General features: G+C 51.6%; 13 protein-coding genes, 1 long non-coding RNA gene and 1 other non-coding gene across 29 annotated transcripts in view; 7 read left to right on the top strand and 8 right to left on the bottom strand.

Moving 5' to 3' along the window:
• Nucleotides 1-9,174, bottom strand: part of WDR93 (WD repeat domain 93) — an 11,267-nt gene extending 2,093 nt beyond the window's left edge. The window contains exons 1-14 of the mRNA XM_086757244.1: nt 8,911-9,174; nt 7,960-8,155; nt 7,255-7,319; nt 6,934-7,012; nt 5,930-6,057; nt 5,331-5,369; nt 4,350-4,437; nt 3,528-3,711; nt 3,248-3,318; nt 2,707-2,793; nt 2,268-2,399; nt 1,509-1,725; nt 752-812; nt 1-15 (exon numbers count right to left, since the gene is read on the bottom strand). The exon at nt 1-15 is cut by the window's left edge and continues 142 nt beyond it. Coding sequence (XP_086613370.1) covers nt 1-15; nt 752-812; nt 1,509-1,725; nt 2,268-2,399; nt 2,707-2,793; nt 3,248-3,318; nt 3,528-3,711; nt 4,350-4,437; nt 5,331-5,369; nt 5,930-6,057; nt 6,934-7,012; nt 7,255-7,319; nt 7,960-8,155; nt 8,911-9,174 — 1,626 coding nt within the window. The remainder of the gene's footprint in view (nt 16-751; nt 813-1,508; nt 1,726-2,267; nt 2,400-2,706; nt 2,794-3,247; nt 3,319-3,527; nt 3,712-4,349; nt 4,438-5,330; nt 5,370-5,929; nt 6,058-6,933; nt 7,013-7,254; nt 7,320-7,959; nt 8,156-8,910) is intronic.
• PEX11A (peroxisomal biogenesis factor 11 alpha) lies at nt 9,129-15,436 on the top strand. Of its 2 annotated transcripts, none has more exons than XM_086757245.1 (3): nt 9,129-9,268; nt 10,474-10,589; nt 12,147-15,436. In XM_086757245.1, exons 1-3 carry the CDS (start codon nt 9,129-9,131, stop codon nt 12,710-12,712), a joined length of 822 nt encoding a protein of 273 aa, XP_086613371.1. In that variant the 3' UTR covers nt 12,713-15,436. The 2 variants fall into 2 exon arrangements, with proteins under 2 accessions (XP_086613371.1, XP_086613372.1); XM_086757246.1 differs by lacking the exon at nt 9,129-9,268 and adding an exon at nt 10,040-10,095.
• Nucleotides 15,437-18,495: 3,059 nt separating this feature from the next.
• Nucleotides 18,496-24,862, top strand: PLIN1 (perilipin 1). Its single transcript, XM_010115496.2, has 9 exons — nt 18,496-18,541; nt 19,262-19,320; nt 20,494-20,692; nt 20,831-20,913; nt 21,285-21,537; nt 21,713-21,903; nt 22,394-22,546; nt 23,099-23,332; nt 23,792-24,862. Exons 2-9 carry the CDS (start codon nt 19,276-19,278, stop codon nt 24,161-24,163), a joined length of 1,530 nt encoding a protein of 509 aa, XP_010113798.2. The 5' UTR covers nt 18,496-18,541; nt 19,262-19,275; the 3' UTR covers nt 24,164-24,862.
• A 232-nt stretch (nt 24,863-25,094) lies between these two features.
• LOC104475905 (ras-related and estrogen-regulated growth inhibitor-like protein A) lies at nt 25,095-28,225 on the bottom strand. Of its 3 annotated transcripts, none has more exons than XM_086757436.1 (4): nt 28,065-28,225; nt 27,588-27,641; nt 27,047-27,123; nt 25,095-26,490 (listed from the first exon to the last, which is right to left on the bottom strand). In XM_086757436.1, exons 1-4 carry the CDS (start codon nt 28,201-28,203, stop codon nt 26,065-26,067), a joined length of 696 nt encoding a protein of 231 aa, XP_086613562.1. In that variant the 5' UTR covers nt 28,204-28,225; the 3' UTR covers nt 25,095-26,064. The 3 variants fall into 3 exon arrangements, with proteins under 3 accessions (XP_086613562.1, XP_086613564.1, XP_086613565.1); XM_086757438.1 differs by having other exon boundaries at nt 25,095-26,487; XM_086757439.1 differs by lacking the exon at nt 27,588-27,641.
• Nucleotides 28,226-29,535: 1,310 nt separating this feature from the next.
• On the top strand, nt 29,536-40,394 carry KIF7 (kinesin family member 7). 4 transcript variants are annotated; one of them, XM_086757575.1, is made up of 18 exons: nt 29,536-29,842; nt 30,966-31,166; nt 31,433-31,844; nt 32,573-33,104; nt 33,415-33,552; nt 33,698-33,925; nt 34,365-34,564; nt 34,841-34,947; nt 35,255-35,410; nt 35,729-35,931; nt 36,049-36,246; nt 36,495-36,620; nt 37,093-37,269; nt 37,568-37,783; nt 38,297-38,503; nt 38,891-39,089; nt 39,174-39,323; nt 39,529-40,394. In XM_086757575.1, exons 1-18 carry the CDS (start codon nt 29,542-29,544, stop codon nt 39,912-39,914), a joined length of 4,137 nt encoding a protein of 1,378 aa, XP_086613701.1. In that variant the 5' UTR covers nt 29,536-29,541; the 3' UTR covers nt 39,915-40,394. The 4 variants fall into 4 exon arrangements, with proteins under 4 accessions (XP_086613701.1, XP_086613704.1, XP_086613702.1 ...); XM_086757578.1 differs by having other exon boundaries at nt 34,362-34,564; nt 36,049-36,219; XM_086757576.1 differs by having other exon boundaries at nt 34,362-34,564; nt 39,532-40,394.
• Nucleotides 40,395-42,081: 1,687 nt separating this feature from the next.
• On the bottom strand, nt 42,082-60,448 carry TICRR (TOPBP1 interacting checkpoint and replication regulator). 2 transcript variants are annotated; one of them, XM_086757607.1, is made up of 22 exons: nt 59,792-60,448; nt 58,978-59,257; nt 58,129-58,370; nt 57,640-57,883; nt 56,955-57,090; nt 56,044-56,186; nt 55,088-55,300; nt 54,393-54,541; nt 53,559-53,653; nt 53,109-53,202; nt 52,849-52,928; nt 52,285-52,527; nt 51,623-51,719; nt 50,721-50,793; nt 49,927-50,067; nt 49,353-49,443; nt 48,784-48,845; nt 47,798-47,953; nt 46,906-47,063; nt 44,392-46,690; nt 42,891-43,004; nt 42,082-42,537 (listed from the first exon to the last, which is right to left on the bottom strand). In XM_086757607.1, the coding sequence occupies exons 1-22, from the start codon at nt 60,446-60,448 to the stop codon at nt 42,419-42,421; spliced, it is 5,886 nt and encodes a 1,961-aa protein (XP_086613733.1). In that variant the 3' UTR covers nt 42,082-42,418. The 2 variants fall into 2 exon arrangements, with proteins under 2 accessions (XP_086613733.1, XP_086613734.1); XM_086757608.1 differs by having other exon boundaries at nt 58,129-58,367.
• Nucleotides 60,449-66,445: 5,997 nt separating this feature from the next.
• On the top strand, nt 66,446-75,069 carry RHCG (Rh family C glycoprotein). The gene is made up of 10 exons (XM_086757369.1): nt 66,446-66,656; nt 69,976-70,162; nt 70,629-70,779; nt 71,515-71,662; nt 72,031-72,197; nt 72,896-73,033; nt 73,386-73,522; nt 74,059-74,183; nt 74,545-74,618; nt 74,777-75,069. The coding sequence occupies exons 1-10, from the start codon at nt 66,446-66,448 to the stop codon at nt 74,840-74,842; spliced, it is 1,404 nt and encodes a 467-aa protein (XP_086613495.1). The 3' UTR covers nt 74,843-75,069.
• A 16,780-nt stretch (nt 75,070-91,849) lies between these two features.
• Nucleotides 91,850-114,020, bottom strand: LOC147599229 (uncharacterized). Its single transcript, XR_015259912.1, has 2 exons — nt 113,816-114,020; nt 91,850-93,639 (listed from the first exon to the last, which is right to left on the bottom strand). It is a non-coding gene; the product is annotated as an uncharacterized LOC147599229 (long non-coding RNA).
• A 1,753-nt stretch (nt 114,021-115,773) lies between these two features.
• Nucleotides 115,774-157,312, bottom strand: LOC147599228 (uncharacterized). 7 transcript variants are annotated; one of them, XR_015259892.1, is made up of 4 exons: nt 155,758-155,773; nt 141,546-141,615; nt 139,608-139,747; nt 115,774-116,413 (listed from the first exon to the last, which is right to left on the bottom strand). XR_015259892.1 is itself a non-coding variant. In XM_086757296.1 (4 exons), exons 1-4 carry the CDS (start codon nt 157,021-157,023, stop codon nt 116,254-116,256), a joined length of 297 nt encoding a protein of 98 aa, XP_086613422.1. In that variant the 5' UTR covers nt 157,024-157,312; the 3' UTR covers nt 115,774-116,253. The 7 variants fall into 7 exon arrangements, 3 of the variants coding, with proteins under 3 accessions (XP_086613422.1, XP_086613423.1, XP_086613420.1); XR_015259889.1 differs by lacking the exon at nt 155,758-155,773 and adding an exon at nt 151,309-151,763; XM_086757296.1 differs by lacking the exons at nt 139,608-139,747; nt 155,758-155,773 and adding an exon at nt 156,888-157,312 and having other exon boundaries at nt 115,774-116,310; nt 116,380-116,413.
• A 2,622-nt stretch (nt 157,313-159,934) lies between these two features.
• On the bottom strand, nt 159,935-160,007 carry TRNAR-UCG (transfer RNA arginine (anticodon UCG)). Its single transcript has one exon. It is a non-coding gene; the product is annotated as a tRNA-Arg (tRNA).
• A 141-nt stretch (nt 160,008-160,148) lies between these two features.
• POLG (DNA polymerase gamma, catalytic subunit) lies at nt 160,149-170,693 on the top strand. The gene is made up of 23 exons (XM_086756964.1): nt 160,149-160,191; nt 160,569-161,225; nt 161,524-161,719; nt 162,159-162,326; nt 162,555-162,701; nt 162,925-163,004; nt 163,481-163,663; nt 163,795-163,958; nt 164,171-164,294; nt 164,365-164,589; nt 164,730-164,850; nt 165,041-165,112; nt 165,225-165,347; nt 165,604-165,764; nt 165,887-165,940; nt 166,038-166,155; nt 166,628-166,763; nt 166,866-167,112; nt 167,205-167,327; nt 167,618-167,789; nt 168,062-168,270; nt 169,278-169,438; nt 170,553-170,693. The coding sequence occupies exons 2-23, from the start codon at nt 160,633-160,635 to the stop codon at nt 170,612-170,614; spliced, it is 3,639 nt and encodes a 1,212-aa protein (XP_086613090.1). The 5' UTR covers nt 160,149-160,191; nt 160,569-160,632; the 3' UTR covers nt 170,615-170,693.
• A 301-nt stretch (nt 170,694-170,994) lies between these two features.
• On the bottom strand, nt 170,995-195,497 carry FANCI (FA complementation group I). Its single transcript, XM_086756963.1, has 37 exons — nt 195,414-195,497; nt 195,233-195,305; nt 194,526-194,656; nt 193,969-194,125; nt 193,831-193,888; nt 193,218-193,259; nt 192,616-192,739; nt 191,625-191,710; nt 191,319-191,451; nt 190,961-191,053; nt 190,338-190,474; nt 189,332-189,512; nt 188,647-188,734; nt 187,970-188,100; nt 187,267-187,337; nt 186,212-186,326; nt 185,710-185,832; nt 184,537-184,605; nt 183,188-183,289; nt 182,301-182,480; nt 182,085-182,206; nt 181,514-181,678; nt 180,795-180,974; nt 179,301-179,464; nt 178,825-178,901; nt 178,260-178,376; nt 177,456-177,507; nt 176,734-176,861; nt 176,532-176,600; nt 175,854-175,941; nt 175,218-175,402; nt 174,537-174,593; nt 174,397-174,456; nt 173,577-173,663; nt 172,552-172,647; nt 171,860-171,985; nt 170,995-171,060 (listed from the first exon to the last, which is right to left on the bottom strand). Exons 1-37 carry the CDS (start codon nt 195,495-195,497, stop codon nt 170,995-170,997), a joined length of 4,017 nt encoding a protein of 1,338 aa, XP_086613089.1.
• Nucleotides 195,498-197,541: 2,044 nt separating this feature from the next.
• RLBP1 (retinaldehyde binding protein 1) lies at nt 197,542-202,752 on the top strand. Its single transcript, XM_010119569.2, has 8 exons — nt 197,542-197,759; nt 198,582-198,625; nt 198,851-198,979; nt 199,258-199,459; nt 200,480-200,658; nt 201,344-201,502; nt 202,034-202,144; nt 202,255-202,752. The coding sequence occupies exons 2-8, from the start codon at nt 198,614-198,616 to the stop codon at nt 202,411-202,413; spliced, it is 951 nt and encodes a 316-aa protein (XP_010117871.1). The 5' UTR covers nt 197,542-197,759; nt 198,582-198,613; the 3' UTR covers nt 202,414-202,752.
• A 2,958-nt stretch (nt 202,753-205,710) lies between these two features.
• On the bottom strand, nt 205,711-237,336 carry ABHD2 (abhydrolase domain containing 2, acylglycerol lipase). The gene is made up of 9 exons (XM_086757179.1): nt 237,141-237,336; nt 227,036-227,211; nt 225,294-225,461; nt 222,300-222,483; nt 218,565-218,657; nt 216,729-216,839; nt 214,261-214,330; nt 213,319-213,403; nt 205,711-212,243 (listed from the first exon to the last, which is right to left on the bottom strand). Exons 1-9 carry the CDS (start codon nt 237,332-237,334, stop codon nt 212,047-212,049), a joined length of 1,278 nt encoding a protein of 425 aa, XP_086613305.1. The 5' UTR covers nt 237,335-237,336; the 3' UTR covers nt 205,711-212,046.
• A 25,236-nt stretch (nt 237,337-262,572) lies between these two features.
• Nucleotides 262,573-273,950, top strand: MFGE8 (milk fat globule EGF and factor V/VIII domain containing). 2 transcript variants are annotated; one of them, XM_086757545.1, is made up of 10 exons: nt 262,573-262,721; nt 266,484-266,609; nt 266,866-266,991; nt 267,510-267,623; nt 268,050-268,231; nt 268,638-268,793; nt 269,692-269,836; nt 270,714-270,898; nt 272,248-272,403; nt 272,525-273,950. In XM_086757545.1, exons 1-10 carry the CDS (start codon nt 262,649-262,651, stop codon nt 272,666-272,668), a joined length of 1,407 nt encoding a protein of 468 aa, XP_086613671.1. In that variant the 5' UTR covers nt 262,573-262,648; the 3' UTR covers nt 272,669-273,950. The 2 variants fall into 2 exon arrangements, with proteins under 2 accessions (XP_086613671.1, XP_086613670.1); XM_086757544.1 differs by having other exon boundaries at nt 270,696-270,898.
• Nucleotides 273,951-276,662: the final 2,712 nt, after the last annotated feature.

The following is a 276,662-nucleotide window of genomic DNA, read 5'->3' as shown; positions in this document are numbered from 1 at the left end:
GGAGAAGATCAGGGCCTGAAACAGCAGGTTGACACTTAGAAATAGATGGAAAAGTGAAAAGCATTTCCTGGAAAGAACATTCAATGACATTCAGGACTTCACATTCCCAACTACGATGCTGTTCTCTTTCCCTACCCAGTAGTCATAGGGCCACAGCAAATCAAGGACAGGCCATGCAGGGAACTTGGACTGGTTGCTGCAGGTTGGGATTGGGAAAGGGCAGTAGGGCAGGTTAAAAATGAATAAGATCCACCCTTCTGCACAGCTGGCTGTGGTAAGCAGTTTTTAGTCCTTTTCTCCCCATGCCTGAAAACTTTCTGAGGCCAGCTGAAAGGTCTGACTGGGCTTGTGCTTGTAACTTCTCCTCACCATGATGCCCTCTCATATTTGACCCTGATGCCTGAAGCTTCATGCCTGGGCCCTCTCGTCTTTGCAGCTAGATATGTCCATGTGCAGAGGCTTCCAGTGCCTCCCACCTCAGTGGTGTTAGAGGACATGGGTGCGGGGGATACTGAGTAAGATCACAGAAGAAAAATGCTTTGAAAGTTACCAGCTACATACAGATCTGTAACTGGTGCAGGAAGTCCCTGAGCCAAAAATAATTGGAGGCTGGGAAAGGATGGGAGGGCAGTACCATATCTGATTGCCCTGTTCTTTATCTTCTAACCACCCAGTTACAGCTATTACTGGAAACAGGATCCTAGGCCAGATGGACCTGTGTTCTCCTAAGAGAACTGGCAATAATACTCACAGCACTGGGGAATGCCAGGACAGGCGCCACTGCGCTGACAGCAAGATTTGGATCTTCAGGCCTGTAAAAGAGACTCAGGCTTATGCTACACTTTCATGTACCTGGCATATACTGAGAGGCTGTAATAATGACAATGGCAGTTTGTGGCACATGGGCTGGCATAAAGTTCCAGCCAAGCCCCTTCCCTATGGAGACAAAGTTTGCCTTCTCCTGGGCAGGAACCTCAGAGGCTCATCCCTGTGCATACCTGCCCAGGAACTATATTGGAGATACAAATCACCTGCCTGTCATAGAGGCATGAAACCATAGCCTTCAGAGCAGCAGCTTCCCCAAAACCGACCCTTCTCCTGAAACCAAGGGGATAAGTGAACATAAAATTGGTAGAAAGAGAGCAAGAAATGCTTATTCTGACTCATAGGGGGAATTTATTCTGGCAAGGGCAGAAGAGAGAATAAAAACCTTCCCTGGGTACCCGGCAGAAATCCAGCTAGTTGAACATCAGCCCTGGGGCAGTCCTACAAGCACTTGTGTTCTAGTGCACAGAAGAATGCAGAAACACCCCTAATTCTGGAATAACCATTGGATTTTAGCACTGGAACTGACTCCTAGCAAAACCACACTTGCTGCTGGTGGAGCTATCTGAGTGAAAGCAGTAGAAAGTTCTCTACCCTACAGAAATCTGGGGGTCCTGTGGGACTTGACCACTATACCACATGGTTTCTTTGGCTGGAGTGAGGTCTATCAGAGTCTACCTCACCTGTCTGCCAGGAGCGTGATGCTGGACTTCCCAGCCCCGGGTGCTTTCACCAAATAGAGCGAGCTGTCTGTACATAGCACTAGAAGCTGCATGATGGGAGAAGGAGGATCTGTACCAGGACAAGGTGTCTCATTGCTGGCAGCTGCAGAACTCCGCAGGAAGTGGATACTACGGATGAGACGTTCCTCTAGAATGGCAGTCACAGCCAGTGGGTATCCTGGGGAAGCAGGGATAAAAAAAAAAAAAAAAGATAGTGGTTTAGGAAAAAAAAGGAACTGGCAATTTATCCAAGGAAAGCTTAGCTTGGACTGCTCAGGGGCAGCAGCCACCAGAACAATCCTGATGGCAGAAGAATCTTCTTCTACCAGGAGAATCCCTGCATCACAGCAGGATGACACTAACACTGATGGCAGCCTGGACTGTGATACCACAACAGCCTCAAAGATGACCTGAGGGTGCAGTGGCAAAGCAGTGACTGTTTCACAGCCTCAGGGCAAGACCGCATCAGTCCTCGCTGCAGCAGTTCACAGCCCCTGTATTGCTGTGGATGGGAATGGTTCCATCAGGGCTAAGACAGTCACACAGTTGGCAACTTCTGGCCAAGCATCCCATGAAAAAGTGAGTCCAAACTATTTTCACATTTGCTTATAAATTCACTGCCAGTCCCCCACTCACACCAAGCCAAAGCCTCAAACTCCTAGGGAAGGAAGCAATTTATCCACTGTGATCCAAATATACAGTCCCAAAGGGCAAGCTTACCTAGGTGTTTATCCCAAATAGTTATTGCTGCATCTTCACATGCCAGTGCCAGGTACCTGGAGCAGGAGCTGACAGCTGAGCATGCAATTGGAGCTGCACATGGCCACACAACATCAGGTTTTGGATGAGAATCTAAACAGAAGAACATGAAGAGAGGTAACTGTAAGGAGTTGCAGAGCATTCTCTCTCACGCTACCAGCTTTCAGTTTCCCAATAAAACATGCACCATTTTGGGGTCTCCTGCCATACTGGCTTCACTAAAAATACTCCCAGTCTGTGCAACATGGAGCCCTACAATCCAGCCTAACCCACAAGGTATGTGGCAGCCCTCCTCCCCATTCCTCATTTCCCCAAATCATGAAGATCTGACTGAACAACAGCCACTGAATACTCCCACTCCCCACAGAGTGCTCTACTAGAGAAAGTAAGATTTTCTTACCCACTTTCTCCTTGAGTGGATGCTTAAGTAAGTAGAAGCAGAGATTGTGGCTTCCATCCCAGTGTACGCTGATGCCAGCTGGAACATCTGATTGGGACAACAAAAGAGAGAAGGGGACTGGAGACAAAGAAAGGAACAATCCAGGACACTAAAACCCCATTAGAAAGCTCTCAATTAGAGCTCTCATGGTATCTCTGATGGGACTTAAAGAAACTCTGCTCATACAGAATCTAAACTACAACAAACTCTCCCCTTGTCTGTTATTTTTATCTTGCCTATGTGCCCCCTCATCTTTTTTGGTGTTTTGGGGTTTTTTTTTTTTGGGGGGGGGTATTTTTTTAACTATGGAGCTAAGTTTGTTAGACTCTATGCCGGTGACTGACTTCTAAATCTTAGGGTCAACATTTTTATCCAGGCCTATGTCCTTGGAGATGGAATTTATGTAATGGATCCAAGCCAAAGCCATTGAGCTCTAACTGGAGCTCAATGTCATGCAACGATGTGCTTCATAGGTTAACAGCTTTTTGCTCATTTGGATTACCTGGCTGTACCTTCATTTCAAGTCCCACCTGTAGGATCCGGCTAGGCAGGACAAAATGGAAAGTAGCATGTCTGAAAAAAAAAGAAGTGAGAAATGTATGTAAAAGACAGGCCTTGAAAAGTAGGCAGCACTGCAACAAGACCAGGAATGTCTCTAGCCCCCTGCCCTGAAGCCTTGGGATGAAGGAGGCAAAGCTAAGATAGAGGCTTCTATCTACACTTGAAAAGTACCCTGCGTTGAGGTCTCACGGACTGAAATTCTGGTTGGTGCTCCCACTCACCTGGGGATCTCCTCCTTGCTCTCACTCTCACCCTCAGCCTCCAGATACTCCCGATAAGTGCTGCGGAAGATTGCTTCCTGCTGCTCCCACTGGGAGCCCTTAATTAGGTGATCGTATCCCAAGCCAAGCATGCTGCCATCATCCACTTTCTTCAAGGCATCCAAAGGGCTTTGAAAACTACTGCCTGGATTGGGAACACAAAGGGAAAAGGCACAGCCCTGAGGAGCAGACACTATGGACCAGATGCCATGGAGTGCTCAGAGGCATTTTGGCCATCCCTCCTTCAGAGTGGCATCATCTTGAAGAGGGACACACTGCATCTTCTGGTAGAAGTACTGCAACGTTAAGAATATATTCTGTAGGACTTTCCATATCGCTAGCCCATTTTCCAGTATTTGAAGGCAAGGACAAGGGCAAGTCATCTGAGGACCCAGCTCACTTTGCCTGTGGCATTCTCCCAGACAGCATAAGGTCTGCTCTATTCCCATCCTCAGCATTTTCCAGGACTCAACAGTGGTGAACTAGATGTGCTGTCAGGTTGCTAGGATCTAGGAAACAACCTCTTCCCTCTTTGGTGACAATAAAGCCCAGGGTGTATGCCACCCGCTTTGAGACACACTGAAGTATTTTGTACAAACAAACGCGTGAGATGGTTGGGTAAGAAGTAACTCCCTCTACAGGATTACATATAACTACAAGGACAGGTCAGGAAGGGACCAGACAGCACGTTACTGAAACTTTCTGACCTGTTCTGTAGTCATAAAGGCCATGATTTGCCACCTGAAGGAGGCTGCAGGTCGCAAGTACAGAATCAGTCCTAACCTGTAATGGGTTTGGGTGGCTTCACTTTCAGGAGCAGCACTGGGGGACTCAGCTTTCCATCAGTTTTGTCTGCAGACACAGAAGACTCCTGCAACAGAAAAACACCTGTCTGGGAACTGTGTTGTGCCCTATGCTGCTACATTTTCACCTGTTCACAGGAACCAAATGCTTCCTAAAGGAAGTGTCTGCAAAGCTTGACTGACACTGCCTAGGAGATACTGGTTTTAGGCTCATTCTTCAGGCCAAAACACAGAAGCTTGAGGCAGGTCACTACTTTCATTCACTTTCAACATTACAAAGGATGTTCTGCCCAGACACCTCCTATCTTTGTGCCCTAAATAACCTTCACTTCTGGTCTTACTAAGCTCTCTGAATTACTCTTGCTGCAGCACAGGCGTGGGTGGGGCACAGCAAGGCTCAAAAAAAAAGAAACAGGACCAAAGGTTGCAGAGTGCTGCTGAATACAAGAACCAGATTTTAGTTCAGAGAGCCTAGGACTGGAGGAGGTCATCTATGTGCTTGGGGTGGAAACGGAAAGTCCTAACAGGGGACTAGCACCGGTGTATCCCCACCACCATCCCCCACACATTCACACTTGGCTAAACAGAAAAGGTCTGGCTAAATAATCAACTGAGTCTGAGAAGCAAGAAGTAGGAACTTGGGTAGTTTACATGGAATCAGAAAAGATGGAATGCCTGGGTGTTTGCTTTTGGCTTGGACAAGTTAAGGGACATGGCTGCCCTGAACACAGGGCTGAGAAGCTGCTCCCTCTTAAATGGCCAGGAAAGTATCTGCTGAAGGAGGAGGGAAGCATTATGAGGCAGGTATCACAGAGGGTTAGCTGGAGGTACTGGGCAGAAGGTGCCTGTATGTTGAGAGGTGAAATCTAGTAGGGTGAAAGCAATGCAGGAGAGAGTTAAGCATTGACTCAGCATTTAAAATTCCCCATAACAGCTCAGGACATTCGTTGAAACCAATTACCATCTCTGCAGAACCGTCTCCATGCAGCTCCAGACTTTTCTGCCAAAGAATCAGAGGTAGCAGTGGTTAGTGCAAACAGGCCCTACTCAGGCAGGTTTGACCATGACCCCACCAGGCTCCTCTTGTAGACAGTCTAAAACACGAACTCTGGTTCAGGACCAGACTCTCAAGTGGAGGTATCAGGCCCAATTCCTACTCCTTTTCACCTTCCCCCAGTAACATAAGGGAGAAGCCCTGTGGGAATACCCTTACAGAGGGCCTCCTCAGATGGGGCAATACTGCTGGGAAAGGAGCTGCCAGTTTCAGGGAGGGGCAGCAGGAATGCTAGCCCTGGGACCAAGGGAACCTCATTGGAAAGCCACTTGGGAGAGCCACTTACTTGGGAGAGTAAACATGTCCCAATAACAAAAAGGCCTTGTGAAATGTGGGCTGGGCAGCTGTAGCAGCTATAGAGACATATAGTCCATCTCCCTGGGCTGACAGACTTGTTCAGCCTGTACCTTGCAATCACTGCGTGCAGGAGCAAGGCTTGGGGAGAGACCTGTAGGCAAAAGGGTATAGGAAAATATAGCACAGTGGGAGATGGAACTGTTTTGTACCGCAGATGTCCAACTCAACCTCCTCTCCTTGCAAGCCAACCCTGCTGCAGCTTCTGGGTTCTTTTCAGTCTCCTTCAGCCAGGAATCCTTAGGCAATTGGTAGATCTCCAGCCAAGCTTTTGTGCTGTCTGCATTGGGAAACTATGTTGAGCAATTGGAAATTAAGAGAAAAGGTCTTTCAAGCAACCAGCTTCTGTTATGTTATATCCTTAAAACAAGATCTGGGTGTTTTTTGAAATGTAAAATCCCTGTGAACTCTATGCAGCCCACCTCTCCTCCTACTTAAGGCTTCACGTGCTTGACTGATACTGACATCTTAGCCTCCAGCTCAAGTCCTTGAGGTCCCACATCCACCAAAGAAATTCCATGAAATGACTCAGACAAATAATTTGACCTGTAGCCTCTGAGGTAAAGTAGAAAGTGAGATGTGGTCTCATACTGGTTCTCTGTGGATGCTACATGTCTCATTCTCAGCATATGTCCAGGTAGATTCCACAGAACTTGGGTCCAGAAAACCTACTAGCAGCAACTGAGTTGATAAAGGCAGCTGCCATGAAACAGAAGAACTCTATAGCAAGGAGTTTGCTGTAGTGTTTAGAGACTGTCTCTGTGCTGTTTGGCTTATGTCTGCAGAGAAAATTCTTCAGGTCTACATATTTCCAGTGTAAAAGTGAGCCAAAGCAAACCAGAGGAAGAACTGGGTTTGGTACTTCTGGAGAGGAAAGGGAAACCTGCTTTCACTGAGCCTGCTGGGAGCTGGGAACCACACTAGCCAGTTCCAGACAGCTCACTTTTGGGATCAGTCCTGATACGCAGCAGGCCTTCTGGAAAGGACAGGGAGTGGCAGGAGCAGCTCTCTAAGCTGGAGGAGGGACTGGGAGGGTTGGGAACAGGATCTCTGGGAACCCAGAGTACTTGGAGCATTTTAATAGCATTGCTGCTGGCCCCTCTGCTAGAACACAACAACTGTCGCTCACCCAACAACACCATGTTCCTGCACTTGCCTTGCAGCAGGACTCCTGCGTAATCACCTCCCGGGGAGAGCACCACCTCCACACAAGCAGTTCGCTTGCTGATATCCTCCTGCCAAAGAAAAATGGGCTGGTATCAAAGCACAATCACTGATTCAGAGCGCTCCGTGGCCTTACACAGTTCTCAACAGGATGAAAGCCAGACAGATTGTTGGAAGAACAGGAATAAATATCGGGCAGCACTCTTGGTGCGCTGCTGCCCATGACGGAAATTCCTGAAGGCAATTAGTACTCCTCATGATTGATTACTTACCAGCCTTTGCCCAATATCTATGGAATCAACTCAGTACTTACCGTTTCATTTAGGATTTTAATGAGTAGGAAGTTTTCCTTGTGAAAGCAGAAGAGCCAGACAAGCCCTGGAATAGAAATACAAAAGTAATAGTAGGAGGAGAAAAGTGAACAGATGGTAGCCATGCTCTTGGGAGATGGCTGTTACAACATGTGCAGGAGAGTGAACAGGGCTACATTTTTTTCCTGGGCTCAAGGAAGAATATTCCACTGCTTCCAGCACTAAATTTTTGCTGGCTTCCTTATGCCACACCAGCAAACACTCGATTGTACATAGAGATGGATAAGCCAGTTGGAAAAGTATCTCCACCAGAACTGATAGGTTGCAGATGGAGCCATAAGCTAACCTATTTACCACAGGGCTGTGCAATTACAGGTGCTGAAACAAAGCATGGGGAGGTCATACCTAGCAGTGGTTCTTTATATCTGGTTCAAAGTGTTCCTAAAATTTACTGCACTTCACTCTCAGCTCTACCTGCCTCTGCCGCTCCAGAGAGGACACCAAACCCACACCCACTGCTAATCCCAAGGCCCTAGAGCCACTCTGTCGCATTATCTAACACTCTCTTTGCAGGGCTTTCTAGGAAACCTGTCAGTCATTCTAATGTTCCTCCTGATTTAGCACTCTTCCATAATGCAGCTGCCAACTCTTCAGCTCCAGAGCACAGCTGTCCCCAGCTCAGTCAAAGAAATCCACGTCATACTCACCCATTCCATCCACAGCAAGCAGGACGTGGCACTCGTTCCCCAAATTTGAGGTATGGATGGCACAAACCTCCATCTTGACTTCATCCCAAGCACAGACCTGGCTACAGTCAGACACTCTGAAGGCAGCCAGACCCAGAGACAGACCAACAAAGATGTATTCTCCAGACACTGCAAGGCAATTGGCTCTTCCAGTTACCTAGCAAGAAACGGAACAGATGAGTGTACCCAACCACTTCCCCAGTGGAAGATGGAGGCCATACTGGAGACACAATCCTAGCCTTTCACCAACAGCAGATGCTGGTTTGTTCTGCAAGGGAAAAAATTTTGCATGAGCAAAAGAGAAGAGCTGGGGAGGGGCTCCCATCTCTGTCACAGAGATTGTTCTGTGTTGGGAATGGGAAAGTTTGCTCTGCTAAACAGAAGGGGCTTTAAAGACTGAGAACTCAGGAGCACTCAGCCCTCCCACCACTAATGCAGAGCTGCGATGGGGCGCTGAGCAGCTCCTGGCAATCGCAAAACACCACCAGCACACACCAGCATATCCTTCTGGATACCTCTGCATAATGATGGGGAAGGCAGCGCTGCCCTTCTGCTGACAACGCTCCCATTAGGGTATTCACCGTAACACAGAGCTGAGTTTGCCCATTTATATGCCACTGATTAATTACCTTCCCCTCGGCAAACAAGGGTGGAATCAGCCTGAGAAGCAGAGGGTGAATTTAGTGCTATTTAATATCTGCTTCTCTCTTTTCAGAGAGGTGTGATAGATGGGTGGGAAGCAGAACTTGTCAGACCAGCTTAGAAGCTGCAGCCTTTTGAAGTGAATCAGAGAGATGGTGGTGGATTCTGGGGAAGGTGATGAACAGAAGAATGTAAAATCAACTGAATGGAGATCCTCCAGAAAAACTACTACAGTGATTAATGCCATCTCTGCTGTGAGGGGCTCTGTACCTGGAATTCGGCTGTAGGAAAGCATTTTGTGGGCTGGACCTTTAGTTTTTGTGCTTCTTGGAGCATCTCTCTTCTTTCAATGATTTCCATGGCATTCTCAAAAACCAGCATCACCAGTTTGTTGATCATCCTGAAGGGCTGAGGCAACGCATCATGCTTTCGATCGGGATCCTGCAGGAAGAAATCTTCCTCATCATCCTTTAGCCAGTCCTTTTCAGATGGTGGAGGAATCTCCAGGAGATGCTTCCGGATATACACAGCCATGGTTCTGCTCTTCCAGATGCAAAACACACCTCAGATGCAGAAATCACGGTCAATGCAGAAGAATGAAGAATCGTGCAATATCTACTTTCATGAGGTAATGGGGGAGAAAAAAAAAAAGGGGGGGATTATTAATGACCTCTGAGAGGGAAGAGGGGTTCCTTTCAGTATAGATAGCCAGAGCAACCCTGTTCTCTATAGCTCATTTCTACTTTCTGCATCACCCCTGTTACTCGGGGGCTTTGTCCTGCCCCGGGAATATCAGCCACGCGGACAGCTGCGGGCTGCCTACGGGAAAAGGGAGTGTAAACGCTTTGGCACGGGTTTCTGTAAGAATTATGAAAAAGCGTTCAAATATATCAGCTGCTTCTTCACTAAAAGACTTCTTCGGCCTGATAAAATCCCATGAATTAATTTGGAAAGCAGGTGATTTCACTGGAAGTTACAAACTTCATTTCCAAGCCACCGGGTGCTTTCTGAGCTTCCCCCGCCCCGGGGCCGGGGCCGGGGCCGGGGCCAGGGCTGCTCACGCCACCGCTGGCCTCATGGCGGCCCCACCGCCGCCACGGCCACCGCCACCCCACACAGCGGCCTGACCTGGCAGCGGGAGCCGGGGGACCGGGCCGGGCCGCCGCTCTCCAGCCTCCGCCACCGGTTACCGGGGACCCGCGGCCGGGGGGGAGCCTTTAGCGGGGACACCTGCCCCGCTGTTGACGTCGCCGTGGCAACGGCGCGTTGCGACGCGGCCCGACCGGGAACGCGAACCCGAGCGAAGGGTTCCTGCGGTGGGGCGGAGCCTGGGCGGAGCGGGGCGGAGCGGCCGAGGCCCCCGCACACCTTCCGCGCCTGCAGCCCCTCCGCCGCCGCCATGGAGGGCTTCGTGGACTTCACCAATCGCAGCCAAGGCCGCGACCAGCTCTTCCGGTGAGTGCGGGGCCCAGGCGGCCTCCCCGGGCCGGGGGCAGCGACCCCTGGGTGCCGCCTCTTCGGGGACCCCCATGGGCCCAGCGGCCCGCCCGGGTGCCGGGGCCCTCAGCGGGCTCCTCTCGGTGCCCCCAGCCGTTTTAGGGCCCCTCTCCCGCCGTGCCGGTCCCTCGCCTCTCACCGCTTTGCCGCTCCTCAGCCGCCCCCCCTGCGCTTCTGCCGCAGCCCTTGCCCCTGGGTGTAGCCGGGCCTGGGGCGGCGAGGGGCCGAGAGGGGCGAGCTTCAGCTGGGAAATCAGCGCTGCCCTGCCGCTGCCGCTCCTGCGAATTGTCCGTGTTTCACCTGTGTACCGTTTTCCTCATTTTTTTTCCATTCCAGAGCCACTCAGTACACATGCATGTTGCTTAGCTATTTAATAGAGCATAAGGCTGATAAAGAGAAGCTGGTAATGAAACTCAAGCAGTTGGAATCTAGCATGAGCTCGGGCCGGAAAAGTAAGTACCTGGTGTCTAGAGGGATGAGTCCTTCTTCACTTGCTCCTTCCAGCAAAAAAGCTCCTGGCCTTGCGTTTTCTGTAGTTAACTTATCTTGAGCCACAAAACTTCTTTTAATATATTCACAAAATTGTCAATGGACTTTATCCCTGCCTTGGCTTGCCAGGCTAGGTAGGGCCGAAAAGGCTTCCTCAGCTTCCTCTCTGATCAGGCGATCTGAATTATCGCTGGGAGAACGAGAGAAATCAGTTAAGAGTCAGGCGTTGCTGCAGAGATCAAGTTGTCATCTCCGCTCAAGGACAGACCACAGAGTTACGATGCAAGGCTGGCTTACTGCACTCTCGTTAGTCCTTCCAGCTAACGGGTTGAGGTGGCCTAACATTAAAGGTCATCATCCCAATAAAATCACCTCTGAAGGACCATCCTTCAATATGGCTTTTTACATCCTACTTTGCATATTAATTTTCTTTAGCATTTATACTCTAATAAATCATACACCCTTCCATACTTTTCTCGTAGTCTAACCGTTGGCATCCCTTCATTCTATGTCACAGTTGCATCCATTATGATTACACTGTTGCTTGGTTGTATTGCTTGCTTTCGGATTGATCTTACACCTACTTATCGATTGCTCAATCCTGGAACACCTTCAATATATGAGGCAAATATTCTAATTTAATGTGTTACTATGGATTTGTTTTATTATTCCAGTTGGCTCCAGAGTATGATAATTTCTAGCAGAGTGGCCAGCTGGTTTATCAGCACAGACGTAATTATCTTGCTTCTGCTAAACAAATTGCTAATAGATGTCAAGCCTAAATTCAGGACTCTTGCAGTTCCACTGAGCTTGGGTGCTGCCAACATCTGTCACTGTGACAGTGCAGCAGGTTATGAAAAGTATTTTGCATAATATTGTATTAACATTCACAGAGCGAAACCTAAACTGTGCAGCAGATGAAATGGGGCTTGCCGTATATTATAGCTTGAAATGGAATATTGTAGGGAAGTACATGTACCTCTGACAGTTCATGGCTGAGGAGGGACTTGGGTCTCAGCGTGCTCGGGATGTGAATCACCAGCTTTCACATAAGCTTAGGAAAGTTGTAGCTTGTGCTTCCAACAGGGTTAGTGCAGTAACATCTCCTGTCCGCAGTTATGTGAAATCCAGCGCAGCATATAGCTGGAATTGGAGGCTCTGTTTGTGTCACGGTTTTGCTGACACTGACTCGTTCAGAACCGTGGGTAATATTGGTCCAGGGGGCACCCAGGCACTGAGAACAGAACAGCAGGAGAAGGCTGCAAGTCCTGGCTATTGACAAAATTTGTGTGTAGGTCCGGGGCTGGTGCAGGCCAGAACTGAGACGTTTTACACCCCTTTCCTCTCTAATACTAGCTTCACATGCTGTGAGAAAAAAAATGCTTAAGCATACAAATGCCCAAAGCCCACTGAGTTTTTTAAAAGTACATGTGGACAGTGACACGCCGAGTTGTCCTGCGTAGGGCTGTGTCTCTGCGCTAAAGGCCAGGCCATGCTAACCTTTCTGGGGTTTCTTGCAGTGTTCAGACTGGGCAACATGGTACACGCCTTGGTAGCAGCCAGGAGAACTACACAGCTGCCAGACGTGGTTCCTCGCTTCTGCCTTACAGCCTCCAACCTGACCCGTGCCCTCTACTTCGTCTGCGATGCGGTCCTGTGGTTGAAGAGCGTTGGGCTCCAGCCTGATGTTGATAAGCCAAAGTGGCAGAATTGGGCTACCAAGTGTTACTACTTTTCACTCCTGATGAATCTAGCCAGGGACTGGTATGAGATCTCCTGGAGGCTGGAACACGCTGTACAGGAAGAAAAGGCAAAGGAGAATTCCTTCTGGGACAAACACCGTCAGGAACTAAACTATGTGAAATGCAATGGTTTGCACGGTCTTCTCGTCCTGCTGGGTCAGACACTGAAAAGACATCCTCCTTTGCTGCTGGACTTGGTGAAGAATCTCTGTGATCTCTCAGGTCCTTTGGATACCCTCGGGATCTACAAGACCAACCCAGGAGTGATTGGTTTTTGTGGCGTCCTCTCCTCCCTGGTGGGGATCCTCACATTAGCAAGCCCACATCTGAAGCTGAAGCAGTGACATAAAGGGAGCTGCATAGTACGCAGCGAGCCAACGGCTTTGATCCTCTGATAGGTTTTTGTCCTCTGTATGGCACTTTCAAAATGAACATGTCTCACAGTAACCTCAAGATTAATTTTGTTCTCTGAATGAGGGAATTCTACCCTTTTTCCTTCCATGTGTCTTTGCCGATGGGTTTGGTGCTGTGACACACTCCCTGGTGTGGAGTGGAGATGGGAGAGGACAGAGTAATATTTCACAAACAAGCACAGGACTTGGAACATGGCTGCTAGATAAGGAAATACTGATGTTCCTATATTTTAATACAGGGTTGTGAAATAGTTGCATAGACAACTGTAATAGGTATATGACTCATAACTAATCATGTTTACACTGGAAAGCTGGAAATTGCCAATCAAAGGTTCATACCATCAAATTTTCTATAGTGGGCTCAGACAAGTTGGGAGCTGTGGTTAACATGGCCTGAAGCCAAGTAGGAGTATTCTGATGGGTTTGGGTTGATGGATTGTGTCATCTCTAGGCAGTGGTTTGAATGCAGTGTGATGGTAACTGAACAGTGGTATGATCTGACCTTCAGGTGATCTCTGCGAAGTGTGCAATGGTGACGCTGGATCTGGAGTCTGGTTAGTGCCAACTTGTGTCCCAGGAAATCAGCACTTTCATATTTTCTTTCAATAATGTGAGCTGAGGACCACTGGCCACCAAGTCTGACTTCTCCAGCAGGCCATGGCCATGGCTGAGGGCTTCGGTAAAGAACAGTGTCGGGGAGAAGCTTGTCTGAGACCTGATGATGCTGTGACTTGTAGGGAGCTGGGTTTCCAAAGCTGTGAATCTGGAACCACTCACAAGCACTAAATTTCCCATTACACATGCACCTTAACTCCCAAACTCCTGGGATTCCAAGTGCAACAATTTTCCTTTAATCATGTTGTGATAAGGAGCTTGTTTTGCTGTTTTAATTTTATATGAAAAATTCCAGTATAATGAGGAGCTTTGGAACCCACAGTTAAGGAGAGAAGGCTGGCTCAGAGCTCGTTGAGTCAGAAAAACTGCGAGGGTGTGTTTCTTGTTGTGTAAGCTCCTGGAGGGAAGGGAATGGAGTTGGCCATGATAATATCAGAATCCCCTGTGAGAATAAAAGCTTATTACTGGATTTGGGCATTCATGGGTTAGATTTTCTATCTGGTCTTCCCTATCCTTTCCTCTCATGACCACAAGATTTCTTGTGTGTTCCTTCGCTGGTTGAGTGGGTTCTACCATTTGAAAATGCCTTACATTTGCCCTGCAACTGCATTATTGCTCATTGCTTACCTCGCTGGGAATGCCTGCCTGGCAGTGTAATCTAGGTTAAAGGAGAAATGCTGTGTCCAGCTGTCTAACAGTTACATGGCATGCAGTCTCTGTTGCTCCTGACTTTGCGGAGTACCAGTTCTGACACCATCTGAGAAAAATTTGCACATTATATAGGCGATAAAATTACCATTTTTCTTCATCAGAGTTAGGGCTGTGTGTTCTGCTGCTTTCTGGAGCAAGGACTCTGTTCAGTCTGTCAGGAGATGTGAACAGAGAATACTCTAACCTGGACCAAGGTGCTCTCTTATTATTTCTGATGCTGTCTGGAAACACAACTTAGAAGGTGCTGGTCGCCTTTATTAAAAGGAGAAGGCTGTGGTAGGCACGGCAAGGCAGTGCCCCCATTTACCATAAGTCGTTGTGGTCAGGCTTGGAGTTGCTTCCACTTTGAATCTGAAGTGTTAGCCTGCCGATGAAGTATTGAAAAAAAGAGGTTGCTGGACAGGATAATTAATTGTGCTTGAAGACCAGATGTGGCCTGCAGCAGCTCTTCTTTTTATCATGGCAATGAATACCATTCAAAGTGCAGCAGTTCAGACCATAATGTAACATCACAGTGCAGGGTATGTTGTCTTCAAGGGCTTCCTCTCCTTTTTAGCAAAGGATTTGTTGTGTTTGTTTATTCCATTTGCCTTTGAGCTCCTGGCAATGTGGGGCCCATCCCTCCCTTGCTCAGATTTGATCATTATCCCTGTGTGTAGCAACAAGTGCAAGGAAGGAAGAGGAGTCTTGATCTGGCAGCAGAGGTTTGACCACCCTTTGTCTACAGAATGTCATCTTCTTGTAAATAAAAGCATTTTTAATTCCTCTCAGGAGAGCTCTCAGGTACAAAATACTTCTTTCACTGGTTTGCAAAATGATTTCTCTTTTTCCCTTGTAATTTGTAGGTAAAGGGAAACACGTTAACATACCGATGTGGCCTCCAGCCACATAGACCTCTCTGTGCCCTGCGGAGGAAGAAGGGTGGTTTTTTCCCTTCTGCCAGGCAAACACTGCAAAACCATGAGCCAGGCTTTGATGTTTCTTGTGTAGGGACTGGTGTGGATTAAGAAGTACAGCCTTAACCTGGGAGATGGGGCAGGGAATTTTCAGCCTGTCTCAGCCTTACCTGTCCCATCCTACGTGATGTGGGTTGCAGCATACAGGAGTAACTCTCTTTGCTGGATGTTAAGCATTAATACTTGCTTTCTGCTCCCCAGCTGGAGGCTAGCAATTTAACGTGCCTTAACATAATGAGACTGAAGCCATAGAATCACTACAAATGGAGAAAATCCTTTTAGAGCCTTTTTTTTTTTTTGTATCTTTTTCTGACAAAGCAGTTGGAACAAAGACAGCTGTTTGAACACAAGCAATAAACTGAGATGTGCATGACACCGTATCTGTGTGTGTAACTTTAGAAGGTGGGGAAAAGAGATACTGAAGGAGGGATCCTCCCTCCCATCTCTGAATTTTATGAAGGATGATACTGCTAGAGAGACATTGCCTATAGTTGTGCTTGGGCTACAGAGCTTTCCTTCCGCCGTAGCGGGGTGGCAGCCGGATTCATCAGACTCATTCACAATCCCCATTTCAGTTGCAAAAACATGAAGTAACTGTACCAGGTAAAGCTGCATATATGACATGCCCCGAAACAGTGATGTTTTGAGAATTCCCATCAGTACGAGTGGTGAGAGTAGCAAATTTCCTTCTGAATTACTGGTCTCATACATGTTTTGTAATTGAAACAGTTAACAGGAGAGTGCTCTGTGTGAGACACGCAAAGTAATCTACTCACGGACAAGGCCTTGCTAATGTTAGTAGCGCAATGGCATGGTATTTCAATAAATGATGAGCCGTTCAGGATTCCTAGGGGAGCAGCAAGAGCAATCAAAGGTCTGAAAACCAGCATCTCCAGGGAGAGAGCAAATTAACTGGTTCTGTAGAGGAAAGGTGACTAGGGGAGAGTGTGAGAAGTCTTCAAGTGTCTAAAAGGTTGTCTGCCAAGAGGAAGGCAATAAATTGGTCTCTAAATCCATCCAGGAGGTAATCTGTTTATTGCAGCAAAGGGGAATTAAGTCACATGGGTGACTTTTCTTGAAGTGCAAGTAAAATAAAAGACTAAATGGATTGCCCGGGAAGGCAGTCCTTAAAAAGATACTGGACAGCGGTCTGCCAGCAGTGGTTTAAGGGGTTACTTAACTGCCGCAGGGCATGGAAATTAATTAGTTATTAATTAGTTATGTCTCCAGCCCCCTCCCAGACCTAAGAGTACAGATGCCTTGCAGGTCTTAGGGGATCTGGTTCACTCCCTCTTCGTGGTGTGTTAATGGCTGTGGAGCAGACTGTGAAGACAGAGGTGTAAAACTCTGCTTGCCTGCACCTAGCTGATCCTGAGCTCTAAATATTGCCTGCAGGAGCACAGAAAGTATTTCTGGTGTGGGCTGGAGCGGTGGGAGGGTGGAGGCAGTGGTACCTTTGCACTGCAGAGCTGGGGGCTGGCACAGCCTTTGCCCCGGAGGAAGGGGAGGGGATGAGCGAAGGCGTTAGTAGGGCAGAGGCTGTGTTGTCTGTTGATCCTGACTCCAGCCGAGGCAGAGAGAAGGCTGGCATGCCCCCTGCACTTTTAGCAAGGCTGGAAAATGTCTCGGTGCCAAGAGAGCAAATTTCTGAGCAGGCTGCTGCCCTTTGTCCCGCTGTCTGGAGATCAGTGACTCACGCCCCTGCCGAGCTGGAGACAGCCCGGGATATTCGCGTGGCTCTGGACCCAGCTAGCAGGGCAGGCCTGCGAGCTTTGCAGAGCCCTGGGCTGGAAGCAAACCCCTCTTCGGGAGGAAAGCGGGTATTTTCCTCCTATGTGTGGCTTTCCCACCTCCCTGGGAAGTCTCCCGCCCCCATGTACAAGCAGCACAGCCAGGAGCAGGGAGCCGTGGAGCCACATTGGGTGCACAGCTCCGTGTCCTGCACAGGGCTGCTAGGCAGCTGTGGGTATTCGAGGACTTGGCTCTGCTTCTTGGGCCTCCCCTGATGCTGAGCTTCACGCTGAGGGTCACCCTGCCTGGTGTCAGCAGGCTGCCTGGGTCTCCTATCGGCACTGAGACCGTTGGGTTATTGCTTTTTCCTCTGGCCTTTGTCCTCTTTCCACCACGCTGTCCTCGTCTCATCAGTGTGGCTCATCCTTGATCTCTGTAGTCAATAACCAAAACCCATCACAGCTTCATACAGGTGGTGTCTTCTTTCTTTTCAACCAGTACCACAAACGGGTTTGTTAATTATGATGTGAGTCACCAAAGTGCCTCCCGCGCAGCAAGGCAGCCTGACCACAAAAGAGCAGCAGTAGTGAGAGCATCGCTGGCAGGTCAAGGGGAGCAGTTGTTTCTCTCTACGAAGCACGTCCGAGGCTACGTGTGGGGAACCGGGTCCTGTTTTGGCCCCACCAGCACAGGAGAGATCTTGACTGGAGTCCAGCAGAGGATCATTAAGAGGGTAAGACATTTAGGGGCATGGAGCACATGCCATACCAGCACAAACTGGAGCACAAACTCTGCTCAGAGATGCACAGAGCAAGGATAAGAGATGGCAGGCACAAACTGCAATGGAGGAAATTCCAGCTGGACATAAGGAGAAAATTATTTACTTTGAGCAGGACCCCAGAGAGATGGGAATCTTATCCTTGGAGGTTTTCAAGACTGGATGAGACCTTGAGCAGCCTGATCTAGCTTCAAGGGTAGCCCTTTGAGCAATAGTTGGATGGGGTGACCTCCAGAGATCATATCCAACCTGATTTTTTCTTCCATTTGTGTCTCCTCCAAATGCCTAGAGCTTTCCTAATGCAATGTCTGCCCTGAAGCTCAAGTAAAAGCCTCCTCGCCAAAATTCTCAGTGAATTATCTTAGAAATTGCAGACCTGGCCAAACTAGATTGTTTTATGTAGGATGTGGCCCCCGCCCCCCTCATGTCTGCCTTTTGCTCCTTCTGCTTAGTAAACTCTCCTGGGAAGACACTATATTCTGGATCTGTGTTGCATTTCCCAACAGGATAGGATCCCGGTCCACCACAGGGGATCACAGGGGCTGCAGAAATGCGGGAAGGTTTTCATCTCTTAGGAAACCCTGCCTGACTCTTCACCTTCTCCCACGCTGCTCATGATCTATTGTTTTTGAGGTGGTGAGGTCCAAGGACAGCTTCTTGTCATCTTCTCTTGGTGGAGTGGCATTAAACCCCAGTGCATCCCAGCTGTGCTGCAGTTTCTGGGCTCAGCAGGGAAGACAACGAAGGGGATTTTCTGCCGTCATCTGTTCCAAATTACGGTGGCTTCAGGGAGGTCCTTGGCCAGTTTCCACCACAACCCGCCAGCTCCCAAACCCACGCAACTGAGAGGTGGGGCCTCGTGGTGGTAGTGGCCCAGGCACCCGTGCATTGCTCTCAGAGGACCCGGGTGAAGGGACGGCGCAGCCACCACACTCTGCTCCTGCTCTGCCGGGGACGGGCAGCCCCTCGGTGAGTGGCTTGTCCCCCTCTGGGTGCTCTGGGGACAGCTTCAGTGGACTGGGGTGGTGAGAGCAGGGATCACCCGCTCTTCCTAAATCTCCTGAATTTCAAATGCTGCTAAGAAAAGGGGTCTGTGCCAGGGGTGGGAGCTGGAGGAGTGTCACCCAGCCGGGAGCAGCGGAGACGGCTGTTCTATGGTGCATACGTGGAGCTGCGGCTGCATGGAGACAGGAGCAGATGAGCGTGCGGGAAGGGGATGTTGACCGCAACTGGGCAGCTCTCTGTATCCCTACCTGCTCACTGTGTCCCTACCTGCAGCTACTCTCTCTGCTCCTGTCCTGCCTTCGTAGCCCTCCTCAGCCTGCATCTCAGCCTTCCCCTCTATGAGGACCCTGCTTACTCTGAGTTTGCTCACAGCTCTGCCAGCACGCTGTATCCTGCCTTGCGCGGTTGCTCCTCCACACTGGACGCCTCTCAGCTCATTCTCTGCATCTCTGGGTGTTAGGACACACTGGTAGAGGAGGGCTGTGTGGAGTCATGGGTGTTACAGCTTAACTGGTAAAAAGTCAAGCATTAGGCAACACCGCGTCCATTGCACCCACGGGAGGCGCGTGTCTCAGCCCAGCTCCCGGCCCTGCTGTGCTCGGGGGGAGCAGGAGTGATGGGGGGGAGCTCCAGCCCAGCCCTGCCTTGGCAGCGGGGTCTGCGGCTCCCAACCTTGCTTTGCAGGTGGATGCGTGGCAATGACGGCAAAGAAGAATCAGCCTGTGCAGAATGGAAGTGCCAAGGTGGGTATGGGAAGGGGAAGAGAGGGGAGGGCAGAGGGGTGCCGAGGGTGCCAGGTAGCACGTACTGGCTCTGCTGGATAAATACCAGTCACGTCTGACACTGTCCCATGTGTGTCCCCATTATCTTTACGTGGCTCTTTACCAGCAGTAATATAGAGCATCATCAAAGGGAAAGGATAAAACCTTTTGCATGCTTGAAACGAAGTAGTTCAGAATGAAGAAAGGTGACTCTGAGCTGATGTGAGCCCTCGGTGGTACCTGCTGGCAGTGCCTGTCCTTCAGCTGTGTCCCCACTGTGGACCCCAAACCTCCAGCAGCCATGTGCTGTGGATGCAGCGCTGCTCTGCACAGCTAGAGCTCCATGTCAAGCCAAAATTAGCACAATACAGCACAAAACAACACAGTTTTTACCAAACACGCAGATTCACAGTCCAGTCGTAGTCACGAGTGGGACACGAAGCCAAACTCAGCCTCTCACCCACTGGTGATCAGGGTGCTCAGCTTTTTCTTCTACTGTGTCCCGTGCAAGCCAACGAGCACTTGCCTCATTGCTGCTGTGATGAGCCAACGCTCGCCCCGTTCCTCCCGTGGAGGTGAGGTGATGTCTCACCTCATCAGGTGGGTGCTGGGCGAGAGCAGGCACGGAGGCTTGGAGCTGCAGGTTTACCCTGCTCACCCGGCTTTGAGGGACCTACCCCAGCCATGCTCTGGCACTGGCAGTACACACAGGTGTTGGCTGCACTGGTTTGTACTGGCATTTCACGTCGCCCATAACAGGACAGAGATGCCACATAGGCAAAATAGACTTTGCTGGTCCAAGGACAGGAGCAAGGGCTGGGGCAGATGGAAGAAGCAGCAGAGTGGAAAGACAGAGGAATTGCCTGGAGAGCTGGGCTTGGGAGATGGGGGCAGTGGGGACCATCACCCCTCCGACACTGCCTGTGGTGTCTCTGCTCCTTCAGCAGCAGCAGCCAAGCCTGCTTGTCCATGGCTGTGCCATATGCAGAGAAGCTGGGAGACCCTCAGTGGGGTGTGAGAAATGCCATCCTCCTCCAGCGTGAGCTGAGGTCCTCTGTGGTCACTGCAACACACCAAATGCCATCAGCGTGCAGGTGATGAGGTGTTCCTCGAGGAACGGCTGTTGGCTAACCAGTGCTCATCTGCCATGTGCAGGAGAACGTGCTGCAGAGGGTCCTGCAGCTGCCGGTGGTGAGCTCGACCTGCGAAAGCCTCCAGCGGACCTACACCAACACCAAGGAGGCCCACCCGCTCATGGCCTCGGTGTGCGAGGTCTACGAGCGGGGCGTGCAGGGTGCCGGCGCCTTGGCCCTGTGGAGCGTGGAGCCCGTGGTGCGCAGGCTGGAGCCTCAGTGTAAGTCCATCTGCTGAGGGGGACACGGCAGGGGAGCAGGCACCAGTGCCTGCCTTGGTGTCACCAGCACGTGAGACTCCCCAGCACGGCCCAGGAGATTTTCTTACTAACCCACACCCATGCTTTTGCCCAAGGCAGTGGCTGTGGCTAACAACCTGGCTTGCCGGGGCTTGGACCACCTGGAGGAGAAGATCCCTGCCCTGCAGTACCCCGTTGAGAAGGTAAGTCACAGGCAGGACTGTCTGGGATGCCCTGGCTCCTCTGCAGAGCCCACAGCACAGCTTCTCTGGGCTTGGTTCTGGATGGTGATGGACTGCTCCGGGGGAAACAGGGCAGCACCTCCAAGCAAAGCAAGGGCTCCTCCAGGGGCTCCTGCAGCCCAGGGGATGGTTGGGGTGCTCCCAAATACAGATCAACAGCGTCCTGTGTCCCATCTCCGCCAGCTAACTCCAGCCCAGGCTGGAGAGAGCTGTTATGCCCCTCTCAGGGCTGTCTACTGGTACAGCCATGGCTGGAGTCCCAGTAATCCCCCTGGCTGTCCCATGCCAGCCTGAGCACAGCAGCAGGGCTGTTCTCCATCTCACCACCACAGCTCGCATCCGAACTGAAGGGCAGCATCTCCACTCCGCTCCAAAGTGCCAAAAGCACCATTGGCAACTCCATGGATAAGGTGATGGAGCTGGCGGCAGAGGGCTACGAGGCCACCAAGAGCACGGTGGAAACGACAGCAAGGTACACGAGGAGGAACTCGGTGAGCCAGATGGCAGCCGCGGGCGTCGACACAGCTCTGGGAGGGCTGGAGAAGCTGATGGACTACCTGCTGCCAGAGGAGGATGAAGAAGCAGGTAGTCCTGATGCCCAAATCCCCTCTGAGGGTGTTTGCATGTGGGGTGGGACCCTGCTCATGGGGTCCATGTGGCAGGAAGAAGCCCTGGGATTTTGGTGCAGGGCTGCCTAGGAGGGTTGTCCCACCAGGACATAAAGTTCCCACAGCTCTTGCCTGTGCTCTTCTGCCTTTAGATCAAAAGCCCAAAAAGATGTGTGAGCCAGCAGTAAAGGTCTCCCAGCAGCAGCCCAGCGCTCCCAGTACCCTGGGCCGAATTGGCGCCTTGGTTACCACTGTCTCCCACCGCGCTTACCAGCAAACCACCCAAGGCCTCCAGCGTGCCAAAGCCAAAGGGCAGGACCTGGCCACCTGGATCCCTGTCCTGGTGAGTGCCAAAACCACTCGCGAGGTTCCTGCTCCCTCACACCCCCCCTTTGGGCTGATTCTATTTTTGGATAAGACATTTCAGGCTCCTTGGAGCACGCCTGAGTGCCAGCAGCTCCCGCAGCACGTTCACACACAACCTTGTGCTGTGTTAGCGGGACGAGTTATTTTTAGCTGTTCCCCAATGTATATTGTGATTTACAGCCTTGCCATAACATCCTCCCCAAAGCCAAAAGCCCTGCCAGGGGCCAGGAGAGGATGGGGAGAAGGAGGCATCTCTCCTCTTCCACCAAGCGCTGCGGTGGGAACCCCTTCCCTGGCCTGTGCCGATATCCCGGAGCTCCCGACTGCCCTTGAGATTTCTTCCCACGTGCATAAATGAACCCCCCTGCTCACCCTAGGGCCTCTGAGAAATCCTCAGGCTAAGCGGGATGGGGTGGAAGGGACCTGCCAGCCCTCCCCTGAGCGGTGGCTTTCTGCTCTTCTTCCAGGGCAGCCTGGCCAAGCCGAGCGCGGCCGAGGCGCCGCAGGTCCATGGTGGTGGGCAGAGCACCGCGTCCGTCTGGCTGAGCCGGCGGCAGAGCAAGGTGCCAGAGCAGAAGCAGGAGAAGGCCGGGAAGAAAGACGACAGCCACACCACGGAGGTTTGGAGAAAAAGGGGGCAGTGAGCCAGGAGCACCCCAAAGCATCCTTCTGCCCATGGACTACGCCAGCATGGGGGATGTTCCCCCCATGCCCTTGGGGACCAGGCCCCACTCCATGGGGCAGGGTCAAGGCTCCTTTGCTGCTGTGGGGTGTCAGCACCAAGCCCCGGAACACTCCCAAAAAATTGTCCCCACCGTGGTCCCAGCAGCGAGGGCGGTGTGAGCCGGTGGGGCTGGGAACGGTCCCCAGCAGCAGCTCTGCTGGGACGCAGGGACGGGAAGCGACAGGTCAGGGTCACTGCCCTTCGCCTCTGCCTGCAGCGGAAACACAGCCCAGGGCAGGGGGTCCCCAGGGGCCTGGGAGTAGGGGGAGCTGGGGCGGGGAACAAGGAGCGACCCTGCTGCAAAGGGCTGCAGAGGTTTTTGCAAAGCAGGGAGCTGAAAGCACTCAGGCTTTGGGAAGCGGAGGGGATGGGGAGCCCGGGGCCACCCCTGTGCTGCCCGGAGGGGCTGGCAGGGGCATGGCCAGCAGCTGAGCTGGTTTCTCTCCAGGCAGGGGACGGCTCTGGGCTGGTGGGCAGCGTGGCTCACAACCTGCAAACCGCCTGCGCCTCCGGCATCTCCAGCGTGAAGAAGGTCCCGGCTGTAGCCTGGGACGCGGCGGAGGGGTTGATCCTCTTCACCCCCCGCAGGCTGTCCAAGGCCATGGAGACAGTGGATGCTCTCGGGGGGACCCTCGTCAGTGCCCCCAAGCATCTGCTGGGCACCCTGTACAGCTACGTGCCGGTGAGTTTGTCCACAGCTGGGTCCCATCCATCTCCAGCAAACCCCATTTTGCCCAGCCCCCTCCCATGAGCACCCCATAGTGCCAGGAAGTACCCGAGTGGGGAGATGGGGTGCTGTTGGGACACCTCAGTCCCACCCTCCTTCTGAGCACCCCTCAAGCTGTGACAGGCTTGTCAGCAAGTCCCTCCCCATAGAGCCAGCAGGTCAGCCAGTGGTGGCACCTTCACGTGGTTCATGCCCAAGCTAGGATGCATCTACAAATTCCTGGGAAAGCAAAAGTGAGACCTTCCTTTCCTGAACTTTCCTTCTCCCCACCCCACTGCTGTCCCTCCACTGGGGAACCCTTTGCAGACTAAACTGGCTTGTCCTGTGGTCCCCTTAGTTTTAGGGGAGCTGTGGAGCTGAGAGTGGAGCTGGCAGGCAGGTGCAATCTGGCCAGGTGCTCACCTCAGCCCTCAGCTCCGCAGGCAGTCGGTGAAGGAAGAGGAGCCGGCCAGGGGCAGCAAGCCCAGCCCAGACACGGAGCAGAAGGAGGAGGATGCCAAGCCTGCCACCCCCTCCACCGAGGAGAAATCCCAGCTGAGGGGTGACTGGCGGCTGGACCGCGGCCATCACCCCCTCTCTTTCCTGGGGCTCGAGGACCCCGTCTTCCTGCGGCACAACCTCTACCGCAGCCCTGTCTTCGAGCCCGAGTACCCTCTCCCACGGAAATCCGCCTTTGCCCCCTACAACAGGCGGGTTAGCGAGGGCTCCTACCGCTTCAGCCCCGAGACGATGTACAACCGGGCTTACTACACTAACCTCTACAGCCCTGCCTTCAAGAAGGACTGAGCCTGTGTGGAGGATGAGCACATTCCAATCCCTCTCTGATCCACCCCCCCAGCACGCTTTGCCCAGGCCCCCACCAGCCACCCACACGCATCCCTGTATCGGGACAGGAGCTCAAAGTGGTAGACATGTCATGGGATGTCTTCTCCTTCTGGAGCGCATCGGGGCCAGGATAGGGGAACAAAGGCAGCAAGAGCCCTGTTGGTGGAAGGAGAAAGTAGGGGGAGGTGGGACAAGAGGGGACCAAAGAGGTGAAGGAGATGAAGAAAGAATGGTGAGACCAGAAAAGAGAAAAAGAGAGCAGTCCGGCCTGGGACTGGGCCAGTCTGGTCCCTGTTGAGCAGATAGCATGGACTTAGATGGACTACATGTTGAGAACAGTGCTGAGAGAGCAGGGAGGACAGCAAAGCCATCAAACATCACCATAGCAAGCCTGGTTCTCCATCCGTCCTCCGTTCATTCCCCCGCTAGCCACAGATTGCTCCTCTGTGGAGGAGCTGAAGGTTCCCACTGACAAGCAGGATTCATGAGTTGGAAAGCCATGGGCACCCGCCCCCAGCTGATGGTGGGATTGATGGTGGGGTCAGGAAGAAGACAGATGACAATGGGTGGAGCTCCTGGAGCCCCTCTCTCCCACAGGACTGCCTGGCTTCCCGCAACAGCTTCTTGTATCCGCTGCAATAATAAACCTTCCCGACCTGCTGCTCGCCCCGTCTGCCCTTACAAGAGCGAGCCACCAAAACAAGAAAGCAGAGTGGGGCGAGACCCCCAACCGCGGGCTGAGGGAGCGGGTACAGGACACTCATTCTCGTGTCGCTGCTGCGGGGACAGTGGGTGCTCACGCCCAGCACAGGACGTGTCTCTTCTCATGCCCTGAGTACAAACTCGCAGCCCCGAGGAGCTGGGGGCTTCCTGCCAAAGACAATTTATTGCATTTCCAGAAGAACACAGCACAGAAATCAGTGTCCGTACCGCACGCACAAACCCTCTTCCAACACAACGCTGTCCCAGGCACACCAGGGGAAGGGTCTGGGGAGAGGCAGGGAAAAACCTCCCAGCAGCAGAAGGGTTCGGCAACGAGCCTGGCGACCCTGTTCCCCACCTCCCTTCCTCCCCGGGGACAGGCAGCCTTACAGAAGGAGCGGCTTGGGAAGGCGCACGGTGTGATCCCCATCCTGGGAAAAAGCCATGTGCCTGGTTTTTCCCAGGCAGGGTCCGCATGGCGCTTGCACAAGGGGAACTGCTGCGATCACTGAAAGGCTGTGGGAGAGAGGAGCAGGAGCAGGAGCGTTCAAAAGCAAGGCGGGTGGGATGGGAGGCATCAGCCGTCACCGAGGTCCTCCAGGGTCAGCCGGTGCTGCGAGCTCTGGGACAATGACACGGTGATGCACACGTGGGAACAGCCAGTGGCTCCTCGGTGGAGAAACTCCCACATTGTCAGCTCACGGGTGCTCCAGGGTTACCAGATGGACCCTGATGAGCGTTAAACAGGAAGAAGGATCCCAGGGTAGGAGCCAGGGATACAGGGAGCCAGGCAGCCATGCAGAAGTCACGTGTCTTCCCCGCTCACTGACAGCCACTGCAGCTCCCGCTGCAGTAGCTGGGGATGATGCTGCCTGGCGCAGTGGCAAAATCACCTGGTGGTTTCCAGCACTGGAGGATGGAAGAAGGCAGGAGGCACTTCAAAAGCTGCTATGGCAAAGAGTAGAGACTCTGCCCCATCACAGAGCCAAGAGGAAGGCACTACAGTCGTTGGCTGCCCTGGCAGGAGACCCAGACCCCGATGTTAGGAGGACAGCAAGGAACCCATCGCACTTATAGAAACACACACCATCTCCATGGGCACCCAGGGAGGAGGCTTGGTCCAGCCAGGCAGCGCAGAGAAGTAACACCCATGCTACAGCTCAGAGGGAGTCTGTTCGCTTGCGGGCAAACACAGCCGACATGGTCTTGACGATGCCACGAATCCCTGTACCCTTTTTCAGAGCCAGTTTGGTGTCAGGGATGCGCTCGGCCAGTCCATGGAAGACCATGAGGGCCCCATGATAAGCCTCAGCTGCAGAGACCTCATAGAAACCACAGTCTAAAGAGAGGGCCAGGAGCCGCCCCTCCTCGCTGGACACCACCCGCTGATGGTGCAGGTCGCGTTTGTTGCCCACAATGACGATGGGCACCTTCTCCTGGCTCTGGCCCTCCTTGGCTGCCTTAATGAATTGGATTTTGAGGGGCAGGATGTTGAAGCTGGCGCGGTCGCAGATGCTGTAGACCAGGACAAAGCTGTCCGCCCACTGAATTCGCTTCTCCTCCGAGGAGCCCTCCTCTGCCTGCTCCTGGGGCAAGAGAAAAAGGTTTCTTTACCTGGCTCGCTCCCTCCACATCTGCCTGCTATCACAGAATGCAGTGATCCTGAACCTGTCAGGATCAGGACAGCTAGTGAGCAGCAGCAGGAGGGCAGAGAGAAAGAGGAGTACCAAGTACTGAGGACCAGGCAGACCTCACCAAGGGGACACCATTTGGGCGTCAGCATCATTGTCCTCACGTCATCCACCCAGCCGGCAAGCACTGCAGGCTGTAGGTGATAACAGCATATGACCGCAGAGCGGCACTTCCACTTTGTCAGCACAGTCGTGTGCTCAGTCCGGGCTGGTAACGTTACTGCTTCAGCCCCAACGTCCTCGGGCAGAGGCCCATGGGCTACGGTGACTATTGCCAGCCTGCTACCAAGGCTGCTGCCCTGTGCTTTGCAGACAAGAAGGGTTTAGTTGCCTACACACCGTCTGACAGGAGAGTTTTGCCTACGCCTGTGGTTCCCCCCTGTGTAACTTTTAGTAGAGGGTTTTTTTCTCCCTGAGGTGAAAACGGGCAACAGGAGAGGAGCCCTCTCACCTGGGAACTGGGCACATCCCAGATGTGGAAGAGAATCTCTCGGCCGTCCACAGTCAGGTTGTGGCTGTAGATGAATTCTGCCAAAAAATAAGAATGAAAATCATGATCTTCACGGATCCTACAGATAGCTCCCTCAACCCAGGTCTTCTCGTCCTGGGGACAAACCTGTCACGTCCACCCTGGGAGACCGTGCTCTACAAGGCAAGGTCTGGGGGCTCTTTCCGCACAGCAACAACCATGCAGAGCATGGTGGCCTCCAGGGCTGCGACCACCCCAGCCTGCCTCCACCCCTGCGTGCAGTCCAGGTGTACTCGTGTCACCAGCAGCCACCCAGGACCTTCTGCACCCCAGAGAAGCAGTTCTGGAGCAAAGAGACGGGTCACTGAACAAATACAACCATCAAGCCCCCCTGGGAGCAGGTGAAGGCTCTGGAGAAAGGCAGGAGAGGATGGGAAGCAATGAAATCCTGCAGGCAGACACAGGCCCTCTTCCTGACCCCAGTCCCGAACGGGAACCGGCCTGGCCCTGGCCTGGCACTCACCCATGGCTCCGTACTCCCCGATAAAGCGCCGGGTGAGGAAACGTACGGTCAGAGCTGCAGAGGGGAGAATAAGAATCATCAGAACAACCCTAAACCCGAAGGATTTTCCTTTTTAAATCCAGAGCAGAGTCAGGCACCGTCCTCCTGTAAATTCCCACTAGCAGGATCGACCTCCGGTTTTCCAGCCCTTGGCTGGTCTGCAAGCGGAGCAGAGGCACAGCACGATCCAGAGCATCGGCAAACCACAGCTCAGCAGAAAATACCTTCCCCTGCCGCTTGCCCGCTGCCTGCAAGGTTGTGCTCAGCTTTCCCACCTCGAATCACGGCCACACCCAAAAGCTCAGCCCCGTCTCACCCCGTGCTGCTCTCTGCAGTTTGTTCTCCAAAAGCTGTTGCAGTTTTCAGCCTTTTTTAGTGGCGAGAAATGGTTCTTCCTGCCTCGGAACCCCCTGCTCCCAGCTCACTGTGGGTTCGTACCTGATTTCCCCACATTGTCTGCTCCCATAACGAGAACGTTTGCTTCCATCTTCAGGGCGGTGGGGCCAGGGACCTCCATGAGGGCAGGGTGGTCTGGGGTGAAGCTGGCGCTCCGGCGCAGCGGGAGCCGGAGCCCCATGCCAAGCACGGCTGAGCCTTGCCGGCAGTCCCAGCAGTGTCTGCAATTCCTCTCCGCGCAGCCGAGGAGCCAGCACTTCCCACGGCACCCAGGGGACCCGTGAGGGCAATACCCCTCCCCGCAGCTGCAGGGGCGGTGCAGCGGGAGCTGCAGGCGGCCGGATGAAAACTTTGTTATTGCTCAGATTGTCCCAAATGTACATCTGTGTTTGGAGCTGGCCCCACCATCCCCTAGCATGGCAGGCGGTCGGGAAGCACCGGCTGCTCCGCAAACCGCATCCCAGGAGGCAGCTCATGCCTGGACATCAGGCATGTTGTCCTCTGGCAGGGCCACCCAACCCCTTGTCCCTTCCCCACAGCGACCGTGGGGCTGCCTGCAAAGATCTGTGGAGCATCTCACCAGTGGTGTGGCATCTCACAAGTGGTGGAGTGTCTGCTGAGTGGTGGAGCAACCCACGTGTGATGCAGTGTTGTCTCACAAGTGATGGAGCATCTCATGAGTGGTGGAGCATTCTTTCACCAATGGTGGAGCATCTCTCAAGGGATGGACCGTTGTCTGATGAGTGATGGAGCATTGCCTCACAAGTGGTGGAGCATCTCACAAGAGATGGAATCACTTGTGAGTGATGGAGCATCTCACGAGTAATGAAGTGCTAGCTATTTCATGAGACATGGAGTCTCTTGTGAGCAAGGAAGAGTCTCACAAGTGGTGGAATATTGTTTCACAAGTCGTGGAGTGTCTCACAAGTGGTCCAGAATCTGACAAGGGATGAAGTGTTGTCTGATGAGTGGTGGAGCATTGTCTCATGAGTGATGGAGCGTATCACGAGTGATGAAGTGTTGTCTCACAAGTGGTGGAGCATCTCACAAGAGACAGAGTCTCTTGTGAGCCATGGAGCATCTCACGAGTGGTGGAGCACTGTCTGATGAGTGAGGGAGCGTTGTCTCATGAGTGGTGGAGTATCTCACGAGAAAGGGAGTCTCTTGTGAGCAAGGAAGCATTTCACGAGTGGTGGAGCGTTGTTTCACGAGTGGTGGAGCGTTGTCTCACGAGCGGTGGAGCATCCCACGAGAGACTGAGTCCCTAGTGGGAGAGTGCCCGCCGTCTCAAGACGGAGGGACCTCCCCGGGAGCAGCCCACCCTCGCCCTCCCCACGCCCCCTCCGAGCGCCCGGTCCCGCCCCGATCCCGCGGCTGGCGGGGCCGCCCCGGCCGCTCCACCCCCCCCCGACTCCCCACCCCAGCTCCGCGGCGCCGGGCGGGGCCGCCTGACGCCATCGCGGCGCGCCGGGCCCGTCCCCGCCGCGCTCCGTCCCGCCGCCCCGGGGCCGGCCCCGCCATGGCGGCGGAGGGGGCGGCGGTGCGGGTGGCGGTGCGGGTGCGGCCGCTGCTGCCGCGGGAGGCGCTGCGCGGGCACCGGCCCTGCCTGCGGGGCGACGCCGCCACCGGCGAGGTGGCGCTGGGCCGCCGCCGCTTCCGCTTCGCCGCCGTCCTGCCCGAGGCGGCGGGGCAGGCGGCCGTTTACCGGGCGTGCGTCCAGCCGCTGCTGCGGGCCTTCTTCCGCGGCTTCAACGCCACCGTCTTCGCCTACGGGCAGACCGGCTCCGGCAAGACCTACACCATCGGGGAGGCCAGCGTCGGTGAGTCCTGCCACCCTCGCGTCCCCACCGCCACCGGGCCACCACCGGCCCGGCCACCTCTCCCCAACCCTCCAGCCTCACCGATGCTGCCGTCCCCTCCCATCTCGCCAACCGTGCCCTCTCCACCCAAACGCACCAACATCACCACCCCGACCAACCCTTCCGTCCTGCCAGTCCCCCCAGCCCAACCCCACCACCGCCCACCCCGGCACCCACGCTGCCCGAACCACCCCCTCCACGGACAACGCCTTCTTTGAGACCACAGGCTGTAGATTTTCTCCTTTACCGCTCCAGGACAAGCGAGAGGACCATGTCGGGTCTGGAGGTGGTGCTCATCCTCCTAGGACACCAAAGCTGACTCTATCAGCTTTGTCCTGCAATAAGCCCTAAGGAGAGGGAGGTTTGCGGAGGTTCATGCCATGAGTTTGTTTATGGAAGGAGAGGAGGAAAGAGGAAACCTTTCCCTCCCGTACGTGCCACTTTCATGGTATTACGATACCTTGCAGAGGACGTGCTCTAAATGTTTCAGCCAGCTTTAGTTAATTGCATAGTTTGTAAACACTAAATTGTTTCCATACTTTCAATCTATCTCTGTTTTCAGTTTCCCGGTTCAGGCTATTACTGCACGAAATTTGGGGATTGCCCTTTTACACGGCTGTTGGAGACAAAAGCAAAACCATTTAAAATCCAGATGGCAGAGCGCTGCAGCCAGATACGAGCAGGCTGCAAGCACGTAAAAAACTCCTTTGGAGCTCGAAAAGTTTGTGGACTTGTGCTGGCTTCAAAGGACAGCACACTGTAGCTGCAGGCACGGGGTTTGCTGAAACACTAACGCCCCTTTTTCTTCTCAAGGAAGGACTGGAAACAAGCAGCGTTGCCAGAAGCCACCACGCTATGCGAGGGAGCAGTGGGATAGGGTTTGCCCCAAGGTCCTGTGGCTTAAAAACTCTCAGAGGGATGTTTATTCTGGGCTGTGAGGGCTGAGCTGCGGGAGGGTTGTGCGGCTGCTCCTTTCCAGCTGACGTGTGCTGCAGGCAGGCTCCCACCCGCGGCTCAGTCCCCAGCCGGCACGGGCTCCCCGGGCATTCGCTGCTCCCCGTGACCACGTGCATCTCTCCGCCAGCTTCCATCAATGAAGATGAGCAGGGCATCATCCCACGAGCCATGGCCGAAACCTTCACGCTCATCGATGAGAATGACCTGATCGACTACACAGTCCGAGTGTCCTACCTGGAGGTGTACAAGGAAGAGTTTCGGGACTTGCTGCAGGTGGATACAGCCAGCAAAGACATCCAGATCCGGGAGGATGACAAGGGGAACATTGGTATGTGTGGCTGCGCACGGCCTCCCTTTGCTCCCCATGCCTGAAGCCAGGGTTGGGTTATCTATCCCTGAAGGCAGAGCTGGGTCTTCTCCTTGCATCCCTCCATCCCTCTCCTGCAGCAGATTGCTGTGCTTAGTCCTGTTCGCTGCGGAAAGCTGGTCCGTGCATGGCATGCTATGGGCAGGGCAACAGCACCAGGCTGCGCAGATTTGCTGCGTCCTCGGGCAGCCCATCCCTCCCAGCCACCGCTCTGTTTGCCGTTGCAGTGCTCTGCGGTGTGAAGGAGTCAGAAGTAGAAGGGCTGGATGAGGTGCTGAGCCTGCTGGAGATGGGGAACACAGCCAAGCACACGGGAGCGACCCACGTCAACAGGCAGTCAAGCCGCTCGCACACCATCTTCACAGTGACCATGGAACAGCGGCGCCGGGCTTGCCGCCTCCCCCTGCACCACCACCCTCCCTCCATCCCCGCCTCGGGCCAGGTCCTGGTTTCCAAGTTTCACTTTGTGGACCTGGCAGGCTCGGAGCGAATTGTGAAAACAGGAAACACAGGGGAGAGACTGAAGGAGAGTATCCAGATCAACAGTGGCCTCCTGGCCTTGGGCAACGTCATTAGCGCCTTGGGAGACCCTCGGAGGAAGAGCAGCCACATCCCCTACAGGGACTCCAAAATCACCAGGTACAGCTGCGACCGGGACCCCCACGTCTTGTGGGCTCTTGGCCCAGCAGGAGGGACGTGATGCTTCTCCCTGCCTTCCCCATGCCCAGCCTGGCAGGTTGGGTGGCAGAGTCCCTACGCTAGCTGAGAGGAGCTTCTAGGGCCGGTTGTCCCTTCTGCTGTCAAACAGACTGCTTGATAGTACGGGGCCTGTTGACCCGCTGTGCCTCACAGCAGTTTACAGGTCTAACCTCTGTGCAGGTTTTCGTGTAGGGAAGCTTGAGGAGCAATGAGGCCAGGACAAATGACAGACTAGCTCATTGCAGTGCTGCAGAAGATGAGGCTTGTGTAAGTCATGCTGCTGAAGCTGAGATGCAGTGTCCCCATAGGTTGTCCTGCCCTTCCTACCTGGCAGTGAATAAAAAAGTGCTTCCAGTAGGCTTGTTTGACGGTCTGCAGTTAGTTTTTAGTTCAAGCAGGTGGCCTTTGCAATCTCCAGCAGGTTCCCCTGCGGCACAGTAGTGATCATAGAGTCGGGAAGCTCCCAGCCTCAGGAATTATTCGGGTGGAAACTTGCCGCAGTCCGAACTGTTATTCCTCTGCTTAATGATTCTGCTTACTTCACTAGTGCCAAACTGGCCACAGAGCAGGTCTTTTCCTTGGGCTTAACCTCTGAAAAGAGTTGGAAACCTTCTAGTTTCTCCATTATTTTGTATTTCAGCTGTTTTAATCACTGTGCTCTTCCCTAGGATTCTGAAAGACTCTTTAGGGGGGAACGCCCAGACTGTGATGATAGCCTGTGTCAGCCCATCCTCCTCTGACTTCGATGAGACCCTCAACACACTGAATTACGCCAGCCGGGCTCAAAACATCCAGAACAAGGCCGTGGTGAACTGCCGCAAGGAGACTGAGCACGTCGAAGAGCTTCACCTGCAGATAAAGAACTTGCAGAAGGCACTGGAACAGCGGCACCGCTCGGAGACGCGGATCATCAACCGCTCAGCCACCGCCAAACGATGCGCACCAGACCCCACGGCTCGGCTGCTGGCAGAGTGTGCGCATTACCGGACCTGCACTGATGCCGCGTACCGGCTGCTGATGGAGCTGCAGGAGGACAGTAACCTGACCGTGGAGCAGATCCTGCGGGTTAAGGAGTGGCTGTGCACGGTGGAGAGCGAGAGGAGCGAGCTGACCTCAGCCGGGCTAGATAGTGGCATCGAGAGCACCTCCGTGGAAGACCAGAGCCCCGAGGCACAAGGCTCAAAGCTGGCAAAAGCCCAGGTAATGTTTGGAGTGCTGCAGCTCTGAGGTTGGGTTCATCTCATGGCCACTGAATGCAGCAGCCTCAGCAGGGCATGGTGGAAGGCTCAAGAAAGGTTGAGGAGGAGAAGCAACCTGGCCAAGAAGCCATAGGGAGGCAGAAAGATGTTGTCCTCCCAGCAGGCAGGGTTAGATTCAGCTGTGGCTGAGAGATAAATTTCACAGGAAAAATCTGGGTCTGTAGAGCTGCTGTGCTTTTGCAGAATCCAGCATGGGAAGGGAAAGACAAAGGTGGATGCTGATACTGCCTCTCTTGTATTTTGGGGGGCAGGTGAACACGGAAAAGGGATGTGAGTCCATCAAAGATGAGCAGGTGGCCAAACTGCAGAGGCAAGTGGAGCGCCTGGAGGAGGAGAACCGTGATTTCCTGGCTGCCTTGGAGGATGCCATGGAGCAGTATAAGCTGCAGGTATTTCCGGACTCTGCTGTCTTTGTAGGAACCTGTCCCGCTTCTCCCCTTCCTTGCCAGGAGAGCGCAGCCCAGCTTTCAGGTTCTTCTGCAACAGGTCTGGGATCTACATGTACGTAACCATGTTTTTCTCATTGCTTCCTAGAGTGACAAACTGCAGGAGCAGCAGGATAAGATCTCAGAGCTGCACGTGCGCTTGGAGATGGCAATGCCAAATCTGTGTGTGCCAGGACTGCTGGAAAACCTTCACCTGGTGACCACCAGCCAGAGACCTCACACGGCCCCGCTGGATGCTGCCCCATCCCATGGCCTCAGCAGGGTTCCCTCGGGGCTCCTTCCCGCTGAGCAGAGCGGAAGAGCCCTTTGCAGGAAGGTGAGCATGCAAGTCTGTGCTATTGAGGAGCTGCTGCCTTTTCACACAGGTGCTTTTCACCGTAGGACTACTTTTCCTCACTGTTGAGCGTGAACCTTGTCAGAGCCGTAGTCCGGAGGGGTGTGCTCACTGTTCACATCCAAAGAGTTTCACAGCTCTGGCAAAAACAGCCCAGCTTCAAAACTGAGGCTTTTACTGTGATATTACAGGCGAGTCCCAGATTTGCTCAGCGTCTGAGCAGCAGAAGGCAGGAGGGCAGGCAGCTGGGTCTAGCAGCACACCAGTTCTCCTGAAAATACGCTTAGCTCCATTTTGTTGCTTTTCTTTGTCTCTAGCAGTGATGCCCAGCAGTGTTGCCCAGCTGAGAGCCAGCTGCTCTTTTCTAACACCAGCTCTCACAAAGCGTGTTTCCTCTTTTTCTGATCCTCTGCCCCAGCAGCTAGACAGCAGCCCCTCCTTCCAGGAGGAGGACTCGGCAGGCTGGCACCAGAACCACGCGCAGTGCCCGACCAGCAATCCAGAGATCAAAGCCGCAGTACCAAGGAGGGAGCTCAGCCAGGACGTGGAGAAGCCAGCAGAGCTGTCCTCAGGAGAGGACGAGGAGGAGTGGGAACAGAAACGGTCCCTGTCCCAGCGTCGGTGAGTTGAGGCTGTCCCAGCTCTGTGCAGTGCCCTGGCAGTCGTGTGATGTGGCTGTCCCACTTCTGCTCAGCTCTCATGTAGGATGTAGAAGCAAATGCTGCCTCTGGGGTCAGTGATTCTGCTGAGACAGCTGCCTGCTCACTGGGGAGCTCATTACCATCTTTCCTGACCACAGCTGCTGTTTCTGTCTCCTTCTGAAGCCTGTGGATCATGAGGGTCCTTACTGGGAACAGCTCTGGCAAACTCAACTGATTAATTTGCTGTTCCTTCTAGAAATGGGATCCAAAGCTGGAACAGGAAAGAGATTTCCAAGTTAAGCGAGGAGCCAAGCAGAGGCAATGCCCAGTCTACTCAGGAGGAGCAGCTGGAGCTGTCAAAAGGCAAGTGGCAACCATAGGTTGTTGGACAGTCTTCCTAGGGCTGGCGGTGCTTCACTGGGTACTGTTGATAGGAAGGCAACATGTCCTACCTGGTTGAGCCCAGAGGACAAAAGTGGAGCAGATGACAGTCCAGCTGCTTTTATTAAGGAGAAACTTGAACTGCTGGGGTTTGGTGAGAGCTGCATGGTCTGGTGGAAGCTGCAGGTGACTCTGTGGCAGATCTTGGCTACAGATCTGAGGTCGGATTGTTCTTCTGTCACTCTGCTGCTAAGACAGGACCTTCCTGACCTGGGAATCTGTGTTGCAGAGATCTGCAGGAGGCGGGAGCCACTGCTCAGTCCCCTGGGGCGCCTTCCAGGGAAGGACTCCGAGTGGAGGCTGGTGCAAGCACAGCAGAAGATCCGAGAGCTGGCAATCAACATCCGCATGAAGGAGGAGCTGATCACGGAGCTCATTAAGACAGGTGCAGAGCTGCTGCTGGGAACGTGCATCTGTTCCCTATGAAATCTCCTCCTAGTTGGGATGCTTAGTCTCTACTCCCATCCTCACCTTCCTCCCCTGTGTTGCCTGTGCCCAGTCCCTTCTCCTGTGGGCAGCAGAGCACTGTTTCTCCATCCCTCTGGCTGAACGAGACCCTTCCCATTGGTTTCTTGCCAAATCCCTTCCCTGGAGTAGGTGAGGGCAGGAGAGCATTTAGTCTCTGTAGCCCAAAATACTTGGCAGAATCCTGGCTGCAATGGAGGGGGGCCTGGAGGTCACTGTGGAGGGGCATGTGTTGCAGGCAAGGACGCCCAGGCTCTGAACAAGCAGTACTGCCAGAAGATCAGTGAGCTGGAGCAGGAGGCAGAGCAGGTGCGGGCAGAGCTGAGCGACAGCCAGAAGCAGCTCCAGGAACTGGAGGGCAAAGAGCTGTGGGACCCTGGGGAGAAGCGCAAGCTGCAGGAGTACCGCACACGTGTGGCAGCTGCACAGAGCAAGGCACGGGTGAGTGGGAAGGGCTCTTGCCCACCAGAGGAGGTGGGCAGGGGCAGAATTGGGGGCATCTCTGCAAAGGGCATGGGCGAAACGCCAAGCTTAGGGGCAGCTTTTGCCCTCTGGCAGGTTCTCTGCAAGAAGAAGCAGGCGACAGAGAGGCTGGTGTCGCTTTCGGCCCAGAGCGAGAAGCGAGTGCAGGAGCTGGAGAGGAACATTCAGCTGATGCGGCGGCAGCAGGGCCAGCTGCAGCGCCGGCTGCGGGAGGAGAGCGAGCAGAAACGGCGGCTGGAGACGGAGGTGAATAAGCGGCAGCACCAAGTCAAGGTAGGAACGGGCAGGAACAGTTGTGCTACTGCAGTGTTTGTGAGGACAACGATGGGTGGAGTCTGCAAGCTGCTGGCCAGGCAAGGGTTGCTCTCCTGCAGTCTGTGGTTGTCTTGGAGAGCTGGGGATGGAGAGAGCATTTTTTTTAAGAGTATCTAAAGAGCTAGCAGGGAGCATAACCTGTCCCTCAGCTCCTGGCTCTAGGGCAAACAGCCTCTCAAAGCTCACCACTGCTCCTTCCCATACAGGAACTGGAACTGAAGCATGAGCAGCACCAGAAAATCCTGCGCATCAAAACAGAGGAAATTGCGGCTTTCCAGAGGAAGCGGCGGAGCGGCAGCAACGGCTCTGTGATCAGCCTGGAGCAGCAACAGGTACAGGCAGAGCTGTGCCACCTCCTTCATGTTGAAAGAGGACTGCTTGGCAGACTGCAGGCTAACAGGGGAGATCTGGAAGCAGGGACCTCCACTTGAGATGGGCCATAGTCCATCCTGCCCTTGAGGAGGACAGTCCATAGTATCACTTGTATCTGGTAGAGAGGACTTAGATCTTGTCTTACCCCCAGGACCAGGATCAGGATCTCTTCTAAATCATAGCATCGGTAAAGCAGCTGTGAAATCTTGTCTGTTAGGGTAGTGGGAGATACAGCCCCCAAGGACTCTTTGACAGTTGGGGATTTAGCTCAGCTCTGCCTCTCAGAGTACCTAGAAGAATAAAACCAGTGAGGTCTAGGCTATAGGCATTAGCAGAGATGGACTCAAGACTCTCTCTGCTCTCAACCCCTTTGCTCTTTAGTCTGCTGCTGTCTGCATGCATGCACATGCCCTTTGCCTCTCCTTCCATCAGAAAATTGAGGAACAGAAGAAGTGGCTGGACATGGAGATGGATAAAGTTCTTGAGCAGCGCCGGGCCCTGGATGAGCTGGAAGATGAACTGAGGAAGCGGGAAGCTATCGTGGCCAAAAAGGAAGCTCTGCTGCAGGAGAAGAACGGCCTGGAGAGCAAACGACTGCGCTCCAGCCAGGTAGGACAGGAGTGTAACATCTCAGCCCCTTGCTTGATTTCCAGTAGAGGTGGGAGGCTGGAAGACTTGAGTGCCATACTGGGTCTGATTGCAGATCAGGATGAGGTAGTGTTGGGGAATGGGTAGCAAATGTGCCTTTACAGGAGAGCTTCCCCGTGCTGTGCCTCTGAGGTAGTTGGTTTGAGAGCCATCAGCTTATGTGTGCCCACAGGGTCACTTGATTTACAGAGGGAGTGGAAAGAAACTGTGGGTCTGACTTGCTTTTAGAGCAGATCCCCTTGAGTATCTTCTGCTGCAGGCCCTGACAGATGACATAGTGCGTGTGTCCAGCCGCCTGGAGCACCTAGAGAAGGAGCTGACTGAGAAGAACGGGCAGCTGCGTCACGGCAGCGCCCATGACCAGCAGCAGATTCGCCAGGAGATCAACAGCCTGCGCCAGGAGAAGGACCAGCTGCTCAAACAGCGGTTGGAGCTTGACAACAAGCTGCGTCAGGGCACCCTGCTGTCCCCAGAGGTACTTTTCTTGGGCTGGGCTGCTCTGCCTGCAAGAGCATGAGGTAGTAGGAGCCAAGTACCTGAAAGGAGGTTGTAGCGAGGTGGGTGTTGGTCCCTTCTCCTGAGTAACAAGCGATAGAACAAAAGGAATAGCATCAAGTTTTGCCAGGGGAGGTTTAGATTAGATATTTGGAAACATTTCTTCACCAAAAGGGCTATGAAGCACTGAAAGAGGCTACCCAGGGAAGTGGTGGAATCATCTTCCCTGGAGATATTTAAAAGATGTGTAGATGTGGAGGTGAGGGATGTGGTTTAGTGGTGGACTTGTCAGCATTACGTTTACAATTGGACTCAATCGTAAATGATTCTGTAAAGACCTGAGCATGGGCTCATTAGCAGATGCTCCCCCCCATCCCCAAATTGTGTATATCCCAGCTTCTTGCCAGCACTACAGAGGTGATAAGGGACATCAGAGCAGGGTGAGACAGAGTGAACCCTTTGCTCCCTGGTAACTACAGCTCTGCCCTGGCAGGAAGAACGGATCTTGTTCCAGCTGGATGAGGCAATCGAGGCTCTGGATGCAGCCATTGAGTACAAGAATGAGTCCATCACGTGCAGGCAACGGGACCTGCGGGCCTCAGCCAGCCTGCTGTCCCAGTGCGAAATGAACCTCATGGCCAAGCTCAGCTACCTCTCCTCCTCCGAGACCCGAGCCCTGCTCTGCAAGTACTTTGACAAGGTGGGAAACAACTGCCCTCTGTGTGGGTGGGAGTGTTGTATCTGATCACACTCATGTTTTCCTCAGTTTCAAGCTTTCTGCCTGCCTCCTGCTGTACTTTTGCCCTGTGAAGTCAGGCCACAAAGCCACAGCAGCATGATCCCCACCTGTCCCAACAGCTGGGAGAGAGGCTTAACTAGTCATAGGATGCATGGATCCCTGCAGTGGCTCTGCCATGTCAGTGCAGCCACACATTGCTTTTCCCTTTGTGAGGGAGCTGTGACTCCTAGAACTACCAACCTTTGTACACTGTTCCAAAAAAACTAACTTGATCATGCTCAGTGGGGCAGGAAATCTTGCCAGGCTCTGAAGAAGCTGAGATGTTCTTTGCTCTTGGGCCCTGGCCAGGTGGTGACACTGCGAGAGGATCAGCACAGGCAGCATATCGCCTTTTCAGAGCTCGAGATGCAGCTGGAGGAGCAGCAGCAGCTGGTGTACTGGCTGGAGGCAGCTGTGGAGCGCCAGCGCCTGGAGATGGACCGCCAGCTTACCCTGCAGCAGAAGGAGCATGAGCAGAACATGCAGTTACTGCTCCAGCAGAGCCGCGGTAAGCACCCAGCCGGGCAGCAGTGGCACTGCTTCCATCTTCCACAGGGCTTACAGCTTGAAATGGCCTTGCTTTTCCTTGCAGAGCACATGGATGAGGGGCTGGCCAGCAGCAAGCTGCAGTATGAGGCGAGGATTCAGGTGCTGGAAAAGGAGCTGAGCCGTTACATGTGGGCAAACCAGGAGCTGAACCAGAGGCTCAATAACATGAATCTCCATCCTGTACAGACCAAAGGTGAGAGGAAATGCAGGCTGGGGCTTTGCTGTTCCTACCAAATTAAAGGCACGGGAGTTTATATCCCCTTCTCTGTCAGTGAGAGCTTGGAGCAGTCAGGAGCAGCTCATTGCTGGCCTTGAGCAAGAGATCTACAGGCATTGATTCTGATGAGAAGAGTAGATACCCCAAATACTCATTTCACTGTACCCCTAATCTCTCCCAGCAGGAATGGAGAGAAGCATTTACGGGGCTGGGGACAGAGCCCCCCCCGCACTTGGGATCTGCGAGGAATCCAGCCTTGGGGAACAGCTCCTGCCTCTGGCCGTCACTGAAGAAAGCCATCGGGTCAGGGATGAAAGCAGGGACCTGGTGCATGCCCCTTTGCCGTCGACGTGGAGGCGTTCGTCCCTGCCCAATGACAGCCCTGGGGACCTTCGGCAGAGGGATGCTGAGCACTTACTGAGAGCAGGGCAGCCTCACGAGGTGCACCCACCACGGAGCCTTGCTCCTGCCGCCAAGCCCCGCCGGGAGCTGCGTAGACCCAGCCTGAATGTGACTCCAGTGCCTTACCACCCGGCAATGATAGATGTGAGGAAAAACCCAGTCTAGACATAGGCTCAACACTTACCTAGCACAGGGCAGGGAGCAGCAGATACTGCTGACATGAGCTTAAGAGCCTTCCTGCCCTTCAAGTCAGCCTGGCGACAAACCTGTTACATTTCAGAGACCTGAGGAAGAAAGAGATGTGACTTTCCATCATAAGGGAAGTAAGCCTGTAAGGTATGGGACCCCCAGCCTACATTCTCCACATTGCTGCGAGTCTAAACAGTGTTGACTGGACACTTTTCCTCCCACACTCTCAGCAGCTTAAACACTGAGAAGTGGGAGATTGCTCCTGCCCTGGCCTCTAACACTAAAAACTTGTTTACAGTTTGGAAACCTCTGCTGCAGGGCTTGCTTAGCCCTAGCAGGCTCAGAGGGAAGTGCTCTGCAGTCCTGCAGAACTTGTACATAGATTTTTGTAGTAACTTTGGTTTTTTTACATTTCTACTGTAACTTTTCTAATAAAGCAGTGAGTTTCATGAAGCAGGCACGTGTCAGAGGCTCCAGTTATCACTTACTCTGGGTAGGCAGGAAAGGAGTTCTGTTTAAACCTCACTGCATGGAATTCAGCTGCCGTCACAGAGTTGACCTAATGTTTAAGTACGTGCTATGTAAGTGCTCACAGTCAGAGCTGGTAGGCTTCCTACATTGAGTTGCTGCAGGAAAAGCATCTCCAGACAGCAGCACTTTAAGCAGCACTTTCTTACTCTTGGGAAAACTTCCAGTCTGGATGCAAGGGAGACTAAATACAATCCTGGAACTTAATACCGACACCATCCACCGTGGTAAGGGAGACATAAGTTTAACTCTGGTACAGCAAGAAATGAAAGCCCAGGTACCTGCTTTCTTAAAGCAGGGGGGAAGGGCAAGGGGGGAAAAATAGCAGCCTGGCTGCCTGGCCTCAAAAGCAAGCCACTGCTCCAGCCTGAAATCACGAGGAGCACAGTTACCACAACTGCCATTTGGGGACTAATACACCAAGTTGAAAGCCAGCATCTGAAGCAGGAATTACCTTACTGTTTTCCTCCTGCATACTTGATCTTACGTGCAAGGGCATGGCTTTGAAGGGGGACATTACTGAGGGCTCCAGGTGTGGCTGAGCTGCACAAGATTTAAGTTTGGAGCCTTTATTTTCTGTTCTTGAAAACAAAGACCTTCAGCAGACAAGAATCCATCCTACTTGGAAGTAAGCAGTAGTCTTGGAGCTCCATGCTTGTGTATCAATCCACATCCCTGAAGCAGGTGCACCTCTCACAAGCAAAACAATCACTGGTAAGCACACCATTCTCCTCTCTTGACAGAGGGAAACAGTGTGTTTTCCTGCAACAAATACTGCTTCCAGGAAACAAATTCCATTCAATACCATCTAATGCCTCAAAGCCATCCAACAAACTTCTGCATTGCCATGCCTGGTTTTGGGATGACGTCACGCTGTCTTCATAGCTCTCTGCTTCCTGTGGGGGGGACCTAGTGGGGCAACTTCCCCGATACCCTGCCATGCACAAATAGCTATCCTAAAGGAAAAAAACTCAGCCCTTCCAAGATAATGCACTATTTTAGCCCCTTGTCAGCTACACCTCAGACACCAAATCACAGCTCCTGCTGTTTTCATGTGTTCTTATTCTAAGCCCATGTCTCACAGGCAACTAGTCACTATTTAATCAGTAACTCAGTTTGGTAAAGAAGAAAAGTCTTTGAACTGTCATCTCCAGTTATCCCATCAAAGATTTTCCTTTCAAGGAAGTTTCCACAGCCAGTCCTCTCTCTGGATCAGTGCAAGTTTGCAGAAAGAAACAAAGTTCCTCCATCAGCACTTATACAGACCTGCTTAACCAGCAGTAGTTAGGAGCCAATGCACCAATTAAACCATTCATGATCTACAAAGAGAGAGAATCAAACTCCTCTCCTTCCCTGTTACCAGCTAAGTTAACTTTCCCCTCCTCTATACTCTTTTAGCATTTGTCTGGTATTTCTGGCCCATTAATCCATCAGATTTAATCTGCTTGTTATTTTCCCACTAGGCTGTGGCAAACAATGCAACTAACAAAGGGATCCAGTTAGTACCAGCAGGAGCATGCAGCTTGTTTTGTACCCATTCACCTCCGGCATCCTTCTTCCCGCAGCCCCAGTCTCGTGCCCATCACTTGGGCTAAAGATAAGATTTGTGACACACTGAAAATTCACATCAATTTATTTTACAAGAAAGCTGTAGAAAAGTGACAATTCTCCCTCTTTACCAAGCAGAATTGTAACCTCACTGGAGAACTCAGCTACCACATACAGAAAAACTGCCAGAAAGACTGAGCTAGGCCTTGAATGGATGGAGAGATGCTACAATTGAGGTTAATAAGAAACTTTTAGAGTCATCCTTATTTCCACTGTCATATGCTTGCATCTAGTCTCCTACCAACACAAGACAGGTCCAGTGCAGCACCAAATACAAGGTCCTTGTTAAAAAATATGTTGTACAGCTGGGATAACAGCTTCCCATACTGTTCTGGCTCCAAACTTCAGCTGAGCAGCTTTTTCCGTGAGTAAGTTCTGCTAAGGGGACGCTTCCTGGAAGCCATGATGTGGAATGGAGACAACTCCTGGTTGGCAGTAATTTGGAAGGCATCAGATTCCTCTTCTACAAAACAGAAAGAAGAAATTAAAGACACAGTTTGTCAAAGTTTACTGGTGACTTCAAGAAGCCAAGTGCCACCTGGGAACAGCAAGAACAGTATGCTGCACTTCCTACTAAGCTACTTGTTCTTCACAGGTACCCTCGCTCCCTTCCAAATTTCCCAGTCCATGCCACGTTTCTTGGAAGCGTGTGAGATGGAGACACTGAATACAGAAGTGGCAGATACAGCCACATGCTTTCTGCACAAAGAACAATCCCTGGCAGAGCATGCTTTTGTTCTCATTTAGTTGCATGCAAGCGGAGAGCACACCTAATCTTGCTCAAGGCCAGCCTTTCCTTACAGCGCAGGGGGTTACCTTGAACACGCTTTCTCCAAGATGACGATGTCTGTCCTTGGCACAGGAGTGGAGACTGGGTCAGTGCTAGAAGGCTGCTAGTAGAGAGCACGCTCTTCACTGGTGGAGTTGAACCTGGAGGAACACAGTGAGAATGTGCAGCAAACTGCCAACTCCAGAGTGCTTTCAGCTAAGACTCATACATAGCCTTTATTCTGCCTCGAAACTTCCATCAGTACAAGTGATAAATTCAGCGTATCTGAAACAAAATCCAGGCTGGCACAATGGGTTTCTGGCATCAAGAAAGGTAAACAGCAGTCTGGATTTAGCTCTTAGCGCATTTTATTTTCTTAGGTGGTTTAACAGCAAAGCACTTCACTCATATTAAACTGTTACTCTTCCTGGAAGAAAACTGTTGTTATAACCATGATGGTCTGTAAATACAAAACCAAGGTCGGTAGGTATACGAAGTCTCTTACAGGACCAGCTTAAGGCTGAATACTGCTATTATTTCATGTCCTGAATATGGACTAACTTTGCTTTAAAGTTTGCCCATTTTTCTCAGTGATACCTGTTGATAGAGGTGACTCAGTGATACACTACTTCTGTATACAAACCTTTCCTCGCAAGAGAAAGCGGATACTGAAGCTTAATGCTTCAGGGCATGCAATGACTATAGAACATCTGCTACACTCTCCTGTAACATGTAATTTCTGGAACAATACTAGTTTTAAGTATTTGAAATTCGCAAGGCCTTGCTTACAGAGCCAAGACAGCTTGTTTCACCACGGTCAGCTGAATCATCTGTACCCACACCAAAATCAAAGAGGCAGTTTAAACTTAAACACCTACCAATACATTACTGCTAGCAAGGCAGGAATTTCTGATACCCACTTTCAACGGGCCCACCACCACAGGCAGATAGAACTGGGGCACCAATAAATACCAGCATCCCCAGGACTAACTCCCATAAGGCTCCAGTCTATACTGAAGCAGCCAAGCTTTAGACTTAAGGACATTTAACTTCAGTGCTAGATGCTGGGCAGAAACAGCTAGCAGCATCAACAAAAACCCAAATAAATAGCCTGGTCTAATTTCAACATGTATTGCTATAGAAGAGCTATCATTTCCCTCAAGTCACAGTTTGCATTTCACTCTGCACTGTTGATACCTTACACCACATGTTTATTCACTCCTGAGTTCTCGTTATTTACAAGACAACAGTTGGATGCAATTGTGATCCTCCCTACCCAGGTTCTCAAACTCTCTTTTTAATTCCTTCAGCCTCCCGCTCCTTCATATTTCTCTGATCCCATTATTAATATGCCATTGATTAGCTCCTCACATCCAGTCTGCCTCTCTACATAATTAACCTCCATGGCATTTACAAACCACTTTTCCCCTCTACCTCATTCTCCCTCAGATAGTCAGACAGAAAATAGTTGTGTTCCTGCTTTTTGTCTACCCACATTTTTAACCATCCCTGAATTTCAGGGGAGTGTCACTCATGCCACTTAGTTACCTGACAAAAGGAAGACATCATCATCCCCTACACAGCTGTACTGCTCAGGAGTTATGAGCACACATGCTCCTGGTTCCTCAGGAAGTACAGAGTCTGTCCTTGATTTGCTTCTGTTGCCCTCATCTGTGGAAAAGCCAGTGAGATCCAGGTTGCACCTATCTCTTGGCATCATGATCTTGCAAGATCTCTTGGCATCATGACTCTCCTCCTTTTCTGGTGATAGACACGTAAAGACCCGCTTCCGCGATTTCAAGCCAAATGTTCCCATGGTAGAGTCCTCATCAGCCCTGGGTTCAGGGTCACTAGGAGAGACCTGATCCTGGAGCCTGTAAATCCCTTCCATTTCAAATTCTCCAAGAGTATTTGTTACTTTGCTGCTACAATGCTCCAAGATCTCAATCTCTCCTTCTCTGCCTGTTGACATTCTCTTCTGTTCATCAGTATTTTTCTCACTTTGAGTGTTAGCAGTGCTGCCTGCTGCTCTCTTTCTCCGAGGCCAATCATTGATAGCATCGGGGGTAGTCTTCCCCTTCTGCTTTGGAGAAGGTGTCTGGGGAACTCCTGCCTCTAAGGGGGATGGGGAGGTGACATTAGAGGCACAGCTTGTTGGGGTGTATGACTGGCATATATAGGTCTGTCCTCCACCTTTCCCAGGTGTACTGTGGAAAGAGCGAAAGCAGGACGGTGAAACACAGGCAGCTGCTAGCTTTCCCGGGTGCTTGCTACACCAGGTCATAGAAAGATCACCAAAGTGGCTTTCTCCTCCCTTGGGTTTGCTGGCACTTGCTTCAGGTTGAGCTTCCAACAATGAGCAAGAGCCTATTTTCTTAATGCGAAGTTTGGGCAGGCCTGAAGCTTGCATTTCAAGTTCAACTTCATACGCTGGTGGGCTAGCAGAAGGTAGTTTGCAACGACTTTTAGGAGTAGAGAACTTGGCTAGAAGTTGAGGATCTCCCATTCGTGCAGCAGCTTCCCGCTGTCTCCTGTCTGCAGTGCAGCGTAAAGAATAGGCAGGAGCAGACTTTGGCATAGGAGGTGAGGTATTCAGGGCAAATCTGGAGTGTCTCTTAAGACTTGGAGCCTTCAACCCCATATATTCTTCTCTCAGCAGGGTTCTTGGCTCCAAGTCACCACTAACTGTTTGAGAACCACTTAGGAAGGACTCACAGGTGTTTGCACAGGAGTTCCCCTCCTTAACCAATTGCTCACATTCTCTCTCAGCATTCTGTGCATGCCCTCCAGCAGAAGGCTTTGGAGACAAATGTTTTTCCAAGTTTTCCAAGTCCTCTCTTGGACAAGATTTTTGTGACACTACATCCATCTGTTTATTTTTGTCTGATACAGGGGTATTTTCAGTAACTTGGGACTGACAAAGCTGGAGGCTTTCTACAGAAGAGTTACCACCACTACCACTATGATTGTCCTTATTTTCAGAAGGCGTCGCACATGCAAGCGTGAGGTTCTCTCCTCCAGAATTTAGTTCACATTGGACCTGCTCGGATGTGTGAAGCATGGACCTCAGCGGAGTGCCAGTAATACCTGGAGATTTTTGAACGGAGGATTTAGATGCACTAAGCTCCCAGTCAGACTCCCTAGCCTGTGCATGGGAAGGAGAGCAGACTGCCACAGTGTTTGTGGAACTCTCATGGAAAGAAGAGCTGAAGAGAGGCTCTAGCCTCACAGTGAGCTGCGATATTTCTGCACTCAGTAGGCTGCTACATAATTTTGAACTTGGTTCCTCAGGTTTCCTGGGAGTACTTTTAGTTGCTTGAGATAACAGATCTGACTGCACCTGAATTTCCTTTGGGAGGATTTGCCTCCGCGTACCAACTGGAGATGCTAATTTTGAGAGGAATCTCAAGGAACGTCTTGGAGTTTGTAGTTCTGTAAAACATCTTTCCTGGACAGCAGAAGGGGAAGCAGCAGCTGGATTTGAATCTATCAGAGGTAATAATGAGGCACCCAGCACAGCGAATCCTTCATGTTCTGGTATTTGTAATCCAGCCTCTTTGCAAGGAGGGGAAAGTCTTTCTGCTGGAGAACAATCCTTAGAAGTTACTTGCAGTGAGTGAACCCTTTTGCTTTCAGTTAACACAGATGGTGACTTGACCCTTTGTACAGGATCAGAAAAGTACTTTCCCAAACATTTAGCTGCAGTCTGCTTAGCAGCTGGACTTTTGCCAGGAGTCTTCTCCAGCTTCTGTGGTGTCCTGTGGAGAATGCGAGGTGATCTCCTTAGTGGCTTACTGGCAGAATTCAGTGGCTTCTGAGCACATTTACGAGGTGTTTTTCTGGGAGTCTGCAGGGAAGAGAAAAAAAAAAAAAAAAAAAAGTCATTCTTGTTCTATTCCAGCAGTATTATCTACCCATCTTAATATTTACTTCTCAAGATTTAAAACACAAAAACTCATTTGATTAGACTTAACAGAAACACTAAATTTAAGATGTGTAGGTTCCACTAAACATGAAGAAAAGAGTGACAGGAAGAAAGAGAGAGAGGTAAGTGTTTTCTACCTGACAGGCAGTCAGCTCCTCTAAGCGTAAGGAATCTTTTCTTGTTCTCCTCCTTCCAGGTGAATGCTTCACTGCAGGACTACACGGGTCAATGACTGCACCAAAGAAAAACCTCTTGGGAGTCTGGACAGTGCGGCTCTCTGCATGCCGCTTAACACCTACAAAGTGGAAGAGTACAATTCAACAGTAAGTAACCTGCCACAAACAATTGTCTCAATCACTTCAGATGTACGGGCAAGTAGTGTACAAAGCCTATAGACCTGGCATGTGCTTTTCTAGTCAAATATTAAAGCTTCACCAGAATTACTGTTATTTCCCAATATGAAACTCACATCCATCTGTAGAAAGAATGCTCTAGCTGGAAAAAAAAAAAGAAGTACAAAATAGCTCAGCTTCTTATTCTATTTATAGCTTATAGCTTAAGAAGTTCTGGTTCATGACTACAGATTCTAGTAAGTACAATATAAAAAATTAAATGTCACCATTTATAGCTGATAATCCTACTGAGAAAGCCAGCAAAGAAGATGCCATCAGTCGTTCCTTTATGATGCCACAGAGTAGACAAAGTAAGCTTTAGGATTTCTGTCTCATACTTCACAGGGATTTCACTGCATTTAAGGAATGCAGACTGACAATCAGTGGTATTCTGTTAGATGGGCCTGACTGGTTTCTGAAGTTGGCAGTGTATTCATCATAGAAATAGCTGCTGTACCCTCCTCCAGATTCAGATTCCAAATTAAAAAATAATTACTGGGGATGAATTTCTGTCTACAAAAGATATTACATGATAGCTCTTAGCTTCTTACAGGTGTCTTGTAGAGCCAAATCAAATCAAACTTCCATGCAGCTTTTCAGATCAGCAGTATCAGTCTGCTCAAATCCCATTCAGTACCTTCTCCATCCTGCAGTGTACAGCTCTCCTCTTCTTGTCCCCAGTGGACCCGCTGTGAATTTTGTGAGCTCGGCTGTGTAGTGGAATAGAACACACCAGAGCAGGTCCTACTCAGAGACAGCTGTTTGATGCGTGGGCTTCTTCTCAAACCTGCTTCTAAAAAAGGTAAGGATATTGGAGACTGAACCTTCTCTCTCCCTCAACAATGAGGACATTTGCAGGAATAGGTCACAACTGAAAAGAACACACTCTAAGAAATAATTTCCATACAGCTAACTAGCTCATGTAGGGAGGCAAGCACATGAAGAAGAAAGCTTCAGCTTTCTCGGGGATCTGGAATATTAATGCATGCAAATCTCCTTCCAAATCATGATGCCCCCTCCTCCAAGTCATGATAATTCTCATCCCTCTCTATCAATTATACAGAAAGAAATACTAGAAAAGCTATGTTCAATTCAAGTTATACCCAGGTTTATTTAATTCTTTTATTTAATTCTCCTGCTTCTCTTTACTAGAGTTTTCATGTTCCTGCTTGCCCAACTATGTTGTTTTCTTCTTCCTTCCTGGGGACAGAAACAACAGTAGCCAACATAACAGAGAGACTCCACAGAGCCAGGTGGCCATCTATTACAGTAGAAATCAGAGCAGTGTTAGAGTCACAGCACAACATGTTGAAGTTACATTAAAAACCCTGCATGTGCTGGTTTGACAGTAACTATAACAGCTCAGAATTTTGTTCACCCTCAAAGTCCTTCAAGTATTTTCATTTAAAAGAGTTATGAAAAAAGGGTAGATAGCAACTTCTACTATACAGGGTTGTCAAAGCAGCAAGTAGCAAGTTTTTCTATCAGAGGAGGCTGTGCTCCATCAACAGATTAGTACAATACTTTTGTACTGACTATTTATGAATTACCTAACTTGAAGCATGTTCATCTTATGAGCTACAACACAGCAAAACCACCCTTCCAAAAAAAATCAGTGCTTACCATTTATGGCCTTCTCTGGAGATTCTTCTACAACACCACTGCCACAACCTGGATCAGAAGACCTTGAGAAAGAGCAGACATTTTGAACTTCGCATACTGTTCATATTTACAAAACCAGAACTTACCACATAGACTAAAAAGCAGTACTCTATTCTACAACAATGTATTGCTGTGGGGGCTGCTCTAAATGAGCAATTAGAAAGCACTTTGCCTCCCATTAACATATGATTGAGTGTGAGTAACTGTCTAGCTGTTCTACATGGAAGTAAATGCTAAATTTCAGCCTGGAGTCCACAAAATACAGCACAGGCCTTTTCTTCAGAAGCCCTCAAACCAGCAACCAAACCTAAACAGAAGTTAGCTGCAGGAATTAAAGCACCCTAACTTACACAATGAAGCAAGTAGTACTTCTCCCCACTCAGACAACAGAACTTAGCCTCCACTGGTTCTCTTACTGCCTTAGGTGACGATGACACATTGACCACAAAGAAGATACCTGGCTCTTGTGCTTACAGCCATTAAGGAAACATCTAATACTTCCTGAAGAAATTCAGAAAGAGCTTACTTACCGGCCTTTGATCTGCCTGTGTAGTAGTCTCCTGGAGACCTGCTTATGTAGTGGTGTTTCTGCAACTCTCTTGGTCAATAACTTGCGATGATCTAAAAATCAAGCAAGAGCTAAAACATCACACAATTATAAAGCAGTTATAACAAATACAGTTGTGTATAGGCTTCAGTTTAAGAATGACAGCCAATATAGAATCATTGTGCATGAATCTCCCAGCACTCACAAGCTATAATCATTTCAGAGTCCAGTGTCTATGCTTCCTTCCCACCCCTTCAATATTAATAGTACTGACTTTGCATCAGACATGATTAACCTACTGAGATAACTTTCACTCCTCAATTTTTCCTTCATAAATCCTTTTTGAATCAAGCATTCTTAACAGTTTTCTTTAAGTAAAGAGTTCAGTAAAAAAAATAGGTTTCAGTTTCAATATTCTATTCACCCTCCAAACACCACAGCAATGATCTAAAGTATTTTCTCCATCATTAATTGTTTCATAGAACTGAGGACATAAGAATAGAAATTTTAGCAAAATCTCTTCCACAACAATCCTATGTGCACAAGTCATGTCCTACCTTTAGTGCCTTCATCAGCGCATTTGTATCTTAAGCCCTCCACAGCAGATACCGAGTGGCTTCTAGGCATTCTCTTCGTAGACCTTTTTGATGGTGAAAGTATCTCTTCATTGAAGAGGTTCCTCCTTACCTTTGTAACCTCTGTGAGGCAAGACAAAGCAAGAAATTATCAGATTAAAAGGAAAAGAGGGGGAATATCACATAGCAGCATAGAAAAACGACTTTTTAGAGGCCACAAAGGATTGAAAAGTTGTTTTTCTGCTACTGGAACATGTCCTCCTCTAAACCCATCCTGGACTTCTCTGACAAATTTGCATTATTTCAGCAATAAGCTACAAGCAGATGCCATAGCAGAAAAAGCAGCCAGCATCCAAACTGAAGCAACATTAAGTGAGCTACAAAAATCTCAGCTGAAGCACATGTTTGATTGAGAACGCATGTGGGATTTAACTTTATTTTATTAAGTATTTTGCAGAGAGATATCCTGTTTTCAGATATAGGAGTTCACTCTGGTCCTCATTTTCTTTTCAGGACAGAGAAGACAGAAATAATTGCAAGATTCACAGAAGAATGGAAAGGTCTTCCTCTCAGGATACACAATTTAAATTTTCTGCATGTGAGCACACACAGAATACAGGAATTATTTTTTCCTCAACATTTTTGCAGAATTCAGCAAAACTTCCTCCAGATATCCAGCACGCTTCAGCATAATTTCATCATAGCTCACTAAAATTTACGGGGAGAATGTGTGCTGAAGACGCACCTTTCCATGGAAAAGCTAGAAGTCAATATACCTTGCACTGCTTCTTTCTGCAACAATGGTATCTGTTGGGACTTCTCAGCAGCAAGGTAAGAATGCAAGTTCTCCTGAAACAAAAAATAAATTAGTTTCACCAGCAGTTTAATGTTATATTTAACTATTATGAATATTAACTGTAAGCTCTGAACCATACATTATTTTAACTTCTCCTTCAAAGCAATTTTGATCTCTGTACAGCTGAGCACTGGGTTTGGCTGGAAGAGAGGTAATTTCCTCACAGTAGCCAGTATGAGGCCACACTTTGGATTTGTGCTGGAAACAGTGTGGATAATACAGGGAAATTTTTGTTATTGCTGAACAGTGCTTACACAGTCAAGGCCTTTTCTGCCTCCCACATCACCCCACCAGCGGGCGGTGCACAAGAAGTCGGGAGGGGACACAGCTGGGACAGCTGACCAAAGGGATATTCCACACCATACAATGTCACGCTCAGCATATAAAGCTGGGGGAAAAGACGGAGGAAGGGGGGACATTCAGAGTTACGGGTTTGCCTTCCCAAATAACCGTTATGTGTGATGGACCCCTGCTTACCTGGAGATGACTGAACACCTGCCTGCCAGTGGGAAGCAGCAAATGAACTCCTTGTTTTGCTTTGCTTGCATGCGTGGCTTTTGCTTTACCTATTAACCTGTCTTTATCTCAACCCAGGAGTTCTCATCTTTATCTTTACAATTCTCTCTCCCATCCCAGTGGTGGGGAGTGAGCAAGCAGCTGTGCAGTGCTTAGTTGCCAGCTGGGGCTAAACCACAACAAGCTGATACAGGGCATACTTACTAAGTGAATACAGGGCAACAGATTTTGCACTCAGGTGTCACTTCACAACATTGCTGCAGCCCTGCAGAAGCAACCCACCCAATCCTTTTGGAAGAGTTTTACCTTTCTGATGGGATTCTTGGCTATCTTGGGAATCTCAATTTGACGCAAGTTCTGTGGTGCTTCTGTCATGCTCCTGTGTCTGGCTAATATGTTATTCCTTTAGAAAGTATACAAAAATTAAGATTAGAAGCATAGTTATCGACCTAATGACAATTAAACTTAGGTTTGACTCTAGAGAAAATCTTTACCTACATTCAGATTTTGATACTTCACTTCTGTTACAACATTGAAAGATTACTTGCACTATAAATAGCTACATCTAACTTTAAGATCAGTATTAAAACTTATTTCACAATTTGCTAAAACGTACACAGGATCCCCAGAGGTCTACAGTAAATCACAGTTAACTTTAACAATACAGGATCACCTGCTGCACAGTAGAACATCCTCTTCCTCTCATGGAAGATGCTCATGAACTCTACTTGTGCATAAGATACACATATAGAATCAAGATTACACTTCCATATAGTTAACAATGGCAAGTTAAAATGAAAAATGGGAGCCCTTAATATTTCTGTCAGGCTTGCAGAACTATCAGCAGGTGTCAGCCTGCCCAAACTAGCTATCTAGCAATAGAAACAAAGGTGACTGAGCTGTAGTTTAGACAAATCCTCAGCCACAGCCCAGGCTGCAACAAGCTGCCTCCTATTTGGAATTATTACCTTCTCTTTTTGGCAGATCTGGTGCGCAGCTCCTCCAGCTGATCGCTCTCAGTTTGTAGATAAACAGTGCTAGGAGTTAAAGCAGATGATAAAGATGCTGGAAGTCCTGGAGATTTGCTATCCAGAGTCACAGAGTCATCACTGAAGAAGTCTGAAGGCAGAACAGATGCCAGCTTTGCGGGTATTTGTGTACCAAGACCATAGTAAATCTCTCCAAGGGTCTTCGGTATAGACTTCATATACCTAGAGCATCAGAGAGAATGCACATCAAATACAATCCCTCACAAAACAGTCAGTGTTTCAATCCCAAAGTTTGAACTAATTCTCTGTTCTTAAATGTCATTTAAGAAAAACCTGAAAATCATCTGGTTTTTTCAGTAGTTTATTTGCTTATTAGCTACTTTTTCTTTAATTAAGATACAAGTGTAACAAACAAAACATGTCTAAACTTCTGAAACTTACAAAGATGCAGTAAGAAAAGCTGTAGATTGCTGTTTACTCAAAAAAGACAAACAACCAAAACCACAGACCCCAGTAACACTTAAGTAATGCTAAAGAACTTACAATTCTAATATTTCCTCTAGAAACTTTGTAAGATACGCCGAGTCTTCAGTCAGACATAAAATGCGCAGCATATCTGTCACCTGGAAGAGAAAGTCAGGTGGGAAAACTGATTAAGTTGTGACAGTTGCAACACCCGATTTTTTTTTTTTTTTTTAGCAAGGAATATAAAGTGTTACAGTAAAGTCAAGAGAAAACTACAGGTTCCAGGTCTGCGTTTCTAGTGCCATCCAGAAACGCGACCTGATCTACAATTTACTTGCCTCTTCTAACAGCTGCTCCATTTCGTCAGTGTTGCTTTGGAGTGAAGGGCACTGAAGACATAACTCAAGGCGCAAAAATACCTGAAGTCGGCACCTAAGAAAACAAGTAATCATTCACTGCCTTTTTTCTGGTGGAAGCAGCATATTTACTGCAAAAGGTATGCTCAAAAAAAGCAACGGGAAGGGAAGTGGCTCCTTTTGACAGTGTAATTTGGTTAGCACTTCATTTTGGTGGCAGGGGAGATGCCTCATTTCAGATATAGGCTGCAATGTTTATTCCACAGCACATCTATATTTGCATTTAATGAAATGTTTTTACCGTGACCAGAGATTCTCCTTGGAATATCTACCCCACATAAACACTTTTCCACTTGTACAAAAAAGCCACCATTAAGAACTGCTAACCAACTCCACAGTATCTCAGAAGCTGAAGTAAACAGTGTCTCATACTCTCTGACTTTGGTCTCCTTCTGTAATCCATGCTGTTGCCTGAGCATTTTGCTGGTCTTCAGGAGATGGTTTCTGACTCTTTCCACACAGGCCACCTGCAAAGATACATAATTACAGCAAAAACTTCAAGCCTGTTCCCTGTCTGCAGGATAGGGTTTCCCTCCGCCCCCCCGCCCCCTCCTCTCTTCACCCATTCGTTTGAGAATAGCTCAAAGTTTTTTTCTCATCCTCAGGAAAAGAATTCTTTCGCTTTCAGTAGCAAAGTCACAATGACACGAGACATAGAACAACTTGTACCATGAAATCCCAGAGCAGGTCACTTACTTGCAGCTTCAGGCCTTCTTCGGTAACTATAGATTTGTTTTTCACAGTATTTTTTTTCAATTGCTCACAAGTTTACCAATTTTGGTTTCAATTAGTTACTTTAAGTCTATAAATAGTGTTAAAGACTGTAAGAAATATCTTGAACTATTTCTTTTTCCTGGAGAATTAGTAAGCCTAGATTTGCCATGTAAAGCAAAACTAGAAGATGCATCTTTTTTAAAATACAAACCTTGAATAAGTGAAATTAGAATTCAGAAAGAGGTCAACGAAAAGGAAGGACATCTGTTGTAATCTCTAGAAAAGGTGTAAATTGATAACTGGATTTTTCTACATTCTTTACAGCTACCTACAGTTTTTCACTACTGAGTCATCACAGACAGAAGTAGTTAGTGGTTGTGGTTTTGACTACATGCATAAAAACTTCAGGTACGATGAAGGAAAGGCAACCTGAAATAGCAAAAAATTTAATTTCCAGAGCAGTAACAACACTGCCCACATGCTCTTACCTACCTCTTTCTCTTTGGCATCTTGTACTTTCAAGAACATTTTAATGGCCATGATCATATTCTGGGCACACACAGATGAAAGAACTCCCTCACCAACAGCCTTCTGGTAGCTTGCAGTCAAATGGGACTGCAGTTCCTCCTCAGTTTTCAAGTCTGCAAGCAAATGGTCTAAGTTAACTAAATGCCTGTTCACCACACCTTACGAATAAAACACTCATTCCAGCTGAAGAGGGGCACAGAGAGGGTCATCAAAAGATATTTCCTCCAGCAAAGATGCATCCAGATCACAGAACACTGTCCCAGGTCCAGATGCATGACAAATGATAAGCTTAGTTCCAAGTAGATCAGGAAGCTTTCAGGTTACTGTAGCAGTCAAGAAATTCCCTTTACTTCTGCATAATTAATAAATACAGTGCTTCCCTCTAGTTATTTCAGTTAAATACAAGGAGATAATCCCTTACTGCTTTTTTCCAGATTGAAACTAACACCAGGAGTAGTTGTAAGACTAGGTTGTAAACATTTATAGAAACTGACTGGGAGAAGGGTAGACAAAATAACCACTCTGTGCCAAGCTGAAGATACAGGAATCCAAACATTGATCTGCTCCCTTGCACCTAAACTCATTATCCTTTCCACTCCCTTCCATAAAAATCACATATGACCTCCCACAAATAACAGGACTGATGACTTAACACACACCTATTGATATTTTAAGTGCCTTTTCCTTTTCTTCCACATTTTCATTCAATCTTTTTGCTGAAAGCTTCTGTGGAACCTTCTCATTCACTGTTGGTGGCACACTATCAGGTTGAAACTTCTGAGCTTTTACATTCAGTCTTGCTACATTGAGCATCTGCAAGGATCTGGACATGGTCTTCATCTTCTGCCTGACTGGAGTTCGGGGAACCCCACCTGCAACACCACAAAAGGGGGTTCTACTGTCAGACATACTTGGGCAGGAGCTCCACCCAAGGTAGAGCATAACACTGAATTCTATGTTACTGTCAAGCAAGATTAGTAACCTTCTAGTGGAAAATACGGCCCAAAAGGTTTGTATTTCTCCAAGAAGTATGTATGCAGGCAGCACAGCAGAGATCTACTTCTCTAAGGAAGTGAAAGGAAGTGAAAATTGTTGCTTTGCATAAGAACTTACATAGGTATAATCCAAAGTTACATCTATAGGAAGTAATTTTATATCACAGAAATAACTGACAGAGCAAGACTTAGGGATACAGCAGGTCAGAGTATATGCAACTGTTGTTAGTATACTGAAATGCAATGATTAAACTCTTCTAGAATAATGTTTTATTTCTCCAAATTAGAACAAAGGTTGAGAGGTTGCAATATTTACAAGTAGTTGGCGCAGTCCCTATTTCAACAACTCATGAAACTGCAGAGCTCTGCCCGCTGCTTTTTAACAGTTCTGTCAGTCACCGCGCAGCCTTGATTAGTCATTTGGGTTGTACTAAAGGACAATCCTAATGTTAATATGTAAAATATGCTGTCTCTAAATAAAAAAAAATCTACAGCATGCCACTACTCAGGAGAGTAGTGATTTAACAGATGTCATGGGTTCATGCATTAAAAAGGCCTGCTGAGAAGTCTTTATCATCTTTGACTGACAACATGCACAGAGAACCACAAAGTATACCTACGTCTTTTTTTGTCATTTCCTGGTCCAGCTGCAGCAGATATTTCACTGATTTTTCTCTGGTACAGCTCAGATAGACTTTCTGAGAGTTCTACTTCAGATTGGTCTGCATCATCCTTCCCATTAGCACAAGGAACCTGCAGGAGCCTATATAAAAGAGCCATTCAATACAGTTAAAAAAAAAAAAAAAAAAAAGATAAAAAAAGAGAGAGAGTAGGAGGAATATCCCGTGTTCCCAGTGGACAGGAAACAGGTTTTTCTAGATACCACTCTACAGCAATATAGTACAAGCAACACATGGTAGTACTTTTCCAATGCCTGGTCCTGAAAACTGTTACTTAAAAGATACAAAAAAACTCAAATCATCCTCTTAAAAGGGTCACACCAAGTTAGGAGCAAGTATAAAAAGAGTTGCCTCATGTACAGTGGATGTCCCACTGACCCAGGCCACAAAACCACACTAGCAGCCTTGTGCTAAGCTATCCTGCATTAGGCTTTTTGTTGGTTTCACTCAGCGAGCTCTTTGAAGAAAGCAGGCTTATTCATTCCTGCTAAATACCAACTGTGGAAACACAACCGCTATCTTCAGTATCTTGCAGTGGATCTTATTGTACCATAAGAAGAGCAGTCTGACATTTCCCCAAGTAGCTTAGCTCATTTTAAGTCACCTATATCACTCCTGAAACTGTCAAGATCTTAACCCACACAAGCTGCTACCCAAACATCCAGTTCCCAGTTCCTTTTATCTATACACCAAGATACAATGAAGCAAAGGCACACAGTAAACGGAGTACAGAAATAAAACACTAAGAGGAGCATTTAATTCTAGAACTCTGAGCAACGCTACTGCCACACTCCATAAAGAGGAAGCAGAAGTCCTTGATTATTACTCAGAGACATGTTTCATAAAAATACCTGAATGACTCCATCAGATCAGAGCTCGCTCCACAAGCATTCGATGCAGGGTACCATGCTTCAAGCACTGAAGGATGCCAGCCCCCTATATGGGACAGTTCCCGTTCGACCCACTCTGGTATGGGAGTTTCTTCTCCTGTGAGCAGACAGACACACAGGCCAAACAAAAAAAAAACCACATTAGAAGGAAACTAAATGAAGTGGCAGAAGGTCTCAGCCTCCACAGAGGCTCCAAAGCAGAGGTTTCCAAACCTTTGCTCCTGGAGGGGCAAATAGCCAATACATCAGGTCAGGAGACTCGTAAGAAGACTCATTCTAACAAAAAAAACAGGTGAGCTAAAGCAGCCTCCTTGCAGCCACACTCATAGGCCTTACGGGCCAGGGATGGCCTATGCGACACATTTTAGGAAACCTCATTCTAAAAACTTGTCCCCAAGCACAAGTAGCTATGCTTAATCTACAAACTGATGAAAACTAATGCTCTGCAAGCAAAACAGAAAGGCACACCAGTGCAGATTTCTGCATCACATCACAAGGGCTGAGACACAGAAGACAAGACAACATGAACAAGTGCCAAAAATGAGAGACTCCTCACCGAGGAAATCATTAGCTATAGATTTTTGCACTCCAAATCAGATCTAGAGATGATCAAAAGATTGTAAGTTTTGCATTTCCTGACACCTACCCACACTAGCCAGAGAATCTTCCACCAACGTGTCAATTTTACTCAACACACTATTCACAATATCCGGAAGGTGAAGAGCATGGTCTTGGGAAGAGTTCTCCACTACAGCTCCTTCAAGGTTGCATCGCTGAACTTCAGCAGTCTTCTCAGTACCAAGCACAGTCAGAACTGCAGTACTCTCAGAAAGTGGTGATAAAACAGCAGTGCAGGGGTACGAAGTTTTAGACAGAGATACCTCAGCAACCTACATTAAAAAAAAAAAGTTTACATTATCTAGAAATGCAAAGATCTAAGGAGTACAAATACTTTACAAACAGGTTATAGACTTACATCATCTCCTAAAGAATGTTCTAATTTTAGCTCCAAATGAGGTATTTTCAGTACAACAAATACCATTATTATTGTCTTCACAACGTGATACACTATCACTCCTTTTGTCACAGCTCATTTCAGAATAGAAATTAGTTTGAGGCAAAGAGAAAGATTTACCATGTGCAGTTCTTCAGTCACTAGATTCCTTAACAGCTGATGAAACAGTGACCTCTTACATTCTGCCTGCTCAGCCTGTGAGTTCTGCAGTATCCAGCTCTCCGTGAGAAAGTGGCCAGCCTGCACCAAGCTCCAACTCGTCAAGCTGCCTTTCAGGACAATGTTGACTGGACCATGCAGTTGTCTTTGGCTCGTGGCGAGGGGTTCCAGGATCACAGCACAGCTTTCCTGCTTCTTTCCTCCTGTGCAAGGATAAGATAAAGCAAAAGTCCTAAAGCAAGTAAAATGGGTTTTTCATCTAGATGAAGAGACAACTTCAATGGAGAAAAAAAAAAAAGTTCTGAGATTAAACTGGGAACAGCTCTACAGTAAGTGTATTACAGAACTGACCTCCTCCCCAAGCTCTCAAGAAGGAGCTGCATGCACAAAGGGGACACTTAAAGAGCCAATGCACACTGCATGTTGCTTTTAAAGCAAATCTGCTTCCTTTTGAAGGGGCTTTTGGGCTTTTTATTTGTGTTCTTAGCTTCAGTTTAGCTAAAGTGAGACAGAGCATGTATAAGAAAAGGGTGTACACCTATATAAGGTGGGACCAGCAAATAGCTCTTCATGCATCCAAAGCTCTGGAAGCATGGAAAACTGAAGAGACTAAATCAGAAATATGGGCTAATAGCTCTCATATCAGAGAAACTAGAGCACATGCAGGACTGTTGGTTTTTAAGCTTAGGCTCTTAAATATCTGAAGTTACTTCTGTGCATACTGTTCACAAGGGAAGCTCACCAAGAACCCTGCATGAGAGATCACAGTTACTACTATGCACATCCATCTTTTTTTTTTATTATTATTACCAGGCATGCTGAGAAACAATGTTCCTTCTTGCTGAGGGAATACTGCTTGAAATACAGAGGGCTTCGAGAACAAGCAGTTCAAAGTCGCGTCCAACGGCAGAAGCATGGTCCAAGGCACAGTCTGTGGGGAACCTGAGTCTCCAAGAAAGCCACAAGCAAGATCTGCCCTGTGGTGACTCAGACACTGCACTAAGGTTTCAGCTGACAAAATGGTGCCTCCCGTCTGACAAATCAGTTCAAACATTGTCCAGTATCCAGCATGATCTGGGGATTCGATCAACTGAAATAAAGTAACAGAGGTCTCAAGTTAATGTTCATCCAAACAAAAAAGACTGCCAGAAAAGCCAGCACATGAAATGTATACAAAGCATCTAAACACAGGGCTTTCCAAGTGTTTTTATGGACTTAATCAGCCATCACAGGAACCCAATAAAGAAAATACTACTCCTACTTAATTAAGAAGTAGGCAATATTTTCAAGATGGGGTTTCTGAATCTGGTATCTAGACACCTGAACTATCAGATTGCTCATTTGCAATCCTGAACAGCTGTAATTCCCACCTAACTCAAAGCACAAGATGACCCATCAATAAACACGGTACAGTTACTCAGTGGCACATATCTCAGCCTCCACGTGAACAACTACCATTCCAGTTTTCAGTCCCTTGCTGAACAAGATTACGTGGCACTAACTGAGGACTTTTCCCTACCACTTAAATACTACAGCATAAAACTGCTCTCCCTTCTTATGTGGGAGGGTGGCATAGAAGATGGTCTGCCAGTACACACAGCTGAAAGCTGTGCAATCGCATTACCTGAGACCACTCGGCAGTGTCCACCCAGAACAGCGTGATCTTCTGGTCCGCAATCAACTCCTGGACACTCTTGGGCAGGAGTTTCTCTGCCAGCTCCTGAGCCGTGGGCGGCTCACGAGGGGAGGAAGGGGCGTCGCTGCCCCACACGAACTGCCGCAGCTCCCTCCTCGAGTGGGGACAGGGGGAGAAGAGGAAGACGGCGTTCACAAAGCCCTCGGGGGGCGCCTGGCTCTCCAGGGGCTCCCTGGCGGCGAGCCCCGTCCTCCGGCTCCTGCGGAGCGGCTTGGCGGGGGATGCGATCTCCGGACGGTCCCACTGGAAGTCGAGGAGCGTCTCCTTCAGGCCGTTATGGGTGAGGGCGGCGCGGGGCGCCGGCCCGGGCAGGACAGCGGCCGGTCCCCGGGTCCCGAACCGCTCCGCCAGCTCGTCCTCGAAGCGGGCCCAGGCGCGGGGCCCCGGCGGGCGGAAGCCGCCGCCCCGCGAGGCCCCACCGCGCCCCCCGAGCGAGTCGAAGAACCTGAAGGCCCAGCGGAGGCGGGGCAAGCCGAAGCGGCAGCCCAGGTGGTTGAGGAGCCGCAGGGCGCCGCGCTGGAGCCGCGCCCGCCGCCCCGGGCTGGCGACGTCCAGCAGGAACACCACGCTGTGCGAGCACGCCATGGCGCCCGCCCGCCCGCCGCCTCACGACGGCCCAACCGCCACCCGCTCAGAGCGCGCCCGCCGCCATCGCCCGGTACAACCGCTGGCGCCTTCGCCTCCTGCGCCCTGATTGGCTGCCGCCGAGCGCCTGCCCCCTTCCAGTCGTCGCTCCCCCATTGGCCCGCGGCGTCGGCAGCTGCGTGGTGAGCCTGCGCAGTGCGGCGCCCGCGCTGGCGTTGGGCGGGGGAAAGAAGGGAGGAGCGGCCCCGGCTGTTCGAGCAGAGCTCTCTGTTGATTGGTCGGCCGCGGCGCGTGTGCGGGGGAGCGCGGCATTCTATTGGCGAGAGATCGTGACGAAACTAGAGGGCGGGGCCAGCGCCCGGACCGAGCCGATTGGCCGCCGCCGCCAATTTAAAATTTAAAGCCGGCAGGGGGCGCGTGACCATGGCGTCATTTCTTACCTCTCCCTTCATTGGGCGTAAAGGCGGTGATGCCGCGATGACGTCATCACCGCGGCCTCACTGAGGCGGGCCGGGGGAGCCCAGAGAGCGGGCGGGGCGGGCAGCGCAGCCCCGGGGCTGGGCCGCGGGAGTTCCCGGTCCGGGCCGCCCCGCGGAGGCCGCGGCTCGCCGCTAGAGGTCAACGCCCGCTCGCAAAGCGGCCCCTCTGCAGCCCCGACACCCACCGGCCGTGCCCAGGGCAGGAGGGACCGGGACAGGGACGGGCAGAGGTCCTGCAGAGCCGGGGAGGTGTCACCCCAGGGCTCACCCCCTCCCTGAGGCTCCCCGGGGGACAGGAAGGCCAACGCAGGGCCCATATGGGCGACAAGGTGTGGGGTCAGGGCGCTGGGCAGGGGCTGGCCTCTGGGGAGGTGGAGGACGAAGACCCTGGGTTGTCATCAACCGCCGTGTCCCTGAGCATCGTCTCCCTGCAGGTCCTGGAGCACATCCTGCCCCACGGGTGCCGGCACTCGAGCTGTGACCAAGTGTGGATGGATCACACTGGGTAACGGGGAGGAGGATCCCTGCAGACCAGAGCTGCCCGCGTGTCTATGCCACCCTTCTCTCCAGAGCTTGAATGCCCCAGCCTAAACTAGCATCACCAGCAGCCAGTCATATTTATAAACCAACAGAGGCAAGCGGGCAGTAAACCACCCATTCGGCTTTGTTGGTGACTATGGACGCAAGCGGGTTTAATGAGCTGGAACGAGGGGCTGATCCACTTGAGTGCCCAGGAGAAACCTGCCACCAAGAGCAAGGGAAGGACACCAGCTCTCCCTGGCTGAACGAGTGGCGGGAAGCCTGTGGTCTTGGGGATGCAGGCTCCTTGGGGAGCCGTGGGTCCCTCCGCCTGGCTGGGGGTTGCTTTTGGCCCCATAAGACATCTCGTGCTGCTTGTCAATACCTCACTCACCTGTATGAGCCCTGAAGAAGAGCCAACCCAGTTGTGTTCCCGCTTCCATTGCCCGGCTGCTGGCATCCAGCCCAGCAGCCCGCCGAGGACACTTAGCAGAGTGTGACCAAAACCTGCCTTATCACAGTCCACCTGAGACCAGAAACAAACTCAGGGCACAGAGGAGTTTCCCAGCAAAGCCTGACAGCTCCTGACACAGGAATTGCCACCGGCTGCTCAAGCCCCTGCTCCTTTCCTGCCCAATCCAGCGTATTTACTCTTGAAGCCCATCCAGCTCTCGGGAAAGCCATCAGAGACGTTGGCTGAGCAGCAGTGACCTGCATGTTTCCCAGTGTGACAGTCGCCCACACCTCTGCTTTTCACGTTGTCCTGTGTTTGCACTGCTCACAGGGACATTCGCCCTCTCTGCCTGCTCCTCAAGGACACTGACCTCTCCTTTCTCAAACAGAGCCCTTGGGTTCTCTCTGGACAATCATTTACTTGGCGATAAATGTGGTTTCTTGGGAGGAAGGAGAGGGCACAAGAAAAATCATTTCTAAATCGGGCTCATGTTTGGTTGGCACTTTGATCCAGACAGGAGGATTTTTACCTTTAAAAATTCTTCCTTTTTTTTGACCTTTTTCCAACATTTCTCCCTGAGTGATATTTAATGGTGAGGGCTGAATAAAGCGCTGAGAAAACCCTGAACTGTTTGACCTTCCACCACACCACCACTCTGTCCTGCAGTGGTGGAAAGTTTGTTTGCCATTCTGCTAAACTAGCAAAACAAAACAAAACCTTTTTTTTTTTTTTTTGTTTTGACTCAGATTGCTTTCAGGACACTCCTCAAGGACCTGCATAAGCAACAAGTCACCTTTGATGCTGGGCAATGCCCAGAGACTCACTAGTGCTGTGTGAAGGCTTCTGAGCCTCCCCATGTCATCATCCTCCAGTCCTCCAGTACCGTCTCCACCTCGCGTGCCCAAAGGTTACTGGTAGCAGCTGCTACTCCTTTTTCCACTAATTCTGGCAGAGCAAGTCAAACTGGGCAAAGAACGCCTTGGTGGATCTCCAGGCAGTCACCTGAGAAAGGAGGGAGCTGCAGGAGGGGAAGGGGGCAAGCTGGGATGGTTGCTCGTGCTTCTTCAATGTTGAAGTCCTCAGAGGTGGCTTTGGCCTGGATGTAGTGTGACATGGGAGGTCACTGATGCTTCCTGGGGAGGCAGCTTCCCCAGTTCTCCATCTTAATGGAAGAGGATTTGATCTGCCTCCCTTCTGCCCGCCAGCAAGCTAGGCAAGCCCGTGTGAGCTCTTGGGTAAATCCAGTCAGGAGCAAGGATCGCTGCTGGCTGCATGTGGACTAGCCCAGCTTCACATCCCTCCCCTGGAGAAGTTCTGGTATTGCCTGGTTTTTCCCAGTTCTCCTCACTCCAGTGAACCCTTGGAGCTGCCAGGAGATAAAGGAGGGAAAGGCAGGGTAAGTGGGCAGGGACTGTCAGGCCAGCGCCTGCAACGCTACAGACAGCAGAGATGGTGCTTCCAGCTCTGCCTTCCCCGGGCACCTCCAGACCCTCGGGGTCCTCAGCTTTGCAGTCACCCCTCAGAGCCAGCACAGCACCTTGGCTCCAGCACTGGCTGCGATAAGATCTGCCAAGACAGTTCGCAGTGACCCAAGGAGCCCCCATTCCCTCCTCTCCGGGGTGAAGCGGCCCCGAGGCCTCCAGGCAAGAGGGAGGGATTTCTGTGTGCTTTAGATTTTGGTTTTACATTTCTCAAATATTTTTAGTGCTCATAAAAGTGAGAAACTGGGAGAGACCCAGCTGGGACCAGTACTGTACGACCCTCACCCAGAACCTTCTCAAGGCAATTGAGACCTGACTGCTGCCAGCCCTAATCCCACGTTTTCAGAGCAGAAGGGCAAAAGTACCTGCCCCTCTTCCCCCAGCATCATCCTGCTGTTTTTTGGGGGAAACCTTGCTGCTCTTATAGGTGCTGGATGTGATGGGCCAAATTCAGCAGCGGAGCAGGGAAACATTGCCTCCAGCAGGCACTCTGTAGAGTTTCCAACAGGGCTTTTAAGCAGCTTAATATTTGTGACTGGGACATGGTGAAATCTGCCCCGTGCATCCTACCACGCAGTTAGGTACCTTGTAGGATGGATGCAAAGGACTTGGTCTAACCCACTGTAGGAAGTGCTTTGCCAGCATTGCTGCAGGCACCTGTGCTGGCACGGCACCATCAGCCTTTCCAGTGTTAGCCTGGCTCTGCAAAGGAGCCTGGTGAGAAGCTGGTCCTTTAATGAGCTCTCACGGCATGGGCAACCAGTGGAGCATGCCAGCTCTGATGGGACTGCAGCTGCGAAGTGCTGATCTGCAGGTCGATAAGGAGGGGCAGCGCAAGGCAGTGCAGCAAGGTGAGACTATCAGGCCAGCAGAAAAGCCATTAGCCTTTGTCCTTGGCCTCCAGACGCAGGGGAGAGGGGCTGGGGGCAGCATGTGGGACAGAGCTGCTCTCTCCTGGGCTTTGCAAGGGCTTTGCAAGCTGCTTTTCTGGAGACGCTGCCATTTCAGTGAGACCACCAATTAGAAAAGCTCTGCAGTTTGGTTTCTTCTGCTGAAGAGTAATCACAAAGCATGTGGCTGGTGCTGGTGGCTACCCTACCTTACCAAGTTCCCTTGTGTTATAAAATGCTCCTCTGGGCCCCTGTGTTGCTTTTCTCAAGGTGTCTTAAGAGCTGCTCTAGGGTAGGGCTGAAGACTGGTCCTACCACGTAGCAACTATCAACAGTGCTTCTAGCAATTACAGCTCAGGTATTGTTTAGGGATTTCAGCTTCTTTCTAGCTGAAGATCTCTTCTTTCCTGGTGCGTACAGCTGAGACTGCCCTGCAGAAACCATGTGTAATGGGAGACCCAAAAACATAGTGGGTGAGCCCTGAGCAGCATCACCCGAGGGAGTGCCCATCCTCAGGACACCAGCAACACCCACTTGCTTTAGGTGTCCCCACCAGTCCAGCCAAAGCCGGATGAAGCTCTGTTCATGCAAGGTAATGGCTAGGCAGATGGAGGTCTCTTTTCCTCAGCCCTGGCACGGACAGGAGGGAAGGGGTGCTGGTCTGGACCCTTCCCAAGACAAGCACAACACTGGTTTGTGGCCCTGACCTCCTGCAGGAAGGAGCCTGCACCTCAATACTCCCCCATGGTCTGGCATTTATTGCTGTCTTACTCCAGCTGACTCTCCCTGGTGTGTCTGGATCACTAACTGGCGCTCCTGAGCTGCCTCTCCTCAGCTCTTCCCAAAACTGCCTCTGCCCTGCTGCCTGCACAGGGCCCAAATGCGGTTGGAGAATGATTTTGTGTGGCCGTCAGTCTCTTCAAGACCATCCACAGCATTCTTCTGCCACCTGTCATTTTGAGAAGAAAGCAAACAAGAAAAAATAATAAGCTCAAATTATTGCCTAATCAACACAGAAATCAGTGCTGCTTGCTCAGCCTGCAGGCCACAATTAGATGCCATCAGCGAATTTGGGCAGCTTGCCTGGGCTGCAGTCTTTCATCTCTTGAAGACTGACAGGCATCTCAGGGATCTGCAGGCAGAGGAAGCAGCTGGGATCCGTTTGAAGGACTTGCCTGGCTCTTTGGGGAAAGAGCACATGGTTCAAAACCATGGGGGAAAAAAGGAGATTTGGGTTTATGTTTATTAGTTAAAGGAAGCCCCATACCAGAGGAGAGGACATTCAGCGCTGAGGTTTCCAGCCCCATCTCCAGCATGATCTCAGAGAACTGCCCTGGATCATGCAGCCCCAGCCCAGCTTGTCTTGCTGGGAGGACACGCTGAGTAAATCGCTCCGAGAAATGATGGGACTTGTCACTTGAACATGCTTATAGATATATGGCAGCCTTGGCATGGCCATTGCATGCCTGTGCACGCAGGCAGGATCTTGGCATTTGGTTTAAAGCATATATCTTCCTCTTCCTCCTGGGACTGCCCCACAGACTGCTTTTCCAAAAGCAAACAGCACGACCAGCGCCCAGCCCAGTGACTCAGGCTGCCTGGGAAGGGACGTGGGGAAGGCCCCACAGCTCATCTTCTCCTGGTCATCGGAAGGGAGCCTGGCCCCTGAATTCAGCCCCATTTGCTCTTGCTCAAAGAGAGCCAACTGCTCCAGTTAGGGGGTGGGCAGCCCTGGGCAGACCCCCACTGCAGAGGTGTTTGCAGAGCCGGAGGTGGGTGGCAAGGGGAGCAGTCAGTGCAGAGAGGGAAGGCTTTCAGGGCGACGGGGGTCAGGGTGCTCCTCCATGGGGAAGGGAAGGAGTGTAGGGCCGGGTAGAGCAGGGGGCAGGACACTTGGGCTCCACTCCCCACTTGCACCTGGCCTCCTCCCCAGGGAGGCAGGGCTCAGAGGTGCTTGGAGCGGCTCAGAGGAAAGGTCTGTCCCTCCTCTCAGGGATGAAGGAGGACGAGAGGAGCAAGCCTGCTGAAGCTCCTGAGCTCTGAAACGTGATCCTGCTGCAGGCACCTCCCTGGGCCCCACCTCACCCTATCCAACATATATATGATGCCCGCCTTGGCTGAGCACGGGGTATGCGGGCTCACACGGTCTGCCGGGCCCCTGGGGATCCCTGTGGATGGAGCGGCCGAGGCACCAGGGGATGGCGAAGAACACGTACATGCGCTGGCGGCTGCCACTCATCTGCCTCCTCTGGGAGGTGGCCATGATTGTCCTCTTCGGGGTCTTTGTGCGCTTCGGTCCTGAAGCTGATGCACACTGGGAAGAAGAGAAGCGAGAGATGAACCTGACCAGCGACATAGAGAATGATTTCTACTTCCGATACCCATGTGAGTACTTGGGAAGCCTAGTCCTGGTGCTGGCTGGTCCCCATCACAACCCATCCCGTTCCATGGCAGAGCCTGTCAGAGGTGACATCACCAATTGCTGGAAAGTCAGGTTCTTCCCTTGAGTCTGGCTTGGGGCACACCAAAGAGCAAGATAAAAGCCTCGTGGCTCTCCAGTGCTCTGGGGGCTCTGTCAGCAGGGTACCGTGACACCAGTACGTGACGTCTTTTTTCCAGGAATAGGGCTGACGTGTTCCCAGCACCTGCAAGTTTCGGCTTGCTGCCCCCTCCCTCGGCTCTGGATGGGAGTAAGCTTTTCTGTGCATACGGAGGAACGGCTGTCGAGATCCTGTGACATCTTCCTCCCCTTCCTATGTCCTCCCCCTCACTAGTAAATTACCCTTTAGCTACTGGCATTTCAATGGCAGAGTCCTCCGAACCTGCCAGGTTCCCAGGGCTCTTGGGTCGCTGCATCTTATTGCCATGGGAATTATTCAGGTGGTTAAAGCCCTTCTGGCCAGACGCTGCCTTTGGCCAGCTTTGACCTCCGGGGCTGGTCACCTATGTGAGCCGTTCAGAACAGGCTGCTTCTGTAGGCAATTGTTTCCAAGGAAGCAACAGGCCTGAGTCATGCATCTATTTAGAACATTTCCATTAAAAACACCTGCTAAATCAAAGGAGCTATAGAAACCCGTAGCTGCTGAGGAATAGCTAGTTCAGAAAAGGATTTGTTTACAGAAACCCGCTGCTCAGTCGGCGTCCAGGTTAGTGTATGGCCATGGCTGCCCTGTGCTCTCCCTCGAGATCTGCCCTTGGGACTAACCCCACACGGGTCGGCGTGAAGCAGCCGCAGTGCCCAAGGGCTGCTCTTGTCGCTGATGTGCTGGGAGGACATCGGGGTCCAAGAAAGAACTTGTGGGAGCTAAGGACGTGACATGTCTTCTGTCCTCACATCCCACCCCTGCTCCACGGCGCCACATATTCCCCCTCAAGCGGCTGCATGGATTCACACAATTAAATCAACCTAAGAGCAACTGCTTGGCCCAGTTTAGCTTTGAATTATGTTTCTGTTTCAGACCTGAGGAAGGGTTCATGTGCCTAAAAACACAGCTGTTTTTTCTCCATTATCTAATCAGAAATATTCTCTCTCTGCAAAGACGGACAAACATGGCAAGGTGACTGAGCCCTGGCATTTTGATCCCTGTGTCCATCCAGCGCTGCTCAGAAGAGAGCGCGATGGTTGAACACCCGAGGATCATTTGTATTAATGTGTCTGGGACCGCTGCTGTCCATAGGACCTGTCTGCAATGGCAGGGGGACAGGAGTGACAAACTGGCAGGTCCTCCAAACCCAGAGATGACTGGGAAGGCACACAGGAGGAAGTGTATGCGCGGTTGTGTCAGAGGTGCCCGTTGCCAGGTCCAGGGAGTAAGACAATTCCTTCCCATTTTGAATCGCATGCTGATACTCCCTAATGGGAATCTCTGCTGTCTAGGGAAAAGAAATGAGATTCTTCAGCACAGGTAGCATTCTCAAAGCCCAAACACTTCCTTTCAATAGCGACGGCAATTGCCCTCCTGCAAAAGCAGGGTGACAAAACCTTTAGGGCATAGCAGCGCCTGGACTCTCTCTGATTGATGCCAATGTTATTCTTCTTAAGGGAAAACAAATGCAAGGTTTAGAGAAAGGCTTTAGATTGGGTGCAGTTTGAAGAAAGCCCTGCTATTCCCCCTGGGTTTGTACAGGGTCTAACACAGTGGGGATCCTCTGTGTTTTCAGAGGGGCACAGTCTGCAACTTTAACTCTGACCTGTATATTTCTGCTTTTAGGATGAAAGTGGGAATATATAATGCAAATGGCAGCAGATAGTTCTAGCTTACACTCGAGGTGAGAGGTAGAGAGAATAAATATAGCTGCAGAGGGAAAGTCTGTGGGATTGTATGGTAGAACCAGAGTCAGGAAGACTGGTTCTCAGGACACACGGAGAAGTGCATTTGAAGTGACCTCTGCTGAGCAGTGCCAGCTGCAGATCTTGTCTCCTTCCTTTTTTTACGAATTATTTCATAGGCATGGGGGGCATTTTTAAAAACAAGCAGATTAACCTGTCTCTGCAACATGGCACTACATTGCTGGAGTCCGTTCAAAAGTTCATCTTTAAACAAGTTGCAGGATCTTGTAAAGCACCAAAGGAGAAAAGCCATGGCTTCTGCAGAGCTCCACCTCACTCAAATGCTCACTCATCCCTTAGTGGAAGCAGCAGGTACAACCCTGCCATCCCTGTGGGACTGGATCTGGGGCTGCTGGATTTCAGCACAGGTTTGAGGTAGAGCAATTCTCAGTCATGGAATTTCCTTTGCTCTGAGCTTATGCCTTCTCTGGGGCACAGAGTCGCTGCTGGTTATAGTGGCTATAATGGTTTGTGCACTGCATAATGCAAATGGCGTAGTTCTGTTGATGCTGTGTTTACCTGTTCTACAGTGGGAGTCTCCTGGCGGGGGAACCCAGCCTTGGGTCTCCTGCTCCTTTCGTGGGCAGAGTGTCCTCCAGTGTGAGGGCTTGCACGGTTCAATTTGTAAGCATGCAGCGTTTCACCTCACTTAATTGCAAAGCCGAGCTTATCTGATAGAAACACGCAGCATTAAAAAGTACAGCAGGTTTACTGCACCGAGAAGTTCTTTCAAGAGGTTCACGCAGGTTGGGTTTCCCCCAGGGAAGGGCATCAGAGGGGCTCAAGTTAGCAGGCCTGAGCATTTGTGGGAAGAACTAGGTCTCTCTGGTTTAAGCATTCAGAATCTCTCAAGGTGGGACCCTGGTCTCAAGGGTATTTGGCCACTGTTTTTAGTGGAAGTTAAAAAGCTATTTGTAAACTTCCCTTGTTCTTGAACTCTTCTTGCTTGGAGCCATCACTAGGACTCTGCATTGGATGGGCCTACCCAAAATGACAGTTCATGTGTTTTTAACAAAACTTCACTGTTCATTTTATGTGACATGTTCTGAGGTTTTTACAAAAAGGGAAAAAAAAGAATCTGAATAGAAAAATGTCTTCCTTTGTCTACTCTGTTACTCTCCAGTCTTCCCTTGCACGCAGCTTTTCGTAAACATTTTTGGTTTTCAAGACTGAGCCTTTTAACCAAAAGCCAATTTCCAGAAGCTGAGCTGATTTCAGGCTTAGAAATGTGGGGACGTGGGACAAACACACATTTTCTCTTTAATTTCTCCCCTACTGTCACTGATGCAGTTAGTTTCCTTTCACCACTAAATTCAAACAGCACTCACAGCCATGCTCTCCCCACAGAGCTGACGATCTCTTCCTTCTGCACAGCTTTCCAGGATGTCCATGTGATGATCTTTGTGGGCTTTGGCTTCCTCATGATGTTCCTCAAGCGTTATGGATTCGGAGCCGTGGGTTTCAATTTCCTCCTTGCTGCCTTTGGGATCCAGTGGGCTCTCCTGATGCAAGGCTGGTTCCACTCTTTCAAGAACGGGAAGATCCTTATTGGAGTGGAGAAGTAAGGAGGAGATGGGCTTTGGGATGCCACCTCTTGACTGGCCAGTGGAAGAGCTGGGATAGGAGCCAAGCAGCTGGCAGCACCTCTCCCTCTGTTATGTGCAAACGAGTCTCTAAAATGTTGTATTCCCTCCATATACCTCCACTTGCTTTCCACTTTTAGCCCAAAGGTACCTGCCGTTATGGTGGTACTGCTCAAAGGAAAACATGAGACGAGTGTCACCCCTTAGTCCCAAGCAAAGCACCATGGGCGCCAGTGCTGAGAACACGGATGATCTACATTATTTAAATAATTTGAGGGAAAGCACATTTCCTGGATAGTATGTAAGGATGGGAAGAAAGTCAGTGGGAAACCCAGAGCTGTTTCCTCATCACCTATTTGTCTTGGAGTGGGATCTCTAGAGCTGAGGGTGAGTTACAGAAGAGTATTTCCTTATTAAACCACAATTTTTCTTCTCCTTTTCCAGCCTGATCAATGCTGATTTCTGCGTGGGCTCTGTGTGCATTGCCTTTGGGGCCATCCTGGGCAAAACCAGCCCCATACAGCTCCTCATCATGACTTTGTTTCAAGTCACACTCTTCGCAGTGAATGAGTACATCCTCCTCAACCTGCTTCACGTAAGGCTTTAGGCAGCACCGGCTTCTCCTTCCTCTCCACATCTCTCCAAATTGTCTCCCTTTGCTATGACTTCACTAAGCCACTGCCTTCATAAGCATTTTAAATGCAAGAATACAGGCAGAAAAAGTAGACAGATTATGAAGGAGGGGGTCAGTGGGTAGTACTTCTCTGAGAAGGGAGATCTGCTGGGGTTTCAAGCCTGGCAGTTCAAGAGCACCGAGTTCCTCTGCCACAGCTCCCAAGGCAGACGAGGGCCAGCCATTCTCTTCGTGCCTGAGATTTCCCTCTCGTCTGTTTTCCCTGCTGGAATATGAGTGTTGTAGAAGGAAATCAAGTGACAAAGACAACAAGATGTCTGCTGACGGAGGTAGGGTTGCTGCCCTCCAAGAGAGGGCTTGGAGGGCTGGGAAGCAAACGAGCTCCCAGAAGACATGAATGCACTTGGGAGCCAACCTGGCTATCGTTGTAACCCACTTGCGACTGGGACAGGTCAGACACTCCCCTCTGCTTCAATGCCTTCCACGGGGAAGCCAAGAGGAATGTCGTGGCCAGGCACAGGACCAAGCGAGCTGGACAGATTGCAGGACCAGAGTATTTTTGTCCCACTCTCCCCATGACTGAGTGCAGGTTGCATGGACGGGTGGGCAGACAAGTTGGGCATGATGAAAACCAGACCTCAGCCCCCAAACAAGTGGCAACTGCAGAAGTGAACCTCTGTTTTCCCATGGCTGCAGGTTAAGGATGCGGGAGGGTCCATGACCATTCACACCTTCGGAGCCTACTTTGGCCTTGTGGTGACACGCATCCTGTACAGACCCAACCTGGAGCAGAGTAAGGACAAGCAGGGCTCCGTGTACCACTCCGACCTCTTTGCTATGATCGGTGAGTCAGCCCCCGCCTCAGGGGCACAGGTACACACAGACCACTCAGCTGCAGAGGGCTGGTCCCTCCTGTGTCTCTGGGAAAACCAGACTGAAACCAGGATCTGGGGCTGAGAAGCTCTGTATCCCGGTCTTCCGCCTCTCAGAGCTACTCAGCTCCCTTCCTCAGTGGCAGGGCTGAGATGGTACCTGGGAAGATAGGGTAGGTGTAGCTCACCCATCATGGGGTGTGCAGCTCTGACGCAGCAGGACTACGGGATTTAACTTCCCCTTGTGCAGGGGAAGTTAACCTTCTTGAGAGGTTTTTTCAACTCCTTTATTCTCTCTTTTCCCTTTCTCTTATTTTTCCTCTCCTCCCTATCCCACCAGGTACACTATATCTATGGATGTACTGGCCCAGTTTTAACTCAGCAATTTCTGAGCACGGGGATGCCCAGCACCGGGCTGCCATTAACACATACTGCTCACTGGCTGCTTGTGTCCTCACCACAATGGCCTTCTCCAGCATGCTGCAGAAGAAAGGCAAGCTTGACATGGTAAGCTGGGAGCAGAGAGCCCTGTGCTGCCCAGGGACTTATAATGAGTTGACTGAGGGTCCAGTAAGCGATGGGCACTTGTCCTTTGCTGAATATATACTGGGTTTCAGGGCATGATGGTGCAGCCATCCTCCAGCCAGAAACCCAGAGGCTGTATTGAATGAGCAGGTGGGGAGTGAGTCTTGCAGTGCCTGAGGTGCAGGGTGATGCCCTGCACGTGGCGGACCTAAGTCACGGCAGGGACTGGATTTGTTCTGCTCAGAGAGCTACTGGTGGGCATGTTGCAGAGCCATGTTTGGCAGTCCTCTCCAGCAAGCTGAGCAGGGCCTGCGCGGCAGCTTGTGAGCAATCGGGGGGCTGACTTGTAAGTGTTATGTGTGTGGGTGACATGTCTCTGTGACAGCAGAGCTTGCGTGACACATGGGTGAGACAATTTCCATCTCATCACAACTCCTCACCCAGATTTGTGGATGCAAAGTACGTGTGTGGTACAGGGAGTGGGAGTCTATGTGTGCCTGTGCTACAGACAGAGGCTGCCTGTTCTTCTCCTCTTGTTTTTCACCAACAAGCAGGAAAATGGGCCCTGATATTTCCTCTGGAAGCATTTTAAGAGCTGATTCTCCCGCTTTACCATTTGCACCATCCCTGAGCCATTGTGATCTCCCCGAGATGCCAAGAAAGGGCGGTTACTTCTGCAGGTCCACATCCAGAACGCAACACTGGCGGGCGGCGTGGCTGTGGGCACCAGTGCGGAGATGATGCTGACTCCATATGGCTCACTCATTGTCGGGTTCATCTGTGGCATCGTGTCCACAGTGGGGTATGTCTACCTCACGGTGAGTGCTGCTCTAGGGGTCTGCAGCCCTGGTCCTGCTAAGGAGACCAGAAATGGATTCACTTCCCTTTGAGGGTTCCTTCTTTCCACCATCCCTTATGTAAATGCACTTCTGACTCCATTTATTGCCCCAGAATGTTCGGGAAGGTTCAGTCTCCCAACAGGAGAGTGGAGGATATGTTTTTATTTTATCTTGAGCTTGGCTCCCATCTTTTTCTACAAGCCCTTAGCTCTTAAATGGGACATAATATCATTCTTCCTTCTCTGCTTATCCCAGTCCTCAATGGAAGGAACTAATGCTTTCCAGGGCTGTGCTCATGTCCCTGATCTCTCTCTACCTCCCTTCCTCTTAGCCTTTTTTGGAGTCCAGGTTGCACATCCAGGACACATGTGGCATCCACAACCTCCATGCCATGCCCGGCCTTATTGGGGGCATTGTGGGGGCCATCACTGCAGCTGCAGCCACGGAGGATGTATATGGAAAGGAAGGGTAAGGCTGCTTGAAACTCTTTCACGAGAGTAGATTTTACCTGGGGCTCCTTGGGCTGGGAGCAAGGAGTAATTAACAGCCCTTGTTAATCGTCCAGAGTTGCCTCTTTCCCCCTCAAAAACATAGGGGTACACTGACTGTGTCAGGCTTACTGAAATGTAAGACTCATCTCTTGCAGATTCTGGTGGCCTCAGAAAGTGAGGCACAACCCAACTGGTTGGCATTATTCTGGGGCACAGTGGGTGGGGAAGTGCTCCTCCCTCCATCCCTGCATTGTTTTGGGGGGTCAAGAAGGCTGAAGGTCTGAAAGACAAAAGAAATGTTTATATTTTGGGCTCCTCCTAGGTAAAGCTTTGCCAGGGGCCAGAGGAGAAGGAAGTGAGCCATGTTTTGTGTCATTGCAACACTCTCCTGGTCAATTGCAGAAGAGGGATGGGGCTAGGGAGGAGTCCTGGAGGGAGCAGAGCAACACAGCTCCTCCGGAGCCGGGAAGATGTCCTGCCGGGAGCAACCCTTGCCATTTCTGCCCTCGGCAGGTTTATCAAGGCGTTTGACTTCACTGGTGCGTACCGGACGCGGACACCCAGTGTCCAAGGAGGGTTCCAGGCAGCTGGCATTTTGGTGTCTGTGCTGATGGCTCTCGCCGGGGGGACCCTTGTGGGTAAGCACGAGGGGAGCACGGGGAAGGCTGAAATGTGGCTGAAATGGAGGCGTCCGCGTACTCCTGCCAGTGGCTGAATGTGTCCTTCCCGCTTGCATTGCGAGGGTTGCAGCCCCTGGCTTGCTCACATCCCTTGGGACACGGTGCAGCAGGACCACCCCAAAGCCCACAGGAGCAGGGGAAACCAGGCAGCCATGGGGGGAGCAAGCTCAAAGAGTTTGGAAAAATGGGGAGATCAGCACCGAGCACCGTGCCAGGGCTGCGTTTGCCCCCTTTGCTGCCGGGACGGGCGGACTCCGACCATCCGTACCCCACACGGCATTATGGCCCCTTGCCCACCCCCCTGCCCGCCTGCTTCCAGGGGCCATCCTGAAACTGCCGGTCTGGGGCGACCCCGCCGCCGAGAACTGCTTTGAGGACGACATTTACTGGGAGGTGAGGCGGGCCCGGCCGAGGGCCAAGACGCCCAGGCGGGGTTTGGGGGTCGAGGCCGGCGGCGAGAGCGGGGCGGAGGGGGGCAGGAGGCACAAGATGGCGCTGTCGCCCCGCGGCCTGCGGGGCCGCCGCGCTGAGGGGGCTCTGCCGCACCGCAGGTGCCGGAGGAGGAGGAGAGCGACGCGTACCACATGCACAACCCCGACAAACCCGCCTCGCCCTGAGCCGCCCGCTGCCCTCCGCCGCCCACCCGCCACGGCCGCTGCCTCCTCCGGGGGGGCGGCGGGGCTGCCCGCCATCTTCCTTCTTCTCCCACCACAGGACCCCGCACCCCGCTCAGTGTCGGGGGTGACGGCTCGTTTTCCCCCCGTGAGGACGAGACACTCGGCTCTGCCCTTCTCTCCCGCTTTTGTAAACGAGCTGTTGTGAATAAAACAAAAACATGTTCTTCTTTCCAGGCCTGTGCTCCCTTGTGTGAGTAGTGGAGCAGGATGGGAGGTTGCCCAGACGCAGCGACACAGGGCAGCTGCTGGGAGAGCTCCTGGCTGCTGGGGTAAAGCGGAGGTGCTGGGACGTGCCCCGTGCCCGAGGTGGCTGCAGGAGCGATGGCGATGCGGAGATAGTGCAGGCTGTGGAGACACCTGGCTTGGGACCTGGCACGTTAACAGACAGCAGCTGGAGGCACCAGCCAGACTTTCCGTGGCTGGGGCTGTCCTGTGTGGGAAGCACAGGCTGGGTGGTGCTTTTGCGGGGGGGGGGTGCTGGGGTGCAGCGCTGTCCCTCTGCTCACACTGCCATCCAAGGCCTGGGTAAGGGTCAGCTTTGAGTCTGGTTACACTTTTACATGCCTCCACCATCACCTTCTCCACTGCTCTACTGAGGCTTCCTTGGGAGCCTTGTTTGCGCGTACAGCGCAGGCTGGCAAGACCCTGTCCTTTTCTTTGGTTTCAGCCATTTCTTCCAGTGTCATCAGACCACTCCTTCCACTTACTGCTACTGTCCTGATGGGAAAAGCCCAAAGCCAGAGCACAGCTGCCAGCTTTTAACCAGACCATAAGGCTTTAGCCAGAGTTGGAGGAGACAGGAATGAAAGAAAATCAGGCCTAAAAACCTGCATGTTTTCCAGGGTGATATGTAAGGAGCAGGAGAGGAAAAGGGGGTGGAAAAAAGGAGGTAGGAGGGCTGATAGGTCTCTTCACCGCATCTAGCTGTAATTCTCACACCTGAGGGGGGGAGTCAAAAGTAGCTATTCACATCCCCTTGGGATATGACACCCTCATTTTCCATGCTGGGTAAAGACAAAAACCCTTTACAACATGTTTCTGGAATTTGTCAGCGGCTGCCAGCAGCAGCATGTTAATTAAATGTCGGCAAAGATGGAAGCAAGAGGCTCTGCTCTAATTGGACACTTTGCTTGGTGGAGCTGAAAAACATTGTGACAGAGGAGGAGGTGCCGAAACACTGTGTTCCCCCGCCATGGCGCGGGGATGGGGACAGCCAGGCACAGGAGATGCTCTCTTCTGAATCGGTATTGCTATATGGCCTGAGACAACCTCGCCATTGAAAAAAAAAAGGAGAGTAACAAAATAAGAAAAGGCCTAAAATCCTCCATAGGCAAGATCTTGAGCGTGACAGAGGCATGGGATGTGGGGAAAGAGCTCGTTGGCTAAGAGGAAATTCAGAAATACCATAGCTGGGGCATAAGGATCTCTAGCCCTCTTGCCAGCTGGTGGTATATTGTATATTCTTTTATGATGGCAAAGGCAGGTCTGACAGGGTAGAAATGATCTCTGGAGAATGCCTCTATCTGTAGATACATACATTGAGCATACATTGAGCTGCATCCTTTCCCCATGGCAGGGATGGAAAAACGAGGGGCAATTCCTGATTTCCCTGTGCTGGGATCTGCTGAAGGAAGGAAATCTGCCCCCAGCCTCTTTGCACTGGGGAAAAGATGTAACAGCCATTTTCTGCTGACAGCTTCATCCACAGAAACCACCACAGCGATGTTTACTGACAGGCGTTTGTAGACAATCTCATTTCAAAAAGAGAGTCCTAAACTTTTTGCCCCAAGTCTGCAAAACCTGAAAGCAGAAGCAGACCTTTGGGGCACTGCATTTCCAATTGCATCACTAGACTAGTGCCCCTCTGTCCCACCCAGTATGAGCTCTGGCCGTGTCCCAGATAAGCCGGCATCCAGCTGTGTGTCTAGACACCGTGGCCTCTGGTCTCTCCTCCCAGCAGCTTGTAAAGGGCCATGGGGGACCAGTAAAGGCAAAGACTGAGTGACCGTCATTGCCTTAGCGAGGTGGCCAGCCTGTGTCCCTGGTGGGGCAGGTCTGTGAGATGGTCCTGCCCCATGTGCACGTGCCGGCAGAAGGAGCCCCAGCCCTGCTCCCCATCCCTCCAGGCTCTGCCTCCTCCTCGTGGGAAGACGCCTAAATTGCCCAGGCTGCTGGGCAGCGAAGCGTTTTATTGCCCGTGCTCTTGCGGGTCTCAGTCTGGTCTCAGTACCTAAATCACTTGCTGGGGCTGGCCTTGCAGTTTTAATTCCCTGGCAAACAATGACGGGGTCGGGCTGGCGCGTTTGAAGTGCGGTCGTGGCCCCAGCAGTGGACGGAGGGTTTCTCAATGGGGGAGCACGGGGAGAAGAGGATTGGGCTGCTCTGGCAGGCGGGAGGACGTGTGAGAAAGGGGCTGTCGATACCCGCGGGGATTAGGTGGTACAAATTGGCTGGGAAGCACCGGAGGCATTGACCAAAGTTGTCCTGGGGCAGGTTCCCATGGGGGGGCTGGCTGAAACAACCCGCCTTCAAGGAGGCTGGAAGGCCCAGCCTGGCTGCTAATCCCCTGGGATCTATGGGGCACGGAGTAGAAAAGAGGTTAAAAAAAAAAAGGAAAATCTCATGTAAAGGTGGTGGTTTCCCCAAGGGGATGATGTTAGAGAGAACGGGAAGGCAGTGGGGGGGAACGGCATCGTTTAATCCCACTTTTAATAGGCAAGCGGTGGGCTTTGCTCACACTCCCGCGCCTGCGAGCTGCTGCAGGGATTTTGGGGGAAGGCCTTTGCTCACCTCTGCTGTCCCCCACTCCTGGCAGGGATGCCTGTGCCCCTGCAGAGGTTCCCCATCTGTGGGCCTGCCCAGGAGAAGGAGGGTCGCATGCTTAGGTATACGCACATGTGTGCGTGGGTGCAGGTACAGGGTGCAAGCCCCAGATTTGGGCTGAAACTGGCTTGTTGCATGCCCAAGGCGCTGGCTGTGGCAGACCTCCTGCTGAGAGTGCGCCCACATGTGCAAAGCCCTGTGTCCCCACGGACGTGCCTTCACCCTTCTTGATCATACACAACCAGCGCACTGAAAACCACGTTGCCGGCGGCGTTGGCGTGCCCTCGCACACGCGTGCCAGCCTGCCAGCGGCCATATCAATGTGCACGTCCGTCTACCGTTGCTGTGCACGTCCGTCTCCCTTTGCGCTGGTGCGAGCACGCGTGTGTCGGACCCAGCGTGTCCACGCCTGCATGAGCGGTGCTCCGGCCCTTTCTGAAGGAGCGCTGTAAATTGTAATCAGATTAGGGCAGCCGGTCGCTTAGGGCCCTTGAAAAGGGCATACGTCCCCTCATCAGTACCTAGCATTGAGTCGCACAAAGGGTCTAAGTAACTCGGCAGGGGTCGGGCCCTCTGGAGCGCAGGGGAGGGGGCTTGCCTTTCTTTTCTCTCTGTCCCTTGTAATTATGTCAATTTGCTAGCCAAATTGTTTGCTTGAGTGGACAGTGGGGGCTTGCCCCCCTTCCCGCCTCCCCCCCACCCCTAACCCCATTCATGTGCTAATGTGGGAAGGAGCATGGCCTCCTGACTTTGGGAGGTAGCCATCAAGGAGCAAAGCACAGGGGGGCACGGGCCAGGAGCCCCCCATTTACGTGCCCATGGATGCCTTGGTCTTGCAGCCCAGATGAACAGGGCGCTCCACTTTGCTTTAGCCCATGGCGGGGTGTGCAATGGCCAGCCAGCCCCGGCCAGCCGTGGTTTTCTCTGGCCACCTCTCACCTGCAGCGTATCCCTTCTTGGGCCAACGCATCCCCAGGGCCGGGAGCCGTGCTCCGCCATGCGACAGCTTTTTCGGCACACCTCCCCACCCGCGCACCTCCCAGCATTTGCATATATTCTGCCCGCAAATCCTTGTCAAGGGGAGCCTCTTTATTGCCTGTATAGATCACAGGGTGTTAGTTAAGGGGCTTCTTTGTATTGCCTCAGACAGCTGGGGTCATCAAAAGTCCTGCGGTGGGAAGGAGAGACAGGAGGAGGGGGGAAGCTCTGACAATACGGACTGAAGGATTAAAGGAGCATATAAAGTTCCTATTGAGTGAGACAAGAGGCTGTTCACTCCCAAGATTGACAGCGACCAGGAGGCGATTCCCAACACAATGTCCAATTAATTCTCTACCCTCTTCGCTGCCGTCTCCTCCCTCCCTCCTCTCCTGGGCTGGGGCATGAGCAGGGAAGGGCTGAAGCTAAGATCCTTGAGAAGGTAATTAATTATTCCTGACTAAGAGGAGCCTGTCGGGGTGCCGGCCAGTCCCCAGGCTCACTGGGCATCCGTCCCCCTGCCACAGGCTCCCATCAGCTTGGGCCACTTTGGGGTAGTTTTCCTTTCCATTACAGGCAGAGCTGTCCCACCAAGGGTCCATTTCCATGGCAGGTCCTGCACCATAACCATGTTGAGCCCAGAAGAGGTAGGTTTAGGGCTAAAGCCAGGCTGGCAGCAGCAGCAAGAGAGCTAGGGAGCAGGGCAAGGTGCGTGGGCAAGGTGCATGGGCATGCAGAGCATTTGGGCAGAGGCAGAGAGCATGTGCCAGGCCTGGGGGGTCAGATCTTACCTGCGTGTGCAATTGCTGTGGGGTAAAGCAGCTCCATCCACCCTGGTTTGGTAGGGAGAAGTGGGCTCCTGGCCATAAGGATGCATCGCCACGGTGCCCTAGGCTGGCTGCCCACACTGGCCCCAGCTGGGCATAGCAAGGTGTGTAGGAGATATTTCTGAGTGTGCTCCTACCTCTCCTGCTGACCAGCATCTCTTTGATGTAACCTCATGGACAGGAGCAGAATTTGGGCCACCAAGTGAAATTCCTGCGAACCACTGAGTATGAATTGTTTTATTTGTCTGATCTGTTTTTTTCCCTTGCATACACCTCAGCCAGGAGGGAGGGAGTATCCAGGAAAGCACCTTTCCCCAAACTGGCCACTTTTTCATTGGTGCTCTCTGCAGCGCCGGGGCTCTCAGACATGCGTGGCAAACGTACTTCCACCGTGGCAAATGTCTCCAAACCACCTGGTTTTGGAGAAAAAGCCATGCAGCCAGGAGGGCCCCGTTCTCACTTCAGGGGACGCTTTGGCTGGCCCATCTCCTCTGTTCCCATCGCTCAGCACCGACCCCTTCCCCTCCGCCAGCCCTGCCCATGGCACAGAGGATGCTGCCAGCCCATGCCAGTGCAGGGTGGGGAACCGAAGCTGCCCACCCCACGCACCCCATGAGCAGGAGATGCCCTGGGGATGCTGACGTGGGACTGCCCGTTGCTCCGTGTCTCCTGCCCACTCCCTCCCGCCGCACACGCTCCCAGTGAAGTTGTTTGAAAGTCTTCCGGCAGTTTTCGCGGCCAGGAATAACAGATTAGCCATGATCTGATCAGCCCAGTATCTAAGCTGTATTCTCCCCGCTGACAAGTATTTGAAAGAGGGGAGGGGCCACTTTCAGCCCAACGATGAATCTTTCACCGACAAGAAAAGACCCTTTTTTCTCCCGCCAGCCGCAGGCTGCTCCGTGCCCTGTTGCTAAGCGAGACCTGGGGCCGCTGCTTGCATGCGGCCGGCTCCGGCGGAGCCCTCGGGTTAGCAGGATCAGGAGATTCACACCAGACATCTTGTTTCTTAGGAAGAGTGTTTCTTTTCTCACCCGCCTTTGACTGGCAGATAACAGCTCGCCGGCGAGGCCTGGGGATGCCCCTGCCGAGGCAGCTCGCCCTAAGCCTTTGGGAGGGAGATTGGGGTGTTGGGGTCAGGGGCTCAGCCCTAAATGTCTGGGGTTTGATGTCACGCACAGGGTTGTCCCCAGACAGGCTGCAGAATGGCAGATCTCCCCCCCCCAATACCCACAGCCCCCGGGTCCTGGTGGGTTGGGGTGCGGTGGGACTTTGGGGACATGGCCTTGGAGGATGCTTGGCACTGGTAGCTAAAGAAAAGCCTGTCCTGGCGTCATGCAGGGGTAGCTCTGGGCTTGGGCTTGCAGGTGGACATGCGGCAGAGGAAACGGGAGGATCATCTCCAGGTTTGGGTCAGCTTTTTGGTCCCTGCAGTGTCACACTGCTCCGGAGCACCCTTTCCCCAGCAAGCCCTGCAAGAAGGAAGAGAAATCACTAAAACAAAGGCTTTCCAGGCTATTTCTGGAGCTGCCAGCATGAGGTGCCCTCGCCTAAGACATGGTGCTCACATCTCTCTCCTCTCCAGCAAGGCAGCGGTGCAGACAGGGCTGCGGGTTGCCAGGCCCGGGGCTGGCACCTTCCCAGAGCCCTGCCTGCCCTTTCCTGCAGGCAGGGTGCTGTGGGGGAGGAAGGAGGCTCTCCTTCGTGCGTGTACCCCTCCGGTGACTTTAGTGCCGCTGCCGAACCTCCCTCGCTGGCCCCAAGCGAAGGCACCCCTGGGTATCAGCGATGCGTGGCAGCTCAGGCTCTTTGTGCTCAGCCCTGTGTGGGAAATCCTCGCTCTCCGTGACTGTAGGAAGCCTGGAGAAAACCCCTCATCCCTGTCTCAGCCTGGGAAGACTTTCCTGACCTCAGACTCCTGCAAGCCCTGGATCTCAAGAGAGGCAGAAGTGAGCAGGGCTCATTGCACTGACATGCAGGAGGATTGTGGAAGAGACCCCCAGGGAGGCTCTTTCCCTTTCCATGGGAAGAGAGAATCACTCCAGCACGCACCACAAGCTGCTCCCTCCCCACAGCTGTGCCCTGCGCCCAGTTGGTGCAAAAAGCCCCAGGGAAAGATGCCAGAGGGCAAAAGTTACTGCTGCTTTGAGCAGCACAAAAAGGAAAGAAATCCCAGGCCTTTGGGTTAGAAACACAAAAGACCGGATCCGTGGCTGTGATACATCCCCTTTCTGTAGCTTTAGAAGCACAAAGCAGCTGAAAAACTGGCTTCTCTGGTGAGCTGAGCTCTTCTCCGGTTTGGGGGGGTCGCTCGGTTGCTGAAAGGGCAGTGCCGGTGCCCGATGCCATGGCCACCTCCAGCGCCATGGGTAGTAGTACAGGATTCCCAGTGCCCGAAGGTTGTCCTAAGTCACATCGGAGGCCTGATGACTTTCTCCAGTCTTCCCAGGAATAGGGGTACCTACATTTGGTGTTCTGGGTGAAGATGCAGGTGCTCTATCAGTTTGTGCTGACCACGGATGGCAGCAGCTGCACAGGCTTCTTGCCATGGTTGGGAGTGGGCACCCACTCCAAATAAATCCCTCCCAGCCAGCAGCTTCTCCAAGGCATCTTCAGTTCTCTCTAGGCTTGAGCCAACAAAGCGCAGGTGAGATCTGCTGACCTCTGAGACATCTCTCACAGTGTCACCCGTCCAACTAACTCTCTGTCACCCTTTTTTTCCCAGCTGTTGGCGGCCCCAGCAGAGGCACGCTCCCTACTTTGGGACCTTACCTCTTCCCTAGTATTTCAGACCAGATTTCGCACTCTTTTTGGGTGTCTCTGCGAGCCGTGACACACATCCTCCACTGCACAGACAGATCTCCTGCCTTCCTCTGCAGCCAGAAATCACCTGTGCAGAGGAGCAGTGGGTGAGCTGGGGGGCTGGAGCACACCCTTCATCCTCTCCTGAGGAGGTCAAAGGACTTTTGACATACCTTTTAAAGCTCCCTGGCCCACTGCTTGGTTAAACCTGCAAATGACTTCTGTTCCTCTTGGATAAACTGCCCTACTCATTCACTTTATCATCTGCAATACGATGACCCAACGCTTACGTCATGGACATGACGACCCATGTTTGACTTTCCCCAATCTTCCCATCATGATGGCACTGACCAGGTTTCTAGGAGCTCCATGTGCTACAAACAGCAAGTCCCCAGCGTCAAAACAAATTGCTCCTGACTTTATTCCTTTTGCTTCGGTTGTTTCTCCTGGCTTGCCCTCCAAGCCTTGGCTTCGCCTTGAGTTGTGTGCTTGGCAGGTGCCGGAAGGTGCTTTGTGGGTAAGAGCAGCAGTTCGCTGTTCAACTTCACTTTTCTCTGGGGAATCCTGACCCGCTCAAACCAATTTACTCTTTAACTCTGGGTAGCCTGCACATTGGAAATGCTCTGTAAAACCCTCCTCTGGGAAGGATGTGATCTGCAGAGAGAGGTGTGACTGTCCTCCTGTTGATCTGATCGTCTGAGGGAGAGCACAGGAGCTCTTCCCCGGCCAGGGTCTGGGTGACACCATGTCTTCTTGAGAAAGAAAGGAAAATTTGCCTTCAAGGACTAGTCAGTAAAACCTGATCTGAGAATTCATGTCCCAGTGCTGAAATAAACCATTGTGCAGCAAAGAATAGTACACAATGTAAGCACTCAGAAAAGAAGAAAATAATTTTATCCTGATTTCTAGTGTCTTCCTGACTTGTGAGCACCCTCCCATACTCACACATGTCAGCAGAACACAGCGGAGATATATTTATATGAAAATCCGGCTGTCTCCACAGCTATCTATAGCATTTCCTTCTGTGCCCTTAGCTCCAGCCTATGGCTGTGGGTTTGGTTCGCATCCGTTTGGTTCCGGCACCTGGAACATCCCGGCGCAAAGGGACATTTTCAGCACCCTGTGTCCAAACGGGACCAAAATAAAGAGCCATCGTGGGATCAAAGTGGCAGCTTGGGTGGGTTGGGGGGCACGTGGGGAGCCTCGAGCATTGCCGCATCGTTTTCTGGGGCGCTGCCAGTGGGGAAGGGGGTGCCCCCATGGCCCTCCCTGCAGACGAGGGCCCCCGCTCAGAAAGAAGTGGCAGCACATCAGTATGCAGAAGTGGTCGCCGCTCGCCAATAAATTAGCATAAACCACTCTAGGAGGTAAATAGACATACAAGGCGCCAGTGTGTGCAGCGTGGGCTGCGGCTTTGTCTCAGCCCCACTATTGTCACGGCCCCTGCTGCACACTGACCGAGTGGGGCCGGTGTGGTGGGCTCTTACACTTTTGACTGCTGGATAAAAGGGGGGAACATAAAGAGAGGGGAGAACTTTTTTTCGGGGTTTTTTATAAGTCCAGACGAAGTTACAGACGTCTGTTAAACGTCAATTACAGCTGAATAAAGACGTCTGCTTGAGGCTTAGTTATGGCTCCTTTCAGCCACCGAGATTTTTCCAGGGCTGGCCCAGGATGCCTTCGGCAACCTAATTTGGAGATTGTAACTCTATAAACAGGCTCTGGCATTAATCAAGGCTGGTGAAAATGCAAATGATGGCATGGAGGGGGCTCAGGGATGGGCCAGGGTCCTGCGCCTTGCAACTCGGGGCAGGGAGGAGAAAGAGGGAAGCAAAGATGAGGAAGAAAGGGGCCTTGCAGAGGAGTGGGGATCCATAAATTGAGAGCTTGGTGGGGTTTGCTGACTTTCCTTCTGGTGCTCTGGGAATCAGGTCCCATCAGGACTCCTCTACCGGCCTCCACTTCCCACTGGTTAACCCTTGCCGTGCTCCTGGCCATACGAACCAAGAGCATGGCCTTTCCATGCCTGATTGCTTAGGTTTTTCCAGCAAGACCAAGGTCAAAACACCATCAGACTGGGCCTTTAATGCCGTAAAACCCTGAAGCATTACTGGGTGCTTTGGAGAATCCATAGGAGAGGGTATCAGAGCAGTGTGAGGACTGCAAGAAGTCACTTCTTTGGTAGAGCAGCTTGTGCTCTGCATGGTCCCCCATCGACTCTTATGTGGCTTGTTCATATCGTCTCCATTTTGCCACGGGAAAAAGGCCTCTGAGCTCTAGCTGTGGGGGGAATGAAGTCCCAGGTCAGTGTTGTCCACACTGTTAAAAACCATCTTGGTGACGAAAGCACTTCAGCAGGGACAAGGTACCTAGGGACCTTCTTCCCTCTCAGATACACCCATATCGAGAGGACAAGGGTGGAGAGCCGGAACTCCCCTTGGCCTCATCAGCAATATTACCTTGTGTCCTGGGTTGCTCTGGCAGGCTGAGGTCAGTACCTGGTGAGGAGAACCATGTCCTATCCTACAGCCATGTCGTAGCTAGATGTTGCAACCCAGAAAGTAGGAATAAGCCTGAAAATCAGAGTGAAAACAGTGCTGATGCTGAGAGCTAACAGTGTCTTACTTGTAATGTGGAGGAGGCTCACTCCTTGCTCCCGCAACCCGTGGAGCATCCTTCCTGTGCTCTGCCTGAGTGCTCAGCACCATGCCGGCCCAATGGACCATGCAGTGACTGTGGGATGAATGGTTGAGAGGAGCTCCAAACTCTCTCCCTTCCTCATATCTTTTGTGAATCTTTGGTTTTTGGAAATATTTGAGAAGACAGGTGCAGTTCAGCAGCATTTTAGAGAGAAAAGTAACACAGGAGCCTGCTGCTCATTCCCACCTCCTTGAGAAAGCATTTTCTCTCGTTTCCACTCTGCGGGGAGCATCGTCTCCCCATCCCAGCCTCTCTTTTTTTCTTCTTTGTCATTCCTTTCCCCCATCTCACATGGTTGCACATTTTCCCATCTCCTCTCTGTTTTCATATGAGAAAAATCAGACTGGCAGAGAGATACAAGACGCTAAGACACTCAGACACAGAAACTCCAGTGACCCCCTTCTCTGGTTCACTGGAGAAACTCTGTGTCTATTGTACTGAATTCAATAAATCTGGGGTACCAGGTTTCTCCTTGGCCCATGGAGAAGAGGATTGGAGTCTCGGCCACCTCACAGACCTGCCATGAGACTGGCTTGAGAGGGGGGCAAAAAGGGGGATTCATTGCGAAGAATTGAAAAAGAAACACACATCCCAGATCTTTTCTCTTCAGGTGGTGATCAGGAGGGAACCTGCCTTTCCCAGCCTGACACTGCTGAGGACTGAAACCAGGCATATTTGCCCTGGCTGACTTCCATCCACTCATAGCTTCACCACATTGGGCTAAAAATCAAACTGCATGCTTCTATAAAACACCCAAGGGATTTCCTCCAACATGGAGAGGGTTACAAGAGGGATTTAGGCCAGAGGAGCTTCTTTTGGTTATGGTTTCTACACAGCCGAGCAGTTTTCCTGCTGAAGCATCCTGAGAAACTTGTAGTTGGTCCCAGGGAAGTGTGAATGAGGGAGGCAATGTGCTGAGGCTGTGGGGAACCCCTTGCGGGGAGGTGGCACATGTTCATGGGTGTCTTTTGCAGGATTTGATTTTTCACAACAGGATGCGGTTCAGGGAAAAGCCAAGAGAAGGACAGAAGGGTGAGACCTCAAAGGGCTGCAAACACTGGCGTAAGCAGAGATGCAAAGCGGCAGTCCCCAAACCAGCAGCTGGTTGTTATGGGGTGGACTGAGATCGCTGGTTCTCTGTGGTCCAAGGCTGATGTTACCGTAATCCTGCGTGCACATCCTTTCCCCTTTCACCTGGTAAGAGGGGGACAAGCAGCTTTTTGGGGAGCTGACAGCACTTTCAAGGAAAGGAAGGTCAGACTTTGCGGTGAGAAAGAACCCTGAGCCCAGAAACCAAGAGACAACAGAAAAAGAAGGGATGGAGGTGGGGAGGAGGATGGAGATGAGAGGATCAAAACGGGGGATGTGGATCAGGGCACGGAGCCAGCCTGGCAGACAACGCCCAGGGCTTCCCGAAAAAAAAAACAGAGGATGGGGTGGACCAGCGACAGCTGAAAGATTTAATTGCTCCTCTCCGCAGACCTGCTCGGCTCCCTCCCTCTCAGATCTGCATTTCAATATGAGAGCAGCAGTAAGTGGGATGCCGCTGGAAGGGGTTAGAATGATTAATCATTTAAAAAGCAAGATCTTAATTACAGGGTGCAATTTTTGCTATTTAAGGAGTCCATTAGTTTCCAGAAAGGAAAAAAAAAATATATATATATTGCAGGTTATTCTCCTTTTGAAGAAAATGAGAGGGGGGGGACCGGGGGCCGCGGCACCCAGGCTGGCGTGGCCGCCCCTGCTGGGGTGAGGGCGTTGGTGTGTGAGGATGGCGAGGGGGAGGTGGTGTCATTTGTTCCCCGAGTGATATTTTTGAAGGGTGCTGGCTGCAAGCGTTTGCCACGCTCAACCACGCGTTGGCACAATCTGTGCCGGAGCAGGCAGACGGCTTCTGCTCAGCCTCCCCCGGCACAGCTCCTCCTCCCCGGGGGCAAGGGGAGGATTCGGCTGCTGTCAGCATCGCTGACCCCTCGGCCAAAATAGCTCCCAGAGGGCATATCGGGGAGTAATTGCCATGATAACAGCTTGTCTGCTGGGAGCCGGGCTGAGACCTCGCACAGCTCGTCTCACCCATGGCTAGGGCAGCTCCAGCCATGCCGGAGGGCTGCAGAGTGCCGTGGGCCACAATGCCAGCCCTGATCGGGGACACGGGGCGTCGGGGCGCAAAGGGACGTCAACTCAACAGATGCCCGTGATGCCCCGGCCCCAGCGGCTGCGGACCCAGCCCCGTCTCGCCCCGCGCCGCAGCCTGGAGGGAGGTGACGGGGGTTAATCGCCCACCGCCTCCCCTCTGACCCCTCTGTGGGTTTTTCTCTTGTATGGTCATTTAGCCGTCCCCTGACACAAAAGGGAGCGATTAAACACAGCTCAGGCCCTTCATGCTTTAGTGGATTAATTTGCTGATCCCCCACGGATTAAAGGTCTCGACAGGATCAGCGGGAGCAGCGGGGCAGACCCCGGCGGGAGGAGGCCAGTGATAGTCCCGGGGCAAGCCCCAGCCCGCAGCAGTCCCCCTCTCCAGGGACCTCGCGGTGTCACCGAGCCGTGTCAGGGTTCAAGGCATCGGAAGCTCGCCTAAATACCGCATCCCCGAACCCTCCTGCTCACATCGCCGAACAGCCAGGGGACGGAGGGTCCGTGTCACCCCGCTCGCTCCAGCAATGTGAGCGGAGCTCGGCCCCGCTGCACCCAGCAAGGCGGACGGGGCGAGCGTGACCAGCTGCTCCGGAGGAAAGGGAGGATGGTGGTGACTTTGGGGGGCTGTACCCAAATGGGGGGTGGGCACGCCTGCCCTCCCCAGGCCTGCGGGAAGCAGAGATTGCATCTGCCTTTAATTACTCCCTCTCTGCATATCAGATGCTCATGCACCTTCTGCACATGAATGCTGATTAATTGCAGGGTTAGGCTCCGAGGCAGGCCGGACCACATTATTTCTGATGTTTGCTCTTTTCACGAGGAGAATAAATGCCATGAATCCACAGTAATCAGTGGCTTTTAGCTTGTCACTCTTATGACACTCTTTACTTAGACCAGGAAATGGCAAATGTGGTGGAAATAAGAACTTTATTATCTCTTTTTTCTTTTTTTTTTTTTCCCCCCTCTCCCAAAAGGGAGGTGTGTGGCAGGGAGGGGGAAAAAGGTGGTGGGGGCATCTCGCAGTGCGGGAGAGGGAGAAAGCAGCTCCATTTTCCCTTCACCCAAGGAGCTGTGCTTCGCCCTCTTCACTGAGGGAGAGAAGAAAAGGAGCAGCATCTTCTTTGTGGAAGGAGGCCAGGGCGTTACGTCAGGCTGGGGCTGTCCCGACACCTCCAGGCTGGGCCGATGGTGGAGATGGCGGAGCTGGAGAGCAGTGGGGTCTCTGCCACCCTACGTAGCAACCATGGCCTTGGCTGAAATACCAGGTGTGGGCATACACCGTACAGCCACCTCCGGGGACAGATGTCCCCATGTGCTGCATCCAGCCTGGGCAACATCCCGTAACCTAACTGGAGAGGAACCAGGCCCGGGGCGACACTCAGAAGGGTGCTGGGCCTCCCGGCAGGGGTGGATGCTGGGGAACGAACAGCAGCACCCGCAGCATCTCCCATCCCTTGCCTTCCCTTGGCAGCAAGCCCCGCTCTCCTCCCGGCCGAGCCCCATCGGCTCAGGTGGGAAACCCTTTCACCGCCTCCCTCAATGCCCTGCTACCGATCTCATTGCCGCCGCTTAGCTCAGTGCGAGGGCAGCCCTCTGCTTTTCAGCGGCGAACATCTGGCGTGCCGCGGGCGGCTGGCCACCGGCCGCTGCTGGCCCCCTCGCCACGCCGCCGTTGGGGATGCCCACAATTAGGCAGCCCTCGTGCCCCTGGCCGTGGCCCCCTCTCAGGTGAGCGCCTAGTTCGCGAGGACAGAGGTGTAATTAAGGTTAATCAGAGGGCTGGGGGTCAGGGCGGTGGTGGGGAGACCCAGCCAGCCTAATGGCGGCCGTAATTAGGCAGCTGTGGAGAAGCGGTTAATGAAGACGGCAACCGTTAATAAAGCTCTTCCTGAGCAGCCTTCTGGCCCGGGTAATTGAGGGATTTGCAAGTGCCATCTCCCCCTTAACCCTGTAATGAGCAGACCCGCGGCGGCCCGCATTAACCCTTCCCAGGATGGAGGCGGCGGTGGCAGCGGGGCCGTTGGGCGCCCCTCGCTCTGCGGGGCCGTGGCAATGGGGCTGGGGTCGTGGCAGGTGGGTTTGAGCCTCTCTCCTCACCACCGGGTCCCCGGGGCTCCCTCTGCCCCGTGGCTTCCCCAGGAGCCCTTTGAGCCATGCTCAAAGCGGCTGGCAGCGACTTTTCTCGCAGATGCTGTGGTTTCCCACGCCTGCCTCGGCATTATGCAATCCCCCCACCCCAGCCCTCGCTGCCCCCCCGGCCCCACCACCCACCAGCGCCGGGATGTCATCATCAGCCCAGGCCCTGGGAACCCACATTGTTAGCTTAGTAAATAGAGAAATCCCCACTCAAGCATTGCAAATGAGGGCAGAGGGGGAGCCGGGGAACCGCGCCGGCCACGGCAGGCCGCGGGGTCTCTCCCCTCTCTCTCTCTCTTTGAGTTGTCAGATGAATTCAGTGGTTAACAAAGAGCAAAGGAGGGAGCTGAGCTGCCTTCGCAGCTGGGCGAGGCGGTAAGAGGAGGCAAGACTGCAATGCCATCACTCCAGTGAGCAGCTTCGGCCTTGCGATACCTGCCGCAGGTGGGCAGGAGCCTGGTGTACCCCCATGGCTGTGCCTGCCGTGTACCCGAGCATCAGCAGCTCCACACCCCAAGGCTCATACTGCAACAGGGGGTGATGTTTCGGAGGGCTGAGGGGCTTGGGATGCGTCCCATCCTCCATTCACTTCTCTGCTGCTGTTTGTACCTGCATGGCTGCAGTTTCCTGGGGCATCCTGGGGACCCTGCTGAGCTATGGGGACCCACTGTGCCCAAATGCTTGTGAACATCCTGAAAGCGTCAGTAAGGAAGTGAGGCAGATCAAAAGACACAGAAATGCTTTTATTTTCATAGAAAATAGAACACAAGCAGCAAAAGCTTGTTTTCACAGAGCTGTGGTTCTGCTTCTCCGAATGGGGCATGAAAATCAGCCGGTGAGTGGAGTGCCCAGCACCAGCTCTGGCAGTAGCGATACTATCGTATCCCAGTTTCTTAGGCTGTAACACAGCCAAGCCTCTCTTGGCCCTGCCAGGAGGTTTTCCTTCACCTCTCACCAGGGATCCTCCCATTTCCCTCTGGCTCTGGGTTTCTGTGCACGCAGGGAGGTGTTGAGAACGGCACACGCTCCCCGTTACAGGGCGCACAAAGGTGGAGAGGTGCTGTACAAGTACATCCCGCTTGGTGCTCGTATCCAGAGCCAGGCTCCACACTGAAACCGCTGCACATCTGCGTTTGCAACAGCCTGCATGAGGCAGGGCAATGGCTGTGGAGGGGTCTTCAAAATCTTTATTAAGATGTGGAGGTGTGGATGCCCTTCTCTGCCGGTTGCCTTAGCCTAGAGCCTGAGAAGATCTTGGCAACATGTCAGGAGCATGACAGCCTTTTTTCCCTGGCTGGTGCTGTGAGCAGCGATGCCGTTCCTGACACTGAGCAGTGCTCGAGGTCCTCCTGCCGCGGTGTCCACAGAGCTGCTGTCCGCAGGAATATGGGTGGGCACAGCCAGAGGGCCAGGAGGAGCCACGAGCCCCTGGCTGGGGCCGGGCACCCAGGGGACGAGGGGATGAGACGGGCACACAGCTTCGGGGGCAGTTTTCTCTCCTAATAAAAAGCTTTTTGCCATCGTTGCTGCCCAGAGATGTCGGCTGGGAAAACCAAGGGCACATTTTCTTGGGCCAGTGTGATCTCTGAGGGGTTGAAAGATCTCAGTCTGGTTTCTAATGCTAACCTGGCCTCATCAAACTGTTTTGTTAAACTCTTTGAATTGTGCATTTCTGTCATAATAACATGCTGGGTTTAAAATAAAAAAGATATAACTGGTGCCTGGCACTGCTGTGCTGTGGGTGCCAACCCCTGGGAACACCAGCCCTTATCTCTGGGGCTTTCCAGGGCAATACGAGGTGATGCAGCCTCATCCCAAACTCTCTCCAAATCTCTTGGACTGTCCTCAGGTCAACCCTCTCCCACGAGATTTACTGCTGGTTGCACTGGGGGGATTGGAAGGAGACAAAACTCACCCTCTGAGGCAAACCCAAAGAGGGGTGGATGTTTGTCCTGGTGTGTGTGGAGGGGTGGGAAAGAAGATGCTGGGAGGAGAGTGCAGCTTGGAGCAGCGCTTGTATTCAGGAAGGACAGTGAAGAAGGAACCTCTCCCTGCAGCCCCACAATCTTGGGGACCGAATTCTCCGGGTGCTTCGCACGCACACTGGGTGGGCAGTCGTGCTGCGGGGCCAGGCAAGCTCCTGGGATCTTCCAGCCACACACCCACGTGCCTAGGGAAATGGGTGGCAGCTCCGCTCACGTCCCTCCATCCCTCCGTGGTCCCACAGGCAGGGACACCCCCAGTCCAGCGCTGCGACACATTGGCTCCTACAGTGCCTGCTCCCAGCACGGCACACTGCAGGGTCACCGAACCACTGTCAATTGTAGCTATTTTAGGGTGGTTTTTTTTCAGCAGACAGCAAATTCCTATTAAATTGTAGATGAATAAAGGGGAGGGAAAGGCTCAGAGGGAACCAAGCAGACTCTCATAGCTGGTGGCTGCTGGTGCTGAGCATCACCGAAACAACCTGGTAGCAAACACGTCCTCTCACCAATTATTTACCAGCAAACCTACTTTGGCAGATGCCACATGGAATAAAATATGTAGATTTTTCATGAGAATGTTTATTTATTTATTTATTTTTGTTCCATGATCCATAAAACACATTTACCCAGTTACATACAAAATACTTTTATCCAGTTTCTTTAAAACAAACAAAATAACTTCTCCTCTTCATCTGGTCCCTCTCTCTGCTCCTTTCTAGCCTGGTCTGCTTCTCTATTCCTCGCAATATGGAACATGACAGGGTATTTTCAATGCTATTTTTGTCCGTTGTGTCATAGCTTATATTTAAAATAGCATTTAAATCTGCCAAGTAGTGTGGTGTTTTAAACTGCTGTCAGACTGAATTTCTCCTCCTACATACCACAGATTTCAGCTACGACTTAAAGACAGCTGAGGGAAGCTTTTGAGGAGGGGGGGAGGTGGAGGTGGTTGGGGACCAGATTGTCTGCAGGTACAAGGATAGTCGAAGGATATTAATAGGGTAAAGGGATGCTACAGGGCTTGGAGGAGGGACACAACCCCAAAGAAAACCAGGGAAGGTGTGTAAGGGAGTGAAACCACCTTCCCAAAGGAAGCTCTTGCTCAGAACAAAAGGCTGTGATGGTGGGACCAGAGGTCTGCACCTGGCTGCTGTGGAAACAGGGAGGTCTCTGATCTGAAGGCAAAAGGAGAGACCCCGTTGAGTGGCATTTGCTCTGCGTTTGGGGATCACCTCACAGATCTCCAAAGTGGGGTTGATCAAGCCTCTAGTGAGAGCAGCCCTAAGGCAGAGCAGGGGCTTTTGCTGCCTTGCTTGCATAGGGGTTTATTATCACTTTCTTCATCATTTGTTTTTTGGGACATAACTGACATCTGGGAAGCCCTGGGGCAAAGCAGCACGGTCACGGTCCATGGTCAACACCTCACCTGGGAAAGGGCCCATTCACTCTCCTTACACTTGTAGGCATCTAGAAATTTGGTCCCTTCATTCGTCACCATTAATAAACATCGCAGCCAGCAGAGCTGGCTTGGTTGCGATCGAATTAGAAATGTCAGCCTCACCTCTCCCAGCCAAACCCTCGGGCAGCTTAAACCTCGCTGAAGCCATCTCCCACTGCAGGAGGTGCTCCAGAAATGGAAGCACCTTTGTTTCATATGCTCAGCCTTTCAGGCCTTTACTCTATGTGCTGGAGCAGTTGTGTTCCCTGGATGCCCAGTTATCCTTGTCACGTGTCCTCCTCTACCCCTGGGCACATCCCAGCAGCATGATGGGTCCTGAGTGGCATCTCCCAACCTCTCCGCCTTTGCTCTGCTGTGTCGCTGCGAGCATCCTCCTTTCCATGTCCATGTTGTAAGAAGATCCACCATGCCATCATGCTCCCAGTCACGGACACATGAATAGCACAGGGACACCCAGGCTCCACGGACGTTTCCTTCCTCCCTCCCCAGCTCCTGCCAGCTCTGCTCCGCTCAGGAATGGTTGGCAGCACAGGGAAGTCCAGCGGAGGTGGGAGCATCCCCATGTTGAGCCCAACAGGCACGAGTCCCCACCTGCTGTGGAGGGATTTGGGATGTCTTCTTCCTTGTCTCATTTTTGGCTGCAGTGAAGGTCTGGCACAGCCCCACCAAAGCAGCCGCTGACTCCTCTCTGGTGCCCAGAGGGGTGGGTGTTTCACGAGGTGCCCCCACCCTGCAGGTGCCCCCCACTTTCCAAAGAGGCTTTGAGTTTCTTTCCTGCAGCCGTCCCAGACTCATTTCTTGCTCTATCTCCACTGGCGTCTCACCCTCTCCTGGGACACGTGTGCCTGCCGTTGATATCTCCTACCCATCCTCTTCTGTCAACACCGCCTGAGGAAGGGACAGATTTAATTTTTAGCAAAGTGTCCTCTGTGTCAATAACTCCCCCTCATCCTCTCCTGGGCAGCAGGGCTATCTGCTTGCCCATCTCCTCCTCCCTGCTCGGTAGGCAGCTTTCCCCTGCCTCTCCGCGCTCTCTCCTTCACCGTTTTCCCTTCTGCCTGGAGTTTTCCATCGCTCACTCTTGTTCCCAGAGGGACAGCTGACCCTTCCCGCAACTCCTTGCTGGTTCACCCAGTGCTGCATTCCTCGTCACATCCCTGTGCCAGCCCCAAAACCAGCTCTGCTCCCCCTGGGGCCGGCATAGCAGAGGCATCTGCGTTACACCCCATGGCTCACCGGGCTGAGACAGGACCAGCCTCGGGATCTCTCCTTTGGGGATCACGTCGTGCCTCTAGCTTGATCCCATTCCCCAGCACAGTTCAGGACAGGGTGATGTGCCGTGGGTAGTGGTGCCTGGTTGGGTTTGGTTATTTATTCCCCTAAAAGGTAAGGCTGGGGAAGGGGTATGGCCAGCTCTGCGATTGCATCGCGGTGCGTTAATCAGCCGCATTAAAATTCCAAGACAGCTCCTGCCAAAGTGCCTGCGCGCCGTGCAAGGTGGCTGGGAAACGCCGGGAGCCGTGACAGGCAGGCGCGCGGGCAGACAAAGAGCTCGCTCCGTCACTCCGGGTCTGCTCTGGGAGGAGAAACACGCACGCACACCCCTCCATGCCACCCTGCAGCCCCACACCACCCGGCCATGTGGATGCCACCGGAGAGCCCTAAGCAAGCGAGCGGGCAGCGGTCGTAGCGCTTGCCAGCATCCCGACACCAGCCCAGGGGGATGTCTAGGCTAGCTGGGCATCCCCGCTGACCCCACGGGAAACCACAGGGATGGGTGACACCCACCACGGGGAACCGGGACATCACGGTGGTGGGGACCACCCGCTGCTCAGCTCTCAGCATCCCATCCCTGCCTGCGTGGGAGGGTGCGTGTCCCCGTGGGGCTGTGAGCCCCCAGGGAGAGGGTCCCCCCAGGCCTTGTGTCCCCCTCCAAAGCCCCTGCCAGCTGTAGTAATGCGTTTTGCCACAGGGTGCCACTATGGCAAAGCTGTAAGGCCGGCTGGGCCCTGCAGCCCTGTTGTATAAGCCATACCTGGCATCATCCACCTTGGCCGTGGTTTCCTTCTTCCCCTCCCCTCCCATCTGCCCCCACGCCTCCCGCAAGGAAAGTGCAGCAGGAGCACCCCAATATTCATCCGAAGGAGCCAGTGCTGCCAGATGACCCCTGTGCTGCAGGGCAGAGGAGGGGATGCTGTGGTCCCCTCTGAGGTGTCCTGAGAGTGACACAGGGGACAGTGGGGACCAGCGCATCACCAGTGCGATGGCATTGCTCCTTCTCCGCCAGGCATGGCACGGAGGAGAGATCCTGGAGGCTCTTCAGGACCACGTGCCATGCCGGTGAGCAAGGGGGATGCTGCGTGACCCAGGCATCCACGAAAAACCTGCCGACCCTGGTCCTCTCCTGCATGTGAGATGCTGGGCTCTGGGGGACAGAGCTCCCTGCTAAAGGTGGTCTGGCTCCATTTCTGGGGGGCAAGCAAAGGGCCTGGTGAGGCTGCGGCCACTCACCTCTCCCAGCTTTCCCCAACTGATGGATCCAATCAGCCCCATCCTCCCGCAGCCAGGCCTGGGAACTGCCTGCAGGAAAGGGGATGCTGCAGCTGGGGCACCCCATCCCATCCCATCCCATCCCAGGGCGACAGCACTGTAAGAGTGAGCAGGCTGGGTCCCGTACGCCAAGTTTCCTATCCCCCCCAGCACCCACCAGCCCCTTCCCAGCCTCTCCCCAAAGGCGAGGGGTGCCCCTGGAGCGGCTCAGCCCTGCACTCCAGCTGCCCCATTCTGCACCCACATGAAGGTGACGGCACGGCTCAGCCAGGGAAACTGAGCTGATGGGAGCTATGCAGGATCAGGCCGTAAACGTGAGATTTTTTTTAGGGTGAAAAGTGCCCTGCAAATGGCAGGCAGTGGGATCCTGCGTGCTGCATCCGCCGCAGGCGGAGAGAGAAAGAAGATTCGCTTCTTCCCTCGCTAATAAAGTCTGGCTGAAATGACACAGTATAATCAGTGTTTACCTGGGAGTTTACATACGGTTTGTTGTAATTATAGTTTCAATTCCTGCTTTTGCATTTTTTTTTATTTTTTTTTCCCAACATCTATTTTTCAATCAGTAAAAGTAAATACTATTTTCAGCCCAATGTAATTCTTCCACTCCCGTGGCCACAAACACAGCGAGGAGAGCGATTCCATTTGCGCGCTGTGCAATTGAGCAGAGAGAGGAGCCCGGCGGCTGCGGGGCATCAGCAAAGCCACGGCCGAGCGGGGACCTGGGGACACAGGGATGAGCCTCCCCTACCCGCTGCGAGCCTCCCCGGGCCCCAGCCGGCGGGGCCACCTTTGCCGGTAAAAATCAGCATCAGGCCCAGACACTGTTTCCCATCGTTAAAACCCTAAAGCTGCCTGGTCGGAGGCAGCAGGGAAGGGATAAGAGCCATTAGGTGCAGCATCATTTATTTCAGGGCTGGCAAAGCTTTGTTCCAGCTTGGGGATTGAGTTGGCACTAAAAGCACCGTGATCCCCCGGATTTAATTTTTTTTTCCCCCCTGTTTTTACGGGTGTGATTTATAACAAATCAAGGATGCCGGCGTCAGGTCCCCTTCTTCACCCAACTATTGTCACACACACACACGCGCGCGCTGATTAAAACCGCCCGGCCCCCGCCGGTTCCTCCTCGGCCATCCATCAGCTGCTCCGGGGACAAACTTAGACATCCCGCTCCCAGCCCACAGCTCCAGCCGTGCGTGTTCTGGTGGCGTGGGTTTAAGCCAGTATTGGGTGTTAATTTGATATGCACATACACACAATAAATATAAATATATATATCGGTATATTTATTTATGTCGTGCCCCTAAATCTTTGTAAAAATAATTGGGAGCTCTGTCTCAAGGAGGAATTGGGCATTGTTGGGATGCAGAATGAAAACGTTGCCCTAGAGACACGCGGAGGGTTTCCGCCTTGGCCGCTCCGGTTGAGCGTTTGCCAGTTACGGCCCCAAACCAGGCACCGTTTGAACCCGGTGCCAAGGCAGAGCCGCTGCCCAAGGCCGGAGGGGAAGCTGGGTGATGCTGGTGAGAAGGGGCCCTTCTCCTGCCCGGAGGGTCTCAGCCCCTCGGGGGAATCAAGCAGGGACCAGCAGCCCTGCCAGCCCCCCCATTACACCCCAGCATCCTCATCATCCTCATTTTGGGGTTAAAAAATAGGTGATGAACTTTCCCCAGAGCCGTGTCCTTGGCCACTGCTTTCCGACATGCCTCACTCCCTGTCAGGGGAATTTTTTTTTTTTTATCATCCCCAAAAAGGGCTGTTTTCTCCCCATATGCACACGCCACCCCTTTTTCCTCTGCAAAATATCTCCAGGACCAAAGGGGAAAATTTCAGCTAGGGTTTTAGAGGGTCCCCTCATCCCCAAGACCCCGGGCAGCGGGCAGGGGAGCTGAGGCCGGGGCCGGTACCGGGAGCGGAGCAGCCCCGCAGCAGCCGGGGCTCCCCGGGCGTTTGGAGTTTGGCTGTGCTGATAACCGCCTGTCCTAAAACATGGGCAGCTTCAGCCGATGTGTCCGAGGCGGGGCAAGTTTGGGTTTTCCTAAGGTGGGAGGAAGGAGAGTGAATATTGGCCGGGTGGGGAAAAGCATCCTTCTACCACTGCTGCCTGACACTGAAAAGAAAATTAAAAATCAAGCAGCTTAAAAAAAATAAAATCAAATCAAATTGTATTCTCTCTTGGTTTCATAAAAAAAAAGCTCTTCTCACCAATCTCAAGCATGAATATATTTTCTTACTATATTTCTTAAAAGCTTACCCTATGCAACCTTTTTTCCCCAAACTTGAGAATTAGCTGGTTTAAATTCTCACCCAAAATATTTATCACGAGGAACAAAGATATTGGAATTATCTCCAGGGTTGAATTTCAGTTCTCCCTTTCAGGCTTTTATCATTTCAATCCAAATTTCAGTGACAATAATCCGATTTTGATTGACATTAAAATTATTTATTGTCACATTGTATCTGTTTAATAAATTGTGCCTGCTTTATTTTTTGGCTTATAAATACCGTATCTTTGCTACCTTGGTGCTTAATTCAAGGGAAGGAGCCACTTCCGAAGGCAGGCAGCGATAGTCTTAGCCCAGACAGGATGTAAAAATGCTTTTTTATACACATGACCCTGAGGAGAGAGCTGATTCCACCTTTTTACTAATTTATATATTTTAAATCTCTCTGTTTTATAAAATTTCACTTTATTTTCTAATGGTAAAATATGCTCCTGCGAGCTACGTCTAAGATGAAGAGGATTTTAATCTCCAGCCGGATACAGAACAATTGATTTATTCAGAAGTATTTAAAAAAAAAAACAGAAAAACAATTCAGGACATTTTCATGATCCAGATTTGAGAGATTTTTCACCATTCAGGGAGTGAGTTCATCCAAAAAAAAAAAAAAAAAAATCAAACAAAGCCCGGAGACATCAATTTCAGAGTGCCATTAAAATCTGGGTCGCTTTGCAAATGATTTTTTTTTTTTAATTTCCACAAATTACTGAAAGTTAAAAGACCCATCAGCCCATTTTACTATTAAAAAAAAAAAAGGAGAGAAAATTAAAAAAAAAAAAACATAGAAAAATGTAGCCCTTTTTAGAATAAATCAAAAGCGGTTCCTCCACGCTTTGGCAGAAATACTTCCCTGGGTGGGGAATTTTAAGTCTGGGTCCCACAAACATCTTTTGCTGGGGGGGCCCTGCCTTTTCACCCTGGGTACTGGGGGGATGCTGGGGGGTGCTCGGGGATGTTCTGGGGCTACAGCATCTCACCCTCCTTCCTGCAGCGGGCGGAGGAGGGTGTTTGCCTGGTGCCTGAATGCCCTGAAAATCCTTTTTGAGAGGAGTCCGTTGGCAGATAAAAGAAATCTCTGCCAGGGGAGAGTGGGTTTGTTCCCCGTGCCCTCGGCCACGCAAGCCGGGATGGAAGCGCCAAGGCCCTGGGTGGGCTCGTGGGTCCGGGGAGGGATGCAGGGCGAGGCGGGGAGCAAGGATGCTGTGGCGGGGCTCAGCCCCATGCACAGTCTCACTACTGCCCCCCGCCACACATCCCCCCAAAAATACCCCAAAGCCCCAGTCTGTATCTCACATCTACCCGGGTTTGGCCCCAGCTCTGTTTTTGGTGCCGTTATTTGTGGTGGCATTATGGTCCCATGGGAGAGCCCCCAGGTATTTGCGGCAAGGCCTTTTCCGCAGGGACATGGGGTGCCTTTGGGGACACAGACCCTCACCCAGTGCTGGGAGGGACAACGGGGCTGCCCCGGGTCTCCCCGTTAATCTCCCGCACTGCCTCTCCCAGCACCGGGCGGCCGCAACGGCTGCGGTAGCCGCGTTTGTTTACGGGCTGAATTTGTATTAAAACGGTTCATTATTTTCCTGACTGGCAGGTTTCCAGTGTCCGTGCTAGTTAATAATTGCAGCCAATTAAACCTTCGCAAAATATGCATTGCGGGGACGGGGATGGGGGGGACACAACACGTGAGGATTTCTCGCAAGCCGGCGGGTCGCTCATGCCGCCGCGGAGGAGCCCCACAGTGGGACGGGGACGCTTGCGGGGCTGTCACCGCAAAGGGGTTTTTTTCCTTTTATGGGGGAAAAATTTGCATCTGGTGGGGGAAACACCGGCAGGATCCATCCTAGCCCTGCGGATTTGCTGCCTCCTTGACCTTGCGGGTACCAGTGCTGCCTCCCCCAAACCTCACCCTGCCCGCTGGCCCTGGGGCTGGGTGTCTGTAGGGTGGACATGCAGGGTTTGGGCTCAGCCGGGGCATTGCCCCTACGCTAGGCGTCCCACCGCAGCTGCCAGGAGGTTTCTTTTCAAAGCACAGCTCTCCCTTTTCCTGCCTTTCTGCTCATTCCCTTCTGCCGCTGGAACGCTCTCTGCCTCCGCAGGCCGGCAGAGCATCGCCTCCGAATCCCACCCCGATCCCTCTCCAACCCAGAATAAAACATTTCTCAGGGACGAAATACAAGCAAACCTCCAAGGTCCAAAACCCACCCGGGGCTGAGACTGCCCAGCTCACTCCACTTGTGACCTCGGGTGCCTTTTGCAAGCCGTAAGGACACAAGCACGTTTCTCGACCAGCGCTTGAAAAGCAGCCAAAGAAGAGGAATAAAGAAACATTATTTAGCGAACGCTCGCCCCGCTCTTTGAAGCTGGGAAGCTCGGCAAAGAGGCTGGGTGTTCAGGGGGGCTGTGGCCATGGGAAGGCTGAGGGGGATGTTTCTCAGATGCTAAAACCGCTCGGAGAGATGCAGGAGCGGGAGCGCGTTCATGGGGAGGACGGCTGACGGGGAACCGCCGCCTTTCAGAAAGGCAAATAATCGCAGCCTAGGTTAGCGATTCTGTCGAGAGAATAATTGTGCTTCTAAAGGCCCTGATATGATGTGCAGCACTGCTTTGAAATCGAAATAAATACATAAATAAATCAGGGATCTTGGACTGATTAAGGCAATTGCTTCCCTTGCTTTTGCAACCCCTTTGGGTCCTGGTTCCCAGAGCCAATTACATATTTTAAAAGTTTCTCTCTGAAAAAAAAAAAAAAAAAAGGCCTTGCAACTCTAAAATAAAGTTTCTTTGTGGTTGCCTAATGAACAGCGAGGGCCGGGGCAGTTTACAGCTTATTAATTGGTTTTAAATGGCTCCGTCTCTGTCCCGGAGCATCTTTATGAGCTGGCCACAATGTGGCTGCGCCCTCCCGGCTGCCCCGTGCGGGGTCAGGGCACGCTGGGCATCGCCAGCCCGGGCCCCTTTGTGCGGGCGAGCGGCCAGCCTGCCTCCCCTGCGGCCTCTTCTCCTCCTCCATCCCATGGTCAGCCCTAAAAAAGCCCCCCCAGGACCCGCTGAGCTCCCTCTGCCTCGGCCAGGGTATGGATGCAGCCAGTGGGGAGAGGAGCTGGGGAGATGCTGAGGATGCTCAACTGTTACTTTTCCAAATATATTCACAATTTCTCCAGCTCCCTGCTCCCTCATGTATGACTATGGGGGAGAAAAGGCTGTGTTCCTCACCCAAAAAACACCCAAAGGTGTTCATTCAGCAATGATAATAAAACCAAATCTTTCCCCCAGCCCAAGGAGGCGCAGAAGCCTCAGCCCTAAGGGGAAGCAGGGCTGGAGGCACGGGCCTCCTTGGATGACTTCTCCCGGAAAACATGCGTTATCGACAGCAGAAATGATGTCGGATTGGGTTTGGGATATAAGGAAATGCCAGTGATTATTGATATTTTCCAGAGTTTATTCCAAACCTATTCTTGGGTTTGAACGTGTTGCGTGTGTCATCTCTGATGAACGGTTTTCTAGCTTTAATTCAAAAAATAGCATTATGTTTATAATGCTATATAAGGTTTTCTCCTGGCTGTACGCACGGGATTATATATGTGTCTGTGCGTGGGTGTGGGTGTGTGTGCAGGGCTGCAATGAGACAAACAACTCAATCTGGAGCCGGTGGGGAGGAAGAGGCGCACACACAGCCTCGAGAAGCGGCTGCTTCCCTTTGGTACCAATTTGGTTTCTTTTTCACCAGCCGGCAGAGCTGTCTGAATAAACGTGTTCTGGTTTGGACCCAGCTATAGATAAACAGGCGGCGATGTTGTAGGTGCAGGTATACTTCGGGGGGTGCGTGGGGGGGGTGTATCCACCAGCTGTTTAATGCTGGAGATGGGGTGGTGCGTGACAAGATGCCAGACGCTTTTCAGCGCATCAAATCTGTATCTCAGCGCTTTTCACCGTGAGGAAAGGAAACAGTAATTAAGCGACAGGACTTACACCGCTTCCGCGCCGGAGTCACACCGCATCCCTTTCAGCCCCGCGCACGTGCGTGCCGGCACGCCCCGCCACGCCAAGTAGAGCCTCACCCCTTTTTAAACACAATTCTGATTTTATTTTTTTCTTTTTTTAATGTTAACAGTTAAATTATTCAGCAGAGAGACTCTTTCTCCCACTCTGAGATTTTCCTGGTAACACTTTACTGGTCATTTCTGATGGTGCCTGCCCAGTTCTACTGGTTTTATGAAATGCTCTGGAACAGTACTGGGAATAGCAGCATGTGGGAAGGAGGAGGAAGGTTTTAACTGCATGGGGTCTTCCATCTCCAGCTCTGTTTCTATGGATATCTGAATGGAGTTTATATTTATCCCTCCTGTTTGAGCCATGTGTGCAACTTCGGAGGAGGAAGAGGAGGAGGAGGAGGTGGCCAGGAGCAGAGCTGCTCTGTGGGAGCTGCCGGCTCTGCTGAGCCCTGACCCCTTTGGGTCAGCAGTGAGAGCATCACCTCGACGGGCAACATCAGCCTCATCCTTTCTCCCAAACCAAAATGTCGCTGCAAGGTGGGGAAAACAGCAGAAACACTTGGGCTAAAGCTTAACGCAGAAACAAGCGCCATGCCCGGCAGGGAAGCGGCCCTCTCTGCAACTCTCAGCCACCGGCCAGGGATGTCAGGGCAGGAGCATCACTTCCAGTCCCTGGTCCCCAGTTCCTCCTGCAGCTTCCCTGTAAACAGATGAATTTCCTGGGAGCAAGGGATTTTCCATCCGTCACATTGTCCTTAGCTGTCAGGAGAAGAGTCGGAGCAGCCCCAATGGCGGGGGGAGCGTGCCAGGGCACCGGAGCAGGTAGGAGTGGGAAGGCGAGCGCGTGACTCGGCCAGGCCCTGGCGCACTGGCTCCCGGAGCGTTACCATGATGGCTCCATCATTAATTGATCAATCACAGGATGACAGTTAATTAAGTAGAAAATAAAGCTACTCTGCTCAGCCTGGCATTAGTAGGCAGCGGCATTAAGATTTCTGGAGTACAAGGGAGGAAATTAAAAAACAAAGGCACAGCTGGAGGAATAACCCCATCGCCGGTGGCTGGGGGCAGCAGCCTGGCACGCTGCTCCCCGGGCCGTGTCTCCAAGCTCACGGCGCGTGGGCAGCCCCTGCACAGTGGCGACGCCTGGTTCTTGGCTTCTTCTCCCCTTCCCTAGAAGCTGGATCCCACTCACTCCCTCCAGGAATATCCCCCATTATCCACGTGGCCCCTTCCCCACTGGCTGCTGCCTGGGCATCAGCCACAGGACCCTCACCGGCCTCAGGATCTGCAAAGGGGCTTTTCCTTTCAATCCCCTTTTCCCATCTCCCAGTCCTGCCCCGTGGGCTAACCTGCAGCCACGGTGAGGAAAGAGAGAAAGCCAGAAAGCAAGCGCCCTTCTCCCCCCCACCTCATGTGCCAGGGATTGTCTTGATATGAAAAATTATGTTTTTTGTTAAAAACTATTACTAATGAGGCGTCTTTCCTGCCCTTAATTGTTGCCAAGGCGATGACCCCAGCCAGCCATCTTTAATTAACTTAGACTAGATCTCCTGAAATGAGTTCCTTGGGTAAATTGCTCACCACGGCTTTCAGGCACGGAGCCGTGTTTGCCAAGCCCACCCGCTCCGGCGTGCCGCCACAGCCACCGGCAGAGGTGATGGCACGGGCCGGCATGCCCCCCTCTGCCTCCCTCCACCACCGCTGGGCCGAGCAACCCCAAAGCCAACGGGTAGAAACTCAGAGCAATATGGGGATGAGGACGAAGGAGTGACCGGTGCCTGACCACAGGGAACGGGATGAATGCGGATTTCTCCCTAAAGCGGGAATTCACCCCGGCTGCGGGCTTCTCCTGGGACTTGAGCATCACGGGGGCCGTGGGACCGGCCATGCAGCGGCTGGCGCCTCTCCAAGCGAAAATCACATTTCCTGCCTGACAGATAACGCCGGTCAAGAGAATGCCAGGACGATTCCTGAAAATGCCATAATTGTTTTAATCTGATGGCAGATAAAAGATAATGATGCTAACAATATTTAAACGTAATTATAGTTTCCTGCGGCTGTTGGGCTCTCTGAATCCTCTCCACTCAAGTGGCTTTGTTTACGAGCGGCTTCAATAAGGCAGGGCCCGTTTTCCTCTTTGATCGCCTTCACACCTGCACCTCCATCGAGGCAGGGGGGTAGACGCATGCCAAGGGGCTGGCTCTCCTTGGGGACCGGCGCTGGCCAGCTCTGCGGTCCCCCCCTCCAGGGTCTCCTGCCCTTGGCCCACCGTCACCCATCCTCAGCCTCCCGGGATGTGATGCTTGCCTCAGGAAAGGGGCTGGGACGGTGGTGCTTGGACCCTGGCAGCACCCAAAGAGAGGGGATATGTTTGAGGGAGTTTTAGGGCCGGGTGGGCCCATGGGGATGAGGTGGGCATATGGTGGCTGGTTTATACTGGTCACCTGTGTCAGAGCTGTGGTCCCCCTCCCCCAGAGCCCCCAAATCCCATCTTCCGCTCCCCTCCAAGGTGAACTCCCCATCATCGATATAAAACGACAAAGCAGGACAAAGGGATTTTTCAGGAATCGTTTGCTGATGACAAACAAATAAAAAGCCCCGGAGGCGGATGTCCAGGGGCTCAGCATCCGCAGGAGAAGAAAATGGAGGAAGAAGAAAATGAGATGAAACCCCTACAATGGAGACCCCCGTGCATTGGAGACTGCTAATACGGTCTTAAAGACATTCCTCCAAAAGAAGCTTTATTTCCGGAGGGATGGATGCGCTGACGGCCCAGGTAGCATTAGGAGAGGCTGCAAAACAGCTCGGTCGAGTGCGCAGGAACAAGCAGTGAGAAAAGACAGGATTTCGGCAAAGCTTTTAGAAGAACTTAAATATGACATGGCTGTTTCAGTAGCTGGAGTTGAGACTCCTGTGTGAATCGGTCTTTGTAAATAGGAATGGAGGATAGCCAACTTCCCCAAAAGGGCTCTACGGGGGGTCCGGAAAATCACAACGTCCTGAGTTTAATGGGGAAAAACAGATAGAAATGGTAACAAAGAATGGGGAGAAACAGCAATAAACCTGATTGTTTGGTAAATAAGGCCGAGCCTGTTGCTGAGAAGTGAAGTTTGAAAAGCAGCTGGGGAATGAATAAGCGGTGAAAAGTTAGGAGACAAAGTGGCATAACAAACCCAGGGGGTTCCCAGTGCGGAGGGGTCAGCGCCGGAGCCCCTGCGGCAGGCGGGAGCACGGGTCTTCAGAAGTGCCAGGGAGGAGGGAGGAAGCAGCAACGGGACAGTACCCACTGCTACTCCAACATAATAAAATCCAGCACCGTCTAGAGGAGTATGGGAAGGTCTCACTGTGCTGAAGAACTTGGCCTTAAAATGAGGGAGGAATTCAATGTCAAGCACAGAGAAAACAAATCCATTGCCTACACAGCCATGAAACAGCTACATCCAGCAAGGAAGAGCATTCCGAGCCGTGGATGTGACTTTGGAAAGATGAGCTCGGTCACTGGCTGGGGGCAAGATGTGCACAGGGAGTCAGGAATGACGTGGGACAGACCAGAGGAGAGGGCAGGGATCGGCTCACACCGCGCCATGCACGTCCCTGCCTCGCCGGGGGGATCTCAAGGGGCGAGGAGGCGAGCTGGGAGTTGTGCAGTAGCTGCCGTCTGAGGAGGAATTAAAGAGAGTGGGAGTCCAGCCTGCGGAAAGAGGGGACTGAGGAGGAGAAGAGAGAGACTGCGAAGGCATGAATGGCAGGGGGAAGGGGACTGGGCGCTTGCTGCTCGGTGTCTCAGTGGAAGAGGCAGAGGGCTTGTAATGATACCCGATGCCCAACACAGGGAGCTGCTTTGGCAGTCACCTGGCGGGCTGCTGGGACCAAAAGTTTGGCAGGTTTGGAAAAGTAACTGCGAAATCAAGAACAGAGAGGTTCCTGGCTGCTGGAGGGACTGGGAGTCAGCTGGGGCAGGGGTCTTTGCGGGATGCTGGGCAGGAGAGCGCACCCCTCCCTGCCACCATCCTGTGTCCTCTCCTGGGCTGGTGATTCATCCCAGGAGGTGCCGTGGGTTTGGGGGTGGCTCAGGGTCCTCTCCTCGTCCCCAGAGCATCTCTGACCCCCAGAGCCAGGGCTGCACCCCGAGAGGGGAACTCTTTGCTAAAGCACCGGCCGGGACCTACTCTCCCTCCCAAAACGCACCTCCAGGTTTCCCGGTGGCTCGCCCCCATCCCGCTGAAAGAGGGAGGAAGGGGGAAACGCACGCGAGACACGCAGGGACAGCTCTTCACACGACATATATCACAACGGTGCTTGCCCACCCTGCTCGCCCACGCGGGACCGAGTCGCAGACGGAGTGGAGGGGGGGTGGGTTTTATCAGGAGAGCACGGCCCCCGCCCTCCGCGCCCCCGCAGCCACGCGTGGCCAGCGCGGTGCATCTCCACGGGCTGGGCGCAGCCCCGACGGGGCGCGTTGACATCTGTAACCAACACGGCGAAGGCAGGGCTGCCCGGCCAGGCGGAAAATTAACACTGACATTGAGTTTAATTAAACAAAACAACCAAGCTGCGAGCTGGAGCGGGGCCGTGGCGGCAGCTGGAGAAGCCGGGCTGGGCGCGGTTTGGGAGCGGTGCCCGCCCCCGCCCCGTCGGGACCGGCCCATCCGGACGGCCGGGGCCACACCGAGCCCGGGAGGCCGAGAGGGGCTGGCGGGGAGCCGGGCTCCTCCGCAAATTCTGCCGTGCAGGGTCGAGAAACACCTTTTTGTTTGTCTTTTTTTTTTTTTAAAAAAAAAAAGAAAGAAACAAAAAACAAAAAACGCGCTGGGCGCAGCGCGGCGTGGGAGGCCCACGCGTGTCACTGCTCCGACGTGGAGCTCGAGGGGTGCCGGGCGGGCTGCGAGGCGAGGGGAAAGCGGAGAGCGCTCCGGGAGCCGGGTTTCGTTGAAAAGGGGTTTGGGGAGATGCTGCTCCGAGAGACCGGCTCACAGCCCCCCCCCCCTCCCCCGGCCCTCGCCCCAAATAAAGTAGGTGGGAAGGGCCCGACCCGGGCAGGGAAACCCCGGCAGAGCATCTCCCGGCCAGCTGCTCCCCGTCGGGCACCAGTACCACCAGTACCAACAGTGCTTTGCTGTGCCTTTGCCCGGGAAGTGTAGCGCGAGGGGTGACGCCTGTGCCGCCGGACTCATCTTCCTCTTCTTCCTCCCAGTCCGTAGCTTTGGGGCTTTTAGTCCGGTTATTTTATTCTATCCTATTTTATTTTATTTTATTCTCTATTTTTTTTTGGGGGGGGGGGGGGGCGTGAAATGTCGGCTTTGAAGGATATTTGTAATAACATAACCAGCAAAATGAATGTCATATTTTTGCTCCAATGAATTGGATTTCCTGAAATATTGTCTCCGTAATGATGCCTTTAGGCTCCTCTGGATTAGATAACTCTCCAACCACATCAAGAAGGCTAATTACCCCAAAGCCACTTCCCTGCATTTGCCCGTCTGTCTCCTCTGCCCGTGTCTATCTCCCCATATTGTCCCCAAAATATACCGGGGGCTGCCGCTCCGCAGGGTCACGCCCCGAGCGGTGGTGGGAAGGGAGGGGCCCCCGCGCCCATCACCGCAGTTCCCCCCTCCCCGCTCCCGCCCCGTCGAGCAGCCGTGACGCCATCACGCCCGTCTGCCCCGCCAGCCAATCCGCAAGGCTCGGCCGCGCGTCGTCAGATCGAGCCTGACCAATGAGGGAGCGAGTGGCGCGGCCCCGGCGGGATCCCCTCGACGGCTCGAGGCGCACGTGGGGGGGGGGTACTGGATCCCCGCCCCGTCGGGGGTCCCGGGGCCGCATCCCCTGGCATGGGGTGGGGGGGTAGGGTAAGGCAACTCCAGGGGCCGGAGGTGCCCGGTGGGGTGGGGGTTTGGGCCACGCTACCCCCGACGTCACGCGTGGGAGGAGGCGAGGCCCTCGCAGGGGGGCGGAGGTGCGCGGAGCTGAGCCCCAAACAAGAGGCGAGAGGTTGCCTCGAACCCCTCGAAACGCCCCGAGGGCCGGGGTGGCAGGGGGTGCGGGCAAAGCCGCCCCTACACATGCACGGGCGGGGATGCAGCGACCCACGCGTGGGTGCGCACACACACCCCCCCCCCCCGCCCGCTCCTCCCGGCGCGGCTTTCAGTCCCGGCTCTTTGCTCGGGCCGGGGAGTTTGTACTTCGGGATTATTCGTCTCCTGCAAGTTTTTTGTTCGGCGGCCCTGAAAGGCCTCAAAGGCTGGGAACACCGTCCTAATTACGGGGAAGCACAGCTTATTTAGGAGATAAAAAGAGACTTGTGGTCTCATAACAGCTTCTTATAGCCGTCAAATAAGGATCTCTAATGACGGGGTGAGAGCCAGTGAATGCCTAAAACAAACTAAGAAAAAGGAGGGAAAATAAAGCAGCCAGGGGCTTAAGATATATTAAATTACCCTGATTAGGAATTTAGGCCGTGGCTCGAGTCTGCTGGAGAGGCTGGCGAGGGGAGGGGTGGGGGGGACGACGGAAAGTGCTGCTATTCATTTCTGGGGAGAGGGGTCAGTAGGTCGGAGGAGTTCACAGGGCCTGGCTCTATTCTTATGCTAACAGAGAATACAAGCGCTGGCCTGGAAAATAGAAATGAATTTGCAATAATCCGAGCCCCTCTGTTTGCAAGGCGAGCGGCTCTACAGCTAATTGCAGCACCAACCCCCCCCCCCCACCGCCCCCCCAGCCCCGTCGCGGGCAGTTGTAACGATGCATGGGAGATTAGAGCCCGAGGGGTTTGGGGAAGAGGGGGGAGTAACCTCTCTGCCCCCCTCCCTTCCCTCTGCCCGACGGTGAAATATTCCGGGGCAGGCGCTGGTGTTTGGGCTGGCTCTGCTGGCAGGGAGTGGGGCCAAAAACTTCTTGAACTTCCCCGCAGCCGCGCAGCGCGGTTTGCCGGGGGAAGGGGGGGGGGGGGGGGGCTGGCTCGGAGACGTGGGGGGGAAGGCAGCGAAGGCCCCGGAAAGAGACGAGGGGGACACCCCCATTGAGCTGCCGGTGACAAGCAGTAAATCGGGGAAGAATAGCGCATGGAAACGCGCCGTCGGGGCCGCTCGCCGGCCCTACAGCTGCCGCCCCGTCTCGCCGCCATCCGAGCCACCGGCTCGCCGGCGGGATGCCCGGCTCCCTCCCCGCACCCTCGGGGTCCCTCCCCGCACCCCCGGGGTCCCGCCCTGTCGGCCACTCGGCGGGCTCGGCGGCCGCCACCGGTTTCAGGACCCTGGACAGGGGCGGGGCCGCTGTCGGGGCGCGGCTCCCCGCGTGTCCCCCGGCCACGGTGCCGGTGTAGGGGGGGGTCTTCCCCAAAAAGGGCCCCATCCTGGCCCTTCTCCCCCTTTTCCCTACGCCACCGGCCTGGAATTAACCCCTGCAGGGGCCGCCCAGCCCCGGGGTCGTGCTGTGGGCGCGGGGCACGGTTTGGCAGCGGGTCGGAGCCCACCCCAACGCACCCGCCCGTGCGGGGAAACCGCGTACCGGGGAGGAAAACGCAGCCGAGGGGCTGTTTTAACGAATATCGAGCGGTTCGGCCAGGCTCCGCCGCCCTTGCCGGTATGCGGGGCTGCTCCCGGCGCGAGGGACGGGTGCAGTCTCCCTGCCGTGCCCCGACGGCCAAACGGGGTGGCAAAGCCGCGGGGTCGGCCCTGCCCCGTCCCAGCCACCAAAAGCCGGCCCTGCTGCCAGAAATACACCCCTCTTTCGTTAACCGCGCTCCTTCCTCCTCCTCCTCGCCTGCGGCTGACCCGAAGCCGGAGCCAGAGATGCTGCGGGCGACGGCTGTGCCCGGGGTCGACAGCATCAGCCCCGCACCCGGAGATCGGTCTCAGGGTCTCCAGAAATCGCTTTAAAAAGAAAAAAAAAATTTCCCCCGACTCTCTGAATTTTCTCACTCGAGACTGAACTGGAAAGGATGATTCCCGTCAGTGGCACACGCCGGACAGATTGCTCCCCGCTCGGCATTGTCCGTGCCACGGGGCTTCTCCCGCAGCCTTCACCCAACACTTTTCTCGTTTTAAAAGGCAGAACCTCGAATTTCACCCAGCGGGCTGTTCTAAAGGGCTTCTCAAGCTTAAGAAAATTTTATTTCAGGTACATTAAAAAAAAAAAAACCCACAACCCACACACACATTAAAAAAAAAAAAACCAACAACAAAACAACGGTTTTTCTAATTTCCAATTGTATATTGAGTCGCTGAGAAAGGAGGCGGCGTTACTTGTAATAATAATCTATTAACTGGATTTGGGATGAATTTTCCGCAGGAAAAAAAAAAATACAGGGCTGCTATGTGAATTTTCGCTCTCCCAAGGAAATACGGGAAAAAGATACAGGCGAGCTTTTTAAAAAATTGGTTTGGAAAACAAATTCGCCGGCGCTTTTATCTTCCCTGCGGTGGGACACGGAGATGAGCCGGCGGGATTTTATTTCTTAACGCCCGCCGGAGTTTGGGTTCCCCCTTCCCCAAAATAACGCCCGGTCCAGTCCCCGCGCCCTCTTCCCGCCCCGTCCTTCCCCGCCAGGAACCGACGGCCGAAGCGGAGAAAAGCGGGTTTCTTTGCTAGAATAAAAATCGTGCTTATTTGTAAGGAAAAAAAAATAAACCGTGTTTATGTGCAAGAATAAAAAGTGGGTTTCTTTGCAAGAATAAAAATCGGGTTTGTTTGCAAGACTCAAAGCCCGTTTCCTTGCAGAAGCGGGGACCTGCTGCATTGGGAGGTGCGGGGAGAGGGGCTGTGTCGCGGCTCGAGGGGGGACACACACAGGAAAAGGGGGTGATTTCCCCGCCAAGTGCCCCCTAAATGGGGCTGGGGTTCATTCCCCGGCAGGACTTCACCGGCTGCGGAGGTCTCCGGGGGTCCGCACCCAGTCCCGCAGACGGGGCTGCCAGCCCCCTCTCTCACCGCAGCCGTGCGGGGATTTTGCGGGAAGAGAAGATGCCCGGGAATTGTCCCCCACCCGCGGAGGGTGGATTTCCCCCCCGGGTGCTTTTTCCTCGCTCTGTGGCCCCTTGCAGGATGCTCTGGGATGGGAGATCTGTTCCCCCTTCAACGAAAACCCGGGGGGGTGTTGGCAGGGCCCCCGGCGGACCCCACCTCGCTGCACTGCGGCCGACGCGGAGGGGAAGCCCCGCCGTGGGCGTGGAGGGGTCGCCCCCGCCCGCTCGGGTACACACACACGCGTGTGCGGGCACACACGCAGACCCAGTACACACACCCCTCCACACCCCTAGGTCGGGTATCCGCCGGCGTGGTACACCCACCCGAGCGGGTACACGCGTGTGAGGTGAGAGGGGGTGCGACACGCGTGTGCGGACAAGCGCGGGCCGGCACATGCAGGGGTCGCGGGCACATCCGTGTCGACACACGGACACCAGGCACGCACCCATGCTCCGGGAGCCACGGGGACCCCCTCAGCCCGGGCCGTGCTCCCCGCCTACACCTCCCCTCCCCAAATCCACCAGCTTTCTCCCCCCACTCCACCCACCCCACGCAATTAAAGGCGGCGGCGGAGCGGGGCTGCAACGGGCGGCGGCTGAACAGTGAAGGTCCCCCTCCCGTCCTGCACAAGGTGAAAGAATACAGAAATAGGTGAAAACACAGAAACAGCCCCAAAACAGCGCTGCCGAGGTGTGGCTGTATTTTTATTTTTTCCTGCAGCCCCGGGCTGGGTCAGTCCAGTACCCGGTGGGGCAGCCCCGCTGGCGGCTCCGCGGGCCGTGGGGGTGCGGGGGGGTGCGGGGGCGTCCCTGGTTGGGGGGAGGGTCCCCTGCTCGCGGTGGGGGGGCCCGGGGAGCCGCGGGTGGCGGGAGGCACCGGCCATGGCTGTGCGGGTGTTGCATTGAAACGCGCTGCAGTGCGCACACGGGCGGCCCCTCCCCCCCCAATCTGCCTGTATGCTAATGACATGCAAAGCGACTCATTTGCATCTTTATCTCTGTCAATGGGCAAGCGTGGCAGGCGAGGTAATACGTTTCTCACCGTGGCATGGAGGCCTCTCCCCGCCCCCCCATCTCCCCCCCAACTCAACGCCCCGCTGGGCGGAGGAGGGCAAGGGGGCACCTCCGGCCCCACCGCCCAGCCCTGGCACGACGGTAGGCACGGCCACAAAATGGCTGCCGGGGGGGCGGGGGGGGCCCTGAGAGCCGCCCGAGAGCCCAACCTCTGCCCCTGGCAGCCCCCAGCCCGTCCGCGCCCCCTCCCCTCAAACCTAGCGCCGGATTTCGTGCTTAAGCAGACAATCGAGGGTGCGGCACCCTTCCCTCCTCCCTCGTTCTCCCTTTCCATCCCTTCTTTCCACCCTCCATCCCTCCTTTTCTCCCCTCCATCCATCCTTTTCCACCCTTCACCCCTCCATTTCCCCCTATATCCCTCCTTTTCCGTCCTCCATCCCTCATTTTCTCCCCTTCATCCCCCCTTTTCCATCCTCCATTCTTCCTTTTCCCACCTCCATCCCTCTTTATCCCACCTCCATCCCTCCTTCTTCCCCTCCATCTCTCTTTCCCTCCATCCTTCCTTCTCCCCTTCCATCTCCCCCTCCATCCCTCCTTCTTCCCCTCCATCTCTTTTTCACCTCCATCCCTCCTCTCCCATTCCATCCCGCCTTCCCCACGCCCGTAGACAAATCCTGGCCGTTTCCACGCGCGGAGAAGGGGCGCGGAATTTCTGATTTCCCACCACTCGGGGGAAAATGTCTCTTCCCTCCTTCCGAGGGGATCTGACGCTGGCCCAGGCCCTGAGACCCCCCGGCAACTCGTGACGGTTGTGGGTCCACCAGCACCGCGGTAGGCGGCCTGGAGGTGCTCAGCCCTCAATTTCTTTCGTGAGGGAGATGAGGAGTGTCCACGGGCACTAGTGGGGAGAAGCAGCCGTGTGTACAGTCACGCGTGTGGTCCCACGGATAGGACGGGCGTTGGAGGCACTGGTGCGGGTTTTTTAAATAGTCACCAAAAATATTGTTGTTATTATTATTAATAATAAATAAATAACGAAGAAGCCTCTCCCACCGCCCCGAGGTGCGCCCGCACCGCTATTTTCAAACACTCCCGTTGGAGCGCAGGGCTCTGGTTTTGGGGATGGGCGTGCGGGTCCCCGACGCACCCTCGGCGTGGTCACGGCACGGTGCGACCCCCTCCCACGGGGCGTGGGAGCCAGCAGGAAACCCCCGGGGACGGCGCACGCCTGTAGTGCAACACTCCATACTATACACATACACAGATACATATAAAACCCACGTACATTGTACGCTCCGCCATAATTTACGGTGCCGTGCTGGAGGACGCCGCAGGCAGCGATGTGATGTGGCAGCCCAGGACCCCCGGCACGGCCCCCCCGTGTTCTCGTCCCGCCCCGCCCCGAGGCGCCGATGATGGGCGCCCCGCTGCGCTCTGCGTGGGCACGGGGTTTGGGGCAGCTCCACCGCCCTCCTCACCCCTTCCCCGTCCCCTCTCAGTCTCTTATCCCACCCCTCTTTTTTTTTTTTCCCCTTGTCCCTTTTCCTCAGTGTTTTCCCTCCCTCCGCCCCTCATCTCCATTTTAACCTCGAGGGGGAGGAGGGAGGTTTATTTCCCCTCCTTCACCTGAAATTGTTTTAGAAACAAATAAAATCAGCAGAAAAACCCAAATCTGCCAATCTGGGCCCGAGGCCTCCGGGCAGACACGGACGCGCCCTGCTCGGACCAGTTTATCCAGACGCGGGTACTGGGAGGGGATTTATTTGGGGGATCAACCAGCCCCCCTCCCGCCCCCTACTGCCACCCCAGCCCCATATACTGCACCTATGGAGAGCGAGGTGTGCCCCCGCAGGGATGCTGCCGCTGCCACCCCTCCACCCGAGGGTTGGATTTGGCCCCGTGCCCCCCCCCCCAGCCCCCTGACCCGTTCCCGGGTGGGTGTTCCCCTCCCGCGGGGGGCGGGGAGAGGCAGGCCGGGGCAGAGGCACGTTTGGGAATGCCCCCTCCCCTGGCTTCCCGCCTGCTCCTGCCAGGCAGCGCCCCCTCCTCCCCGCACCCTGGCCCGGATCGGGGGGGCGGGGGGCTCCGCACCGCCGGGGAGGCCGGCTCGGGGGGTTCACATCAGCGTGCCCAGGGCAGGGCCGGTTTTGCGGAAGGATGCGGGACCCCCGCAGAGAGATTCTCCCCCATCACCCCTCAAAACCTGCCGCAGCAGAGGCAGCCCCTCCAAAAAGCAAATGGGGGGGCGAGGGTCTTCCCTTACCTGAGCGCTGGCCCGGGGGAGCCCAGGAGAGGGGAGAGGGGGATAGGGAGTCGTTGGATCCGGCTTGTTTTCTCCCGCCGTGTCCCGCAGCAGAAACTTCCTGGGGCCGGGGTCGGTGCCGGGGAGCCGGGCTGCGCCGGGGGGACCCCGCGGCCGGGGAGAGCCGCACACCCCGGGCCGTGTTTATATGTGGAAAGAAGGGTAATTTGAGTGCTTATACCAAGAACCGGGGTTGTTAAGTTTGCAGGCAGGCAGCTAAACGGTGCCAAGTGCGGGCGGGGGGGGGGGGGGGGTGCGGGGGGGAGGCTGGGGGTGTGTGAGAAATAAAGAGCAATTGTCAGAGGCGAACAAAAGGCGGAGGATGGAAAGGAGCTGGGAATCCCGGGGCAGAGCCCCTCGGCGTGGACTTGAACTTGGGCTTTGACACCGTCTGCCAGGCGGAGAGCGGCCCCGGGCCGGGCGAGCCGAGGAGGGGGGAGTGACAACAGCCTCGACGGCGGAGAGAGGGGACATTACCCCCCCCCCGCCCCGAAAGACCCACCTTTTCGGGGGGGGCACTTTGCTTCACAGGATGGGAGCGATCCGGGGGAATAATCCAGACGGGCTGAGACCCGACGGGCTCAGCGCACCTCCCGATGGGCAGGGGGGCGGCGGCGGGGGGACCCCGTCGGGGCCGGCCGGGGCCAGACGGCCGGGGGGGCCGCCCGGTTCTCACAGTCTGCGCCCGAGCCTGGATTCTCTGCACGTCCCGGCCGGTCCCCCCTTTGCCGCTATTCAGCACTTAATTGAACATTAATGGCAGCTGGGGATGAGGTCATTGGAGCCGGCTTTTCTCACACATTTTTCATGCAAATCCGCTAAACTCTAAACAAATTTGAATAAAACCCCCTTTGTGCGGGCCCTCCATGGTGTTTTTCCACGGGCCGCTCCGCCTGTCTCCGCACACTTCATCCGGGGAGGGGGGAGCGGCGAGGAGATGAGGGGGTGCAGGCGGGGACCCCGGCGCGGGCCTGGACACCGGGCAGAGCTGTGTGTAACATCAAGAGAGGCTGTGTCCTCTGCGGGGCTCCCAAATCCAGACACCCGCCCCAGGATGCACATTGCACAAGCGGGGCCCTGCACTGTGCCGTCACCTCCCTTTGCATCTCCCCCATAGCACCAGTTCCCCCAGTAATACTCATCAGCCACACCAGTTTCCTCAAAACACCTCACTAGCACCAATCCACCCTCAGTCCCCCTGCAAGTAACACTGATCCCCCACAGCAATACCAAGCCCAAGCAGCATGAGACCCCAACAACCCAAATCCATCCCAGTACCACCAGTGCCCCCCCAGCACCCCTTGCTGCACCGGGCAATCAAGCCGCACGTCCTCTCCGTAAGGTGTTTTTTGGGTGCTGGTGGGTGCACAGGATAACGGCACGCAGAGCCCCTGACCCCCCCACTGCCCTGCACCTCCGCAGCCCCCATTAGCATCCCTGCGCGCCCGGCCCCCTGCCCAGCCTTGAACTTGGCCATGCCGGGCTGCGCTCCTTCTGCCTGCCTGGGCTTGCACAATGCCGGCCTTGACCCATTGTTTGCTTTTTTTTTCGGGTTTCAGCTGGGAAAGCGGCCACCTCGCGCAGCCTGCCCCGAGCACGCCGGGAGCGGGGCACAATGGGGAACCCTGCTCTGCAGGCAGAAGGGCTCCAAATCATTTGAGAGACATATTCATTATATTCTTTCACGGGGGTCTGTTTGCATTGGGTTTAGCGGTTACTTCCCAGACGGGGTAGAGACCAAATAAAGATCGTTTAGCGGCGAGGGATTCGCTCAGGCTTTTGGGGAAATGTGCCTGATGCGGGGCACAGCGCAGCTCCGCCGCTTGGCTCTTGGCTGCTCCCGCTTTCCTGCTGATTTCCCTGGGTTTATTTTGTGCCCGTTGCCTCCTCCATCCCAAGACTGCACCAAATCACACGGCTCACTTTTGCAAAAGGGAGAGTTTATTTTCAACAGGGCTTGGGGTTGGGGGTGGATTTTAATGGGAGAGAATTATAGCCAGTACGTTTCTCTTACAGAACAGAGAGGGTGCAATAAAACAGCAGCAGGGCTGCCTGGCCCGGACAGACTCACGCTCCTCTGGGCACCGTCAGGACGACTGTGCTCCGCAGCTCCACGCACCCAGGGATGAAGAGCGGCAACGGCCGAGCTCTGCTCCATGAGCAAAGCCCGGTGCTGAAAGCTCCCTCCAACCTTCATGCACCCGGCATTTTGCCAGATGAGACGGTGGCTTGCTCAGATCCCTGTGCCTAAGCACTGCGGTGCTGCTCTGGGGTATTTAGGGCACCAAAGACAACGTCCAGGAGTGATGTGGGATGATCCCCTGGCTCCCTGTGTTGCCCTGGCTCCCTCCCCACGGCTGGACCAGCGTGATTCGAAGCGATGCAGAAACCCTCTGTCTTCATGAGCCAAAGCTGCCTCCTTTCTGGGGCCACCGGAGAAGCAGGTTGGGACCCTCCTGGAGAGATGCAGAGATGTCAGACGGCGAGTCCAAGCAGGAAGTAGCTAACTGCAAGAAGGAGCTCACAAGCTTGAAAAGTCCCTTCTGCACTCGCTGGGATCTAGGAAAGAAAGGAAAAAAAAAAAACAGTGGTTATCATCTCTGGCAGGGAAATGGCCCAGCAGCGCTCAGCTGAGAACAAACCAACTCAGCTCACCAATGGAGCGAAACTCCAACCTTCCTTCCCTCCTCACCACACATTTCCCATGACTCCAGGCCACCTTACCCCTTCCCAACCGGCAAAACTGCAGTCCCCATGCCGCCGAGGTCCCCCTGCGCCCGCCTCAATCCCCTACCTCTGCCTGCCCCGCACACCGCCAGCCAGGGGAGGGCTTGCCGCTTGTCCTTCCTCCCAAGGCTTTGGGGCATGGGATTACTCTGCATGTCAGAGCCACTAAAGGCACAGCCCTCTGATGTTTTAATCTTCATGTTAACTTTCCCTGCCCTTGGCGCCCTTGCCTGGCTGGAGAAAGTGATACCAAGCCACCGAGCTGGAGCAAAAGCTGTGACGCTCAGCGAAAGTCCCCTTCTCGGCTATCCCTGCGTCTTCTGCGTTTGCCCCGCACACCTTGCAGCAGGTTCGCCTCTCTTTTTCATATTTTTTTTCTCTATTTCCTTTGCACTTTCCCCACGGCGAGCGCAGTCTCCGAAGCCAGTCCCATCCCTCTGCTCTGCTTATAAACTGTTATGCTGGAAGGAGGAAAGACTAATATAACTCATTCTTGAATCCACTTGGATCCAGAGTGCAAAAGGAACCATCAGCTGGCTAATTTATTCTTTTTATTGCACCAAATTGTAATTTTATAAAATATTGCAAATTTTATAAAATATTTGCAAGCCCATTTTAAGAGATAAATCTTCTGTGTGGCTCTCTAATGAGCCGCCCTGGGAGTAGCCAGCATGTGATCTGCTGTAGGTCGCACCGCGACGTTCCCGGGCTGCGACTGGATGAACCACCGTAACTCTTTGAACTGTGCAAATACTCTACACTCTGGGGTCCAGGCTGCAATTTTCATGGGTATTTTTTCTCCCTCTTAAAAATAGATCTTCTGTAACCCCTTTATTGCAATATTCATAAAGCACTTGATGGAAATCCGGGGAAAATCCCTTCCCTTTCGCAACTTTGAAGCAAGCCTAAAACTTAAGAGAGGCAGAAGCCAAACCCACCCCCATGTGCATGAGTTTTGGGGAGGAGACCCAGGCTGCAAGAAGCCAAGGTTCCCCAGTGCTTTATCTGATGTCACGTTAGGAGTCACCCCCAAGGCTGGCAAGGAGGACGTTGGAGTCAGGGCAGGTCAGATCTGAACGATGGTGGGTGCTTTCCCATGCCCAGGAGAGGAGGAGGAGGCTGAACCTTTGTGCTCACCAGGGAAAAGCCTTGCAGGGTCAAGACTCCTGCCCAGGGAGTGCCAGCCCCTGCCCTCCGCCTGGGCAGAGAAACCTGCAGAGAAACTCATCCACGGTGAGGAGAGAAGATGCTCCAGCCCACCCTGGAAATGATGCCCTGCCTGGTGGGTTTGCACCTTCTGGCACTTAGTAACTGGAGGCAGGAGGGGCTGGACAGACCCAGATGATTTGACGTGAGCTTCAGGAAAGCCCAAAGCCCTTGCATGCACTTTCTCCATGGGCAACGTTCAGTCTAGTGTTGTGGGTGCCTGCAAAAATAGGGCTGCACCAGGACCCGACCCCAGCCCAACGCTGCCTTCCCTCCCCAGCGCCCTGTGCAGGGAATGCATCCCGCAAATCACCGTGTGGATTTATCAACCCTCTCTTTTAAAAAAAAAAGATGCATAAATAATTGCAATTGCAGCCCAGCCCCTGCCCTAGCACTTGCTCCTGTGCCTCCCTGTGCCCTTACAAAGCCAGTGCAGAGGCTGTACGCTGACAAACTGCCCCGCCACGGCTGTTCTGGGCAATGGGAAGGGAAAAAAACCCCCTCAAATAATGGCAAATGGATGCAGGACGCGCTGCCTAATCAGATTCCTATCCCCTATTGAGGTCGGGAAGGAGGGACCCCGCTCCTCCCCTGCCCTCAGCCCAGCCTCCGCTTCACCGGCTCACACGGAGAAACTTTCTGGACAATTTAATCTCGCCAGGGTGTTACTTAGAAAAAACCTTTTTCACTGTCAATTTTTTTTTTTTCCCTCCCTTCTTTCCCTCCCCCCAACTCTTTTTTTTTTTTTTTCCTTCCCTCCCAGCCTTGATTGAATTTTGCAAGCCCCTGATATCTTTCTTTTTTCTAGGGATGCACGCTGCTTATGCAAATACCAGCCTTTCATACCGCCTCCCTGGCTCAAGCCCTCCAACTTGAATGTGACCAAAAGCCGTGCTCTCCCCTGCTAACTCCTTAGCACAATTACACCTCCATTCTGCTCCAGGGGCCCGGGGAGGGGGAAAAAAAAAAGGAAAAAAAAAATCATTTTAAACTAATAACACGTGCTGTTTGCTTTGGATAATTACAAGGGAGCTTCGGCTTCTAAGAGCTATGAAATATTCTGTTCGGCGGGGCGGGAGGGAGGGTCCGTGTTACGCCTACGCTGCGAGTTTTATCTCCTGCTGGAGATGCTCGCGCGGCCTCTCGAGGCTCCCTCCATCTCGCGCTCGTCCTGTGCACCTGGGCAAGCATTTACATTTCCTACGGAGGAAACTTCTCGGCACTTTGGGCTACGGGAGAGAGGAGAAGGCGGCTGACATTTTTCTTATCTCAAGTTACAATTTCCTGCAAGCATCAAGATAATAAAACATCGGCGATGGGCAAGCTGAGCAAAATGAATGCGTCGGCTGGCTCTCCCGCGGCAGCGCGGGGAGGACCGGGGAGAAAGGACACCCGAGGGATGTGGCTGCTCTGCTGGCTCTCGTTTGCATCGTGGCCCTGCCGTTATTGTCCTCCTGCCTTGTCTGCTGGGGAAGTTTATGTGGAGGGCTTTTGCCGGGGCGAGGAGGAGGAGGAGGAGGAGGGGAGTTTTCCCCAAAAGCACCCAGGAATCTGTCAAAAGAGGGACAGAAAAGAGAAGAAGAAGAAGAAGGGAGACAGAGAGTGGGAACGTCAAGGACCCCTGACTAATGAATAGCAAGTTTGCCCTTGAACCTCCCTGGGCTTTGCCATTCCCAGGCTCCAAACAAGGGCTGATGCATGCTTGGGCCCAGCTGCAGGGGGACCGGGCTATGGTTCATCTCAGACACTTTGACAGCCCGGGCCTTTTCCCCGCATAGCTCAGACTCGCCTAACTACTCCCCTGGCAACAGCTCAGTGCAGGAACCTTCGCTGAGGCCCTGCCTGCTGCATACAGAAGTGCGAGGAGGAGGGGAGCCGCTGGGAGAAATTAGCTGAAGATCGGCTTAACCCATCAAATGCTGGGCAGGCGTCGCCAGCCCCCACACCCTTGGCTCGGTCCTCGGCTCGGCTGGCTGGGTGCTGGCTGGTAGGCATCCACGGCGGAGCAGGAGAGGGGATGGTGATGGGGGTTAGATGTGCCGAGTCGCTGTGCATCGCAAATCCCACGACCTGCTGCTTCGCCAAGACCCAGCGCCTTGGACCTGGTGTGGGCTGAAGGTCCTCATGGTGCCAGGGATGTAGGAGGAAGGTGAACGGGCTCGCTGGAAAAGACCACCGGACACTGCACGGGAAGGACATGGCCTCTTCCCGGTGTGGAGGGGACAGGGCATCCCTCTGTGCCAGCCGAAATGAGGGCTCGGGCCGGACAAGAGAGGCATAAACTTGCCCCGGCTGCCCTTTCTGCATTGCAGATCAAAGGCAGGGGACGAGCTGGCCTTAGGGGTCTGCGCTGAATGCCTGGAGAAAACAGGCACGGGCACCCGCCGGCTCCAAAGCGCGACCCAGAAACGTTCCCACATCCCAGCCCCATATAAATCAAGGGGGAAAAAAGCAGGGGGGCTCTGTCCCGGCCTCTGTTTTTACAGAGCATCTTTCATGTGCAGCCCCTGAGAGAGAGGGCTTTGCTGAGCTTGTTAAGGACGGCTCCTGCGCCAGGCAGAGAGGGGGACGCACCATATGGAGAGGAGAAAAAGAAAAGGGGACACTGAAAATGGAAAATTATGCAAAGCAGGAGGAGAGGCGCTGGGGGAAAGGGGGAGGGAGGCAGCGAGGTGGTGGGGGATGGGGAGAGGGTAGGCTGGGAAGGGAGCCCTGATGTGGGGGACACCAGTGAGCTGGCATGGAGGCAGCAGGAGGGACAGAAGTTTCCCATGACCGGGTGCTGGCACCCTTGGGTGCTGTCACTGGAGGGCAGCTCTCCAGCCTGGCCTTCCCTGAGCAGGTCCGGGCTGCACCAGGGCAATACCCGGCTGGACCGCGACCAGTGCACCCTGCATCCGGAGCCGTGTTGCGCCAGGAGATGCAGTGAAACGGGGCCTGCAGTGACCTACTTCAGAGGTGTCCTCAGGACCTCTGTTACTATGGCAATGAGGTTGCAAGCAAACATTACAGTTTTTTTGGTCAAGGTTTTTGCTTTTAATCAATCACAAAAACCAGACTCACGTACCAAGGTGCCGGGAACCTTTTAAGGAGCGGCCCTGAACAACAGCAATGTTAGCAAGGGTCTGAATCCCTCCGGGTTCCAGCTGCCCACATAGTGATGATGGACAGTTGGTTGAGTTAAGCAGAATCCAAATGCAGCTGCCAGAGCTCCTCTCTTCCCCTTGGTCCCCAAAGGGACCTCTTGGTCCCCAAAGGGTCTCGGTGCCACAGGGCAGGCTGCAGCCCTGGCATGGCACAGGGATGCTGGGGATGCTGTATGGGCACAGGAGGAAGAATGAACTTTCCAGTCCCTTGCATGTGTTATTGCCCATCTTGTGCTCATACTCCAGCATCTGGCCTAATGTAGTGTTTGGAGAAATGATTTGGCTCTTCCCAACAAACTATGGAGCTCCTTTTCTCTCTCGTGGAAACTGTGGTCACATCCCACCGCCTGGGCTCAGCTCGCCTTTGGGAAACCGCCCGCCATGGCACCATGACGGCTCCTTCGTCTCAAAGCCACCCTGCACCTCTGGCTTGCCAAACTCTGTGCTGGCTTCCTGTCCACAGGCCAGGGTCACCTTGCACATCCTCACTGGGTGCCAGCTTCCTTCTCCAGCCCATCTTTCACCCTGGCATGGAATGCCATCCACTTGGTCCTCCAAAAATCCCAAAGCTTGGTGCTTGTTGCTCCGCCTCCCCTGCTTGGTCCCCTCCATCCTGTTTCTGTCTTCTTCCCCCTCTCCTCTTAATGGCTTTCATTCAGAGCAGCCGATGCTCTTCCTTCACTCTCCTTGGCATCACCCAACACCCAGGAACACAAACTGCTCCTGGCTGCCAGCTCCCCTCCCTCTCGGCCCCAGCGCAGCCTTTGCTCTCACACCCATCTCTACCATGCCACTCACTTTTTTAGCTCCTTCTGCTGTGTGTTGCATGAGGAAACCTTTCCTTGCCACATCCCAAATGGATCGCTCCATTAATATCCCAAATGGATCGCTCCATTAATCCCTTATACCTTGCTTCCCTCTGTTTGCCATCAGTAAATTTACCATCAGCCCTCACAGTCGCCCTACACCCCCCAGACCTCCGTTTCGGGCAGGTATGGGGCAGATTCACGTGGAGCGAGTGCACGGAGATGGGCTGGTACACAGGCAGGCGTGGGACTGTGCCTGCAGAGATGGGCATGCTTGCCCCAGCGCACACGTGTTCCTGCCTCACACGCCAACACCTACATGTTCCTGCCCACGTCCCCGCTGCCAGATCTGAGGCTGCAGAATCTCAAGGGGAGCTCTGGTTCTTCCCTGGGGCACGAGTGTTATCTGCACAACACGGCTGCAGGCTGGGATTTAGGCTGTTTGGTCTTATAGTCACTAGATGAAAAAGATGCAGTGTCCATCTTCTAGTTTCTCCAAGAGCCATGCCCTGGAATAAGGCTACATGTGTTGGCCAGATCCTCAGTAAAGCCCTGGAATAAGCTGTAGGTACTGAAGAGGATTCATCTAAGCAGCACACAAAGAAAAACAGCAAAAAATAAAGTTCACGGGGGCACAAGGAAAACAGAGCTTCCACCCACAGAGCAGCTGTGTGGGGCTCCAGGGACAGGCAGGCAACGTGGGAGATGTTTCAGAGCTTGCTCTCAAGATGACGCATTTGCAACCGCTTCCCTTCTGCAACCGGTGGAGGTAAACTGAGTTACCTGCCCTGCAGACACATATTTCAATCCATGTACCTTCAGGTACAGGTACATGTCCTGGGCTGCTTTAAGGCTGGCAAGCCACCACAGCAGAATGATGCAAAAATGAGATGTGCCTTCATGGCAGAGGAAGAAGAGGGATCTCTTCTATCCCTTGGTATCCTAACAGAGGCAAGCAACTGCCCCTCCACAAATGAACCCAGGCGAAGGGGCTGCTTAGTGTTCTCACTGCAAATTCCCACCCGATAAAAATGTAAGGTGTGGGGTGTAGGGGGAGCACAGGGGATTCAGGGTGCCCTCTGGATCAGGCTGCCGTCAGCTGCCGTGTTGAGAGCTGAACGATTTCCAAGGAGGGTATGGCAAGAACAGTGAGTCCTACCCAAGTGATGGTCCAAAGCGTTGGCACTTCGTCCTGATTCAACCTCGCCCCAGATTCCTGCCCCTGGCGTACATCCAGGTTTCTTTCTCCTTGACCCGTCTCCATCAAAAGAAGTGCTGCTGCAATTCTCCACTCTGAGTTTCTAGTCTACAAATAGAAGCAAAGCAGTGCCTACTCCAGACCTGAACATTTCCACTAAACTCTATTTTGATGCCTGTCCTGGCAAAAGAAACCTTTGGGGACCGTGTCCCTTCTATGAGATGTTAAATATTTCAGCCTCCAGCAATACAAGACACTGATATGATATTAAACTATACAATTGCTATATGTCCCTGCATTTCCACCCTGGCTGTAGAGCTGCGCAGCGAAGGCGCATCTCCAGTAAATCTTTCTCTGGATGGGGCCAAGGGAACTAGCTGCCTCGCGCGCTGGGGCACGACGTGCTTATCGGGCAGCAGAGCTGGCTCTGCCACCCCACATGGAGAAGCTGTGCCACGGGAGCTGCTAAAAGAGCATTTCATTTCCAAACAGGGCCCCGGAGACCTCTTGTGCGAGGGGCTCGATGGAGCGAACCGGGGGAGCGCAGAACAAGGAGATAACGACCCCAGGCTAAAAAAACCCAGACCCCAGTCTTTTTGGACTTTATTGCTTTACACCAGGGCTCAGGCTGGCCTATTCCCTTGAATCAGTGCATCTCCCCTATGCCACCACCAATGGGGAAACAGTGAATTGGGATTTTTTCGCCTCCCTCTTCCCCCCGTTTCCCTCCCCTAACTCCTTTTCCGCATCATAAGCAAAGTCCTAATAAAGCTCCCATCCCCACTGCCAGCCCTGCACCATGCTCCCAGCAGAAAAGAGATGCAAAGCCACGCTTGGAATCTGATTCCCCGGCTTTAAACGCTGCTCTGCCAGCAAAGTGCGACTTGAAAGCTCCCCTGTCACAGTTACAAAGCTCCGAACAGCCCTTCCTCGGATAATCACGCTTATCTCCAGATTAAGAAAGAGAGACCTGCAGCTGAGGCTGGTCACATGGGCTGGGATGTGGGCAAATCTCTTTTAAACAATCCCCATATAGCTGTGACCTCCACCGCAGCCCAAATACACCGTCCCTCAGTCCCACTCGAAAACCAGCTCCGGAGACATGACGGAGCATGGGAGAGGAGACTGTGCTGGAGAGAGCAGGGGCAGGAGGGAAATCGGGGTGGGGAGGAGGAATGAGAAAGCGATGGAGAAGAGGAAGAGTAAGACAGAAGAAGAAATAAGTAAAGGGAGGATGTGGGAGAGAAATAGGATGTGGTGGAGAGGGAGGAAGAGTGCGGGGATGGAGGGGGAGGATGATGAAGGACAGGGAGGTCTCTGCTACTCTTCCTCCTAGGGATTAGTTGTCCCTGCACTGTCCCCAGGTTAACTCTTCCCGCTCTGTCCCCGGGTGGCAGCCTAGCCCGATTACGTGACTCCAGCTGTGCCAAGCAGCCTTGGCAGCGCGAGCACGTTACCTCCTTTGCTGCCACAGATTCATTAAGAGGCTTTGCTTGTGTGGGAATAGTCATCCCAATGGGGAAAGAGAAAAAAAACCACCCTTCTGCAGATCAACCTGGCAAGGAGCTCTGACAGAGCGGTTTCCATGGCCCTGCCTGGGGCTCAGGAGCAGAATGAAGGAGGAGCAGGGATGCACAAACAGGAGAGGAGGGCGGAGGGGTGGGAGATCAGCAGGAAGGGGTGCCCAGCAAGGCTTCTGCTTGGGGACAAGGCACCGGCCAGGGAGGGAATTGTCAGCCCTTTGCAGGATGCTGGTGCCTGGTTCTTCTTTGTGATTAAAGGCCACCTTGCATCTGGATCAGGCGTGGATGACACATTCACCCTGTGAGCAAATGAAAGGTCCGAGCAACTGCAGAGTGATTTTTTCCAACGGCAGGTTCCTCTCTTATGTTCATGGGGGATTAACACAATTATTTTGCAACAGAGGAGCCCAAGCAGCTCCAAAACGGTCACAGATGCAGAGCACTGGGGCTGGACCTCTCTGAGGATGCCCCCTGATCTTCTGGCACCGACTCTGGGTTTCCAGACATGGGGCTTGGCCACCGGCTGCAGCTCGCCGGGAGGGACCGCAGTGCTGCCTCCCCAGCTGCTCATTATTCACCCTGCGCAATTAGGCACCGCTGATAAGTCACACGAAATTGCCTTTGTTCTCCAAGTGGATGACCTGCGTTTCACGGGAGTCCCTTTTTCCTGCACAGTACTCACGGGTTGCCCACCGCACCTACTGCTGGAAGGGCAGTGAGGATTTGGGGACACTCTTCGGGCTGGCCACGAGTGTTCCCCCGCAGATGCCCCGTGCAGGTGGATGGGGAGATGCAGCCTGGCCCTGCCCGCTTTCCTGGACTTCTCTGAGCACAAAGGAGAGCTGCTCCTCCTGCAGCCCGCTGTGCCTCGCCGGGGACGTGTCAGCTCTCCTCCAGGCAGGTGGCTTTGCCACTCCCTGGCTACTCTACCATCTCGTCGTGTCACCTCCCAGGTCCCCTCCCAGCAGCAAAGCCGAGTGGAGCTGCAGAACCATTGGGGAAAGAGGTGTCAACCCTTGCTCAACCCAAACCCTGTTGATGCCAATGGCCACCTCACCTTGTTCACCTTCCCTTTCCTCCCCGGCCAGCCCATCAGAAGGAACCTACCCCACACTCTTTTGCACCAATCAAGCCAAGCTCCCTTTAGGACCAGTCCTGCACCATGGTGTGTCTGCTCCTGCTCTCCATCCCTTCACTGCCAACACCAGGAACCAAGTATGGAAGACAAGACAAAGTGGATGGGAGCCAGCACGAAGCTGGGTGCCACCAAACTCCACAGCAGACAAGCCGCACTGCAGAAAAACTTCCCAAAATGACCTCTGCTTCAGAGAGGCCTTGCGCCATGCAATTCCATGCTCTTTCAGCATCCGGTAGCTGCTCAGAAGCAGACGGGAGCACAAGGAGAAAAGACATCTTGGCCCATTCTAGAGCTTCTTCCCAGTCTGCTCAATAAATGTATGTGGGCTCTTAGTCTTGTTGATTTAAGGGAAAGGATGCAAAACTAATTTAGACGGGAAATTAATTAGATGTTAACTGCTGTTTACTCCCTACACATACAATGAATTCTTGTGTGAACCTAGAGAATGCAGATGGATGGATGGATGGATGGATGGATGGATGGATGATAACAGCACTCTAGGAATGACATTATGTGCTGGTCCATACGCTGGGGATGTAGAAATACTTTTCCCTGCATTGGTAATTAATAACTCTATCCTGAGCAAATGTTGATAAATCCTTTATAGCGCATGTTATCTCTGTCTCCCCAACTCCTGTTCTGCATTTCCATTTGCCTGTTTCCACTGCTCCACCCCTGGCACCCACACGCTTCACTTCCCTCCCATATTTTGTAACTGGCAGCAGATTTGACTCCCTTTCTAGAGAAGCAGGCGGAGGTTTTGTTGCTGGGGCTTTGTGTGAGCGATTGCATGTGTATGTGTATATATAATGATGGATACAAATCCATTGGAAATAAACATCTTTTAAGGGACTTGAGAGACACAGGGCAGAGGAGAAGAAAGAGCCTACAGCCCTCAGCCAGACAATCAGTAAAGATGAAGAGAAAGACCCAGTGAACCAAAAAAACCCTCAGTTCTCTTTTAAACTCTCCATAATTTGCAATGAAAGCAGCAGATCCCATCACTGGAAAGCCCAGCTCCGCCAATACACCAGAAGTCGCAGCAACCCTCACCCCTTCTTCTCCCAGTTCCGCACAGCTCAATTACCCCAGGCTGCCAGGCTGCACTGAGCACACCCCCGCCGCCCCGCATCTCCCCCGCCGCCGAGACAGCTTTCGCCAATGGAAGGAGTACAAATATATTCATTGGCACCTTATCAGACATGCATGCAAAACTAATTAACATGGGGAGACATGCAAGCTGCCACCCAGCCACAAATACACACCCACGAGCATGCACACACACACGCACGCATGCACAAGGCAACCCTTGTCTAGAGGGGACATTCAAAAGGCTTTGTCACTAATTTAGGCATCTGTCTCAGTCTGGTCTGGTCCTCCTGGCTAGGCTGGAGTTGTGGTTTTTTTCCCACTCTGTTTGACAATGCTGGGAACATGCCCGGAGACCCCTCATTCAAATCACCCCTTGACAATGGTCTCATTGTGTAAGCATATAGAAAAGGGAAAGGATGGGGGAGAAGATGTGGAAGGGGGGTAAGGAATTAAAATGTGAACCCAAGGAAGTGTTTACTAACACAAGCCTCGCAGCTGCCCCGTCTCTCCTCCACCCCCTTCTTCCGCCCCCGGCCGTTCCAATGGCCCAGCTTGTCCCCAGCACGAGGCGGGCGGTGGGACGGCGGGACAGCAGAGCGGGAGCAGGAGCTGGGCTGCACAGAGAGATGGCAGACTGGAGGGATGAAGGCTGAAGACACTCAAGTCTTTGACAGAAGAGGGGCAGGTAGGGGTTTGGGGAGAGAAGATGGAGCCAGAGATGCCTTGGAGAGGATTAGTGACTTAAAATGTTAAAAGGACATCTTCATGGAGAAGCAAGGGTTTTATTGGTGTAACCACTCCAAGGCTTTCTAAGCAGGGACCAAAAGTGTTTAAACCTGGCCTTGTGGATTAGAGCCAGCGAGCAGACTCGCCACGCGGTTTGGACTGCTCTCTTTGGTGCTGCTGCCAGACACGCTATAGTGTGAGAAGAAAGGGAGGGAGCAGCAGGGTGTCGGGGCTGGGGGCTCAGGGAACAGACCAGACTCCCTTCAGGACCCGACTGTCTGCCTATTGCTAGTTATTAAATATCAGGAGAAAAAAAAAAAAGGAAAAAATGCACAACCACCCCGCAGCCACACCTGGGGAAGGAAATAGCGAAGGTGCAGATGGGGGGTGATAGCCCCTAGCCCCATTGCGCTTCGCTGGCCTCGGCAGACACCGTTCAGCTGGAAATGCCCACGAGCCGGCAGAGCAAAGGGAAGAGGAGCTGGGGAGGGGGAGAAGATGATGACAACGTTTTCCATATATGCAAATGCATCCGCACAAGATACCCAGAGGGAGACAAAACAAAGAGACCTCAAAGAGGCTGGCTCTGAGACCCGCACAAAGCCAGCTACCTCCGTACACCTATGGCGTCTGCACGTGAAGATCTGCACAATGCGAGATGCGATGCCGCCCTGAGGTTCCCCTCATCTGAGCACATATATCAGCCCAAAGACAGCCTGGCTGAGGAGCCCAGTAAAAGCTGCAAACACAAATGCCATAATCCCACGTCCTCCTACACAAACAGATGCACCTTAGGAGTTTGAAACTATTCCTGTCCATCAGCTTAGTCAGAGGAGAGAAAAGCTGTGATGCAAACCCGAAAGAGCCCTGCCTTGGTGCGGCAGAGGTAGTCCAGCTCCCCTGAGATTACTCCCGCAGCCCGATCCACCACCTGGACCTTTGTTTGGTTTCCATAAGAGGAAAGCTAAGAGATTTCTGGACATTGCTGTAAGCGACAAAACGAAAGTCACTTGTGCAAACATTTCTGCTTAAAGAAGGGAAGCTACTGCCAAGTAAGCAAATCTATGCTTTTTGTCCAAACAAGTGGTTGTGAGCAGTTTTATTGCCAGATTCCTCTGCCCCAATACACAGGGATAAGCACTCGACATACAGCGACATGTAGGGACTCGGGGACAGAGCTGTGGTTTTAATAGGGCAATGCAGACACCGAATGAAATAAAACCAGCTTAAAATCAGCTTGCCAGGGCTCAAGGCTGAGAAAAGCTATTTGACGGTGAAGAGAAACAAGGACACTCATGATTTTGCTCTCATTTCCATGCTGAAAATTTGGGCAGCTTTTACTGAACACAATTAAATCCTCACTTAGGATTTAACTCGGTGAAGCTGAGGGCAGACCTCAGTACAAGAACCATCTCTGGGCTCTTCCCCTCGACTTGCTCTGCGGAGGTCAGCAGGAGTTGTGAAAAAGTTGAGTGAAAAAGCAAGGGAATTCGTAGCTCCCAGCCAGCATGGCCATTTCAAAGCCCCCTCCAGCTTCGTCTCGGCTGCTCTTTCCTTCACCAGTGTTTTGCCGCTTTGCTCACAGAGCCTTGGCTGCACAGCAAAGTCAGTATCAGCCACAAAGACTCAAGGGTATTTGGGCATCTCCTTCCCTTTACCTCTAATGGGAGCTGAAGACCTCAGCAATCCTTCAACACACCTATTCCCTGCCTCTGGGGGCTGGTTATTCCTTTCCAATACCTCAAGGGTCCCAGTGTGCATTCCATACCAGATCCTTGGACAAAACCACACAAGACCCTCTGCTATTAACACCTGTTTGACCATTCTTTAAATGTTACCTTATTCTAAGTGCATTTCAAAGGCTCTTTTGCTCACCAGCACAGTTTAACACCCTGGGTTTCACAAGCAACAAGTGATAAAACTCCTCACCTGCTTGCACCACATAGGTAAGGTCACCTCTGGACTGTGACCTTAAATCTACACATGCTTTTTCCCTCAGACGTTGAGAGGTGTAAATCTCGACATCTCATTACACAGCTCTGCAGATCACTCAGAACAGATTGCCTCACAACATAACTTTTCAGCTGGTCGCTACCCATGAGCAGATGATTTTACATGACACTTATTCATGCAAATTGCAGAGGCTGTGGTCTGGTTACCCAGCAAGAGCGTAAAAAATTACAGTTTAGATGCATAAATGCTGGCACCATCATAGAAGGCACAATGAGACTGGAAACACATCCCTGGGTTTCAAATGCAGCGCAACATAACTTAGAGCGAGTCCTCATCAGATGGGGGTTTATCAGGAACATGTCGTCCCTGTCCCCCGCCCCCCGACAAATTACTCAGGGGAGGCAGGGAAGGGCACATGCAAGGCTGCAAGGGCTATGGAGAAATGAACTTCTCCTGCTGCATGTGCAGGAACCTGCCATGGGGAGAGCACACGCGACATTTTACGTCACTCACAAAGCCTACTCTGTCCAATAAAGTGGGGAAGTAAAACAAAGCATGAAATCCAGGCATAAATTAGCATCTCTCTAGTCTGGCTTTATTTGTGCTGCTGCTGCTGTGGATTAGCATCTAGCTGGCTGACAGGCTGATAGGCAGACAGAAACAGGGAGAAATAAAAAGAAAAAAAAAATCAGTGGGTGTCTTTTTTTTTCCCCTATGGTTCCTGGGATGTCTGCTGTCAAAGTGCAGACAGTGTTCATCCCTTTAGGATCAGAATTTTTCCATCTTCCTGGGAGAGCAATAGGCTCTGTAGGAAAGCAAATCCCCCTGAGATGTTTGTGCCTGCGCCCTGTGAAGCTGGCACCCGTTGTCTGACTGCAAGCCCAGTGCAAACCCATCACATCCTCAGCCCGCATGCCTCCGGCATCTGCAGTATCACTCCAGCAGCATTTACAGAGAGCCACATAGCCCTGGGAGCAGTTACAGTGTGGGCTGGGAGACCTTGAAGATGGCACCTCGTTGCAGGCGTGCATGGGGAGCAGACGCCCCGGGACTAGCTCTGGATGGTGTTCACCAGCGCTCGGGGCAGCTGCTTCCTTCACTGCTTGCAGCCATGGCTGGGTTTGGTACCTGATCCCAGATGACATGACTGGGATTTCATGCCGGCATCTCCTCTCAGTTTGTGTTAGAAATGTGTCACTGCCAGCTCCTCAGGCAGGAGGACCTGCAGAGAGCTTCCATCGGGCTGTCATGCAGCCTCCCTCTCCTCAGGGCTGCGTGGCAAAATGAGTGGTCGTCACCAGAGACGTCCCTTCTCCCCAGGCTCTGCGGCCTTGTACCCACCCGCCTTTTCCAAGCACAGCCACCAAGGGATAATGCTTAAAGAGGTGTCAGTCCTGATGGCCACCACCCCAGTCCATCCCAAACCAGACAGCCCTGCCAAAGGACATCTTGCTGCCCTAGCGACTTCAGGCAGCAGAGAGGAGCTAGGATGCTCAGGGAGGGTGACATCAATGTGGCACTCATGACCAAACTGGGGGAACAACAGCTGCAAACTTGACCATGTTCAAAACAAACTGCAAAACCCTTTCCACCCTCACTGAGACGTTCACGTCTTGGTTGGGCTCTCAGCTCACAGGGGATCTCTAGCCCCTTCCTGTCACTTAAGAAGCCAAACAGAGAGCTCAGTTGTTAGGCTATGGAAAGCAAATTTTCAGCCATTTTCAAAGGTGGCCTAGAAAACACAGACTAATTCTGCACAGCCATAAAGCGAGTCCCTCAGGAGCACAGCGCATGGTTTGAACACCCCAGTGTCCCTCTGCCTGCCAGTGTGACACTTACTGAGTGGGTCTGATCAGAGGACACAAGTCGGAAATTCCCCAGGATGTAGTGAATCCCTCCTCGGCAGAGCCCATGCAGCTCCCGGCTCCACAGCCAAGTGCACTGGCCCCGCTGAGCACTGGTCCCAGCAATCCCAGGCTGAACCCAACGGCTGGGCTCTGCCTCTGCAGGGGGAGCAGGCAAAGTCTTGCTTACAGCAGGCATCCGCGGCTGGCCCTGCATGCCCCATGCCCAAACAGGTCAGCACAGGCAGCCCTACCCCAAAGGAGGCAACAAGGGCACTTTGCAGGGCTCGGGAGACAGCCGCTGCTGGGAACAGCCGAAGCAGAGGGGATGTATGCCTGTCCCCTCAGCCAGGCCTCCCACAGTGTGCAAGGCCCAAAGCTGGAATTAGGCACACTGTCACCATCCTCATCCCACTGCACACAGCAAGACAGTCCCCTCCACATCCATTCACCCACAGAGATATCTATGGAAACATCCTGTGGTTTCAGTGGGATGGTTTCTTCTAGGGGCTAGGAAGGAAGGGAAGAAGGATGAAGATGGTGCAGAAACCTGAACCGTTGTTTCCCAGCACTCAGCCACGTTGCATGCTGTGGATTAGGTATTGGAGACCAGCCACTTCCTAACATATCCTCAAGCTCTTGCAACAATAGCAGGCACTCCTTTAACCTTTGGCATTTGGGGATGGAAGGAGGCACAAGTCAGCCATAGCCTACAGAAATGCAGTAAGCTGCAGAAAAGATCTTCCTTTGCAAGGGAACAGTCTCCTAATGGGCTCCCCAGCAGCACTTAGCTACGTGAAACATTTATTTCTTCCCCAAACTCTCAGCTTGCTCTGCTACATCACCCATCCACCTGATCACAAGCCAAATTAGTCCGATGGGTCCCAGCCTAGCACCCACTCATGAGCCCTCTGTATTTCTACCCTGCTCCTCAGTGCCACGCTATCAGGAAGCTGAGCCTGAGGATGGTGCAGGACCACAATGGATGGTGCAGGACCACAACTGCTTTAAATGCTTGTACAAGTCCAAACTCGTACATGCAGTTTGCCCTTCATTTTGGAGAGCTCCAGTACACTTCTGCATAAGATAGATTAAAACTTACACTGGTTACAGCATGTTCAGGCAAATGGCCACTGGGGCCAGGGCGATGCATAAGAAATGTATCGCAAATGGACTGAAGGAGCACATTCCCCTGAGACACTGGTCCAAGTGGCAACTTGGGACATGTCTACAGCAGTCTGGGGAGACCCTGCACGGTCCCATGAGGACACCACAGAGACAGCGTCTCCTCCTCTGGCTCTTAAGCAGAGTCTCCCACAGCGCTGCACACAGTACATGACCTCTCAGTTAAGGCAAGGACCAAATATATTTTAAAAGGCATTTTTTTTCCCCCAAATCCTGGCAGTTGGGAAGTCAAATGCTGTTTTGCAAGCTGTCCCCAGAGTGAGACAGACCTGCACATGTCCACAGGAAGCCTTGTCCCCACTGCCTCCATCAGCATGTACAGATGTTCATCCCTCATTTGGTCTCTTATAGAATAGGGTGCCAGGGACCAACATCACCAATTATTACCTTCCAGAGGCTGAAGGACACATCACAGATTTCTGCTTCTAAGTTTCTCTGTGCCCAGGGACCATATGACTGTGGCTGGGACCACTCCTGAGAATCATCAGTGCAGCTAGTGGCTTAAACGGGACCCAAGCCAGTCACTATCCAACCCGATGTTCATGATACTTTGAGTTGTCAGGCTCTTTCCCTCTCTGTTCAGTGTTACACAGCATCCTAGACTGTAAGCCTTGAGCTTTGAATACTAGGAGTCTGAATCCCCAAAATTGCTAAGCCTGACTCCAAAAAAAACCCAAGTATTTGGAGGGATTTCTTTCAGACTGGTAATACCTAAACCCTAAGAGATCTTTGACTTGTTTCCAGAGTTTTCCCTGCAATGATGATGTCCCTAAATACATTCCTTGTTAGCATCATTTTATTACTTCTAATTGAGAACGAAGACTTTCAAACAGCCCTTGATTACAGTTGCTGCGGGTTCGCAACAGACACTCCAAATCCCAGGCTTTGCACTAAAAAACCCTGTGAATCATTCTGGTCCAGCCTTGCCAGCTGCTCTTCTACCCAAAAGGCACCTGCCCTTGAGAGCAGGACAGTAGAAGGGAGGAAAGCTGGGAAACAGCCATTTCTGAGACTATGAATTAAATCAGGAGGAACAGCCCCAAAAGCCTCTCCTAGCTTTGGTCACCAGTAGCAGTTACTTGTGCAGCTCTCACCAAATTTGTCCAAGTGAGAGTCAGAGGAAGAGACACATTGCTCCTGCCTTGCTAGATTTTCCGCCAAGCTTGTCAGCACGGCATGTTCAGCCGTGGCTGCCCAGCATGTGCAAACCTGGCCTGACACGCTCTCCTTTGCGTGGCTTTCTGGACACTTCCCTCTGCCCTCGCTAAATCACAAAGCCAGCAACATCACTTGCAAGGTGTGTGCCACGCCAGAGGCAACGAAAGCGTGCTCCTCACAGCTTCCCGGCCCCAGGCCTTCTGCCAACGCCGTCCCAACATGGGGCATGCAGGCAAAAGAGCTGCTGGAGGAATCCATGCCAAGCGGTGCTGAGCACGACCTTTCTGCTTTACAATGGTAACCTGAATCCTAAATACTGGATTTCTAGGCATGCATTAAAGCCATGAGACAATGGAGACGGCGAGGCTGGGGCTGGCTGCAAGCCAGCTCTGTGCCGGCCTCGCCAGCGCCCGATGTTTCCCATTTCCTTCTTTTTTTCACCCTGGCAGATTCGCAAAGTCCCCCTAAGCCAGGAGGCAGGTGCACGCACAAGCTCACCCGTGACTTGGGGACTGTGCATGACTTCCCCATGGAAGGTGGTTACCCAGGAAGACCTGGAGAGGTGATTGTCTTCCTCTCTCACTTGCTCTTTCACACAAGCATTCCTTCTCCTTTAATTGGTTTCATTCATGGCGTCCCTTCACTAAATATAATTATGCCAGGCTCTCTCCATCTGTCTGCGTTGTTCACAAACCGCTCTCAGTGTTTTTATTTTCAATCTTTATTTCTGCATTAATCCCCTCTCTGCAGCTCACACGCACAACAATGTCCAGGACCTCCTGTGGACATACAGGCACCAAATGAAGAGCAGGATTTGTCCCTGGGTCTCTCCTGGCTGGAGGACATTTTTTCAGGGGGAAAGCCCCATAACTCAGTTGCTCTCTCTCCTCCATCTCTCAACGATACCTGCACAAGCCGGTCCTTTTGCAGGCACTCAAGAGCTGTCTGGGAGCCCAGGCAAGGGGAGACAGCTTGATTTTGTCTGCACCCACAGACACAGAGGTATCTCTGCCCTGTCTGCCCAAGCCCAGTACATAAAGGTAGCAAGGAGATGTCTGCTCAAGCTGACATGGACCACTTTTCACATGAAGACAGCATTCAATCCCACCCAAAGTAACATACGAATTTTCCTACCCCAGGAATGCAGATGGGGTGAAGGCAGCTGAGCACAGGGATTAACAAACCTCAGCTCTGCAAGGGCAGCTCATAGCTGCATGGCTTGGGTTGCAAAGTGCCCAACACACTCAGAAGCATTTCTTCCCTTGTGGTACACTACCCAAGGTCATTACTCCTTCCTCAGCCAGGGTAGGTAGATCTTGGGGGAAAACACAATGCTAAAGGAGCTGTTGGTTTGCCGAGAGACCAAAGCCAGCGACACAGACCCTGGGCAACCAGGCACCATCTGGTGACCGCCGGCTCCCGACACAATAGCCCACGTTGGCATGTTTATGATAGAGACCAGAGGCAGATTCCCATTATCCCCATCAGATCCTGTGATGTGGTTTCAGGAGAAGGACCACAAGAAGCAGATGGGATGGCAGAAGAGAAAAGAACGCAGTGAGACAGACAGACAGGAGAGATTTATATGAAGCTAAAGTACATACCCATAAACATGGGATAAGTAAATAGCATGTAAGTATGAAATTAAATGCGGGGAATCCATGGCATCCAGTAATCAGTCAAATATCTCCTTCACCTCTTTTTCCGTTTATCATCGGCATTTTAAAATGAGATATTTATGCCAATAAGTAACCCAGTTGTATATTGTAACCCTGCAAATATTGGCTGGGATCTGAGAGATTCGTCCCCACAGACAATTCATTTTTACAGTTATTTTTGGGCTCCCAGCTTTCGTGGAACACCGGCTCTCTGTGTTGGATTTTATGCCCCTGAAATGTATTTACAATGCATGGCATCTGTATTGTGCATTACACACTTAAATCATCGCTTTTCATTCATTGCTTATAAAAAAAAATATTGCAATATCCTGAAGCTCCAAATACTCAAATTCAAAATATTACTGCTGCGTTTTCAGGGTAATACTATAAAATAATGTTGTGGTTTTAGACAAAGGAGGGAAAATTGATCATGAGGAACATGGATTCCCAAGACCTGTGAAGAAGGGGAGTTTGGATTTCACACCACGATAAATGAAAAAAAAAAAAAAATAAAAGCTGAAAACCCCACAAAGGTTTATTTTCTAAACAAGAACATAGAAACATTTTGTCACTTAAACAAAGGGAGGGGGGCGGGGGAGGCTCCGCATCCCTGGCTTGCTCTCTGAAACGGACAAATACTATCAGAAACAAAAAGCATGGCATAGTTAGCAGGAGCAGAGCTCAGCGCTTTAGATTTAATGATATGTATTTAAGTTCCTTTTAGGGGAAGCCTTCTGCAATCATTGGGGGGAAAAAAAAAATAATCATGGTTTTAAAGGCTTCTGTCATTGTTGCCTACGAGTCTAAGAGAAAGGCGCTTTCTTTGTCATCCGGGGGTTTATGGAAACACCTTAATGTGTCCTTTTCATAGGTGAAGCAAGGCGCACAAAGCAGCCGCGTGCCAACGCGTTCCCCCCCGCCACCGGCAAAATAAATAAATGGAGGAACGCGGGGACGGTGGCCGTCGTAATCCCCCGGCAAAGCAGCAGCGAGGATGGTCTGGCGGGGTAAATATCGCATGTCTCCTGCCAAACCCCGCGTGGGCTATTGTCCCGCCACCCCTTTTAGATGTCATTAAGGATTTTTCGCATACAACCAAACGAGCAAAGGGGACAAACACGCTCGCTCCTTCCCCACCAGTTGGAGAAGCCATGATGAGGCGGCTGGGAGTCGGCGCAGGGAAAACACAGGGCAAATTAGGAAATATGTTAATTCAATTAATATCACAGAGGGGCTCGCGGGCGGGGGGGGGAGGTGTGCGCGCAGATTTTCCGCCCGAGGAAGGAGGTGGCAGAGAAAGAACTGGGGCATGCCAGCTCCCGTTATTGTTCTGCCTTCATCGGTAATTAGCAAGATAAGGAGGGGATGGCGTGAGGGAGGCAGCGTGGCGAGGACGAGGCAGCGCTGCACCCCACCTCATGCCCATGCGGCCATCTTACAGGCGCCGCTCGCCTCCTGCAAAATGGCTGCCAGGGCCCACGCTGCCTCAGGCCCGCGGCCGACCTGCCCCGGCGGGCTCCCCTCCGCCCAGCCCGAAGCGGCTGGCACCCGGCAGCTGGGAGCAGCAGCAGCCATCTGGGAAAGGGGGGCTCTGAGAGTGAGGGAGTCGCCATGGCGGGACAGAGTGCGCTCAAGGCCTGGCGAGTGGCCATCTTAGCCCTGGCCTCGCTCACAGTGCCAAGGCATCGGGTGCGTAGCGCTCCCACAGCTTTTACCCCGGGCCTCCTGACTGGAAAATCACAATGCATGTCTCCTTCATGAGGAAACACAAGTTGCCCAGGGCTACAGAGGCGTCTGCACCCTCGCCTTGGCTTTCCCCTCAGATGCAAGCAGTGCAGGAGCAAAGGCAGGGTTAGCCCCATGCAAGCAGCCACTTTCAGGGCACAGCTGCCTGCCTGAATATGTCCCGATGAGTCCCATAAGATGCCGGGCACTGGGCTCGGTTCTGACCCTGGAAGATGCGGTCTGAACAGTAGAGCAATACAGGCTGGCAGTCCACAAGCTATGAGGGAAAACATCACCTGCCCGGCCGTCAGATAGCAAGTTATGGGCAAATTCTGCCTTTCTCCTGGCCGAAACAAAATAAATCCCAAACCAAAACTGCAGAGACACCAGTAAAAAAGACGCAAGCTTCCTAAATCTTAGTTTAACGCACATTTAAAACAAGATCAGTTAGAAAATGAAAAGACATGGTTACACAGACAACACGGACAAAGCTACACCTGCATTTCCCACTCCACAGGAGCTTTACAGTGGAAACATCAGTGTTGTTCAGTTCTCCAAATGACCAATACCAAATACCAACCAAGGAACCCTCATCCATGGTCCAGTGCTATCCTCAGGACAGCTACAGCGATTACTGACATTAAAGCAGTACTTGGGAAGAGTTTCACATGTCTTTAGTGATGATGGGGCTATTTCACACGGTGCGATAGGCACACGAAGCACATTGAAAATTCGGCATCTGCTCCAGTACTCTGCGGAGAACCAGAGCACGAGGATGATTGCAACCGCACACAGACAGGGCCGTGTTATACATCTTGGTTAGACAGTGAAACATAAGGGATGGCAGGCTAGCTGCTCCACTCCGGAGTTGTCTACACGGAAAACCACACCATTATAATGACAGCACTATAGGTCAACTGCGACTGCTCCTCGCCACGCTGGTGCACATCTCCATTCTTCAACTGGCTTTCTCCAGTTTAGCTTAAACTGCTTCCAGCATGACATAACCAGTACACAGGAGAGTCCTGCCTTCTGCTAAAGTAAATATCCACGGAGGTTGTATAGCTCCTTGCTTTAAAATCCGCCCCCCAACCGTACGTCTGTAGCTAGACCTGCCCTTCGGCTAACCTTTCTGTACTCCACACACTTCTGGGCTGTTCACAGTGCCCGTGAAACACTATTACACCCTGCTTCCCTTGGGTGCTAATCCTGCTTGTCAACCCAAAGGCAGAAGCAGACGGTGGCTTGGCATTTTGATTACGTTGTGATCTGTTTGAACCTTCCAGACTCTTTTGATGTCTGTGCAAATTTGAAAGGGGAAGCCTTCATCCTCCACAATGAAACTCTGCTATCGCACGGTGAAACATCTCGGGACTCCTATGTCCATAGCCATTGCTGGATTTGAAGTGGGGAGGGGAGTTACAGCTCCTCCAGGAAGAGTCTGAATTTCAGACTAACCAGTTCTGGCCCTCAGCAGAGAACACCATGGGGACAGCGTATTGCTCTTCAAACAAATGCGTGCATAGGGGAGTGTGTGCATGCACAGAGACACCATATTTATACAAATAGATGCATTCATAGGAAAATGCAAATAGCATCCTTTTCCGTCCCAGGCTCCCTTAGAGCTCCTGACATCCCAAGGTTTCAGAGGAGTACAACTGAGCTTCAGATCAAACATTAGCCCTGCAGGGGTTCCCTCAGGGAAGCAGCCGTGAACCGGGGTCTTTTCCCCGCTTCCATGCGAGGTTTCCCGACCTGGCCTTCCTTGGGTGCTCTGTTCTGACACGCGTACAACACACACGCGTGCATGCAGAGCCTTGCTAAAAGGCGCTCTGGGAATTGAGCTCTGTTTCCTCCTTCTTCTAAATCAATTGTCAGAAACCAGCTTTTGTTTTATTTTTAACAAAGCGACAGAAATAATCTCCACGCACAGCCCTTGCCACTCCCACGGCCCTGTCCTTTGGCACAACAAGCTGCCCAGGGCCCCCCGAGGACATGGGCACGGGAAGACAGCAGGGTAAGAAAGATTGGGAGAGGCTACTTTCAGGTGCACAGAAATCCTCTCCTCCTCTCGAGCCCATTACTTGGCAGGGCAGTTAGGCAGTGGGATGGGAAGGGGGCTGGATGGCGGGTAAGGCACTCCCAACCTCCCCAACCCAGTCTCCAGCTGGCCTCTTCATCCCCAGCCCACTGAGGTGCCCACTTTCGACCTGCGTTTTACCTTGTGCTTCGCAAATCACAGTTTCTCTCTCTGTCCGGTACCAGCAAGAGGTGACCTCCACAGCACCATTGCAGCAATCAATGGGCTGACATGCAACTTGTGACAGCCCAAGCTCTGCCTGCCTGTGGCGCATCCCTCTCTCCAGCCTAGCCAAGGACCTGTCCCTCCTCCTTCTCCTCTTCCCATCCCACTCGCCTGGGTCCAGGACTCAGACATACGGAGACATTTCTTGATGAAACCTATCAGTGAGTGAGTGGCAGCTGAGCAGGTACCGAGCAAGACGCCGGGCCAGACAGCAGCCAGGGGGGAAGGCAGCGGGTGGAGGGAACGTGCCTCGGGAGGAATACTCACAAAGGGCTGCTTTCATTAATAAAACATTCCCCCCTCAGTCGCCTTTTGATTTGGGTGTAAGAATTAACCCCATCTGCCCAACAGCACGCTACCTACCAAGCCATATCTGCTGAGGAAGGCCATCTGACGTGTCCGCTCGATTGCTACGCTTCTCCCTGCCCGTGGCTCCTCGGCTCTCCAGACCCCCGCCAAACAGCTCACCAGCCTCGCTGGGTCTGCCCTATTGAAGAGATCCTCTTCCCACAACATAGATTAAACCCAGTGAAATAGGCTTAGTGAAAATACCATTTCACTATTAATGCCCCCCCCGCCGCCTTCACACTCTCTCACACCCAGAAAGATTATAACAAATCCCGGTCACCTTTTGCCCCTGCTAACTACTGCTCCAGCCTCTGCACTGCATGCCTTCTACTGCGAGCAGAGAGCCGGCCACAGGGTAGTACTCCTATATATATACACACACACACACATATATCTAGTCAGCACTGGAGATGTTCAGTTGCAGAACACAGATCTCCCTGCACGGTATCTCGCCTCGTCGCGACACCCCAACAGTCCCTCTCCGCCGTAATTGCAACGCCTGGTCCTTGGGCATCAGCAGAAAGTTGCAGTAAAACCTGTGTTGGTTTAAGCACGATCTGTCCGTTCAAAATTAGTGGGGGGGTTGCTTTTACATCACTGAGACATTTCTATTCTCTTTCTGTTTCAAGTAAAACCGAGATGCAGAGATGCCTTCGAACAGACAGCCCCTTCATTTTTCCAGAGGTGTGTTTTAATGAGTGACTCGCCTTCCAAAAAGGGGCCGGCGGAGGGGAAGGACGGCAGATTCTCCACACAAATTCAATAGCTGGTAGGTTGCCATGGGCTAAAGCATTTCTTTGCACACATGAAGGGAAGGGACTCCAGAGCACTATGGGTTTTGCCTCCCATGAGTTATAGCTCTACCCTTCAAGAGCGGAATAAATGCTTTATCCCATCGCAGCCTGCGATGTATTCTACATAGATGGATTGATTTCCCCTATTGTTCTTAATAAATCCTGGCGCATGAAGAAACTCACTGCACAGCCATTTTTCCTGCCTTGTTCTACCTTGCAGAAGTAATAAGGGTCAGATGTGACTGCAGTGGGAAGCAAAGGCTGTATGCGAGGCGGTACTTTGCTGGATGCAATGGGTGTGCTCGCAGGGGCTCAGTGGGTGCAGACAAGCAACACCCTTTTCTCTGTTTATTCTTCTTTCTAGCCTAAGCTGAGGAAAAGGGGAATCATGGCTGGGTACTGTGCCATCGGCGTGGCTCTGATGGGAGCAGCTGCTCCACAAGCTGAGCCTGCCCAAGCCCCACTGCTTTGTGCAGGGACAGGCAAGGCTCTGGCTCTCTCCGACAAGAGCTCTCACAATGTCTGGAAAATACAGCCCTGCACGGCTGTAGAGCCCTGCACGGCTGTAGAGCCTTCCCGGCACACCCTGCTCCCTGCTGTGCCCAGTCCAGCAGACCTGCCCTTGCCTGTGTCGCAGCTGAGAGGAGCCGGCACCGCCAGCCCACGGGCTCCTCCAGTTTTTAAAAAACAACAAAAAAAAACCAAAATGCCAAACCAACTCCCTTCTCAATGACTCCCAGCTCCACAATTCAGACCCCCAGGTTGTTGCTGAAAGGCTCTCTCCCTCCGTAGGCTCACCCTCAAAAGCCTGAGACCGTGCCTTTTGTACTCAAAAGCTTGACACCCATCCTCTTTCCCTGCTCCAGGAGGGTGTTTGCTGGCCACAGCTTTGCTGGTGCCCAGCAAGGAGGCACTGCTGGGCTCCAGGAAGCAGGTGGCTTTGCATGAACCTGCCTTGGCCACCTGCCTCCAGCTCTGTCCAGGCTCCCTGGATTATCGCTGCTGGTCTTCTCTAGCAGCGGCTAACAACTGGCCCCATTTCAAAAGCCTGGCTGGGAAAATTGGCTGCAGGAGGGAGGGAGGGAGGGATCAGGTAAAAGAGTTGGTCTCCCATGCATGAATTGGACTCGATCCTTCAGCAGTTCTCCCGGAGACTCACCTCTCCTTGCTCAGGTGGAGACGTCCCAGCCCTTCCCAAGGCATCCCACTCCGTGAACTCGCAGTCATGTCTGATTAAGGAAAAGAGAATTTGTCTCAATTAGAAAGAGGCTCCCATATGTGTGGACTGATGTCAAGTAATTACCAAATGTCACTCACAGCTGGAAAAGAGACCTTAAATTTGGGACTATTGCAAACTCTCACACACAATCGCGAGTGAGTTACAGACCTTGGCATGCTTCAGCGCATACCTAGTGTGGATGCTTTCAAGCCCATCCCCTCGGCTGAAATACACCCAGCCCCGTAAAATACAGTCAGACACGACCCCGTTCTCTAATAAGGAAATAAAGCTGAGCGGACCTGCGTTGCCAGAGCCCAGAGAGCAACACTGTCTCTTTAATTTTCTCCCTGGCTATCTCATCCTTTGCACAAACTCTTTCCTCCCCGTGGCTTCTTCCAGCCTGGTGGGCAAAGTGGGAAAACATCATTAGGGAGGAAAAATAATTTAGTTTGTTAATCAGTATCCAGTGGTGGGAAACAAGAAAGACAGAGAGCAGGGCTGGCGGTTAGGGCTTAGGAAGGGCCAGCACAAAGCCCACCATTCATGACATCTGGGGCTGGGATTCTCATTGAATTAAACAGACACAAAGAGCAGAGGCATTTCATGCTCTCTTCACAAGAATTATCATATCTCCCTGGCACTAGGAAACCTTCAGCATGGGAGAGGGGGAGAGAGAGAGAGAGAAAGAAGGGGAAAGCGGGCAGGCTGGGTAGAAATATGGGGCAGGGTAGAGGAGGCTTTGTTCCAGGGTTGGATTTATGGATGGGATGCGGCGCGTTTCTTTGCGGGGAGAGACAGGGCCCTGGCGCGCTGGGTCTAATAAGAATCAGCAAATGTGAAACAGGGGGCCCCTGTGTACCATGAAGCAGGGAAACCCGCGTTTGACAAGCCAACAGAATAACCGCTCGCATCTCAAGGCTGCGGAAGGATGCTGACGTTCGTACGAGATGTGTCGTCTTGTGTGTGTGTCAGCGAGGAGGGGGGAGAAGGGGTGCGGCGAGGAGTATAAACAAGAGACCAGGCAGCATCGTTCAGTCATGAAAATTAATTAGCTAATGTGCAAACCATGGCTGCCTCTTCCCACTGCCCTGCAAGCACTCCCCATAAAGCGATGGTGTGTGCAGAGCCTGTGACTGGGAATGACAGGGGCAGATTAGGCAGCTCCTTGGGACACAAGCCTGGCAGCAAGAAACCCACAGCCTGTGCAAAAAAAGTGAGGAGGGGACAATTAGGGTCCTTGGGGAACGGGCAGAGCCCAGAGGCCAGGAGAGAGAAAAACAAGAGAGAGCGGGCACTAAGCTGAGACCGGGCATTGTGTGGCTGCAGTAGCAGAAATTGGGGTGGATGTGAAAAAACAGGCATTAACGGGATCTGCTAGAGAGCAAAATCATTTTGGGTTTAGACCACAAGCTGTCTGGGACAGGACCTGTCATCTCCTGCAGGCTCACACCGCGGAGGCAGGTCCTACTTGGTCTCTGGGCATCACCAGCAGATTTGCTTTAAATACGAATTGCTGTGACCAAGACCTGTGAGCTGCTGGGAGCCTCCCTACAGCATTACCTGCGGGAAGAGGGGACAGATCTCTGACCTCACGTCCCAGAGTAATTTGACCCCATGCACTGGTGCCACAAGCGGATATTGCTACCCGGTGATGAAGACGAGACACTCCTGACCGACTTCATGTGCCCCATCCCTGTGCTTTCAGATCTCGCTGCAATATCATGGTTATTCTTTGCAGGGAGTAACCACAGGAGAATGAGGGTGCAGGTGGCAACTACCCAGGGGAAAAGGGCACAAAAAGGGAATAAGGAGATGCAGAAAGCAATTGGTAGGGAAAAAAAATAAAGAGAGAACCCTCTTCGACATGGGATGTGCATGGACAACAAGGAACGCACTGGAAACAAAGGGATGTAAGGAGAAAGGAGAGGCTGGGATGGGCATCTCGGCAGACATGTAGGTAAAAGTTGAAAAGGAAGCACTAATTAGCACCCAGACCATCACTTTCCATTAATAGCTTGTCACCATTTCCTTGATGTTGCTGAGAGCAGGAAAGTTGGTATGTGTGATGCTTACCTGTCTCTATCTCATTAACAGAAGTCAGGGTGAGAACAGACGTTTATTGCCTGCATCCAGACAGACAGGCCCTTTGCTGAACTGAGATGCAGGAGAGAGGGGGAAAGTTATGAAAAAGATGCTTGTGAAACACAAGCCCATCCCCACATGATGGAAACCCAAACCTAGGACATTTAGGTACCTGTGGCGACGCAGGAACAGCCCCAAGCAAGTATCAGGCTACAGGAGTCCACAAGGCAAAAATGCTAGGTTGAATAATTATAATCCAGGGCAAATACACTGCTGGTGGGAGGAAAATGCTCTGGTATCATCACAAGGTATGTGCAAGGGGCCGTGACTCGATTACACCCAGGCAAGTAAAACAAAAGACTGTTTACTTCCCCAGGCAAATTTGCTCAACCAGAGTCCACTCTGCTAGAAAACAGACAGCCAAATGTCTTACCGCAAGCCAGAATGGAGAAACCCCTCAGTAAACAAAGAAAAAGGAGAAAAAAAAAAAAAGAAAAGAAGACATTTCAAGCAAAGATAAATCTGCATTGCATGTAATCACCTCTGAAGTAATTCTTCCAGCAGTTAAAAAAAGAGATTAGATCTCCCATGTAATACACAAAGGCCTCTCCCTTCCCTCCAACACGTGCAACGGCTCCTGTTAGCGACACTGGAAAGAGGGAGTGCGCAAGGCAAGGCAAGGCAAGGACGCCAGGCAGCAAGGAGCTGCGAGCTGGTAGCACACGTCTGCTGGTGCGATGACGGGAGCGTGCCTGCGCGTGCACATTCCTAGGGACACCTTCACTTTCACAAACATACAAATTCACTACGCAAACTGAAGGTTCTTCAAGAGCAGGTGCCCAAACCTCCCCAGGAGCAAATGAGGCAAAGGCAAAGAAAACATCAAGGCTGGGGCTGAAGGAACAAAGGCTTCCCCCTCTCAGCTTGGAGACATCTTCTTGGCCATTTAGCTCAGATCAAGTGTAGGCTCTGTTGACTCCCCCACCCATTCAAACGAGCGCTTTCAATAGTCTGATAGGTCTTTTCTGCTCCACAGCTTCTCTACCCCTGTATTTGCCGTCCCTGACCAATGTAGTTAATGCCACCTGCAGAAATACTGCCCTGAAGAGCCCTCGTTCAGATTGCGTGGTCAAGCACTTCGAAGTTAGGAAGTCTCCAATTTATGGCTCTCCGCGCAACCTTAATTCCACCTCGCTGTGCAGCCGCCCCGGCCAGGGAAAGAGGGAGCGAGCTAAAAATAGGCTTTGACCGTGTCATTACAGCCTCGTAAGGGCACGGGCAGGGAGAGGCTGAATTAACGTCTCGTGGTCAAAGTGAATCGGGTACCCCCTGACTTGCCAGCGCTTGCTTTGGTGCCTTCAACCATGTACATTTTTAATATACAGAAATCACGTGCATTCTAAACATACAGAAAAATGCATTATTTATAGCTAATAAATAATAGATTGTTTATATAAGCAAAAAGAAAAACAATTGTAGGCAAGTGTAACAAATTCCCCTCCCTCCACCCCGCACCCATCCCTGCCTTCGTCCTGCGCGGGCAGAGCGATTTCAAGCCCCGAGCCTCGGCACAGATTTCTGCCACTATGAAATACAGGACTAATGTTATCTGGCAGCGGCAGAAGGCTGCTCTCCCGGGGCCGGCGGGGAAATGGGACCACTGGGGCTGGCATTGCCCAGGCCAATGCACCCACACGCCCCTACATTTTTTCCTCCTGGCGCCAGGACCCGGAGGACTTTGCTCCCAGGAGATGGGGCGATGCTGGAAGAATATGAGCTAGAAGGGGGTTGTGGAGTTGGCCGTAACTGTCCTCCCACCTTCCCCAGCTGGTCCAGAGCTCTGCAATACAGTGGTGGGAGTCCAGGGCTTCACCCTGCTCGTGGTCTGCTATTATTATTCCAGGGAAATAATAAATTTTATTTTTTTTCCCCCCTCAAGAGGCAACCGAAGGGAAATCGTAATTCCAAACAATTCATAATTCAGTTAAACCTGAAAGGAATTTAAGGGACAAAGAATAGGCATTTCTCAAGCCGAAGAGCTTCCCCCCGGCCGAATTTCAAGGGCCCGCAGCAAACAATGGGAGTGTCAGAGGTGCTCAAAAAGAAAAAAAAAGTTCAAGAATCTTTACAATAAAAAGTGTTAGGCAACACAGAGGTCAGAGCCAGCTCCTCCTATAATAAATAGCATGACTATCCTACATTAACTATAGGAGACATTTTAATGCAGTGCCTTGGCTTCGTGCTAATTATACTTTTTCACCATATTTTGAACCTAAGAAAAAATGTCATCAGTTAATTATAACAGATGAGGGAGTGTGAAGACTTCCTCAATAAATAATGCCTTGATATCTCATATCCAACAAGCTGCGCGCACTGCTCTGAAGGTGCCCAGAAATATGTCCTCTCAGGAAATATATCAAGAAATGATGGTCCCATAAGCTGGCTTTGTTTCCAAGCCTTGATTTTCAGCCCAATAATTAAGTGATTTTTATGGATCGGGGAGAGTAAAGGTCGTGGGACTGCTGGAATCATGCCAGAGAGAGTCAGTGTTTAAAAATAAATAAATTTCCAAATCAAAATGAGATACGAGAGACCTCAGCAAATTCCCCCCACGGCTGCACACACGAACACACAGAAGCGGTTTGGTTTCTGGACCCAGGTCCCACCCTTCCTTCGCTCTCGGCACGTCCACAGGAGTCTGGCGTGCACAGAAAAAGCTCGGTTTTAATAAAACCAGGCCACTGCCGCCAGCAGGCCAGTGGGAGCCAGCCACCGCCATCCACCTGCCCAGAGGAGCAGGGACCTGGTCTCCCTGCCGCCGTGCCACCCTGCCAAGGCCCATGGGCGCCCGGGTCCTTACTACCGTTCCTCAACTAAACCATCTTTCTTTCAGCTCCCTTCCCCACCCGGCACCCCTCACTTCCCCCTCTGAAGAGCCAGGATTTGGCGTGGGAAAGATGTCTTTGGGCTTTTCACAAATCCAGTATCCCCTTGAACCAAAACCAATTAGCCTGGCCCAAGGTCCTGCCATTGAAGGACTGTCCCTTCTTTTCAAACCCCCGCGGGCTCAATTGCTCTAAGGAGCCTGGATGTGAATGAGCAAAGCCCACTTAAAGTGGTACTTAAGGCCAGACCAGGGTGAAGGAAAAGAGAAAGCCTCTATAGGAACAGCAAGCCGAGTTTCCAAGAGACAGCTAACTGCCGGAGATTGTGTTCTTTTGCTCCCCCTCCCCATTTTCTTTTTTGTACCCCCACTCCTCAACTTTCGAGGCAAACGCTCCTAACCAAACCTGAGCCCCTGAATAAATATTAGACGGCACCTGAAAACGCGAAAGCCAGAGCCCCATCCTGACTCTTTGAGGATGCCGGGAGCCCGGCCGCAGGCAGCGTGATGGCTCAGCCTCCTGCCAGCACAAGCTCTGGTCCCGAGATGGTGCTTTTGCAGCTGGGCTCTTGGCAAGCGCCTTCCCCAGGTGATCAGACTCATGGGCACGAAACGCTGAAATCTTCCACCTGGAAAGGGCGACTCCTGGCATCACGTGGTGGGAAAGCTAGCGCGGGCAGCCACGCAGCCATCTTACACTCGCAGCGCCTGAGGACTTCTGGGGGCTCAGGGCGACTGAGGAGCCGCGATCGGCAGGAGTGAGATGTGGTACCATGCCATGATCGGCGAGCGTGCATCACCATGTGCCAGGTACTGGCACCTCAGCACACGCAGCTGGAAGAAACTCCCATCACCTGCACAGATGCCACATGAGCACCTTCCTGCCACCGAGACGTGAGAAAGCGCGTTTCTGGCACACAGCCGTGCATCCCTCCCCAGCGCACGAGCAGCACCCATCCGCAGCCTTAGGTGGGATGGACTGTCCAAGCCCCTGAGCTCTACGCCTTCTCTGGCGGCACGGACAAAGCCAGGGCAGAGCAGCAGGTAAAGCGAGGCACCGTCCGCCTGCGTCAAGGGTGCGGGGAGGGGGTGGGAGCCCAGAAAGACAAAAGAAATGGCCGAGCTCGGCCTCAAGTGTCGAACCCGCCATTGCCAGGCGATTCCACAAAAATGCCCATTGATGGGATTTCATCCATAACCGAACGGGAGAGCTCGCACGGCCCGGCTCCTAAGGTGGCTCCTTCGAACGGCAGGGACCAAACAGCCCCTTCTTCACCTACCCCTGAGCCTGGGTGGGTTTGCATTCCCCGGGCATCTGGTACAAAGCCCCTTCACCTTGTGCCTCCAGCGAAACCCACTGCACAGTGGTCAAGTTGTAGGAAAAGATGGGAAATAATGAGTTGGAGCACGCAATGTCCCAGGACATCATTTCTCCAGGGTGAAACCCACAAACGATATTTTCCATTTATCCCCCAACGGCACATGCCGATTCTTCCATTTCTGGCTGCCTCTGCCCATCCCCAGCTCTGCCTGAAGAACAAAGACATCACGGCCCAGCTCCAGAAACCTCACCCACGTCTGGCCTACGCTGCATCCTATCACTCCGCTGGGAGAATCCCACCAAGAAGAGGAACCCACCGATGAGGACCACAAATGCCAGGACTTGGGCTCTTCTCCCTGCACAGCCAAAAAAAGGCACCTTCCCTTCTGGGTTTGGGCTGTGCAGGGGAAAAGATCCAGCCGAAGCCAACAGCTACGCGAACAGGGAAAAGGGCTAAGCCACAAAGGGACCCATTTGTAGCCAAAATCCATCCCTAGCCCAAAGATGGACCCTTGGGGACCCTCTTTCCACTGCGGTACTTTAAAAAAAAAAAAAAAAAAAGACAAAAAAAAAAAGACAGAAAGACGAGACCTAACAGTGGGCTGCCAGGGACTCTCTACATGCAGTGGATATTTCGCAAGCAGGGATTTACTGGGGGACTCCTTGCCCCCCCATCCACGCGGGCATGAGCTGGGGATGCTCGTACCACTGTCCCCCATCACTCTCTGCCACCTTCCTCGTTAATGAGGGGGGGCCGCCTCCTCGCATCCCCCGAACACCCATGGCTTCACACTGACAACGGGGGCAAAAATTAAGAATTTAAGCACCAGTAAAAATTCAACCGCGGTTTCTTTCTCGCAGAAACTAAAGGCCAAATTGCTCAGTCCTATCTTGATCCCCTTTGAGGGGAACTGCTCCAGGATAAGCGAACCAAGCCCACGGCCTGGAAAAATACCTGAAAAATCAGCTCAGGACAAGCAATTTTGGGGAGAAAAAAAAATTTAGGAGTCAAGGGTGGTTTCTGACCAGCTGATCGAATAGCAAGGTGAAAAAGCTTGCATCGATCCTTTGTAAGAGTTCACATGTAGACAGGGATTTCCACACGTCCATTTTATTTAATAAAATTATATATATAAATATTTATATACGCACACACAAAGACATTTATTATATGTGTGTGTATATATGTATTTTTTTTTCCACAGATCCCCTTTTTATATTTTCACCTTTTGCAATTACAAAAGCCAGGGAGAGAAATACCTCCTGGGTTCTGCCAGTGCAGAAACACTCCCACCAAACAGATTTTCTCTAACACGCTGCTCGAATGATTCCTCCTGAATTATATTCATTAGGAATTTGAATGTTTCTTTCCTCCATCCCCCATCAAATCATTACTCCGGAATAAATGCATTCAGCAACCACCTTGCTCAGTTCCCTCCTGCTTTGTTCAGTCTAGTTTTAAAGCATCTCCACTGAAACCGTTTGCACCTGACTCTATGCTAGCGTACAGAAGGGGAAAAAAAAAAAAAAAAAAAAAAATAGAATTGAGTGCCACTCACAATATTGTGGAAATAATTGGAAAATTATTTCTTAAAAATAGCCAACGTAATAAAGGAGGGAAAGGACTACATTCCCTCCTCCCCACCTCCGATCTCTTCCACAATTTCTGGGATTGCATCGAGCATACATATTCCAGACGGGCTGGAGAGAAGGAGGTTGGATCTTAATGACACATCTTTCGCTGCCTTTGGAATGAATGATTCATTCGGATCTCGCCGAGACTCGGTGCCACAGTTGAGTTACATTTCTAGAAAATCCGTATCTTTAATTCTGGCGCTGCGTGTGGGACCCAGCAAATCATGGAATTACTGCTGTAACTTCGGATTAGTAACGCTTTCTAAATGATAGTCTAATTCCAGGCCTTCATGCTTTTCAGCGTTCACACTCACACAGCCTTTTCCCTGGGAGGCTTCCTGCGGAATTAGTGCTGGCGTCTTCGTCTTTCTCTGCCCTTTTTAATTTCTCCAATGACTTCTCATTAGAATATATAATACCAACAGCTCCTCAGAACTTTTCTTTCTCCCGGTATAGCCAAATTCAGGCTGAGATCCTTTTTCCTTACTGCGGTTATGGCGGTGCATTGCCGGCCCTGGAAGGGTGCACAGGCATATTTAGCTTTGCGGGCCTGCGTGGCGTCTGACGCCATTCTCCCATGCAAAGGAAGGTGGAAAACCTGCCTCTGAGGTGTGCGGGGCTCCCGGCTCTCAGGGTGCCTCAGCCCTGGGGTGTTACCCTCTCCCCTCGCCGAGGGATGCTCGGCCACCGTGAAAAGGATGGGGCAGGGTACCTACGCCCCATCGCTCCGAGCAGTGGGAGCGCAGCGGCATCTTGCCCACTTCTCCCTGTCTCTCGGGGGGCAAAGAGCCCACTCTCACACCAAACACCCCACTCGCAACCCCAGCCACAGGCAGCTTTTTTTCTGCAGCCTCGCCCGGAGCTGTCACGGCCCGCGTGGGATCGCGGCAGCGCGGGGATCGTCCCCGCGGGATGCGAACGGCCGGCGCCGGGCGAGGGGCTGGCGGCGATGCCCCACGCCCTGCCCTGGGGTGCCAGGGGGGCCCGCGGACCCCGGCCCCGGCCAGGGGCGATCGCCCCACGCCAGCTGGGAAAACGTGCGGGGAGGCTCGGCGGAGAGCGGTGCTTTGTGTCGCCATGGGAACGGAATGCAGATTTGCCAATTGGGTTTTTTTTTTCTTTCTTTCTTTCTTTCTTTCCTTTTTTTTTTTTCCTTTTTAAAAAATAAATTATTTGTCGGACATTGTAATACGTATTATGTTTTAACTTGTGGGGCTTGCAGCGGAGGTGAGGGAGGCTTTGTGCCTTGCCAAGCACTCGGCTCCCAAAAAAGCTCCAGGGCCGGAGGCTGCACGCCAGAGGGGTGCACCCAGCAGCAGGACCCCTTCTCTGGGCATCCCCCTCCCCCGAGACACCCTCCCCACTCCAGCCACGGACAAAAGCAACGGCCACGGCACAAGAAAAGTGATCGCATTATCGCCAACTTGACCTTCCACGGGGAGGCCGGGATAAAACCCAAAGCCGAAAAAAAAGAAAAGGAAGAGAGAGGAAGGGAGAGAGGAGAAATAGAAAAACATCCCAAAACCGGGGTTTTTCGAGGTCTGACCCGTCGAAGGGGACGGGGGAGGATTTATTCGGGGCAGGCGCTCGCCCCCTCCATCCTCCCAGCGCCGCGACGGCCCGCAGCCCAGGAGCGAATTTCGAGGTGCGCTGAACCCCGGGTTTCTTGGGCGACGAAAGCGTTAGCGCAGGGCTCGCCTCCCCTTCCCCGGCCCTCCCGCCTGCCGCCGCCCAGCCACCGGAGGGGCCCGACGGGGCGGGCGCGGAGCCGCAGCCCTTACCTGGAGCCCCGAGGGCGGCAGATCCGGTGGGGTCGGGTCCGGTCGGGTGGGCTCTGCACCGCCGGTCCCGGCGCGGCCGCATCCCCCGGGCGAGCAGGTCTGGAAGTCATTTCTACTTTCGGTTATCTAGCTTTATGATGGCTCCACAACACTCATACAGCTAGATAACCAAAGACAGAAACATCCCTCCGTCGGGGATGCCGGCCATCCGTCCGTCCGTCCGTCCGTCCCCTCCAGGGTGCGGGCACGGCCGGGGCAGGGCGGCCGGGAGCTGCCACCGGGAATCACACACACACATAAATATATATTAAAAAAAAAAAAAAAAAAAAAAAGAGAAAAAGATAAATAGGAGGCGGAGAAGGGGAGCGCACGGCTGCGGGGCTGGCTCAGGGCGGGCTGCGGGGAGCCGGGGCCGTGCGGGGCCCTGCCCATCCCGCCGCGGTACCGGTCGGGGCGATCGCCGCTCCCGCTCCCGCCCCGCTGCCCAACTTCTACTCCCCTCGCATGGTAATCGCCCCCTTTGGGAAGTGACGTCACACCGCGCGCAGCCAATCCCCGACCTTACATTTAAATCAGCGCCTCCTTTCCCGCGCTTTACAGCCCCGGCCCCGAGCGAGCGGAGGGGTCGCGCCGCGCCCCCGCTGTTGGACGGGGCGGGCGGGACGGGACTACCGTGAGGGGGGAGGAACACGACACCGGCCTCCCCCGCCGCCCCGCCCCTCTTCACCCCCCGATCTGTGCCGGAGGGGCTGCGCCGCGGGTCCCTCTGCCCCCCTCGCCCCCCCGGCCCGGCAAAGGGAGGGGGGAGCAGCACCCCTGCACAGCCCGGCGGAGGGGAGCCTCCTGCAACTGGCTTCCCCCTCCCTGTCCTCGGCGCTCCCCTTTCTCCCCGTCCCCTCTCCCTTTCTCTTCTCCGTCTCCCCGGCCTTTCCTTTTCCCTCTTCTTTTCCCTTTCCGTCCGTTTTCCTTTCCTTTTCCCAACCCTTTTCCCCACTTCCCACCACGCCGTGCCCCCCTCTACCCCCTCAATCCAGCACACCCCTCTCACATCTTCGCGCAGGGTCCCTTTCCCCGCAGCCGGGCGCGGGGCCCGCCCGTCCCGAGGATCCGAGATCTCACGATCCCGCACTCATCCTCTCTGCTCCACTTTCCCTCCTTATTTTAATTATTTCCCCTCCAGCTTTCGCTATTCCCCGCACAGGTTCTTAACGCGGTGTGCGTACAGCGGCGAATCCGGCACGTATATAATAACAATAATAATAAGAAAAATAAATAAAATGCCAGGAGGTAAATATGAGGATCTGAGGTGCTTATCTGACCTACTCCGCATTAAAAAAAAAAAAAAAACAAATGGTAGTCCCTTGCCGCTTCTAAACCTCGCTTTCCCTTAAACCCGAGCCGAGGGTAAAACGCGACCCTGCTGCAAAACGGGGGATCGGCCAAACGAAGCGATCGCGGCTGAGCGCAGCCCACCGGTCCCACCGGCTCCCGGCCAGCTCCGCTCCGTTATTTATTTCTTCCTCCCTCCTTCTCCGCTATTCTCTTAAAAATAAATAAATAAATAAACGAATAAATAAAAAAAAAAAATTAAATCTACCAGCTCAATTACGCTAAAAGCTAAAGCACGGGCGCTGCCAGCCCCGGTGCCCGGCCGAGCCCGGCCCCCGGTACCCGCCGGGTCCCTGCCGCCTCCCGGCCAACGAGAAACCGGCCCGGGGGAGCCCCGGCCGCCCCGACGGGGCCACGGAGGGTGGGGAGAAGTCTTTGATCCGTCCCCAGCCCCTCGGTGCCTTCCTCGCGGCCCGTGGGCTCGGCCGGGCTTTATTTTAGTCTGCCCTGGAGAAAGAGGGGGAGACAAAATTTTTTAAAAGCCACGAATCGGATCTCCTTAATTTTCCATGCCCAGATTTTCTCCTGCTGTCAGAGCGATGGATGCCGGTGCGACCCCCGCCCGGAGGTGCGGAGCCGAGCGCACACGGAGGGCTCGCCTGGGGCCTCAATTTCGCCCCACGGGACGGGTCTCCCCCGAGCAGCGCGGGGAGCCCCCTCAGCCTCCCCCGCTGCCGGGGGCTCCGCTCCGACCGGTTGCCGCCGTGCGATGCCCTCCGCCCGCCGCGCCGAGCCCTCGGCTAGAGCGAGGATGCTGCGGGGGAGGCACCACACCTCGCCCCGGGCTGCTCGGGGCGGCAGAGGGGGTTCCCTCCCCTCTCCGCCGGGCAAAGGAGGAGATTTTCTTGGCAGAAAAATACAAAATATTATTTTTTCCCCCGCTGCTTTTCGGCAAAGCCTTGCTCTGCTCCGAGCCCTCGCCTTGATCCGCTCCGTGCAGCAGAGCCCTGGTACCTGGGAGAAAATTGCGCCTTGCGCTTGGGGTATTTCGGGATATTTTTTTTAGGCGTTGCTTTTTTTTTTTTCTCTTCTGTTAATTTGAATTTTGGAGGTTTGGAATTGTTGTTTTTTAAATTTCCCCCCCCCCCCCTCAATTTAAGCGGATCCGTACAAGATGGCTCCTTGGCACAGCGCAAAGCACCAGTCAGCAACCTGGGAGCGACCGGTGGGAGCTGCGCGGGTCCCGGACCCCCGGCAGCCTCAGTGGGCAGCCCCCGCAGGCAGCCCACGTCCTGCCTCACTCCGGCAGCCCACGCGGGCCGCGGGGTCCGTGGGACCGTCCCGTTCCCTCACTCACCCAAGAGAGCGAATGGCCAGCGGCTGCGGGCGGCCCGACGGGGCGGGGAGGGGCGGCGGGGCCCTGGCCATGGTGCTGCACCGTCCGCCCCCGCGCGACCGCGGACCAGCCGTGGAGCCCCGCCGCCCGCTCCCTCTCCGGGGGACCCCGGGAAGAGCCCCGCTGCCGTGTGCCGGCCCGGTCACCGGGCTGGCCCGGAATTTCTTTAACGTGGTGGCCCTGTAACGAGTCCGCTGCCTTCCCTCTTCTACGTCCTGCGCGTCTGACGTCACTTTTCTTTAATTAGGAGAAGTTATTTTTAGCCAACCTGGAGTAACCCCCCGCGCCTCGCCTCCTCGAGCCGCATCTTCTCTTAATTGTTTGGTTTTAGGGATTTTATTTTGCTTGGTGGGTTTTTTGTTGTTTTGGGGATTTTTTGTTTGTTTGTTTTTTTTTTTTTCTTTCCCCCCCCCCCCCAAATCGGGGCTTCGCACAGAAGCGGCAGCTCCCGACGAGCGTGAGGGAAGCTCATTGCTTTGTTTCGCAATTAAAAGCTGCCTCTGAGCAAGCCCCGGCGCTGAAAAGGCAAAACAGCGGCGTCCCATGTCCCAGCCTCCGGCTGCTCTTTTTTTTTTTTTTTCTCTCCGGCCGTCGGGGGCCGGGACCCAGGCAGGGACGAGCCCGGACCCTCTTCGCTCGGCGAAGCCGGGGGTGGAGGCACGTCGAGGGGATCTGGACAGGTGTGGGCTCTCAGGCAACCTGCACTGCTATGATTCGGGTTTTCTTAAGGCTGAGGCCTAAAATACGTTTCACTTCCAGGGAGATACGGGGGAAAAAAAAAAAGCCAATAACAACAAAAACAAAATTAAAAAAAAAATTAAAACCCCACACTAACAAACCCCAAGGAAATAAGCATTTGCAGTCGCGGCAAAGGAAGGAGCAGAAGGGAAGAATGAACAGGAGAAAAAAAATGGAAAAAGCAAAAAAAAAAAAAAAAGAAAACAAAACAAAAGAAAAGAAAAAAGAAAGGCAGAAAAAATATAATATAAAATAATATATATATATTTTTGTAAAGCATAGTGAAGAGATACAGCAAATGGAAAATAAAATAAATCCTCCGAGCACCAGAAGCTTGTGGCGGCGGATCGGGGCACGGCCCTGCCGCTCCTCCACGGCGCTAAACCCGAGCGGGGGAGCGGGACGCCCCGGTGCCCCCACCCCAAATGAGGCCCCGCAGCAGCCCCCGCTGCACCGGGAGGAAGAATTTCCCCGGGAGCCCGGGATTTCTCCCGCGGCCTGAGGTGACGGGGAAGGCTTAGCCTCGTCCGGGCGTTTTGTCCGGTGCCGCCTCTCCGGCCGGTGAGCCGTGCGGTTTGGGGACCGCTCGGCAGCCCCCCGGCCCCGCTTGGCCCCGACTCCTCCGCCGCCCCGTGGGGCTCAGCTCGCCCCAGGTGCCGCTGCCGAGCCGCAGGGTCCCGAGCAGCCGGGGAGAGGCTACCGGAGCAGACGCGTCCCCGGCGGCAAAAGGTCCCGCGTGTCCCCGATGGGTGGCCAGGGGCAGGGGAGCGGCGCGGACCCGGTCCCGCGTGGCGCCGGCACCTGGAGGCTCCCAACTTTCCCGGTAGGGACCGGCCCAACTTCACCTCCCACCTCTCTCCCTCCTTCCTCCCCCCCGGCAGCCGGTGTGTGTGTGTCCCCCCTCCTCGGGTGAAAAGTCCCCCCGCGCCCTCCCGCCTCCCCGGGGCCGCCCCGCCGAGGCGGCGATGCCCGGCCGCGACACTCACTCTCGCAGCCGTGCCGAGGGCAGGACGGCGACTCCCGGGGGGCGAAGCGGGCGGCGGGGGCTGCCACCCCCACCCCCTCACCTCCACCCCACCCCTCCTCCACGCCCCCCCCCCCACCTCGGGCGGGCAGGGGGGCGGGCAGGGCCCAGCATCGGCCCCCGGCCCTGGTGTCGGGAGCGGCGGGGGGCGGCGGGGGGCGGCTCTGTCCGGGCTCCTCGCGTCTTCCCGGCCGCTGCCGGTACCGGCTCTGGGTGCTGGCCGGGAGCTGCGGCCGCCGGCGGGCTGTGCCCGCACTGACGTCAGCCCGGCAGCCTGCGATGCACTCCAACCATGGCGGAGAGGAGGAGGAGGAGGAGAGAGAGGGGGAGGGGAGGAGGCGGGGGGAGGGAGGGGGGAGAGGAGGAGGACGGGAGGCAGGCGGCGGCGGGGGCTGGTGGCTGGCAGGCTCCGCCGCGCAGAAAGCGCAGCCCCTCCGCCTCACCCCTTCATTACCCGCCCCCGGATAGAGCTGCGAGGGGAAGAGGGGCTGTGTCCCCCCCCCACTCCTCCCCATCCCCCTCCGCCGTGGGACCCCCTCTGTCGCCCGCTCCCACGGGGCCGTCGCCGCTCGCCTGGGGGTCCCGCTCTGCCCCCCGCCCCAAGGAGCGTTCCCCCGGGGGGGAGAGCCGGGCAGCCCCCCCCTGCAGCCCGGGAACCCCGTCGGCAGCCCCCCCGCTCCCTCCAGGACCCCCGCCCCAAAGCCACGGCGGAAAGCGGGGAAGGGGCCGCCGCCCCCCCGGCCCCGCTGTCCAAATGCTGAACGGCCCCGCGGCTCCGGCCCGGCCTCCGCACCCGTCGGGCAGAGCCCAGGGCCCCCGGGCTGCCACCCCGGTCCTGGAGGGGGATGTGGGGGGACACACTCCCCCATCCTCGCCCCGACGGCCAGGCCGAGCCCCGGGGACCGAGACTGAGCCGGGGTGCGGGCACGGCGGGTACCGGTTGCGCCTCCTCCTCCGCTCCTCGTTTCCACCCTCCCCATCTCCTTTACAGGGTCACGCAGACATTTCTTCCCCCGCAGCCTTTGCAGTAAGGCAAAAAAAAAAAAAAAAAAAAAAAAAGCCCCCAAGCCCCCCAAATCCCTCCTGGCACACCTTGACTCCGCTTCCGACTTCTCCTCTTCTTTCCCGCGTGTAACCCGGCTCCTAAATTTTTTTTTTTTAATCTCCGATTTTCTCCAGCGATGCCCTGGAGCGGCTCTGGGGAGCCTCTGGCCGCCCCGATGAGCATGCAGGGATCCCCGGGCAGGTTTTCTGTGTAGGAAAAAAAAAAAAATCAACCGATCGAGCCCGAGAGATCTGCAACCGCCGAGCACGCCGCCTCGCCTTTACATTCGCGTTTTTAAATTCCCCCGTTATTTCCCTTTTTGCATCTGCGAGTTGCCGCGAAAGGAAATATAACCCCAAATGCCACCGCCAGCAGAAACCGGAGCTCGTTGCCAAATTCCATAGTATTTTATTTTAAAAGCAATTAAGTAACACCACGTTAAAAAAAAAAAAAAAAAAAGAAAAAAAAGGCAAAAAAAAAAAAAAAAAGCAAGCGTCTTCTCTTCTTCCCGGGGAGTGTAAGAAATCCTTTTGCTCACCCAGAGTCGAAAACCTAATGGCATTGTCGTTAAACACGAAAAGGAGAATATTAAGAAATTGCAGCACTCCCTCCCGAGCGCTCCCCCCCCCCCCCCCCAGTTTATTTGCCCTAATAATTAATTCACAAGAGCTTAACTTCGGTGTAACCCTGGCGCTCTTTTCATTAAAAAATCCCCGCGTTTCCTATTGAATTAGATCTGCTCCATTGTCGCTGAAATGAAGACGCCAAACCAACTTTTACCCTGAGCATTTTCTCACCAACCCAAAGAAAAGTCTCTCTCCTTTTTCTTTTCTCAGATTTTTTTTCTTTTTCTTTTTTTTTTCTTTTTTTTTTCTTTTTTTTCTTTTTTTTTTTTTTAATTCAAGCACCCAGGCGATGGACGTGTCCTGCAATTTAACTACTTTCAAATTCTTTGTTCGGGTCCCACCGGGGCTCTATTGTCACCCTATTGAGAGAGCTTATTGCCAAGTCAAGCCTGAGCGAATTGAGACACGCACGGGAGGAGCCCCGGGAGCTGGGAGCGGGTTCCGTGGGCTACTCCGCCCGTGGGGACTCCGCTCCGGCCCCGAGGGAGCGGGCAGGGCGCGGGGCAGGGGCTGCCTGCAGTCGCCGGGGCCGGGGTAACCGGTACCGATTTCCCCAGCCGCCAAAGCGGCCCCGGCCCCGCAGCGCCCGCAGGAGTCTGGCTCGAAGGTGGGCATGGGGCAGCCCCGGGCCTGTGTACCCATCACGATCGGGCTCCTTTGCACCCCCAAAGCATCCCCTCCTCCCCCTCAGCCGTGCCAGCAGCTCCCGGGCTCCGTTGCCAGCGCTGCGGGCAGGAGCGGGACTTACCCGGGGTGCCCGCCGTGCCGCCAGCCTCCCGCCCTCGCCTTCATCCCGAAACGAAGGGTCCTCCCCCCTCCCAACTCCCCCAACCCCCCCCCGACCACTTCACCTCGGAGCCCCCTCCCTGCCGCTTCCCCTCGCCCCCTCCATCCCTCACTTTCGGAGGTGCGGGGATCGTCTCCCGAGCGGGAAAACGGCGGGATGTGCTGGGGGGGGGGGGGGGTGGCGTTCCTTTTCCCTTTTCCTTCCCCCTTTCCAGCTTGGAAAAAGGGATGTGAGCTGGAGAAAAGGGGGATACGAGCTGCGGGGAAGTATTATTTCAGAAAAAAAAAAAAAAAAAAAAAGAAAGAGCGGTGCTGGGCACAGATTCCCACGTAAGCCCGTACGTCACCTATAAAATTTGCCCGTTTCTCCCGTTTCTTGGCTGTGGGCTGGGGTGGCTTCGGCGGCCTCTCCGCCGCGCCCCAGGGGAAGAGGAAACCCTTGACCCCTGGCCCCGGGGGCAGCAGGGTTAAACAAAGTCCCCCCGCCCCATTACCCGACCGACAGCATCGAGCCCCTCCGCCCAGGGCGGGGAGCGGGGTTTCCAAGGGGGGGTGGTGGGTGGTGTGGAAAATCGCATCTCGGGGGGTCGCATCGACGGGGCGTACAGGAGATGCTTCCCCAACACATAAACAAAGAGGCTAGAGAAAAAAAAAAGCAAACATAATAAAGACTCTACACACCCCATCCCGGCTTATGCACTGCAACCGGCCCTGCTGAAATGGCAGATTTGGGGGGTTTATTTCTTTCTTTTTTAATTTTTTTATAGTGATGATTTTATTTTTTTAGTTGTCGAACCTTCCCTGCTCTCACCCAGGTGAGGTGCAGCCACACCGAGCAAAGCAGCGGGGCCCATTATCATCGCTGTCCCCTTCAGAAATAAAGCGGTGTGAATAATTTAAAAGAGAATTTTTTTTTTTTTACCCCTTGCAGGTGGATGGATTATTTTTTTTTTTTTGGTGGGGGCAGTTTTAATTTTTTTTTTTAATTTATTTTTTAGCGATTTAAAAATAAATAGATTAAAGACCCTCAAGGGGAGTCCTTCTCCAGAGCAAGGGGTCCCCAAAGCCTTCCCCAGAGCGTCTCACCGTCCCCATGCTGGTGTAGCCTTTTTGGAGAGGAGGGCTCAATAACTACCCCCCCTCCCCAGTTCTGCACCTCCGGGGGGAGGGAGCTGTGCGGCCTCCGGCCGCACAGCTCCCTCCCCCCGGGGGTGCAGAATTGCGAAAGGGGGCACCCTGGAGTCAAGAGGGGCGAAGGAGGAGGGGGGGGTCACACTGCTCTGTGCCACAAAAAAGCGAGGTGACCAGTACCGGAGCCCCGACGGCCCCGGCCCCCGTGGGAACCGGCCCGACGCGACCGGTAGAGGCGGGGCCGCAGCGCCACCTGGCGGCTCGGGACGGAGCCTCTGGACGTTCAAGGCCAAAGCGACCCCGGAGTTTTTAAACGGCGAGTTTTCGGGGCGCGGGTGGGTGACCCGGCTCCTGGTGCGCGCTGCTGATGGGCTGCAAGGAGCCCCGGAGCCGCGGGACGTGAACGCAGGAGTGGCTGCGTGGCCTCGCAGCCGCCCCCTGCCTTTTTCCTCCCTGTCTCTCTGGTTAAAAACGAGAAGAAAACGTGACCCACGCGTGAAGTCTGACGCGGGTAAAGGAAAACTGACAGTTTCTTAAAACACACTGTCTGTCGACCGCGGCAGGACTCGAACCTGCAATCTTCTGATCCGAAGTCAGACGCCTTATCCATTAGGCCACGCGGCCGCCGCTAAACGCTGCTTCCGCACGCCCTACTGAGCTCACGCTGACGGACCGTACCACGGGGCGCGGGGGAGGCGAGGGGCGGGGGGAAACGGGACGGGACGTCAGCACGGCCGGAAGCTCCCTCGGGCGCCGCGGGTTGGAGCCGCCCTCCGGCCCAGGCGCGGGAGGCGCGCGCCGGGAGCGGGTAGCTGCAAGAGCGGCGGTGCGGGGGGGGTGCACGCCTGCGGGGGGGTGTACACGGCTGCGCAGGGGGGTACCCGGCTGCGGAGGAGGGGGGTGTGCGTACTTATGGGGGCTGTGCAGGGCTGCGGGGCGGGGGGGTGTGTGTGCACGGTTGCAGGGGTTGCATGGATGCGGGGGGGGGGGGGGAGTGTGCACGGCTGCGGGGGGCGGGGGGGGGGGATTGCGTTCCGTGGGATGGTTGCATTCCTGCGGGGAAGTGCGTGTGCACACCTGCGGGAGGGATTACACGGCTGCGGGGGGGTGGCAGCGCAGCCGGGCAGCCCGGGCTGTGCGTGGCCGCAGCTCACCCCCGCCACCTCCGTTGCTCTCTCCCCGCAGGTCCGGCCGCCCGGGGGGAGCAGCCCGTGCTTGGGGGTCCGTCCCCAGAGCAAAGTGGGGGAAGATGAGACCCTTGCTCTGGAGGAGCTCGGTGCGGGGCCGCGCTGCAGCCCCCCGCCCCAGGCCCCGGCGATGCACCTCCAGCTCCTCCGCCAGCCACCCGCTGCCGGAGAACCCGAGCCGGGAACCGGCCACAGACCAGCGGCGCTTCAACCCCCTCAACATCCAGATGCTGTCCAGGACCCTCCACGAGCAGATCTTCCGGGGGGCCCGGGTGCGCTACTCGGAAGCGGAGATCCGGAGGAGCGTGGAGCACCTGCAACGCCACGGCCTGTGGGGCAAGGAGACCTCCACGCTCCCCGATGTGGACCTGCAGCTGCCCCGCATGTACGGGAAAAACATCGACGAACATTTTCGCCTCCTGGCCCAGAAGCAGAGCTTGCCCTACCTGGAGGCGGCCCACGAGCTGCTGCGGTGCGAGCTGCCCCCCATGCCAGCGCAGTGGGCCTGGCAGCTCGGCTGGACCCGCTACGGCCCCGACGGGAGAGCAGAAGCCATTGACTTCCCCGAAGAGCGGGCGGTGGTGTTGGACGTGGAGGTGTGCGTGGCTGACGGCCACTGCCCGACGCTGGCCGTGGCGGTCTCGCCGCACGCCTGGTGAGATACGGCGCTGGTGGTGATGCTTGGGGTCCCGGTGGTGGAGGGGATGCAGCTTTGGGAAGGGGGGGGATGCTCCTGAGCGGAGCCTATTCTTGCAAACCACTGCCAGCTTGCAGAGAAAATGCAGCAAAGCCTTGAAGCGTGACTCTGTGCGTCCTGGTCAGTGAGTGCAGCACTCCCCAGGGTTGGTCACCTGTCTCCCGTGGGTCAGATCCTACTCCGCGCCTCACTTTTGGTCCCAGGAGCCCATACTTTTATTTTTTACAGCTGTGTGGGTGCTGCTTGTCCTCCGCAGGTACTCGTGGTGCAGCAAGCGGCTGCTGGAGGAGCGGTACGCCTGGTCCAGCCACCTCACCCTGGCCGACCTCATTCCCTTGGAGAGCCTGGCGGGCGCCAGCTGTGCCGGCAAGCAGGACTGGCCGGAGAGAGTGGTGGTGGGGCACAACGTGGCCTTTGACCGGGCGTTCATTAAGGAGCAGTACCTCATCCAGGTAACCCACAGTACCGTTGCTTCGTGCCAGCAGCTGCAGTTTGTTACCTGAACAGTTGTTTGTGCTGGCTTTTCCGGGTTGTTTTGGCAGAGGCTGTTCTGCACAGATAGCCCAGGGTTGTGCTCTCCTTGTCCTGCAGAACGGGTTGAGATTTGATCCCTTTAGAGGGAGATATTCTTGCATCCCATAAGGTTACTGGAGGCTGCAGGGTTGCAGCTGGGAACACGGCAGGTTCCCCCTGCGCTGGGGATGCTCTCAGTTCTCAGAGGGGAGAGGTGCCGGGAGGCAAAGCTTTGCTTTGGCAAAAACAGCCCAAGCAGAGGACTTGCAGCTCTTTAACGCAGGGCGGTGCTTGCTGGCAGCTGCAGGACATTTGGCAGCACGTTTTTCCTCTGGCACGTCCCAAGCCACCTCTCCTCTCTCCCCCGATGCGTCCCAGGGCTCCCGGGTGCGTTTCCTGGACACCATGAGCATGCACATGGCCATCTCGGGGCTGACGGGCTTCCAGCGCAGCCTCTGGATGGCTGCCAGGCACGGCAAGAGGAAGGGACTGCAGCAGGTCAAGGAGCACATGAAGAAAACGCGCACCAAAACTGAGGGGCCAGCTGTGAGTAGGGGAGCTGAGCTGCTGGCAGTGGCGTGGGAGGCAGGGGACCGTTTGCTCCCATACTGGGACTGTCTGCTCCTGTCCTGGCAGAGTCCTAGAGCAGCTCTGCTGGGTGAAGCTCTCGCAGAGCCTTCTTTGGTTTAAAATGGAGCAGCAGCATCCTTTACTCCTGATCTCGGCTGTGGCCAGTCCTCATCCAGCAACATTTAACCCGCATCTCATTCGCAGGTCACCTCGTGGGACTGGGTGCATGTCAGCAGCATCAACAACCTGGCAGATGTGCACGCGCTGTATGTCGGGGGGGAGCCGCTGGAGAAGGAGGCACGGGAGCTCTTTGTGAAGGGGACCATGGCTGACATCAGGAATAACTTCCAGGTGTGGGCACCAATCCCAATGTCCCTATGGGCAGCAGGAGCTGGAGATGGCAGCTGGGTGGGAGCAGCTGCTGGGGTCATTTCCATTCTGCTGCCCTTTCTTCTGAGGGCTTTGGGTGTGCGTGGGGCTGTGACATCCCTCATCCTGACACAGCCCTGGTGCCTTGCCCCGTGCTGGCAAAGGGGCTGCTGCTTTGCCTGCTCTCATCTGCCTGTGCCCCCAGGACCTGATGTCGTACTGCGCCCGCGATGTCCAGGCCACCCATGAGGTCTTTCAGCAGCAGCTGCCGCTCTTCATGGAGAGGTGAGAACTGCTGAGCTGTGTTGGCCAAGGGGCTGTGGGAGGGTTGCAGTCCCTCTGGGGACAAGATACAACTCCTCTTGTCCTTGGGGTGGTGGCAGGAGGTTGGGGTCCCTGAACCCCATTTCAGAAAGGACCTCAGACTGCCCGTCTGCACACGAGAAAGAATAAATGGCAGCGCAGCGTGGCTGGTGGAGGCAAGCAGATTTACTGAGGCAGACTGGAGTGATACAGCTTTGGGGTTAGTGTGCAGGGCTGCTTTTAGAGCAGTGATTTGATTCTCTGATTTAGGTGAGAGCAGACAGAAAATAGAGGAGTTCTTATGGGCTGAGGAAAAGAGTGTTGAGGGCTGAGTAGGGCTGGGAAATTCCAGGTGAAGACATGATACTGCAAAGCACACTTGTGTCTGGCATAGTCTGGTCCTTCCAGGAAAAATCCCCTCCGGCAGACATCTAATTCCTCACTGCTTCGGGCTCTAGGTGCCCCCACCCCGTGACGTTTGCAGGGATGCTGGAGATGGGGGTGTCCTACCTGCCAGTCAACGGGAACTGGAAGAGGTACCTGGATGATGCTCAGGGCATTTACGAGGAGCTGCAGAAGGAGATGAAGAAGTCTCTGATGAACCTGGCCAACGATGCCTGCCAGCTGCTGCACGAGGACAGGTACCTGTGGGCTGGGGTGCAGGTCCTGCTGCATGTGGGTCAGAAACCAGGCACTGGGTGGGCCACGGGGGGCTGCGGGTGGGTGCTGGGGAGGGGAGCAAAGCTGCAGTGTGACAATCGTCTGTTGGCAGGTACAAGGATGACCCCTGGCTCTGGGATCTTGAGTGGGACACGCAAGAGTTTAAGCAGAAGAAGAATCCAGGGAAGAAGAAGAAGAAGAAGGATGAAGACGGGAACAGCAAAGCCCCTGCCAAGGCGATGGGCTCAGACAGCTCCACGCGGGAGTGGCAGGAAGGTGAGCGTGGGTGGTCCCTGGGGACGAGGGATGCTCAAGGGACGCCTTCCCATGGGCGCCCAGACAAAGGGACGTGGTTTCTTGCTGCTGGCGCGGGGTCAAGCATCGCTTGCCTACGTCCCCGTGCTGGGTCACATAGTGGGGGTCAGACTTGAGGTCCCCGTCCCCAGCACAGAGGGCTCTTTGCCAGCCAGTCTTCCTTGTCCCACCAGACCCCGGCCCTCCCAGTGAGGACGAGGAGCTGAAAGCCTCTGCGAGCCAGCTCTGCCTGGAGCGTCTGAAGGAGACGGTTGCACTGCAACCAAAGAGACTCCAGCACCTGCCAGGCCACCCAGGGTGAGTTGGGGACCCTGAGTGTCCCCGCCGGTTGCCCTGTGCTCTCTGACTTGTCTCTGCTGCTGCCCAGCTGGTACCGCAAGCTGTGCCCGCGCCTGGAGGAGGTAGGGTGGGTGCCGGGACCCAGCCTCATCAGCCTGCAGATGAGGGTGACCCCGAAGCTGATGCGCCTGGTCTGGGACGGCTTCCCCCTCCATTACTCAGAGAAGCATGGCTGGGGCTACCTGGTGCCGGGGCGACAGGACAATTTGCCGGCAGCCCCCTTGGAGGAGGAAGGCCCTCCCTGCCCACACAGGTGAGGGGGACGTAGCGGGGTGTCGAGCTGGGGGCTGCCCTGTGGAGGAGTTTGGGAGCTCCCTGAGATCCTGCCCAGGTGCTGCCCCAGAGCCTCGGTCCCTGTCGTGGCTGTGTGAGCCCTGCTCTCTGCCCTGCCAGGGTGATCGAGTACCTGTACAGGCAGCACTGCCTGGAGAAGGGCAAGGAGCAGCCCCCAGGGCTGGAGGCCGCCATGGAGGATGAGATGCTGGTCATGGACGGCAGCACGATATGGCAGAAGGTGAGGGAAGGGATGGAGGGTCACTTGGTGGGAGGGAAATGCACAGCTGGGCTTATTCCCATGTGCGTGCAAAAACCAGCCCCGTGCACGGCTCTTGCGACTGGAAGTAAGAAGTTTTTTTTAGTAAGTGTTAAATCACTGGAGAAGTAGTTTCGGATCTCGCTTCCCCCGTGATCCCTCTGTGCTGCAGGTGGAGGAGCTGGGCCAGCTGGAGGTGGACATAGAGGAGAAAATGAGCAGAGCAGACCAGAGCCTGGCGCTGGTAAAGGGGATTTCCTGGGGGATGGGGTGGCGAATTGGTCCCTCTGTCCTCAATTTCCCCCTCCCGCCGTGCTGGGGGCATTCCCAGCATCTCCTCGCGTCACTGGTCACAGGAGGAGATGGATGAACTGTACAAGCCGGCGACGGCGAGGAGCCAGCCCTCCTACCACCACGGCAATGGTCCCTACAACGATGTCAACATTCCCGGGTGCTGGTTCTTCAAGCTGCCTCACAAGGCAAGTTGGGTGCCCCTGGGAGTCTTCCCTGGGGCTTCCTGGCCACCCCATGCCCCAGCTCCCCTGATTCTACTGCACAGCCGTGTCACCTTGCCTGTCACCCCGGTGCTGCAGCACTCCTGGGACCCCTGTGATCTTGTCCCATGGGATAGGGTGGTGGAAAGGCCCATTTCTAGCTGGGGCAGGAGGATGCACAGAGCTTTATTCTTGTCGAGCGGTGGCATGCTGAGCCCTGGCACCTCTTTTGCTGCTAAAGGACGGCAATGCTAACAACGTGGGAAGCCCATTTGCCAAGGATTTCCTGCCCCAGATGGAGGATGGCACCCTGCGGGCTGCCGTGGGCCGCACGCATGGGACCAGAGCCCTTGAGATCAACAAAATGATCTCATTTTGGAGGAACGCTCACAAGCGAATCAGGTGAGCGGCCACATTCAGCGGAATCATGATATCCCTGCGGACGGGCAGAGGCTGTGTTGCAGCCAGGGGAGGTTGTGCAAATGCGAGGGGCTCAGCATCTCACCTGTTGTGTGTCCCCCCAGTTCCCAGATGGTGGTGTGGCTGAAGAAAGGGGAGCTGCCTCGTGTGGTGACCAGGTACAGGGAGCAAGGGCCCCAGCTGGGACCACGAGCCCTTATATGCTGCTCCGGGAGGGCTCTCGTGGGATGATGCTCACCCTCGCCTCTGTCCCAGGCACCCCGACTATAACGAGGAGGATGATTACGGAGCCATCCTGCCGCAGGTGGTGACCGCGGGCACCATCACCCGCCGGGCAGTGGAGCCCACGTGGCTGACAGCCAGCAACGCCCGGGTACAGCTGCGCTCGGGTCCTTGCAGGGGTGTTTTTGGGCACCCTCTGTGTATTTTAGACTGGTTGGAGCAGCCTGGCTTGGAAATAGGAGTTGGGGCTGGATGGTAGGGTTTGAGGTGGCAGGGCTGGTGCTGAGGCCCTTCTCTTGCTGATGTGCTCTGACTTTGGGAGAGGGGAGGGAGTCAGCAGAGGCTTCTGAGCCTTCAAAATTTGGTGAAAGGAGAAGGAAAGCCTGAAGCACTTGTTTCTTTCCTTCCCCAGGCTCCCCTTCTGTGCTGGAAGAGCCTGGGGGGAGTAACCAAGTGCGATGCCGCACATGTGTGTTAAACTTGGTTTTGATTTTTGATTTTCAGAGCAGAGCTTAGGGCATGGGGAGTGCCACGCTGGCACACAGGAGGAAGGCTGCTCCCGTGCTACTGAGGAAGAGAGGGAGGTGCAGGGCTTGCGCTGAGCTGGCTGTTGTGTCCTGCAGGCCGACCGGGTGGGCAGCGAGCTGAAAGCCATGGTCCAGGTGCCGCCTGGCTACTCCCTGGTGGGCGCGGATGTGGATTCCCAGGAGCTCTGGATAGCCGCTGTCCTCGGCGAGGCGCACTTCGCTGGCATGCACGGTGAGCCAGGGCTGTGCCGCAGGGGAATGGGTTCACTGGGTAGTGGGGTGACCCCCAAGGCCAATCCCATTTGGTGTCCAACCCCTGCTTCCCTCCCGGCAGGCTGCACAGCGTTTGGCTGGATGACTCTGCAGGGGAAGAAGAGCAACGCCACAGACCTGCACAGCAAGACGGCCGCCACGGTGGGCATCAGCCGGGAGCACGCCAAAGTCTTCAACTATGGGCGCATCTACGGGGCCGGGCAGCCCTTTGCCGAGCGGCTGCTGATGCAGTTCAACCATCGGCTGACGCAGCAGCAGGCGCGGGAGAAGGCTCAGCAGATGTACGCAGTCACCAAGGGCATCCGGAGGTGGGTGCTGCTGGGAGAGGCAGAGGGTGAGCGGAGATGAGGATGGTGGCGGTGTCCCACGGGACCTGGGTGTGGGTCACTCTCCCCTCCAGGTTTCATCTCTCTGAGGAGGGAGAGTGGCTGGTGAAGGAGCTGGACCTGGCTGTGGACCGGGCAGAGGATGGATCAGTGTCAGCCCAGGATGTCCAGCGGCTCTACAGAGAAGCCATGAAAAGGTGAGACGCTCCGACCTCACGTGGCTCTGGTGGCACTGGGGTGTGAGGCGGAGGCAGCTGCAGCCTCGCGGGTAGAAAAGGGAGAATGGGGTTGGATGGTCCTGATCCTCCCTCCCTGGTCTTCCAGGGCTGAATCTGTTTGATCTGGGGGCTCCCAGTCTCTCCCAGTGAGCAGTTGGCAGCAGGAAGTTCCAGGGGCTCATCTGGGTGCCTGAAAGCATTTGAGGCTCTCAAACAGGACTCGCAGGCACGTGTCATCCTTCCAGCAAACCTCCCCTCTGCCCCACCAGATCCCGGAGGAAGAAGAAGTGGGACGTGGTGGAGCACCGAGTGTGGGCTGGAGGCACTGAGTCCGAAATGTTCAACAAGCTGGAGAGCATCGCCTTATCCCCGTCCCCGCAGACCCCGGTGCTGGGCTGTCACATCAGCAGGGCCCTGGAGCCCGCTGTGGCCAAGGGGGAGGTAAGGACAGGGCTCTGTGCTGCTGAGCTCTCGACTTTGCTTGTCTTGCCCAAAATGGCAACCCCAAATTCAGCCTTTCTTAGATGGTGGAGATGCAGTAGGCTCTTGGAGCCGTGGAGAAACCCATTGCCCCTATTCTTTATCTGCATGCCATCAAGAAAACCCAACAACCCCGAATTTAACAGGCTTCTTGCAGGAGCTCTCCTGTATTGGTACCCGGCTCTGGACCGCGATGCTCCTCTAGCATCCATCTGTGTTTCTTTCTTTTCCAGTTTCTGACCAGCAGAGTGAACTGGGTGGTGCAGAGCTCGGCCGTTGACTACCTGCACCTCATGCTGGTTGCCATGAAGTGGCTCTTTGAGGAGTTCGACATCAACGGGCGCTTCTGCATCAGCATCCACGATGAGGTGCGCTACCTGGTCCAGCAGCAAGATCGCTACCGGGCAGCCCTGGCCCTGCAGATCACCAATCTCCTCACAAGGTGAGATGTGACGGCTGTGGCATCTCCTGGGGACGGGCAGCAGTGCCTCGGGGTGGGACAGGGCGAGCCCAAGGGACTGAGGTGACAGTAAAGGCGTTAGCTTTGCCCGCAGCAAGCTGGTGTGGAGCAGTTCTCTTCTGCTCAAAGGAAGCTGGCAGCGCTGGAGGTTGCAGTTCCTTCACGTGTGACTCGGGTGGCTATAAATGGAGCTCAGCTTTGGTTTCCAGGGATAATCTGCTGGCAAGAGGGGGAGATAGCGTCAGCTTTTGGCTCCTGCAGAGACAGGGCCAATTGGTCCGCCCTGTTGGGATGCGAGCACATCGCCTCCTGCTCCCTTCAAGTCTGTGGCTGTCACATGGCAGCAGCCCCTGGGCTTGATTGAGCAGCCAGGAGCCTGAAACTGTCCCCATCCCTCATCTCCCCTCTGCCTTCAGGGGACAGCACAGGGACACTGTGCTGCAAGCACCAGTGCAGCCTGGAAAGCTCCTGACCTCAAAGGCCTCCTTTCGATCCAGCTCCGGCACAGCCGGCTTTGCCACATCCCCTTCCCGGCGCTGCGGGGTGTTAGGTTGTACGGGAGCTGGCCAAAGCCGAGCTGTTTTCTCAGGTACAGCAAACAGCCTGTCTGTGCCGGTGCGGCAGGCACAGCGGGGGCAGACGCCCTGACGTTTGTGCCTTTGAGCTCGCTCCTGCAAGCACAGGGCTTCCTGCTGGGAAAATCCAGCACCGGCTCAGCCTGGGAGGATTAGCCAGCAGCGAAGGGCCGGGTCCTTCCTTTCCTCCAAGGAGGCTCAGCGTACTGTTACCGTTCCTCCCACATCCACTTCAGCAATACTTGACCCTCCTGCTACCTGGGACTTAAAAAGCACCTTTTCTTCCAGCGGCTGAGTGACATGGGTGCTGAGCAACCTGTTCCTATTTTGTGAAGCTGTGGCTGATCAGAGCCAGGTGTGACCCCGCTAAGGGCAATGTGTAGCACCAGCCCACCTGGTCTCTTGTTCTTTCAGGTGCATGTTTGCCTACAAACTCGGCCTCCAGGATCTGCCACAGTCAGTGGCTTTCTTCAGCGCAGTGGATGTTGACCAGTGTTTAAGGAAAGAGGTGACCATGAACTGCGCGACGCCATCAAATCCCACTGGGATGGAGAAGAAGTACGGCATCCCTCGAGGTGAGTGGTGTCCGTGCAAGCTAACCCTGCCCTGCAATCCCTTCTGCAGAAGCTTCCCCTGCTTAGGCAGAGCACTTGGCCTAAGCCGTTCCCCAAGGGCTCCTCCGTTTAGAGGCACCTTATGAGCCCCTTGCTTCACGCCCTGCAGGGCAACTGTCACCCTGGTGTCCCTGTTTCCTTTCTCAGTCCTTGAGTAGTTTGTGCTGCTGTTTCCCAATATTTCTGATGGCAATGAGCTGGGCCTGGTTCTGTTATCTATGCATGTTTGCTTTGTGCCCCTCAAGGAGAGAGGAGGTCTCCTGTGCACTTTTAACACAGCCCAGGATTGAACTGTTCCTTCTCTGAAACGAGAAGGAACACCCTTGTATAGTTTGCCCTCCAGACTCAAACTTTTCCAGTCTTTGGTGCTTTCTCTCCTTCCCCACTCCCCCTTAGCCCAGCACATCGCTGTTCAGAGAATTACCTGGGCATTGCTGCGTTCTCCTCCATCAATCCCAAGGCCTACAGTCGTCCCAGTCTGCACTTGGTGTAACCCTCTAACTGCTGCAAACATTTAACTCTTGGCTGGGAGCTGCCTTAAACAGCTCCTCCTTGGTGTGCAGCAGCGTTCTCCCAGATAAGAACCACCTGCTCTCAGCTTTGTTCCCTCAGTCATTGGGCACAGCAGATGCTCCACTGTTAGGTGACCTTTATTAAGAGTCTTACAGGCACAAGGTGCTTTTAGAAACAGGATTTGTGTTCTGTGGGCAAAAAAGAGCACTTCTGTTCTCACCAAGAGCAGGGCAAATTAAACAAGTGCACTGCGTCAGGGTCAGCAAAAACATTAATGGCAAAACCAGCCCTGGCAGAGGAAGCTGTCACCTCTCTGCTTTTCTGAGCTGCACGCAGCAGCAAGTTTCAACTTCGAGGTGGAACAGCTCGTGTTCCCAGCTTCCTGCTGGTCCTGGCTCCTGCGTTCCCACCACCACACAAAACAGACGTTAAAATAAACTTAGGGTTTTTTTTTGTGATAACATGCACAGAACTAAAGCAAATCATGACCGTCAGTCTCTTACGCTACAGTCTCTGAGTGTACTGCAGAATGAAGGGAACTGATTGTCCCATTGTCTTCCAGGAGAAGCACTGGATATATATCAGCTAATTGAAATAACCAAAGGTTCACTGCAGAAGAAATGATGACGCTAGAGTGCCAGAATGACAGTTGTCCAGAGAGCGTGCCAGCGCCTGGCTGTCCTTTCAAGAGATCTTTTGGCAGGGACCGATCCTGGTCACTCCATTCCCTTTTTGCTGTAAGAAGGGATGTTCCTGGGGAAGAAGATTTTGATAGCAGCACATTCGAATAGCAGAGGTGCTTCCAAGGGCAGCAGCCAGCTGTAAAACCTGAGACAGTGGCTCAAGTCGCTGCTTGTACACCCATGGGCACAAAGGAAGAAGTCCTAAATATTTGGCAAGAGAAACAACAAACCATCGTCTTCATATACGGAGTTCTCCAAGGCCAAGGCGAATCTGCCACAGAGCAGGCACGGTAGGAGGAGGCAGCAGCAGCAACGCCAGCTTTATTTTTTTCGCCGTCTCTTCTTTTTGGGTTCCTGGTTCTCATCTGTTTGCTCTGCTGTGCTGCTCTGGAGAGGGAAAGGGTAGCAGTACAGATTGGGATTGTTTTTGTGTGATTAGTCTAACTAATGTTTACTTAAAGCAAGAAACCAGATGTGCAGAATAGGATTTAGCTTTTTTTCCTCCCAAACAAAGTGGCCTGAATATGGGACTTCTCTCACCTACTGACACTTTCCCCATGGACCCCTCCCTAATTCATGCTGGAACTCAGACCCCAGGTGATGAATGGCACAAGACAGGGACTGTTTGTGGTGGCCTTTGGCTTCTTGAAACACTTGGGAAGATACAGACAGAAGCACCAATAAAAACCTGGACAATCAGCAATGTAAATGGTTTGGTTTTCTTTATCCAGGACAGGTTCCCCTACCTTCACAACACTCCCTGCTAGAGGAGCTGGGGCTGAAGGGAATGCTGCCTTGCGCAGTTTGCCCTGCCAAGCTGTTTATCTACAGAAGTGAACCTGGGTGCAAAACCACTTTGCATCATGCCGCAACGGTCTGATCCTGGCCAGCCAGTGGGTCCTCAGAGGTAATGCTGAGACACCTCGCTGCGGCAAACAGCAGGCCCCAAGAGCAGTCTCACTTCCACAAGACCAGAGATGCAGACAATTGGTGCACAGACAGAGGTCACTCAAGGCAGAGGGCTGGAGTGCAGGGGACATGAGCCAGAATAACTGTTCACGCTGGGTCAGCTTGGTATTGAAGTGAGGGCTAACCCAGGGAAATCAAACTGTCCTGATTTCACACACACCTGAACAGGTCACAAATGCAGCTGGGCTCAAGGAAAAGCAGATAAATGAGTTCTGACCTGGTCGTTGTCCAGCTCGTTTTCAGCATCCTCTGTGTTATGCTCCTGCAACACGCTGTCTAGCATGGATGCGTTGATGCGAAAGTCCCGGGAGGTGCTTAGCTTCATATATTGCATCAAATTCACCTGCAGCAACCAAGGTGAAACCAGGGGGAGAGGATGTTATGCCATTAGCATCTTAGTTTAATTTTCTGCCTTGCCTAATCCTTTGCACAGCACTGGCACTGAGTCCATCACAGCAATGGTGCAGGATTGAAGCAAAAAGTAGGTGAAAACGCACCTGCTCCCACGCAATCCAGTGAACCATTTATGTTTTCGTACGAGCCAAGTGATTGCCAGTTATTCTTACTCTTGTGTAGTACCTCGTCATGGTACATTTATCTCTTTACAAAACAAGACTGGGGGAGTGGGGTGAGGAAAGCTGGCATTAGGGGTGAGTTTTCAACTGAGCAGAATTGCCACACAATGTAAGTCACAGGCAGTAATGCCATGGACAGTGGCTGGTATCGGTGTGACAGCAATGCAGTAGTGTTGGGGCAGGGGCTTGGGCAAAGGCTGAGAGCGTGGTAAGGTCCTTACGCTTTCCTAGTTTGAGCAGCAGTGAAGATTTTAAAAGCTGGAACAGCAGAAACCCTCAACCTTGCCACTGCTCCACTGAATTCAGGTCACAGAAGAGCTCCACTTTGCATTACCTTTGACTTCTTGGAGAGATGGATAAGGAACTTCTCATATTGCTCTATTGCAAAAATCAGATTTGGGATTGGCTTGGTCTCCCGAAGCACCTTGGCCTGAAATGCAGAAAGGTGTGATAGGTTGGATTTGGAAGCGAACAGCCTAAAGATACCCTTGTACTGCCATTAACAGCCATGCCTGCTACAGCACTGATGTAGCACTCATATTTGTATCAGCAGCTTAGATCCCTCGAAAGATAATGATACTGTCACATGACATGGAGACCACAACCACTCCAGTTTAGAGAAGTGTTTTCAGGAACCTTGCTCTGTACCAGGCAGTGAGCACAGTGCTGTTGTTTTGCTACATTTTTGCCTCGTTTACTTACTTAACAACACTGATGTTTTCTCCCCATGCTGACCAAGTGGCAAAAGGACATGCAGCATTTCAGACCATTTCCACATGCTGGGAACAGCTAGGAAGATCATGCTTGTGGCTTTTAAACCCTTAACGTCACAGGAGTGTCTGGGACAACTGATGAGACAGAGGAAATGCTGGCTGGCAGCACAAACAAAGGACATAAAAGGCCAGGAACCTGCCAATCTGCTCACTTGCTCCCAGCCAAATCAGCCAGTCCTTCTCAACTGCATTACTGTAGTGGAATCCACTGCTTTATCTTTAAATGCACTGATAAAAATAAGAAACACTTAAACAGTGTGCAGTATCGGTTCCAATAAATTAGCCCATTTCTGTAATTTCATAGCTTACTCCAAATGAAAAAATATCAGACAAGACAGACTATCCAGACTTCACCTTTGTTTCATGCCTGTGAGCTTTTAGGCTGTGTTTAGTGAAGAGTTTTTTTTAGATTTTGGTTTTTTTTAAATTTTTCTCTGAATTAAGGTGGAAAAAATTAGGTTTTTACTTGAAGGCCCAATGACGATTTGTCATTGGTGAAGCCACCAGGTAACACAAGCAGTGAGGTACAACCCCAAGTTCAAATGCAGCTCATGTCCCATGTTCTAACAGAGTGAGTCAATCTTACCATGACTGTGGAGATGGCAGCAGCTCCATCCTCTTTCTTTTTCTTTTTCTTCTCTTCTGCAAAGCTTAAGCCTTCACTGTGGATGTTCTGAAGAGGAACGCCAAAAGATGTGGCATTAGAGGGTAGTTAGAGAAGAAAGGGCAGCCAGGTAAGGCCAGAGAAGTCTTTGCTCTGACCAGCTAACAGCATTACCAGCTAGGTGACAGAAAGGTCATACAAGACAAGAATGATGGAACTGGGGGTAATCTCAGAAAAAAAGGAAAAACTAATTTCATAATTTTTACATTCAGAAATATGTATGTGTGAGAAATCTCCAGGAAATATGTGTGTGTAGCTCTGCACACCACTACACTTTCCCCAATATGCCACGGCTGTTCTACAATTCCTCACTCAGGCACCCAATTCCTCTCCCAACAGCTAAATCCCATCTCTGGCACTGCAGCCTTTGGCACCCACATTGCTTTGCGCTGTGATCACTGCAGTGTTGTTGACCTTTATTTGCCATTGTGGTTAACAGCAGTATTAATCTCACAAAAAAAAAAAAAAAAAAAGACACGAACAAAGAGGGGAAAAGAAAAGCTACAAAGCAGCTCCCCAAACACTCTTCCTTCCTTGCTCAAGCACAAATCAACATGCTTGGTCCCAATGGTGCCGAAATGTCTTACGCTATTATTTGACATAGTAAAGCTTGAAATACAAGAAATTCAAATCATGTCGAGAAGATCAATAATCCCCGAAGGTGCCCATGTACTGCAGCTGATGCACTACGCGGCATCAGATAGACTAACGGTGATTTTGCCACAGTTAATTTAGTCCTTACCTGCACGTAAGTAATGAAGGAGTAACACTGTGGGGTCAGATGTGAACCTGAAAGCTTCACCTGCAAAGAAGCAGAGAGCTTGGCATTACTCTCAACTCAAGGCAATGAACCATTTCCTCCATCAATTCCCTCACACTCACCAGCTTTTCTAGCCTTCCTGGAATTGTAGTGGAGGTGCTGCGGCAGGCTTGGATATACTGCAAGGAAAACATAAGAGAGGTTCTTCTAGGTACGCTCTTTCCAGGCAGGGCTCAAAGCAGTTAATCCAGCAGCACAGTGGGGAGGGCAGGACTGGCAAGAACTGTCCTTCCCAGTGGGTCACTATATCCCAAATGTCCTGTCTGTATTCCAGAGCTGTGAGAGAGCTAAAGGAATTCACCACCTTGTCTCAGACTAACTCCACTGGCCTGTTTTCATGGCCCACTTCCCTCAGGTCCAATGGATGCTTCAAGCCTTAGGTGGGAATGAGCATCAAGGGCAGGACTGCTGAGCGCTGTGAGAACACCGCAGTCCATCGTGGCACACAGCTGCGTACAGAGGAACCTACAGGATACACTGGGAAGAGCCACTCCAAGCCACACACAGCCATATTCAGCTGGAGAGAAGCTTTCCTTTATCTCCACTGGTACAAATATCACTGCTCAAATAAGTCACGGAATTGAGGGCATGAAAGCCAACAGAATAAGGACTCAACTCGTGCAAGGGATCAACAGCCCGGTCCTGAGCATAGCTGCTGCCAGGGGTCACTGTGAGCTTGCTGTAGCAGATGGGAGAAAGTTTTTAGATCCTAGCCAGCCCACTGTCAGCAAAGCAGCACTCACATGTTTGATGAGGGAGGTGAGAATTGCGTATGTCTTGCTGAGGCTTCTCAGCAGTGTATCCACACAGCTCCCTGCAGGAAGTGCTGTCTGTACCAGCTCATGAAAAACTGTCAGCAGAGTTCCCAGCTGCAGAATTACACCTTTCTCCAGAGCCTGGGTTTGGTTTGATGCCTGAGAAGAGTCTTCTAAAAGAAAGAGATGAATACCTGGTGAATGTGTGTCTAATGAATCCAGTTATGCAGGTGGGAGGCACAAAAGACCACCTTGGTGTCTGGTGCACAAAGCACCACTGTGGCATAGGGAAAATCACAGAATCACAGAATGGTTTGGGATGGAAAGGACCTTTAAAGCCCATCCAGTCCAACACCCCTGCAAGGAGCAGGGACATCTTCAACCAGATAGGTTGCTCAGAGCCCTGTCCAACCTAGCCTTCAATGTTTCCAGGGATGGGACATTTATAATTACTGGAGGGATTTTGTGACAACTGTCTATCTTACATTGCTCCATGTGGAACCAGATCAAAGGATAGTTTAACCTGCCCTCAGATGATGCTACCTCAAAATCCCAAAATATCTCTTTGCTCTCCATCTGTTTTTGACAAAGGTGTAACAGTAAGAAGTGGACCACTTTAATTACCTGATATGTCTGATCCCAGGCTGCTGAGTTTCTTGATAAGCCAATCCACCTCTTCAAGGACCTTATCTGCCTGACCCAGAACCAACAGCTAAAACAGAAACACCAATAACAAAACAGGTTATTGGAGGAATTTGACACACGTGGGAAAATAATGGAAGACTGGCAAGGAGGATTATAAATATGTTCAAGTGACTTGCAGCTGGGGTGTCAAAAAACCACATATATCTTACTAATTGTTGTTTGGCCTTGTGTGTTGGACAAATAGAACATCTGTGTTTAGAAAACATAGGCCTGTGATAGACTCAGAGGCACCCTGTCGAACATGCCTGAGATTCCTGCCCTGCTGTGAGAAAAAACAAGGCACAGTGGTAAACTATGCCTGCATGAATCCCTGATGTACAGGTGAAAACAGCAGGCTGGGTAGCTCTCTAGCAAGGACAGAGCTCCACGATGCCTGCATTCCCGCTGGTGTGCCTCTGCCTGGGTGCTGCTTCAGAGATCCCTTGGTTCGCAAAGTAACAAAAATAAATATACCGTTTGCATTTAATCTGTGGTTTTGTGGTTTTTCCTGCACTCTGCCTGTGTCGGCTCACACAGCACAACAGGAATCCACAGGCTACTTGTAGTGGAGTAGCCCTGGACACAACAGTTTGTTCTGTACACACTATTTTGACTCACACAGACAGTAGGGGCTGCAGTCTTGGCATTCACAATGGCAAAATGGGACCGACTCTCCACTTCTACATCCTGGTCAGAGGAGAGAAAACAAATTCTGGTGAGTAAAACTTCAGCTTCTGTCACATAGTTTGTGCCAGAGATGTACTCGATTCTGCCCTGATAGCACTACGTGATGAAGAGTTAGGCTGCTTCTGCATCATACCTGATCTATGTCTCCCAGGCAAGCGTGGATGTCCTGTGCGAGTTCACGCAGCAGACTGACAGGACTCTTGTACAGAACATGGAGACCGAAGAGCAGAGACAGCAAACCCTTGCAGCAAGCGATATCCTCTGCGGGGAAGGGAAAAGAAAAGAACACATTATCAGGCGTAGAGCTGCCCTAGATATTTAGGAATATCAGACATGCAGTGAGGGAAAGTCTCAGATTCAGTATGGATTTAACAGTCTGCCTTCCCAGAAATGATACACCATAAGTAAAAATCCTATCAAAATATCACAATTACAAAAGCAGAGTTTACATCATTAGGCATCACATGTCATACTGCAAGGGGAAGTACACTGGAGCCCTCAGCTCATAGAAAAATGATGACCAGAAGCGCTGAGGAAGTGCAATACAAACTCTGGCAAGAGTAACATCTTTCCAGAGTGTAAATCCAGATTTGAGCAACAGATGTGCTAAACAACAAGGGAAAAAAGCCAAGCAAGTGGCTTCTCTTTCTTCAGCGACGCTAATATTTAGATCTGGAGTTTCTTCCCTAATACTTGTCCTAATAGCCACAATGTCATGGCAATCTGTCACAGAATGGGACCTGAATATAACTGTAAAAAGGAGGTAAAAACAGGACAGACAACAGCAGAGCATCTAAGGGTCTAATATCAGACCTAACACATCACATCTAAACAAGCTCCCCAAAGCTTACTTACCGAGAGCATTCTCTTTGCAAATTTTGACTGTCCAAGTCAGGAATTGAAGGAACTGCATAAGGGAAGAAAAGGTATTATGGCTTTGAAACAGAATTCAAAGCACAAAATTAATAATAATAATAAAAACCAAACCAAAAATCAGCAAAGGGAGATCAGCAGAGAGCTCTTGGCAGAAAGGCAGCCAGCGATGCTCTGTGAAGTTCCACAAGCGACATTTAATGTACTATCAGTGGAAAGCTGAGATCCAGGACAGGGGAATGGCTATACATTCCCTTGGACAGAGTAACAGCTCCATTTAATTTAAGGTAAATGATGACTCCAGACTCCTGGCACACTTTGAGTGCAGTCCCTAGCTTGTAAAAATGGGGCACTTCCAGTCCACTTTAGAAAAAGCCTCTTTGCATGGAAGGAATTAGGCATTTAGCCAGTTTGGGCTGGTCATAAGTCCGCTGGTCTTTTTTGGCTCTATTTCCATAGAATACAGCCAAACCACATCCAGGCTCTGTTAGGAGTCCCTGCTCAGGCGAACAACTCATTCAGATTCCAGGTCTCCAAAGGCAGGATCAGAACATGCAGGGGTGGGGTGGGAAGACAACTTTTTTCTTAACTGTCCTTGCAGGCATTTGACAGGAGCGTGCTTGATAACGTAACAGAACTGTCACTTTGACATGGTCTGGTCTGCAGCAGAAGGCAGAACAGGCACATATGTCAAAGCTCTCAGATCTCAACCCACTTTTATAATCTTCTTCCCACACCTACAGGTACTACGCACATCCCTGCCATCCCACGAAGGCTGTGAAGTACCTGCTGAGAGGCCGGGTCCACGAGTTTGGACAAAGTGGAGAGCACGGTAATCAGTAACTGCGTTTCCCTGGAGTTGAAGTCATCTTCAGCACTGCTGAACTGGTTCACCAGGGACCTCTGATTATGGGAAGGAAAGAGTGTGCAAGCTTGTTGCAGGGTCATTTTAAGAAGCAAAAACCCACAAGCTGCAGCAGATAAAGGAAGCCACAAGGAGAATAACAAATAATATAAGAGGACTCTTCTAAAGAGCAAGTGCTGGTTTTTGTTATGAGTGCTTACAGAGAGGCTCACATACGATTCAGCGTGACTTTTACAATAGTCAGGTAACTTTATGCTGCACTGAAGGACCTTATAGCTCTGTAAATACAGGTGCACTTCAATCCAGCTCAGCACAGCATCCTGAAGAAGCTTTCCTTAAGGACCAGAAACTTTTCTGAACTGCCAGTGAATCAGTGTCAGTGGCTATAACATACTCAGTCCTGTGGTCAAGCAGCAGAGAGCTAGCAGCGTTTTCTGCCAGAATTACCAGTGCTTTGGAACACTTGCAGTACACAGTGGTACCTACCTGAAACTGTCGGATCTGGAAGGCAGCTTTTTCTGTGACATTAATATCCGTTGCTTCTGCGTCACCATCAGTAATATCTGGCAGAGACAGAGAGGTGCTGAAAAAAGCTAAATGCCAAGAGTAGAATACAGGATTTATTTCCAAAAGTGGGAAAGACTGCAACAGCTCACAGCTAGAGGAGGAATACAGACTGCAAAACCGTGGTGAGCACAAAAATGTGTTAAAGGCAAACTTCAAATAGACGAGTGCTATATCAGACCCCAACTATCCTCTGCTGACAGACTGAGAGCTCTATAAAAGCAGGTAAAGGTATCTCTGGAACTTGCCTCTGGCATGAAAATCAATGCTACTAAGCCCACTTTGTTACTGAGAGACAAGGACTAGACCCCTCTCTCTACTTATGGATAAAGGGCGCTGGGTCCCTAACTGCCCACACAAAGCCTGGAAAGCAAAGCAGAATTGTACCATGTGCCTACCCAAGGCTTGTAGAAACTGAGGTATCTTGGCAGCGTAGAGCTGCTGCACCGTGTTGAAGATCCGCAGCAAACCTTCCAAGCACAGAAGTGAAATGCTTTTGCCCTTCTTCTTCCCTGACTCTTCAATGACAGTGGGAATTGACGTGTACCTCCAAAGCAGAACCCTAGGGGATGGGAGAGGAGTTAACATCGTGTGCTCCAGTAAAGTTGGCTGCACAGTGCAAGAACTAGAACAGGGCTAATCACAGATTCTGCTCTTAGGATTGTATTTTTAATATAACTAAATTGGAAGATCTTTTTCTTATAGGAAAGCAGAGGGAGAAGAGATTCATTCTTAAGAAGACCTTGTCTCAATGTCAGCAAAACAGATACTGCATTCTTCCTGCACAGCTAAATAATTTAATTCTTTCCAGGTGCCAAGGGACCTTCCAATTCCATTTCACATCCATCTTTATACCCTCATTTCTTCCACCTGGCTTTCCTTCTGTCTCAGACTACCCAAACACTGACCACTGGTGTCAAATCTGTCAGTGACAAAAAAGAGCTTTTCTCTTGGCAGTCTGAATCTGTGAAACGTCAGGTATCTCTACAGGGCTCTAGATAAATAAAATCAGACAGGTAAAGGCAGGCAAAGCAGAGTGAAAAGCTTTGAAGAAAGCAAAATTGTTTGGCCCAAAGGAGACTTTTTTATTTGTAGGCAAACATCTTTTTCCTGCTCCCCTAAACCCTCTTCTTCCCTTTTTTGTTCCCTCTCCTTTCTTCTCATTAGTTCTGTTGCCTGCACAGATGATCTTATTCTATTCCAATGCCCAATCACGCAAAACATGTAGCTCACATGTAGCCCTAATGACTGCAACAAAAATAGCCTCTATTATTTGGGGCGCGACACAAAACGGGCATTATTCATGGCAGGGGTAATTTGCATTTTGTGCTCTCTGCTGACTGGGATCTGAAAAGACCCCATGCAGATATGACCTAGATCCCAAAAGACATTTACATGCTTAACATTCCTGGATTTCCAAAGGATTAGATGCATGAATGTCTTCAAGCATCTTGCAAAAGTCCTAAGCAAATGTTTTCTAAAGCTTGGGTCCTCCTTACATCTGTTTTATATGGTAGCTAGAAGGGAATTTTAACTTTATTGCATCCCAGAGGCCTCAAGAATCCAGTCTGTAACCATCCTACCTCCTCTGTGACAATGAATGATGACCTAAAAGTCAGAAAGAGGCTGAAAATGAGAGTTTGATGGCGTTTGGTTCTTCCAGGCCAAGTACTGTTATTAGAGCTGTATCACTCACTCTGGCACAGAAACTGTAGTGCCTCCACTTGATTTCTCAGGAGAAAGAAAGGCAATGATCTCAACCTAGTAATAATAACTGTTTCAAACGGTTACCAACTGCATTCTTCTTTCAAAACCCTACCTGAGAATCAAAAATCTCCAAAATGCATTGCTGCTTTTTAGGGCTGATGTCTTCATGTGCCACAGTGACTCACCGTGTGATTTTGCAGAGGTTCTGAAACATCTTCTCAGGATTTTGTCCATCTGGTCCATCAGTTTGTCCTGTCTCCTCCAGCTGCTGCACCTTCTGCAGAGCTACACTGACAGCATAGCGCAGGAACTCTGTGCTGGAGCGCAGAACCGCTAGGCTCTCCTCATGGCTTTGGGCATCGTCCCTGAAGAATCAAGAGCACTGTCAGAGAATTGAGGATGCACTGAAAAAGCATGGGGATGGAGATTCAAAATCTACATACGCATTTACAAATAAAATCACCAGCTGAATTTAGGGTGGAAAAGAGCCGTTGTTTTGGTAGTGAACACTCAGAGGATAGGGTTCCACCAGCCTTTCCAAACACGCTAACAGACATGGTTTGAGTTGATGTTTGGCTCTGTTCCATAGAGGACTGGAGCTCAAACACTGGAGTTTGTTGTCTGGGGAACGGCCCAGGACTGGAAGAACAGAGACTCTCCAATGCCACAAGTCATAAGCAAGGTCCAGGAAAGCTGGCTTGTCAATACCAGGAGCTGCACAGCTCTGGTTCCTGCCTGGACTATGATGTTCTCCAGACAAGAAGTGCTGTTACCATGCACACTTTGTATAGAAATGAAAATGCCTGTACCGTGCACGCAATGCACAAGACAGCCAGCATGCAAACACCAGAAAAGCAGCTTGTGAATATGCCTTAAAGCTTCTCCAGACACGGCAGCTTCTTACCTGAACAAAGCTGTGAGCAGAGTAGATACAAAACCCATGGACAGGAAGCTCCGTGCAGTTTTGTGGCTGAAGGTAGATTTGTTCTTTCCAGCTTTCTCCTTCAGGATTTCAGAGAGTTTGTTATAACATGTAAACAAGCCTAGGACATCCTCAAAATTGTTCTTACTGCAATAAAGTAGTAGAAAGCATTAATGGAGAAAATCCAGTCTTATAGTGTCCCATTTGAAGCTTCGGTTGCCAGATTACACAATGACACTTTCTAAATGATAAAACCGTGACATATGACATCTCCTCACCTCCCTAACAGTGTATACCACATCCATTCCTCCTTGACATGCTCATCTACAAAATGTCACATCCCATCTCCCACAACACATGGCATTCAAAAGGAAGACACTCCCCAAAGTTCTGTGAATGTCTGTGCCACAAGGCACACACACTCAGAAAGTGCCATTCTGATTCTGTGTTTGCACTATTATCCTGTGCTTGCAATGAGTCTGTGTCCTGTATTCTGAAGAGCCAGGCGCAGCTTAGCACAGTTAGTGCTGGAGGGTGAGATCTGATGTTTTACCTGAAATTCCCTATGTTGAAATTGTACTCAATCAGGACCTCACAAATTCCCATCACCTGGATGGCATAGATGTTATTCTTTACACCAACACCAGAAGACAGAGAAAAATCTGCTGATTTATCCTAAGAGGTAAAGGAAACAAATTGAAAATCTTTTCAAAACCTGACAAGAACTCAGTGTCTTCTTACATCCAGTCAAACTGAAAATCTGATTTACCAGTTCAAAGTCTTCCAACTCGCTCTTGATCATGCGTCGTGTGACAGATTCTAGCATCTCTTCAAAGTTTTCCTCAAATCCCACCTCCTCCTCCTCCTCGTCATCTTCAGCTCCTTGGCATAGATGCACGGTGCTCTTATACCAGGCGAGACAGTGTTGGATACAGCAGAGCAGATGGGCCTGAAAGAAGCAGCCCCACGGTCACACTTAGCCCTTTCGCTGGAGGTCACTGGCAGAAGTGGACACAGGCCAGACTGTTACAGCTGGATGGAAGGAGCCACAGCTGCCTTTGGAGGTTCACGTGAGTCTCAAGAATACGCCTCATTCCCAGAACAAGGGGATCTGTAATCCTACACACAGCTACCCAGTTCTAGCTTCAGACAACATTGTCTGCATGAGATTGCCTGTACGGGATGTAAAGACTTAACTCCCACTGCTCCCTCAACCCAGCTACCTCCACTGCTGAAAGAGATGGAAATGGAATCGCTAAAAGGGCTCTCACTCTAGCTGAAGTGTTTGCTCTCTTTCTGGTGTGCTACTGCAGCAGGGCAGATTCCTCCTCCTGCTACACACACGCTGCATGACTATTTTATGTGGAATTAAGTTGAAGGAGGAAAAAAACCACCAGAGTGAGCTCAATAGAGGATAACAGAACTACGCTGTTCCTAGAGCATTTTTCACACAGGTTCCCCAAACCACTTTACTAACGGAGCTCCAATAGATAGCCTGAGGCAGGGGTGAGATACCCAGCTCTATTGTCATTAAAAGAATTGCTCCAAGCTAGAAGAGGCTGAAGTAGCACAAGGTATTCAGCTCATGTAGCAGCACAACTAAAATGCTATGGAACAGATGAGCTTGCAGCTGTGGCCAGCCAATATAGCTCTTACCAGTGGTTCTTGCAGAAAGATTTGATCTCCTTGAGCCATAATACATCCTTCAAGTTTCAGTGGAGGCAAGAGGTCTGGCTGGGGCAAGTAATATTGCTTTATCTGTCACAGAAAACAAGAAATAAAAATAACCAGTTACTTGGTAACTGAACCTCTTAGGTTGTTTCAGTACAGAATATGATAATCTTTGTACTCTGTTCTACAGAGTGAAAACTGGCACTATGATAATGGGACTGTACATGTACCTGAGCCACGTCATCTGCTCGATTAGTAATTAAAATCCCCTCTTGAGTTGCTCATGTACCTCTCAGCCAGGACACATCACTGCCCTAAAACAAGTTTATCTGATCACTTGCTGTTGTGCTGCGTCAACACGCACCATCACTTGCACTTCATCTGCGTGCTACCCACTGCAGAACCAACTGCTCCTCTTGCCTGTCACCCGTACTGAAAGCTTGGCTCTGTTATGCCATCCAGGAAGCTGGTGCAGACCAGTTATGGAGGCTACACTTGGCACTAAAACAAAATCCATGAGAGACCATGCTTGCACCAATTCCTGGCTATTTGGCACACCACTGGAAGGAGATATGCTCCAAGTACGGATATAGGTTCAAAACTGAATAGAAAAAGCTGTATATACAATGATGCAATGAAATTTTATACATTTACACCAAGTTCCCATTAAGTGCCCTCTGCTCTGTTCTGAAAAGCTGCCTTGGCTCTGTTCATGTTCCCTTCTCAGACCCTATACTGTCATGGGAAAGCTGGAATTAGTCAGCATGAACTCTACAGATGATTAAAGGGAAGAAAATTACTTGTCTCAAAGAAAGCACAGCCTGTCCAATGGATTGAGGAAATGTGATTGTCTTGTTGCCATGAGCAACACTATTGGGGGATGAGTTAATCCTCCTAGATCCTACATGGACTTGGGTATTGTCCCGACGGGAGGACAGCAATGATAATTACTGTGTCAGCACACATCCTTGCGGAACTATGGGAGGGTAACTGCTGTGCACTGCTAAGGAACAGGGAGCGCACAAAGCACTTCTCTGTGATGTGGGCATCACATTTCTCACAGCATCTCAGAACTGAAGGGTTGGAAAGGGCTCCAAGAGATTCTTTCTCTTCCATCCTGTGACAGGATATGAACCAGTTTCCAGACGTTTACCTAGTCTGCTCTCTCAATATAGCAGGGATTTGAACACCTCCTTATAGAAGTGCTGCAGCACTTAAACACGTTTCCAGTGTAAAGGAGAACTCTTTTCCCAGTATTTAAACTGAATTGCTTGCTATACTGGTTGCAGAATTCTTAGGGTCTCTGCAGCCACACCACATAGGCAGTACTTTACCTGGGACAAGAGTGTTTCCATTATAGAGCTGGCCAGCTGGGAGTTCCTGCGAAGGACATCATAAAAACCCTGAAGACAGGAAGGAAGGACAAGTTGGCTTACACAACAAAGAAAACAAACCACATGCATAGTAAGTGGGTGTCAAAAGACAGCAACGACCCTTTGGCACTGCAAGGAACCATGAGGAAGTAAAAATGTGCTCAGTGTAAAACCCCATACTGGCAAAGCAAAGGCACCAAAGAAGGTATGAATCAGAAAGAGTATGAATTTCCTCACAGGGGCCCTCTCACAAGCTGTATCTCCCTAGCAGCAGTGGCATCAAGCCCAGAGTGACTTTCACTGCTATTTAACAACTAACACTAGATCCAACTTCAAACTGTGAAATCCTGCTTCAAAGGCAAAACAAGCCAGTGGGGAAACTGTAAGAGGCAAAAAAATCCTTCAGACTGAGAAAACTCAGTGGATGGAGGATAAAGCAAGCACAAGTCTTACAGCAACAGCGACGAACACACCCAAAACTTGCAGCTCACCAAAGGTCAATCCAACCAAGTCAAGAAGGAAACAAAATCTCTCTGACCTAAACAGTTTTTTTTTTTTCTCAAGGTGGTACTCACGGTTATCTCAGAAGCTAAGACACACACCCCAAAATAGCTCTTTATCTACAGTCACAAGAAATCTAAGGGACAGATAAGCCTTTATAGAAACTTGCAAAAGGAAGAGGAGAAAAGACAGATCCCTGATGGAGTTTCTAAGGAAGCTTCCCCATACTCCCCAGTCAGAGTCATCTTTGGAGCCCACCATTAACTCCCAGCAACTCTGCATCTATCCAATGCCTGTTATAACACTTCTCCTCACTGGGCATCAAACATGCTTCCTATTTCCTAGGCCACATCACAGGAAGAGAGACATTGATGCATTTTTGCTCTTAAGCAATGCATGAGATGAAGAAGATACATCAGTATGTCTCTGGGCTTACAATAGTCTGAAATAAAAAGAAGCTGAAGGACTGAAAAAAAAAATAGTCCTTGTTACATGTGTCCCATGAAGAACATAACTGAGATGATAGGCTGTTTTCCACAATAATGTGATCATTATTTAGCTAGGGCTACAGTAGAACCAGACTACAGAAGGGCTAGTGGCTGTTTAAAAGGAGATTGAAGAAACCATGTTTACCTCATATAACATGAGTCGAACATCCGCTTGCTGGCTCAAACATCGCCTCAGGCTGCCCAGGATTTCAAGGCAGAAGGCCTCATTAGCTGCAGAATTATAGCAGGCGTGAACATCTGCCTGGACCTGAGAGGGAATATTAGTCACGTTATAGTGGCTACAGTTCTCAAACACTACATCACAGAAGCAAGGTGGTAAGGGGCCTGGCCCCTAAACAATCACTGAAATAGTCCTTAGCGTGCTGCCAGGCTCTTTATCATCATCATAGAGCAGTGTAAATGCTCCCCAGAATACTGGTGCTGTAAGAGAGAACGACTCTGAAAAGCAACATCCATAGGCTAGCCTCTCTGTACGTTGCACTTCCCAAAGCTTTCCTTCCAGGACTAATCCTTACTGAAGTTGTATTTCCATTTTGGGGAAACACTCCACTCTTGAGTTGTTTCAAACATAACAGACATGAGACTGTCTCATATGTCCACACTAGGGACTGCACAACAGCACTTACCTGAGTGGCACCAATGGCCTGACTGCACTGGGAAGAGGACAAGCTGCCCAGAACTTTAAAATTTCTTAACAGAAGCAAGAAGCCAGCAACCGCAGCTTTACGAGCATCAAGCTGCCTGTGAGTCAGGGGGAGAAAAGAAAAGTGTAAGAAAATAATGGAAGCAAGAAGCTCAGAAGTAAATACAAGATCAACTCAGCAATGAAAAAGGGTCCACAAGCACAGAGTGACTGGGCCCAGTGGAACTGTATTCCCCAAGAGGTCAGCAGGTCCCAGATACTTAAGACCTTGGCAGTTTGCTGGGAAGTCCTTTGCTCTACACTCCTACAACATTCCATTTCCTTCCTGCCCTCGCAATGCTCGCGCTGAGGGAGAGCCCCAGGCCAGGAAACAAGCATTACATGTCCCCTGAAAACTGGTATGGGAAAGACTCACAGAGCTCTTCTCAGAGTTAGAAAATTCCTCACAAAAAGCTGGTGTTTTGCTTTGCTCACTGAAACCTTGGGTGTTTCCCAAGATCAAGTCCCTAGCCTTGGATAATAATGCTATATTATGAATTCTGTATTCATAACCAGGCAGCCACTGTCCAACAAAATCTAGTCTATGATCACAGCATTATGAAGGCAGCAGTTCAGTTTGCCCAAAGCATTACCAAGACAACAAGCCTGCTTCTCCAACACCTTGTAAGGGATCAGAGGGAAGGTGGCAGCTCAGCATTCTGATCAGTGTTTCCTTCCAGACTCTCCCTAGCATCTGGATGTACTTAGCTGTGTGGGCAAATGTTGGAATTGGTTTTAATTTTGCCTACTTATTTGGAGTTCCCAAGAGCTTTCTGAATTTCCAAAGTCCATTCAGCTGAGAATTGGGATTTGTGTCTCAGTTCAGTAGACCTGTGACTCTATTACAGTCCTAGGCTAAATGGATAGGACATGTCACCAGTTAGTTATGGGAAGAACACAGTAAGAAGACACAGTCAAAAGGAACAAAACGATACTTGTGCTCCAAAACCATAAATGAGTTGTAGAAATCTTTTCAAAGAATCCCCCTTCCCAGCTTACCTGGAAAAGATGGCTTTTTGGAGAACAAGTATCAGGGAGTCCCTCACTGACATGCTGACTTTGAGCAGAGGCTGGAAAGGAAGACAGACTTTGGAGAGAAAAGCACGAAGGCATGCCAAGCCCTTCGGGCATATGAGCTCATCTTCCCCAGGCCCATCTGGCCCTGCATTTCCAATACCGTCATCAGTACAGTAGGAGAACCAAAACATTTTAAACCAATATAAAATCAAACCCAGAGAGCTGTAGCAGTGAGACACCCTAGCAGGTTAGTGAGGACACAGTGCAAGGGTTTGGGAAAAGAACTGTTATCCCCAGATTGGATGAAGCAGGTGAAAGTTTAACACCAGGGCCAGGCAAAGAGAAATACTGACATGGAGCTTGGAAGGAGAAAAATCAACCTGATAGCTACAGCTGTTCAGCTAAACACTGCATACTCAGTTTTCTACACTGTGCTGCATCTGGGCAACTTCCAGATGAAAAGTCAGCGTAGAGCAGTTTTGGTACCACGCCACACCGCACCATATGCTTTTTGCTAGAGGGCACATGCAAATCCATGCTTGAAGAACAGTTCCACGCTACACTGAACAACCTACAGCAGAGTATGAAGGCTTATTTTACAAGGAGGTTTATTAGATCATGCATATAATTGTGGCCTAGAGCTGTCACTGGAACCAAACTGGCAAGGAGAAATGCAAAGCTTTACCTGTACTGCCCGGAGGAGCCCTTGCACTGTGTCGATGGGCAGAAAGGACAAATTATCAAAGGTCTCTGTGACTTTGGAGGATGAAGTCTGAAGCACAAGAGGAGCAGACACAACAATACTGGACAGCAAGTCTGAAAAATAAGATGACAAAAGGAACAGCTGCTGCCAAGGGGCCAGAAAAGTCTGAGCAAAAGATGGGTACAGAGCTAACAGGTGCAGATTAATCAAAGCCCTTCCATTACACGGAGAGGTAGTGATAGGAGGAGCATCGAAAGTCTGAGCTCTACTGCAGGCACCGCGTAGAACGCTCACGATGGGACTGCAGGGTCTCACCCCACCAGAGGGCACTGAGGCATAAGAGAAGAGGCTGCAGCATAGGCATCGCAGCAGCCTCAGCGATTCTGAAGCACCTGCCCAAGGACGAGGAGGAAGGCAAGGCTAGGAGCATGTGACAAGTTACTGACTGACGGATACCAACTTTCTGTGCGTCAGCTGTTCCATGGCAACTGCCTGCAAACATGTTTTTCACCTGCAATGAATAAAGGTAATCTGATGCAGCTGACACCTCAGCAAGAGGGGGAAAGGAACAACTGATCTGCTTGGCTTCAGGTCACTTTGGAGAAGCTATGTTCTGCATGTCCATGGAGCAGGACACATTCTTTCCTCTTTCCTGTTACCTATGAAGTGGCTGACAGGAGATGCTGCTTTGGTGAGGACTCTATTCAGGACCTGCTCAAGAATATCACTTCTGATGGGCTCATGAACCTGAAATGAGAAAGAACAAATAAAAATCAAAACCTACACAAATTTAAGATATTCCTTTCCCTCAGAGCACAGGCATTGTGCAGTACAAAGCAAATCCACATCTGACAGGTAAGCTGAGACTGGTTGCCAGAAGTTCCCTTTCAGCTAAATTCACACAGAATGATTCAGATTTCATCCCAGTCCAATCAGAACCCACACATCAGAGAGACACATACAGTACACTTGGAACATAATGGGTCAAATCATCTGTGGGATGCAAATTTACCGCTTCAGTGAAGATGCTGGTTTAAATTCCACCTCTACCAGATTTTGTTTCTACCTCTGAATTTCTCTACCTTCTCTGCAGTTTCTTGGAAATTGGAACAGTGAATACATAAGTATTATGGCAGTTGGAACAGATTAGGATTAGGTCTTTATGAGGATGGCCTCTTCCAGCTGGATAGGAGCAAACAGGAGACTAAATCTAGTATTGTTTGTAAAACACTCATGATGGATACAGCAGGCAAGGTTTTGACACCATTTAGCAAGAGAGAATAAGGACAGAGTTCCGTTCCCTCCTCCTCCTCAAAAAAAAAACCTCTCCAAAACATACACTACCTTAAATGTTTCCAGTAGGATACTTGCTCCCAGTCTGCAAGCCTGCTGGGCTGGCATTTTTGAAAGGCCATAACTGGTATCAGCAGCTTTTCCTCCAAAGGGCTTTTTTGGTTCATATGATTCCAATAGGCTGAAGCCAAGATCCACCAGGCCCTGAGTAACGTGGTCCCAGCCAAACGCACTGAGGAAAATATTAAACAGATCAGGAAAAAAAAAACTTAGCCACAGAAGAGGTTTAGATTAGTCTAAGGTAAAATCTTCCACAGTCACTCCAGAGTCCAAAGCAGCAGTGAGAGACGCTTGATCACTCCAGGGAAGATGACATCTCTCACAACACCATGACTGTCTTTAGGCTGAGGAACAGGTGCTCAGCACAACATGTCTTACAGTCCCAGTTCTCCAACCATCAGGCTTCCTTTCCAGTCCAAAGGTTTCCTTGCTATGGGGAATGATGTGCGCTCGGGTCCGATCTGAACATGACAGTAGGCTACAGTGGGGATGCAAAAATATCCTACTGATCCCAAGATCTTTAAGTCAGAGAGGAAGACTGAAGAGGAATGCCTCATATCAGACTAAAGGACAACTGGTGACAGATCACAGACCTATCTCACAGGATGATTAAAGGACCAACCATGTGGGGAAGAAAACAGTGAGTCTATCACTCATCCCTTGATCAGAACACAAACTACAGCCGGCAGCATGACTCATACCATCAGCTGCTTTACCAATAAGACACAGGCAAAGTCCTGAGCAGTTTAGTCCTCTGTACTGTCAGATGCTGACATTTGGGGTGCAGGGGGCAGATTTATACATCTGTGCTTGGGTTTTTAATTCATCTATATAAAACTCTGATAAAACCTTTGGATTTTGACACTGTTTCCTGATGGCACCTAGTCAGCAGTATTTAGCACCCGAGAGCATTCCAGTGAGGCTGAAAGCCTCACTCCCAAAGCCCTCCCCCTCCCAAAGCACATTGAGTGTTCTGCAGCACGTGGCAACAACTCACCTATTTTTTACCACTTCTAGAATTACAGCGGTTACATCATACTGTTGAGGAAACAAATCCTGCAGAAACTTGGAGGCCTGAAGGAACTGCAGGTCCTTGCAGCTTCTTGTGATTGATGTTTTCAAGAAATCAAATATCTGGAACATAAAATCATTGAGTGTGAGGAAATGATCTTTGAAATGAGACCTGTATAGTCTTGGGTATGTTCCAGTAACAGCACCAGCCAGAGCACAAGTTCCAGTACAGCCTGCCAAAAATCTTAATTCACTTCTTTCTCGGGACAAATACACCAACCTCATTAAGTGCCTCAAGGACGGTAACTTGCTGCCAGATGCACTTCAGGTGGCCACCACAGACACAAAACATTAAAAAAAGAAGACATTGCTTTTCTTCTCATGCTACAGTACCAACCCACAGGAACCACAACTTTGAAAAATTCTGACATTGCTCTGGGGTCTTTTACAGTGCTCAGTAAAATACAGCATGCCAATGATCTAACTGCCTCCCCACGAGCATCCTGAAACCATTTTAAGCCTAATTCTGATGGGACTATGACCTAACCATGCCTTCTTTCCTTGACAAGGACTGCATGGAAGTTCTCTGCAAGCTTATCACCCACATACCTGCTCTTGCAGTCTGTGTTTTACTGCAACTGACAGCAAAAGAGCCACACTGAAGGGACACAGGGCTCTACCGGGGTCCTTCTGTTGCTCAGTCTAGAAAATAGCAAGCAACAGTCAGAAAGCTTGTTACCTTCAACTGCGGAGTCCTGCAAGTTCAGGGAAGCTATCAGGCCATATCACACTGCTGCTGTGGTGCAGAAAGGGACATGCCTCTTCAAACATATCATAGCACTTGTTAAGTGAACATGACTGCGATCATAAAAATCATTAAATCCCTTCTAAAGATAACTAATTAAGTTGATTTTTAAAATCCTGCTTCAACACCTTCAACATCAGTGCCTGTCCATCTTTGTTGTACCTTTAGATGTCTGATTAGCTCCTCGCCTAGGTCCTGATCCAGGCTGATAACAGAAACGATATGGAGAATAACGGTACCTTCCACATGGCGGAGCTGGTCTAGAGGCATTGTGGCTACCTCAAGGTCCACTGATCTGAAAGATTTATCAGAAGAAAACAAGCCATCCCATATCATAAAGAATTTCTTATGTATTAAGGAAGATGTACTTGCACAAGGTTTGACATTCCAAATTGAAGGAGCCCTGGCCAGGACCAGGGTGACTACAAATAGGTGGCAAAGAAAGAGGATAACAGAGAAAGAACTTACTGTGGAACCCTCTCTTCTTCCTTTTGTCTCTTATCCAACTGATTGAAAAAAACGATGATTCCTTCTAAAACAGTCTTCTTACTGCCCTGTAAGGCAGGACATTACACTAAGGCACTGCAAGGTCTGCAGTATCCCAGAGAACTCCGCTCTACTCCCACACCAATTACAAATGTCATGGTATCCTTCATTTCCCTTCATAAATCACTGAGGTGGGGGAGGGCTCCTGTGTGGCTCATTTCCAGATGAAGTGACTCTGGTTTAGATTGCACATTTCTTTTGACTGCGCTTATCCAAGAGTTGTAAGAAGCTGAAGCTTTCATCTGTTCTTTTTTAGAAGTTATTATTAATGAGAAAGGAACCTTTATGTTATAATCAATTAGGGAGACTTTCAAACTCCTAACCTTAAATCTAGCATTACATTTTGGCCAGTGGACCCAAACGACCTCCTATAACACACACGTAATTTGTCTGACTGGATCATTTTGGCATTGACTTGGTGACAAATGAAGCAAGCAAAAGCGCCAGATCACCCTGTCAAAGGGCAGAGATGTCACTGGCAGCCTCTGCTTGCAGAAGAGCACAAGAGATGAGACAGCTCCAGTACAAGTCAGGCTACAACCCAGAAGACAGTCACACTGCATGAGCTATTATTATAGTGTGCAGATCACAGAGAGTGAGCAAACCACACTTAAGAACACCGAAAAAAAAAATCTTCTCTGTTGTCCGCTAGGTCTGTGCTCATCCCTTATTTCCCAAAGGTTTCCTTCTTTTCCCACAAGGAAGATGAAGATTGTATCTTCCTCTGAGAATTCAGCTCCTTCAGGCTAAAGGCAGTTAAAGAAAAAAAACCTACTGATGTCCTGCTAAGTCCTGCTCCTCACAGCAGTTTGGGAAAAATCAGAATCCCCATCAAAATCCAGCTTATAGCTCAGTCTGTACATTTTTTTTTTTTTCTCATGGTACATTCATGCCAGCTCCCATGAGCTTTTACCTTTGCAGAAAGCAGCAGCAGCTGATAGACCAGAGGGGGAATTTCCTGCAGGTCTAATTTGGGGAACATCCTAAGGATCTTTTCCACCACAAACTGCAGCTCCTCTCCCGATAGTGGAATATCCCTGTTGAATCAAAGATGCAGTTTAATAATTCTCACTAATTTCCTCCAGAATCCCACAGCAGTCAACTCACAAGTAGACAAAGGGTCCTAATGCACAGACAGGCAGCGAGTGCTCCCAAAACCCTCCGCAGAAGCAGTTCCCAAACATCCCTCAATACCCTACCACTGTCCCGGGATACTCTTCAACCTTCAGTGCTTAGATCTCCTTCACATTATGCTTGTTTGTTAATATATTGTTAATTTGCCCAGGCTCACTCACACATGTGAGTCTCTGAGTGTGAGCCATGCCCAGTCTCTGAGGCTTGCCTGCCCAGCTGTGTTTTGTATCCGAATGGATCTGATGTGGATGTTCACTGACTCAGCCATCCACGGGGCATGCCTGGTATGGTCAGACCTGCTATTCCTACTTGCCCCAGACTACGTGTGAAACAGGACACAGGCGTGACCACAGTGCTGAAGTTGAATGGAAAAGAAATTACCTGAACATGTTGGCAAGATGTATTACACTCCGAGGATCCCACCTGGTAAAACAAGAATACGATGGAAATTTGAAAGCAGGCAGAATTATCATTTATCCCTCCCCTCCTCATGCACAATTATTCAATGTCACCATTTCCCTGTCACGTTCTGACATTAAGAGTAAAAGCCAAATTTCCTCCAGAAGTCACCACCACCACCCTAACCACCCAGACGCAGAATGCTCCAAAGTGCCCCCATCCCCACAATAACAAATAACCAAGAAAGGAATAAAACCAACAGCTTTCTGAGTCCATTCACACAACACTATTACACGATCTGGAAATAGGGTGCTCCTTTGCCTTCCCAGCCAGGGAAGGCACTGTCATGGATGGCACAGATTCAAAGACGATAGCTTAGGACACGGACAGTGAGGTCCAGCTCATCATGATGTCTTTTTCAAAGCACAGCATGAAGCTCACTGTTTTGCCGTCTAACTGTCGGGGCTATAGACACACCTAGTGACTGCAGATTTATCTCCCACTGTGCCTGTAGGGTGTCACAGGAATTCTGTAAAAGGCCCAAACAGCACTAGGCACTGACTTATTGTTAAATGGACTAAAGCATGGTACATACTTGCTGGAGCAGAGAGTATTTATCAGCTGTTTCTTAAACTCCTCCCCATTCAGTTCACCTGAAAAAGCAAAAGGCTTTTAGGAGCCCATTCCAGAGGAAGGGAGGACAGGCTGGAAAGAAGGAACTGAGAGGGGTCACCTTTCCCATAAGCCAGGCTTTCCTTCGAATTGGCCAACGCAGTGAGAACAGTGGAAAACAACTCCAAGGATTTCCCGTTAGACAGGCTGCCACCTTTAATAACATCAACAAACAGGGTGGCAAGCTCAGCCAACGCATGGCCTGGCAGCTGGCGAGCCTGGGAGAAGATACAACATGAAAGAGCCTGAGGCAGTGCACAGGAGAATTCCACGTACACATCCAAACTGTCACCAAAACCCAGCCAAGGACAACATTTCTCACAGTGAAATGTTCCCCTAAACGGGGAATTCAGCCCCGAGATCTCTATTTTGTACTGTCCTTTGTAGAACAGAGTAGTAAATCAAGATGATGTAATTATAAGTTTGGAGTTTCAATCTAAGTCTAACCATCCAAAAATAATCACACACAGCAAATTCCAACACCAGCTAACTTAGTCCAGGGCAGATCCATGGAAAGGACACAACCCGTTTTCTTTAGTAGCCTAGTGAAGTATCTCAATCTGCATGCAAAATGGTACCCAGCAGAGCCCAGGAAAGCTAGTCCAAAGGAGCTTCTACCTCCAGCATCAGCAGTCCTATGATTTCGGACACCTTGCCCAAATGCAGGTCCCCTGACTCCACTAGTGGGACGCAGTGCTTGTAAACCTGAAGCCTCCTGAAAACACCGCTTCGTTGGGAGCATGGAGAGCCTTATAATGAGAAAATAAAGAATGAGAAAAAGAGTTATGCAAGTAACAACATGTTGCTAAACAACAGGAAATTACAGGGCTAAACTGTCACCTGACTGCAACTCTCTATTTTGTCTATCTGACAAAACAGACAAAAAACAGAGCACAGGAAATGAGAATCTCTTAGATAAAATAGCTGAAGCACTCAACCCTGTTATCACACCCTACGGTTCACTCAACCTGCTGTTCGAGATCAGGAAGTGTCAAAATGTTGAGAAGAATCAGCTTGGTAATTAAGTTTCCGCCAGCGAACTCAGTCCCACTCCAAGGCACCTAAGGGCTCCCAGAAATGAAGCCCACTTACAACAGGTTCATTACAATTACCTGAGTATTTCCTATTTCCCCATACCTATTTTCAGATGTCCCGTTTCCCTGGGACAGCCCTGACGGGCTGGTTTTTACCACAGGTGACAATTCTGTGTGCTGCTGAGCACTCACCTCGCCCAGCCGGCCTGCAGCTCACCGGCCATCAGCGGGGCTGGGGCCACCGTCCCCCTCCCCACCCACCCCCAAAGCGCAGCTCGAGAGATCGCCCACCTTTGAAGATCCCTCTTAACAAAGCTGTCGTCTCCCTCCCCTTCAGGGCCTGCCTCGTCACCATATCGCCCAGCTGCGAAGAGAAGGGGACGCTGTGAGCTGCACTCCGACAAGGCGTCCCGAGGAGAAGCCGCCCCCGCTCCCCGAACACAGCGCCCGGCCCCGCGGGACCCCCGCGCACCTCGCCCTCCCCCAGGCTCTGCAGGGCCTCCTGGAGCCGCTCCGGGGCCTCCTCGGCCGCCAACGCCAGGATACGCTGCGCCATGGGGCCGCGAAGGAGCCCAGCCCGGCCCGGCCGGGCACCCACTACCGGCCACCGCCGCCCCACCGGGCCGCAACTCTGTCACCCCGAAATTCCCGCCCGGAAGTGCGCGCCCGTCACCCGGGCAACAGCTCCCGCCCCCGAGCGCTCATTTCCCTTCCTCGCCTCCCGCGGCAGCGCCGGGAGTCCGCGGGTTCGAGTCCCGCGGGGTGCGGCCAGCGTGGGGTCGGGGGCGATAGCACGGTGCGTGGCAGCGTGGGGCGCAGTACGGCATGGGGTGCAATCTGGCATGGGTGCAGGCAGATGGGGCGAGCAGCAGGGTTGGGACAGGGGCGCCGGTCACAAAATGCCCATTCGGGGCCCCACCCCGCAGCAGCAGCACTCGGCCCCTTCGCTCGCCACCCACGTGGGGTGCGGGTGCCTTCGAGTAAACCCCTTAATTCCGGGGAGGCACGAGGGCTGGCCTTGGGCGCACGAGGAGGTTTAGCTCGCCTTTAAGCACGGCGATTTAGCCGGAGGATCCGGTGCCAGCGCAGCGTAGGAGCTTTGGCGAGCCCCGTGCTCGCGGGGAGCGGGAGCTGCCGCTGCCGCGCGAGGGGGAGCGGGTTCAGCTGGGGACGTGGGGATGGGGATAACCAGACCTGGCCTAGAAATCCCCAAGGGCATCCGGCCACAACACCTTGGGCTGGGTCCCTCTTGAGGCTGCCACCCCTCCTGAGACCCCTTTTCCCGGGACAAAGCACCCACTCAGTGACGCCAGGGGTTGTGCATGAGCCTGCAAATGATTTAATCTGCGATAAGCATGATGGCCAGGATGCCCAGCTGGCCAGGGGAGCACAGGTCCCCCTCCTACCCCCATATAGGGCTGTTGGGGCTATTCTGGATGTCCCCCCTGTCACACACCATCTTGCTTGCTGGGCTGCAGACAAACATCCAGCGAGCTCCAGGAGGGAGCTGAGCCTTGCACCAGGGCTGGCGTGGGGAGGTTGAGGGTCTCCCGTGAAGAGCAGTGCATGGTGCCCCTGGCCGTGGCGGCACCGCTCAGGGTCTTGGCACAGATCTGGGTTTTCCGTCCCTGCTCCCCTCTGCCCTCCATCTGGAGTCTCGTGCCTTCCTCCTCCTCCCTCCCTTGCAGCGGGGTCTCAGCTCTGTTTGCAGGGCAGCCCCGTGGAAATCAAATCCGTAAATCCCGGTGGCATTACAAAACATGCCTTGTGTAAGACCCTTCAGTCCTGCTTTGGTGCTTAGCCTGGCCCTTCCACCTCCCCAAAATCCCCATCCCAGCAAAAGCCCGGCCGAGCTCCTCTCTTGGGTCTGGGGAAGGAGCCGTGCACAGCTCCATCCTCGCCGGGCCCTCACTCAGCTCCTGTAACTCTGGACCCTGAAAGAGTTAAATCTGCAAGGGCTCCCCTGCCCTACAGAGCTTCAGCATGCTGGGATGTGGACACCCTAAAAAGCCTCGTCCCACTGCACCCATGTGTGGGCTCAGTGTGGTCCCTACCGCATCTCAGGGCTCCCCTCCCTCATGGGTCCATGGCATCACCCCAGGGTGAACTGGGTTCCTGTTCCCAAAGCTCTGAGCAGGCAACCATCACTCGAGGACATCGTCAAAAAACCCCACCTGCCCACACTTTTTTATTTTAAAAGCTGAAAGTGGCCCTGTATGGATGCTGGTGTGGGTGGCCTTGTTGGGGAGGAGTTGTAGAGCCCCAGGCAGGGCCAGCCCCAGGAGCATCTTCTGCTGTGGACCCATCCCTCCAGCCAGACCCTGCCCGTGTGGCCAAATTCACAGCAGGACCTTGCCAGGCTTTTTGCAGCAGAAGCTGAGGAAGAGACCTGGCCTGCCCACCACAGGGGAGCAGGCTGGGATGGCAGGCTGCCCACCGCCTGCCTCTGCCCCTGCCCCTGCTCCGTCCTAATGAGCGAGTTACACAACGAGAAGCTTTTATACTTCGTTAATCAGGTCCGGCATCCCAGCCCGCCCCTCCACGCACGCTCTGGCTGGCCAGCAGAGCCCCAGCTCCCTCCTTCCCTCTCCTCAGTTGCCTTTTGTAATGTTTTAATGGGGTTTCTTGCCTGGGTTGTGCTGACTTAATTACAAAGCTGCAGTGAGTTGATGCCTTGTGACGGTCTAATCCCAACCCGGTGACTCTACAAAGCTTTCGCCCGGCTTTCTTGCGGCTCCACTCCGGCCTTGCCATCCGTGCGTCCATCTCAGCGCCGCGCACTGACCCTCTGTGGACGGTTCAGCTTTTCCTCTCCCTGGTAAGTATCTGGGACTTTTTCCACTTGAAATAACTGCATTGGAGACTGTCATCCAGCCTTCCCTTAACTTGGTACCTCTGAGGCTGGAATTGCTTTTGGTGCCTGGAAAAAGGAGATGCCCATCCCTTCCTGGGAGCTAGCAGGGAAGAGGATGCCCTGGAGCTGGAGCATCCCTCACACAGCCTGGGCTCAGAGCTGCTGCTACAGCTGGGCAGGGGCAGGATCGGGCACTGGAGGGAGGATGAAGGCAAGCTTCCTCCTCCTTATGTGTGGGAACCAGGTGTTTCACCCAGACAGCGTCAGAAAGATGCCGAGAAGGTAACAGTCCAGCCTTGCTGCTGGTGATGGACTCTAGGCTGGAGCAGTGAGGCTTGAGAGTTTGGGAAACACCTTGGGCGTAGTGCGGTAGTAAAAATAAAAGGCAGTAAAAGCATGAGCTGGCTCCCCACCTGGACAAAGCTGGGGTCACACCCCTGCCCATATGAAAGTGGTCTGAGATGAAATGGCGCTGGGTGAGCTCATGGGGTTGGGGGTCCCCCCGAGACGCCCTCAACCTCCAGTGGAAAGGCAGACCTGGAAAAAAAGGATGAAGTGTCAGACGATCAATACCCACATTTTTAAGCTGCTTTCACAAACATCCCTGGTGTTTCTCAAAGCTGATCAGCCCCTGGCAGGCAGGCAGAGAGATGTGGGCAGTGTGTGATGGAGCTGAGGACGGTTGGGGTGCTCCTGCCTGGGCAAGGGGAGCATGGGATGGGGCACGGGGGGCTGCAGAGGCCGTTGGGATCCCAACCACTACTGATTTCTCCTTCCCTTTCCCAGTGTCCTGTGGCTGACGGAGGACAGAGGAAGACATGTCTGCAGTTGTGAGTGCTGTCCCTATGCCGCCCCGTCCCCTGGCCTCTAAGCATCCCCTTCCTGCACCCCTCATTCCCCTCCAGCTGCTCTCAGCCCATCCCATTGCACCCCCTCGGGTGCATGTGTGAAGGCTCTACCCTTCCCCATAGCCCCCTCCAGCCAGGGGGACCCGCGGTGGGGCAGAGAGTTGGGGGGTTGGCTGGGGAAACCCCACATCCTCTCCTTGCTCCCAGACGGGCACCTTCCGCATCGTTTCGGAGGAGGAGCAGGCCCTGCGCACCAAGCTGGAGCGGCTCACCACCAAGGACCATGGCCCTGTCTTCGGGAGGTGCGAGAAGATCCCCCCACACACCTTGCAGAAGGTGAGGGTGGCTGTGGGGACCAGGAGGTGCAGGCCCAGCCCTGCTCCTTTTTGGGGGCTGAAGACCCTCACTGGGCTCTTGCCTTGGGGGGTGGGATGCACTTACCCCAAAGAGTCTCCGAGGAGGAGACCTGGGTGATGCTGCCCTCCTTGTGCTGGGATGCTGCAAGGAGCATCACTTCACCCCTCCAGCTTTGGGGTGTCTTCATGACCCCTGGGGTGTTTTGGGGTGCATGGGGGGGCGTTGCTGAGCCAGACCCCGTCCCTGCTCCCCTCCAGGCAAAGGATGAGCTGAATGAGACGGAGGAGCAGAGGGAGGTGGCGGTGAAGGCGCTGCGGGAGCTGGTGCAGGAGCGGGCGAGCAGCGAGGAGGTGTGCAAGGCGGTGGCCGAGAAGATGCAGGGGAAGGACGACTCCTTCTTCCTCCGCTTCATCCGCGCCCGCAAGTTCGATGTCCACAGGGCCTATGACCTGCTGAAAGGTGGGGAGGGGTCCTGGGCTGTGGCACTGAACGAGGATCAAGGCACGGGAAGGGGATGAGGAGAGGGGATAAATAGAAAAATGCAGGGCTGGGGGCTCGGGATGCAGAAGAAAGAGTTGGGATGGGGAAGGAATTAAAAGAGAGTGGTGCCAGGCATCCTGCAATGCCAGGACAGTCCTATTCCTTGGTGATTTACCAGACAAAATGGAAAAAAAATGTGTTTGGTGGTGGCAGACTGTTTCATTTGTGCAGCAAACCCAGCTGCTTTGGGTTGCATCCCCTCAAGACCTCCATGCCCTATACATACCCTACATACCCTGTGTACCCCTGGTAAGAAGCCGGTCCTGCACCCACCCCAATGCTTCTGTGCAGAGTTCCTGGTGGGCTCAGCATCCCTGGGACCCCTCGAGGGCTGGGGGCAGGTTGGGGGCTTGTGGCACCCCCTCCCCACACTGAGAGTGACCTGGAGAGATGGAGGGGGAGCGGGAGGGCAGCCTGGGGGTGGCTGCCAGCGGGGACCTGCCTGGCTCTGGCTAGCTCTTCTTTGTATCAGCCTGGGGGATAATGAGTTGTAATTATCAACACTCTCTCCCAGAGAGCTGTTTTGTTTGCTTGCATTTTCCCAGGACAAGATTCCTTATTTTGTGCCGCAGGGTGCCAAAGGAGGGGAGCTGGGGGATGTCACCCAAACGGGGAGGAAGGGGAGAAGAGAAATTAGGGAAAAAATTATTTCATCTGCTCGTTGAGGTGTTGGAGATAAGGCAGGCGTGGGAAGCTCCTGGCATGGCGAGAATAACACTGAGTGTGCTGGGGCAGGGGCTGAACTCCTCTCACCCTCTTTTCTGGAGAAGGCCTGAGCCACGTGGACTCCAGGCACGGCTGGTCCACAGCTTCCGGGCTCAGGACCGACGTCTCACCATCACTAGCCTGCACTGTCTCTGGCGGCTTCCCCAGCACTGCCCTGGCTTCCCGAGGCTGGGCAAGCAGCCGCTGTCCTCCCTAATTTTTGCATCTCTCCAGGCTACGTGAACTTCCGCCAGCAGTACCCCGAGCTCTTCGACAACCTGACCCCCGAGGCCGTGCGCAGCACCATCGAAGCCGGCTACCCTGGCATCCTGGCCAGCAGGGACAAATACGGCCGGGTGGTGATGCTCTTCAACATTGAGAACTGGGATTACGAGGAGATCACCTTTGATGAGGTCAGCCCAGCTGTTGTTCCTGGAGCACAGTGGTCCCACTCCCGAACTTGTCCCACTCGGCACGTCTGAGCGCAGCATCCCTTACACACACGTATACATGTGACCACGTGTAGCCTCCAGCCATCCAGGTTGAACCAAATCTGTAGCCCTTTGGGTTTATCCTTCCAGGGAGCGTGGGAGAGCATGGTCCATCCCAAAGCGTTCCATTTCCTTCCCCCTGATGTGGTGCGAGGTGCAGGCCAAATGTGGGGTGTGTCCCAGCCCAGTTAACACGAGGTGAAGGAAGGCACCACGCCATTAAATCAAAGTACTTTAGAAAAAAGGGACCCGCAGGGCAGAGAAGGAAACTGAGGAACAAGGCACAGAAAGGGCTTCTTGGCAAAGAGGTCTCCAGGCATGTAACTCACAACTTCTCCCAGCTCCGTTTTCTGCTCAGCTCTGAATTTGGTTGCAATATATCATTGCGAGATCTGAGATGCATCTGACTTGAAAGGGGAACGTGGTAGTTGTTGAGCATCCCCCGAAATGCCATCCCTGCTCTGAAGTCCTGGGGCTGGCTGTGACAAGCAGGGGCTGGAGTCAAGCAGACCCTGGCTAATGCTCCATGGGACTCTTCCTGGAAGTCTCCTGGGGTCTGTGGGAGGTGAGACCTAATACCAGACCTGCTGTCTCTCGTCTCCATCAGATCCTTCGTGCCTACTGCGTTATCTTGGAGAAGCTGTTGGAAAATGAAGAGACCCAAATCAATGGGTTCTGCATCATTGAGAACTTCAAGGGCTTCACCATGCAGCAGGCATCAGGGATAAAACCCTCTGAGCTCAAGAAGATGGTGGACATGCTTCAGGTGAGGTGGCAAAGTGTGCACCCAGGAGTGGCAGAGCCAGTCCTGGGGGAGCAGAGAGCTCAGGGAAAGGAGCAGGCAGGGCTAGAAGCGTTTGCAGTTTTCACAACACTGACACCAGAAGCAAGCATGATGGAGAAGCTGTTCTCCATCACACTCTCCTTCCCTTGCTATCTAGTTGGATTAATCCTGCAAGAGGAATTCTATTTTTCCAGCCTGAGGTCTCTGTCCTCTCAAAAGCCCAACCAGAGGCCAAAGACACGTGGCTCTCTCCGGGGAAGGAGGAGAGCAGAGATGTGGTCCTTCTGGAGTGGGAACCATCCAGGAGGCTCTTCAGCTTCCCTGATACTCCCCAGGCTGGGAGAGCCGATCCTCTGGGTCAGAACAAAAAAGGGGCCACCAAAGAGAGAAGGGGAGATGGGGTGAGGGGAGTTGAGGTGGTGCCAGGGTGCCTTTTGTTTTCCATCGCTGCCCACCCAGCTCTGTGTGGCCAGCACCCTCTGTAACCATCTGTGTCTGGATTTGGGATCCTAGGACTCCTTCCCAGCACGGTTCAAGGCCGTCCACTTCATCCACCAGCCTTGGTACTTCACCACCACGTACAACGTGGTCAAACCATTCCTGAAGAGCAAACTGCTGGAAAGGGTGAGTGTGGGAAAGGGACCCAGAGGCAGAGGCACGTCCCTGGGTGAAAGAGAGCAGCCGGGAAGAGTTGCCCTGGTCCCCTGCTGAAGGTTGCTCTCATCTCTCTCCAGGTCTTTGTGCATGGGGAGGAGCTGGAGTCCTTCTACCAGGAGATCGATGCTGACATCTTGCCAGCAGACTTTGGTGGCAACTTGCCCAAGTACGATGGCAAAGCAACTGCAGAGAAGCTCTTTGGACCCCGCATCGAGTCTGAAGACACGGCTCTCTAAACCGGGGTCTGCTCTCCCTCACTTGTAAAATAGGATCAGCGGTGGCCCCCTAACCCCAACCACCTCCTTACTGTAGCTTTGGCTGAACAACTGCTCGCGATGAGGCACTCTGGGCGTGTTGCTCCATGCTTGTCCCTCCCCTCCCCAAACCTGGCAGCGGGCTGCCCGGCAGCTCTGTCTCTCCCAGGCAGAGCATCCTTCCCTCGGGAGCCAGCAGAGAAAGGAGGTCACCAGCCCTCTCCTGCAGCATGCCCTGGAGCTGCAGTGGGAGGACAAGACAGCGTTTGCTCTGGGAAGGGAGGGCTACAGCGAGGGAGAAATAAAGCGTTCAATAGCAGAGCTCTGGAGTCCCTTCTAGCGTGTGGCAAGGAACAGGGGTGCAGTTTGGATTCAGCAACACGGGTCAGACAACATCCCCCTGCCCAACATAGACCCTCAATTGTCAGTCATCTACTCTAACTGGGAAAGAGAAAACAGCTCAAAAGATGCAAGCAAGAACCCAAAAAGGGGTTGAGTGGAGCTGGCTCTGCCTAATTTCTGCTCAGTAAAGCAGGGAGGAAAGGGGAACAGAGGCTGCAGCAGCCACTAAGAGGAGATGGATATTAACCACAAGACAGTGAAAGACAAGCAGAATATACCCTCCTAAATCCTTCAAAAGCACAGCTCTTTCTCCTAGCACTGCACTGTGACAGGGAGCTTGGTGAGGGAAGCGCCACCAAAAGCCACCATGGAGGACAGAGGAGGGTCCTTGCACAGCAAACAAGCTCTGCCTGATGCTAATGCCAATGAGCCCTTGCTGATGTGGAGTCAGCAGGGCCAGGGTGGGGAGGAGGGAGGCAGAAGTAACTGTGTCCCAGGGGAGGAGGTCTGTTCTGCTTCATGAACCAGGCATCTCCTCCAAGTAGCTGATCAGATTCCTGTTTCCAGATCATCATCTCCTCCCCTGGTGAGCAGTAGGGCTCGGAGAGGAGCAAGGCGCTGTCTCTGCCCAGGTTACTACCTTCTCCGCCAAGCTGGTCCCACAGCATGCCCCATTTCCCCTCCTTCCCAGCTCTGCAGCTACACACGGGTGCCTTTCATCAGCCAAGCAGAGGACCAGACCCTAACCTGAAGCTGGCCAAGGTGGAGGGTGCTGACAAGAGCCACATTCATCACAGCACTGGCTCAGGCTCAAACCAAACAGCACGTTGGCTCCGAAGTTGTGCGGAGGATGCAGCCTGTCTGGGCAGAGGAGACTGGGGTTAAATCTGTCTTCTCCAGCCTCAGCAGCATGGCTGGTTCACACATAGCAAGTCCCAGCCTGGGGCTGTGCCAACCTTGTGCGAGAGCCCAGAGGCAGTGCGAAAGGCCCCTCTCTGCTGTATTTGGCTCCTTACTGTGCAGTGCTCTTCACAGGGTCAGGAAGCAACTGGAGCCATCCCAAGGAAACCATGTGTGACAACCCTACAAGCATCAGGCCAGTGCAAACACAATAGCACAGCTTGCTTGGGAGACAGAGCAATTGCAGCTCATTTATAAAAACAGAAAAAAGATAAAAAACAAAACAAAACAACCGAAACCCCATAGGCACAGATGGGAGCAGATGGGAGCACCACACTGCTGCCTCTGGGATTTGGACTGGGACAGCTCTAGCTCTTGGAGGTCCCTGTGGCTGCTCGCCACTGCTGGGACAAATTGTCAGCCAGTAGCTTGCTTTGATGGTGAGACAGAGAACAGCACAGCAAAAAGAGCAGCGAGCACAATCCGTGCTAGCTCCAGCTTCCCCCCAGAGTGACTCTGACCAAATCAGGAAGGAGTTTTGAAGTAGATCTAACAGCTGAATTGCAATGGCCAATAAACTAGAGATGGAGCCCAAAACATTGCCTCCCACAGAGCAATTCTCATTGCAAAGGAACAGCAGTGATGGTCCTGGCCCAGCCTGACTGCCCCAAAAGCTCACCAGTACCAGTTATTTTCCACATCTTTCTCACTTGGTCTGTAGGTAAAAAAAGCAAAACAAAACAAAAACAACCAAAACCCAAACGAGCAAGCGCTCTTCACATCAGCTTCTGGCAGGACTTTTTTTACACCCTAGGTGCAAACAACTAGTTAACTTCTTAGATGTCAAAGTGTTCCAGGCAGAGATGCTGTTGTGTGGGGTTGGTTTTTTTCCACTGCTCACTGAAAGATAAGTCATTCCACTCACTCTTGAGCAGGGAAAAATAAGAGGAGATGATTTTTGCAGACACAGCAGCCAAAAGCTTTACTGCACGTTACAGGAAAGCTATCATCCCAGAGGAGAGTCCTTCCACACAGTGCAGGAAGGGTCAACCTCAGCTAAGCCCTGCACTCTGCTCCAGGCCTGAGTCCTGGCACAGCTGCAGGTCTGGCTCCAGAGGAGTCCTTCAGCCAGCAACCTAGCAATCCTGGGAAAACCTAGGGGCTGACACAGGACTGCTAGAATCTGCTCTTATCCATCTGCAAAAATAGCCCTTCTTTAGCATTTTCAGGACAGACAGTTTTTTTAAGCTGATGCCACCTCCATTCCCCACCAGAGAGGCATCAAGGGCCTTTCTTGGCCATAAGACAAAAAGAAACTAAGAAAGGCTTGAGCATCACCAGAGCTTGTGTCACGTAGTGCAAGGGAAAAAGAGGTGAAGATTATAAAGTCCACCCCGCAGCTAGCATCTTAGGGAAGGCTGAGCCACTAGCCTCAATCAACTGCCAAGAAAGCCACACATTCCTTAGCTCAAGAGCCTGCTAGACAGTCCACACTTAGCCACCAAGCCCAGCCCCAGCAGATGTGAGAGCCAGGGCAATTGTTAGATGCTCCTGTTATAGCTGGAATTGTTAAGTGACTTCTCCCTGGAGGCTTTCTGGAGTTGCTTTGTCCTTGTTCTGCTCTCTGGAAGACAAGAGAGGCAGCGAAAGGCTCCAGCTGGAGATGACAGTGGTGGCAGGGGCTGGCACACCATCCACGTGTTGTTACATACAGGCCCTGGGCAGTCTTCTCATTTATCTACCTGACACTCACTTCAGCTTCCAGCAGGCAGCAGAGCCAGATCTTTAATCACATGTACGGGCTGGGGCTAAAGGGTTCCTCTTGTTCCTCCTTTAGCTAATCCAAACCTCATAATTGAGGGAATACATTCAGATACTCAGTTGCATTTTAATCAACATTACCTTGTTAGGCCAATGTGTTCCCACACCAAATGATCCTCTCCCCACTGCAGAAAAAGTAAGAAAGCATGGCTGCTTTGCCTGTCAAAACTGACCGCTGGACTCCATCACCCAATGACACTGCACACAGTCACTACATGCAGCACTGACTTCAATAAGTCCTTTATTTTTAAATAAAGAAATCCCACTGAATCAAAGATAACAAAATTACATTTTGTTTTGCAATGACCTCCATTTTACACCACACAGAAGAACAAAAATCAAAGAAAAAATAAAAGACACTGTTATATATATTTATATATATAATTTTAAAGGTAAACATCAGCAGATATAGAAAAATTGCATTGCTAGTTGCAAATCATCTCCCCTGCAGCTGTCAGCTCCAGAGAATCTGACTCAGAACACGGCAGCAGGGAGGGTGTCTCAGTATACAAGCTTTCTCAGGGCAGCATTTAGAGATGGTTCCAGAGTATAATTTTGCCAATTTGAAAATATTTTCATAGTAAACTGCTCACCAAGAACATCAGAAGTCACTCAGCCTGTTCTAACACACCTGCACAGGCAAAACTAGACGGGCACAGGTCTGTTTTTCCTGAGCTCTCCACATACCTCTTCAGCTTAGGATTTTCAGAGAAAGAGGTTATGCTTTCTCAAGAAGAATGTCTAGTGATCTGTCACTGGGAATTATGGTCAAGCTATCAAGTAACACAATGAGAAAACATGCTCCTTTAGAAAGCTGACTTGAGCTAAGCAGTAGGGTTTGGTTATATCAGATACAAGTGGGTTTTGTTTGGCTTTTTGTTTTTAAGACTTCCCAGTTGGCAGGAGCCATGAGAAGGGCCAACATCCCAGTAGAGCTACAGTGGAGATCCTAGAAGAAAGTTCTGTATCTAATCAAAGCTCTTGCATGACCAGAGATAGACAATGCGAGCTTGTCATTCAGACAAGAGCCAAAAGGCTTTGCATAGAGCCACCTTACAGGACTGGGCTCCTTACTGGCATTAAACCTACCAGGGTTAGGCAAGGCCATTTGGTGAGAAGGAAGGATATGGCCTTTGGCAGGTGCAGGGCTGGAACTTTCAGAGTATGTTAGAGATTTGGAAAATGCTGTTCAATACCCGCAGATCCAACTTGATAAATGCTGCCCTGGATTGCAGTGTTTGTGTCCATTAACCAGTAGAACCAAAAGTACAGATGTTTAGAATGCAACGGTTCAGGATAACCCTAGAAACCCTTCCACCACAGCATGAAAAGCTGGCAACTGCTTTAACTCATTGATGGCACTTACATCTAAGCTCCCCGAACAGCTGAGAAAGTCCAGGCCAGTGTAACAGACACTCAGCAATAAAAGAGTATAGTTACAAGGCACCCCCTTCCTTGGGCCAGTGTTGCTCTGAGGCACTCTAAGCTCAGAGAAAACTCAGGAAGTCCTCACACTAAGAAGAGCTGTTTGCTTTTCATCTAGAAGCCATGAAGGAGACACTGCTTTGAGCTGCTGTGGCTCTAGAACCTACCCAACCAACAGACCTGCCAAAGGAATAAGGACACATGGAACGTGATTCAAGCCAGAAACAAGATGCTCTTCACCTCAAATGACTTACACATGCAGCACAAGGCTAGGGCCTTCTCGGGTCACCTGGGAAAAGGCTGTGAAGAATTTCAATCAGCTTCAGACAGGCATAATATTTCTAGAAAAGCCTGGAAGCCATTCAGATGACTAAACTGTTTGGCAATTAAATCCTCAAGTTGCTACTCTCTGCTTTGCCTTTTGAGATGTAGTAACTTCAGCAATCTACCTCCAGCTACACTGCTGGAGAGTTAATAGACAGAAGAACTTCCGGACTGTAAGGTAACAAGTCACATGTCAAGCAAAGCAAACCCTCCTTCCGTGACTCAATCCCTACAGTTAGAGAAGCAGAGAGCTGAAAGTCATCCACTGCTTAGACATGTTATTTTAAACCTTAACACAGACTGTATAGTTGTAGGCTGCCCACAAAGGTCCTTTAAATCAGCACACTTGTACAGTGCATATTGCCAGGGATGTCTCTCTATCTAGTGTCTGAAAATTCATTTACTAAAATGCAAAGCCCCAAAAGCTCTGACAGAGCTGTTACTAAAATCTCTAGATATGCTGATGTCAAGGGAGGAGGAGAAAAAAGGGCAAGGCACCACATGTCAAAGGGCTGTGGTCTAGGAACTTGTGACAGACCCAGGACAGATGACACTTGGATAAATTCAGTACTGGAGCTAATAAGTTCCAAACATCTTTGCATAATGGCCTGTCTTTGTAATCTATAACATCTTAAACGGGAACTGCAGAAAAAGAGAAGAACACTGCAGGGAAATTCAACTGTCTTTCCAGTGCAACTACACCACTGCCAGGCCCATCTTAAAACACCTTCAACTTAGAAGCTAATCAAGGAACCATTAAAAACACTGGCAAATCCGATGTAGTGGAAGCTGCAAGTTCCCTGCGTTCAGTAAGAGCAAGTCCCAGCTGCTCACCTACAAGCCTCAGATCTCTCCAGACACTGACAACAGTGATGGCTGGACCAGCCTAACCATCAAACAATAATAGTTCCACAGCTTTCCATCTAATTGAGAGAGTCCTTAGGGTTTATGTTCAAGTGCTACTTACATCCAGCGACGGGAAAGAGGTGTGTATACCACACAAGACTACCTGTGAAAGAGCTCTGCTAATGTTTTTTAATAATGCCAGTTTGAAACTACACAGAGCACATGACAGATTCATGATGCTGTAATCCTGAACTGCGCTATCAGACAACGCTGCAATGACACAGAAGTGCACACTTCAACAGCCTCATGTGTCTTGTCGAGAGATGAAAAAGACTACTTAATGTCTAAGACTTAAATTCAGATTACATTTAAGGTTGACTTCACTGGGCAAATGAAGACCACCTGCCCACATCAAAGACTAGCATTGCCTTATTTTGGGAGAAGAGTATTTCAGATTAGGATTGGACAGAGTCCCATGCATCACAGGGCACTGGCACCAGGTATCAGTAGCCAATAGCTGTCAGCAGCAACATTTAATACAAAATTCCCTTTAGATAACACGTACTGCAGCTTAACTTTCTCCTCTCCCACTTCCCGAAGATATCTTTAAGTTACTGCTGCAAGTCTGACACGATGAGCCTTGGCTTTGAAAGCAGCAATTTGGGTGGGATGGGGAGAAAAAGATTTTTCACTGCTTCCACCTCCAACAAACTTCATAAGCTGGACCTCAGGCTTCAGAAGCCTTGCACAAACAAGCCATGACAAAAGCTCTTCTTCCCCAAACAGGCTAGAATTAGTTGGTGAAGTCACAAGTGGTTTGAACAGCTGTAGATGCAAGTGCAAAGTGCAAAAACAGGCTAAAGGAGCAAGACAGAGCCCATATTACTTCCATAGTTGGGAGTTTCAGGAAATCCACAGCATCAGCACTTCTGAAGTATGAATGCTTGGGCTGCACAGCAGGAAGGGGTGTCCCTTGAAAACACCTTCCAACTGTAAAGCAAAATCTCTACTTGATTAGACAAAGCTATAGCTTCAGCTGCTTTGAGAATTGCCCAGTTGCTCATCTCATTTTAGGATGCTTGCTTAGAAACAGGTCATTGATTGACTGGCCATCTGCTGTAGGGAAATCAGTTTGAAATGAAGGTACAGTTGGTAAGAAGGTAGCTTCCTCATATCTCAGAAACAGAAAATCCGTTTGGTCCATACAGAATGATCTTCTTTATAAAACAGAAGGGGGAAAATTTTTTCCAAGAAAAATCTTCCCAGGACAAAGCTCTGCTTTCAGAGGGACTGGGATGACTTGGCCAAAAAAGCAGAGGCAAAACACTTGCTCTGCCTCAGAATTAACCTTCCCAGACAGTACTGAGCCAGTTCTCACCCTCCTGATTTTCACATTCTGGGCCAGTCAACAACTGAACTGTTCTGCCAGTCTGGGTCCTGGGAAGGAAGGCAGAGCTTCAGCCACTTTGGGAGTTGGGCAGAGAGGGCCTGCTTTTGATAAGGTTCTCAAGTTGAGGAAGGCAGATATTTTACTCTCAGAGGAGGTCAGAATGCACGCTGACCTTTCTTTCATAGGTATCCACATGTTGGGTTCTTCAACAGCAGTATCGGTACCAAGGACAACTTCTGTTCCTTTAGAGCTGTCTGAAGTTGATACTCATCTCAGCACAGTAAAGCTGGATTGAGGAAGGACACATGAAGCACAGGAAGGGCAGTTTTATTTCCTGAACCAGACAGCCACGACCTGTGTAAGCTACAGCTGTAGTATACTATGAAAGTCAAAACACATCGAAAGTTGTAACCCACTGGAGATAAAAGCCATATTCCCCTACACACCTAAATTTATACTGTATCTATTTGATGTGTACAAGTATTGTTTACACTCCACTTCTGTTGAAGCAAGAAGATATTTAAGTCATATCCAATGAATATTACATGAACAGCTACTTAAGGAAAAATCTGAAGTGTCTTTTATGACAGACTTTAGTGATATACAGGTGCAGTATGAGTAAGAGGACAACATAGAGACAAGATAACCATCAGCTAAGAATATCCTTGCTAACTGATGCCCCAAAATAGTTCTTAAGGAACAGCCACAAGCATGGGCAAGTCCTGGTACAGCTTTACTTGGTCACATCTTTTCTTTGAGATAAAAGGAAACCTGGATTTACTAACAAAGGAGAATGTGCAGCTATCCACAGTTCATCGTAACATGCCAACGTGTCTGGCCTAAGGCAAATTAAAGGAATTTCCTGATATGATAATGCACCTTTGCTACAATAGTTAATTATTGCTTTATTGAAACAAAACCCTACCTTTCCAAACTACTGAAGTTCAGGGACAGGGCAGTCCAGAAGGCTTGTTCCCCTATACTACCAGACTGAAGTCTTGCAGCTTGTTTCACCCTTAAGCTATAAACTAAAGTGCATGGAACACAGACCAAGGTTGAAGCAATAAAGTGCTACTTGATGTGGGAAGCATGACAGGAAAAGAACTCCACTGACTCTGTAATAAAGAAGTCCTAAGGATGGATTAATGAGACTACAATATTGACAGAACAGTAAAAAAAAAAAAATATATTTTTGACGACAAAGTTTCAGTCTCCAGATTGCTATGGGACAACTTTCCTTCCAGGGGATAGACTAGAGTCTTTAATAACCATCTTGGCAGAGACTGTAACAGCCACTTGAGGGAAAAGCACAAGTGAGTAGGCATCTTTCCTGCAAACAGCTTTCACACTTCACTTCGCACATTTAAACTAGAAGAGGATGTCTGGGTGTAGAAAACGAATTCGAGTGAGGAAGAGCCCAGTGTCTTACTGGAACCAGTAATCCTACAGCATTTATATAGATATGGAAGTAGTTAGCCACGCAAAGATATAGTTTCAGTTGCACAGGGCTAGAGACATCCAGTTCTCCATCAACTATAAGGCAAGTCACATGACTGAAAACCATTTGATGCTTTGAAAGCTAAGGGGGAGAATTTTGGTATTATTTACCCTGACATAAGGGGAATAAATCTAAATAGATACCTTCCACCCCAACAAATGAATCCCTAATAGAGTACCTAATTATCTATGAAATAATCTTAAAAACCAATTGAACTCACAGAAAGATCCTGCAGATTCTTAATCTCTGGTGTCCATTCAGAAGCCAGAGCCAGCTTTAAAATGCCCTGGGTCAAACAAAGAAATCCAGTCCTAAAAGTATTACTACATTTAAAAAGAAGCAAAGATAAGAAGATGACTGATCTGGTCTTGGTGTGAGAACATGTTTACATAGAAATATTAACTGGTATTACCAGCCCACAGCTTTTCTCTACTTGGGAGTCCCAGCATAAAGACACCCCTATCCACAGATAGCTGAAGCATGGAAAAGTTAAGTATTTTTAATCTGATTCAGTTGTGTAAGTGCATTCCTAGGAACTAAAATGTTTCCCTTGAGATGGTGCAAGGCTGGAACTCCACTTGCAGTCAAGTATTTGTTTTTCCAAGCCACATTTTAGTGGCTTACAGACCGAACCACTCACTGGCTTGTAGCTTGGTACAGGGTTTTTCCAGCACCAGGACAGAGAACTGAGTCACAGTTACACTATCATCTACACCTAAACAAACACTGCAGATCAAGTTTTTGACCAGCAGGTTAAGAAACTGACATTTGAAACTTCTGCTATATTAATGAAAGCAGTCTTTAGCTCAATAACCCTGTAACAAGTCACAGTCAGCAACCTAATTCTTCAAGCAGAGCAGTAAATTACAAACCCAAGTAACTATATATGCAAAGATGCTCTGACCAGATATTAACCTCTGCTTTCACTCCGTTTTGGAAGAAAACATTGTGATCAAACCCCAGCCATAAGATATCAAGGAGAATGAAAACCTGAAGCAGCAGGTGAGGGAACAAGATGTTCCCACGGGGGGGGGGGGGATATACTGAAGTGATCCAGTCTTTGGGTCAATTACTCCTGGCCAGATACAGCCTGCTCTGTGTCTGAGCAGTGAGACTTTGTCTTCTCCCACTGGCAGATGGCATTGGCATATTGTACCACAAGCTTATCCATCCAGGTAAGAGGTTCCGGGAACAGTACAGACCCCTCAAAAAATCCCAGGTGGCCTCCGTGAAGGGGCAGCACATGCATGACATTTTCTCGTTTCTCTGTAAAACAAAATGAGGCACAAAGTTCCAGAAAGTTAACATTTCGGAGCTGAAAATGAAACCAGCGTAAGTTGTAATAATCAACTCTATCCTTGGATAGCATCTGAACTACAGGAGCAATTGTGTAGGAAGCAGAAATGCACTGACAAAGGCCACGGCTACTTTGAAGTCCAAAGCACACAATCCTACTGCTTCACAGAACAGGGGAGTCTGCATGAACCAATCCTAGCCAGGACAAGAAGGTTGCCCAAGAAATGCTGCCATCTGGGCCCATACAGCAGAATCCGTACTGCCCTAAGAATGCTCGCTCTTTAACAAATGAACATCTAACACTGTACACGGGAACCTGGACTTTCAGCATCACGTTGAGCTGCACTAAAGTTCCGATAGTATATCAACCACCTTGTTCCATGTACAGTGAGAAAATACCTGTGCTTGCTTCTGTCTGGAAGCAGCTGTGGATAGATTCTCTGCTCACAGCTTTCAACTAGTAAGAAGTGAACCTTGCTTCTCTCCCTGTGTACCCACTATTTGTGCGACAAAGCAGCAGCCAGCTACCTCTTCTGAGCTTCTAAAGGTAATTTGCCTTTTTTTTTTTCTCTTGGCTGAAGACAGACAGCTCACAGAACACCTTTCAAGGGAGAGATCCTAGTTCAGTACCAAATTACACAGCTATGCGTGTGTCCTCCACCCCCCACTTCATCAGCAAAGTGGGCTGTTCATCTGTACTCAATCAAGACTGTCACTGTAATAACCTGCCTTTCTCCTAAATCCCAGTGAGGAATGAAGACAGGAGGAAGTATTTTTCCATTCAAGAGTAACCTGAACATAACCTGCTGGCTATCAACACAAGGCAGAATAGCAGACAGTGCCTGAAAGGACTCAAGTTCTTCTTGCTCGAGGTTAGCCTTGTTAGTTCTAGCGACTGGTGATTCAAAGAGGCTTAGGTACACCTCCCGCAAGATTACAGATGTAAGGAGGCAAGTCAAGCTGTTTTAAGATCACGGATCACGATGTGAGAAGGAAGCTGCAGGTACACAAGTATACACAGCCGGAGCAGACTGCTTCAACATACCTGAAAGAGCTCTTGGAATTGATAGAAGACTCTCATGCACAAGAGGGTCATCAGCAGCATTAACCAACAGAAGAGGAACATAGATCTGCATCAAGAAATATGGCAGAAAAGGAAAAACAGTAAGGGGTTGGTATTTAAATTTCAGTCTATCAACTGTAAAAGCATCTGAGCTTAACTCAAGACTTTTTTTCAGAATTGCCCCGTACCTGCAGAAGCATCAGAAAAGCAGAAAGAGTCAAAACTTAAGACTCGTGGCTTTTTACCAATGGAGTACTTTGCAGCACTTGTTTTTTTTTCCAACTCAGTTGTATGAAAGGGGAAGGGGTGCATCAGAGCAAAAACAGATTGAGTCACAGATCTTCCCCATTCTCAGAATTCAAACAGCTACACCCTTTTTCGTTCTGTATCGCTTTGCACATCAGGCAGCTAGTGCCAGCTCTGTTATGGACACTTTGGTTAAAGTCCAGGAAACTCCCTTGGAACACCTCCATCCTCTAGCTCAGTAGGATCAAGGAGGAATTAATCTTCCAGTTTCTCTTCTGCAAAACTTTGGTGTGCTAAACATCTGCCTGCCAGATAGCATACCGAGTCTCTTCAACAGTATCTAGTCTTTCTTCCTTGAAACTGCAGGCTCTATGCCACCACCCTCAAGTTTCCCTCCTTATCCTCATACACTCAGAGCAGTTCAGCTGAATATGTGGCTTTACCTAGACCACTTGGGTGCTACTGTCAGACTTATAAGCTCTTATGAGCCTAAAGCATTTAGCCCCAGTATTAGAGGCAGCAAGAACTGAAATCCCACTCCAATATACTGTGTCTGATTATTTCTGAAAACCCCAGCTAAGGCAGCTGTGTCTAGGTATCCAGAACAGAAACCATAGTGCATTTTCTCTCCAGTAGGAAAATGAAGGTACAAGAGCAGTCTCTATTGCAAGAGCTTACCCTGTGCAAGTAATGCAGGCAACTTTCTTCTTCATAGTATTCCTTCAGGGAACTGTAGCCATGGAACTTCCTGAAATAGAGAAGACCGTCATTGCAATCATGTGCTTCTAGTACCCATGCGACTCTTACTTTCAAGTGCAGAAATAGGAATGATGCCTCAATTTTCATGGACAATGCTTTTTTTCTACCCAGCGTCTCTGCAAAGCGTTTGGCAGTAAATGCCTATGGGCTAACTCAAACATTGTGATAGCATTGGCCAGTTAAACATACAAGTTGAAGTCTAGCAGCCTTCAGCACATTTCTTTTAAAGTATTTAATTTCACTTAAGTAATTGTATGTATGGAAGAAAGACAGAGTTATGATCTTGTTCATCTTCACCTGAAAGCCTTTTCAAATACAAAACCACCAGTTTATGAACCTCAAAAATACTGGTCAAAAGGGCCTGCTTACAAGCCACCCAGAATTCACTGTGGTTCCAGTTCTTTGACAAATCCTTAGGTCTCCATCCCACATCAAAATTCAGTAAATCCATACTCAAGTGCTTTTTTACTATTTTTTTTTTTCTTTTTGACATGAGACACAACATAGTTGTTGCCCAAAGTAGAAAGACCTCAGAGATGATGGACAATTAGGGAGATTTCCCTAGGAATGGCTTTTAAAAAGCAGCCAGTAATACTCCCAGTCTGCCAAAAGCATTATAGCTGTATAGCCAACGGTTTACAGCTTCATTTTTGGAAAGGTGTCAACACCTGATACAGAACAGATCATGGTATGAACACTGCTACTGAAGAAAGTGCTATGTTGTTTTCAAGGACACAGGTGGTAGCAAGCTACTGCTTAATAAAGCAAATAACTTAATTTAGGTGTTAGAATGTGTCATAGCTCAGCCCTGATCAGGACCAGACTATGCAGTCTCTCTCTCACTCCCTCCATCCTCCGAGAGAATAGGGGGAGATGATATAAGAAAAAACGGCTCGAGGTTTGAGATAAGGATGGGGAAAAATCCTTAAAGCTACCGTCACGGGCTAAACAGACTTGACTTGGGGAAAACTATTCACTTATTTCTAAAACTAGCAGGAGAATGAGACAGGAAACAACTTCCCCCCACCCCTCGCTCTTCCCAGGCTTAACATTATCTCTACCACCTTCCTCCCCCGTGAGCGGCACAGGGGGGAAGAGGGAATGGGGGTCGTGGTCAGTTCATCACATGATGTTTTACGCCACTGCGTCATCGTCGGGGGAAGAACTCCTCACATTCCTCCTCTGCTCCATCGTAGGGTCCCTCCCACGGGCCACAGTCCCTCGTGAAAACCACTCCAGCGTGGGTCATCTCTTCCACGGGGTGCAGTCCCTCTAGAACAGCTGCCCCAGCGGGCCCTCCACGGGCCACAGCTGCCTTCAGGCCTCCACCTGCTCCAGCGTGGGGTCCTCCACTGGCTGTAGGTGAATCTCTGCCCCTCTGTGGGCCTCCATGGGCTGCAGGGGGACAACCTGCTCCACCATGGTCATTACCACAGGCTGCAGGGGAATCTTGGCCAGGAGCCGCATTACTCCTTACCCTCCTTCTTCACTGACCTTGGTGTCTGCAGCTGCTCCTCACAACAGGCTGGCAGATGCCTCTCAGGATCCTTTTTACATCTTATTCACTTCTCATCTCCTCTCCACTTCTAGCGGCTGGGCTGGGCCGAGTTGGGCCCAGGCAGCTGCCCAGCGGGAGGCCAGAGGGTGAGGCCTGCAAGGCCCACAAGGCCTGTGCCTCCCCCTCTCTGCCCCTGCTCAGCTGCTTCACATCTTCTCTCCTCTCTTTCCTGTTTTCCCCTTCTTAAATACGTTATCGCAGAGGCATTATCACAGAACATTCTGCTACCAATCGGCCCGGCCTTGGCCAGCAGCAGGTCCGCCCTAGGCCCGGCCGAGTCCACTGAACAAAGGGGAGCGACTTCTAGCAGTTTCCTACAGAAGCTACTACCTTGGGTCTCCCCCTCACCCAACAAAACCAGAACAGAATGACAAGTGAAAAAGGTTATGTTATCTCAGTCAATCCTAATGTTCATTGAGAAGGCAGAAGCAGTTTTTGAGGCAAAGGTTTGTTTCAAAATTCAAGCAGAGCTAAGGACATTCCTGAGCAGTTCTGAGCTACTTTCCACATTCTGCACTATTTTTTTTTGCTAGAGCTCGTGGCAGAGCTGGCCTCTTCCTAAGTTACTGGAGGCTACAGGTTCAGATTTACTGATAAATAAGTGCTCCTGGATGATTTTGCAGAAGCTGTGATTATCAGTAGTAAGCAGGTTTGGTTTTTTTTTTTCTGATAGGTTTTATTCAATGTGAAGGCAAGGAAGAATTTCTAGGTTGTTAGCTCTGTATTTCAGTAGATTCCTACAGGCACAGCAAGGGGCATGCAAGAGCAACACTTGAAAGAGAAGGTACTTTCAGAGATCTACATAGGATCAGAGAATCACCCTTCATACCTCATAACGTTATCATCAATCTGCATAAGGGATGTCGCTGTATAGAGTCTGCTCAGATCGGCATCTGACAGGCTTTGTGGCTTCTTCACATTATCTCCAAAAAGAACTTGCCTGAAAGAATAACATCAAGAAAAATGTCCAAATAACATCACAAGGGCAGTTAGCCCCCCCCTCAGTAAACAAAAGCAGAACAGGCAGCAAAGCCATGACCTGTTCAAGGACAACTAAGTTTACCAAGTCTGACAAGATAAGAAGTGGGCTACATACACACAAGGCTTTCTTAAGCACTGTTTATTTGTCCACCTCCCTTTGCAGCAAAGCATACCAGAAACCCTAGCAGCCTCTTTATAGAAAAAAATGTTTTCTTGTTATACTGAAAAACTGCATGAAGGGCCTCTAAAAAGAATCCTCCCAGAATGGACAGCACTAAAGGTATTTGGAACAGAGGCAGGGTTAGAGGGAGGGTCCTTTGGCTTCAGATCAAACTTGCGGGTGGCTTGGGTGAGAGCACTAGCAGTCCTGGGCATAGCATCTCATCCACCATTTAGTCTAAAGTTTCCCCAGCACATATATTAGGTTAGCTCACACAGCAGAAATTACTTGGGGCATTACCTTTGCAGAAAGCTATTTACTATGGACACTCATCATAATTATTGCCCTCAGGGGAGGATGTGTTTCTTTACCAGAACAAACTTCTCCCCTAACAAACAGAACAAAAGCCACAAGCTGGAAGGAGGTTTTTATTCCCTTTCAGAGGCAGCGGCAGCGCAGAGTAGTAGGGAAGCTAGGTTTGATTTGGGGGAGCTGCCTTAGAGCACAAGTGATTATGGAAAAAAAGTTTAACAGACTTGCCTTCAAGCCAGCACTGGTTTTTCTGGGTTATGAATTTAAGTACTTTTTAATGGGGGCTTACCTAACTCCACATGTTAAATTTGGTCAAGTTGTCTAAATATTTGTCAATCTGGAATGAATTATGTGGATCATCCTACATGTCAGCTGCCCTAATTCCAGTCGTTCATTCTGCACAGGGGTGTAAACAATGAACCAAAAGTTTGCAAGTGACACATGCTCTTAATTGGAATTGGTCTTAGCTATTCTCATCATTTTCCCTCAAGTCAGGCAACTTCAAATATACACAGATGAGGTACTTACACATTTAATGCCCTAGAAAAAAAAAGTACCCAGAGAACTTCTGATGGAGGAAACAACAACACTGAGCATGTCACCTGTTTAACACACACGTTACTTTGATATGAGACACCCACAGATCACAACAGCAGCACAGGGATCCTACAAGTACACTTGCACTCTAGGAAGAGCAACACTAAGTATTTTGCTGGCTACATGCTCTTTCTAGAGGAACAACTAGAAGCCAGAGCTACAGTTTGACTATTTGCTTATTTGATAAGCAGCAGCCCCATACAGCAGATCTTGCAGATTAATCCTACCTCAGGTAGGTGGCAGAACAAGAGGCTCCTTGAATACGGAATTCTTTGGCTAGAAGTGAAACAGATGCAGAGTACTCCACTTTGAAGTCTAATTGCAATGTTTTCCTGTGTGCATCTTGTTTATTCATTAAGCAAGTCTCCTCAGAAGGCAAAAAGACAACAAAGCCTGCTTTCTTCTGACAAGATCACCAATGCTTATTTGTATATTTTACAGTATATGAATGAGATTGACACGGGCTCCCCTTCTCTGTTGGTTCACCTAAAGATCACCAAGCAAGGAACTGGTGCATAACCTTTCAGAAGTCCCATTTTAAAGGACAGAGAAGACAAAACCAATATAGCGGCTGACCCACTCAATACTGTTGGAGTAAGTGATGTACCGCAGTACCTGTGAGAAAGGATGATCTTCTTCATGTTGTCTGCCATGAGGAAGTTATAAAATCTTCTACATTGATCCCATTGCATGAAGGTTTCCTGTGCCCTAGAAAAAACATAGTGCAGAACAATCAAAGCTGTTAATGGAGATCTTGAAAGATCAGATTAATACACTGTAACATCTTATGGCAGCCTAGAGGCTATGTAAACAAACCTTCAGGCCTTCCCTGCCACAGGTTAACCTTTTCCAGGAATTCACTTCCCCTTTGATGAAGTTTAGGAGTATCAGAAAACAGATCTGCTGTCTCATTTTGCACAATGCAATTAGCTGTTTTGATCAGAGCATTTAAGAGCCATCAATCAAGATCTGCAACACTGACAAGAGGATTTTAGTATCCCTTTGCATAAGCTGAATGTAATTTACCTAATGGGGATACCAAGGAAAAGACTAAAACCTGTTGCTGAACAAAGTGTTGTCTATTGTGTGTATTAGTACTGTAGAGGAAATAACTTGTGCAGATGTTTCCAGTATGTACAGGCATTATTATTGTTTTAGCTCCCTTGGCAGGAGCTGTAGGAATAAATACTAGTTGCAGCTGCAAGTGGCATCTGAGTTGAAGTCTTTACCTATTCTCAAAACAGAATAGCACTTCACAGCTTATCTGTTGCTAAAACAAAATTAAAGTCATCCAGACTTCTGTGAGCTCTGCCAGATACCAGCACTCCTTTGCTATGCAGGGTCATGGGCAGGTTATAGCTTTACTCTTAGTAGGGTTTGCTGTTACTGAGGAAACACACTATCATTTACTGAGCAACCTAAGAATGCTGGGAGCAGTTCAGCTACTGAAGTACTCCTACCATTTAAACATTAACATAGCATGAGAACTGCAGCGGATTTAGCACGGCCTCCCAAGACCCAACCTGCAAGTACCCCACCAGAGCAAAAGCAAGCTATGCTTTCTTGTAGTATACCATGCACATTTTTTTTTTTTAATTATCTTTTTGTCTTGCCAGACTATACCTACCATATTTATGCCAGGGCAGGGGAATGAAGGAAGACAGGAAGACAAACATTTCTTTCTTCACAAAAGATTTTCCAAGCAAACCTTTTAAGTTATTACAAGACGTTTGAAGTTAAAGCTACTACATTTCCCTGCAGTTCCTGTGGTGTACAGTAGTACTCCTAATATTTAGAGCTGCAAGCCCTGAAAAAATGCAGCTTCTGGTATTTTGAGGACTGCACAGGTTTCAAAGCTGAGGGTTCTCCCCGCAGCCTGTAGCTATGGTGAAGATGCATTCCACAAAATCAAGAAGCAGAATCAAGCATGTGCAGGCAGAGATTAAGGAACAAGGAGACATGTCCCTGTTTAGCCTCAGAGAACAAATTCCCCAGACTCTCTGTTAATTCATTAAACTAAGAACCTCATTCTTCTGGCAGATCCTAGTTATCGTTGCTACTTTACTATGCCCATCTATAGGACTCATGCCTAATGGTCTGGAAAGCCTTTCATATTTCAGATCCCTGGTTCACCTTGCTCACCACCACTTTTTTTCCTTCACTTTCTAAAGTTATTTGGGAGCTAAAAGCTGTACAAGCTAATAAAAAAAAAAAAAAAGGAATTGTAAACTAACTAGTCATGCCTACCTGGGTAATCCATTTTCATGCCCAGAGGGATGAGGCCAGTTATTTTAACCTACCAGACCAAGCCCAGGAAGGCTAAGGCTTAACCATTCCACCTGGAGGTGCTTTGTACCCCCTTCCTCCCCCTTCTATAACCAGGGGCACAACCCTGTCTTTTGCTTAGTAGACATTTACTCATGTTGCTTTCCCATAGCTCTTCAGCTAATTAGCATTTAAAGCAGAAGTAGGTATTAGGTAGGGAGACAAGATCTGAAAAGCCTTCCTGCTGATTGCCCAGTGATGCATAACAGATATTTTGCGACTGGAGATTTGCTAGTAGATGTTTACCCAGCAGGTGGAGTCAGGAGCTCAATAATCTACACAATCCACTGAAGACTTGCATCCAAGTCAGAGAAGCAGCTGTTATTTTTCCACACGAAAACTGAAATGCAGTATTGTTAAAACAGGTTGTCCTTGCCCTGCTATTCTACTAGCACATCATGACATACTACTACAGAAATTGGCTTTGGAACAGCATTACTCAACATCATTTTGGAGACCAGAAATATAGCATTGCATAATTGCAGAAGACAAACCAAGTGGACTGCAGCCAGATGTGATCCTTGCAAATCCTGTTTGATGGCTGTAATTGCCCTCAAAAGCATGCTCTGTGCTCCATGTCAGAACTCCAAGACAACTAAGAACATTTTACTGGGGGGGGGGAAGAAAAAAAAAAAAAAAGACAAAAACTGTTCCTGAAAGCATCTGTTCAGATTTTAAGGGTGTGAACTCTTGGGGACCTAGCAGTAGATTATACACTCTTTAGCAGTAGTCACACCTGCTAAATCCTCAAAAAGGATTAGCTATGCTGGAATATTACTGAAGTGCATATCAAGCTTTTAGTCACATCATAATGCTTCCAGAAAAGTTTTTAACCTGTAAGAGTTCAACTTATAAAAGGTGTCTTCAGACCACTGACTATCAAACTGGTTCCTGTACAGGCAGAGCATCAGCAACACCAAAAGTTCCACCTACCTTCTCCAGGCTGGGAGGCCAAGCTCCATAGCAAGCCTCTCACAAGGCTGCCACAGTTTCACCATTTTTATCTGCCCAAAGGATCTTGACCCAAATACTCTAGTCTCAACAGCCCCTTTTGTCTTCCAAATAGTCTCGGGGCTCAAAAATAGAGTTAAATTACTGTAAAGTCAGCTACATCTTCGTAGTTGTCCAGGTGTAGTGACAGCAAAAACTGAAAGTAATAACTTAGCCAGCCACACTGTGTTAATCTTCATTAACTGTTCATACATGGAAAGTTACTGGTCTTTAGTCGAGCCATCAGTTTTCAAGCAGCAGTGCTGTATTCGGATCCTCCATCAGTAAACGCAAGTGTAAGCACTAGGTGGAGCCGTTACAACTCTCGTGAAGTGCTACAGCCTTGCCTTCCAGGTGGGGAACCCCAGCTTAACATTCTAGGCAGATTTTAGGGCTATAAGCGTTCTCCTTCCCACCTTCCAAATCATATAGCACGGTTGCAGGTTCCTCTCCACCTCATCATCAGCCCACAGCACTGCTTCAGCGACACACACAGAGGGGAGCATGGACTGACAGCGTAGGAGATTTATGTCTCTTCCCAGGTAAGAGCTGCCAGATGAAAATGCACACTGAAGCCAGACAAGCTATTATGAACCAAGCGATATTTTAGAGTGATGAGAAAGTGTAAACTATTGCTTGCAAATCTGGCATCATCTCAGCAGTTTGTCATGCTACCCAGCCTGCCTGGTTAATTATACCAGGACTGCACAGGGAACACCTCTTCTTAGTGTGCTGTAGCAACGAGACAGATTTAGAGCAGCTCACATACAGACCAGAAGCTGTCAGCATGTACCTGGCCAGGTACAGAAGACCTATTTATATTCTTGACAGAAAGCTTATTTGTGCTGCCAAACCAACAAAGCTTTGGCCGCTCCTTTAGGAGGGTGGCATCCTGCACACTGTGGTCTGTCAGACCAGCTCAATGCAAGAAAAGCAACATATTCTTCACGTCGCCCTTCTATATGCACCCTGCCGAAGGTCTGCTCCCTCCTGCACTCCCAGAAGAGACCAGGATGGAGAATTCTCCACACTTACCTCAGTGCACTGTACCCCTGGCACACACTGACGCAACACAGGACTCGCTCCTGGTTGGCCTGGCTCTCTCCCAGGTATTTGCACACAATGTTTCCACCCAGGCTGAAGCCCACAACAACCAGTTGGGTCTGAGGGTAGGTCTTCTTGATGTAATTAACCATTGCACCAAATTCCCAGGTGCAACCTGAAAACAAAGACAAAGTCAAGAATCATCCTCTAACATACCTAGATTCCCACTTCAAGTTTCAGTTGTGTGCTTTAAGTTCAGCTGCTTAGCCTTTATGACTTTTCAATAACCTTAAGGTTTTAAGAGCTCCGATTTACACATGTGTTCAAGTATTTGTTTTACAAGTCCTGTGGACCTTAGCTCATGTCTAGTTCTGACAGAGTGCCAAAGCAAGATGAAATTACTTGCTTCAAAATCATGGCAACAGCTAATCTGACAATCCAAACTCTTTCTTTCTAAAGCAGCTTAAAAAGTAGAGTCCAACAACTCTGGGCTTGACATTACCATCTAAGAACACAGCACACCATTATGTTCCTGAGGCAGTTTACCACTTCTGAACTTAAGTGAGGTCTGTTAAGCACCTTGCTCTTTTGCTTTCAGTAAGACTGCCATTGCTGCTTAAATCCATGCTGATGTAGGGAGAGGATGGAAATGGAGGGTTGGCTTGTCAGGACAAAACACTCAGTGGACTGTTGCAGAGCCTGACTAAGCAGGTGCTCTCTGGAACCAGAGGGAAGGGTTTAAGTAGAGGCAGCTAGTCCTTTTTAGCCAAAGAGGTAAAGATACTGCAGGCTCCTAGAAGATGCATGGGTACCCTTTCTTCAAGGAAAGAGGTAAATGCCTTTATACAGATCTGTTCCACTCTCAGCTAACACCCACTTGCACCCCATAGGCTACAGGCACTGAGGACTCTGGCTTCTGGCAGCAGTGGGGTTCTCAGATCATTTGACAGATTTGAAGGCCTCCAAACATGCAACACCTGAGTACCCACAGCTGTTTTTCCCACCTCTGAGTTTGGGAAAAGGAACCATGAAGAGGAACAGATGCAAAACTGATGGCATTAATACATTAGTATCAACTGTCTATGCACTGTTAACCTTCCCATTGGATTTAAGACTGCAAGCTACACAGGAGGCACCAGATGAACAACTGAAATAAAACTCCAGGTGTTCATTCCTGCCTAGAATCAGAATCTCAGCTCTGTCCTGTGAAACTTATCTCTCTGGATAAGTCCTAAGAGTTGGGATTCCACTCTGTGCCAGCCTAATAGTGCTCCAGCGTGCCCCCAGCCCAACTCTAGCATTCTTGCTAGACATTAGACTGGTTTTTAGCCTTCTCTGAAGTAGACTCTGAGTCTGAGAGTTTGTGTTTACTTCAGTGAAACAGCAGGCTTCTTGCTGAGCATTTCAGCAGGGATTGGGCACTTCCTTGTGAACATTCTTAATGAGCAATTTTCTTCAAGATGACAAATGCTGCATTGCTCTTGTTTCCTCTGGAAGAAGCCAGCAGTCAAAATACTTCAGTGTTTGACCTTTATGATTTGAGGGCCGCTGGCAACTACTTCAGAAGTCTGAAACTAAAATAGCAACAGGTCAAGCTTGATGTAAATGCCGGAGTGTTCAGCGAATCCCAAATTTAGGCTACTTGCTCCTCAACAAATACATCAGGAATCCAGCAAAAGCTAGAAGGATACTGGGATATTTGGGTTGGAGGGTAAGTAAAGTTTGCTCATGGTCTTGCTGGCACTTCACAAGCAACTCTGCCAAGTGATTTACTGTCTTACTCAAAGGAAGTGCTAGGCATTCCTTGCCCTTTCCAAGGCTATAAGACTCTGAAAGGTCTGTTTCAAGAGATGCATTACAGAATAACTCCCTAAGGTCTTGAGCAAAGCTCCGTGGAAAGCAGCTCTCAACTTTTATCAAAAAAAAGCAAATGCTTTAAGGAGGCCAAGCTTAGTTCCCAAGACGTGATAGGCTTGAAGCCATTAACAGCTTAGGGCCTCAATACAAAATTGAGGAACTTGGTATTCCTGAAATATTTTCCACTGAGGAGTAGATTTAATATAAAACAAGCAACAAAGCATTAGGGCCTATGTGCCTGCCAGACCCAGAATCTCAAAGCCCCATATTTCTATTTTGGCAATTCAACTGTTCAAGATAAACATTCAAACTGTTAATCCAAACTCTTAGCAGCATCCTAGTTATCTTTAAAAATGAAAAAGAAACCTAACACCAGTCTGCTAAACCCACAATTGACTCCTGACATAATGTACCTATAGACGTTTGCAATAAAGAGGGACATGAGGGCTCAAGAGAACTCAGGAACAAGCAGATCAGGTTGCAGGCAAGAAGGCCATATTCTACAAAGATCACATTACTCACTAGCAGGACAGTTAAGAATAGCTAGAGTCACCCTTAACACAGTTCTGAATCCTTTATTCCTTTTAATTTCTAGGTTAAGAAAGATTTCCTTAAACTCAACATGAAAGCTCAAAATCACTACTGCTTCTGTCACTTTACTATTATGCTGTAGAATTGTTGCTGTTCCTTGACATTTGTGTTACATTCAGGGATCAACAGGCTGGTACACACTCCTCTTATACTTCATTTTTAAAAGCCTCAGAAGTAGTTTTTATCCTTCAGAGCCAGGTTTGTTTCACATTCCACTAAACTGATGTTTCAGCATCTCTAAAGTAATTTCAGCAGGCTCTTAGCAGCCACAGGAATTTTTTTTCTCCAAAAAGTTTTCTTTCCAAAAAAATGCTTCCTTGATTAGGATAACATGTACAAGCTGGGAGAAGAGACAAGTGAATCCCAATATTAGCCCTCCTTCTGCTTCATATGTAAGTTCACTTTAGTTCCTAGGAAACAGTACAAAATTATTATCCTCATTCAGATACGGTAGTTGTGTTATGCTGAAGGAGGCTGATCAAGCCCTAGGAATTCCACAACTTGAAAATAAGTCCCCAGTTGCCATAAAGTACCTACCGTATGTGAACATCCGTGGAGAAGTGAGCTCAATGTTTGGTAAGGCTCCCAAGTGATTCAGGACAGCACATCTGTACCCATTTTTTTGCGCATAGTCAACAAAAGTGCGGATATACTGCTTTTCACTGTGGTTAGCAATCCCAGGGCAGATTACCATCGTGACATCCTCTGTGCACAAAAAGAGAGGGAAGTTAAGTAAATGTCACTTCATGCAAATTAAGAGATTCAGAAGGCTTCCATTTCAGATCCGTGGGAAACCATCTACTAGAAGCAAGCTAAAAATCCTACTAGTCTGCCAAAAATCCAGTATGGGACAGGAGACTAGCAGCTCTAGTGCTACAGATGTGAAAAAGTAATTCGTGTTACAGGAGATGAACAATTTTCTAACTTCAGGGAAAGCTGCCCAAACAGTTCTACAGGCACTGCCTAGAGACCAAGAGTAAATTCTTCCCTTTGAAGGATGTTTTTGACATTACACATGTTCTGCCTTCTTACAGCCTGCTGTGACTGCTCAGCATGTGGAGGCTGTGGAGCCCACTGCCCATTCATGCACCACGTAGACTGGCTACACTATTTTTCCCTTGTTTCACTCCCAGAGTTGGGCATAACATAGATCTTCAAAATGAAGGTTTGCTAAGCACAGATATTCTGATCAGCTGACATTAGCCATCATCTGCTTTGTGGCTAATCTAATGATATTTGATCTGCTGACACTGTTCACTAGTTTAACAAGATATCATTTCATCAACTAAGAAAGTAATTGTTGTAATTCAAGCAAGCACAGTAAATTACATGCAGGATTAGCATATGTGCTTCAAATTAGCTATCAGACTCTTACATGCAACGCTCCAACGCTTAGCAGCTCTAGCCACTGAATTTTTGCCTCATTAGGAAACCACTGCTCAGATTCTCTTCAGTGATAAAGGTAACAGTGACTGTTCTAGTGCAGCATTACTACATGAAGATCTCAACACAACTGAGTTAAGAACTCTGCTTTTTCTGAAGGCCAAATAGGAGTAATGGGCTTACAATGAAATCAGAAGTACAATTTATCCCTGCAGTAGGGAAATCAAACCACAGTAACTCAGTTTTAAGTGTTGCTGTTACTACTAGTAACAGTGAGTTTGACAGCTGACACTCACTCTGAATGTACATAGATAATGTTGTAAGGAATCACCATGATCATCTACTTTTTCATGGAGTTCTCTTCACATCTGACTCCTTCATACTCTGTGCACATGGAGTTTGACTTCATGCAGATCTTGAAACACCTATTGTTAGTAAAGACTACCAAAAATCTGTTTCTAAGGGGGAGACAAAGTCTAGTCTCTTCTATACACACCAGGATATGAAGAACCTCATGCAGCCAGCCTCTGTTCTATGATCCCACATCCTTAATAAGCAAAGGACACTCTTAGCAAGTCTTAACACCAGATTCGCTTTGCCAGTCTCTCACTTGAGGCACAGGTTATGGAACATTTCTTCTGCTCCTGAACTCCCCACCTCCTGCCATAAATAGTTATTTAGTCTAGTATGATCTCTCCTGCTGTCCAAGATACAGGTATACAGCAAGATGGCCTGATAGCCTCCCCACATTGGTTAGTATTGCTTAGCAGCCCCCTTCCATCATCAGAATTAACATCTATCCTTTCTGCTAAATCAAGCTGCAGTGTCCTCATCCATCCCCCAGAGCACAGAATTGAGGTTTGCAGCTACATGCAGTCAGCAGCTGTTGGACTGACCTCCAATGCAGTGCTCGGACTGCGGCTCAAAGAGATCAAAGGTGGCCGTTGCTCCATCCGGCATCGTGAGGTACTTGCGAAGTCCGTATGGATGTGGTGATCTCACTCTCCCCATTTTTCCATAGAGGGCAGTCTGGATATGTCCACTCTTGCCCCAGATCAGGGGTGGAATGTACCTGAAAAAGGCAGTGATTTAATTGCTTATCCCTGCTGTGTTAGCAAGCCTTTGAGAACAGATAAGCATTCCCATAACAAATCTCCCCTTTGCTACCAAATATAGTAACAAATATAAAGTTATTTTAGCTATGACTGAACTAGCAGCACTGATCTTTGCAGCCTTACACAAGAGGAGACCGATATGCTCTCACAGCTGACAAATCAGCACTGATAGCACAGCAACCGCTGCCAAAATCCAGACGTTCCTCTATATTGAAACGTTACATGCACAAATGCTTCTCACCAAATACACAGTGGCCTTGTGCCTCAGTGAGATTGGGATAGCATGTTGCTAGCCAACCAAATTGACCTCCAAAACCTGTAAAATGCTGTAAATCTGTTTTAATTGAAACATTGAAGCCTGCTGGGTTGAGCCACATGAACTTGCATAAGCACTTGACTGTACAAGCCAGTGGCAGAAATGAGAGGACTGACAGCAAGTTCTAGAAGACTGAGAGTCCCAAGACTTGACGGTTGGGATGATTTTAAACAGAACTGAGGAACACAGTAAAGGGGGATTTTGCCTCTCAAGCAGAGTTAGGTAACTGGTCAGACTCCACTGAATAGTAAATCCCTTTCAACATTAGAGAGGTAACAACCAATTATGTTTATCAAAGGCATATTAAAGCTAGGTCACAAAGTAGATTGTCTTTCTTTTCCTGGCTTACTGTACCTCAAAAATGACATGAGGGAGACACAGCTATTAGTTGGAAGGGGTTAAACGCTTCATTATCAGGGTTTTTTAGTACAAGCAGAGCTGCAAGTGGTTTAACAGGAGACATACCGTTGCCCACACGGTGGTGGTGGGGCAGTCACTTGGCCAGTCTGCAAAGGAGAGACTGAGCCGATGCCTTGAAAAAGATAGTTACATCAGCTCTCAACAGGAAAGCACAAGTGATTTATTGTTTAGGAGAAGAGCAGTCCCAGGGGACATCTTCCAATTAAGGAGCTGTGGTCTTTGCTACGCAGAGCAAGGTATCCAGAAGCAGCTTGAGACCTGCTGACATTGCCATGGAACCTTAAGAGATTAGCAGCTCCGTCTCTGTTGTGTTTTTTTAGTGCTTGCTGCAATTTGACTTCTGGAGACCACATGAAGAGGAGATCATGTTCTTTCATGTTTTTCCCTATTCACAGAAAACTAGGCAGCTTGGGGCTCAGATTTACTACTTAAGCCCATAATCCACTAGAATGTGACAAAAACCTTGCCTTTGTGCTCTGACACTACCTGGTCTCACAGCTGGACCTTCTTCCCCATGCCAGCTCTTCTGTCATATCCACAACTCCCTGTTACCCCTACACATTCCTCAAAAAAGAAGAAAAAGAAAAGAGATTTCCTATAAGACCCATCTAACCCCATCTAGGCTTGCTTAGAGCATACTCCTGCTCTTGTCTTGCTTTCTCCCTGTTCTCTTCCCTCATCCATGAGGGAGATTTCTTACCGCCAAAGCAACACAGCAATTAATTGCACATTCCACGCAATTTTTGCAAGTGCACCTCCCAAAGAGACCCAGAATAGATTTCCATAGAAGTAGATATCTCTTCCATAAAGGCTACAAAACCTGCCAACTGATGCTTATAACCTTGTAAATTAGCCCTCAGTGCATCTTAAGTTCAATCACTCCACTATAAAGCTTTTCAAAGAATCTATGTGATGCTAATAACACTATGTATCTTTTATCAGCCCAGCATCTCCGTACTGGGAGATATGTACTGCAAGTGAGTCTTGCCAGGGCAACGTGAGGCATGCCAGCCACGCAGAGATTCCCAGCAATGATGGGTACTATACAAGTTCATCCTCTGCAATTGCTGGTAGAGATGGAAAGCAGTCAGTGGGTACATTCTCACAATTCAAAGTAGATCTCCATTGGGATAACGCAGTCAATGTAAACAAGGCTGCACAAGAAGAACTACAGATGGTTCTCCTGAAGTCACACACAGCTCACTGCAGAGGGTTTTCAACAGCAACTGCTATGCCAGATGGAAGAGACACTGCTCTGCTAGCACAAGAAAAAGCAGCTAGCTCCTCCCCAGTCAGGTCAGTAGCTGTACCCCACACCAGACTGTGCTTGACTGGCTTTTTGTCTTCTTTCACAGCAGTCCTTTGCAGATCGGTTTTGCTAGCAGCTTTTGAGGAGAGCTGTCAAATACAACCTATAATAAGAATTTGCAGCTCTTTTAGAAGAGACTCAGATGTCAACATTGTTGCATGGTTTCTGATCTTAGGTTAAGTGCATACATTGGAAAGTTTTGGTGATTCTGCTTCTATGCAACACTTTTCAAATCAAAGATGATCCCAGGTAAAACCCAAAGTCTTACCCCATAGGGTTAACAGGAAAGCAATTTCTCCAGCTACAGAAGCAAAGTTATACAGCTGTGACTGACTACTACCACCTTGGAAAAAACAAAACAAAAAACCACAAACCAAAAAACCCCAAAACCCAAGGATCTCTGCAAGCATCAATCCTTTCCTCATGTTTACCTGCAGTTCAGTTTCCAGCTATAAGCTAGTCATCCAGTGGAACAGATGCAGCAGCTGCAGCAGCACATACCACAGGATGTTGCTAGAGAGGAAATTAGAAGAGTCTTCAAAGCCTCACCACTACTGCCGGAGCTTAAATGAAGACAAATGGCTCCAAGCATACTGCCTACTTACCACAGCCTGCCTCCTCAGGTCACTGGTTTCTTTGGGGGGAAAAAAAACTCAACCAAAAAACCCCTAAAAAAACCACAACAAAAACCCCAAATCTGCCTTTGAACAACCTGACTGGAAGTTATCTGAAGCACTGATCTTCAGTAAGTCAAACCTTAATGCTGCTTTTACACAGGCAAACTGCACATGCAGTTTCATTGACATGTTACAGGAAAGACTAAAACCAAGGCAGGAATCCCTGTGACTCCATCCGTAACGACGGACAAATGCTACCTACGGGTTTCACATTTCCCTCAAAGCTAGAACTGTGTGAAGCCCTACAGACAAGGGTGCACGCACTGCTTTCTCCCTTCAGCTAGTGTTTCTGAGCATCCTACAGACCAAGCTAGTAAAACGCCCAGCTTATTTTTACACTAACTCGAGCCAGTTGTTAAAGCATCACGCTGCCCGCAGCAGAGATGTGCTACTGTTAGTCACTCTGCAAGTAACTACACTCTTCTAGACAAATATTCAAAGGTCAAGTTCCAGCATGAGTAATGCACATAGGACAGCACTCTGATGCAGACATTTGTTACTCCCACTTAGTCTTACTTAAGCATGTTAAATATTTTTTTCTGCAGTTTGCACTTAAAAATAAAGCTCTGAGATACATGCAAGTGTTTGAGCAGCAGCTTGTTATCTCACCTGTCTTTTCTTTTACTGCTGCCCATCAGCATTTAAGCAATAGGCTTATGGTGAGATAGATATCCTAAAATCCCTTAAGTATCCAGGCTCCAGGAGACTGAACGTTACAACACTTCAACAGGAAGGGGGAAAGAAGTTGCCCAGACTGTACAGATCTTGCATAATCAGTGAAAAACTAAGACAGATCAAAACTCACCTTACCAGACTGATGCAAAAGCAAGCAGCTATTAAAAATATTAAAAGTTGCCAATCTAACCTACTACAAGATCCTATAAAGCCTTAACAGCAACAAAGTGATGTCTCTGTATCATTGCATTGCAGTAAAAGTTGTCCTCAGCTGATGGACAAGTTAGACTTTGCAAAGCATCCTTATAATTTATAGTAGAATTGAGTGCGTGATCTATTTCTATTGACCTGTTCTGAGAATGGACAAATCTGGTTTTGAAAGTCTTCCTATAAGTGATTTTATCTACATCTTTCAGTGGGATAAAGTCTAACAGAATTTCCAAGACCAAATACTGAGCATAATAGCACCACGTTGTACAGGATCGAAGGACAAGACATCTATTAATTCTGGTTTGTGTGGACTTTCAGCTTGCTTTTAAGTAAAACCATACAAGGAGAAGCTCATAGAATGAACTCTTCAGTCATGAAGGTGCATGATACCACACTGGTGAGGCAAAAAAAACTAGCCAGGAATTATACAAGAGTCCTCACCCTCTGAAAGTGCAGATCAGATAGGCTAAGTTTTATTTAAGCTGTATTATGTAAAAAAATGAATTCAGGGACTTTTTTATACTCAGTCCAGATGAAGAACTTAACTATCCAGTGCTGATAGCAATAGCTAGCACAGATTGTTTTGTAGTGAAGCCAACATTCCTCATGGCAAACAGCTGAAAAAAGATGCTCCTCTACAACCACCATCCTGTAGGCAGAAGAGCATGTACTCAGGCTACTTTTCTTATGGCTTACCTTAACAAAACAAGCTCAGAGTGTGGCACGTGGAAATATAAACTACATTATTGTGCAGACTGAGCAGCTAAGTAGTGTGCAGTTTAAGGAGTATTCAAGTATCACCCTTTAGATTTCATGCTAAAACCATCCCTACTGCTAAGCTTAACCATGTCTACCAACAAGGGCTCATCACTCAAAAGCAGGTGGCTTCCCTCTGGCATTGATATTAAGTAGAAACAGGGAAAGCGTTCAAGAATATGATAGACTTCAACTTGTCTGTAACACCTGCTGTAAACCAAAGTGGTTTTGAAAAGCTGTGTACTGTAGAGATTATCCCAGTACCGCAAATTTCACTGCATGGAGATGATCCACTATGTATTCCTCAGTGTGTCCTGTTCCAATGAAGCTGCTCACAGATGTACAAGAGCCCAAGCACAAACACCATGTCTATAAGCAGCATTTCCACTGTTCTGCAATAGCAGTTGACAGATGACAGCAGCTCAGCAGCCAGCTGGGCTGTGAACAGCACTCCGGAAGACCTCTTGCCAAAGAGCTATACACATTCCCACACAACGACAAGGAGGATGTACCTCAATAGCACAGACAAGCAAGTACTGATAACATAAGAGATTTGAAGGTAAAGTTGTGTGGTACTGGAAACAAACAAACAAAATCTCAGTTTTTGTGAAATCAAAATAGCTTCCCAGTTTTCTCTAGACCCAAAGGCTTTCAACTGACTAATTTTCCTGGTTTGATTTAGTCAGTTGCAATAGGTATCAGGCACTCTGAGTAAAGACAAATATTTGAGGCAGTTAGTTATGGCTTCCAGTAGCCAGTCCTGTAACTTCCAGTAACAGGATTCTGCAACAGAAGGCAGACGGGAGAACCAATCTCAGAATGTCAGTTACTTATTATGGAAGCTGACTTATATGGCATAACAAGTACAGGGTTCATCAGTCTTAACTGGCTAAGTGAGTTCACAGACATCACAGTTACATAAATCTGCTCACAAATGCTAATGTTTTAGCTCCAAATGCTGTGTTTCAGTTGTGCAGCGCAGCCCTACATCTTGTCCACAACAGTGCCTGAGAACAAGAGTATTCTTAAGTGTTTCACAAACATTCACAAGCATTTTAATATTAAAAATAATTCCAACATGTGATTGCAGATTAAGTTTTAGTGGCTCTCAGGCAGCAGATTATGATTTTAGAGCACATACATTGCCCAGTATGCAGGAATTTAGGAAAGCAGCAGCTGTATAAGCAGCTCACACAAAGCACAGAAAAACTGTGCTATTTTTATTAGCAAGCATCAGCATTCAGGTCCTCAAAGATCTGAAGTGGAAGTTCAGCAACAGGCTTATTTCTGGAGCATTACTTCATTTCATCTGAGAAAATTAACACTTTCAACTCTAATTCTTACATCATCTTTGATGTGATGTGGTACATTGGATACTGATGGCAAGAAGGCAGAACCTACAATTTGTCCATGTTAGGGGACATCAAGAAGTGTCATCTGCATTACAACAGGTGACAGTTATTTTTCCCCCTTTACAGAGGGGTCTGGAAGTATTTAAGGGATGCTTTACACATCAAATGTAGAGTCCCTTATTTGATGGTAGGGAATGCAATTTGAATCCCAATCAAGAAAGCTCATCTGAAAGTCTGCAGGGTTCAACCTCCTCCCCCTCAAATATGTAGAAACCAGCTTTTTCTGCATCAGCTCACAGCTAGACTGTTCAACGTGATGAAGACACAGCAAATATGTAACTGGAAAAATTCAAAGCAGCTTACGGAGCTTCCATGTCCCCTGGGCCTCTGAAAAAGAAACTAACATAAATGGAGTAGAAATGTTTGCTGCCCATAGAAACTGTATGAGGTGAGAACTCTGTTTAAAAGTACAGACTGGTCTCCTCTGTTAAACCACCTCCTTCCCAATTTAGGTAGCTTTTATTTAGTAAAGCGCCCACCACATCCCCTCCTCAACCTTCAGTGACTAAAAGAAATCTTCTAGTCAAAATGGCACAAATATTACAGCACATCTTCCTTCCCGATGAGGGTGGCAGCAGCCTCAACGCCACTCAGAGTACCTAGCAAGGACTCGGACCCCCTGAGGCTGCATTGACCCTCCCTAAGGTCAATGCTTCAACTTACCAACAGGGAGCCGCCACTCCTCTCAACCTCTTAACGTGTTCACCTGCCAAAGCTTCAGGACTAACACTGTTGTTCTAGTTTATTATTCTGCTGGAAGTGTTCCTCCCAGGGTGAAACACTAAGGAACTGACAAGAATCAAACACTGTTTGCTATTAGACGGAAGAAAAGAAAACTGAAAAGCTTGAAGCTAGCTTTTCTGACTCCTTGCATCCAGGAGAAAAGTAATGACAGCACAAAGGAGTTTTCTGGTACCAGGCAGCCTGCTTATCCATTATAGGTTATGTGCCAACAAAGGATAAGAAGGATCTACCCTGGATCTTTGACAGTGTTTACTAACAGGCTTGACAGTCATTTGCCTCAATCTTTGAAAAGCTTGCCTTTATTAATGATAAAAGTGTACAGACAGTAAGGATAATTATTTTTGATACAGATGACACTTGTGCCACAACTCTACAGGAGTAAAGATACACATGCGCACTTGATGGTAGAAGAAATTGGGAACAGACAAAAAAATCCCTAGCCCAGCACAAGCAGCACTGGCCAAATTTGTCTTCATGAATCAAAGAGCCAATGCTGTGTTTCTATACAGGAATAAGAGCAGATGGCAGATTTTCTGCACTAATTTCAAAGATAGGAAAAGGAGACAGCTACAGTCAGGGGTTAGGCCCCAGCACTTGAGGGCACCAATAGCTGTGCTGATGTGTAAGAGCTTCCATGCAAGAAGCAGTTCTTTAAATGAAAAAAGGGTCTGATTATGCTACTCCACCTGCTAAGCCAAAGTACAGAGCTAGACAAGGGTAGAGGAAGGGAAAAATAAAGGTAAGAAAATATGAGCTCTAGGAAGACAGAGTCTATTGCTTACCAGCGTTTGATCGATACGTAGAAAACTTCTCACAGTTGAGAGACTTGTAAAAAGCAGTATAACATCTGCAACTACAAGGTACCTGGCACACAGCCATCTCCAGCAGTTTTACTATCCAAAGCTCTTAAATTATTCATCTGCCACCACTGGCTTACCGAATGACAATACAGTTACAATTTATTCAGTAAGTCCACAGGTGAGGATGGTGCCATGATGGGGAAATCAAATCAAAAAAAAAATACTTCAAAAAACCACTTTTGAACAGCTGCACAGATAAAATAACTTTGCTTATTTCTGCTTTCTCTGTGCCACCCTGTTTTTTTCCAGCAATGCCCTCACACCCCTTCCTCCCTTAAGCATAAGGGATCTGAAAGCCAGTTCACAGCTGTACAGAAGAACTGGTTTTATAACAGATCTTACAACAAACCCGGTACTGATATAACAGGAGGGACTGCTGGGCTACTTATTTTGCTTTCATTGTAGAATTTGAAAAGAGCTGCTTAATCAGCTTTCCTAACACTGAATAATTAGCAAGTAATCAAAGCTTTGCAAGATTTTTCAGTGGAGTATGGCACAAACTGTTTTCACATAGTTTGTAGGACTAATTAGGAAAAAGCTATTTCATGCATAATTGCAGGAATTCAAATATATTTGTTCCTCTTAGTCTCCATGTGACTTTCATGCCTGAAGATAGGATTTCTTTGATTTTTTTTTTTTTTAATTCTGTATCAAAAAAAGTTGGTGATAACATCAACAGAACAGGGGGAAAGAAAAAAAAAATCACATATAGATCATCTTAGGGACTTGTCTTTCCTGTAAGCCCTTTCAACTCCCAACAGCAATCATATTCTTGTCTCCCCTAACATAGGTGCACAGGTAACAAGACTGAACAACTACTTATTCACACATTTTGTTCTAGCTTGTCTCAGCTGAGTGTTTCCTGGGGTCATGCAAGCCTTTCAGGCAATGTTCTGCTCAAGAACCACATATTGGAAATCACTGCTACAGTTCTCAGAGAAGTCGGCAAGCCTGAGCTCCGAGCTGATCCAGGGAAAGCAAACAAGCAGAGACTGCACACTATTAACACAATACCAGGGTTCTGCAAGAAGCTCTCACTCCTGCGATTAACACACAGCAGATGTATTACAATTTTTAGACACGTTCTGTATTTTTACTCCTTTGGGAATGCTTTGTTCTCCAACCGAGCGGAAGTCAGAAACATGCCTCTAATACAGTAGTGCTAGGAGCTTGTGCTACAAGAACAGAGCTGAAATAGGAGTAAAGCAGACGGAGTTATCTTACAATCTGTTTCCAAAGATTAGCCTGATACTAATATGCCTTCAGGACTGGTAATCAGCACAGCTTCATGCTGCTTCTTTCAGTGACATGTCACCATGGAGTGCCAACACTGAGATGACAAGTGTCTAAGATACACTAAGGAGGTTCTAGCTACTTGGTATTTTTAAAGGAAGCAACTGCTTTGCAGTTAAGGCACTATCCATAGTTAGGAATCCAATTTCAATGCTCAGCTTCAACACACACTTATGTTACTACCAAACTCAGAGTGCATCGGGAAACCCTCTTAGGGCTCCAATTTAAAACAGATAATGCTTTGTTGCCTCTAAGGGTTTACAGATCCGATGGCCTAAGATCTCACAACTTACGTAATCAAGGCATCTAACATAGCACTGCTAAAAGCCTCTCATCTCCCCTAGAATGACTATCATTAAGTCAGCTTGACTTTTGAGATCCAAAAGGAAGGTTCATGCAGCTGCACTCAGCACTTACTAGATAATTGATGTATTTAGGGTTTCTAAATAGGACTTGCAAGTTTTTGAAGTGATTGCAGAAGAGAAATACTGTAATCCAAGTCCTTCTCCCTCCAAAGCCTCATGAAACTGTAGTAAGTGCTTCATTTTATTGGCAAAGGTGAGGGCAGCTGCACTGATTCTGGAAGTCCTCGAATGGAAGGGCAAGGATCTGCTTTCTCAAATACACAGTTGACAAGGTCAATTTGAAAGTGGACTCAACAGGCTTAGAGCTGGCCCGTATGTCATTACTTTATTAAACTACTTAAGATGATGTCCTCTACATCATCGTAGAGTCTTCACGAGTCTTCAATCAACTTAAGGCACTTCAAAACTAATAACCATCCCTGTGTTCATAAGTGCATAGACACACTACAAAAATGTTTCCTTCCTGTGAGCCCCAGACTTCTTCCCTAATAGAAATGAGATTATACAAACAGGAGCAAGTGCTGACTGTATCCATCCCTCCCCATTTCCCCAGCCAGGGGGCTATGTAGTGTTAGTATAGTATGATCTCAGCATATAACTACTATACAAAGGGGCAGGGATGACTTTTTCCATACATCCATGGAGAGCCCTGCACAACAAGGCTTGGTCCTAAACCCAGGGACCCGAGACACTAACAATAATAAAATGCTCCACTTGGAACGTGCTTGAGAATACAGTGACATTCATTTGCACTCAGGGTTAAGAAACATGCTAGGTAGAAGAATGGTTAAGTGCAGCTTTTCTCCCTACAACACAGGTCAACATGGGAAAAAAAAATGTACTACTTACTCTTTGGTCAAAAGCGGGCAGGATTTGAGTAGAAAGCGGGCCAAAGCAGAGTCCTGGTAAATGAGTTCAGGAGGGGCAGTTGGGCTTTTTAAATTCAAGCAGCGAACAATAACATAAAGAACAGCAGCAACTGCAGCTAGCTTCACCCCATCAAACACTGCCGGCAGCTCAGGGGTTTCCAGCATTGCACTCATGTTGAGCCTGGAGATAAAAACCAATATGAAAGCTTTTTGCAATATACTGTTGGATATGAAGATCAGTTGCCACGTTAAATAGAAGACTGTGCTAACCAACTCAATTTGTCAGTTAACACTGCCACAAAAATCCTAGCATACCAAGTCAGACTAGCAACTTTTACATTTATTTTGTACTGCTCTAAAAAACCTGATCACCACAAGAAATACAAGCTGGATGATCAGCTGGAATCGAGATTTATTCCTAATCAGTGCTGCACTAGAATTGCAATAGCATCTCAGGTGTCAAACCCTACAGCCTGCAGACAGTCTATACTTTCAACATCCTGGCCAAGACTATCCATCTCAAATAGAACCTGAGCAAAAAGCCAGGCTATAAAAACACATCAGCAGCTTTGGATGTGTGTTTCTGCCCAGATGTACAAGCCAGGCTTAAAAATAAGAACTTGAAAGAACTACTGTGTTAGCTTCCCAGCTTGAATTTTGAAGCTTCGTGAGAATACTAGTACTAACTCCTGCACATATGTAAGATGGTCACTTTATATAACAGTGAGGTTAGCATTTCTTTTAATTCACTGTAGATCTGCAGCTGAAGGAGGACTAGATGAATATCTAGTCTTTCAAGGGCTTCAGAGTAAAGGAAGTGGGGCAGGGGAGATAACTGAAAACCCCACAATATAACACTATCCTTCCAGCTTAAAACCAAATTTCTAAACTGATTCAGCTTCTTTTGAACATACCGTTCAAACAGCTGGCTGCAGTTATTACAGGGACATTTCATCCATACTGAAGGTGCAGGTTTTTCCCTGAATCTTTCCTCAGCCACATGGGTAACCCAAGTAAGACAGCAACTAAAAGTCAAGTCTTACCGTCAAATTGCCAGTCCTCAGTAGACTTGTCACCGTCTGGATCCACGTACTACCCCAGTTACTCTGTGAGGAGAGAAAAGCAAATTGATTATTACTGATAAGGCTGTATCTCTCAGCTGGAAGGGAGGAAAACAAATTTATACAGAGGTCCCATTGCAGACATTGCAATTGATTTGTGTATTCAGTCATAATCACTTCAACTCTGATCCATCTGCATCAAACCTCTTGCCTATAGATAAACTCCAGACTAGATCAGTTGCCTACAACACATTAATTAATCTGCAGTATGCAAATACATCTTCATAAGTAGAGATAGATAGAAAGCAATAATGAAAATCGGTGCAACTTCAGAGGAAGGCCAAGCTACGAACTTCCAGAAGAGCACATAGGCAGCTTCGCAGGACAGTGACATTGTCCCCACTTACAAGAACTACCCAAATCCCTTCATATTTAAAAGACTAGAAGTAACACGCTACTGTTTTTCTCAACTTTGTGCAATATCTACACTGTTACTGAAGTGCGAAGCCAGTCTGAAAGAACTTTCCTGCTAGTTTTACTCAGGCTAAGCAAGGCAGCTCACTCCTACAGATGGAAGCTTGTAAACAGTCTCTGCTTGTTCCCACACTTGCTTTTTTGAGAAGTTACAACACATCACACTTCAGTAACACCGTGAGAGCCACCAGGAGCCTCAGATACAGCACCTGATTAACACTAATACACACGCACCAAGGCTTGTTACAAGAACTTGATGATGTCCATAAAAGAGGGATAGCTTGCAGCCTGTAACTGTAAAAATGTAAGCGATATTTACAATTAGAACTGGATTCCCTAGAGGCACAGCAAACCAATGGAGAAATTGGAGCTTCCAGTAAAAAGCTCTAGAACCATCTGCTCTCTACCACAGCTGCTGCTTCCATCTCAGAAAATACACCAGCAACACAGGCCATACCAAAGCCTTACTCTTCCTTCCTAGCAGGAAGACAAAGCCCCAAAAGTACTTTTTGTACTCAATGCAGCTACACCAAAATTCCTTGGAAGAAAACAAGTCTGACATCAGCTACTGATTAACAGCATACTGGGAAGCTACAAGCTTCTGCCACCATAACCATCCGCAGTGCAGGAGAACAGAGGGTGAGGAAAGCGGAGACATTAATACTGGACAACACTGAAGCTTTTATTTTCCAGTTCTGAGCTTCACAGTAGAAAGAAGAGAAGTGTGGGCTACAAAAAGCTATTTATTCTTCTAATCAGAAGATTACATTGGCATTGTGTGTGTCAATGAAGAGTTCAAGTACAATGTTCAGCTGTAGTACATTATCTCACTGTCAGACTTTCACCAACACTATCGCCAACTCCATAGGAAACAAGAGGCAAACTACAGCAATGGTTTCTCCAGGGCAGGTACAATCAGCAGAAGAGAGGATTGAGTTCCTGAACAACTGCTAACTCAAGGACAACTATGTGCTTGAGCAAGTCTTTCCCAGCTAAAATTCCCTGAAGATCTGTTGGCATCTTCCCTTGTTTTATTTAGAAAATTAGCAGATACTGATACAGAAGTTACCCAAACCCTTCCTGCCACCTGGATTTTAAGCTAGTTTGCTGTTTACAGCTTTCACGGCATTGGTGAATTAGTTAAAAATAAAACTGGGCATGATTAGTCATTAGCATTTTTTGCTAGTGACTCAGTATAACTGATTCAACTAAGCTGTACATCCCTGAGAATCTTCTCTCCCACATAATCTTCAGATTACAAACATACCACATCTTTTTGATACTTCTATACCCATTTTTTTTTGCCTGTCACTACCTTAAAAAAAAAAAGCATACTAGCTTGGAATTACTTTCAGAAGAGACAGCTGTTGGTAGCCTGGATTACACTTTGACACTTGTGAACAATATTTTTCCCTTTTAGACAGTGTAAATACACATTCACTGAACATACACACCTCAAGCATGTGTTAAAGGTTCATGTATTTGTCAGGACCTTTACCTGAGCTCAGATCAGTCTGTGTACAGCTAACACAGAGATGGCACTGCTGTTGCAGTCGCACAGCTGTCTGCAGTAATTAAGCAACAGATGTAGTCCAAGATGACTAGATTGGTAAACTCCATGTCCTATGGATCCAGCTGTGGCACTTCAGGTGCTTCCTTGAGAGTCTGGCATTTCTGAAGAACTAAACAGACTTGTCTCAGCCAGGGCAGATTTGCAGGGTCTGAGCCAGAGCACGCTGCTCTAAAATTTTAAGGGTTTAGCTTACTGAAATGGATTTGAGAGCTCTGCCTCTAATCACATAAGACAAATGCCTCCCTATTTACAAGCAGCGATGAGGTCACCTTGCTCCTGTTTTGTTAAACCCTTTTTGCATTGACCCAACAAACTTGTCTGTTTATGAAAAGGGACAGATAACCACAGTGTTGAGCCAGTCAAATTTTAATCTAGAATCTCCTCTAAATAGGTCAGCATTAATATAATCAGACAAACATTTAGCCTTTTCTGTATACAGAACACCAGACTCACTTTTGGCAGGCTAGACAAAATTAGCAAGAGTATTATCACTGGAGGCAATCAAGCCTGCCTTTTCATCCATCACAAGGTTTGAGATCCACATTGAAGAACACAAAGTTGAAGCTCTTGTGGCCAAGGATGATATTTTGAACCATCTTAAGTGTACAACTCTCTTTTAAAAAAAATCCCTTCTAGGCATGACAGCCTCAAAGACTGACAGTCTTTCATCTGTAGAGGTATAATGAGAAAAACCCCGTGTCTCCCCTTTCCAGACAGGAATGGAAACAAGTACCTCAAAAGCCAGTGGTCAAATTCCTTATGTATTCTTTCAAAGACACTGGATTTTGGGAAAGCCATCATCAACATACATACTTGCACAGTAAGTGAAGTCACAACTGACAAGTCTGAGACCTGTACATGTTTCTGTTCCAGGTTTCCTAGGGAGAGGAGACAGGGACAGAAGTCACTTCACCCTGTGACTCAGCACAGCACACACAGGATTTGGTAACTACCAAGCATTACAGCTCCTCCACCCATGCTAAACCTGAGTCTGACTCTGTGTACTGGAAAGCCAACATCAAAAAAGCAAAGATTAATATTAAAGGAAGTCACTCCCATAGGGTCCTCCCCTCAGGCCTTTTAACAAGGAACTAAAAACAGACTCATTTCATTAGAGATGCTTTGGGCTAAAGTGAAGATGCAGCTGTATGGCACTGCCCACAGACAGAGGAAAGGCAGCCTCTTTAAAATGGGCTAGCAAGATATTTTATGATCCATTACATTCACTGAAGAATCTTGAAGGAATCCTGTTTCCAGGAATGGCAGTTTGATAGAAAAGCCTCCTAGCTGCCCTCCCACCAGTCAGCGTTCTGGCTCACTAGTGCTTTCAGAACTCAGCTGGACACCAAAACAATGGAGCGTGCCTGGCCAACACTGAAAGCCTTTAAAACTCCCCTTTCCTATCCTTTCACAGCTTCTACCACGTAGCGTAACGCCCTCTCTTCCCCACTAAGATTCAGAAGAGCCTAAAGAGGCTGCTTCTAGACAGATCAAGCAGACAGACTTCATTAACTAACTTATCAGACACTTCTTGGACGGGTTTCATTTGTGTGTAGTGCTTGCCTGGGGAACAAAACTGTGAAAGTACATCTGCTAGACAAGAGGAGAGCAAAACACACTGCTTTAAAGAGTTGTGTCTAGGCAGATTCAGATCAGAACTAAGGGGCTTTTTTTACCCCTCTTTTTTGAAATAGGGAGAAGGAAGGCTGTTTTACTGAAGTTAGTTCCTTAGGGAATGTTTCCAGGTAATTAATCATCTTCAGTATCAGCCGAAGCTAATACCTCCCACAAGACACACCGCAAAACCAGAAGTCACCAGTCTGTCACTACCAGGTAAGACATTTAGAACCACCTTATGGAGAAGGGAATTTTATTAAGGAAAAGGTGAAAAGTCAGAGGACTACAAAGATTTTTAAACACAGCTAAGTTTTGTGCCAGCATATTATCTCACTCCAGGAAGTCTACAGAAGTGTGACACCACTGAGCTTTCAATGGCTTAAATGCAGAGGAACACGGTCAGAGACCATCCAGGTGGAAACATACACAGGGAACATATACACCTGGGAGAGACTCTGAAGCAACGTGTCTTGATGGGAAAGGCTGCCAGACTAAGTTTTTGTAAAGCACTGGAGTACAGTCTCAGGTCACACAAGCTACATGAGTACAGGAGTCTGTGCGAGAGGAATAATGAAAAAACCTCAAGCTTTATTGAGCAGTCCCATATCCAGCACTTCTTGTATAGAAGATGCTTTTTTTTTTCCCTCCATAAAAATGAAAAGTCTTAGGCCTAAATTGTTCCTTTAAGGACTCCAAAAAAATTACACAAACGCTTTAGGGCCACACCGGTACTACACGTCATTGGTTTAGGCACACAAAGCAAGGTATCCCACTGCTTATTATGACACTGACATCTAACCAGCTTACCCCATGCAGAACCTCCTACCATCTTCAGTGGTAGCTCAGAAGACAGTGCGTCAAAAGCAAATGCTGAGATCATCTTGATGTATCACTCAGTACTCTGGCCATTTAAAACAGACAATTAAGTCTCAGACCTCAAAGCACAGAGGGTATAATTAAGAACTAGCTGAGCACTTCAAGCACTTAAGCTTATTCTCAGGAGATGTGGCCATGAGAGACAAAGTGCAGTCGTCACCAGGAGTCTGGCAAAGCCCACCACAGTTTTGTTGTCAAACACCTGACAGATTTTATCTCTAAATAAAGAGAGCACATTGACATGTCCCATCACAAGGATGCTTAAAAGAACATTATTTGGACAGCACATAGAAGTCCTTGGTGCAACTCCCTCCACCTTGTGCCACAGTCAGCACCCAGGCCAGGATTTGGCTGACTGGCAAGTATATAAAACAGCAGGTACTGTTTACACCGTGTTCCAACCAGAGTTTCTTGGCTGGTGACTTCACTGGCATTTGACATTTTAATCAGATACAATACTTGGCTCATATTCTAAATTTAGAGGTACTGTGAGGTTACAGGGACAAAGTTCATAGCACAAGACACTATCAGCACAGCCAGAAAGACAGGTGCCTTTAACTGGAGCTTTTTTCCTTTTTTGACTTTGAGAAGCAGAGCAGAAGCCAAGCACCTAAGCAAGCTGCCTTGGCATGCCCTCTTATGAAAACACCTGAAACAATTCTATAGCCAACAGGGCCAAAGAGTCTTTAGGTCTTTCACTTCCCCAAGAAGGCTAATTTATAGTCAAAAGAGCCTTGAATTCCACTTCCTTCCAACTACAGGAATTGCTTTTGTTTCTTCACAATATTATTTTAACTTATGAAAACTGTTCTACTGCATGACAGACAGCTTTTGTACATTATCTAAGAAGACTGCTACGTAGACTCCCTGCACATCACCTTATTTGGTTCCTGCTTGTCACAGATGGATTGAAAACCACTGCATTAGTCTTTATTGCTCACACTTGATGTACAAGATTGAAATAAGACACAACAAGGCTCTGATGACTCCACATAAACCAAATTAATTGCATCTTATCTTAAAAGAAAGGCTTATGTTATTTAAGCAAACATAATTAATTGATTACTGCAGAGACATAGGACTTTGTCACATCCTAACCGCTGCCTTATGGAACTAGAGGGCAGAGCTTCAGCTCCTCGTAGAAGAGGTTAAGCTTACTTTGGGGTACTGAGGGAGAAGAAATACCGGCTAGCACCTTTCCACAGTCTTACAGCATTAGCAGGTGTCACTTATCTACCACATAACCCTGTGTCAGCAGGCAGAATGAAGCTCAAGGGAAGAAGTGGAACAAACACATTGCAGAGAACCTGAGAATCCATGCTCAGCAGTTGAGGGAACACTACTAGCATCAAGCCACAGACAGCCAACTGAGCTAACACAACAGCATTACAGACTAAACACCCCTGGAGCCTGCTCTGTTCCTTCACTGTATTTTGAACCACAGCATCATACTGTTAATGCCTCGTGTACCCTTAGACTTCAACCCCTCCGTCCCCACACAGTCAAAAAGCTCAGACGTATGTATCAGAGGAGCAGCTCAAAGTCCAAGCACATCACAGCTGTTTGCTCAGCTACAGGATACACAGCTGAGTAAGCGGGGAGCACACGCCACACCAGCCTAGCTGTGCAGCAGGGAAATACTAAACCACAAGACAAGACAGCTAACAACTTTGATATTAAAGACTGGTCCGGTTCATGTAGTCAGAAAATACCTGTATCTGACCATGATCAAAAACTGAGGTGCCACTTCACTCTGAAGTCTTCAAACATCTTGCTTATTTTGTTTTTTCCCCTGACGAGCAGCTCTGCTCCACAGTGGTACAGAAGATTTGCAGAGTCATTCTCTGAGAGTCTGCCCATGAAAGACAGAAGGCTCATGCTTGAGAAGTTTAATTCACATCACTACATTAAAAATGAAGCAACAACACTTTAGCACAAAAGGAATCAAATACAAAGAGACAGATCCTGTCCCACACACAGCTACCACTAGTGCAGAATACTCCTGTTTAAGCAGCATTCTGATAAAACAGAGGTTTTGGAGCACTACAGCAGTCCCCAGCAACTCAAAGTTTGAAGAGCTACACTCCTGCTGAGTCTGAGTGGGAGGTTAGGGATGCCGTAGGCACAGATCTAAGGATGATCACTGTAAATGACTGTTCATCTGCTTATTTCACTTACTCCAATCCTTCAAATTCACATATGTCCAACCAACACTTCAGAGAACTGGGTGTTCCATTTAAAGGAGAGCCAGGCTTGAACACCCTCAGCACAATCCTTCTGGAGCCTGCATCTCTATGTAAAAGCATCTTTGAAGATATAAGTTTAGAAGGAGGACAAACTGTTGAACAGTGAACTCCTCACTAGTAGCCAGTCACTTCTCCTAGCTGACCTTTTCCACGAGGACTACACATTACACTGTTTGAGTACTCAATGCCCTGAACAGGGCTGTAGCTCCATTATCAGCAACTAGTACATCAGAAGTTTCAGAAGGCTTTGGTGTTTGCAGGAGCTCAGTCAATATTAGTAGAGGAAGTTGTTATTGCCATTTATTTCAGTTAGACTGAACCTATGATGATGAGAAACTCAAGTATTTCTCAACAGTAGAGTAAGCAACCGCAGCTCTTGGTCCGTCCAGAGACACAGATTAAAATCTTCTGTACATTGCAAAGTGCAACACTTCCTTCCACTGCCATTATGTCTAACGGAGCACAGGCACAAAGACATTTCAAGCACCTGATAGTACAGAACTGCTTTGCAAAGTATTTTGAATTACTGCTGCCTGATGCTGGCAGGGTAAGGCTAGCAGTCAGAGACAATCTTTATTATCAAGTCAACTGATACAGCTGGAGAAAAGACAAGCCCTTGGGCACAACAAGCCTTCCTAGAGCTAAAAAAGGTTACGATAGCTTCCTGACTAGGTTAGCGTCATTGCCACCCACGTATGTTGGGCAAGGGGGAGTTTGCTTCTCCATAGGAAGGACAGACTGCCCTTGCACACTGAAGTTCAATCAACTGTACTGAGCTCAGTGAGCTGAGTTTGATCAGATCTTTTAAACTCCATATAAGCTTAATCTTCACAAGCTATTTAGGCTGAAGAAAGGTAAATATTTGCACACAAGTTCAGCTGATCTACAGCATGCATTAAAAATAGCAATTCAGAGCTATAACATAACATAAAAGATCTTCCAAAAGAAAGTCAAGCGTAGATGAAGACTCCAATGTACTAGCAGAACTACAACGATTTAGGTTTTTGCCAAAAAGTCCAAACCACCAGTTTCAGGCTGGTGTCTGCACCTTTCAAGAGGAATTACAAGCACCAAACAACCCAGCACACAAACCCTTTCTAGAGACTTTGCTAAATCCTGTTCTGCGTTAAATTAATACAAATTCTATCACTGCCAGAGCTGGCAGCATGAAAGTAAGGATGAAGCAGCAGGAGGTAGAGAGCAAGAAAGGGGAGTAAGAGGTCAATGTGAATCCAGCAGCACCCAGGACATTTTTATTATTGAGTGAGGTTAAACTACAGCTTCAGAAGGTTTGAATCAGTGTTCTAAAGCCACCATTTTCTACAGTACATCAAATTACATCTAAAAGTGCAGTTGGAACTTAGTAGATTTGTATAACCTCTCCATATGCCTGTGTCAAGGACAAATTATATTATTCTGCCAGCTTTCCTTCCTAATGCCACATCCCAGAACAGTGACTATTTCAGTGTGCTAATCTCCGGGTTTTCACACACCAATTTTAATAACGCAGCTTTATGAAACACTAAGAGGCTAAGCTGCTAGATCAAAAAAAAAAAAAAAAAAAAAAAAGCTTTTACAAGAAGAGTAAAACAAATTAATTTTTAGGTTTAAGTTCTTCAGAAACAGTTTTGCAAGACAATGTGGAGGCTGGGGACGAAACATCTTTTCGCTGAACTACGACACACCCCTAGAAAAGACAGAGTCCGGCAGAATCCTAGGTCACCCTCATTCTCTACCCAGCTAATTCCCTCAGTCACATAGAGGGCCTTCCATGCAAAAGCTGAAATACAACTACTTTTAAGAATAACACAGGAGAATACAACCACCCAAATATTAGCTCTTAGTTATTTTTTAGTATCCCTCCTGTTCTTACTCTTGACTTTGAGACTGAAATAAATGACGGCTAGAATAACAAGAAAGGCTGCACATCCTTTGTTAAACCCTTTTTGTATTGACCCCATACACTTGTCTGTTCACGAAAAAAAGGACAGATAACCACAGTGCTGAGCCCATCACAGAAGGGACGAGAGAATTTATTCCAACTTCTCTTGTGATATGAGAACTAAGCAAGCATCTAGGAGAGAAGGTGACATAGACAAACCAAGAAAAGATAATAACAGAACAACCAAAGAGTTGTTGTCAATAACAAAACTCCCTGCACATTATCAAAGTCTGAAAACGATATACCCCGAAGGAAGACGGCTGAACCATATCTTCTACGAACAACGTATCAGTGAGGACTAGAACATGCCAACCTAAGCAATATTACAAACATGGCTGAGCATGATAATCATTAATAAACAAGGCATGCAAGATGAACACACTGTACCAGTTAGCTGATTAATAAGTCCACAAACATTTGTTACAGAAGGAGGCACCAGTGCTGCGGAAGCTGAACAGCAATCTGTAAGAGCAGACAGGAATCTTTAGTACTTACCACACCAGTGACAACTGTACCTCAACAATAAGAGGAAGCTGTTATGTATGAATTCTCCAAAGGGATCTGCATGAGAATGCAACTACAGAATGCAGTCCCTCCGGCTATAACTGTGGGAAGAAAGCAGTTGCTAACATACCTCTTTAAAAAAAGTTAGTGTCAGGTGAGGGATTTCACCAGCTGTAATACATCAACTGTCATATGTCCACCTACCCATCCTGTGTTGGAGTAAATCACAAGTTATACATGAAGTTGCAGAACAGAGCAGACAGAGTCCTGTTACACAGGCTAACAAGCAGGTGTACTCCACACATCAATGAAAGGAAGTCTAAAGTCACTGCAAAAATGCTAGTAGCAGTGTCAGGACCTAGGAGTGTGAGTAACAAAGGAGAAGAGCCTCATTCAGTGGGAGCAGTGTGACCTGATGGACATGAGCCAGAACTCACCCGGCTCTAACTCACCCGGCTCTCATCCCCTCAGGACCTCTGTGCTCAGCTCCCAAGCACCGTCGATTGCTGCCCACCCCGACCCCCACTCCCTGCGAGCTCAGCCTGCTCGCACCACCACTCTTCTCGCCCCGCACAACCTCACCCCTCCCCAAAGCGGCGGGGAAGGGCCACCACCGCACGGACCCTCCAACCTCGGCAAGAACCGAAAGGAGAAGGGACCGGGAGGGGACGGGACCGCAGAGCTCCTCAGCCAGGCCAGGCCAAACCCCACCGCAGGGCTGCCTCCACCTCCACCCCGGGAAACACACGCACAAGGCAAGGCAGAGAACAAACAGAAAGAAGGCGGCCGGGCGGGCACGGGGAGCCTGAGGCCGGACGAGAGCAGCACCGCTAACCGCCCTGCGCCTGACAGACCCAGCCGCGAGACAGCGGAACCCGCGGAACCCCCGCGCCCCATCACGTCCCGCACCGGGGGGAGCCAGACCCACCCACCGCCCCTTCAAGCCGGCGGGGAGGGGGGGGCTCGGGAAGCGCCGCCGCCTCACCTGCAGGCCCGGCCACCGACAGCTCCCGCCGCCGTCTGCACCAGCCCCGCTGTGCGCGGCCCCTCAGCAACCGCCCTCGCCCTCCCATTGGCCGCGGCGCAGCGCCGCTACCGCGCAAGCCCGCGAGTAGATTGGCCGCAAGGAACGCCGAGGGTGGGAGCGTGCTGCGGCCGGGATGCGCGGGTGCCATTGGCTGGTGGAGAAGCGGCAGGGCGGGATGCTGCGGTTCAATTGGCTTAGGAACGTCTCAGTCAGGCGCAGGGCGGTGATTGGCGTCCGCGGGCGGGGCGAGGCGGGGTTGCCGGCGGCTGTGGGGAGCCGTGGCTGCAGCCGCCATGACAGAGCGGGGCAGGGCAGGGCCGGGGTGGACTGCGGGAGGAGCGGTGACGGCAGGGTGAGGCATCGGTCTCGCCGCTGGCAGCTTCCTGCTGCCGGAGCCAACACCCCTGCCGCGGGGAGGCGGCGGCCTGGGGAGCGGCTCCGGCTGAGATGCACGTTCACCCCTCAGTGATACGGAGCTTGGTGGCCCTGAGGGCCAAAGACCTCTCCAGCGTGGCACAAGCCGCTGATAATCCATCTGAGCGTGCCCCGGTGCTGAGTGCTGGTCACGTAATAGTACGTTGCAATAAAAAAATCAATTAGGAACAATATCTGAGAGCCTTAAAAATGGTATGTGTGCCTTCCTAGAATCAGAATGGTTAGGGTTGGAAGGGACTTTCAAAAGGCATCCAGTCCAACGCCTGCAAGGAGCAGGGACATCTCCAACCAGATCAGGTTGCTCAGAGCCCCGTCCAACCTGGCCTTGGATGTTTCCAGGGATGGGGCATCCACCGCCTCTCTGGGCAACCTGGGACAGTGCCTCACCACCCTCAGTGTAAAAACTTTTTTTCCTTATATCCAGTCTGAATTTACCCTCTTTTAGTTTAAAACCGTTACCTCTTGCCCTGTCACATCAGGCCCTGCTAAAATGTTTTTCCCCATCTTTCCTATCAGCCCCCTTTAGGTACAGGAAGGCCACTATAAGGTCTCCCTGGAGCCAGGACAGCCCCAACTCTCTCAGCCTGTCCTCACAGGAGAGGTGCTCCAGCCCTCTCATCATCTTCATGGCCTCCTCTGGACTTACACCAACAGGTCCCCATCCTTATGCTGGGGGCTCCAGAGCTGGACGCAGTACGGCAGGTGTGGTCTCACCAGAACGGAGTAGAGGGGCAGAATCATCTCCCTCGACCTGCTGGCCACGCTTTGGATGCAGCCCAGCATGCAGTTGGCTTTCTGGGCTGCAAGCACACATTGCCGGCTCATGTTGAGCTTCTTGTCTACCAGCACCCCAGAGTCCTTCTCTTTAGGGCTGCTCTCCATCCCTTCGTCCCCCAGCCTGTATTGATACTGAAGGTTGCCCTGACCCATGTGCAGGACCTTGCACTTGGCCTTGCTGAACATCATGAGGTTTGCACGGGCCCACCTCTTCATCCTGTCAAGGCTTTAACATGCTGGTTTTGTTTCCCATGGGCTCCTGGGCCACCTCTGTGTGGCAAACCTGGCACCGGGATGGAATTTGGGATCACCTCTTGGGCCTTGCCAGCAAGAGTGAAGGGATCTTCCCTCAGCCACTCAGGCACAGCAGTGCCTGTCCAGTTTCCTCCCACCAAGTGGTATATGCGATGGGGTCAGTGAAATCCGCCCAGAGGTAGATGGAGCCTGCCACATCTGGAAGGCACTGGAGGAAAACAAATAAAAAATGTCTGCAATGCGATGTTTATAAACTTGCTTTTCTTGTAGCCTCCCAAAAGAGCCACGTGTTACGTTGCTAGTAACATCAACTGTTCCTAGCTATGTTAATGGTTGCTTTATATAACTGGATGGAAAAATCCTTTCCCTGATTTCAGACATTTTGTTTCCTCTGTTTACTGGCAGTTGGAGCTTCCTACGTAGAGAAAGCTCTCAAGGAGCAAGTCACATTTTCCAGAGAGTTATGTATCTGGAGAGATGACTAACTGCTGTAGACTGAGTCACGATGAAGAAGGGAGTTCTGAGGAAGGGCAGAGAGGGGACTGCTGAAATGGCAGTGGCAGAACAGAAACAGCGGCAGCCCCACAGCGAGCGCTCTGCTTCTCTTCGCTTGCTACAGACGTAATCCCGCACCACTCATTCAAACGAGAGCTGGATTTCTTGTCTTCAGCTTTTAATTAACCTTGTACAAATACCTGGGGTTTATGGTGGTTGCTAAATTGGTTGGCGACTCCGCTGGGCTGAGGTTTTGGTATGTCTGAAGGCAGCTGAGTTATGCTTGTGACTGGGCTACGAGATAGACTTAGCAGATAAACTTCCGGTATCAGCCCTTTAACTGAGTATTTGAAGAATGTGTTTGAGTTTGATTACAGAAAATTGCAGTCCAATTGATTCCAGGTGTACTTTGGCTCCTCACCATCAATCCAAGCAGGAAAACAAGCCAGGAACTGCAGCTGAGCCTCCAGGCAAGGCTTTTATTTTAAATCCTTGAGGCTGTTGGAGATTTCTCTGACCTGGGAGAAGCTCAGCTGTTAGAAGAGAGCTTTCTTAAGCACACCCTCCCAAAGCAAAACAAACCAAACTTGTAGCTGCTCACTTCTTGTTGAGGAGGGGAAGTAAAGCATAGGGCAGCCTTTTATAACAGGGATGCTCAGATGCATCGGTGAGGAATGAGAGCTGAGAACTGGAGGGGACTAACACTGAAGAGGTGCCAGCACAAACTCACAGGTGGCTGTGCCAGTGGGAGCCCAACTCCTGAGCTGTCTGCTTATTGCAAGAAGAAGAGATGTGGTGGAAAAGGTGCTGCATCTCCAGAAAGGGAAGGAGGAACCGGTGTAAGTCAGTCGGTGTTTTGCTCTGGACAATGCTGGGGTGATCCAGCTGCACCTTCTGGTGTGGGAGCAGAGATGTCTGGAGGGGAGCAAGCCTATTTGTGAATACAAACCCGGCTGCGGGCTATTAAAACAACCTGCGAGCCGTGGCTGCCCTCCCTCTGAGTGCGTGGGGAGCTGACGTTACCAGGGCCGAGCCGGCGTGGTGATGAGCACCGCAGGGCTGGTTGGCGTGGGGAGCAGTGGTGTGTGTTGGGGGTGGAGTGCTCTGGCCGGGAGCCAGGAGCAAGGCTGTACCACTTGCAGCAAAGCAGCTCACGGCTCAGGAAATGCCATTTGAGCGGTAGCCCAAACCATCCCGTAAAGGAAGGGTGCTGGGGAGAGCCGAGCTTCATTCCCAGCCTTGTAGGGAGGGATTTGGCAGCTCCAGCCCAGCAGATGCTTCTGTCTGATGTTCCTGCAGAGAAGTGTGGTGGAGGTGTCCAGGAACACCCTAATGCTTTGGAGACAGGAGGATTCCTCTTTGAGTAGCGTGGACACTGCGAAAGAGGCCAAATGTGCTGCAAATTGTAGGCACAGGAAAAACACACAGCTTTGCCTTGTGCTTCAGGCACCTCTGTACAATGAGGCCAGAAAAAAGGCTGAGGATAATTTCACCTTTTTAAACCCAGCAATTGGGAACGTACCAGGCAGAGAGAACTCAAGGTGGTGCTGAGCCAGCCTGAGACACCCCCATGCCACAGCATGGTGACGGTCACCTTTTGTTCTTCACATCCCTCTCTCTTTTGGCTGTTGCTGCCACAAGGAACTCAAACTCTTTTTCTGCTTCATTTCCCCTGGCCCAGCTTTTCTCCTGCTCAGCAAACTCGCCATGTGCTGAAGGACTCCCAGGGACTTTGCACCTCTGAGGAAACCTTTTTGCTGAAGGAAACATCGGGGTGTTGATCTCTGCCACTGTAGCGGGAGCAAAAAGGAAACCGTCTCTTATGGCAGGGTTTGATTGCCAGCTGAAAAGAAGTGAAGTGCCTGTCAGTGACATGTGAGCACAAAAAAGCTTTGCAGATGGAAATAAAGGCAATGCTTTTTCCTCTTCTCCTGCTCTGCCTTCCCTGTGGTGCCAGCGAGGCACTGGCGTGCACGCTGCAGAGCCGTGCCGTTTGAGAGCCTGTTGGATCTGCATGCACAGTGCTCTTTGGACTCTTATGTATTTTCTGAAAATGGTGTCTAAAAGCATAATGGGCACTTTGCAGATCTCTAAATAGACCAGCTTCTGTCCTGAGGATCTGACAACGTAAGGAGACAAGTGCCAGGGATGGAAGAGCGTCTGCATCATACAAACCAGCCGGGGAGGTGGCATGTGGCCCACCTGCTCAGTATTTTTCCATCACATTCTCATTCAGCTGCTCCTTGCCAGCTTCCAGCTCTGTCACCCTCCTCAAAAGCTTCTGCTCTGTGTTTATTTAGCACGCTATTTATTTCCTAATTATAGAACTTAACTGACTAACAACAGCCCTACTGGGTTACTGCTGTCCACCTTTCTGTCCCCTGTAGACCAGAGGCTTTGTTCTCTTTTTCTGGCTGAAGGCAGTTGCTAGAGACTTTCTGATTCTCTTTTTTTTTTTTTTTTCCTGTTTTTCTAGCAAACCCAAGAGGGCTCTGACTGCTACTACAGGGAGCTTCACTCATCGTTTCAGAGCAGATGGGCTATTCCATTCTCAAATTCTTTAGACCAAAATAAAAATGCCACTGAGCTGAGCACTTTACCAGGCTGTCTTCCGCTGCTCCTGCCCACAAATTCCCAACAGCCAGCTCACTCTTTTTACCCCATGACCAGCCACAGCTGCTGGCTGGAGGAAGAGGTTTTGAAAACCACTCCCCAGCATCAGCGGTGCCCCTGGTCCTGCTTCTGGATGCTCCATGGCACTTGAACCCTGCCTGGCTCCGCAAGCAGCCTCAGTGCTCTAGGGGAAGGATACGTCCGTATCTCCCTGAGATGAATCTGTGCCACAACGCTCCTGAATTTTCCAGGGAGTCCAATGAGGTGAAATTCCTACCTCCTGCACCAAAAGCTGCCAGGCTGAGCAGACCTGTTCCCTGCAGCCACCTCCAATACCACCTCTTGTTTGCTCGCAGCCATTTCTGCCCCCTTATCACAGATTTTGCTGAATAAAGACACAGCTGCGGGAGCCAAGTGGTGCCTTGTTGTGTCACCTGTTCCTAAAGCCATCTGCACAAGCAGGGGGGTTACACGCAGGGGAGGATGCGTGAGAGCATCAGGTATCTGGCAGGCAGCGAGAGCAGGGAGAGGAGGTATCTCTGGTGGAAAGCAGGATGGATTGGAACAAATGAATGTAGTAAAGCCAGAAGGATGTATGAGCTTCTCCTGGAGTGTTTCCAAGATGTCATACTGAATAAAGGAAACTATTTGTCTTCTGTTTAAGTTCTGAGTGGTCTGTCTGACGTGTGCCATTATACTGTGTTCTTGAGGTTGGAGTTTGGAAAGACTATGATTATCCAGCCTCAGAAAGCCAGCGAGGGAGACTGCTAAAGCCACAGTTTTTTTTCAGTGACTCCTTGTGAAATACTCTCTCTGGAAAAGTTGCATAGAAGTAGGGGTGCATGAGGAGAATGAGGGGTTGCAATCCTGCAAACGGAAATGCTTACTGAGCTGGTCAGTCCGATTATCAGCCTCCTGTAAAAATCCAAATTTTAGTATTGCCTGAGGAATGGGAGGTGGCTCTTCGTAGAGAGCAATATTTATGGAAATAAAGTGAGCAGAGGCGGAAGCTAGCGGCTCGTGCCAAAAGAGTGGGAATCAGGATAGGTCTGGGAGGTAGGGAGCACACAACTGTGTTTGGATGAGGGTAAGTACAAAGGAAATGGTTACGGTTGTGATTTGGGGGAAAGGGTGATGGTGTTAGGGTGCAGAGAGCCAGGGCTCTGTTTCTTGAAGATGTAGAGGGAAAGCAGGGGTGAGAGGAAACAGGCTTGATGCTGGTGTGGGGAGGTGGGTTGTGGGTGAGGCTATTGGGGACCATGGGAGTATGGTTTGGGGGGGTTGGCAGGTGGGGAGGAGGCAGCAGGAGCAGTGGGATGGCAAGGATGAAGGGATAATCCAGAGCATCTCCATCTGCTGGATGCTTTCCTGGAGATGCACTGGCAATCACAGCTGAGTGGGAAGGTCTGCTGCCATGTCCAGAGGCGCGCTGGTGGTGACCACCCTCTTCCACAGACAAGGACCTGGTGGGCTGCAGATCAGCCTCCTAAGAAAGCACAGCAACTGCAGAGCTAGAGCCATCCCTGGCCCCACGCCACTCCAGCTGACCTCACCTGGCTTCGCAGGAGCACCACTGTCCTTTTGAAGACCCTGCTGGTACCTCCACCACATTCAATTATTGCATGAGCTGGAGGAAATAAACAGTGCTGCTGATGCTCTGTCATGATGACTTCTCCAGGCTGACACCACCTTGGCACAGTGCAGGCTCCACCTTGCAAAGCTGGTGTCTCAGCCTTTTGGAAACGATGTCTGATTTACCACACATCTGTTCAGAACAGATCAGCTTTAAGATCCTGGTCCCTGAAGTTCCCATGAAATCCATCTTGAATTTGGCAGGAGGATTTTGCCAGAGTTACTCAGGGCTGGATGTGTAGGAAGTGTTGCAGGACTGGGAGGATGCATGCCCAAATGGTGGTGGTGGAGGTCCTCGTTCCAGATCAGCAAAGAGCTGCTGTCCTGGCGGAGGCTAGAGGGTGCTGTGCTGCAGGCAATGGGTGTCCTCCTCCCTTCCCGCTCAGCATCCCTTCAAATGCAGGTAAAAATTTTCAAAAAAACGCTGCCTTTGAGCTGAGATGAAGACCAAGGTGCTGGCTGTAGTTACTAACGACCTCCGAGGCTTTTGATGACTGAAATATCAGCCCCGTCTAGCTCATTAGTTAGCACCCAGAAGGTGACATACAGAAAGGGTGGCTTTTGCCAGATAGGTGAAAAAGCAAAAAGAAGGGGACAGACACAGCAGTGGGGAAAAGGAGTGAGAAAATCAGGAACACATCAGAAGATAAGGAAGCTGGGTGGAACAAAACTAGAGAATAGAATAAAGAAAGAAAATAGAAGATGAAACAGGAGATCACGTCAGCTGCTGGGTCCAGTTAAGGGCTTCAGACCTGCTGAATGATGAAAAGGGAGATTTGCTTGGGAAAAAGATCAAGGAGCACTTCTCGCTCGTGGCGGCTGAGGCTGAAGAGCCCTCGGCTGCTGGGGCAGGATCAGGCCCTGTTTACCCAGCTGAGGTGTGGTTAATCCTGAGCCCAGCAAAGAGCAGAGCTGAGGAGAGACAGGACAGGCAAGGAGGGGGGCACGGGAGACAGGGCTGTGTTTGTACGGTAGCTGACAGGCAGCTGCAAGACCAGGCAAAAACACAACACGCTCCCAAACAAGCGGCTCTCTGAGCAGATCGCTGCTCCTGGGAAAGCCTGCCAGCTAACCGCAGGCAGCCAGGGCCAGCGTGCCTCCTGCGCGGGGCTGCACGTGCTCTGCAAAACACAGTCCTGCCACCCCCAGCCTGTGGTTGAGGGGTCACTGTCCTCACTGCTGGCAAATCTGCTCTGGCTGCCTGCCTGCAGCAGGCGAGGCAAATGTGCAGGTAGATGTTTCTTCACCTTCCTAGGTCTTGACAACCTACTGAAAAGGAGAAGATGCAGACATTAGAAAGGAGGAGGATCACAAAGGAGACCCATGTCACAGCTACTCTACAGGGATTGCACCTACCTCCAGGTCATGGGGAGGTTCTGGTGTTTGTTCAGGTGAGCAGCATTCATACAGTGTGGTGTGCCCGTGAAGCCAGCCCTGCTCACGGAAATGAGCCACATCAGGTCTTGACATAGGTGACCTCCCTCCTGTTTTCCACCTCAAGCTTGAGGTAGGATAGCAAGGACTGGAAGGGAGCATCCTAAACTAGACACGTGGGGTTACCATCCACACCCCTAGTAACTGCCTTGGCCCCACCACGTGCCCCAAAGGTGGTGCTAGAGCTGTGTCCATATGTCTCTGGGGAACATCTCCAGGAGGCACAGATGAATGTGGCCCAGAACATGGACCAAAGGGAATGCAAAGCCCTGGTAGGAGCTAAGAGGGGCTGTGAAACCAGCGAGAGCCACTGAGTTTACTGCTGGGGCTGTCAGGGCAGTAGCCCATTGCTAGCTGGGGACAAGCGAGTACTCAGCACTGGGGCTAGGACCATTTGACTCCTCCGAGAGCCACTGGGAGGATGCAGAATAGGTGGGGTTTGCACCCACCACCAACTGGGCCATGTGGCAGGACAAAGAGGTGAGAGGGAACAGTGAAATGTGAAAATGCCTGGAGGGGGTTTGATGGCAGAAGGCAAATCGTTTCATGTCGTAATAAACGCTCTGATGGAGGCTGGACAAGGTAAATGATGTGGTGGGAGATCCCAGTGAGAAGGAGGGATGACGGCAGAGGACGTATAGGGTACAACTACAGAATGGATGTCTTAAAAACACGTTAGTAAAAACTTCCTGTCAGAGAAGGAGAAGCACTTGGGAGACTTTACAATGGTCTGGTACAAAACTAAGCTCTAGGAAATCTCCTTTGGAGGAAATTTGTGAAGCAGCCAGAGGATATGTGGATACCCCTGCCCCTCAGGACACATTTTGTTCCTGCTAAGGAGGTCTTTGCCACTCCAAACAGTGTGTATGGGAACTGCATGGGACATCTGTGGATGTGCGGAGCTATCAGCTGGCTTCTTGCCCAGGGAGGTGGCACAGCCCCAGGGAGAGCGCTTGGGGAGGACACAGCTGCCCTGGCAGTCCCGCGGCGTCCCCTGCTCCGGCCTCGTGTCCCCTTGGGTGCGTGCTGCTCCCAGAGCTGGCTACGTGCACTCCTCCGTGGCAGGTCTGGACGCCCCGACCAGGCAACAGCCCCGGTCAGGCCATGGCCATGGCTCTCACAGATGGGTTTCATTGAGGACACATGTCTGGCTTGGAGCTTGTTTTCATTTCCTTTTGAGGAAAGGAGGAGTCATGGGAGAGGAGTAACTGAGCGGCTGAGCCGGCTCTCCTGGACACGGACTGCGGTGCCAAATGAGCTCCTGTTGTGGTTTCTGCTGAGGCTCTGGAGGCTGCAGCCCAAGGAGCAGGAAGCAGTGGAGAAGGAGCTTCAACCGGTGCAGGATCTATCAGGAGAGCAGCTTGTAATCATAAGGGGAGGTTCTGACAGGTCTTGGGGCAGGGGGGATGTATGGCTCCAGCTGAAGGCATCGCATGCCAGGAGCTTGCCCCAAGAGAAGAGGTCCTACAGGAGCCAACGTCCTGTATTGATGGTCACCAGCCACCCCACACAGGGGCGCAGCTGGCTCCAGGTGGCCTCCGAGAGCCACCTTGGGCTGCGGGAACCGAGGGAATAAGGAATGTGTTTGAGATGCGATCACCCCGGATGCCCCAGTGAGATTGCGCGTCTCTGAGAGAGGGAGGGAGATGTGCAGGGACCTGTGCTTTCCTGCTACCACCAGCCATAGATGTGGCTACTGAAATGTATCTTAAAAGGCCCCAAATATGCCTGTCTTCAGGAAGAAATTAATTCCAGAGCTGTGGCAGATCTCCCTTTGCCTGCCAGGCTCTGGGGGAGCCGAGCAAGTGGGAGGCACGGAAAGGGGAGGGGGGACGGGCAGAGTTCAAACCTTCTCATTATGCTCCGAGATACAGAGATCAAAAGGCGACTTCACAGATTAATGAGGCCCAGGCCTGGGCAGAGCCTCTCCCCAGCATGGATGGGCGTGCTGTAATGAGCAAACTGCTTCTTCTTCACCAGCCGGTAAGACAGGTTCTGGGCTCCTTGCAAACCCCCGTGGCTCAGCTCATTAGAGTTCATTAGTGTCGTTACATATTCATATAACATTAGCGCCGTCAGGCCCCTGTTGTTTGATCAGGCTGCAAGCTTGCCTTGAGCCCTGCCAGCCTTGGAGGACCTTCCACCAAGCGTATGCCGGAAGCACCAAATCGATGGCGTGAGTAAGGAGGGGTCTTGTGAGCATGATAACAGGATGAGGATACTGTCCCCTGCCACAAAAACCAGGGTTATCAGAGGAACCTCGATGATAAAAGTTATCAAGTACACAATTTAGTGCTTTGTCTCAAGGCAGGAGCTTGCCAAGAGCTTCCTGAGAAAGAACAAAAGAGCCATGGCTTATCTGCCTATTGCATCTGCTCGGTGCTCGGCACGGGCAGGCCGCTGACGCTGCTAATCCATAAGCGGTTTCGATTGGGTATGACGGCGTACCGCAGAGCGTCAGTTTGTGTTACCGTGGGTGCTTTCAACCAACAGGCTAGAGAGGGGCCAGGCGAGTCTGGGATGGCTCTGCTCCGTCCTTCCTGGGCAATACCCTGGGACTGGCACCGCAGGGAACAGCCACCACCACCACGCAGTCCTGGCTGGTGGTTGATACTGGTCTATCGTTGGTGGGGAGACAGCTATTTCCCAGGGCGGTTCCCCCTATAGCAGACAGAAATGTCCTTTGGAAATGGTGCTGGTACCACTGGGTGCAGAGGAGGTGCGTGTAAGAGGCCAAGCCCGCCTGTCTGCTTTTTAGATGGGCAAAATAAAGGGAGACATGTCCTTCCCTTGAGCCCCTCCAGCCCCTGGTTCCCCATCTGTCAAATGATGAAGACAATACCTTTTCTCTTGAAGATACGCATGGATAAATCTTTAAAGACTGCAAAGCACTCCAATTCGGAGAAGGGGGTTACATAAAGGTGCTTATATTAAGCACCTTACACAGACACACCAGCTCTAAGCTGGATATAATCTTGTTTATTGAGGTTAGAGCGAAGGACCAGAAGTTAAACTGGCCAGGATCTCATCTGAGCTCTGACACGATCAGTGGTGGGAATGGAACAAAACGGAGGGACGGTGCTGCCCTTTGCATTCTTCCTTTTAAATCACAAAGTTTTACATACCCTGAAGGGCACTTGTATGTGTACTGAGCTTTCCATGCCCTGAGGATATTCAGTATCTAGGTTTCTTAAGATAGTCCTGAAGTTCCTGGTACCTAAACATCAGCATCCCTAAACGTAAAGCCTGAGTTTAAAGTAACTGTCGCCCTTTTAGTGGAAAGGGCAGAGAGTGTGGAAAGATTTATTTTTTTTTCTCTAGAAAATAAACAGAGAAGTCCAGCCACATGCAAGCATTGTCCCGGCCAGTGGATGGATTCTGCAGCCGTTAGAAACCATGCGCTGGCACGCTGGCTGGCACTGACGCTGGCTGGGGCTGCAGGAGGTTAGAGATGCTGGCACGGAGCACTTGGTTATCCTGTTAGAGGGATTAGGGGCAGACTGGGGCTTAATCCTCTGCGATGGTGCCGCAGATTGCTTCTCCTTCTCGCTCAGAGTGGCTGATGCGTGGCAGGATGGGAGGCTTGATCCCATGGGGTGGGAAACCTTCCCAGGACCTGTGCTGTGGCTCTAGGAAAGAGCTGTGCTTGCAAGAGACGGGGCTGGCTGCCTCTACCAGCGGTTTTTTTGGGCCCTCGATGCTGGCGTGAGGGAGGAAAGCCATGTTGCAAGGAGGGTTGTGGGAGCGTTTCGGGTGGGTAATTCCTCTGGGGAGTAACGGCTGCCTTTCTTTTGAGATAAACCTAATCCAGTGAACTCCTTTATAGAACAGATAGCTGAAACAATAGGGGCTGCCACCCAAAAAAAGATCCATGCAAGGGCTGAGCGGGACTTTGGTGGTGGTGGTGGGGTGTCATTGCTACCTGATGGTGTGGGGGGAGAGGTCCCATGGGTCAGAGGTGAGTGTCTGAGAGGGAGTGGAGAGAAGGAACACGAAACCTTGGTGATATCCGAGCCATCACTGCAAACTCGTCGGCGGTGAGGCACACCCTGGCCAGATTTATGGGGATGGGGATTTATGCTTGAGCAAGGGGCAGGCTGTGTATTGTTCACCTCCCTTGCTCATGGGAAAACATCTTTGTATAAGCCTGGAAATAAAGAGGATTGCATCAGAGAAACACTCAGCCATACCATCTATTTTCCTCTTTTATCAACCCAGCTACGGGAACCAGGATATCAGCTATCTGCACAGCTCAGAAAGGGTTACAGCACAGCAAAGCCTGGCAGATCTCCATGCAGAAGAAACCAAACCCAGTGGTAAATCCTGCTATAACAAGGCCTAAGTAGTCCCTACAGAAGGGAGTGAAATTATGCCTGACCTTCGACCTACCCAACTCTTTCAAGTAGAGCCATCCCTTGCGAAAACTTGGCGGCTATATGAACCTGGGGTGTGGTGTTCGCTGTGAGGGCTGACTCCATTCCTCGCTGCTTCCGTGTCCTTGACAGGTTGCTCCTCTCTCTTCTCTGTCTCCCATAGCCAGAGCTTCCCTCTTCCAGCTGGAACAGAGCAGGCTCTTCCCAGTCCCAGTTTCTCACTGGGATCCATTGCAGGTCTCCATTCAAAGAGCCACTGGTGCCTCCAGGAAACGCCATTCCCTATGGAGAGCATCGCTCCGCCTGGCCTCCACTTGTTTTTTAATATCCTTTCCCATGCACGTTCCTTGGAACATCGGCATTTGTGCCCCTGGGGACAGAAGGAAAACATTTTGCTTTCTGTTTTTAGAGAGGCTGATGATTTCTCCTCAGCTCCCTGTGGGTCTTGCGTTCTCTCCGAGCCCAATCCAGGCAGTAGACCCTCAGGAGGCAGAACAAACACCCTTGTCCTCGTTGCTTGTGCACAGCCCTGGGAATCTTGCCCTGCACTCTCCTCCTCCTGACCTTGTTTTCCTCTGAACACCACAGCAGTAATTACCCTGAGGTTGAAGGGTTATTCGAAAGCAAGTACTGTGTCTTGTCCGCTCTTTCCTTTCCAGCTGCTGTTTCTTCCTGCACTGGAGTTAAACTCTGCCTGGAGTTTCCTTCATGTTACTATTAATCGAAAGAAATACCAGCAGCAAGGGTGATGGGTCTGAGCGGGAATACATGGCCTGCTCCCTGCATTCCTCATGCCCTGATGCTCCGGCAATGCTGCCAACAGCCATGCAAATTGTCGGCACGCTGGGACAGCTGGCCCTGCTGGTGGGCCCATCCCCAGGGTGTCACTCCCAGTCTGGGATGCTCTCACAGGCACTGGTTGACCTCAGTAGCTGGATGCTGGAGATGGGAAATGGAGTGGAAAGACTGGTCAAAATGCATGGCGCGCGGCTGGGCTGCCCGGCTCGCTGCCGGCTGAGGTGGCTGCCTTGCCAAAGCCAGAAATGTAGCAACACTCCAGCAGAGTCAACATGTAAATATGAGCAGCTGGAGTGTCTGAGGTGGGTTGGTTAATGCTGAAATGGAGGGTTTTGCAAGAAGAGATAAAATCTGCTTCATGTTTCAGAGAAGGGCTTGGAGTGGATTTCCATTGTGAGGGCAAACAATCCAGCATTCCCGCACCATGCTGTTCTCTGTACCCTCTTCCGAAGCGTTTGCTGCTGAATATGGTTTTAGCCTGGATGTGCTTTTGCCTGGTGGTTTCTGCCTTCCAGGGCAGAGCTCTTTGCGTGGCACCAGCTCCTCCGGAGAGCACAGCTGGGCTTTTCCAACCCTTGTGGGCCAGGCACAACTCAAAGGGGAGCTGGTTTGTGGCTGAACCGACAGACCTGTGGTGTGGTGCTTTGGGCACAGAGCTGCCGGCCCCCCACCCCCAAACCCCTTTCCTGTGCGCATCCGACCTGGCTGCAAGCTGTTTTCCTTGATGCTGGTTAGGAGGAGTTTAGGAAAACCCCATGCCCGCTGGCAGGCTGGGTGCCAAGGGTGGCACTGGGTGCTCACGCACGCCCTGTCCCTGCGGAGGGGAAGCCCCCTCCAATTTTTCCCCCCACCGACGGAGAGAAAAGTGAGGGTTTCCGCTGCGAAACCTCCCGCCAAACTCTGGCAGCCCCCGGTCCAGCTCCGCACCCCTCTGCCTGCCAGCCGGGGCCGGGGCCCGTGGCCACTGCCAGGCTCGGGAGGGGCTCAGCGGCCACTCGAGAGCCGAGATCTGGCGTGGGACGACCCAGCGGAGCCCCCGAACCCGATGCACCGCGGTGGCTCTGTCTTCCAGGCCGCTAATTAAGCACCTTTGGCTAACGAGGCCAGTTTACCAACCCTGACACTAGGGTGGCTGGGGCACCCCCCGCATTCTTCCCGCACCCCGCCACCTCCTCCTCTCCCTGGGGAGGGGCCCGCGGGTCACCCCCTGCGCGGCGCGGCGGGATCGGTCCCCGCCCCGGGGGCGGGCGGCGGAGCACGTGGGGCCGCGCCGGGCCGGGCTGAGTCACTGCCCGCCCCGAGCCCCGCGGCGGAGCGGAGCGGAGCGGTGCGGTGCGGGACGGGACGGGAGGCAGCATGGAGGCGGCGAGACCGTGGCGAGCGCTGCTCTTCCTGGGGCTGGGGCTTTCGCTGCTGCTGGCCGTGGCCGGTGAGTGCCGGGGTGCAGGGGACCCGGGGTGCAGGGGATCTGGGGTGCAGGAGAGCCCGGGGTGCAGATTGGTCCGGGGTGCAAGGGAGCCCGGGATGCTGGGGATCTAGGGAGCTGCGATGCAGGGGATCCGGGGTGCAGGGGAGTCCAAGGGGCAGGGGATCAGAGGGGCAGGGGATCCAGGGTACCAGGGAGCCCTGGCTGCAGAGGTGCCCGGAGTACAGGGACTCCATAATGCAGGGAATCCCGGGTACAGGGGATCCAGGATGCCAGGAAGCCCGGGATGCTGGGGATCCAATGTGGTAGGGAGCCCGGGGTGCTGGGAAGCCTGAGAGCCGCGATGCAGGGGATCTGAGGTGCAGGGGATCGGGGGGCAGGGGAACCAGGGTGCCAGGGGATGCTGGAAATCCAGAGTACAAGGGATTCAGGGTGCCAGGGAGCCCGGGATGCTGGGGATCCAAAGTGCAAGGGATTCAGGGTGCCAGGGAGCCCGGGATGCTGGGGATCCAGAGTGCAAGGGATTCAGGGTGCCAGGGAGCCCGGGATGCTGGGGATCCGGGGTGCAAGGAATCCAGAATGCTGGGAATCCAGGGTGCAGAGTTGTTCAGTGTGCAGGGGGGCCGGGGTGCAAGGTGAGAGGATCTGGGGTGCAGAGTGGGAGGGTCCAGGCTGCCGTACGTGGGGTGCAGGAGTGGTGAGTGAGAGGGTGTGCAGCCCCGCCAGGGCTGCAGGAGTGGAGGGCCTGGGCAGGATGGGGCAGAGGAGCTCAGGTCCACAGCCATGTCCTTGCTCCTGAGCTGGGAATAGCTGAGCCGGGCTGTCCCGTGCTTTCAGACTTAGATAACCCTGCCTGCGATGTAAACAGCTTTGCTGGGACCGCCTGGCACAGCGTGCCTGGCTGGCCTGGCTGGGGGAACCCCGGGGAGAAGCAACTCTATCATCACCCTGTGGGTCATGCCTGGGGTGGGTGACTCTGAAAGGGATGGGTGAGACCAGGAAAAAGGGGAGCAAAGCCCCAGTGCAGGCTCCGGGCCAGGGAACAAAGGGCAGCAGGAAGGTGTGCTGGGAGGAAGGCCCTGTTTGTGCTCGCTCTCCCTGGGCAGAGGTGCCCATTTTGCCCTCGCGAGACAGGCTTGACCTGACCTCCCCCAACCCCGCTGGGATGAGCTGTCCCAATTTTTGGAGGATGTTATTTTTGCCTTCCAGCCAGCCTGTGGGTTCATATAAGCAAACATTTCCAAATGCGGTGGCTGATCTTTGTTGCCTTGGTTCCTGATTGTCCAGCCTGTGACAGCTCTGTCCCTGACCGGAGAAAAATGTGTGTGGGGAGGATGGAGATGCTGAACCGCTCCGAAACCAGGCCTAAAACAGCTGAGGAATAGGAGCATCCAAAAGTACTTGCCACAGCGGAAAATGTGACCCACGTGCCTTGCTGCTAGGCAGGGGGCTGGCTGGTGAGACCCACCACCTAAGGGATTATTCTTGGGAGCAGATAAAAGGGAGTACAATTACTTGGGATAATTAAAGTATAAAACTGGGGCCCCTCCTGTCTGAAGCCTGGGAGGAGCCCTTGCTCCTTTGCTGCTGTGTCCCACCCCAGAAACTCCTGCATCGGAGGCAGCGCGGATGCCGGGGAGCACACGTTCGTTGGCGCTCAGTGCCTGGGGGAGCGGCCGGCTTCTGCTGCTGAACAGAAGTAGCTCTGTCTGCAAGGCCTTGGCCGGCTGCCACGAGAGATCCTTGGGATGGGGCGGCTGGATGCACCCGAGACCTGTGGAGAGGCGTGGGGCAAAGGCATCCCCGCGTATCAGCACGAGCTCTCTCCTCCCGTGCTGCAGCTCATGGCAGCGCATTGATGGAGCATGAGGTCATGCAGAACAGGCTGGGCAGCGCAGGCAGCGACTTGAACTGATGCCCGAGTTTTTTTTTGCCTCCTGAGGCTGGGCTAAGGGAGCTACAGCATCTTTTTGGAAACCTTCATGTAACGCTGGCCTGTCTGCCACAAGTGTGTACCCTACAGATGTGGACTGTCAGGAAGAGTAGGATTAATTCAAAGGAGCCCTGCTATTAAAAGACTAATGAGTAGGAGCTCTCTGAGTAGTAGCTTAGGCTAATGAGAGCCGTGCTGTTTGGTGTGGTCCGGGCAGCGAGCCCACAGTTCATTAACCTCCACCTTCTCCAGGACATGCAGGAAGTGGGGGGTTATTCCTGGGTCTCCACCTGAACTCAGCCCTTGCTCTGTCTCCTGCAGCGTGGGGAAGAAGAGCCTGGCATCAAGGGATGTGCTGCCCCACCTCATGGTGAGGAGTTATGGAGTCTTTCAGCCAGATCTGTGGGAATCTTGTGTAGGTTTATGGGGAGTATTGCGTCTTGCAGCTCTTGGGGCAGAATAAATTGAGGGTGGGAGGATTTTCAGCCTGGCTCTTGCAATCTGATTCAGCACTGCAATGGGGAGCAGAAGGTTGATGGATGTGGTGGGTTGACCTCAGCTGGCTCTCAGGCGCCCACCCAGCCACTCTCTCACTCCCCCTCCTCAGCAGGACAGGGAAGAGAAAAGAAGATGAAAAAGCTCCAACATGGGTCCTTCCCATGGGCTGCAGTTCTTCATCGACTGTTCCAGCATGGCTCCTTTCGATGGGGTGCAGTCCATCAGGAACAGATTGCTCCAACGTGGAGTCCTCTGCGGGCTGCAGGTGGATCTCTGCTCCAGTGTGGTCCTCCACAGGCTGCAGGGAGCCAGCCTTCTTCACCATGATGTTCACCACGGGCTGCAGGGGAATCCCTACTCCGGCGCCTGGACCATTTCCTCCCCTCCTTATTCTCCTCCCAGGGTATCTGCAGGGCTGTTTATCTCACGTTTTTCTCACTCCTAGCCCACAGCTGCTGCGCAGTGTCCTTTTTTTACCTTCTCTTGCATATATTATCACAGAGGCAACACTAGTGCCGTTGACGGGCTCAGCTTTGGGCAGCAGTGGGTCTCTTTTGGAGTCATCTGGGACTGGCTGTCCTGAGCCTGGGGGCAACTCCTGGTGTCTTCTCGCAGAAGCCACCCTTACAGCCCCTGTCCCCCACCTCGCCGTGTAAACCCAGTACCAAGGGAGATGCTGGAGGTGGATGAACGGGCAGGGAAGATGGTGCAGCTGCACCAGTTTCCCGGTGGGACCTGTCTGTGGGCTGGGGCTGCCTGCTGGGAGCTGCTTGGAGTGAACAGCGTTCTGGCCGGCGTCGTGCAGAGATGGACTGTGCTCCTTCCTCACATGTCTCCAGCATCTGGGAGCCGAGGCATGCGGGCTCTCCCTACAATTTTTTTTTTTTTTTTATCTTATGAGTACTAACTTTTTGTTAGCAAAACCCAACCCGCTCCCTTGAATAATCCTGTCTAGCTCATGCCTGAGTGAGCCTGGCCGTGCCCGCTTTCCAGCTGAGCAGCAGGAACACTTGATGCACCAAAGACCCGGTTTTCCCCTGGCTTCAGTTTGACGTGCCGGCTCCCTTAAACGCCTTTTTTAATGTGCCAGGGCAGGGCAGGTCCTGGCCATTCTCTCATGCTCCTGGTGTCAGCCATCGCTCTTGAACGCCAGTGGTCCCGTGCAGGATGTGGCAGCCAGTCCCGCTGGCCCCAGCTGAGTGTTCCCCTCTCTGTGGCATTCTCAGTGGAACAATTCCTGCTGTCGAGCTGGGATGCCTCCACGTGCATCTGCAGGGCTGTGGCAGATGCCTGCCATAGGGATGGCTTGCAGTGACATATGGCTTTGCTTCTAGGTGACTTCTGCGACGTAAACCACTGTCAGAATGGGGGCACCTGCCTGACTGGGATTAATGAGACCCCCTTCTTCTGCATCTGCCCTGAGGGCTACGTTGGGATTGACTGCAATGAGACGGAGAAAGGTGAGGTGCTGACCCCATCACGAGAGCCCCAGGAACCCTGCAGCGTGGCAGCATGCCTTTGTCATGGCCCTGCGGTCCAGCCCTGGGGTCCGACCCTGCTGCTGGGCACACAGAGCAGAGATCCAAGCAGGGATGTAGTGACCTCCATCACCTGGGGGGAATGAGATGTCTTTGGGGAGCAGCAGCCCACTGGATGCTCTTGTTCTCCACCTGTGCCCATGTGAAAGCCATTTTACCCTCCTTTCCCCTTGCCCAGGGCCCTGCCACCCCAATCCTTGTCACAACAACGGCGAGTGCCAGCTGGTCCCGAACCGGGGGGATGTCTTCACCGACTATATCTGCAAGTGCCCTGTGGGGTACGATGGGGTGCACTGCCAGAACAGTGAGTACAGTGGGGTGGGGAGGGGTGGAGGGGGCTGCTCTGCCACTAAGGGCTTGGGGACCCCCGTGGCAGCACGGGGGGGAAAACCAGCTGTTTGCAGCTGTGATCGTGTTGGGCACTAGGCTCTGTCAGGGACCATGGGCTGGTTTGGATCTGGAGGGATGGACCGTGGTGTGGGGACAAGGCTGCGTCTGAGCCTTGCTCTGCATCTCTGGGGGGACATGGTGCCTCCAGTAACGGGACAAGGGGTGTCTTGACGCTCAGCCTACTCAACACAGGCCCCCAGCCTTGCCGTGGCTGCGTGTCTGGATGAACCTGTGTGGCTGTGGTCAGCAGGGACACGGCTTAGGCAGCTCCTTGGGTCAGAGCTTCAACCTGTGCCACCGTATCAGCAGGGACCCTGCCATGGCCCGTGCTCAGGGGATGCCTCCCCCTCTTCCTGCTGCACTGAATGAGGGGTCTCCTCCCCGGGACTGGCTCTGGGGTCACCTTCTGAGCCCCTCCTCTCTGTCTCCTAGACAAGAACGAGTGCTACTCCCAGCCTTGCAAAAATGGAGGGACCTGCCTGGACCTGGACGGTGACTACACCTGCAAGTGTCCTTCTCCATTCTTGGGGAAGACTTGTCATGTCCGTAAGTCCCTGGCACGAACTGTACAGAATTCCCTTTCCCTCCTTGTTCCCCACTGCTCTGTTCCCCATTGCCAGCGTGCCCAGGAGAGATCTCACCAGCTGGTTTAGGGGATCTGGAGGGCAGCCGCGGGTGCCCTTGATGCCAGCAGGCCTGGTCCTGATGGAGGGAGCATCCCCGGGAAGGTCCTGTCTCCTCTCTGGGGGAGGAACCTGGAGCCACCCTTTCCCCCCTTCCCAGCCTCTGAGCTGTGAGAAGGGCTGATGGATGGTGCGGTTTTGGCTGAAAGCTGAGGAGCGGGGGACACCGTGGGGGCAGTCAGGTCCTAGGGCTGGTCTCTGTCTCCTGCCCTGTCCCCGGACAAGAGGCAAATGACCCCCTGGTTTTGCTCCTGTCTCTATTTGATGCTGATGTCCCCACTGCCCCCAGGGTGTGCCGTTCTCCTGGGCATGGAAGGAGGAGCCATCTCTGACGCCCAGCTCTCAGCATCCTCTGTCCACTACGGCTTCCTCGGCCTCCAGCGCTGGGGGCCAGAGCTCGCCCGTCTTAACAACCATGGCATCGTCAACGCCTGGACCTCCAGCAACTACGACAAGAGCCCCTGGATCCAGGTACCCGTGGCAGGATTGGGAGCACTGGTGTAGCAGGCAGTGCTGGTAGCCATCACTGGTCTTGCCAGGCTGCTCTCATGGGATTTCTCTGCTCCTGGTGCAAATGCTGGGCTGAGTTGCTGCAGCGAGGTGCCACCCAGGGGCATACCGTGACATGCCTGGAGAGGGCAAGGTCCCTAGGGGGGAAGATGGGGACTTGGGCTGGCAATCCCCCCTTTTCTACCCACCCTGTAGGGATGGAGGGCTTTCGCCCTGAGGAAGTCACAGCACCTTGGGCAGCCCCTCTCCTCATCCTGATGCTGAGCATAAACCCACCCCCCATCCAGGCTTGGCGGCGCTGGTGGGCACAGAGGCTGTGTACCCCATCTGTGCTGCGCCCTGCTGATGGCTCTTCTCCCCTTCCCAGGCCAACCTGCTGCGGAAGATGCGGCTGAGCGGGATCATCACGCAAGGCGCCCGCCGTGTGGGCCAGCCGGAGTACGTCCGCGCCTACAAAGTCGCCTACAGCCTGGACGGGCGGGAGTTCACCTTCTGCAAGGATGAGAAGCAGGATGCAGACAAGGTGGGCTGCGATGCTCCGCGCGGGGACTGTGCTGGCTCCCCCCGCCCTGTGGTGCTGCAGGCACTGGGGTGGCTGTGAGCTCCATCCCAAACTGTCCCCGTGTTTGGGAAAGCGCTTTTGACCTGGGTCAAAGCTGTGTTGGGAACCGTCCTAGCAGCAAGACAGCACAGGCGGTTCCAGTGCCGGGCAGCGCTCTCTGGCTCTGTTTAATTGCCCATAATAAGCATAACCAAAGAAGCAGCACTGAGTTATTTAGGTCATTCAGATAAAATCTTTATCGCTGACACACTGTGGGAACTGGGAATGGTCTGGAAGTGCCAGTGAATGGCTTACGCAGCTCGGTGCTGCGTCTGCACCACGCATGAGCTGACAGCAGGTCTCACTCTCAGAGCAGGAATACTCATTGATCACAGTGCTCTCCACTCCCAGTTCTTTATGGCAAGTGTCTCCTGGTTGTTTTTTGAGCATCCGGGGAATGGCTGGGAGTGTCTGCCTTGCTTTAAAAAAAAAAAGTTTCTCTTGTTTCTGCTGCAGTGGAAAAATGCATGAAAACATGACCTGGCTCTGTTTATTGTGTTAAAAAGAAAGAAGCGATTCACCTCCCTGCCTGTCGCGGTTTGAGGAGCATCGCCGTAGCGGGAGGGAGCAGGTCTTGCTGCATGTGTGCCTCTGTGGGGCAAGGACGGAGCAGGGAATGTGGCAAAGCTTTGTCGAAGAGTGTTGGGGCTGCTGCAAGGTCACGCGCTGCTCCAGGGCACAAAAGCAGAGCCCGGTTTCCCCTGCTCTTGCCGCTGGTGCCGAGGTCTGTCCTCTGGGCAAGGGATTTCATGCTGGGCAAGGGATTTCATTCATGAGGCTGCGGGAGAGGCGGGGTGCTCAGCCCTGCTCGCTGTTGCAGATTTTCCAGGGGAACGTGGACTACGGCACCATGCAGACCAACATGTTCAACCCTCCCATCACGGCCCAGTTCATCCGCATCTACCCCGTGATGTGCCGCCGCGCCTGCACGCTGCGCTTTGAACTCATCGGCTGCGAGATGAATGGTAAATGTCGGTGGCTCTCCCCTCCCCAGGGACCGCAGGGCTGGAGGTGACGCGGGGCAGGGTATCGCCCCTCATACCGGTTCTGATCCCCCGGGGCAGGGGATTTGTCAGCGCTTGTTTTTAACCATGCCGGCTACGTGATGCCTGGAAACACCCACAGGTGCTTTTGGGGAACACAAGCCGTTAATCCCACCAGCTCAGCCGGGCTCGAGCTGCGTTCTCACGCTGCTAACACCTTCCCAAGCTGGGATTTTTTTTTTATTGTGCCCCCTCCCCATCCGAGTTGTGAACCCGTGGCTGCTTTTCCTGCCGGAGAGCTTGAAAAGCACTGCAGGATCAAAGTCCTCTGGGAAACATAAGGAATGATTAGCCTGAGCCCTTTCCCTGTGCCTCCTGCATTCCTGCCCTGCGGCACATCCCTCGCAGCCAAGTGGGACCCTCGTGCTGGGGAGGGAGCTGGGGCTCGTGGGGACTTGGGTGCTTTTGTGCTGCTGCGTGGGTGTGATGCCAACCGTGCTTTCAGCTGGTGATGTCTTTGCGTTGCTCTCTTCGCTCGTGAAAACATCCTCTTCTGCCTCCTGCTGAAGCCTTTGGTATTCCGGGGCCGGGCTGTGCGTCCCTGCAGCAGGAGGCACTGTGAACCAGGGAATAACTGGGAGCTGAAAATCCCAGGGAAAGGCAAGCGAGCTGCAACCCTGCACCTCCGCTGAGCCTTTCCCTGCCTGGCCGCGCCTGCCGCTGCGGGCAACGGGAACGCGGGAACTTGGGGATGGCGTCTGCCAGAGCTGCGGGGTTTTGCTCGTGACGGTGCCGTGGACTCTTTTCCTTTTCACCGCCTGTATAAACCATTGTGTTACAGTGTATTTCAACACGGCAGGTTGCTCGGAGCCTCTGGGCATGAAATCCCGCCTGATCTCCGACCAGCAGATCACAGCCTCCAGTGTCTTCAAGACCTGGGGCATCGACGCCTTTACCTGGCACCCCCATTACGCTCGCCTGGACAAGACAGGCAAAACCAACGCCTGGACGGCTCTGCACAACGGCCAGTCCGAATGGCTGCAGGTGGGTCTCGGTGCCCTCCCTCTGCAACCCGATTTCTCCTCCCCAGCTCCTCCAGCTGTGCCCGGGGCCACCTCCCGTGCTTGGGGCCACCTCCTGTGCCAGGGCGGCTGGAAGCAGGATGGGCACGGTGGGAGAGGCCGGGCTGAGCCCCCGGGATGGTGCAGCCGGAGCTTTGCCGTGGACCACGCAGCCCGGCGGTGCTCTCCCAGATCTGGGATCACAAGGACAGGTCGGGATGGGGCTGCAGCCACCGGTTTTAACAGCGATGCTGGAGGGCTGGCTCAGAAAAACCAGCGCCTGTAGGGGCGGGGACAGGGTGATGCCGTCTCCGCAGACCTTCTTGCGGGGTGCTCTGAGCCTGCAGCACCCCAGCTCTGCATCACCCCCTTGGGAAGCACCATCCCAGCCTGAGGTGACCGTCCCACGACCCTCTGGCTGCCCGGAACACCATGTTTCTGTTTTGCAGGAAAAAATCAGGTTTGCTTTTCTCTTCCCAGTCTGGAATGGGAACAAATAGTTTTGAAATTTCCTTCTCAGTTTCCTTTCCTCCCCTGTTTTTATACTTTTCACATGATTTCATGACATAATGGGACAAAGCAGTTTAGATATTTGTCCCGCTATTTATTTGGGAAATGATTAAAAGCAGCTGCTTCGTGGCCCTAAGTAAAACAGCTTATCAAGATGACTGCGGATGGGGTTGGGATGACACGCTGAGTTGGGCTGTCACACTGCAGGCTGCCTGTTTGTGTACATGTACATAGATTTACATGTGTACTTGTATATACAAACCCATATATACGTGTGTATGGATAGCTTGTACTGCCCTCGACGGGCATAAAACAGGAGCTAAATTAAGGAGATTTCCAGCTCATTTGCTGGGTTACCCTGCAGCGTGCCAGTAGCAGTAGCGCAGTGTGGCAGAGTAGAGAGAATAGAAACCATCTCACTTACAACCCAAATGTCAGACCGCGCTGAACGCATATTTTCTCAGCCAGAATCACTTTCCAGTGGAAATGCATTTCCTCCGGGAATCCTTTCTTTTTTTTTGAATTGAGATTTTTTGCTGTCATTCCCACACTGACCTTTTCAGCGAAAAATGACGAGGTGGCAGCGGTGGGGAAGGGAGCTGACATGGTGGGGTTTGCGTCCCACTTTGGGTTGCTTCGAGGGATGCTACGAGTGTTAAAGGGTCAAATATTTCACAGTAGTGTTTTGTTAGTCACTCTGGCGTTGGGGCAGGGGTCGAGTGGTGTTTTCTCCATTCTTTCCCCTCGAGGGCCAGCAAGGATGCTCTGGGGTGGGAGCAGCGCTCTTGCGCGGAGCCTTCACAAGCCTTGTCTCCATGGCAGATCGACCTCCGGGACCAGAAGAAGGTGACAGGCATCATCACGCAAGGAGCCCGTGACTTTGGGCATATCCAATACGTGGCAGCCTACAAGGTGGCCTACAGCGACAACGGCACGTCCTGGACCCTCTACCGGGACGGCCCCACAAACAGCACAAAGGTGTGTGGGGCAGGGCGAGGTGGGCAGCGACCTCCCGGGCGTTGGGGATGCCGCTGTGGGGAGGGATGGGATGGTGGCCAGGAGGTCCCGGTGGTGCTGACGCCTACCTTTTCCCCTCTAGATCTTCCACGGTAACAGCGACAACTACTCGCACAAGAAGAACGTGTTCGACGTGCCCTTCTACGCCCGCTTTGTCCGCATCCTGCCCGTGGCCTGGCACAATCGCATCACCCTGCGCGTGGAGCTGCTGGGCTGCGATGAGTAGGCGCCCAGGGGAGGAAGGACGGGGCTGCTGTTCCCCGCCGCCCGGCCCACACCCTGCCTGCCCCTGCCCCCTCCTGCTCTGACCTCACACTCCCCTCTCCATGGCCCCAAACTCAGGAGGCGGCCGGGAGGGCTCCCCTGCCCCGCGTTGGCGCTGGGGCCGCAGCAATGCACTTTATGGGGCCCTTGCAGATGGGATGCGGGGAGGGCTCCTGCCCTTTCACCCCGCTAGCCAGGGGTGAGACCCCCTTCTACAATTAGGGCTTGGCTGGGGGACCCTCTCTTGCAACTGGGGCTTCCTTGGGCGACCCCATCCTGCAAATGGGGCTTTGCTGGGGGACCCTGTCCTGCAACCAGGGCTTGGCTGCATCCTCCCAGCTAAGCCTGGAGACAAATTTTCTCCTTTTTGCTTCTGCTTCCAGCAGAGAGGCTGCAGCCAGCGGCAGTCCCCTGCCTGCACTGGGGCTCAGAGCTTAGCAGTTTCGGAGGGCAGGCGCCCTGGGCTCACAGCCTCCGACGTCCCTCCTGCTCCCTTCACGGCTGCAAACGGGGGCTCTGAAGAACCCACTCGGCAGTCATCCCCTGCCCATTTTGCCATGCCCTGGGCCTCCTTGCCTGCGGTGTCAGCGCTGCATAGTGCGAGGGGAGTGATGAGACGGCTTCTATCAAGAGGCACCGGGTCCCTGTTGCTGGTGTCTCTACCTGCTGGGCGCTCCCGGCCGGTGCCACGGCTGGCTTTTTGGCAGGCGCTGCCCATTCCCCATCCCAGGCTGGCAGCTCCAGCGTCCTCCAAGTCTCAGCATTGCCGCCACCCCCATGTTACTGCAGTTTGGGGTGTCTGGAGGTCCCTTGTCCCCACAGCCAAGCCGTGACCAGGGAGAGAGATGGTTTGTAGCTGCAAGGGTGCAGAGAAAAGCTGGGAATGGTGGTGGTTAGACCACCCAGATGCAGTAGGCAGAGAGCTGTGCCGTGGCCCTTTTTGTAGCCTGGTTTTTTCCCTTTCTGTGGGGTGGAGGGGAGCCTCTTGCAATGCTCAAGCCCTTGGGATTAGCGGTAGGAGACGAGCGAGACCTGGCACCGGCAAGTGGGAGTGCGGGCAGGGTGTCTGGGCAGCGGCGCTGGCGGCGATGCTTCCCCGTGTGCTGGGATGTGAAGTGGCCTTGGGGCCAGGCCGGCGGCAGATTTACTTTGGCAAATGCCGATGGAGCCCAGTTGGGAGGGTGGGGGCAGCGGCAGCCCCGCTGTGGGGTGTCTCTGACAGTATTAAAACCAGCTGAAACTTTGGGGCTGTTGCCTTGGCTGCTCTGTGCCTCCCCAGGAGCCACTTCTCAAAGGCTGGCAGGTCCAGCGAGCCCCCAGGATCCCCTCTGAGACCCCCGCCTCCTGCCTTCACTGACCTTCCTATCTCCTGTCCCTGCCCAAAAAACAGGGTACCAGGGCTTTGCGCATCTTCCCTGCTGCCTCTGCCCCGTTTCAGCTGCTGGAGTCTGCTCGCAGCTGGCCAAATGCAGCGGGATGGGACTTGGAAGGGAGAAGCCACTATCGGTACCCCACGCCCTACATCTCCTCCTTTGGCTTTGATCCTGGAGCAAATCCCCCAGCTTGGAGTGAAACTGGCTCTTGCACCCCAGCACACCCCTGGGGTGGGCAGGAGCTGTGGGTTTTGCCAGGGCTGCCCATGGGGATGCTCCTGGCAAGAGCCCCCATGGACAGGGTAGGGGGATGAATGGTGCTGGACCGCGATCCCCCTGCATCAAGAGTGGGGTCCCTGGTACAGCACTGGGGTGAACAGGACAGGGGAACTTTGCTCCTCTCCAGGCTTCTGCCACACTGAGGAGGGACCCCTGAGGTTGACGCGGATGGTCCAGGGTTGCCTGCATCCCGGTGCAGCCCTCCGTCCCTGCAGCTCTGGACAACCTCCGTACATCTTCCCACTGCTGGCAGTGCCCTGCTCGGCTGTGCATTGCCTCCTCGGCCCCTGCCCACAGGAGGTGGGCTCCTGCCTGGCCCTGGGCACCGGAGGGGCTAGGGGGCCGCTGCCAGAGACCAGGCTGAATTCATTGCAGCTGTAGCCGCACGGTGACAAACTGCAGTCGCAGCCAGAGCTGAGGAGGGGGGACAGTCAGCCCTGTTCACCTCCAGACATGCCGCCCTTATCGCCGGGAAGCTGAGGCAGAGATAAGAGCAGCTTGCTCCGAGTTCGGCCACGACAGCCCTGAGCCGGAGGCACGGCAGAGGCTCCGTGAAGAGGGTGACAGGAGCAGACACTGCCTGTCAGAGTAGGGGACACATCCTCAGCACCCAGCAGCTGCTTCCCCCTGCCTGTTGCCACCCCCCAGATGAGCCCTGCTGACGGATGCTGAGCCCCTTCCCAGCTCCGCAGCGTTTCCTTCCTCCTGCTGAGCCCCAGGACTGGGGGGTTGGTGAGGGCCAGGGCACCCTCCACGCTGTGCACAGCCCCTCACAACTCATCCTTGTCCCTGGGATGCTCTTCCCGGACATGACTGGGTTGCTGGGGCAGCAGGAAGGCCAGGAGGGCCGGCACGCTGCGGCTGCGGCACCCTGCTGCCTGCTGACTTGGCTGCCAGCTGCCCGTGAGCCGGTTCCTCAGGAAGCAGCCGTCAGGGAAAGCATCCTCTCGCCTCCACCCGGAAAGCCCAGCTACAGATCACAGCCTCCTCCATCCCACCAGGAATGTGGGTTTTCCTCCCCAGTTTGAGCCTTGGGCAACAGGTTCCTGCTAGAATTGTCCCGCGCGAGCGGCGTTTCAGTGAGAAATCTCTCCAGCGGGGCCACGGCAAAGCTGTCAGCTGCTGGTTTGAGGCGGGGAAGAGGGAGATGACATTTTTATGGCTCCCTTTCAACCAAAAGCTCAGCCAGCCCTAAACACGTGCCCTAAACACGTGCTCCTGGGTCAGAGCTACCCTGACCCTGTGCAGCCTCGCTCACCCTGAAACCCATGGTCCCACCCAGGGTGCCCCTCGGGGAGCAAAAAACCAAATCTGGGATCATCTCTGAAGCTCCAAAAACAGAGTGAGAGGGAGGGAGTGAAGGGGATTCCTCCTTCCCCAAGGGGCTGCTGGTGGCCGAGTCCTTCCCCATGCCGCCTGCTCCGCAGGAGGAGGTGGAAGGCATTGGTGACCATACAGGCAATAGCCATTGCCGAGTGTGAAAAGAGATGCACAAAATCATTCCTCTCCCCTTCCCTGCCACCGCTCACCTCCTTGGGCTGGGCAGAGGACGGCTCCTGGCAGGCGCTGCGGTGCAGGCAGCACTGGGCACTGTGTGGCTCGTTCCTCGGCTGGGAAACACTGGGGTGGCCCCTCCAAGGAGCAGCATGGCCCGACGGGGCTGGCTGTCTCTCTGCACAGCACGGGGGGTGGTGGGGACCATCCCAATTGCTGGCTCACTGGGGCATGGACAATTTGGGCAAGCAGCTGCAGGGGGGTACCGGTGGCCGGGACACAGCTGGGATGCAGGTGGGATGCAGCTGGGATGCAGGTGGGATGCAGCCGGGATGCCATCCCACCACCTCCCCCGGCCATGGGGCAGGGCTGGGGGCAGCGGGGACCCTCAGCCAGGATGCAGGCAGCGCAGCAGCCCTACGCCGCTGTGCCGGGAGATGTAATCGCCCCTCCATTGTGGGCCGCGGAGCAGCCTACTCTGGGCAGGCAAGCAGGCAGCGTGCCTGGCCGTCACGCTCCTGCTTCCCCGGGCAGCCTGGCCCTGCTGCGTCCCTACTCAGGGAGGGCCGGCGGGCTCCGATGTGTGGGTGCACAGGGAAAAGGAGAGCAAGGAAGAGCAGTGCCTCCAGACTCTGAGTTCTGCAGCCATCCCTGGTCGGGGCTTCCCACAGGGAATGGGGGCTGCTGGGCCGGCGCTGGCGGCAGATAACGCTGTTTCCGTGCCGGCTGCTCCCTATCAGCGTGGCGGCGGCGGGCAGGGAAGATCACACCCCAAACGCGCCGTGCCGGGGGGCTGTCAGGGAAGGGATG

This window comes from Chlamydotis macqueenii, chromosome 12 (genome assembly GCF_036417535.1).
Source record: "Chlamydotis macqueenii isolate bChlMac1 chromosome 12, bChlMac1.mat, whole genome shotgun sequence".
NCBI classification, from domain to species: domain Eukaryota; kingdom Metazoa; phylum Chordata; class Aves; order Otidiformes; family Otididae; genus Chlamydotis; species Chlamydotis macqueenii.
This window is presented reverse-complemented; position numbering and strand designations above follow the sequence as displayed.

Coding starts and splice junctions, on each gene's coding strand:
- PEX11A (XM_086757245.1), top strand. CDS start 9,129: ATGGTGGAGGAATCTCCAGGAGATGCTTCCGGATATACACAGCCATGG. Junction 9,269..10,473: donor GCAATATCTACTTTCATGAG/GTAATGGGGGAG, acceptor TTTCCATTCCAG/AGCCACTCAGTACACATGCA. Junction 10,590..12,146: donor CATGAGCTCGGGCCGGAAAA/GTAAGTACCTGG, acceptor GGTTTCTTGCAG/TGTTCAGACTGGGCAACATG.
- PLIN1 (XM_010115496.2), top strand. CDS start 19,276: ATGACGGCAAAGAAGAATCAGCCTGTGCAGAATGGAAGTGCCAAG. Junction 20,693..20,830: donor GCGCAGGCTGGAGCCTCAGT/GTAAGTCCATCT, acceptor TGCCCAAGGCAG/TGGCTGTGGCTAACAACCTG. Junction 21,538..21,712: donor AGAGGAGGATGAAGAAGCAG/GTAGTCCTGATG, acceptor TTCTGCCTTTAG/ATCAAAAGCCCAAAAAGATG.
- LOC104475905 (XM_086757436.1), bottom strand. CDS start 28,203: ATGGGGCTCCGGCTCCCGCTGCGCCGGAGCGCCAGCTTCACCCCAGAC. Junction 27,642..28,064: donor AGACAATGTGGGGAAATCAG/GTACGAACCCAC, acceptor TCCCCTCTGCAG/CTCTGACCGTACGTTTCCTC. Junction 27,124..27,587: donor CGGGGAGTACGGAGCCATGG/GTGAGTGCCAGG, acceptor ATTTTTTGGCAG/AATTCATCTACAGCCACAAC.
- KIF7 (XM_086757574.1), top strand. CDS start 29,542: ATGGCGGCGGAGGGGGCGGCGGTGCGGGTGGCGGTGCGGGTGCGGCCG. Junction 33,553..33,697: donor TGGAGCAGTATAAGCTGCAG/GTATTTCCGGAC, acceptor ATTGCTTCCTAG/AGTGACAAACTGCAGGAGCA. Junction 37,270..37,567: donor AACGACTGCGCTCCAGCCAG/GTAGGACAGGAG, acceptor CTTCTGCTGCAG/GCCCTGACAGATGACATAGT.
- TICRR (XM_086757607.1), bottom strand. CDS start 60,448: ATGGCGTGCTCGCACAGCGTGGTGTTCCTGCTGGACGTCGCCAGCCCG. Junction 57,884..58,128: donor TGACTGAAGAACTGCACATG/GTAAATCTTTCT, acceptor TTTTTAATGTAG/GTTGCTGAGGTATCTCTGTC. Junction 53,654..54,392: donor AAGATGCCAAAGAGAAAGAG/GTAGGTAAGAGC, acceptor GTATCTTTGCAG/GTGGCCTGTGTGGAAAGAGT.
- RHCG (XM_086757369.1), top strand. CDS start 66,446: ATGGAGCGGCCGAGGCACCAGGGGATGGCGAAGAACACGTACATGCGC. Junction 70,163..70,628: donor ATCCTTATTGGAGTGGAGAA/GTAAGGAGGAGA, acceptor CTCCTTTTCCAG/CCTGATCAATGCTGATTTCT. Junction 74,184..74,544: donor CGCCGGGGGGACCCTTGTGG/GTAAGCACGAGG, acceptor GCCTGCTTCCAG/GGGCCATCCTGAAACTGCCG.
- LOC147599228 (XM_086757294.1), bottom strand. CDS start 151,390: ATGCGGCCGCGCCGGGACCGGCGGTGCAGAGCCCACCCGACCGGACCC. Junction 141,616..151,308: donor TGCCGCCCTCGGGGCTCCAG/GTAAGGGCTGCG, acceptor TTCCTTAATCAG/ACATGACTGCGAGTTCACGG. Junction 116,414..141,545: donor CTCCACCTGAGCAAGGAGAG/GTGAGTCTCCGG, acceptor TTTCTTTCCTAG/ATCCCAGCGAGTGCAGAAGG.
- POLG (XM_086756964.1), top strand. CDS start 160,633: ATGAGACCCTTGCTCTGGAGGAGCTCGGTGCGGGGCCGCGCTGCAGCC. Junction 164,590..164,729: donor GGCCCTCCCTGCCCACACAG/GTGAGGGGGACG, acceptor CTGCCCTGCCAG/GGTGATCGAGTACCTGTACA. Junction 166,156..166,627: donor TGACAGCCAGCAACGCCCGG/GTACAGCTGCGC, acceptor TGTGTCCTGCAG/GCCGACCGGGTGGGCAGCGA.
- FANCI (XM_086756963.1), bottom strand. CDS start 195,497: ATGGCGCAGCGTATCCTGGCGTTGGCGGCCGAGGAGGCCCCGGAGCGG. Junction 185,833..186,211: donor AGGCCATTGGTGCCACTCAG/GTAAGTGCTGTT, acceptor ATTCCCTCTCAG/GTCCAGGCAGATGTTCACGC. Junction 182,207..182,300: donor AGTTGGAAGACTTTGAACTG/GTAAATCAGATT, acceptor TTTACCTCTTAG/GATAAATCAGCAGATTTTTC.
- RLBP1 (XM_010119569.2), top strand. Junction 198,980..199,257: donor CCCCACACACCTTGCAGAAG/GTGAGGGTGGCT, acceptor GCTCCCCTCCAG/GCAAAGGATGAGCTGAATGA. Junction 200,659..201,343: donor AGGAGATCACCTTTGATGAG/GTCAGCCCAGCT, acceptor CGTCTCCATCAG/ATCCTTCGTGCCTACTGCGT.
- ABHD2 (XM_086757179.1), bottom strand. CDS start 237,334: ATGAGTGCAATGCTGGAAACCCCTGAGCTGCCGGCAGTGTTTGATGGG. Junction 218,658..222,299: donor CAGGGGTACAGTGCACTGAG/GTAAGTGTGGAG, acceptor TGTTTTTTCTAG/GGCACAGGAAACCTTCATGC. Junction 213,404..214,260: donor GCCTGCATTACTTGCACAGG/GTAAGCTCTTGC, acceptor TTCTTGATGCAG/ATCTATGTTCCTCTTCTGTT.
- MFGE8 (XM_086757544.1), top strand. CDS start 262,649: ATGGAGGCGGCGAGACCGTGGCGAGCGCTGCTCTTCCTGGGGCTGGGG. Junction 267,624..268,049: donor GGGGAAGACTTGTCATGTCC/GTAAGTCCCTGG, acceptor CACTGCCCCCAG/GGTGTGCCGTTCTCCTGGGC. Junction 268,794..269,691: donor AGAAGCAGGATGCAGACAAG/GTGGGCTGCGAT, acceptor TCGCTGTTGCAG/ATTTTCCAGGGGAACGTGGA.